General features: G+C 39.6%; 4 protein-coding genes across 16 annotated transcripts; 2 read left to right on the forward strand and 2 right to left on the reverse strand.

Moving 5' to 3' along the window:
- The first annotated feature begins 882 nt into the window (after nucleotides 1–882).
- TIAM2 (TIAM Rac1 associated GEF 2) lies at nucleotides 883–91835 on the forward strand. Of its 7 annotated transcripts, none has more exons than XM_056343272.1 (26): nucleotides 883–995; nucleotides 2010–3242; nucleotides 9143–9578; nucleotides 14639–14811; nucleotides 15860–16084; nucleotides 26345–26530; nucleotides 27757–27903; nucleotides 31494–31556; nucleotides 36335–36502; nucleotides 39170–39271; nucleotides 39738–39819; nucleotides 40748–40840; nucleotides 41922–42182; nucleotides 59440–59543; nucleotides 78295–78474; nucleotides 79967–80035; nucleotides 80415–80540; nucleotides 81778–81886; nucleotides 82467–82646; nucleotides 84036–84154; nucleotides 85317–85425; nucleotides 87152–87210; nucleotides 88050–88155; nucleotides 88903–88990; nucleotides 89547–89701; nucleotides 90565–91835. In XM_056343272.1, exons 2-26 carry the CDS (start codon nucleotides 2049–2051, stop codon nucleotides 91206–91208), a joined length of 5178 nt encoding a protein of 1725 aa, XP_056199247.1. In that variant the 5' UTR covers nucleotides 883–995; nucleotides 2010–2048; the 3' UTR covers nucleotides 91209–91835. The 7 variants fall into 7 exon arrangements, with proteins under 7 accessions (XP_056199247.1, XP_056199246.1, XP_056199249.1 ...); XM_056343271.1 differs by having other exon boundaries at nucleotides 2043–3242; XM_056343274.1 differs by having other exon boundaries at nucleotides 2043–3242; nucleotides 36335–36472.
- TFB1M (transcription factor B1, mitochondrial) lies at nucleotides 91748–121892 on the reverse strand. Of its 7 annotated transcripts, none has more exons than XM_056343293.1 (8): nucleotides 121387–121892; nucleotides 120153–120310; nucleotides 118482–118633; nucleotides 114748–114856; nucleotides 112816–112967; nucleotides 106074–106193; nucleotides 95399–95526; nucleotides 91748–92695 (listed from the first exon to the last, which is right to left on the reverse strand). In XM_056343293.1, exons 2-8 carry the CDS (start codon nucleotides 120283–120285, stop codon nucleotides 92437–92439), a joined length of 1053 nt encoding a protein of 350 aa, XP_056199268.1. In that variant the 5' UTR covers nucleotides 120286–120310; nucleotides 121387–121892; the 3' UTR covers nucleotides 91748–92436. The 7 variants fall into 7 exon arrangements, with proteins under 7 accessions (XP_056199268.1, XP_056199266.1, XP_056199265.1 ...); XM_056343291.1 differs by having other exon boundaries at nucleotides 121195–121892; XM_056343290.1 differs by having other exon boundaries at nucleotides 121413–121891.
- CLDN20 (claudin 20) lies at nucleotides 101538–105314 on the forward strand. The gene has a single exon (XM_056343298.1). The coding sequence runs from the start codon at nucleotides 101636–101638 to the stop codon at nucleotides 102293–102295; it is 660 nt and encodes a 219-aa protein (XP_056199273.1). The 5' UTR covers nucleotides 101538–101635; the 3' UTR covers nucleotides 102296–105314.
- A 23581-nt stretch (nucleotides 121893–145473) lies between the features above and the next one.
- Nucleotides 145474–184394, reverse strand: NOX3 (NADPH oxidase 3). The gene is made up of 13 exons (XM_056344059.1): nucleotides 184350–184394; nucleotides 183593–183688; nucleotides 183280–183390; nucleotides 181364–181448; nucleotides 172862–173007; nucleotides 169627–169808; nucleotides 166757–166886; nucleotides 163546–163638; nucleotides 162154–162407; nucleotides 158394–158556; nucleotides 151094–151240; nucleotides 147814–147938; nucleotides 145474–145600 (listed from the first exon to the last, which is right to left on the reverse strand). The coding sequence occupies exons 1-13, from the start codon at nucleotides 184392–184394 to the stop codon at nucleotides 145474–145476; spliced, it is 1704 nt and encodes a 567-aa protein (XP_056200034.1).
- Nucleotides 184395–288358: the final 103964 nt, after the last annotated feature.

Genomic DNA, 288358 nt, shown 5'->3' on the forward strand with positions numbered 1-288358 from the left:
AAAATGAGCAAAACTCTGCGTGTTCAAATGAAGCAGTTATTCAATTGAAAATCATCAAGAGTAGCCACTGAATTTATGCAGAAAAGAGTGGGTTTTCGGAGTAGTGTGTTAAGAATGGTTTCTAGCTAAAATGTATGTTCCAAAACGGAACCTAAGGTCTTGCACAGCTTCTTTTCTGCAGTGTGTTTCAATCCCTAAACTGCTGTTGCATTCTGTGAGATTCAGCTTCTGTCCTTTCGTTTTGAGTTGTGCCCTTTGTGTGCCAGGTGAAGAGCCGATATGTTCAGAGGGTCAGGAAGAACTTGGGTCTTGTTGCCTCTGGATGTGTACGCAGTGCTTGGAGCTGACTTTTCCTTGTTTTGCTGGTATCTTAATTTAAAATCAAAACAAACCTGAAGAGGGAGGTTGCTAGGTGATTGGTGGAGTGAATTGCATGGTGGCCTTTCACTGCAAGGGTCATAGTTGGAATCCAGGCGTGGGGAAGATGCTGTGGGACATTGCTCTGATCAGTTTGGTCCACACTGTAATCACTGCACAATCCCGCCACCTGGAATTGGTCTTCCGAAAAGAAAACTGGAGTGAGCTCAAAGTTTACCCTAACTCGTCAGTGAGAGGGGAGAAGGCCAGATTTAGAAAATAAAACACTTATCCCAACAGTGACTTAATTGTATTAATTCAATGCCAGTTGTTAAAATGTGTTTATAAAAACATACGTCTCAAGTTCAGGAAGACCCTTAACCAGATGTCTCCATTTTTAACCATTTGTAGCTTCTGTCTGATTTTTTTTTTTTTTTTTGGGGGTATTCATTTTGCTTACAGCTGGAGTAAAGTGTAAGTTCTATTTGACTGAAAGCGCTTTTTTTTCTTTCTGATGTTTTCTAGGAAGGCTGCATGCAACTTCATCCTGGTTTTTGGCAAGTCTAGCAGCTGGTCACGAAGACAATGCAGAGCAGGCTAACTGCTAACTGTGCCTGTGTTTAAGAGGGATCCTACAGGTTTGCTCTTCATTTTGTACTACGCTTTTCATCTAAAAGTGCTATGCGTTGGAAGTGAGGATGTTTTTATATATATATATGTAAACTCTAGAAGATAAGATTGTGCTTTCACAATGGCTTATTTTGACAAAGTTTTAATGAAGCTGCAGTGTATTCTCCTAAGAGTGGTAGTTCAAGATCCAACATGCAAAGCAGCATAACGCCAATGGAAAAAGTACAAACAGTGGAGATTCACTTCAAGTAACAAAATGAACAGGTTGACCTTTTTTACTTTGGGGTACACTTCAGGTAAGGCCAAAATCTTCAGTCATCTCACTGGGGCAATTTGCTCTAGTGTGTGCTGTTCACTGGGAATTCAGTAAAAATCTGAAGAGTGTTTTACTAAGTGAACTATTGAAGCAGGCCATGCTGAATAACATAATGCAGTTTGGTGCTGTAATGGAAGATGAGGCTATTGGCTAACCAGGTTCATTTTTGTTTGTTTTTTTGACATGGGGTTTTGGTTTTTCTTTTATTTCTCCTGGATTGACTCAAACAAAAAGTTGCGGTTTGTGGAACAGTTTATTGAGGTAACACTTGGTTGCACAGAAACCAGTCAAGCTGAAACTGCAGTGGACTTGTCTCCTGGCAGAAGGGATTTCTCTGAAAGTACAGTTCAATTTACATCTAAGTTATGATTATCGTGCTGTCTTCCTTTCATTATGCCATTGTTCTTGGGAGCCAGAGGTTTTTTGAAGTTATAAGAAAAGGATGTTGCCAAGGGTGTGGGTGGAGAAAGGTGTTGACATGTTTTCAATGGAGTTAGATTCCAGCTTTATAGCAGAGAGGTAATGAAGCATACAGAGAATAGGCTTTCCTAGCCTGCCCCTGAAGTAAGTTTGGTTATGAATTTAATGTTGTGAATGGCTATTTAATGGCTTTTTTTTGAAACAATTGTTTCATACCATTTTTTAAAAAGGCAGTTTCCTGTGTGGAGGGTAAAAATGGTCTGTTGCTTTTTGCTCTGTCTTCTAGCCATTGTTCCTAATGAAACTCTTCTTAATTTAGTGGAAAATGGGGAATTCAGAAAGCCAATACAGTCTTCAGGGATCAAAAAACCATGCTGCTGCTACAGCTGGTACCAAGCAGAAGCCTTGCTCTCTGAAAATTCGCAGCATTCATGCTAAAGATGAAAAGTCTTGCTCAATGCATGGATGGGGACATACCAGTAGTGGCTCAAACTACAAATCAAGGTCCCTTGCCAGAAGCTGCCTTTCACACTTCAAGAGTAGTCAGCCTTATTCATCTAGACTAGGTGACACTGTGGTGAAGGTCTCCAAAAGCAGTGCCCATGCCAAACACAAGACAAATGCCTCAGGAGACTACTGCCAAGGAAACAACACAGTGTTTTTGCCCGAGAATGGTTTGCACTATATTGGCCTTCAACCTGGAGGTAATCACACTGCCTCTCGAGAACGAAATGGACACATTTTAAATTGCTACGGAAAGAATGAGAGTCTTGCATCAGCCTCCCAGTCAGAGGACAGGAGGAGTCCAAAGGTTCTCATTAAAACACTGGGGAAGCTGGACGGTTGCTTGAGGGTTGAGTTCCACAACAGCAGCAACAGCAAGGTCCCGACGGAGGAGTCCAGTGGACAGGTCCAGTTGCTGAGATATTCACCTGCTTTGGAATCTAAGCCGAATAACCTGCTTGATGTCAGGAGGAACTCCAGTGCAGACTGCTCTTCAAGCCATCGTCTGTCACCTACTGGTTCAAGGCTTCAGTCCAGTAAAGGAAGCTCCCTCAGCTCTGAGTCTTCATGGTATGACTCCCTCTGGGGAAATGCTGGTGATATCAGTGAGTCGGATGGTCCGTATTTGACCAGGAGCACTCCAGATACAAGCATTCATGCCAGTTTTCCAGCAAGCAACAAGAAGTCCTTCAACCAAAGTTCATCTCTTTCCTCACTCCGAGATCTCTATAAGGATACAAATCTGGAAAGCACTCCTCCATCTGGGATCAGGCTGTCTGATGAGTACATTGACACTCATGGCAGCCTAAGCAACCGTGTCTCATTTGCCTCAGACATCGATGTGCCCTCCAGGGTAGAGCAGGGAAGTCCTGCCCATTACTCCTCCTACACACTCCCATGCAGAAAGTCCAAGCCCCTCAGTGAGGAAGCATCCAAGAAGGACACATTAAAAAACCGAATGCGACGCATCAGTGACTGGACGGGAAGTCTCTCGAGGAAGAAAAGGAAGCTGCAGGTATGACAATCCCCAGCCTAAGTGCCTGAAAGTTAGTTTGTAGATTCCTCTTTATAAATGCAGTGATTGCATCATGTTTGTCTTTCTCACAGGGTAATTGCTAATCCCATTTAGTAATTTGTGGAATTCTGAGAAGTATTGCATCCCTGGAGCTGTCTGAAATGTCAACAGCAAAAAAAGATACGCATTTGTGTGTGCAAATTTTGCCCTCCTGTTTTGTCACCCTCTTAGTTAACTCCAGTCTCTGCAGCCTAATCTCTCAGTGAATTAGCTTTTGAAATCATTGCATTACTTAAAAGGTGACTTAGAGTTTTTAAGCCTTCTCTTTATTTCAACTGTGAAAATATAACCTAGATATATATACACTATGAATTAGCATATATTATCTAAAGAGTGTGGAAAGAGCAGTAGAAGAAGGATGTTATAAATATCCTTGCGGGTATTCCCTATTTGTATTATTGGCTTCACCATGCTGGTTTCACTAGAGGTCTGTCTCTAGCAAGGCAAGCAACTATAGAGTATCGACCAGAGCTGCTGGTTCTGCCTCCACCTCCTTTGAAGGCATTAATTACATGGAGCACCCTCCTCATTCCTGTGTGTCAGCTTAGTTCAGCTTAGATGGAAAAGCTTGAGTTGCCATCTGGCTCGCCAGGAGATGGTGGTGTGAAGAAGGAGATGGAGGAGGGCAAAAGGGAGGGAAAGGATGTTTCTGTACAAGAATTTAAGGCTAATCGCATTAATAGGAATTTAGGATGACTGTCATCAGGAATGAAATTCTCATTTCTAGCTGTAGGCCCCAGAACTGGCTCTTTAAATGCTAGACTGTGCCTGGGCTTCTGCACGTGAGTTTGCAAGCTGAGGTGGAGGGCAGGGACTGTTTTTGGTTTTGGTTTGGATTCTGTTTTATTTTTTTAAACTCCCTTAGTGTTTCTCATATAAGAGCAGTCACTGTGCATCCCTAAATGAAGGATCCGCTCCCTTTCAGCAACGTGGGGTTGCTGGCCACTTCAGAAGTGAGCAGAGTGAAAGGAACGCCTCCTTCTGCAACTTGGGCAGCAGCTAAAACACACACTTTATGTGGCATGCAGAGTAAACACTGTCTCCTGTGTTGGAAATTCAGACCAATACCGTGCTTGACAGGCATCTGTCATCGCAGTGTAAAACTCTTGACACAGACCCTTAGGTTCAGAAATGAGGTCAGCATAAGGTCTGTTAGCATAAATCCTAGGTAAGGGCTACAATACTGGGAAAGTGAAAATGAAAGCTGTTTATTTGGAGCACTTCTTTTGTAAGTTGGTGCTCATGTATTTTATCAGATGCTGTCTTTTCACCTTCTTAGTCAGCTGTGAAAGAGAAGGCAGAAAAACTGGAATCAGTGAAAAGCCTCGGTGCCTTGTGCCAGGATTCTTCACTGGTTTCAATATCTGTAGCTGCTCTGGATTTTACATCCAGGCTTTACATACAATCTCTGCATCCCAGACCTTTGCCATGTATTACTTAGTCATGACATTTTCAGAATGGTATTTGTGGTGCACGATTCATAGCTGTTTTGAATTCACTGTGCAGTGAACTGACTTCAGACACAGCAAGAAAATTTGGCTGGTGAGATTGCATCAAGCTTGAATCTGATTCTGGTGGAAGGAAATCAGCCCTAGCTCCCGAAACGCTGATTTCTTAGAAAAAGGCATAGGAAATAGTTAGTCATTGACTTTTATCAGTGAAGTGTCCAGCAACAGGAAGGGTAAGAGGGGTAGAAAATGCTTTATGATTCTGTCTTACTTGTGAGGCTTGGTCGACTCCTTTCCACCTTGCACACTTTGAGTAGCCTGCGTCTCTTCTGGGGGTTGCCGTGTTGTAGTTTGGTAACACTTATGCCCTCACCAGGTCCTTTGGCTTAAAAATGCAGAAGTACTGTGTGCAGTTACGATCTGTCAGGTGGTTAGTCCCTGTTTGTAGGACTGTTCATCACAGCAGTTGTAGCCTCCGTGCTTTGCTCTGAACAGCGTGTCCCTTCCTCAGTACATTACTAATAACTGATTGTGAGTCACTTGGGCTGAACAAAGATGAAAGCTGGAATATTTCCCTATATGTAGACCTAAGCACTGGTGCTGGCTGAGCGGATAGGTCCCGCTGGCTGCCCCAGTGGAAACAAGTCAGCTAAGCCTCCTGCTTCATGGGGGCACAGGACCGGGAGGCACGGCCTTGGGATATGAGGCCGGTCCCTTGCCTCTAGAAAGGCAGTGAAGTTTAATCCCCTTTGTGAGCAAATTGCAGCTTAAAATCAGGTGGGCTTTACCCCGTCTTGGAGGCTGTTTCCAAACCCTCTTACTCTGATGATTGCTAATTTGCAGAGTAAATGTAGTCATGGCCAGTTTGTTCTGATGCCAGTATTGTCTGCTACTTTAGTTATTCTTCCCTATTATTTCATCTGTTACTATTCATTTAAAGGGAGAAATGGTATCTTTTCTTGGCCAGCATTTGTGGGGCTATGCAGACTGTCTTTGGTCTCCTGTCTTAAGATAGGAAGTCTGTTTCCTTTTCATTCTGGCACTCTTCCTCTGCACCTGTTTTAAATCATCCATAAACAGATTTGGATATGGGATATTCCAGAGCAGCCCTCAGCTGTACCCTGTCCAGTGACTTGGATGTTTCCTTATGTCTGACTTGTTCTGATACTTGATCTGATATATTCTGGAACTGAGTTTGCCTTTCTAATAATGGTCTCATGTCAAGACTTGCAGTCTTTCTATGCCATGACCCAGTTTTCATTTCATGAGGGTGTCCTAATGTAGTCCCTTGATGCATCACTGGTACTCTACCGCATGGCACATCCTCATTTAAGTTTAATCCTTGCTGAAATGGCACTGGGGAGATGGCTATATCACAATAGGCTACATGTGAGCAGCAAGGTATATGTGATGCATGTGAGACCTGTGGACAGAATTTAGTCAGACTTGTTGCACAGTCAGCCACTGCTAAAGGTGGTGGTGTAAACTCAGTGTGCAACTGTTCAAATAGCTGTATGCTCCCTAACCTCCACCTTTGTGTAACATGGAGGATATGCAATATGAAAATCCAGCCACCAGAAACAGCTGCTGCAGATAGGTTCTTCAATGAGGTAAACAGCTTCCTTATGGGAATAATTTCTGAAATTTCCTGACTTTATAAGCCAGAGCCCTGCAGTGTGGTATAAAGAGAATTTAAAAGAAAAGTACATTGAGACAACCTTTTTATTTGTCTTGAAAACTGGTATTAGGTTCTACTTTCAGCTTGGTTCCTAATTAATTTATCAGGATGCATTGTTTCCTATGCTGTTCTTTACAGTTAATTATTACATGCGTTGCTTTGTCTAATTGGTACCTTAGTTAGGCACTTTATCTTTTGCATTATCTGTAAGTATTCCAGGGTATATCTCAGACACTGAGAGATCTGCTTGAACGCAGCTGAGCAGAAACAGTGGTAGTTTTCTGTCATCGCTAGATGCAACAGAGAGAAAATGAGCAGAAAGTCACCCTGGCAGGGAAACCACCACCACCAGCAATTTGGGTCAGACCTTCTCAGTGGTGACCAGATACTGCTACAGTGACAGCCTCCCTGAGGACCAGCAGAGACTGTGTGACTCAGCCAGTTCTGTTCTTTGAACAAAATGAAATATGAGTGATCTCATGGTGAAGTATATATAGTCATTTTGGATCCTGTTTTCCTTCACTCTGCTCTGATACTTCCTCATTTCTATCCTTTCTGTGTGCGTGGAGAACACATAGGATGTGGTTAGTGGCTGCCCATGGACAGGTTGTGTCCCACCCTTTTCATCAATCCTTCTTGTGCCAGTAGTGGCCCTTCACAGCATACACCTTTTTATATATGTGTCCCATGTTTTTCTTACTAGTGCTTTGGGATTGAAAGAAATATATATTCTTTATAAACTGTTTGTTAATGTTTTCTAGAGGACACTGGCAGTTCCTGGAGAATAGTCAATTAAAATATGGGATTTTGGCACACATGTACAATGGCAGTAATTAAAAAGAGGGTGGAGAAAGCTTCCAGTTTCCCACCAAACTGCAGATGGCTGGCAGATTTGTACGATCTGTGTTGTAGGGTCACTTTGTGGGCATAAATACATTACACACATGATTATTTGCCTCCCTTGATTCCCTGCCTTTATCGTATGTAAAACAAAACTGTTGATGTTTAGGGAGTTACTCTTGGAGAACGCTGATTAACACTCTGCAATAAGATTTGAGGAAGATGCTCCACTGCGAGGAGAAATGGACCCTTGTTGTCAGAAACAGTGATCTGAAAAGCCAGATGCAAACTTCCATGTACCTTAAGAGAATGTGGGTTTCAATTCAAGTTGGCTTTTGTGAGGCCACAAGCAACAGTGTCCTGCTGCTTGAGAAGTGGCTCGTCTGGTGACGCTTGGGAGGGCGTGTGATCCCACTGTTGCTCTTGGCTGCACACTGGAGGTCCTGATGCTATCAAAACATGGCACAGCTTTTCCGCTGCAGTTTTGAAGAGCATCAAGTAGGAAGCAAAGGAACAAAAAAGTAGTTGTTTTCAAAGCTGCTGGTGAGAGCAGCTCACAGGAGACCAAGGTTTATTTACTTTATTCATGTACAGAAGTCTATGAGCAAATAAATGCTTTTAGAGAAGCAGTCTAAACTTGAAAGTATAATAGCTGTATTATTATGGAGGGTAATAGCTTCACTTCTTGAATTGTTTATAGCCAACTCTTCTCTTCCTTCACACTTTTACTGCAAAAGGCAGCAGGTTTTTTGTGTTGTATGTTCTTAAATCTTGGCTGCTTTTAAATAGCATCAGCAATACTTAGGTTGGGAAGACAATAAATGGCTTCTTACAATGGATGTGGTGGTTCTTGACAGTGAAGTTAATCCAAAGAGCTCTGTCTCGGGAAGTATGAAAATCCATGTCCACCACTGGACCCTGGGAGAGTTGAGAGCAGTCAGCACACTACTGGGAAAGGCTTAAGAAAGAAAAGGCCCAGTCTGCCAAGGTCCCACGTCAACAAGCAGTGGCAAGAAATGGGCCTACATTGCCATACGTATCACAAGGCAAAGTGGAAGTCATACCATCAGACTTGAGTATTTCAAATAAAACTGGCCAGCCCTCTCAATACAAGGGATAAAGCTGCACAATGCAATTAGGAGAAAGGCTCATCAGTGCTAGATGAGATAGTCAAGCTCCCAGAGGGTTTCCAGCAAGTCAGAAAATACACACCTCTGCAGTCCAGAGACTGGATTCGTGCCAGTCAGCAACTGCATCTTTCTTTTTTCAAATCACATCTTCTGTTAGATCCGATTTTAGTTAATTGGTCAATACTAACAAGCTTAAAATAAGCTCAACTTTTGACCTGTTTTGTGTTGGTTAAGCACAATCCATATGACAAATATAAAGTGGAGGTAAAATCAGCCTAGCGGTGCTGAAGCTGAATGTAGCTGCCTCACACAAATGGGATGTCACCAAAGTATTGAACACCCTATAATAATAAAGAAAGTTGTGACACTGTTCCTGCTTATACTCAAACAGACATGTAAGCAGTGGTGCCTGAGTTTCAGCCGGAGGATGTGGTTGTCTTCTGTAGTCCTTCAGGTTTCAGCCAGTAGAAGCCCCAGTAGTTACTAGAGAATGTGGAGATTAATTTCAGGTGTCTGAGTTACCAAAGTTTGCAGACGTAGTGGTTAGGGTTTAATGGGGTTCTGCTGAGAAAACCATGAGTGGTGGCACTGACGGTGTCAGTGGCTGCTGAGTTAAAGCCTATGATGTAATGGTGAAAAGAGGTGGCCCTTGATTAAGGAACTGGCCGTGGCTAAACATGAAACAAATTTAAATGCCAAATGAGGTGTGTCTGGTGACTGCTAACAAATTCCTTTTTTGCACAGGAGCCAAAGTGTAAAGATGGGAGTGAATATTTCGACAGCAGAACGGACAACTTCACCATGGACACGCTGGCACCATCGCAGCTCTCTGCTTTGCTGTGGTCACCCGGTTCCAGCCATGTCCTCTCTCAGAGAAGTGAGTCCACCAATGCGGTCAGCAGTGATGCTCTTAGGCAGAACATTTATGAAAACTTCATGCGGGAGCTGGAGATGAGCAGGACAAACCTGGAGAACACCGAGACCTCATCTGAAACGGAAGACTCCAGTGGCGAGTCCCTCAGCTCCTTGGAGCAGCTGGATTTGTTGTATGAGAAAGAGCAAGGAGTGGTGCGCAAGGCAGGGTGGCTGTTCTTCAAACCCCTGGTGACCCTGCAGAAGGAGAAGAAGCTGGAGCTGGTCACACGGCGCAAGTGGAAGCAGTACTGGGTCACACTCAAAGGTAAACCCCTGTGTTGCTCCTTTGGCTCGGCAGCAGTACTTATTTCCATTGTGTCTCAGCAACTTTTCATGCATGCTGGTTTGGAAATTGGAAATGGAAATTCATGCCTAACATTACATAGACGGTCTACCCAGACACTTAAAGTGGAGCATGTGCTTAAGCAGCCCACTGAGTTGAGGTGGTGCTCATGTCCTTGGTATTGCACATGCAGCCTTGCATGTCATGCCATGGTGGGAATTGTTTTGTCTGTCTTCCCTGGTTCTGCACTCACGCAGAATTGAGGATTTGAAGATGCTTTGGAATGTTTGGAGGTCAAAGACCAAACTGAACCAAAACTGAGAAAAATAGGGAAGTTACACCTCTGTCTTGGGAGGAGTCAAAATTTAAGGATCAGGAGAAGTCCCTGGTGCTCAGTTCTCAGTGACAGGCACACAGTTCCTTGGGCTTTGCTACAGGCTTTACTTAAAGTTAGGGTAAGTTAATGTAAAAACGTTCAGTTCATTGCCAGTGCTTCAGGTGGCAACATAAGGAAGAGGTAAACTCCCTGTGGTAGAGCATTTACACATAAAAGTGTGTGATTCAGGGCAGAGGAGGCCCCAGCAGCAGTAGGAGGGGAAGCCCTGTGATGCCTGAGGCTTGGCTGCCATGGACCATTCCCAGTGCTCACTAGTCTCCCTCCTTTCCCTGGATGGTCTTTCACCTTGCCTGCGCCCTGTAATACCAGTCCCTGCTGGCTTTTGGCATGCCCACCCTTGTGTCTCTCCTGGCCATTCCTGCTGTGAAACAGCCCTGTGGGAAGGCAATCCTCTTAAAAGGTGCTGCTGCTGTTGGGCTGCGGTGTCACTGCTGTGCTTAGCGCTGCACTCGCGTGCGTGTTGGTGGTTCAGAGTAATCGAGCAGGTAGGTGTTGCTTCAAGAAGCATATGGGTGTCAGGAAGTGTGAGAAGGAAAACCATCTATTGTGGGGAAGGGGAATTTAATGAGTTCATAGGCTTTTTGTTGGTTTTGTTTTTTTTTTTTTGAATTGCATCCAAAGGATTTGCCTTTCAGTAAATATAATGCTAAGTTAATGAGTAAGGAAATGATCAAACTTAATAATTTCCTAGCATATCTGCGTCTGGAGGAGAGAGAATAATAACTTTCCCACAGGTTGCCCTTTTGAAAATTCTGCATGGGTGTAGACTTGAAGAAAAATGAACAGCAAACAGCAAGTGCTGGGAGTGTTGTCCTTGATAATGCTGATTTAAAAGAAGCAAACTCATAAGAACGTAGCAATTCTGCCTAATAATTCAGAGGCCTGTTATCAAGGGATCAAAATGTAGGCAGTCCTAACAGTTTAAATCACTTACCCTGATCATCAGATAGCATGATTCATGCTTACAAGCAGTGTATGCAAAGGAAAAACTGTATCTGAATTCCACCTTCTTACTGTGTTTACATTATGGAGTATGAATATGAGTTTGATCTGCCTCTTATAAAATTCAAGTAGTTTCTAAACAATCCTGTCAAAACTCTAGACTGAAGTACATTATATACTAGTTGTTCATGCATTTCTGGGGTAATGAAACTCTGGGAGGGAATTTAGGTTCTTCATGTTTGGTTCTTCGCTATAAAATTGGCTTATTGGTGACTTGGAACAAATCACGTCCCTTCTTGCTACCCGAATTTCCCCAGCTATAAAAAAGGAATAATAAAATTCTGTGAAAAGCTTTATTAACTTCTAACATTATAAGAAGTATTAGGTACAGGGCTTTTTACTTCAGATGGCTGGCATGGCTGCATTCATGGTGCCGAATCTCTTCCGCTTTGTTAGCTGTTTTAAATATACATTCCTCATTTCCTTGATCTCATACCTTTATTGTCCTGTGGAGACTTCTGATGCCAAAATAAACTTGCCTGTCTGGATATCAAGGCGTAGTTCTGTTTTCATAATATGCTGTATCAAGATCAAGGCACTTGCTTTGGTTCTCCTTATAGAGGGTTTTGAATAAATCTGTATTTAATTTGTTCTTGAAGTTTAAATAGCCAAGATATTTTAAAATATGACTTAAAATAGCCACATATGCAAATGGAGAACAGCATGTTTCTTTGCACTCTGTTGAGATGTGTTTAATTATAAATATGCAGAAGGCTTATAACCATCTGGTTACCTGCCAGACTTCAAATATACATGTCCTGAGGCCTCTGCTCTACTTTCAGGGCCACCAAGACCTGAGCTTGAATAGTAACCCTTTAACAAGAACTCTCTTTTCTATCTGTCCTGTCTAATTAGTTTATTTTAACGAGGGAAGTTGCTTTCCCTTTGCCCTCCCGCTTCAGTTCAAGTTTTGATTAAAATACTTGGATGATAATCAGTCCCAGTGGGTCTGTCGGAGTTTATGAAACTGGCTGTTTCCAGGGATCACTGGGCTTGACCTGAAGATACACCTGCGGTGCCATACAGCTGAACACACACACAAACCCTTCCAAATTTTTAATTTATGTAAATATAAACCGTCAGGATAAAAAAAAAAAAGACATATCTTTAGTTGTCTTTCAGATAGTATGTAGGGGAAATATGGGGTTTAAAATAGAACTTACTTTGCATTTTCCTAAAATGCAGAAGTGGAAGTGGTTGTATTGCCCTGCTGCTGAATACAAGAGGGAACTTGGTTTTGTTGGTTTAGTTTGCCTTGTTATGTTGAAATAATGACAGAAATGCCATGCCCGATTTGCAGAGTGTAACAAACTTACCCTTCTCTTACAACTGCGGAGATCTCCAAGTGTTTGTGTGTCATAAAGAACATCAAGTGAGGGCTGCTAAGGGGAAAGGATAGGACCGGTTCCATAGGATTTGCTCGTACCCTAAATATTCTGCCAGACACTGGACAGTAATAGGGAAAAGTGAACTTAAGTAGTATAGAGGCATTTCTATTTATCAGATTCCTTCCTTTGAAAACTTTTGAGTCATCAGATGATTTGGTCAGTAACCTCTGATACATGTTTCCCTTTTACTTGTAACTGTTGTACATTCATTGGCACGGGTGAACGCGATGAAATCCATCTGATGGATCTCACTTTTCATACACTTTAGATTTGGGCTGTATGAGGACCAGTGCATTCCACCTCATAACTTTTCACAGCAATTGTGTCCCATAAATTCTAGTAGGCCCAGCTTTCCCCTTTGTCAGATAGAAGAATCAAAACCCCCTTGATTTTGGTTCTGATTCCAGATTTGACCTTTGAGGGAGCTCACCTTGGATTCACATGACTTTGGATGATGTGTGTGGGATTTTTAATACAGCGTTAAGTGTAAATATATTAGAGAATTACTAAAATAAAGGTTGAATTGTTTTTACCTAACTGTTTTAAAAGCATCCACAGAGGAAACATTCCTGTTTTGCAGGTTTAGCTATGTCCCCTTGATATGCACTTCCTAGGCATATTTGCATGTGCATATGTATGCTCAGTATGTCACACTGAGAAATGCCAACAGCTTGAAAATCAGCAAGTCAATCCAAAATCTCAACTTTGGTGCTGCCCTGTGTTGTCATGACTCTGATTGAAGGAAAAACAACAAAGAGCAGGCTAGAGAGATGGCAATGCTGTAGCCCTAGCAAACTCAGTCCTCTACTGTGTAATGTGTAGGGCTTACAGCAGTAATGTATTCATGGATTACTAGGTCCTAAGGGACCACTGTGATCGTTTAGTCAGACCTGCTATGTAATGCAGCCATAGGTCTTCTCTAAATTAATTTCTGAATGAATTTGAGCGTACTGTTTGGAGAAGGCTTGCCTTGCTGGAGAATCCAGCTTCAACCTCAGATTTTTCTAACTGCTTAGGTTATCCTCAGTTTTCAAAATGCATTTATAGTATCTGATCTTAATTCTTCCAGGTTAAACGTTCAGCCATAATATAGTATTAATTTATCTGCCAAGTTAAAAAATAGCACCAAACCCTCTGTTATTAAACTCCCATTTCCCAGGGGTGAAAGTGATGTTTATTTACTTATTTTCTCTGAATGCACAACTAGCCTAAGAACTTATTCAGAAATCTAGCTTATAACTAGATTATTTTAATAATGCTGTGACCCCTTGAACAGGCAAATCGGTGCAGCTCAGAGGACAGTGGATTGTAACGTGGGGCAGAAATGAAAGGCTAGAGGGGATGGAGGGGAGAGGCCCTTCTGGAGCCAGCTTCACTGCCAAAGGCAAAAAGGCAATGTAGTCATATTGCTAGGGACTGGGATCAAGCCTCCTCTGCTGTCCTCCAGAAGTAATTTGTCTTCTTACACTCAGGATTGTCATCGTCAAAGATAAAGTTTGTTTTCTTGATGCAGGTTTCATACCTTAGATGTTACACTATCTACAAGACTGAACATGCTCAAACTCGGCCCCTTTAAACTATTTTAAGTTATTCAGAAGTGTCTTAGTTTCCGATTTGCAGGTAGATTCAAGAAAATCCAGTTTAAATTTGAGAAGTTTATTCACTAAGCATGTTGTTTGAAGACAAAAGTTTCTGCAAATCTCTAACAAATACAAAGATTTCTTAGCTGGTTGTTATGAGACAGGTGGTTCAATTTAATAAAGAAACACAAAAGCCGATTTAACTAAGATGGAATTAATTTTTCTACATGCTTTAACATTTTAATAGTCTGAGTTTATTCATAGAATCACCGAATGGTTTGGGTTGGAATGGACCTTTGAAGAAGCTTACTCCAACCCCCTGCCATGGGCAGGGACACCTTTCACTAGATCAGGTTACTCAAACCCCATCCAATCTGACCTTGAACACTTCCATATTGAGGTGTCCTGTGTTATTTTTTAAGTCCGTGGACGTTTGGTGTGTCCCTATTAGGTGTCTGATTAGAAACTTTTCATTGGCAAATTCCTCATTAACTTTGCCTGTCTTCCAGTTTAGGAGACCTTCCTTTTTTCTCTGTTTTAAAAGAGGGACAGAACTGATGTTCTTTGTCACTGAAGGGTGTCTTAATTCACAAAAGCATTAATACAAGAGAACTCAAATGGGAGATCCAGAACTTACTTTCTCCTTATGGTTTTCTGTCCCTCTGAACTGCAAAGGTTGTACTCTGCTGTTTTATGAGACCTATGGAAAGAACTCAATGGAGCAGAGCGGTTTGCCTCGATATGCCCTGTTTGCAGAAGACAGTATAGTTCAGTCTGTTCCAGAGCATCCCAAGAAAGAAAACGTGTTCTGTCTCAGCAATTCATTTGGAGATGTCTACCTATTTCAGGTAACAGTATGCTTACATAACTTTGTTGTTGTTTCCATTTTAGGATGCGTTTGCGCACATGCATGTATATGATTGTATGTACATACACATGCACATACACACATTATGCTTGTGCCTTTGACTTACAAATAATAGCATAATTACACTATTAAACTATACTATTACATTATTGATTTAAGTATATGATATACCTTCAGGTATATGGTATTACACCAGTTGGCCCAGTCAGTTATGGTTCAGAAATAAAAAGAACAAAGATCACAAATCTACAAGACACTTTTGCTACCTGGTTGTTACAAGCTTCTAGAAAACCAGCTTTATTATCAGTTTTTTTCACATCTATTATCATTCTACCCTTACAGAATGGTGCGCTCAACCCTGAACCTGCTGGTTTCAAAGACAGTTAGCTTGAGCAAGATGCTGAAAAAAGAAGGCTAAAAATAATATAAAGGTCTTGGCTGCTTAACTGCACTGGTGGAAATGTTAATAAAGAACAGTAATACGTGGCAGTAACCTGCATAGAAACTTCTTGATTCATAGGCACACTTGTAAATATCTCCAGAGTGACTTTGTGCAGATGTATTCACTTTACCTGTCTGTCCTCTGTCCACTAACTTCTCATTTTTTAAGTAAGCAAACACCTCAGACCTTACTTGTAAAATCTCTATTGCCATGTTACCTGCAGACGAGGTGGTTTATCTTTGAAATCTGGTGGGTTTTACCTTAATTGAAGGGTTGAAGGACACAAGTCACACCTTTCCCACAGCTCATGGGACTCTGTTCTGCTCCTGGAGCCCTCACATCTTGCAGGTCTAAGAAGCAGAAGCTGAAGGTTGGAGGCAAGTCATGACAGAGTGCAGGAAAAGCTCACACTTCCTTTGTTTACAGAGTTTTAAAGATAAACCCGTATTTCAGTTGTTTTAAGATAAAGTGCCTAAGATCACAGTGAACCTGTCAAGCACTTCATGTCCTAGAGCTGCTAATCTTTAGATCTTTTTTTTACTGCTCTTCTCTGCTCATAATGTTGCGCCATTGATTTGTTTCACAGGCAACAAGCCAGACGGATCTGGAAAACTGGGTTACTGCCATACATTCAGCCTGCGCTTCCCTCTTTGCGAAGAAGCTTGGGAAAGAGGACACTGTCAGGCTGCTGAAAAACCAAACCAAGAGTCTCTTCCAGAAGATCGACATGGATGGCAAGATGAAAAAGATGGCAGAGTTGCAGCTCTCGATAGTTAGTGATCCAAAAAACAGGAAAGCCATAGAGAATCAGGTACTGGAAACTATTTTTACAGGAACATATTTTTCATTGTTTCTTGCTTTGAGCTCTGCCTGTCTGTGCTTTCTAGGCCTGAGAGTAATTGCGATGGGGATAGCTGGCACGGTAGTTATAATTATTGCCAGGTTTCTACAGCAATCCAGAGCAGTGCAGGAGGTAGGTGCCTCAAAGCTGAGGATCAGACCGATCTGGTTTATGAGCACAAAGCTATTTCTTTTCTTTTCTGGAAAAAATGTAATTAATTTTCACTGGTTTATGATATACTTAGCTGTTAATAATACTTACCCGTTTCGTGGCATACCAGAGAATATACAGCATGTTCTGTGAATTCATTTAATTTATTGGTGAATTGCAATAGAGATTTAAGAATAGGTACTTAGCAATACTGTTCTGCACCATAAGACAGGATATGAAGAATACTTTATCCAAAGAAAACCGGAGGAAGGACTGAGGCAGACAAAACCATGTGCTTCATGGTTTGTTGAAATTTAGCCCTGACTAGAAGGCCAGGATCCACTGGGCTTCTTAAAAAGCCCTGTAGGAGTCTAAATGAGAACAAGGAAGTCAAGGCTGGAGTTCTCCCTCCTAGGTGAAAAAGCACTGCTGTGAGTACCGCTGGCAGCCACTGGAGCATTATACCAGTATCAATTCAAAGGAAAGGGGGACACGCAGTCACTAACAGCACTTCTTGTAACACTGTCTGGTTACATGCTGGGAATTTTTTATCTCAGTATCTCAGTATAAGCCCAGGCCCATCACTGCTTATCTTGGGAGAGCTAACATACTAAAGGCAAGATCTTTGCCCATGGCTGGAGCAGACCATCTGTTTGCATCCAGACTTGTGTCTAGATTAATTTTGTTGCAGCAAGAAATGGGCTGAGTCATCAGTTGCCTCCCCCTGCAAATCCAAGTATGTCTTCTGAATACCTGATGCGTTATGCTGATCGCAGTTTCATGTTATGGTGGTAGGAATGCCTGAATCTTGGCTAAAGCAGCAGCTTAGTGCTGAGGAAGATTCACCACTAAGATTTGTTTTAAAACAGGAACTGGAACAGCTCCCCCAGAATTTAGTGTTTGTGAGATTTTAGCCAAGCCGTGCCCGAGACAAGAGGTAGGGCAGATTGATAAGCAGCTAGAACTGTTCCTCAGTGAAAATGGTCACCCTGTTGTCTGTATATTGGTGCATAGACATCAGGCCTTACTCTGCTCTCACATCTAGCACATGAACCAGGAATCATTCCAGTGATACCTTATGGAAGTACATCGTGAGGTGTTGACATCTTGCCAGTGTCCCCAGTTTTGCGGGCAGCAACTGGCAAAAGATGCTTTAATTAGACATGCTCAGTGTTCAGGCAAAGACCTCACTACCCAGGGCTTCTCGTGTACTAAACTTGCCTAGTAGTTCAGCCTAATAGGTCTGTGGACTGAGGTTGCTGTATCTTTTATTTTATTAGGCCATTAACAGAAGACATCTGGTAATGTTGACTGGTATTTGAGAGCGCATCCTTACCTGCCTTTCCAGTCAGGGTAGCTGTGGCTCTGTCATTACTTTAGACTGCACATTATGGCCTCTGGAATAGCAACTGAAGTGTATTTCCTTTGATCCAATACAGCAATAATTATGTTTCTTTGGTTAGTGGAACAATTTTAGTTTCAGGAATTTGATGCTTATAATATTTTAAATTCTTACTATATTGGCTTGAACTTGATGAAGGGCAGACTGACTGGTACTGACTACACTTCAGTCAGAAGCTGTATGAGCAGAGTTCAAAAAGTATGCAGGTTTGTGTAGGGGTTTGTGGTGCAGATGTTCATAAGCCCTTTGAGTGCTCAGATGTTTATAATTTATTTCCAGGTCACTTTATTTCATTGTCCACAGCCTAGTGAGGTGAACGGCAGAAAAACATTAAGCATCTTTTTATTGCAGTAGGTTTTGAGACCTAGAAGAATATACAGCTTTCTAGAGATGTCGAGTGCTTGACACACGATGCACTGAGGAAACATCCTGATGTATATTAACTCAATTTACCCCTTCCCTCATTAGATATTGACGCTAGTAGTTTATTTAGGGTCAGCTGAAGACTATTAATGATGCTGTCTTATACCTGCTAATTAGATGTTCTGTCCTTGAATGACTGCCATTGCTTTCCAGCTGAGTCCCTGGAAGAAGTTGGCTGCATTCTGCTGGAACTGAAATCCACTAGGGCTGTAGAAGATTTATTCCTGTTAATCTTCTGTCTATGAATGTCTCAAAACACTGAATGAGGGCAAACCAGTGAGACAAAGAGTGAGATGGATCATGTGCAAACATCCACTAGTTAGGAAACAAAAGATTTCTAATGAGGCTTTTCTCCAGTCTTGATCCCTTTGATCTCTATGAAATCTCTCCTTACAGTTGCTGAAGGTTTGTTAGCAAAGTCGCTTCAGAGAAAAGTCAATAGATAACTGGGGTTCCTAATCTTTTGATTTGATGTCTCAGAGATGGGCTTTTGCAAAGAAAAAAAAAAATCTTGTTCTAATTAGTAACAGAGAATTCTTAATATACTTAGTAAGCTAACAATTTAAAAAAAACAGTATTCCTGAGGGAGAAGTCTGTGTGCATGTAGCTCAGTTGTTTAGTAACTGTGGTTGGTTAGTTGTCTTTTTCCCACTTTGAGTAACAAGAGGAATACAAATTCTGGGTTTGGTTTTGTGTAAATTTGGTGGCGTTTTCAATCATGTGGCAGTTATGTTTGATTCCTTGGTGCTGAAGTATATTGTATTGGCAATACTGTAGTTTATAAGTATGCCCTACATCCCATCCTGGAAAACTTCACTGGTGATATATTTTGGGAAGTCAGTGGAAATAGTGTGATTGACTTTGGAAGGACCACGGTGCTTTTTTATGTAGAAAGATGAGGCACAGTCTTAATTTATTCTCACTGGGGAATTATCTTGGAAACTGATTTCTATATCCTTTCTCCTTTTCTTTCCTCTTCCTCAGAAAAGCAACCACCCAACCTCAACTTTCTATTTTGTTTCACATCTGTGTTGATTTAAAACCAATAATTCTCTGCTGAAGACATATTTCACAGGGTTTTGCAAGCAAGCAAAAGCTTTTCTTGTTTCACAGTTACCGTCACCTGAAAGGCAGTTGCTGTAAGGAAACCTGGACTTCTAAAATTCCTATAGGTATTTTAATTTACATACATGTTTCTTTTTTGTGTCCAGCAAAGGGACTGGAGAAGTTCATCTCATACTATCTTTTATATTTGGGGGATTTGCAGGCTAGCGATTGATAAAGCTAGTACTGAACAGAAGTGCAGATAAAAAAATAACAAGGGAAATGTTGGTTTTCTTGTGAAATGATTGTTGTAGAGACTTGATGCCTTTGAACTGGTTGAGAAATATCTTCAGCCTTGCAGCCTAGGTCAGGGATTCGCTGTACCTGGATTTACTTGTCCAATAATAGTAATAGGCTTAGTAACTGTTTAAGAGAAAATGGCAGCCCTTCACGTTGGTATCGTTGGGCAGTTTAGAAGAGATCAATTGAAGCATCTGCAAGAGCGATGTACATACAGCAGCCAGTCCCAGTAGGCCACTGGCAGTGTGGCTGGAAATCCCGAGTCTGCACATACTACCTATAGCCATATGCGTTTATATTACTATATGCAACAAATATGTTGTGGGTGGTGGCTTCCCCCCAGGGTGTAACTTCTCCCCTAAACTGAAGAGAATTAGGATGAAAGGTAGCGAGTTTGAAAATCCCCTAGTGCCGAGATTAATTTCAAAGCCCGTATTTAAAAAACTAGTTTTCCTAGCTGTTTAATCTGCTACAGAAATCACAGTGTTCCCTGTGACTATGGAGCCCTGTCTAACTGCTACTGAACTTAGTGAAAGGCATTATTAGCATTTATTCAGAGCTCTGTTAACAAAATGTTGCACCTTAAGTAAAAACTGGGGCTGTCTGTGCCTGTGGGACTGGTTTTAATGGGATGGAAAATCTACCTCAGTGAGGGCACTGCAGCTCTGGGTGTATTTTATGTACTTGTTACATAAATCTATTCTGTTGTCTCAATTTAGAACAATAATATGAATAATAGTTGCTTAAAAGCATTCTGGGTTTTTCTCTTCAAATTTTAGTATGTTGGTATAATGTTTTCCAAGCTATTCAGACATTTCTGACGTGATTCATGTTTTCTGTGCACATGATACTTAACTTACTTATCAGATGGGTTATGAACATAGGTATTTACTTGCAGGCACTGAAATGATGAGGCATTAATGAGAAGAACAGGCACATGCTGGGAGCTATTTTTTATGGAAGTTTTTGTATGTGTCCTACAACTAAAAGTAGTTTATCTGTTACCATGAAAAAAGCAGGGGGATCAGTAAGGTGGTGGTCTGTTTACTCTGGGTAGTCATTAAATCCATTAGTGCCTTTCATTCCCTTCCCTGTAGTGGTCTCTGGCTTTTTATACAGAGTTCATTACATTGTTTTGTTTAAAATGTACCTGATTCTTTCTCTTTTCTCTCACATGTATAGGAAGATGATTGGAATAGTTTGGGCAATTTTATTCTTTGGGCTCCCCAAAGCCCAAATTTCATGTCTTAATTTTCTATAAAGCATCTGATGAAATATTGGCTGACATTCAGATAAAAACTCACAATAATAACACTGACAGAGAATCTATTCAGGGAACTTTGCTAGCACTTACCAGTTTTCCTGCATACAGATTCAATTTGAATTGCAATACAAAGTTAGTTTTCTTTCTTCCATACCTTCCTAAATTAAAAAAAAACATTACCTAAACTTGTTAGAACAGGTCTTCATTTTGGGTGGTCTTTGAACTGGCTAGAGCAGAGCTCTGTTTTCTGAGAGCTTCAGTATGATTTCTTTACAGGTGTCACTCGTCAGTGTAGGATGGTCCCTCCCTACACCACTAGCAAAATCCTTCTCTTTAGTAGTAGTAGACTGTCACTAAGGAATGAGGTGAGTAGGCAGTCAGAAAGTTAGGGAAGGTCACGTCCATTTCCCTCAATGCTGTAATTACTGTTTTGCAGGTGAGTGAATTTCTGTCTTTGTTTCACAAAGTTTTAGTATAAAATAATGAAAAATGAATAAACTGTTACAGAATGTGGAATTGCATAGCATTATTTCATACAATAAAGCTGGTGGGGGAGTGTGTACAGAAAGGGCTGGTTTTCTGATTTTTGGGGAGGGCCAGCTGGGGACTAAGATTCAGTGGCTTTCTTAATTACATCCCTAGCTGTAGATGTACATGTGGTACCGCAAGTTTTAATCAGTTTATTGACAAGAATGTAAATTGGGTACACGTGTGTGCACTTTTGTGCTATCACTGGTATTGGGAATAAGATTTCCTCTGTCTGTTTTGGTTAGAAATTATGAAAATTCTGTCCTTCCAAACCAAGCAGAAAGATTGCATTTATTGTAAAAAAGCTGTTGTCTTCTTATTTCAGGAAGTTTTCTTAACCATTTTTAAAGTCACTAGGCAGAATGAAGAACAAAGGGTATTGTTAATTGCACATCATTGTTGATGTACTCTATCACATTCCTTTTATTTCTTTCAACCAAATGTTATGACAGCATCTCTGTAGTGTCCTTTAAAGTAATGGAATTTCTGGGAGAGTGATGGTTTTGCTTTTTAAAGTTCTTTTTAGGAAGTAATGACAATAAAAATCTTTCCCGTGTCCCCAGAAACCAAGTGACTCATTTATCCAGATGGGTACAATATGAATTGTGTCTGAGAACCAGGGACTGGAATGCAGAGTTTGGTGGTGTTTGTAATGTGGTTGAAAAGCTGTTCGTATAGAAAAGTGGCAGAAGTTTCTTTTAAATCCATAGAGTTCCCTGCATCAGCTTGCAGAGACATTTTCCATCTGGGAAGAAGATGTTGCGTAGGGGAAGATTTTGAATTTTTACTGCTATAGATAGTTAATTGTATCAACGAGGAGCTCGTGTTTCTGCATGGTATATTACTAAATCCAATCAGTTTCAGAGGCTTAAGCACTCAGTTTTCTCAGAGTTTGGCCCTCCTCTCTGTGCATCTTTTCTTTTGTGCTGCCTTAAAGAACTGCCAAGTGGAAAACTGGTATTTTGTTGTCAGGTGAGCTATCCAGGAAGTTTCTTCCATCCTTCCTCTAGGTCCTTTAGAAGTATTGCTACCTTGAGTTCATATGGTGTCATTTCTGGCACTGCTTTCACCATTCACATACTGATTTGGATTTTATTATGTGGAACTCTTCTTACTTGGTACAGAACAGATTTTTGAAAATGAGACAGTCCTTCCGCAGCCCTGCAAAAGACACTGTTTGGACTGTAGTATAAGAAGGATAAGGAGCCGGTGACTTTCCCTGAGCCACACTGTTGGCACTGCCTTCACTGGGACGGTCAGGGCCCTCTCTTTTACAGTCTGAAAACCTCAAGCATGTTCGAATGGAGGTAGAGGTGCCACTAGAAATGTCACCTGCAGAGAGAACTGTATAGCATATAGGAACTGTGGATCCCCATGTCACCTGCTGGAAACCACTGCCTTTCCAAAGCTTTTTCTGTAGAGTTTACCTATAGAGAACCTAGCAGGGTTATTGAATTAACAGAGACCGGCTTTCAACCATCTTCCTTTAGCTCATCTGTTTGTGTGATTTCAAATTTAATTAATTTATGATTGTTTCTTAGTGGCTGAATAGATTTTTCACCACATTGCGAGGAGAATTGACTATTTATGTTCTGAAAATGATCATTACTGCTAAAGTACTGCCAGAAGTACCACACTGATGTTCCTTTGTATGTTAACTCTTAAAAACTCATTCCTGAACTCACTCATGCAAAAGCTCATCCTCTCATGTAGCACTCCCCACATAGTTACTTTCTTGTCCCTGTGCCTTGTTCCTTGCATGAGTTCCCCTGGTGGCCTGGGCTAAATAATTCATGCCCCTAACTCTTAAGGCTTCCCACATTTTACTCCTTTCTGTCCCTTTGCCACAGCCTCCTTTTTCTCTCTGACTTACAGGGATCCTATTAGGCCAAATAAATTTACTGGGGTGGCCCCTCCTGGCCGTTCTCGCAGTCATGCTGCCACTAAACCTAGAAATCCTTGCCGAACATTTGCCTGTACTGAGAATGACATCCTCCCTTTCCTCTAGGAACAGCTTGAGATGCTTTTCCTAGAAATTGACATGGAGGTTTTGAAGCAGTGTCCGAAAGAGGATGGTTTGGGATGCCCTGGGTGCTGCAGCTGACGGTGCAGGCAAGCACAGCAGTGGAGCAGGTCACACGAGAAGTGTTTCACAAGTGCTCGCAGGTTTTGGCACAGCTCGAACAATGGGCCTTATCTCCTGCAGACTGGCTTTGTGCTGCTGGTAGCCTTTGTCACCCATTCCATTCTCACGGCTGTCTGGTGCATCCGCTTTTTCCTGCTCGCTTTCGAGCAGATTTCAAAAGGGCTGTTTTGTCTGTGCATGATGAAGTTAAGTCCTTGAGCCGTCTTTTGGGCGGTCCTCCCACGTGGGGCAGAGATTTGCCTTACACAATAGCAGAATAAGGAGTGCAGCAGTTAGTCTGTAGGCTGTAAATTAACTTCATGGACCAGGTCATACTGTGCTTTGAAGTTGTTGCTTCTTTATTTGTGTGCTTCCCCTGTTTAGTCTTCAACAATATAAATCTTTAGAAAGAATTATCATAGTTTAAAAGGCTTAGACAAATAGCAGCTGGTATTGGTTCGTGGTCTTCGATTGGTTCCAGACATCCCTGGTTTTGATAAGACTACAAGACAATCCCAGAAATTCCCTGCCTACAGCTTTTGCTAATGCCATTAAATGTAACATCACGATTACCAATGCTTTTGGAGCTGATTAGCTAGCATCCTGCATGACTGATAAACACCTTAATTTAATTATTTCTTCTGAATGTCCTCATGTTGTACCCCACTCCCCCTTCTTAGGTAATCTTTATTTTAAAATAAAACTTAGTACAAATGTATAATGGGGATTTTGGAGAAGGCCTCAGAAACACAAGGGTGCCAGTGTTCAGCTCATGCTCAATGGAGGCAGAATGCTCCACTTCAGCAGCGCCCAAAACAAGCCTTGCTCTGTTCCTGAGCTATTCAAAGTTGGATTGGCTTTGTACCCACGGAGGTGTCATCCCACAGGAAAAGACTTCACCTGAGCTTGTAGCTTTTGGCTTTGTGAAAAGCTGACAACCATGTTTTCGTTCTAGTTCGATGTTGACACAGTGAAAGAGCTTGTCACAAAACCTCCTATTGGAGTCGTCCCATGCGTAAAGTACTGGCAAGCAGAAAAACGATCTGTGAGCAGTGTCTGAGAGCACAGAAGGAAGCAAAATAAAGGGCAATGATTGAATAAACCCAAGAAAAAATGACAGTTCTTTATGGGGGCGCAAAAGATGCATTTATGAATGTCTGTGGTGAGGGATTAGATCAAGCATCTTTGTTATGTGTATGTCTCTGTCCTTTTCCTCTGGACTTTTAGGAATTGCTTTCATTACAAGCTTTTGGAATTCTGTCTTTTGCTTTTAATAGTCATTCCCTGAAAGTTTTTGGGGGTTTTTTTCAGTGTAGTGTAAATTACAATTTTGCATTCACAGTATATTGTCTTCCCTTTCTTCGCCCTACCTGCCAGATAAGTATTTGGCTTCAAAAGTATTGCCATAAGTGACACCGCAGTCTGTGAGCACATGCGTAGGGAAGCCAGACTAGGTAAGGTCTCTATCAGCTGTGGTACGAGTCTTAGCGCCGTTTTGTTAACAGGGCCTTCTTCACCCTTTGCTCACTTCTTCATTGTTGAAAGTAAGAGGCAAGATGTGCCTTGTGGTATTTGGCAGCATTATAAGGGAACTGAACTGATTTTGCTTCTAGACGAGCCTGTGGGTCATAGTCTGCCTGAGATTTTTATTATACTTATCAATTTGTTTTCTAAGTCACAAAGGTGCTTGCCCCAACCTTGGCTAATCTCAGTGTAACGAGCTAACGTCCTGTGTGCACAGGGGCGTGTGGGGTGTGCCGGCGAAAGGTATGAAGTCAACATGTGTTGGAGAAAACGTGATGAGCTTTCTCCACAGCCCTAAACCACTTGTTGGACAACCAACATGCGGTGATTGGAGCTGACACTGGAAGATCAGTGTTGTCAGGGGATTTTAACAACCTTCAGTAGTACGTGAACTTGGTATACATTAACTTAATGAACATGCCTTTTCTGCCTTCCCATGTGTGAATGTGCCTACTCTGTTAAACACAGCCGCCTTTTTATTTGTACTGTTGATCAGTATCAAGGTATATTGTACACTGTGAAGCAGATTTTAGCTGCAGCTACCAATCTGTAAGTTGGGGAAGTAAGAAGCAAAATTTGACTTTTGTGCAGTGCATAAGAATCGTAAGTGTCTGCGTAGATGAGTGTGTATCTACTTGTACCAATACTTGACGTCTGTCATCTAAGCCTTGATTCAGAACTTTGCCTAGGAAATATTTGAGACTTCACTTCCCTAATTGTACATTGAAACTGGATTAAGTGGTCTGTTAGATCGCATATGCCTCTGTTAGAAGTGTTTAAAATTGCATGAAGGGTAGGTATACATTCTTGCTTTTGATCCAGTGGTTGGTATTGCACATATATAGCTCATTTTTGACGTTTGCCTGAGTGTAAGCATGCCTTAGCCTGTTAGTCAGGTAAAGAACTGCACATCCTTGTGTTGCCAATATTGTCTGCTCTTTACAGATGGAGAGGCCATAGGACAATAGTAAAGAATGAGCAGGACCTATCAGAGTAACTACCAAGCTTTGCACAGTGCCTTCGCTTTTACAGTGCATTAGCGTAGCTATGCTGCTTTGCTTTCAGCCAGCCAGCTATCCAATCTAAGCTCGTAAAAATGAAGGAAACAAAACTAATCTCCAAAAAGGAGAGAAAGAAGGGAGGCGGGGTGCAGGGGGGAAGCGCCTTTGTGAACCACAGGGTTGTGTTTTTATGTAACTGCTTTTGTGGCTATCAAACTACCCAAAGTTCACAGTATGTTCATCTTGTCAGTATGCATTTAAGACCACCAGCTTTGTTTTATTTCAAGCCATCTTTTGGGTTGATGTAACACAATATGACTGAATGTGTTTTGGCATGGAATAACTAATCTAATCCATATACTACCAGATGAAAGCAATTTACTGTGGGTTTGGGGAAGAGCTCAAATTTTCAGCGCAGCCTACAAAGACATTTTTCCCCTTTTAATTGTCCCTTTTTATATCTAAACAGATCCAGCAATGGGAACAGAACCTGGAAAAATTTAACATGGACCTTTTCCGAATGCGATGTTACCTAGCCAGTTTGCAAGGTGGGGAGCTCCCAAACCCAAAGAGTCTTTTGGCTGCTGCCAGTCGTCCTTCAAAATTGGCACTGGGGCGGCTCGGCATTTTCTCTGTCTCATCCTTCCATGCACTGGTAAGTCCAAATGCACTTTTCATGGGTGTGTTACACAAAGCCATTGTTAATATTGTACTTAAATGTGGAATTGTGCTGGGGTAGTACATGGCTGCACCCACATGTGTTGCCTGGACAGCCCTGTTCCCTTCTCACACTTTCTGCCTGTTCTGTGACTGCAGATAATTTTTCTTTTACAGAGACAGACTTTTAAACCATGAGGAATATGTCCATAACTTTTTTTTGTCCCCAGAACTGGGTACTTCTGACCCATACTTAAAAAAAGAAACAAACCAAAATATTCCTCCAGAATATATGTAATAGAGTCATTGTGCTGAAATTTTGTCACTGCAATTTCACCTCCACTGAGTTAAGAGTTTAAAGTGTAGAGGAGCTAAGTTGCTTAGAGTGAAAAGAGCCTGACGCTGACATTTCTGAAAGTGGTTCAGGTGACTCTGGGTTGAGTTGATCTTTTTTGGAGGTCCAGATGGCTCCATTTTTCAGAAACAGTTTGATACCCTTCTGAAAAGGAAGTATTTTTAGAATAGGCTAAAACTACAAACAATCCAAAATTATAAGTGACTTTTAAAGAACAGTTAGCTGTGTTCACAAAGAAGAATGAGGGAGATCCTGATCCTCAGCTGCTATCACCCTGTTGGCTTAAAGGGAAGTAGGGCAGTAGCAGGTGCACCTCTGCTCTTTAAGCGTGGCAGGGCTGTGAGGCTGATTGTGGCAGGGAGGGGTGGGCGACATTTGCTGCGTGAGAAGTCAGTCTGAATAGTAGTCCTGAAAAGTCTTGTCAGGGAATGTTTCTCTCTGCCACTGCTTTTACCAGTGTGGTTTGTGTTGTTGCTTGTTAATAACTCAATGCCATAGCACGTTTATCTCCTACATTTGGCAATGTTGAGAGTCTTTCTTACAGTAGCAATTTCATATCTGAGTGATAGCTTATCATTCTTCTTCCAAGCCTTCTCATTAACTTATTTTTTTGTACAAAGCAATGTCTTCTCAGTTCCTCCCTTCCAATGAGCTTCTAATTTTGCCCCATGACGAAAAAATTACAGTCACACCACTGGAATACCAAAACAGGCATCACCACTGAAAGTTTAAAACATTGTCCTTGCACCTTGGCATATTAGATTGGGGTGAACTGAAGTAACTCTCCTTGATGCTTCAAGCTGAAATAACTGTCAATATTTTGCTGTTAGGAAAGTGATATAGGAAAGCCTGTCTCTGTGTTTACATAGATCTGCTCCAGGGATGAAGCTGCTCTCAGGAAACGTACCCTATCTCTGTCACAGAGGGTCCGAAATAAGAAGGGTTTATTTTCTTCGCTAAAAGGACTGGACACATTGGCAAGAAAAGGAAAAGAAAAGCGACCTTCCATAACTCAGGTAGATCTTATTACTGGGGACAGCATAGAGTGGCTTGCTTCTGCTGGGGCTCATCCTGTGAGGTGCTCTTGATGCACGGGGTGGGAGACATCTGTCCATCAAACCTGTGTTTGCAGTTTCAGTAGACATGGCAGACTTGCAATGGGAGAGTCACTTGTGAAGAGTATATATTGAATTTGGGGTTTCTTTGTGATAAGTAAGATTGGTGAATGAGGTTTTGACCCAGCGGGTTAGTTTATTATCACCAGCTCAAAACTATCAGTTACCACTTGTAATAAAACTTGTCCTCTGGCACGTTGCAAACTGCTTGGAAGTAGAGTTTCTTTGGAGATAGCCTGTATGCACGGTCCTTAACACAGTGTGTGCTGGCTTCTGACTGGAGCTCTGAAGTGCTATTGCAATTGAAATAGTAACACAGGTGAGTCTTCAAGGGAGAAAGAGGAGAGACTGCTGCAAAGACAGCTATCTTTGGCATAGCCCGTCAAAGCAACATGTGCTGCTTGGAAGTACATTTTAGCCAAGCCAACAGAAGACTGTTCTCATGCAGGAGGCCAGCTTAGGTGTAGACAGCTGACGAATAAAGCCATGCCAGTTTACACCAGCTGAAGGCTTGGCACAGGTTTGATGTGCTGGGGCAGGCTGGCCCTGGGGAGAGTGCCTGTGCTGATGTGTGCCCCCGCTGAAGGGCTGCATTGCTGAAAAACTACAGCATCTCACTGGGTCTTTTTCTCTTTGTGAAACTAATGGCCCGTGCACACAACTAGTGTAAACCCCACGCTTCAGGAGTCTGTATTTTCCTCAGTAAAAGCACAGCTAAATGTGAAACAAAAGTTTGCTGCCTTCTCCCTGAAAAAAAAAAGGTCAGTAACAGCAGAAACAGAGATACTTCTTTGATGGTGAGGCAGAAGGTGTAAAGATGCACCCACACTCATGACATTACTATTTTTACTAGAGTCTGCCATGTCTGCTGTTTCTTCTGCAAAGCAGTATTTTGTGCATTGTTTATCAAGTGACTTTGTTCCTATCGTCCCCTGGTATTTTGATTTTATTAGTCAAAAATATATGATCAGCACTTGAAAATCGGCTGTTCTTGATTTATGGTAATCTGCTTGTGGAATATTTAAACAAGCCTATCTGTACACATACTGCAGTAGTCCCAGAGCTGGTGCAGCAGATTTAATGTTACTAAATAACATGTCAGCATTTTCTGGTGTAGTGGTTTGTATTTTTAGTAGGTAAATATTTATCTATGTGTAAGACTGAGATTAAGCTTCTTTGGGTGACTTGCACATTTTAGCATATCGATCGAAATGTGTTTACATGGTGAAATTGCGTAAGAATAAAACTCTAGTCTCTCTTATGAAGGAGGGAACTGAAGGAGAAATTTTCTCCAGGTCATTCTTTTCACATAATTTCCCCTGTTTCACCCAGCAGGTGAGGCTGGTCTGTGGGTCCTGCACCTCTATTTCTTTATTAATAAAAGAGCCTTGAGGGAAGGGATGTTGTGCCCCTTAGCTCTGTTCCCAGCGGAGCTGATATCTCACAGTCTTAACTGGGTAATACGTCCTTCCCCTGCAGAGCTCAGGTATGGGGAGGCTTATATCCATGGCAAGGAGAGGAGGCTCCTGCTGCTGTTCCACTGCTTTTCCAAGCACAGAGGAGGGAGCCCTGGTGCAGGCAGAGGTGTGGCCCCAGTGCATCCTCACCCTCCTTCCAAACCTTGCAACTAGCTGGCCCAAAAATGTGTCCATTTTCATCCATGAGTTGAGGCTCTTGATTTTTTTTTTTTTATTTATTTAATATCCTACAATAAAATTAAGGAAATGTAAATGCTGAGTGTTGCATATGAGTAACACCAGGCTATGACTCATACTTATAAAAGTGTGGAATTTTTAAAGGCATGGCTTGAAAACTGACCCATGAACCTAGAAGGTGGCTGAAAAGGGAGCCATATCTTTGCTCAGGCTTGTGTGTATGCACATAATTGTATATCAAAATCAGAACAGGCTTGAGGCTGTCTTTCTTATTGTCTCTTTCAGCCCTCTGCGACACTGGGTTAAGCAGAGAAGTGGAGCTCACTTCTCTGCTCATTGTGCTGCAGTCTGTCACACAATAGGTTAAAAATGTCTTGCTTTCTTGGATTTAATTAAAGTTCATTTGTCTAAAGCTGGTATTTTTTCATCTGCTGTACCCTAGCTTCAAAATTAGATAGTATATTCTTGAGCATCATTGTGTCAGAGAAGTTTTTAATTTTAACTTAAGTTTAATGTTATGGTACTAATAAAAAAGAAGGTTCAGAGTTTCTGTGCTGGGAGGCTTTCGTAAACATTAATGAAGTGGCTCAGTCTTTTATAAATCAGTTAATAAAACTGCACTATAGCAGATGGGGGATGTCTAGGCTCACATTATCCTTGGTTTCTTAAATGCTTATCTGCTTTCTTGTGTCTAAATGATAAACTGTTTTGAGAAATCATAAACAATAAAATACTTTCATTACATCTGTGGGTGAGACCAGGAAGAGGAAGTTCAGAAGTGGTGCCCTTTATTTGCATTAGCAGAAACTGGATTTTGTATAAGATTTAGAAAGAGTTTGTTAGTGTCTTGGATTATCCAAAAGGCTTTTGCTAGTACCCCCCCAAATTTTTTTTCCCCAAAAAGAAAAGAAAAACCTAAACAGAAAAAGCTCATATATAAGTTTGATACTGTCCTGATTTGTTGACTGCGGGAGGAGTTAACAAAACGCTGTTTATATTTGCACTTCAGGAGGATAAAGTTACTACCTGCAAATCTTAACATCATGTATAAACTGTATAGATCTATCCTTATGTTTATACAACCCTTTTCACCAAGTATCTGATTGTATCCATAGCTATGTATTGGATTTAAAACAATTCATTAATAAGCCTAATAGCTTTGTGAGATACTAGTAGTTAGGCTTTCAAAACAGTTGGGGAATGTAAGTCTCAGTTTCTGCTTTCATCACTTCCCAAGCAGACACAGTACTCAGCTATTTTCATTACTTAATAACGCAAGTTTTGAGTCAATTATGCCTTTAAAGCTAAGCTAAAAATTTCCATCGATAGTGTCGACCTAACTGCTCGGTTAGAAGAGATGAAAAACTGTAGGGTAAGGAGTCTTAGAAAACAGAAAAAAATATTTGAAATAGTTCCTTTAAGTCATTGTGAGATTTGTAGCTGTACCTAACCATACCCAAAAAGGTGAAACTGTAACTTCCAGTGTAGTACATGATTTGAAAGTAAATGATTTTAATCTTATTGCTAAACAGAAGGTGGGAAAAAGCAAGGACATGAATGCTTTTACACATATTTGAATATGAGTGTGCATGTAGCCTGAAAGAGTAAACTTGCTTAGATTTTCTTTATAGAGGGAGATTTGTACTTCTTTGATACTTCTTCTAGTCAGAATAAAGCGATAAAAAGTACAAAAAGATCCCTGGGGTTTGGCAGGTTGATATATATTTATTAATTTAGTTTTCATTTTAATTTTTTAAAATAATTTACCTAACATAGGTAAGAAATAAAGGGGTTTATTTGTTTAATCTATTTATTTATCTTTAATATTTTAAATAGATTTTTGATTCAGCTGGAGGACATGGATTTGCTGGTGTTCAGAATTCAGCCAACTCTGCTGAGGTAAGATATACCTGTCCTTATTCTGCACCATCTTTTTTAAATTCCTGAATGTATTTCACCAAGCGTATGATGAGGCTGGTTCAGAAACCCTACAGAGGTTCATAAAATGCAGTTAATGTTAGGTGGCAGGATTATAATTCTGCTAATGAAACCACTTCAACATAAGTTTCTGGATATGCATGGTAGCCTTTTTTTTTTTTTTAAAAAAAAATAATCCCTAGAATCTTCACAGCACTAATCCTTACAGTGCATACACTGTCTGAGAGAGATTTGGTACCAAGCTTGTTTGAAAGCATCCTCCACAATACGGTAAAACCCAATGTGTATTTTTCCCCTTTGCCTACTTTAACAGAACCTGTGTATTTTGAGTATAAAGGCAAATAAAGTCTAATTAAAGTCTGTGAAGCATACCAGCAGAGAAACGAGAAACTATATATAGTTGAAGATTGCCCAAGTAAAGGAAGAGAAAGCGTCATCCCCAAAACATCACCCAGTAAATAGCTGCTGCTGATGTTCTCCAGTGCCCAGGAGGAGGAGAGCTGCTGCTCGTCCCTGCCTGGTATGAGTCAGGGTCCCTCTCAGCTCCCGCAGCCCCCCCAGGGATAATGTCACTGTACCCCTGTCTGGAAGCAAAGCAAGGTGCTGCAAAATCCATAACTGCATACATGTAGGACCACCGAGTGTTGCCTGTGTACTGCAGGGTTTCCATAGACAGAATCTGTCTCCCTTGGTGGGCTTGTGCAGACTCGAAATAAAAAATGCAAATTAAGTCTTAGGTGCAGGGTTTCTGGGCTTTGGTTTCTGGATGATATAGCTGGATTTCTTCAATGACATGTGCAAGACTCAAAGGGATATTTTTCTTCCCATCTACCCCCTGTCCCTTTTCTTCCTTTGTTCCCTGAACCAGATATTCTCCTGATGCAGTTTAAAACTTGAAAGAAGACTTTATAAAAAATCATACTACAGTACTATTCCCTTTCAGCTGAGTTTGTGTACCAGGTATTACACAAAAAGTCAAAATCTGCATCTAAAATGAAATATTGCTCTTGAAAATGATTAACTATAATGAAGAACTGTAATGAATCTCATGAGGAAGGCTTGGATGATGTTCATCATTTCTCATAGGTTTTTATGTTGGTGTTTTTGTATCATTATGTGCTACATGGTTTATTTTCTCATCAAGGACATTCATTTAATGGCTAGGTAAGAAAGAAATATATAATTATGCAGAAGTTATACCACTGAGAGAGGCATCTCCCGCTGACAGCAGCTAATCCTATAATGCTGTTTTGCCTCTGAAGGTATCTTCACTTTTTGTCTGTTCTTTGAAGAAGTACATTGAAACACCTGAATTCCCTTGGTTACCTGACCTTTTGCTTTTTATTTCCTGGGGTGGGAAAGTATTTAAACCAAATCACTCCTCTCTTTTTAAAATAAATTATAATGATGAGGGATCTCTGGGTGAAATGGTCTTCTGTAGAGAACACAACTCCTCCAGAATGTGCCGTTGGGTGTGGTGTGAGATGGCATCCATTTCCCACCTCAGACACAGTAAACGCAATTCATTCCTGTCTGATCCTGTTGAAACATGGAAAGGTTTGGTTCCTCCTAAAGCCAAGGAGAGGCAAAATCTCTTGGTTGCATCCCCTGGAGGTTTCTCCTGATGGGCTGTCACATCAGTCCCTCGGTTTAGCATCAGACCCCATGAGGCTGGGGGCTCAACAGTGCTGCCTTGTGCATCAGGGTCTGCTGTAGGTCTCCTGTCCTCTGGCTGAACAAGGGTGTTTGCTCTTCCTGAACCCTCCTGAGAAGACAGAGAAAGGTTTTGAAGGCACCAGGGAACAGGCAGAATGAAGTCCTCTCCCTTTGGTGCCATGTTGGGGAAGTGATGAGGTCTGGCTTCTTGGCCCAGCTCTGGGTAAAAGCAGCCTTCTCCAGATTCCGGCAGGGGCTCGCAGCCATGCTCCCCAGGGACAGGGGACCAGGGGTGTGATGTCACTGCTGGTTTTGGGCTAGGCTTTTACAAAGTTCGGCAGGGTTGTGTTTCAAGACTAAACCCTTCCCCATTTTAGGTGCTGAAGCAGAGCTCTGGAGCTCAACCTTATTTTTAGAAAAGCATTGTTATTATTATTATCATTATTATTATTATTATTCCAACCTTATTTCTTAAACCTTTTTTAAATGGGAATTAAATACAGTGTGTGCATTTTTAATATCCTGACATTTTGATGAATCATGCGACAGCTCAGAAATGATTCATCATAACTGAAAACCGTTACTTTGGCATCAGACCAGTTTTACTGGCTGATTTAAAATGAAAAACAAAAACAGCATCAAAACTTTTATAAAATGCTACCTGAGGAGTGTAGCGAATGACGAATAGTGAAGTCTGCCAGGGAGGCTGTATTTTCCCTGAAAAGAATGATAAAACCAGAGGCAAATAGTGGGAGGAAATTATGAAGTAACCTATTGGTCCTGCAGCAGCCCTGTGGCACAACGTGTGACAGTCTGGAAATCCTGGCGCCTATTTCTGGAAAATTGGATGGGTTGTTATAACTTTATGTGGCAATGAATGAATGAACTATTGTAGAATTAGTCACTACAGGCATAACAGGAAAAAAAATCTCTTTTCATGTCAGATTTTCTGAGATGGAAAATGTGGATGAAGCAACAGTACCTTGACTGCAGTTAAGGAACATAGTCGTGTTTAATAGCAGGGGCGAGTTTATCTCAAGGCATATGCTGGAGCACCAGTGTACGTGGCAAGGAGAGGGAAGTACCTCATGTTGGCTACAGAACTTTCTACCCTGTCTTAAAAGCTTCCAGAAAAAAGGTGGCCTTAAACCTGCTCCTTATCACCTTAAACCTCTGTGTTTTGGGGTTTGGTTTTTTTCGTCTCTGGCAAGAGTGAGGTTTATTTCAGTTGCACAGATTCAAAGAACTGCTGTTGCAGGGCAGTAAACCACTGTGGCAGTTACAAACCTCTGAGCTGCTGGGAGCATCTCCCTAGCTGAGGGAACATAGCCTCGGTTTTCCCTGGAGGAAGCCGCAGGAGAATTAAGTCTGACTCATTCCTGCTAAACTCTCAAAGCCTACCTGTCTTGCCCTTTCTCCTTTCTGTTATTTACACTGCGGAAGGAGGTCAGCCTTTATTCCGAGGCACTTGATTTAGTGCTGAGAGGACCATGCTTCTACAGGGATTATCTTCAACACCACCAGTGTTACGAGCAGTCTGGAACCACGGCCACCAAGGTGAAACTTCACCTGATGTACATTTCATCACTCCATTAATTGCAGTAGCATAACAGGATTCCTGTTACGTATAGTGGTTTCTGGATTTTAGGATTTCCATGGACCTGTGTAATTGACATTTCCTTTTCAACTAGTTAAGAGGGACAGTCGAGCAAGAGATACAAGATTCGCGAATGCCGTTAGTTTGTTAATATTATTCCACCAAACCCAATGTTACTCTGGCATCAAGTTATTACCCAATATGTGCTGTCCTATGGGTCGGCTGCAACCTGAATTTCTGCATTGTTTGGTAATTACCTGAATAGGATTGCTTACTATATAATTTTCACAGCCTCGGTTGTTATTTGGGAAAACAAAATAGTATTGGTCTCTTTGTTGCTATTGGTAGATTGTTGTCAATATCTTTGCTGCCTGCAGGAAGGGAAGCAGTCCCTGTGCAGTGATTTTACTGCAGTTTTTAATTGCAGTGCACCCCTGGGCTTGTGTCCCTGCAGAGCCAGGAGGAAGAACTGCGTAATCAAGGGGCTTTATGTAGGCAACAAAACCCTCCAACCCAAACAAACAAAACAAAAATACAAAGAAAAAGCATTAGGGAGGTAGACACTCCTGAGAACAGCTCAGGTATCTTAAGATATGTCTTGGGTGGCAGTTCTGCCACTTTACAGGGGGAGCTTTTACTTGTTGTCTCTTTCCATTGACTGTAAGGGAAATCAAGAGACCTTACCTGCATAAGCTTAAATGCCTTGATATGGGTATTTAAGTGACCTGCTGAATAGGCAGACCCAAATACACAGGTGAAAATCCAAAGTCTGAACAGCTCTCAGTGTTTTTCTTCTCCTTGTGTGACTTCCTTTGAAACGCATAGTCTAAAGTGCAGTACGGGAGAAGGCATGAAAATGAGAGGTGGGAAAGCAACAGGGAATTTATTCAGGGTCGATGTTGTTATTTGATCAAGTGGAGTGGCTTTGGAACAAGGGTGAATGTGAAGCAAAATGGTAAACAGGCAAACACCCTGCACTACCTATGAAACAATATGTTCTTAAACTGCAAATAGAATAGGAACACTTTATTCCTGCTTCAGTCCTTTATTATTTTAAGGCAAGCCTTGCTCCACAGTGCTCTCTGCTGGAATGTTACTATATTATAATTTTCTGGCAAAATTACAGTAATTCTGGGTTTTTTTTTGCATTTGTCAATTAAATAAAATTGTAATAGTCAGTTCTTCTTAAGAACTTATTCCCACTGTGACATAATATCATGTAGCTACATATTTTCACTTCGAGTTAGATCAACAGTTAATATGAGATAAAGGCACAAAAGCCCATAATAGGTATGCAGAGGATGTGCAATCTGTTCTCAAAGTCTTCAGCAGTGAATGAGGGCAGGTAACAGAACTTGGTCTTGCCATGCAGGAATACACAATGCCATGTCTCAATATGTATCCACTGCAAACTGCCAATGTAATTGTACTTTTGGGGTTTTCTTGCAACATCCACATACATTGTACATTCCTCCCTTGTTTCCAGCAGCAAGTTGATGACTTTTTGAATGTCTACTGCTCAGTGCCGGAGAGCATCCAGAAGGAGAGTGCTTGGGAAACACAGACGTATGTTCACTTCTGTGATGGCCCGGGAGTGGCGCTGACTCTCAAGCCAGAGCACAAGGTGGAAGATGTTTTGTCTTTGGCATGCAAGGTACTAATTTTTTGTGTGTGACTGCACCTTGTTAATAGCTGTGGGCTTCAGGAGGAATCTAATACATCAGAGGATGCCTAAATAGTGAGAGCATGATACCAGTATCCCCCTGTCACTGTATTAAGGCACATTGCTCTGTTTCCCTTAGTTACGTTATTTATGGGTTGTAGCCAAGGTAGCAGGGTTGTAGGAAGGTTTTCAAGAAACATTGCTCAAGACAGCACATGGTGAATACTTAAAGAGCGGTGACAGTTTGCCAGGTAGTCAGCCCCGGAGAAATCTCAGCACGTGTCCTCTCTACATTGTCATTGCAGTGAACACAGTTGTTCTGTGCAAATTAATGACAGAGGAGTAACAGGGACTGGTTGAATTAATGCTGGGAGATTAAGACATTTAAGATTGCTGTGACAAAGGCTATGCTATGTTAGCTTCTTAAAGGACCTTTTTAAGCATTTAATTAAATACCAGCTCTACTTGTGAGTTTCAAAGAGTGCATTCCCTTCTGAAAGTCAGTGCCAGCAAGAGGGATTGCTGTAGTTCTTGGGACAGAAATCTGAGTCACAGGTTGAAGGTAAAGTAAAAGCACCAATTTTAACTACAGACAAAAAACCAGCACCCCTAGAACATGGCAACATACCTAGCATCTTTGTCTCCGCATGTATCAGTGCTTGAATTTAGCTCTAACTTCATGATTCAAGTCACTTAAAATATGCAGACAAGCTTTTTGAAAAAAACCCACCTTTTTGCTCCCAAGTTCTGTTTTCTGAAAAATGGTAAATGTAGTTTATTTACTTCACAAGTAAAGGGGAAAAACAGGAGAAAAAAAAGAATCCTGCTCTGTTCAAAATCCATCTGTAGCTTTTGGCCAAGGTTAGTGTGAACTTTCAGGTGAGCTCATTCAGCTGGCTCGAAGTTAATGAATTTTGAGGCTTCTAGTGGAGGAAAGGACTCAATTTAATGGCTCTTTGCACCTGGTAGTATTGTAAACAAAAAAAAATAATAAAGTTTTTAAAAATCCAGGGTGAACTACATCTTTTACATCAAAATGAGCACACTGATTTAGCCAAATTACAACGTGTCTCTATGGCATCACCGAGAAGAAATTATTTTCTCGTTCCTTTTGCTGATGGGTACTGAATCCTGGAGAAACAGTTTGATGCCTGGCTGTACTTTTTAAAAATTCTCTGTACCTAGTCAGGCCAAAAGGATTGTCTGAGACATGGTTTGACCACGAGATGGCACAGTAGAGCTGAAATATTGGGAAGTAGTTACAGTGACATGCAAGACTCCCGAAAGAGGAAATAAAATTTATAAACGTAAAATTCCGTTGAAACCAAAATTCCTTACCTCTACTACTCCATCATCCCAAAATATTTGTAATTGTAAATCTGACTTTTAATTTTCATTGTCTGTATCGCATGAAAATTTATTTTAAATTTTGTGATTTTTTTCTTAAACATTTTCCTGTTTTATTTTTTCTTTCTATTCTGTGTGTAAAGCTTTTCATAAGCATTCTGTAATGCTGAATACTTTCTACTCATCTATCCTGGTTCTTTTCCTTCTTACATTTTCATTCTGCTCTGGTGAGTGTAAGGAATCTTTTTTCTTAAGAGAACATATTTGAATGTTATGTGTATAAGGATGAAGTTCAAAGGGGTTGGGTTTTTTTCCCTTCATTCATGCTTTATGGGGTTTATACTTTTCTCATTTCTGTTTTCTGTCTGAGGCTTTTGGATAGCGCATATTGGAAAAAAATGTGGTTTTGAATGCAGTTGTTTAGGTTACAGAACACGTGCAACTCGTAAACTGTTACACATAATAAGATGTTAAGGCAATTACTAGTTACTCAGTAGATTTAGGTTCTGTAAGCTGCGGAGATGCATTAAAGAGGTTAAGTAACCCTCAGTGATGCAGTCATTCCTCCTGTCTTAGAAATGTTGCTTCCTCCTGATTTTGAAATGTTGTTCTATTAATATGCTAAAATGAAATGTTTTGTGCAGTGGTCTCACTAGCATCCTGATTTTCAGAGAGACTCCCAACAGGGGCTCAACACTTTCAGGCTAATATCCTCTGGGTATTCCTGTTTTCCTTTGACTCCCTGTTGAGACAGGATTTTTGCTTTGACTGCATGTGGTAAAAAAACAAATAGGTGAAGCTCTCAGATCTGGCTAGGTGAAACCCAGCAATAAAAATAAAATCTAATAAAGGCAAACCCTTAGGGGACCTGCTTCCTTTCCCATCCCTTCTCCTAACAGCCCATATCTGCATTACATCAGAAGAAAAAGTTGCTGATCAGAACTGAGTGGTTAAAAGTAGTCACTGCTAAAGATGGTTGAGAGTGTAAGTTCAAAAGGACAGAAAACAGTTGCGATAGCTTTGGAAACATGTAGCAGTGCTCAGTTAATCAAATAGCCAAGACATAGTGTTTATGAAAGGATTTGGGAGGATCATAAGGGAAAATGGAAATTGCACTTGAACCTTATCTTCTAAGCAGTGTAGCTAGTTTTGTTTATGCCACAAAAATAGATAGAAAATGACTTGAAGATTGCTCTTGCATGATTTCTACAGGGTTTTTTGTGTGTTTGTGTGTGTGTGTGTCACTTCTTTGTCTTCTGGGACTCTGGAAATAAATAACAAATTCCAAACCCCGTTCTTCTTATTCCTTAGATGAAACAGCTGGAGCCAAGACACTATGGCCTACAACTCAGAAGACTTGTTGATGAAAATACTGAGTATTGTGCTCCTGAACCATACGAATACATAGTAGACCAGGAAAGTGTGACTCCTATTAGATAAAGCTCCGGGATGTCTGTAGCTACAGTTGAATTAGCACCTACAAATACGTGTGAATCACATCTAAAATAAGGTTTTAAAGCTGTTCCTGGATTGCGTTCTGCCATCCTTGTTCACACAGTCCATGCCTGTGCAGACGTTTGGGTGGCTAGGCACTGCAAACAGTTCAAGAAGTGTTTGAAGATTTAAGTGGGGCTTCTGGTACAAAAGCAAAGTGTCAGTCTCTACTCCAGGCTGGGTTTTCTCTCTTTAGCTTACTCTGTATTTAGTCCCACTGATACCAATGACACTTGCACAATAACACAGTTCTCTGTGTAAAGACAGCAAGTTTTGGCTCTTCATTGATGCAAAGAATATTGCACTTATTTCTTATGCTGTAACTTTGGGGGTTGATGCTTGCAATTTCGTAATTTGATGTCTTCTGTTACTGTTTTTTTTCCAACAGGTGTATGATGAAATAGAAATTTGTCCATTAAATGTTTATCATGTTCATCTTACAAAGACGGAAAACATAAGTGATTTTGGTAAGCTCTCAGGGATTTTTCTTTTTATTCTCATTGCTTGCTTTATCTCATCAGGACTTTTCTGCCTCTGAGAGCAGGTAGTGCCGTCCTTGACAGCTCGAAGAGTCTGCAAAGGACTCGAGGCATTATAACAAAGACTGAAACTGGTTGTTTTACACTTAAATCTTCAATGGCAGGTGCATTTCTTATGTTTGGGAAGGGTCCACTTTCTAATTCTGCCGTGCTGGCCAAATAATTCAAGCGTGGAATTGTCAGAAGACACATGTTCTTTGCCAGGATTAATAAAATCAGTCTCAGTCAGGCCATGGTCAAGGTCTGCCTGTTTCTTTTTTGGTAGTGGGATCCTCTGTTGGCACAGTGTCAACAGAGTGTCCTTCGGTACAAATTCTGACAGGCTTTTTATTCATGGGAGGTGGTTATGCCTTGAAATAATTATATACCTTGCAGAGATGCCTTTGTAAGGCAGCTCTGTGTTGTTCTTTAGCTGCAAGTTTGTTGGAATAAATTATTTCTTTCTGGACTGTCTCACTCACTGGTCTGTATAAGTTTACTGCTTTATAGTCTGGGTTTCCAGTTTTTAGATCTGTTTAAGATGCCTCTATGTCTGATGGACACACTCTAACCGAAACGATGAGCTGTGTTACCAAAATGTCCTATGGGGCTGAGGTCAAAAATGTTCTTGATTTCTACAAAAGCTGATAATTTTGGTTTTTTTACAGCACACCATGACATTTCCTGCAAGTTGTAAAGTCCTATTAACTTTAACATGCCTTACAATGACTGAGAAACAATGTGATAATTTCTCTATGCTCTGTGGGTGTATTCTCATGAGAAGTACCCTCCCTGTGGTTGTGTACAGTCTACTAAGTACGCAAGATAAAAGGGAAATGTTCCCAAGGAGTTTTGATTTAAACCTCTTTTACTCCAGGCTTTGCTGTCACAGCACAAGTTGATGAAGATCAGCATGTCACCCGTATATTTGTAAGTGATGTTCTCCCTGATGGACTGGCATACAAGGAAGGTATTGTATCATATTTATGTTTAAAACTGTACTTCATTATCTTTTAATAAAGTCCCGAAACATGAAGAGCTTTAGTACTGTCTGAGATGGTTCTTGGCTTTTACTATTCATCGTTTTCTTTCCCAAAGACCGTTGAAAGTATGTGATCTTAGGAAAGATAACGTACACAGAGTAACTGAATTATCATTCCAGTATAGCGGGGAGAGTTCTTGTCCACCCTTGGAGACAAAGTCTACATTCAGCCATGCAACCAAGTGCTTGTGCACAGAGAAACAGGCTGGAGAAAGAGTTCACCTCACGCTGGGGTACCTCATGGGCTTGGTCAGTCTCCAGGACCCATCACTTCCACTTTTTCTGGCAATGAAAAGTAGCCTCCCTCGCCAAAAGTTTTCTGAGTAAGTTTCTGTGGGTGCCTTCTCAACTGCACTGCTCAGAAACTGTGCCTCTCTCCATCAGCACAGCGGGATCACGGGAGTTCTGCTCTCTGAAAAACAGAGACACAAACCCAGAAAAATGGAGACAGAGAGTTTCGTTTGCTACCTGAGGACAATGACCGCTTGGATGCTGCTGACCTTGAAAGGCAGCAGTTGCCACTGTTTAGATTTCTACAAAAGCTGATAAAGACTCCATCCACTGTTGTTCCAATTTTGCATGAATTACTTGATCTGCGTGACTAGTGCCTTGATCCTCCCACATAATGAAATATGTGTTATGGCGCTGTACACTGTGCTATCCCAGTCGTGAGAGGTGCCTCTATTCTAATCCTCTTGAAAGTTGTGCTGCCCTCCCACCTGCCAAGTTCCATAGCATCTTTAGAAAGAAACAACTCGATTGCTGTACTATGTGTAACACCTATCAAAGTACGCATGAAGTCCATCTGTATCATTATAGCTCAAAGCTCCCATCAATTCTAAAGGACTGGTGGCAGGATTAGGCTATTTGAATTAAATCCACAAATTTAATCAGTGAATCAGCATAAGGTTTGGTTTGTGACCCTTCATGTTTTATATTCCCTCTTCTCTCTCCGCCCCCCCCCCCCGCCCCCCCCCCCCCCTTTTTCTTTCCTTTCACATGCACCCAGGGCTCCGAGTAGGCAATGAAATCCTGAGCATAAATGGAGAGGCTGTGTCTGATCTTGACCTCAGGCAGATGGAATTACTGTTTTCGGACAGAAGCGTAATGCTTACTGTGAGAATGAATCATTACGGGACCCAGCAACCCTTGTGTGCTTCCTGGTCAGATGGCGACATTTCCAAGGACCCAAAGAGTTTGTTGCCCCCTCCAAACCAGTCGCAGCTCCTGGAAGAGTTTCTAGATAACTTCAAAAAGAACACAGCAAATGGTAAGAGGTTGACATTCCATTATTTTTCACCTCACTTCCAATATCGCTGGTTGGTTGTGTTGGGTACAGGTGCTCTCTGTGTAGAAGAAAGCCTATGAAAACAGCTTTCATAGGGGTTGTTCTGCTACTACCTGCTCACATTTCTTAAGCATCCAATGGAGGATGTATCCTAACAGTGCTGTGTCAGGGTGAGATCCTGATGGTTTTCCACATAAGGAGCAGCAGGCAGGGAACATGCCAAAAGCCTACATGTTAAAGGCTGCTCCTGGATGACACCACGGCCCCCCAGGAAGGTGCCAGTGCTCGCTGCTGGGTTGTCTTTCAGCTGGAAATAGGAGGTGGCACATAGAGGGGCATTGCCACGCTGGGTGGCAGAGAGTTGTGGTCCCCCTTCCCTTTTCAGCTGATCATCTTTCACGTGAGAAACGTATCTGGTGATACCAAAACACTTGTAAACGCCTGTCTAAAATAAAAAGTAGGTGGGGATTTTCTCCCCCTTTTTTCCCATGTCTTGACTATTTTTCAAGCCAGATAGAAGCAAATAGAACTCTGGTTTCTTCAGTGCAAAAGGAGCAGTTTCCTCGCTGCAGCTCTGGGGGATGCTAGTAAAACTCTGCAGGAAAGCTAGCCAGGGTGCACTGCTGCGCAAGGAAAGCAGCAAGAGGTATAAAAAGGGATCACTGATTTTTGTATATAATTATGGTGGCAAGTGTTTTCTGATTGGAATTTTTTTCGTAATTAAAAATGGGAGAAGAAAAAGATTCACATAGGAGAAGTTGTTAGAATGGATTTAATTATAAAGCAATTTTATTAGGTCATCTTCTGAAATGAAAAGAAATCTGAATACAAGATTTGCGATACAGTAAGTAGCATCTCTCTCAGGGGCCTTATTTCAATTTAAAATGCCATTAAATTGAGTAGTGGCACATAAAAGTTAGTGTCATAAAACAAAAAATTATGATAGAGCTAATTAATTACATAATTATACCAAGGCTATCATTCAGCTTGTTGGCTTGATATCATAGGCCAGCATTACCTGGAGTATTCAGTATAATAAATGTATGTGTCCATTCACTAGATTCCTCATTCCTCTGGGATAGATTTGCAACCTGTGCAAATATTCCATTATAATAGGAAATTACTGGAGTATATGTAGACTCTAAGCACTAGTGGATAAAGGGACATAGTATATTTGCTTTTCTACTTAAAAGCAGCTAAGGAAGATTTATTTTATTCTGAAAGGGAGCAAACAGTTTTAAATTAAGCTTCATAAGAAGGACTTTCATGTTTATTGAATTTGGTGCTTAGTGTCTGATCACCTGATCGGATTCAAATGGAAACAGAAGAAAATGGCATTACTTTGAATTAATAGATAATCATAAAAGGTTTAACTGTGCATTGTCCCGTTACTCACTCAGGAGTTGAGTAAGATTTTAGAAAAGAAGAGGAGGTATTTAAAGATTCAAGCAGGGGTTTGCAGGCCAGAGACTCTTAAATTCACAGCCAGTGTTTAATACTGTTCTGTCTCCTTTGACAGAGTTGAGTGAGTCACCCTTAAGACCACAGTTTTCAAAAATAATTTCTGACATTCGCTTGTCCATGTTGAGCCTGTTCTTCCAAGGCAGTGCCTTTGGAAGTCAGTCAGTGCCAGCGGGGGGGGGGGGGTGGGGGGGGGGGGAGGGGCCACGTCTTTCAAAAACCCAGCACTGTTTGGCTCTAGGTACATACCTGGAGTTAAAAACTTCAATGTTTCTGCTGTCGCCTGCCTGTAAAAAAAATTACTGACTCTATTTATCTTTTTGGAGTACTGTGAGGATTAATGAGCTAAAATTAACAAAGTGCTTGGAAAATGGAAATTTTCAGCACTGAGTCATGTGGTAAATAACCTGCCTGGGGCTTGGTGAGAACCACCAGGCAAAAGCAAAACAGAATTTACTTTAAATCACTGGCTTAGTATAAGTTGGGTGGTAGTAGTTTGTCCACATTTGTTTCCAGTTTTGTAACTGCTTAGCTGATGAATGCCTTTTCCTATGTATTCTGCTATGTTGAGGATACCCAATTATACCTCATGGTAAAACTCTGGCAGCCTTTACTGTACACAAGGGAAGTGATTGACTTTCTCCAGAGCCACTAACTCTGCCACTCCTTAAAATTATTCCCAGGGAATTTTCTGTGAGTGATTCATTTTCTCCAGGAGCCTGCTATACCCGTGTAGCTGTATTTTGGACCTGCTGTGGTCGTATCATTTGATCTCCCACGTGGCAATGCTATGTGCTTGCTGCTTAGCCGCCTGGCTAGTAATAACCTTATTCTGGAAAGGAAATGGGTTGAAATACTTTTTAAAAAATGCACTCATAAATGTGGAAAACCAAATAACAGAGCAACTTAAATTTGCTCCAAGCTCCAGTGCTTAGGAAATTAAACAAATATTTGTGTAGAATTAAAAAATGAGGGAATTGGACTGGAATTCTTACAACTGTGGAAGAAAAAAAATCCTCATTTTAAGATGGCATGGCTATTTGAGGAATAAACAACAGAGGAGGCATGAGAATTGAAAACTGTGTATTTAGGGTAGCGCTGTGTGGGTTAATGGTATATCTATAGATTGCTAAGGCAGGAGGTAGAAGCATTAGTAGGTGTGAAAACCCATTGCAGTATGTGAGTTGCTGTCAGTTGGGCAGGTTTTTTTTTCTCAGCAAGTGGGTTTTTGCCAAAAAAGCTGTCATTTCTGGTTAGCTGACACTGTTGAAATCAACCCTAATTTGTAAATAGATCTCTCTGATTAAAAAAAAAGAGAGAGAGAGAGAAGAAAGAAGTGGGGGATGGCAGTTTGGATATGCTTTAAAAAGTTTCCCTGAAGAAATACTTTGATCTGGGAGGGTTAGAGAGCTAAATGGGAATGAAACCATTTTAAAACATTTATAAAAGATGGACATTCTGTTCCTTTCCTCCCTGTTGTGCTCCTCATTTTAGGGTAGGGCACTTACTTTCTGTGCACGGTCTGGGTTCCTCTCTGCCCCATCTTTCTTGAGGTGTGGTCCCAGGAGTGGTGAAAAAGGCTTGGGTGCTGCTGACAGGGGGGAGGCTGGCTGCTGCTGCTCCTCCTCCCCCTCCCCTGTACCGCCTTAACCCTCCCTTCCAGCCCTATAGCACCCATCCTGCCCCTGTGCTGCAGCAGCACTTGCTGGAGCCCTTAATGAAGCTAATTAAGGAGAAAACTTTCTCCTCCCCTTCACCCCCTGCAAAGGCAGTGAGTTGAACTGGCGGATGCAGAGGTCTGACAGGGGCCAGAGCCAGGTAAGCAGCAGGAGGAGGAGCAGGGAGCAGGCAGGTGCTGGGGAGAGCTGGTTGCAAGGAGAGTTGCTGTCGGAGGTGGCAAGCTTTCTTTCAGCCAGCCTTCCTGCAGAGCACCTCCCTAGCCATTGTGGAGTACAGGTTTTGCCCTCAGCGTTCCCACTTCTCGTGCTGATCCCCAGGGAGCAGCGCAGCCTGGGACGTGCTGGGTTGAGTCACTCCTGATGAAGCTGTTTCACATTGTATAAAGCATGGCTGAAGCCGGAGAGAGGGACTCACGCTTTGTGCGGTTTGGCAAGTAGCTGGGATGAGTGCTGGAGAGGAACAATGACATTTCAGTTCCTGATCTGCTAAACACAGAGGCAGTTCTGCAAAATGTAACCGCTTCAAGCGGAGCATTACTGGTTTGAACCCACATGGGCAGTGGCTATTCTGTTTCCCAAAACATGAGCCACTTCTGATTTTAATCTTAGTAGGCACACACAGAAGCAAAGCACATCGGTCAGCCACCAATTTTATTTTGATATGACCAAATTCTTTTATAAAATGTGGTCTTAGTAATAATTGGTTTGGTTTCAATTCCAAGGTACTTTCTGTATGAAATACACTTCACTAGATGGTTTAGATGACTTTGTCTAGGCTCAGACCACTGTACTTGTTGCTGTTTGCCCATAGTTTTTAAAGCATTTTGTAAGCGCCTCTTAATGTAACCTGTAAAGCATTTTGTATACAAAATTAAAACTAAAACTTAACTGAAAAACATTTCTAGAATAACTTCTAGTTCTTCACAAATCAGGTCCTGTTTGTTTGCCTAGCTGCTGTTTCAGTATTTAAATTCTCTTCATCGTGCTGTAGGGCATGGCCTTCGTTGCAGTACATGTGTGAGGAATCAAAGAAACTTAGGTTTATTCTCTCACAGGAAACTTTTTTGTTCAGAAGAGGTGAATATTGCTTCTTAGCATCCTGAGTCCCAAGGACACCCACATCCTGTTAGATGTGGGCCCTGATCTGGTTTGTTCGTGCAGGTCTGCACACATCGCTCCTTCTTGCCTGGTGGATCTAATACAAGATGTCTGGTGGTTTTGTGTGGTGTGAGGCAAAACAGTAGAAAAGCACTGCCTCTTTTTGACATAGACATGTAGTTGTCTATGCAGCCTGACTGCTTATCAGCCCAAAGATTCATGGCTGTGCTGGGTTTTCTTTTTTTTTTTTTTACTCGTTACCCAAGTTACTTCAGCAGGAAGTCACATGGATGTGATGAGATGTGCAGCAGCTGTTCATCAAAGCAGGCTCAGAGGTGAGGTGTGTTTACAGCAGTCCTGGACAACCATGGTATGTTGGCTTCTGCTCCAGCCATTTGTGTGCTGTTAACGCAGGTGTCTTTCCCTGTGGTCTTGTGAATCACTGGGAAAAGATGAGATCTGGCCTGTGATGATACCTGGGACTGTACTGTAGCAGTGTAGAGGTTAATTCAAAGAAAGCGACTGCCTCTTCAGAAGCAGTCATTGCCTACTGCATGTTTTGCAATACCGAGTGTTTCCCAAAAGTGGTGGTTTAATGAGCTCTTGCTGGCACTTGACAAACTGCCCTGTTGGCTTCCTAGATGTGTATGCTGCAAATTAAAAGATTTTTTCTGTTATGAAACAGGACAGCCTTAAATGCTCTTCATTGTGTTTTTCTACTAAAAGACCATTCTGTTCTGCTTTGCTAAATGCTGCTATGATTTAATCCCTGTGAAGTCAGTGGGACAAACTGTTTTTTCCTGGTGCAAACTCCGCTAAACCCTGTGGAGCTGCACCTTCTGGCTCAGTGACAATATATAGGCATAAATCATGACATTGCCCATCCCGCTGAATTCTGTAAAGTGACAATATGGACAGCAAGGAGATTTATTAATGATTGTAAAGTCAGAGACATCCACATATAGACCAGCAACCTAGGCATGATTTAGAACACCTCAAACAGTGGATGTTCTGTGTTTCACAGAGCTGAAGTAGGTTGAGTAATTATGCAAACTGTCTAAGATAGCCACAAGTTCTTGTTAAACTATTAAGTAACTTCTTGTCTCCTTTTTTTTCTTTCTGTTTTCATCACTTTTGTGCCTATAAATCTGAGGTGGAAAAGAAAATGTACCACTAAGGTAGTACACTTGGTACCTGGGCAGGGCCAGCTCCATTTGCTTTCCAGTTCTTCTTGGTGCCAGCGCCAATGACCTCTGAGAATGGCCAAAGCCATCCCATGTTAGCAATCCTGCAGCAGTAGCAGAAACCAGGAGAGGAGCCACTGACAGTACCCTTGCATGTCCAGCAGCCCCAGTGTGGAAGACCTAATGGTAGCAGTGGGCTGCAGCCTTTGCTGACACTTGTAGAGCATGGTGGCCACCCAGCATGGGCTCAGCTGTGTCTTCCTCCTCCTTAGCATAGCCACACATCTCCAGTTGTTGAACTGGGGTAGAAGGGTGATGCACTAGTTATGGCTAACACTGGCCCCAGTGAGACGGTATCCAAGAAGTATGTGTTATGCACTTAAGAAACAAATGTGTTTAGGTAATGATTTGAGAAGCCAGTGTGAAGTGTTAAGCTTAAAACTGTAAAGCCTGAACAGTTGTCTGACTGGCAGATACTTGTACAGAGAAAGTTTAGAAAGTTAAATAACCCTGTAAAACATACCATTGATATGCAGGGGCTAATCTGGCATTGCTACAGAAGTGCAGGCAGCTATTTCCTATTATGTTGCTAATTTCTATCTCCTGTTGATTACTGAATTAACAAATAAGTCAAATTACTTTGCTTCACAATGAACAGTTAACCAACAAAGGAACTCCCAAGGGACCTAAAGGACTCTGCTCCAGCTTCAAAATGGATGTTTCTGCAGATATTTAGAAAAAAAAAAGGGAAAGAGAGCATAAAGCAGCCTACGGAAAGTCACACTTGCAGAAGTAGGTGGCTGACTGGAGCTAAGCCACTGTTCAGCATGTGGCCCAACATGTCTTAAGCAAGCTGTACAATACAAGAATATTTGCTTGAACATACTAGCTTTTTCTAAACATGAAAAAGTGGAGTTTTTAAAGAAGTGTCAGTTTCCTCACTGAAGGATGAAAACAGGACATTTGTCCTGCATGAGCATTTCAGACACTGGCCAGAAGTAGGAGTTTCTCTTTGTGTAGGCAGTATCAGATCTGCAAAAAGCAGCAGCCTGGTTGCATTGTCCTTCAGGAAGCATGTAGAGCACCTTCTAATGTTTCATAGTTTGCTCCCTGAAGCCAAAACTTACGGATGTGAGGTGCCATGAAGGGAACCTTCTTGTCTGGCCTGTAGTTGAATGTCTTGTTTGGTAACAATTAGTCTTGTCAGTGACAGGTTTAAGAACCCTATCTAGGAAGACTGATGTTATGACAGCTGTATGCTAATTTTCTTTCCAGATTTAACATCTTGCATGAATTCCTGAATGATGTTTCTAGCTATGCCAAAGAGTCGGTTGTTACAGCCTTGAAGCTAAGCTGAGAATGTACATTCCAGCCGGTCCTAAAAAAAGTTACAAAATACCTAGGACAACAACAAATTATAAAAGCCAAAATATCTCACAGAGATTAAAAAAAATCTGAATTATTAAAATCCAGTGCATTTTACTTGTGTTTAACATATTTTAGTTTTCTAGAAACTGAAGTAATTTGTGTTAGTAGACTCAAGTCATATTAATTTAGCAGTGAGAGTTCAAGTTAGTTGTTATCTGAAGTTAGGCCAGAGGCTTTCAGAAGAACAAGAACATTTCCTAGGCAAAAAGAGGAAGGGGCTTTTGCATTGGTAATAAATTTAGTGTTTCCTTGTCTTTTTCACTGTTGGTTAAAGCAGCATGAAAGCTGTAAGCCACTGTACGGTTAATAACCACAGTTACTGCCCGCAAATTGATTTGAATTTACTCCAGCATTGAAGTGTGAATGCGTAAGTAATAATATTTGCCTGGGAGTACCAGCTGTGGGGAAACAACTGGAATGGCACTGGGCAATAGTTAAAAACTTACCTAAATTCCAGTTAAAATTACTGAATTGAGCTAATGCGAACACTCCCATAATTCTGAAAAACTTAACTGGAGTTTAAAGAGAATCTGCACTTAGGGTCCATGGTACCTCAGTCATTTGCCCAGATTCATAGAGAACCCCAGTGAAGATGAAAAGTGAAGCAAATGGTTTTGCCTTTCAGCTTGAAGTGGTGGAGGATGTGTTTCAATGGATTTTTCTCATCTGTGGCTGAAACCTGCCTGCCTTCTCTTAGATATGTTTCCTTCGTGGAAGCTACATGGAGATAGCTTTTGGTCTAGAAGCCAAATGTGGCTGTGAAAACTCTTCATGAATTAGCTCAGTGTGTAGTAGCCATTTTGCATATGTTGAGGCTTGTACTGGTAGAACATCAGAGTGCAAAAAAATTACTTGTTTGTTTGTTTATTTACTGCTGTGGCATGTAGAAAAATAGAGCAACAGCTCAAGGTAAAGCAGGACCTTTCAGTGCACTTTTCCTGGGTGGGAATTGGCTCTCCACATGTCACTTGAGCTGGACCATTCTTGTGTTATGGGCTCTGAATCCTTTTTAGCTGACTTTTCTGGCCAAAGAGGTTTTAGAGGAAAAAACCTGCTTTTGTATGAAGGCCTTAAAGAACTGTATGCTTCCAAATACCTCCTGATGTCTCCAGACCTGGGCCTTCATGATGGAAACCCTGGTGCAACTCCAGTGTCCTCTTGTACCACAGCTTTACTAAACTTACCTAGCTTTAGCTCCGCAGCTCATCTTCTAGACCTCCCTCACTTTTCCTAACAATTGCTCCAGTGCAAATGGCCGTTGTGGGATAGTTAATGAATCTTCCATGGGAGTTTGTCTTCTCCTCCCAGAACTCTCTTGCTTTTCTCCTTCCTGACCACAGTTAATGTGCTCTTTGCAACCTAGGCAGAAATTTAAAGGGCTGCAGAGACTGCATGGGCTCTGTCCTGGATACCAGCTGCTGGGTGCCCCTTCCGTGCTGAACCCAGGGGATAAGATGACCCAAAGAATTGAAAGGTCTGATCCTCACATAAGCAAGACATATGAGTTACTTGTAACTGAACTGGTGAACCCAGAACCCTTCATATCTCTGGTGAAACTTGGAAGCCGTTTTCAACAGAGATTTTGAGAATATCTCTTGAAAGCCATTCAATAAATTCCTTTGGATCAACTGTTACTTTTTGAAAGATATTTCTTGAAGTCTTTCAGAAAGGAAAAGGATACAGAAGGAAATGCTTGCATACCTATTTTCTAACTTCATTACAAAAGAGTAAATATACTGTTGAAAACCTAAGATATATTTGGTTGTATTGAACCAAAAGAAATAAGCACATGCGTGCTACCTGCCAGACTGAACCGTTTAACTGAAGTTATGAGTACTAGTCTCCAAGGGAGCATTTTTAGAGTTCACCACACTGATAGTTGTCTTCTCCAGGCAACACTGGAATGCTTCACTTGCCACTCCCTGATTTTCAGTAAGTCTGAAGGCATTGAGACCACCAAGGTTTTGTACCTTTCTGTCTTTAGTATTATTTGCACCAGGAATTTTAAAATATTTGTTATCTTCTCTTGGAAGCTTACTTTTCTCTTGATAGTAACATTGGCTAGAAGAATATGGGAACTGCAAGCTTATAATTAACTGATCAGTCTGGAGAGTTCACACAACAATGAAAAATGCAGCTTTCCGTACACCTGGCTTAACTTTATTACCCAAATGTAATATCTCATTTCCATCTAAACCATACAGTCGTGTTATGGAAACTCTCTGTAATGGGAAGAGGGAGAATATCCTACATCTGAAGATTGGCTCTGTTGTGTTTTATTGGTGGTTTGTAGAGCATTTGGGAATTAGTGTAAATTTTGAGAACATTCTTTCCCGGTGGATAGGCTGGACCTCCTGTAATTCCTTATAATTACAGATCCTAGGGTTTTTTCAAGCTAAAATTCATATTAGTATTCTCTAAAATAAGTTGATGCTCATTTCATTGCTGTTTTGCAACATCTGTCTAAAATCACTGGACAATAACAGTGTTTCAAACTGTCAGTTGCTCTGGTATGAGATCAGGGTGCCTGTCTTTTACAGACTAGACCAAGTCCATCATAATCGCTTGAAACTCTGTATGGTTTTTTTGCCATATCCAAAGCGTCTAACTACTGCAGATTAGAAACTGCAGCAGGGAGGATGGGAAATGAGAGCCCCATTTCTCTCTCAAGTGCCAGAAAACTACAAACAAGAGAAAGATCAGTTTCTGTCAGGGTAACCACTGGAGTTGATAATGAACATCTGAGCTGGAATCAGCCAGCAGCTGGGGTGTAGGACAACTGTTGGGGCTTCTTCACCAGTGTACACTCGTGATATAAGCATTCTCTTAGCCATAAAAACTTTGCCAGGATTTTTAAACACCAGCAGTAGTGCAACTTAAAGTATTTCTTGTGCTCTACTGAACAGAAAGAGGCTTCTGGCCATCTGTTTGCCTGTGTAGCTGTATTTAGGCATCTGTGTAATATTTGTGCTACATTGGTGACAGGGGAACCTAGGATGGGAAGGAACTTCCAGACTCAGTGAGTCCAGTCTTCTGTTAGTTGAGGTTTTCAACAACCCTATTGATACATTTATCATATTCCATTTTAAAATAGGAGAGACTGTTTGCATTCTTTGCTCCCAGGTAAGCCTCTCCAGAAATTCAATCCTGTGATGGTTGAAAGGCAGTCTTCTAATTGCCAGCATAGACATATTCCTGGCCAATGTTGTAAGAGATCAGTATCTGCTGGCCTTGACCATTGCTTAAGTAGCTGTAGCTCACAACTACATGTTAACCACATCTCCACACTTCCACACTTTTCTTCTTCCGTGTTTCCAACTAATGAGCCGCAGTTCAGAGAAGAAATTGTTCTTACTGGTCCCTGAAATTTTGTTCTGTGTGATTTCATTCTGGGACTATGACTTCATCTTCAAAGTCATCCTGCATCTCCTTTATGCATCTCCAGTCACACTCTTAATTAATGCTGTTTATTAACTTTGAATTATTGGAGTATTTAATCAGAATACTTCCTATTGCACTTCCTTTGCTGAGATAAATAATGAAAATATTGAGTAAAATTGGTCCCCAAACCCACCTTGGACAAAATCTACCATTAGCCTCTCCAAGGTCTAGAAGTTATTTCAGACCAATCTATTGTTCTCTTACTGCTAGTCAGTTCTGCCTTGTTTTAAGTCCTATCCTTTTCATTTTAGCTAATACTTTCCCTTGGGGTATTATAAAGATTTCTATTTTCTTTTTCTTTTTTTAAACTTTCTAGAAGGTTGGATTTATCCCATGTTCCGTGCCTTTAAAAACAACTTTTATCAAAGGCAGATGTCAGGTTAGTTTGACACCATCTGTTTACCCATACTGTATGTATATAATTTTCTATTTATCTCCACACTTAATTTTTCTTTACTTGAATTGATTGTGAAAGCCATAGGTTACTATGTAGGTCACAGATCTGTAGTTTCTGACATTAGATTTCCCCAACGTTCTCATTCCTTCTTTAAGTAGAGCTATTGCTTGTTATTCACCAGCTGCATAACATCATCCTCTTTTCCCCATCATCAGCAGAACCATTTATTAAATTCCTTGCTCTTGAGTATCAGTTTCATATGCCAGGTTTTAAATGTTGAGAGCTAAAGAAAGTTTAATCCTTTTCTCAGTTGCATGAGTGTAACTCAGTTTGCACCCAGCTCAGACATGGTTGTTTCCTAGTCACGTATTCCTGTCCTGCCTCACTCTTCCCTGTTGAGGACAGGCAGATTTCAGCCTGGGTCAGTCGCATCCTACGGGACTAGCTTTATGATGAACTTTAGAGTCGGAATCTATTTGCTTAGCTGAATGTTTGGTGATATGGTGAGTGGATCAGGAGGAGCTGGGGATAGCAGGAAAGACTCACAGCTACTAGTTGTTAATCGCCCTTCCTTTTTCTGACTGATGTTGTATTATTTTTTGTCAATTATTTTTTCTTTATTTATATAAAGCATCTTAGCTTAGCTGAGACAGACCCAGGTTCAGTTTCATTTCCTGAATCTGACAGAGCAGGTGACTTCATCTTTCTCCTACATCATAGATGAATATCCCGATGTCAGGCTACTTTTATTTGTTCTCTGGTGTCTCTTTCTCAGCGTTTTGGCAAAAATAAAACAGCATAATGTAAAAGAACATGGTTTCATCCTGATACAAAGAAAACCATCTTGTTGCAGAATGGAAATGCAATTTTCCATATTGGTGTAGTTGCTGTATTTTTACTGAGGTCAGGACTGCCTGTGCCTGTCAGAAGGCATCTTTACTTGCAGAGGATAGTTATCAACTGATGCACAGAACTGCTGCTCCTGCTAGATCTGAAAATAATGCCCGGCAGTGGTCTTAGTCTGTCTCAGAGTGAGATACCGAGTACCTTTAATTTTGCTGTGTTGTCTTCTCATATAGAGCTAGAAAGATTTTTTTGGTTTAATTTATTGTTGTCAGTAGAGTGGCAGGTGGAAACACACCCTTTTGCTGTAGTTTGAAAAAGGGGGTGGTTACACCACCTACGTAGTGCTTGACATTTGATAACACTTGACATGCTTGTGATGATTATTTGGCTTTTTTTTTTTTTTTAAATTGGTGGGAAAAAGCTAAAACAGAACAAGTGCTAAAGTGTTATGAAAAAAAAAAATTAGAAATGAAACAGGATCCTCAGTTCCTGCTTTTTCTTCATGGCAATTTTGCCTTTGCAGTGAGCGGCTAAAGTGGTAAGAGCAGCACTGACTAGAAAATAATCCAGGCTTTTTAATGAAAAAGTTAAAGAAAATAATTCAGGCTTTCTAATGAAACAGAAAAAAAAAAAGTAATGTGACATTTGCATTTGTTGATGGCTTCTTTATGGTAAATGAATTGCCGGATGGTCGATGTTGACATTTCCCAGTTGATTTCCTTTGGTTTCTTGGCTGGGATTCTAGCACGGATTATTATTGTCTCACACATCTGTTAGAGGATGTGTTTCCATTGTACCTCACCGCTCACAGACATGTGAATAACTTCCATATTGACCACTTGTATCTGTATCAGCACAGCAACGTGGGAAGAGGCATTCCTGTAGGTGTACAGAGCTCTTGGATGTGCTGTATGTGTTTGTTTTTCTCACTGACTGACCCATCTGCATGCTTTGTGCCTACTTTTAATTGAATGATGAGTAGTGAGGAGCCTGACTTAGGAAGCATGTTTTCTTCCAGTTTTTGGTGGTTACATTACAGTTTCCTTTGAATGATTGTGAGTCACGTATCTGTCTGCCAGCAAGACACAACACTGCAGGAGTAATGGCATTCTTCTTTGGTGATGCTGTTGGTAGCTGAAGGTGCTGAGCACGTTCTTAATACTTGGTTGTTCATTGCTAGAAACCAAGCAGAACGTTTGGTATGCATTTCACATGCTGTAGTTAAGCTTTTCACATAATGGCATTTTTCCCTTGTGCTTTTCTGAGAATTGCAGCATTCATCTGAGTTGCTACTCTTCTTGTTTGCAACTAGCTGACTATTGGATTTACCTGGCAAGGTTTTGGTAGCAGCAGGGCTATGAGGGTGGCTCCTGTGAGAACCTGCTAGAAGCTTCCCCTGGCTAGAATTCAATGCCAGCCAGCTCCATAACAGACCCACTGCTGGCCAAAGCCAAGCCCATCAGAGATGGTGGTAGCGCTTCTGGGATAACACATTTAAGAAGGGGGGAAAAACCGTGCACAATTTCAGTGGGAAAGGAGTGAGAATATGTGAGAGCAACCACTCTGCAGACACCCAGGCCAGTGCAGAAGGAGGATGAGGAGGTGCTCCAGGCACCAGAGCAGAGATTCCCAGGCAGCCCATGGTGAAGACCATGGTGAGGCAGGCTGTGCCCCCGCAGCTCCACAGTCAGCGGTGGAGCAGATACCCAGCTGCAGTCTGTGGGGACCCCATGCCAGAGCAGGTGGATGCCCAAAGGAGGCTGTGACCCTGTGGGATGCCCGTGCTGGAGCAGGTTTGCTGGTAGGACTTGTGACCCTGTGGGGGATCCCTGGTGAACCAGTCTGTTCCTGAAGGACGGCACCCCATGGGAGGGGCCCAGGCTGGAGCAGTTAATGAAGAACTGCAGCCTGTGGGAAGGACTCATGTTGGAGAAGTTCATGGAAGACTCCCCTGTGGGAGGGACCCCACGCTGGAAAAAGGGAAGAGTATGAGGAGCCCTCCTGCTGAGGAGGAAGGAGCAACAATAACAACATGTGATGAACTGAGCAGAGCCCCCATTCGCTGTACCACTGTGCCACCAGGGGGAGGAGGCAGAGAAAATTGGGAGTGAAGTTGAGCCCAAAAATAAAAGAGGAGTGGGGAGATGGTGTTTTTAAGTTTTGGTTTTCTTTCTCATTATCCTACTCTGATTTGGTTGGTAATAAAACTAATTTCTCCAATTCAAGTCTGTTTTGGCCATGAGAGTAATTGTTGAATGATCTCTCAGTGTCTTTACAAATGATTTAAACCAAGTTTTGTTTAACCCAATATTATCAGTCCCTTTTTAATTCCAGACAGGTTTAGCACTAGTGCATCAATAGACTAAATCAAATGTACTACTGTAACGGAGCTGCACAGGCAGACTTAGTCAGGGTATACTCACCGTTACCTTGCTGGAAAGCCTCTCGAGCAATGTTTCCGGCAAAGCAGTCCATGCTTTCCTTAACTAATCAGTAATGTAATTGTAGTAAGGTAAGCAACATTAGAGGGAGTTTTTAAAAAATAATAATATTAAAAAAAATAATTGCCAGGAAGTGCTGGCTTGACCTCGCATTGGATGATTTTTAGGAATGTACATCTCCTTGCATACTTTTCTGTGCTTGTTCCCAGCAAAGATCCAGAATGTTATATACTGGAACGATTCCGTACTCACACAGCTGTAACATTTCTCTTAATTTTGTGCATACTCTCTACAGTTTCGTTGCTAGTTTTGCCTGAAAGGATAGTGTTTACCCAACCTGTAAGATAGCAGTTTTACAGTACTACTTTAGAATGTCTTTGTTAATATGAATCCCACTGTAGAGCTAAATCCAAATTTGAATCTTTAAAGACAATACATTTTGCATGGTTTGGCTTGTTACTGCCCTTCCATTTAGTACTAGAAGCAGAGAGAATTTCAGTATTAAACTTGATGCTGTGTTTATGTCTTTAGGCTTTGTATTTGAAATTACCCATTATCTAAGGCAAAACTCTTTTCTTTGTCCTGTGATTTTTTTTTTTTTTTAATTATTATTTGGGAATAGTGTGATGGTTTGTAGGAGTAAATCAAAGGAAGTCTGCTTCCACAGTAAAAGAAGGAAAGGGAGACAGGATATGGATGCTAAACTGATCAACAAGCCATACATCCTCACTTCCTTCCCTCTCCCTGTTAGTTTGGCGTACAACATGCAGTAGGATGTCCTTTTTCAATCTGAATCCTTTCCGTGTAACTTTTTTTAGTTTTTACTATTTAAAATAGGATTTACTGTTGCTTACCCTAACTGCCATCAGCAACACATTCTGCCAATAGCAAATGCTATAAAAACGGGCAAGACTATAGACCTGCCTCTGACAGTCCTGTAGACTACAAAGGAAGAACAAAGGTGAGGGTGAAGGGAGGAAGAGATAGATCATCTGGACAAGGTGATATAATATTCTTTTTGCCTGCTTTGGGTGTTGTTATCCTGATTTTTCCTGTTCATGTTGTCTACTGATTGGTTTACCTTATTTTCCTCTTCCTACGTTTATGCTTTCTCTTCATTGCTTGCGTACGTTAGTTTTACTTCCTGTTTGTAAAGGAAAAATATGTTTAATGGTCACTTTGTAAAGTCAAGGAAAGGACATAGGTTTTTTTCTTATTAGAGAGCTACCTGAGATCAAAGTCTAGATCCTTTATGCCACTGCAACATCTGTCTCGGGTGCATGTTGTTTGGAGGTATGGGGGAGAAGTGCATTAAACCCCTGAAGGCAAGTGAAAAAAGCACAGCTGGGAAACAATGGGAAATAATATCCTTGGCATTGTCTCACCCCCAATAAAATGTTATTTAAAATTAAATTCAAGTTTTAGGGGTTAGCCTACCTTATGTATACTCAGAAGTTGACAGTGGTGGAAGTCATTCGTGAGTACCCATATAAAGAAGATAGACTCAAAATTACATTAAAAGTCCAGAGGGCAGGAGAAAACTATTCAGGCTTGGTGGAGGAAGAGGGGTAAAAGCATAATAGAATAAATAGACAAGGCAGACTCCTTGTTAAGTTCTTAAAGATGGGTGGCTGTTTGGTGGAGTTGTGTAAAATACATTTTTTCTGCAAAGGTGGTAACTCTTGGAATATTGCATGTTACATAGGCTCTGAGATATCAGAAGCCACACCTGAATCCATGAGGAAAAGGTAAAAAAGCCTGAGGGGAGAAAAGCGATAGGACCTTGGTTGTGCAAGGATAGGGAAATGACGGAGTAGTCAAGTCTTTGGCATCTGGGTGGAAATTGTCAGCCTTAATGCTAAGCTTGGCATAGGCACCTTAATGACATAGAGAAGAATAAAGTATCAAGATGACATGGAGCACAGTTATTGGCATCTTTCTCTCTGGCTTTCCTGTGGAGTCTGTTTGCCGTGTTTTGTCTTCCCAGGAAGGCTTCTTATGGGCTATAAGGTGTTCTTTTGGGCCTAAAATTCCCATTTCCCCCCCCTACTTCAGTCCGTGTTTGTCAGTTCTTGCTGACAGCCGCTGGTCCTGCTCTGCAGGGACAGAACAACAGCAACACCTGGGCGCAGAGATACTGTTGTCCTTCACAATTTCATTATTGTTAGCTCTCATGATTTTACTGCAAGATGAGTGATATTTCTTTTAATTGCCACCTCAGTTTCTGGAGTCAGTGATTAAATGAGAATCTCACCTCTCACTTAAAAATAAATCTCCAGCACTTGTAGGTGTTGAGAAAGAGTTTGAAAATGTGGTAATGTGGTGTAAATTATGTCCTAGAGGCTTAAAGGCTGGGAAGCAAAGCGGCAAATTAAAAAACCCCTTCATTTTACTACTATTTTATCATCTGAGGTTGCTAAAAATCCTCATTATTTTTTGGTGACTGCTTTATGATCTTCAGCGACTCGGATTAACAATACTGTAGATCAATAATCACTTCTTCACTGTCAAGAGTTGTAATCAGAATTTCCATGTAAACGGCGGATTTTAAGCAGCCAATTGAGGAAATGTAAAGAGAAGAAACATAATTTTTATACGAATGTTCAGCATTGCTGGGTAGATCTTGAGTTTACACATAAATGTTATTGAAAGCTGTAGTCTGTCAGTAAGTAGAGCAGGGCAGTGTCTCTTCTGGTTTTGGATTGTACCAGCTACTATATACGCAGGCTCCAAACTTAGTAAAATTGTTAAACTATTAGTAACAAGAAGGGATTTTGTCCATGTTATGAACTGTGGTGTTTGTTCCAAGGCAAAATACACTTTTCTTCTTGAGTCTTTAAGGGATTCAGGACTAAGTTGTGTTGAACAATAGCGTGCTCATCCATGGAGAACTACTTGAGTGCATTTAATTATCCTCACTGGTTGTCTCAGCACAAAGTGTGCTGATTATAGATAATGCTACCTTTGAAAGCAGGCTGTTAGCAAAAGCGTTGGGTTTATTTTGGTAGATCAAATATGCACATTGCTTCAGATGGTCTTAGATGTCCAGCTGCTGTTTTGAAACAGAGCTTCCAGGCACGGTTGCTCCTTGCTTTGACCCCTTGTGTTATTTTCTAGCAGGTGGGAAGGATCACAGATTTTGTATTCCTTCCCTTCCCCTATAGTAATTCTACTAGACACTGAAATTATTTGCAGATAAAAGCAAATACTTTTCCTGTTCCTGTCCTATAACCCTCTAATTTATTTGCTTTCTTTTGAATGCAGATTTTAGTAATGTGCCTGATGTCACATCCAGCCTGAAAAGGAGCAGTACTGATGGCACGCTGGACCAAGTGCCACACAGGGAGAAGACTGATCCACCTTTCAGGGTAAGAACATGCATGACATTACAACACTGTTTGTTCATAAGGATTGTTGTGTTAACGCTTTGTGGGAAAGAGTTTAATGTATGGCACTAATTTGGAAAAATTGTTATGCATATTAGCTGTACTTAGTGTTTTATTATCTTGAGGTCACCCTGACAGGCCAGCATCTATGGCACAGCTGCTGCATCTCCAAAAGCAGCACGATGGAGGCAAATGGCAAATGGGCAGAGACTTGTCACATTCATCTTTCTGTGATGCTTGAGCCCGGTTCTGCAGAGAACAGTAAAGCTGCTTCAGCTTTCTAACTGGTTCAGTTTGGTTCATGTTTTCTTTTTGCTGATACTTCTAGCACTTGTTAAGATTACAGTGACCATAGCAACATTGACTTAACGTCAATTGTTTTAGACTGGACTACAGACTTCAAGAGGTGCTGTTACTGTTTGACTTCAGATGGAGTAATGGATGCTCAGATCTTTTCTCAGTTAGGACTTTGGAGGCTGAGGCAGGGAGCCTCAGGATTAGTGTCCACCTTTGAATGCATTGGTCTTTGAAGAACAATTTTTCATCCTTTTTGTTCCAAGTCGGTCAAACTGCAACCTTTGTCCAACTGAAGTGCATATTGGTTTGAAGCCCCTAGCTGCTAGCATGGGTATGTTTTCATGTTGGTGGCTGCGATTTTACTAGGCATTGCCATTCTGACAACAGAAATTATTTTTGTTATTTCTGTTGATGTCGGTTGTACCTCCAAGCAAATTTGTGATAACACTTGCATTACACTCTTGCATGACAGAAACAAAGTTAGAATTTTTATGGTTCTGGCACATATTAGAGCCTTGTACTAGATTGTATGAAGAATGGGTAGAGATAAGGCAGAACATAAAAACTCAGAAGACCAGGACGGGAAGATATATTGTGCCTCTAGCCATACCCACAAAGAGGAGATGATCCTCTCTTACTTTCGGAATTACTTTGTAATCTACTTCCATCTGATGTAGGTGACTTCATGTAGTTTCCCTAGAGAGTGAGGAGAAGCCCAGTGATTGTGGGTCTTCAGTCCTATCTCCTTCTGCACAGGGGATTCCCACAGAGATGATCTATACCCTGTGTAACATGGTGCTTACACTCCTGAAAAGTCTTTGCAACCAGACAAGAATAAACTGGATTTTTCTCCCCTCTAGGTCACATTGTTCCTTTGGAAGGGGTGATGTGGATTTCCCTACTGTCCTGTTTTAGGGCTTCTGCAGTGTTTTCAGGGGCAGGGATCTTTGTGAGAGCACAGCGGAGGTGACTCCAAGGCTTAGGATGCCTCAGTGGCTGGCTGCACCAGCAGGTTGGTGCTTGGCCAGGTTCCCCCAGGCACCTCGGGGTGCCCTGCACACCTGGGGTACGTGCTGTCCCCAGTGCACTGTGAGGACAGGCACAAATGAGCTCCCATCCTGCTGGAGGGGACCAGATTCTGGGGCGCCGGCTTTGCTTTAGCAGAAAAGCAAAGCCAATCCTGATTGTGTCAAATACACCAGATGACAGAAAATTAGGGAGAGTTCAGGAGGATTTAAATACACAGAAAACATGCTAGTTGTTACTCTGAACACACTAAATTTGCTCCAATGCTCTAAATTATGTGCTGCAATTAAAGCTTAGAAAAGAGGGGAAAACAGACAGGTCTGCTCCCTGCCCCTCTCCAGCTTCAAATCTGCCATGTCTAGCAGTATTAATGGCTTGTGCACAGGCTGCTGAAGTAATTGCCCATGCCATATTGCAGTTCACTTCTTGGGTTGCCATGTGGGTCTGCTAGTGTCATTTTAAAAATTATCTGAAACTGTCCTAGTTTTTTAGGTACAAGAGGGGAAAATGGCTTGGCAATCAGAGGCAGTCTGACTTGAACTGCAGCTGTAAATGAGTCTGTGACAGCTCTACAATTTCTGCAAATGGTTTGTAATTGATTGCCGTCTTTCTCTTGGAGGGTGCCTATTACTGTCAGAATTTTTTGTCTGACCCATTTGATTTCTCCAACAGATGTAGAATTAAAATAAAAAAAACACCTCAGAGTGAATTTAGGTACTGTATATTGTATGTGCTTTCATAATTGGGTATAAAAGGAATTACAATTACTTCTGTTTTTATAGCTGTGATTTGGGACTGCTTGCCAGATGAACAATAGCTATTACTAATAACAATTAGTCTGAGGAAATTGTGCAGCTTCAAAAAGCATAGCATCTGGATTTGGGGCTGTTTTTTCTTCCCCTTTGCCTTGTGTTTCCTGCATGTGCTAACTTGACCCACGCCCGTGGGAGAACAGTAGCACAGACACCTCAGCATTAGGCAACGTCACAGAAGTATGGGGGAGAGATCTGTAAGCACAGCTCTGTGGAGGAGATGTTGGCGGCGCTAAGATGTTCTGAGCACAGCCTGGAACAACAGGCAGTTTGGGATTATTTCAGGGGAGAGACAGCTAGAGATGCTCACTTCCCAGTTGACAGCAACTGTAGATGTAATTACTTGGCTCTGAGGGAGCAGACTCCTTTGAAGTTTGGTTGATTTTTGTCCCGTAACATGTAAGTAATTAAAAAACAGTCTTAAAGCTTTGGATTTAATGGTTGCATGTCTGATTTCTAGATTTTGTGTTTCTCATTTGGAGCAATTTTGATTATTTTTTTTTTCACTATTATTTTCTTCAGCTTGTACCGAGCTAAGGTTAAGCATCACCTTCACTGAAAGTACAGTGAGGCATTTCAGAAGTGCCTTGTAATCTCAAAGGAATAAGTCTTTTGTTGCATGTGTACTGCATTCAAACATGCGTTCATTCATTCATTCATTCATTTTTTGTAGTCTGAGAAGTGAATGAATTTAGAATAGTTGTATATTAGTCTTCCACCTGAGAGCTAACAAATGAAGTAGAAAGGCAATGGAGGATTGTTTCATTCCAGGAATGGAAGCTGTTCCTTAAGATAAAAATATTATTAAAAACACATGGACATCAAGAACCATCCATTCCAGATGCTCATAAGTTTTGTCAGCTCTGTATTCTTTGGGGTGCCCCATTTATACCTTTATTATCTTGAACTTTTATTTTCTATTTTATTTAACAAGGATAGATGTTATACTTCTAACACATTCTGCTGCAGTACGTTTTCAAACTGTGTTAAAATACTGTTTATGTGGCAGTGGCATATCGTCCTTGCAATTGTTGGTTCTGGAGTTTGTAGGCGTACTGTTGACAGAAGAATAGAAGACCTCAGAAAATCTGGGAATTGAGTATGCCTGTCAGTGCAATTAGGTTTAGTTGTGTTTAATCATTTTGAGAATTAATTGTCTGTGCTTCTGGTGCTCAATTAAATGCTGGTATGTTCATAGTTGCCAAGAATCAAGTTCTTCCTATATCAAAGTAGCACTTGGCTGAATAAATAAAAAATACAACTTTTCCTTTAGCGACTCATGATTTCTAAGTGCAAACTGTATTGGTTAGAAATGTTTTCTCTAGCCCATGTTTTCTTTTAAGGTGAAGTTTAGTAGTCTGTTACTAACTTGCTTATCTTTACTTTGTATTTTCAATATAATAAAAATACACTTCTATGAAAGACGAACATAGCTAAAGGGTGAAATTTTACCATATAAGTAGCTACTATTCTAAGGTCTCTTTTAAGACTACTGTGATATACTTTTGGTTGCTCTGTATCTTTTAAGGATCATCGGAGATAAGTTTTTCTGAAATCATGCTAAATTTTAACAGACAGTAAGAAGGAACTTCTTATACATGCATGTGTCAGAGGGGGAAGATGTATTTTCACTTTAAATATTTTACAGATCATAAAAAAACACCTTAAACTGTGCAAATATTTCATATAACTTCTTTATATTCTCAGCTGTATCTTAGTGTTCTTTAAGAAACTTAAACCCAGTAAAAATAGCTAGAATGATGCTTTGCAATAATGGTAAAAATAGCCAATGAGTGCAGAATAGTTTTATGCTGGCATCTTCAAAAATTAACATTGCAGATGCAGAAACGGAAACTACTGTGATGAGAAGCTTTGAATGTTAACAAGAATTTGCTTTCTAAAGAATGGCCAGCTGGTTTGATTTTGTAGTGATTTTGAAATGGTGCTATATTTCTTTCAAACAATGAATAAAATTGATTATGGGAATAAGTTTGGTATAGAGACAGAAATTGCCTTTGCTTTGCCGTTGACTCTTAAAATAGTCTATCTACTCTCAAAACGGGTTATTGATCATACGTCAGTATGTGCATATGAGGACAAGTCTATCCCCATCACCTCTTAATAAAAAATAAAAAAGAAATACTACACATTGCAGAGGGAGAAAACTAACTTTTTTTTTTCCTTGGGAATACCATTCTTAATGCAATAAACAGAAATTATGGTTAAAAATCCCTGAACACCTTTCCCTAACATTGGCTGCTTTAGATTAGCCCAACTCATTCCTCCTACGCTCCTGTTTGACAGCCATGTTCACTTTCCTCCACCTGGTGAGGAAATGAAGAACTCATGACAAGTCTGGTCAGCAGAGTGCATGGCACCTTTGGCAAACACAAATCTGCATCTCCTGCAGGATGGAGCATATCCATCAGATGCTTTCAGCTTTTTATATAGATGAGGTACAGGTCGATATAATGGCCCTACTTGAAATTTTCATATTTTTATATATAGGGGAAAAAAGAAAGCAGGAAAAATATGTACTTGTGCATTTCAGAAGACTGCTTTTGGATGCTCAAATTTCCTATGTAAAATCAAATCATCCTTCCAGTGCTTTTGAAGCTTGTGTATTTTTTTTATCATGATGTCTGTTGTGGAAAGTCCTCCATTTGAGAGAGGAGCTTTTGCAAGTGCAGTGAGAAGTAGATGTTTCCATGAACTCTGCATGTCTGGGACCATGGTGAGAAATATGGGTTTTGGTTGCCTGCATACAGTCCCGCTTCTCATGCTCAAGGAGTCAATGTGCAAATGTGCCTAACTTGGATAACTGTTGAGGTTTTTAGTCTGACCCTTCCAATCTAAAGTGTGTGTGTGCTATTGAGCAGCTGGTTCATACGTCAGATGGTGCCCAAGAGGTGTGAATGCAGAGACTGAGACTGGGTCAGAAAGCAAACCCATCTTCCCACTTCTGCATCATCCAACTACCACAACCAGCTTCCCAAAACAATGCTTTCAACAGATGCAAAATACATGTGTCATGATTTTAAAAGGGAAATCTTTGTGTTACGTATTAGCTGATTCCACACGGCTGTTTCTGTAATGAAAATCAGCAAGTGTTGTTAAAGGGTTTGCTGCATTTGTGGTTTTGGCCCCTTGTATATACAGCATAGCCTTGTACTGGAGGGATGGTTTTCCTAAGTTGAAGAAATTAGTATTTTGTTTTCAAACTGTCTAAACCTGATTTTGGAGCACCTTCATTAGCAGTAGCACTAAAGCCATCAACTTTCAATGCAGATAGAGTAATTTAAGGGTAAAAATTCTGAGGTATAATATATATTCAAGTCTAGGTTCAAACCTGAGTGAAAGAATGCGTATTCCGTCGCTAGTCTGTCTGGAAGATCAATTGTTAAAGAAAAAAAGTGTGGTTTGACTTTAGGGAGAGGGAGGGTGCAACTGCGACAGTTGCCAAGGAATAGTGGAGGTGAAAGCAGTTAGTAATCATTACTCATATAGTCTGATCCCAGCAGAAAATTAATACAATTGTTCAATGTTTATGGATGATTTGGATGAAATATTTGATCTTCCGGAAGAACGCAAGTGGGTGGTAGAAATAGTGTTTTCCTGTGATTTGTTGCCTAGAAAACATTGTACAGGCATGTGATCTGTGGCATATGTACTGTGGGATAGTTCAGAGCACCGTTATTCAAAACACAGCCAACAGCCTTCTATTCCTATATAATGTAGTCCTGTATATTCAGTTGTGGCGATTCATTTATTTATGTAGATCTGATGATGACACTCATTCACTCTCGGAGATGAGGTAGGGATTATCAGTCTGAATGTGTGTATATAAGCAGTGGATGGATTATATTTTAGCAGGTGAACGTCAAGAAATGTTTATTCTTCCCCACCAAAGTTAAATAGTTTCCTAGTACAACTTTTCAGTGAGAAAGTTAAATATTTACCAAAATATACTGAATGAGAAGGAAGATTTGCAATGTTACGGTCCTTAAAACATAAAGACTGACAAGTACAAATCGTGTTTTGGTTACATTTGGGATGGTGTGGCAGTGTATGTATGTATGTTAACATATGTCTGGTAGGTTTCAGAGCTGTATTTCTCTCTGCTAGTCAGTTTGTGACCCCCATGCCCAAAACATCTCCAAAGAAAGATGAACATTGAAATAAAAATGTGGGAAATCTTAAAAAAAAAAGAAAAAAAAAGTGTGTAGCCTTGTTAAGGAAAGACTGTAAAAATAAAAAAAAAATCAAAAATCTTAGAAGGCAAATGTTATTACTAATCAAGTAAACACCAATTGTTGAGCTACCTTGAAAGAAAGGCAAGCAGAAATGACCAGAAACTCAACAGAGGTCCCTCTGGGTAAGTAAAATAAGAGAAAGAAAAACTACTGGTATGCCCATATGGCCCCAAACCTACTTTTTGCACAGAGGCAATTCTAGTTGAATGATGTTCATGGTGATAGCTTCTCATTAGCTCTTTTTTGCATTGCCCAGGCAGTTCCCACTTGCACAGCATGTCATTAATTGCAGGAGAGCTGCCTGCCTGAAGGTTTGCTCAGCATACATAGGACATTAAGGATCTTTATTTTAATCATGAGAACTTCTCTTTAGCAGTTGATGAGATCCAAAAGCTCGGGGAGTAGTCTGCAATTAACATCTTTTTTTTTTCCTGTTCTTTGTGGGAAGGGGATTAACAATGTAGTACTCTCAAAATCATGTATACTCCTCCACAATCCAAGCGTCCTTTCCTGCCAGATGCGAGATGCATTTAGGGAGTCTAAGAGCTAACATGGGAAAATAGCATGTTCCTCAGCAGTGGTTTTCCTTGATTCAGTTGTGCCTGGAGGAGACAGTTCTTCATTGAAAGCATAACAGAAGCCTGTGGGGAGCTCTGCTAATTACTGTGCTTCCCTTGCAGACAGCCCAGCCTGTGGTGAGCCCAGCCAGAGTCACTGGCTCCAGCAGCGTGGAGCCGCAGCCAGATCCCTGCTGTCACTGTGTGCCTTCTGAGAAGGGTAGCAGTGATACCAGTGAAATTGTAGTCTGTTAGAAGTCTGTAACAGCTTTGCTGTTTACTTATCTTATTTGCTCCCTTGGAGAAGTCACGAAACCCGATGGACTATAGGTTACAGAAGGTTTTTGCTGCTGACCCCAGTCCTGGATTTCACTTTGTGGCATTGATCCTGCAGTTCTTTAAATGCAGCAGAGCCACCCTATGGATGGCCCAAAATTCAATATAATAGTTGCCTGTCTTGGCTCACATAGTGAGGAGCCTTGAAACCATAAAGCTTGAAGCGTGAAAGGTGCTGTATCTACAGTGGACCTGGTCAAGCTGTAGGTGGAGATCTGTGTGCATAGTTACTAGTTGGGAAGCACAAGCATGGCGAGGAAGACAACCAAAGAGAGACTGTGCAGTTCTTGCATGCAGAGGTGTGAACTTGTGTTGCTCTGTTTTGTGCTATTACATTGAGTTGCTGGGGTTCTGGGGGTATTTGTTGTCTTTCCTCTGACTGAAGGAAATTTTCTTTCAGAAGTACTGTGATGGTTGTCAGTGTGCAATGTTTGGATGTCCTGGTTTTGACTGGGAGAAGAAATTGTGTTGTATTGATGCTTGCAAATGAAAGCAGCCAGTGGGAGATGTGGCTTTTCTTTGTAGTCTTCTGGGAAAAATCCATGAGGCTTAACCTGCAGGTGAAAAGAGAAGCATATGACAGCAGTCCTGGGTCACCGCAACAGGAGTGTCTCTGGAGACGCTGATGACGTGACCGATGAAGGGCAGGAAGCTGCCTGGGAGTCACCACCCTGAGCCTCCAAAGGCAACCCCAGCCACTCGCAGTGCAGGAGGATATGATGGCAGCATTTCACTTTGCAATGAAAGGTAGCGATATCTAATCACACTTCTGACAGACCCAGGGAACTGGGTAACTCTCTCTGCCAGCTGTAGATTATTTGGTGAGTGTTTTTTAAGACTGAGATACTGTTCAGTTACAGTGTTAATAATAACACGCATATTTTTTTCTTGCAATGCAGAAGCATTTGAACACAATGCTAGCATGTGCTAACCTATGTGATGTGCCCAGCAGTTACCTATAGGACACAAAGTCACTTTATAGTGGCACAAAGTTGCAATACAGGATTTCAGACAAATACTGCACCCTGGGTACCATCATATACTTCAATGAGGCTTTGGTTCCTATTTTGTGCTGTCAGGAACATGTAAGGCCAAAGGTATACCTGAAATGCCAAAACTGAAAGAAATCTGCGACTTGCAGCAGATTCTGGAAAGTCAAAGATAACAAAAAGATACCTGAAAGGGCAGAAGAGGGAGGAGAATTAAAAAAAGGGGTCAGTTGAGTCAAACGCACAGGGAAGTTCCACCAGATTTTCATGTTTTGTTACCTGTGGTCTATAGCACTGTGTGCCTCTGTCTTTACTTGTTAACATGCTGTGGGCAGACAAAGACCTTCACCCACATGGTGATTACTTCCTTCTGAGACACCAGAATCCTTCTGTAGTGCCTAAACAAAACCCCACCAAAACCAGGGGAGAGGCTGATATGGAGTTCAGGGGGTCTGTGTTTGTCTTTACATGGGGATTATTGCATTTTAACATTTAGAATGTTTTGCCTGCTACTAACAAGAAGAGATCAGGGTTGCCCTCTCTGCCTCCAAACTAGCACACTGCAAAAATAGTGAAAGGTGAAAAAACAGTGAAAGGTGAACGCAACTGCAAAGGTAATGTCTCAGTGGTTGCCATAGTTTCTAATTCAGCACTTGAAAAAACTTTTTGCATTCAGCACAGAACACTTTGTGTGAGAATGTTACAAACAATATTTAAGATGCTTGAAATTAAAAAAGAATGAATTTTAAACATTTGGAATTTTAACTTTTTTTTAGCATTGGAATTAAGGCTAATGTCTTCACTGTGGTCAGTTATGCTTTGAAAATGCATTTTGAAGGCATTTGAAAAGCATGTTATTGTTATAAGCATGATAGAAAAATATTCAGAAAAATCATCCACCCACATTTATATAAAGCAAAAAATGGAGTCTCTTTAGATCACTGGAGAGATCTGGAGACTAGCTGAATTAAGCCTGAATTATAATGCTTGGAGACGACTTTTGCCAGAGCTCCTGTTAGTCCAGGGTATGTATGTATATATTGTATATTTGTGTATGTGTGTGTGTGTGTGTATACATACATACATATACACACACGCACTTAGATCTGGAAAATACGTGTTGTATATAACAATCATGTTTGTGCTTCACTGGTGGTCCAGACTGATGTTACAAAGCAGGAGCCCACAAGTGCTCAGAATTGTCCCAGGGGCAAGCCGCTGTTTCCTTTCATTCAAAATATATACAGACAGAGCAAAATTAGCCTTTTACCTTCATGCATTAAGGGCAAAAGCAGGATGGGAAACGAACTCGGTGCAGATAAGCGCACCTAGATATATTGGGACAATAGAGGGAAGCCTGTATTACGAAGGATGTTACTGTTATGGTAACTATCAAGCTTAGTGCCACTAAAATGGAAAGATGAAAACCAGATGTTTGCAAAGGGAATGTGTGTTACTTAAAGCACACAGGAACAAACAAAAAGGCTGTGCCATTTTTTTCAGTCATCTTAAAAATATTTCAAGGTGATTGATTATTTTGCGTGTAAATTTTACATAGGAGACATTCTTGAAAAGAATTTGAGTATTTGTTGTGTGCTTCTAGAGAAGAAGAAAAGCCGAAGAGAATGCTTTCATTCATGTGATTTATTTTAGCTTGTGCTTTTCACTTTTTTGATTTATCCAAGTCCCTCAATAGAAGTTGGAAGGATTATTAAAATATGGTTTGGTTTTTTTCTATGTATACACGTTTTTAAAAAAAGTTGTTAATTGGTAACATCTTTTAGCTGGCATATGGCTAGCTAATAACACAGGCTTAATTAGCAAATCTGGGAAAGAATAACTTCCTAAGATGGAATTTAAAAGGCCTGTCATTGTTTTTTATCAAGATTGACGATATTGCTTGGACATGAAATTTAGCAACCTTTTTTTCCCAGGTCCCAGTGGATGCGCTGTGTCTTAACACATATCTATTACAAAAGCAGAGCTTGAAATTGCCACGACTCGTGCTGACACAAAACAAAGAAACAGCACCTTTCCAGAAAGTATAGTTATACTCTTAATAAATGTGGATCTAGTGACCTGACTTGTGTTATTTTTAAAATGGCATCTGTAGTACTGTAAATCATTAGTTTCCACAGGCTAGTGATTTATTCCTTTTTCTTCTCATCAGACTTGTTCTGTGGATCCCTAGGGTCTGTGGACTGCTGAAGAGGCAACCACTGATGGTGGATAAGAAAAGTAGCCTTGTACATGCTGCGCAGTAGTCCATATAACTGGATTTTTAAACCAGGCTGCCAGGCTGTGCGTCCATTGAAAGATGAAACACTAGGGAGCAGGCAAAACTTCTCTCACTCCTTCAAGACCATTTCCTCAGTTTTCTGTTATATAGCCTTCTCACCCAGTGAATCCAGCATCTGCGTCCAAAAGAAAGAAAGGGCATAGTCCATCAGCTAAACAAGGGGTTCCTGCTGCTGTGATGCTTTCTGCCAGCCTTATCAGCAGCATGTTGTTTCAGGGCTCCAGCATCATTGTTCCTCTGATAGGCAGCCGCTCGGCAACTGAGCTGTATGGTTTGCAAATGCTGAGCTGTCAAGTTGCACTAATGATTTGGAAAGAGATGGATGTAAGTTTAATTGCAGTAATTAAAGGAGAAGGCTGCATTATTCCCTTGCTTGTATGAAGGTGAATACCCTTGAAACATCTGAAGCAGCACACTCATAACCAAGGACGTAGATACTCAGGCTTGGTGTGTCGTTTGGGTTCAAGAAAAGAGTTTGCTAGAGAGCAAGAGATGATGGCAAGGACAGCGCTGAGCAAAACCTCGTGGCTCAACTTCTTTGCACTCTAATAGTGATGTGGTAGAGGCAACATGGGAGTTACTCTGTTTTATTATGCTGCTGGCATAGTTCTCCTTTTATTAATTAATTGCTTGTCAGTCTTGTAACTCTTCAGCTCAGTGGTGTCATGTCCCACAACGTTTAAAGTTGCATTGTTCTTAGAATAATCTATCTGTAGACCCGATTGGTTTTGTGTAAATATATCAACATGGGGGCTTTTACTTTCAAGCCTGAATTTATTACTGAGCACAGTTTAAATTCTTTTTATTGATGTAATTACAACTAAAAAGTTCAAACAAAGGACAAGCACAATTACGTAAAGAAATAATCCACAGAGCTGCCTATTTGTTTTTCATTTTATCATTGTAAAAGCATTTGTATGCCACACCATTTAGCAGCATATACCCTTGACAGAGAACATCAGTACCATTGATAATTCATGCTGACCTTCAGGGCAGTCAGCACCCTCTGGATATTTTTAGGTATTTGGCTAATTTTTTCAAAGCACCTGATGTTTTGTTTATGCAGTAAATTTCACAGGCACAGAGGCAGGTACATTTCCAGGGAGATAAAATCCGCCTTCCCTTGCTGTAACTGCATTTTGTCCTGCATTCACTACATCAAGCTATTTATAAAAAAAGCCTAATCTGGCATGTTTTCCCTGTATTTGTAGTAATAAAGGGAGGCATAGCAGGTCTGTTTGTGCTCTCATACGCTGCTTAGCCCTGTTACACTGGGACATTGACAGCGTCTCTGATTTTCGTTAATTGGCACTGAAGAGAAACGTGTGGCTGAGCTGAGAGAGAAGGTGTGTTCGTGGGGGATCGCAGCGTCCGTGGCTTCCTTCCGAGGGGCCTTTTCCTTTGGCAAAGTTTGTATTCACAAGCCACAATGCCCGCCTTCAGGAGGAGTAAAACCAGAGCGAAGAGTTTAGCGTTGGCTCGCAAGACCCAGCAGCAGGCAGCAGCGGCGTGCGGCTCCCTGCACAGGATGTTCTCTGTGGTGAGTTCTGCAGCAGCGTGGGTTAAGCTTGGGGGGTGCTGCTTAATTCGGCTAAGGTGGGTAACGGGGCTGCCAGAGCCTGCCAGGCTGCCTGTGCTTGATAAATAGCGAGTGTCCCAGCGTTAATAATCAAGTAATGGATTCTGGTAACATGTAGTCAGTGAGTGAGTTTGTACCAGTACTCTGCTTGGGGAAAGGTTTGGGCTTTTTGAAGCCTGGGGGAGGGAAGGGTGGGTTGGTTGTCCGCACTGTTTGCTGCCAGGCTCAAGCAAATAGTTTCTTGCGTCTGTCAGAGAAAGGACTAAGTCATGATCCAGATTTTGACAAGAAGTGGGATGATTTTAACAAGATTCTTCGGAGAAATTTGGATGTAACTGCCGCATGAAAATTTTAACTATTTCTCTGGTTTTTCACAAATAATTGAGGATTGTGGAAACAGTGCGGGGGTGGGGGCAATGAGAGCTACAGACAAGGTACTGCTGGGGCAATACAAGAAGACTATATGTATGTTACACAGGTGGTAGAAAAATACGTGAACCTTCTGCATTAAAAATTGACAATATCAGGATAAGGACGTGGTAAAGGAAATGCCACTTTTTCCCAAGATGAGGGTTCGGGAGAATTTGCATTGTGGCCTTTAATATTACCTGACCAGAGTCTCATTGTGGTGACCTGGGCTGTCAGGGTTCTTCTCTCTTTGTTTTCCTGACGCTCTCATCTTTACGTTTTGTGTGGCCAGGATTTAATATTCTGCAATGGAGATGACTTCTGTTTTGCCTTTGACTTTGGCATGTGTTGGGTCAGATGACTTTGAAGACTGATTTTAGAGAAGCTGAGCACAGCATCTATGAGCTCAGTGGGAGCTGCTGGTCCTTGGGATCTGGTCGATGCAGGCTCTTGGGCCCAGGTCCTGCTGTGTGACTTGGTTTATAACTATCATTGCAGTCAAGTACCCCAAGTACCTATGGTTCATCCTCTATACCCAAGGAGAAAGAAGGGCATCTCTCTCTGCGTGGCAAGCGAGAGGGAAGATTTACCACTGTGCAATTCACATTAGCAGCTTGGGCACCACATCAGGCAGGTTGTGTCTGAGCTGTTTCACACAGCTGTATGTTCAGCCTTCTTTCAGGCCTTGATCTGTGCTGTCAGCAAAGAGTTACTAGGTCATCTGCCCCTCTTCTTGCTGTATGTGTGATTTCTGAATGAGGTTGGTGACGCTTGCTTGTGTTAGTGGAACAGGCTGACTTTGCTAATGGAAATCTCCCTGAAATTGGGAAATTCTAACTCAAAGGCATCATTCACTCTAACTCAAAGTTCATCATGAATTCCTCTCCCATGGTCTGGCAGGTAGTGTTTGGTAGGGCAGCTTTTCATAATACGATGTAGAGGGGTTGCTTCTCTCTCCTTAAAGCATCCCTATAACTATGCCTGTCTTACTGCTACAAAGGATTTGAGTGAGGATTTTAAAAGAATACCTTTCCTTTAGCAATGTTTTAAACACTTTAACTAAAATACTCGCAAGAGAGACAGTGAAACAAAACAGACACCTGAAACTTCAGCAGTGTCAGTCAGGAACATGTTCTGAGTGGCTTTGAAGTTGGGTCAAAAAGGAGAAGGACCAGAAGATAAGTGATGACTGAAGCTACTACTTTGTTTTTGCTTCTGTTGCCCGGAGCTGAGTGGCAGTCTTGCCCAGAAACCTATGGTGAAAATCCCATAAAGCATTTTTCAGTAAAACTGTTGACATTTTTCAGTCTTAATAAACAATTCAGAGGAGTTCAGGTACTATGTTGGTGTGTAACATAAGGTGAATTTTTTCAGTCATCTTTAGGGAAGCTAAGGCCTGTAACTTTCTAGCCTTGTACACTGCTTGGTTACTAAGTACTTCCCAGTCTGAGGATGACAGAGTTGTCTGTAGAGTGATGGACTCGCAATAAAATGATGGCTGTTAGGGCTGCCTGCCTTTGTCCTGGAGAGATTCATCTCCTAATACAAAGTCACGGGCATCTCCAGAAGCTTTCTTTTTTTTTCCCAGAGTAAGGGATATAAAGAGGTCTCTGACCATTTGTTAATTTCATAAAATCACATGTAATTGTATTTCATCTGCTGACTGACATTCAGTCTTCCTGGGAATACATACATCATGCAGAGCTGAGCTGTTAGTTGTTCATTTTTAGAGGGTACAAGATCAGTTTGTTTGTGCAGGATGTTTTCTGAGCGCGCTTCCTCTTTGAATAAGGAATTCAAGGGATTTGTGATCACCCCATAGTGTAGTCAGTGTCCTGCACAAGGATACAGAAATCTCAAAACTCATCAGAGGACATGCATGGTTTTAAGCCCCCCAAGCAGTCTTTCTTAGGCTGTAGATTTTTCTAAGCCTACTCAAAATATTCTGTGCTATCAGTATTTCAAACAAACCCCAACTGACTGATGAAGTACATGAGGTGTATAAATGAGGGTAAAATAAATAGCAATGAGCAGAGATACCATAACACTAATTGACCTTGTGCAGCATTTATGCTCAGTCAGTATCATTCAGTAGAAATTCACAAGGTAGCCATGAAATTATTGTACTAGTGCTTAACCACTGCTGATTAATGTCTTCTGCTGTCTCACCAATGAATTTTATGGACATTTTTAACTCTGGTGGGGATAGCACAGCCTCAAATGATGATGTGCTTGTCTGCAGGGAGCAAAGAAAATCTGTCAGAGGCTCTATGTAAGAGCATCCTTTTGTTCATTTTAGAGGAATAATCTCTAATACTTCATTTCAGGACTGTTCTTGAAAATGGGTTGTGCTTCACTTCCATCTGATAAGCTGAGCACCACTATGGTGGTTGACTGCTATGGGTCAAACTGACAATTATGTGGAGTAGAACTTTCCCTTCTAAGGATACTGTGAGCAATCCACATGCACAGGGAATACTCCCGGTAAAAGGATGTGGGACCTAAGTATGAGTCACAAACCTGCAGGGATGAAAAAAGGTTTCTTGAGGCTGCTTCTACACATCCTTCTGTCTTCTTAGAGACCAAAACAGTATGGGGCAGGAGGCTGCTTCCCTAACTGCTAGGTCTGTGGAATGGTTTGTACAGCTTTGTTGGAAGATCTGTGAAAATGGCCAGTGAAACAGTACAGTGCTGCTGAACTTCATTCTCCCTGGAATGCAAGTATTTGTTTTTTTCTAGAAACCCTACATAAACTGCAGTTGTCTTTCCCAGCTCTGGCACTGTTAGTCTAAACTTTGGGAATTTTAGCTTTTTCTGTCCACTGTTCAGTGCCAAAGGTAAGATGAAGCTGTGTTTGATCTGTACATGTTGCTGAAAGTGGAAAGTGGCATACAGAAGTTCAAGTGATGACTTTTGGAGAAAGTTTGTTGCTTCCAGTGTGTGCTCTCCGCAGCTTTTCTCTGCACCCAGCTGCCCTGCAGCCTTGTCCACAGTCAGTCCTCGGGGCTTTTCTCTTCACCAATTTAAATATTTTCATTCTGATGGCCTGCACCATATAAAGGTTGGCATAAATAACTTTTTTACCATTTACTCATTACAGACAGTCTTGGCCGTGTGCAAATAAAAGCAGCTGTGTATTTGAGGAGTTGACCAGATGTGTCTGAGAGTCAAATCTGCCTGTGTTAGCCATTGGCAGTGTCATTGTAATAGCAAATTCAGGGTTAATTCCCACCTTAATTCAAAATTATGGTGGGTGTACGTAGTATCAACTTGGGGCTTCTCTTGAAGCTTCTTGGCTTAAGGGCGGTGGACTGCCAAACTGCTTTGACATCCAGAATGCCCGTGTGGCTTTGAAATCCCAGCTGCAGTCAGTAACGGCAGAGGCTGGGGCTCTCCTGCCCCCACATAAGAGATATAAAAGAGATGTTCTTAGGGGTTGTCACTAGAGCCTTTCTAGAAAAGATCTGTTTTAAACAGCAAAAATAACAAAGAGCAGGACATTGTTCAGCGTGGGAGGCAGAAAGTGGCATCCAGAGCAGTGTGGAAAACAGGTGGAGATCCTGACCTGGGTGGTAAGGGAGTTTGGGGAAGAAATGTGAAGCAAGAATATTTTTTACTCCTCTCTACTTATTTGTTACTATGACGTTTCTCATAGATACTGGGCTCTTGGCCGAGACATTGTGATTTCAGTGGCAAAATGGGTGCCTGCATCCACTATGGTTTGTGCAGTGTGTTGGAGTGAATGTGAAATACTTCTGTCCAATAAGGAGCGTTTCATTCTTGCTTTGACCCGAACGTAAATACCACAGTGGGTACAGAGAATGGGACTGAGGTCTGGATTTTGCAGTCTGGAAGCCTCCTGTAAAAGGAAGGACAGAGAGCAGCACTGCAGGACAAGGGCGGTATTTTTAATGCCAGTACTTTCAAAGACAAAGTGCTTATGTGTTCAGGAACATACTAAAGTTTGTAAAAATCACTACTTGTTGGCATTGTGGCTGAGAGGTAATCCCATGCCTTGGGCTTAGGCCAGTTATGCAGAACAATTTCTGACACCAAAATTACGTTGCTTAGGTGGTCAGATAGTATTTATGTTGAGGAGTGTAATATATTTCTATATGCTTTCTTATTCAGTGGTTCTTGATGGCAGATGCAATTCTCTCCCCAAAGCTGAAGGGGATGGAGAACATAGCATGTTCTCCAGTGTCTGTCTGCCCCATATGTGAAGGTCATGAAGGACGAATAGAGGACTTCTAACTCCTCCTTGCAAAACTGCACCTCATGATGATGTTTATGACTCGCTTTCAATAGGCTGTCTCATATCCTTGATCCAGTGTCCTTTGTCAGGTATCAGGTTGATGTAAATCAAGCTGCCCACACACACCTTGAGCTGTAGAGAGCATAAAATCTGAGTCATTCTGATACAAATACAAAACCTTCTGACATCAGAAACAAAGTAAGCAAGAGTACTTTGGCATTCAGCTACTTAGAAGTTGCTTTAACTTTTAATACACACATTTCCTAAATTAAGTTGTCATTATTTTCAAATTGCTGATTAATTTTAAAGGCACAGAGTGACTGTGATTTTTAAATGTATTCCATCCTTGTGCAGCTGTGTCCTAATAAATGTTGTAAATACAAAATACATCTACATTTCATAGTCCTGCAAGCTGTCATTATACAGGATTGTGAAGATCGTTGCACGTATTAGTGAGGAAAGTATTTTTTTTTAGAGTGGTGGCATTGCTCAAAACAGGGGACAGGGAAGCTTCAGAGTAATACAGACTACAGGGCAAATATTTGACATTTTAACATTTATTTCCAGGTGTAAAGGATGTACCTGTGTTTTGTCACACGAGTGGCTGAGATTTTATATTGCTAGTGGCATTTAGCCTCCACCTCACAGAAGGCTTTGTATAGCTCAGGTCAGCTTCAGAATAACTTCTGCACTTGCTCATTTGATGGCCTGGTATGTTGGTGAACTTAGCTACAGATAATCAGTGGTGGATCAGGACAGCCAAAAAGGACTACTTGAAACAGTGTGTGGAATAAATTGGTACAGATTAAGACAGTTCTGAAATGCACTCATGTCCTGATTTCTTCACTGAAGCAAGACTTTCACTTGAAATAAGGCAGCAGTCATAGTCCTCATTTGAACGCATTTGCTAAACAGCAGATAATACATGGCACAGCATATGCAACTGTCCAGTATCTTGAAGAGTGTCTGAAAGAGAGAAGCACTGAAGAAAAATTGTTTCATGCAGTATAAAGAGGTGGTGCTAAGGTAGAATTGGGGAATGGTAGTGATATTCTGGCTTTCAGTAAAAGGTCAGTAAGGAAGAGAACAGTGGAATAATTTTCAAATTAGGCATTAAAGATTATTGCCTGCAAATTTTGCTCTCAGATATTAGTGGTGGTCACGCAAGAGCAAACTACGCAACCATTTCATAGTGTCAGAAAAATCTTTCTCTTGCATCTTTGCCTTATAACGTTAACTGTTGATGTTCCATCTCTAATTGCTACCTTGCTTGAAAATTTTCTGGTATTTTTTTCATCTTTATCATTCTTCTAAAGAATCTCAAAGATTTAAGTTCCCATTCACCGGTTTTGAAATAAAAAAATCTTGGTATGTTGTTTTCTTAGAGGAAAGTAATCTAAACATATTTCGACAGCCCAGGACATTGGAGTCTGAACCTTCAGCTCCACGTCCCATTGCTTGAAAAAAAAAACCCCACAACACAGTATAGGTAGCAGATGACAAATAAAACAATTATTCTGGATGCTTAAAAGATCTTTATCTACTATTTCATTCTGTTTTGATGCAGTTGCAAAATAAGAGAGATGGAAAACAGTGTGATGTTAGCGCCATAAGAATCAAAGTACATGAGATGTCTGAGTGCGATCTCAACTTTTGCGTCCTACAAGCTTGTATCCGAAGACTAACGATAATTTGCACTGGAAAATCACTATAAAATTTTAATTTCATTTTACTGCTGTGATCTCGATGTGCTATAAATTCAAGCTGTTCAAAGCTATCAGGATACATATTTGACAAAAATCAATGGCATGCTCTGGCCCCCGAATCTGGAACAAGAGCAAAACTTGAGGAATTTAAAAATAATTGTAGTACAGCTTGTATTCTAAAACGTTGGCACTTGTCTCTTTCTTCTCATTTAACAGAGTGCGGAACAGATCAGTGCATTGTGCCGTAACTTCCAAGAAGTCCAAGCAAGCAATATGGAAGGACAGAAGGACAACCAGGATCCACCGCCACGGCCACTGGCTCGCCACCTTTCTGATGCCGATAGATTGAGGAAGGTCATCCAAGAACTTATGGACACTGAGAAATCTTATGTCAAGGTAAAAATAAAATCTGGCTAGCGACAGCCTTGCTTTTGAAGCTGACCATCATTTGTGGATGGTCTTAACATATTTCATGCTTACCTTTATATAATGAGCCTTCTACAAAGGCCATAACCTACAAAGTTTGCTTGTATAATTGTTCCCGTTGTTTTCAACAGGCTTGCCCCTGTCATAGAGGCTGTAGGATTTGACCTAGTAGCTTTAGTTCTAGTCGATTTGTATTTATATTGGGGAGTGGTAATTTGTGGGAAGTAGATACCTGCAATATGTTATCATAGGGGTTTCCCTGGGGGTATTTCCCTGTTTTTCAAGATGAAAATAAATCTGGTAGAAGAACAGAATAGAATCTACTACAAATTAGAAAAAAAGTTTAATTGTGGAAAGTAGTGCATAATCATTTTTGAATCAGCAAAGCCAAAAGGCACAACTCCAGTTGGTTATTTCTCCTCTGACTGATAAAGCCATAGTTTGTTAGATGTATGTCTTTTCTTTTCTAAACCCCAAATTCATGTGACTGGATGCCAAAAGAAACATAAAAACATGGATTTCATTGACCTTCAGCAAGGAGGAATTTACTGGATCTCAAAACACATACTTACAGATACTGGTACTTGCCGCAATAATGTATATGGAAAAGAAGAGAAAATGCTTTCAGTCTGTTCTTGTTCATACATCCACAATACACTAATACAGCCATATGCTGTAAAGCTTGAGGGAGCTTTACAGAACACAGACCCCCATGTATGTCCAGATGATGTTTCTTACAGAGGAATCGCTTGAACAAAGGCGTGACCATGGAGGTCACCGACACGTGTGAGATTTTACACCAGGTAAAATCCTGGCAGGTTGCACATACTTGTTACAGCGTTCTCGGGGAGATGCTTGTTATTCCTTCTCCATAAGGATTTCTGACATTTCTCTGCTTGGGGTCGGAGGGCTCTGCAGCGGGCCCCAGCCCTGCCACCATGCTTTAGTGTGGGACAGTGACTCTTCAAAAGTGGCACCAATTCTTTGAAGAAGGGACTGAACAAGCCCTTGATCACATCTCCCCTGACAGCATAACTGAACACTTTAACAACAGAATTTTAAAATGTTATGTGTCCTTCTGAATATCACTACTGATGTTTAAATGAGTGGCTATTTATATGGTTGTTCTGACATATATGATTGAAACACTTGACGCTGTTTGTATGCATGGACTCTTTAGAAAGCCATCATCTGTAACATTTGCTCCTCATGCTATGCTAAAATACAATTTGTTATAATCAAGCTCTAAAGACTTAAGGATGAAACTAAAACATTACACTGAAAGCAGCTTTCATCTAATTTAGCAATCACTTCAGTGCTAACAACACGCAGGTGATTTTGTTACAGAAAAGGAATTGTGTCTCTAGTTCATTCCCAAAAATTACCCCTGTCCCACAGCTGCTGCATAAAAGAACAATTTCAAACAGTTACATAAAAAGTGAACAATTTCTCTTTCTTGCAGGACTTGAGCTGCCTCTTTGAGCTGTACTTGGAGCCCCTTCAAAATGAAACCTTCCTTACCCAGGATGAGGTGAGGGAATAACTGAAAGATGCGATTTTCATTCTTTTACGGGTTAAGACCTTGGCACTTGGGGTTTGGTTTTCGTTGCTGAGAGCATGGAAAAAAAAGCAAACAACAACGATAATAATAGGAATTACACCAGTGCCTTTCTGTCTAGTGCGTGCATCACTTCTTTTTTTTAAAAGGTAATTGTTCTTCTGACTTAACTGCCAAGAGATCTTTGCTTTTTTGTAAGGATTTTTTTATAAAATGTGTTTGAAAAGTATTAACAAAGACATTATTGGCCTTTACAGCCTCTTTGTGTGTCACATCTCCTTAGTGGCCTGTTTTCACAAGACCGCTGTTAGGTGCATGGAGAGCTGTGTTTCATAACCTGATGTTTTCACAGATGGAGTCCTTGTTCGGCAGTCTGCCAGAAATGCTGGATTTCCAGAAGGTGTTTTTGGAGACACTTGAAGATGGAATATCATCTTCCTCAGATTTTAACACACTGGAAACGCCATCCCAGTTCCGGGTGAATATTTAGTCATTTAATACTTTGTTCTGTGCCTGCAAATGTTTGTGAAAATCTGCCTTTAAGAACTCCAGGTTTCATATGGTTGCTTTTATGTTTGAAGCTTTGCTTTGGATTACTTGACATCTACTCCACAGTGAAAGATAAGTGCTATTTTTCATGGGTTTATCTTCTGCTTTCCCACGGCAGAAGATGCAACATGGAAGGTGCAGAGTAGACTTTTTGAGTGTACTATCAACTAGCTACGCTTATGGTGCAGAACTCCCTTGTAGCGTAGAAAGTTCTTGTTGCTGTGCTGAATTCTGCCCTGCCCTGTGCTCCCCGCTGTGCCCAGTTCACCCTCCACAGACTGGGAGCTTTTCCTGTTAAACGCGGCATGAGTTTCTCATGTTGTGAGGTCCGAGAAGAGGGCCTGCGAAATGTAGATGGCTGTAGGCTGTGTCACGGTGGCACCACCCAGTACCTGCTCTAACTGGGGGCAGTTGGGTCCCTGGCGATGGAGTCACTGGCTCAGGACCGGGTAAGACTGCTGGCAGGTCTCCCGGACACTTCTTTCCTTTTGTGGAGTAAGCATTGATTAAAAAGAGGGGAGAGGGCTGCTTTCCTCCTCTCCCTCCTCCTTCTCCCCCTCCCCCTCCCTCTCCTCCTCCCTCGCTACTCCTCCTTATCTTTGCTTTGGGAAGCATTTTTCTAAAAACACGTTCCTTATGATTCAGTCCCTCCCACATTTTCCCAACTTCCCCTTCAACCAAGAACATCAGAGGTGTCCTTTATTTACCATGTGCCTGAAAGAAGGAAAACAGCTGGAAAGCCATCCTTTGTGTTTGTTTTACACTGTCCCTTCTGGCTTTGGCGCTTTTATGCCTTGCTCCCTATTGCTCGTGTATTTTCCCAGCACGACATACCCTGTTACATGTCTGTTGATTTTTGTTCCTGTTCCTGTGCTGCCTGAAAGACACAGTAAGGCAGAATATCTGCTGTGGTGTTACCTGCTCAGGGAGAGAGGAGAAAGTTGCAGGCTTTGCCTAAATAGGCTGAACTTTGCACTCAGAGAAATACAAAAACATCATGGAGTTACTACCAGCAGTATATTCATGTAATATATTGTTTTGCATATATATATATGAAATGTATAGAAAGATATTAGATAATCACACCGTTAAGTCTGTGTGTTGTGTGCCTGAAAATTTAATTAGGATTCTATTATGAATTAATATTTTGATTGTGTTGATTTCAGAAATTGCTGTTTTCCCTTGGAGGGTCCTTTCTGTATTATGCTGACCACTTTAAACTGTACAGTGGCTTCTGCGCGAACCACATCAAAGTTCAGAAAGTTCTTGAGAGAGGTAATTTAATGTCTTCATTATTGTAATTAATTTGCATGAATTTCAACTGCAGTGAACTGCTGTAGCAAATCCTGTTGACTTGCAGAGAACGTTGGTACAAAGCAAAGACTAATTGGGTATCTTTCAATAGGAAAAGCTGAGATCTGGGGTTCTGCTGAAGTCTAGTATAGAAAGGAAGGGATAAGATTACTTTTGTAACATCCAGGCAGTAGCCTGAATAGTTACAGAAACATCTGTCACAAATTCATGCTGTCTGCAGATCCAGCTCATGCTCCAAAAACCAGCAACAAATGGTAGAATGAGTTAGGAATTACTTCTGCCATCCACTGCAGTGCAGTGGAAGAATTACATTGAGGAATAATCTCACCTTGGTGTAAGTGACCTCGTAGCCCTTATGTATGTTATTTAATGCAGGAAATGATTATGACATGAATAGTGCAAACTACTTGGTAAACCATCTATTGAAAAGGGTGAGACTTTTGGTGCTGGTTACGAGTTGCAATTCTGTGCTTTCAGATTATTGTAGCTTCACGATCATGACTTCCATGTTCATCTAACCAACTCTTTTATTTACCTCTAGCCAAAACAGATAGTGCCTTTAAAGCCTTTCTGAATGCTCGAAATCCCACAAAGCAACACTCTTCTACACTGGAGTCATATCTCATAAAGCCTGTTCAAAGAGTGCTGAAATATCCTTTGCTTTTAAAAGAGCTGGTGTCTCTGACAGACAACGAGAGTGAGGAGCACTACCATTTGACAGGTAACTTCTTTTTTTCTTCTATAGGAATGAATATGAGTTAAGTTTTATTTCCGGCTCTTTCTGAAGATGCAGGTGGCCATGCTGGCAGATAGCACAGAACTTGTCAAAACCTAGAAAGAATTCCCTTCCTCTCCTTAAAAACATTAAGTAGCTTTTTCGTGCTTGTTAGCAACAAGTCCTACTTGGTATGTCCAAGTGCCTTTGAGAAGTAGGTATGCCCAGGATTTGCCATGACAAATAGGACTAGGGTCTTTCTCCTCAATTCTTGCACAGGAGCATGTCAGGTCATAGTGTTGCTTTTTTTCCCCCCACTTGGGAAACACTGACCAAAGCTCCATCTTGTGGTTATTACTCAGTTCCTGAAATGTGTTGGAAATTTAAGAGCACCACAAAAGGAAATTGTTTGAGCTTTGGCTGTGACTTCTGCTTGCGTAGAATAGATGTGTCAAAGCTTTGCAGTCTGCCCATGCAGAAAGACTTAGAATTGATTGCTTTTCTGGGCTCAGGTGCTTGGGGCTTCACCCTGGCGAATTCCAGTTCAGGTCTGTCAGCACTTGGTAGATGAAAGTCTAGAGATGTATTTTATGCATTGATTGTCATTTTAACAAAATAGACTCCAGCAAAATACGTTGTCAGCAAAAAATCCTGAGGCTGTAGCTGACTTCAAAGGGAGCTTCTAATACTGTTCCCTCGCCCTTACAGCCAAGCCGGGGGTGACTTACTTGCAGGTCAGGATGGGTGCCAGACTGCTAAAAGGCTGCACCATTAAGAGCTGGCAGGACTAGAGAAATGAAGGACCCTTGTCCAACTCCTTTCTGAATTAACACAGAAGTCTGATGAAAACTAATGTCATTCTTGCTTGGAAAACAAAATTTAAACAAAACCTGGCCACCAACACTTAATTTCGTGGATACAATCCATGAGGAACTTGTACAACCTAGCACTGTATTTCTTTGTCCATTCTGTGGGAGCCAAGCGCAATTTGTTTCTCTTAAAGCTCATCAGATGACTTATGCTAAGATGGGTGTAGATTACTCTAGAGATTGTAGTGGCCCTATACATGCAAGATTCAAAACTTAACCATGATTACTATCACGTTGCTGTAAATATTATTTACATCTGGAGGCTTATCACTGGAATGTTTATTGCAGCCTTTTCAGGCACTTAAGACACCACACAAGCATTTTTCACTTACTCAGATCAGGAAGCATTCCCTTTACTGTTGCTGTGAAAAAGCGCTGATAAAAGGCTAGAATTCTCCACCAAAGCTTGGGAACACTGCAGCATTTTGCCTGCCTCAAGTGGAATTCAATAAAAAAATGTCATGTTTAGAAAATACAATTTGCAATTGAATTACATAGCTGTCTATGAAATTTTTAAACCTTATAGAAGCGCTGAAGGCAATGGAAAAAGTAGCAAGTCACATCAATGAGATGCAGAAGATATATGAAGATTACGGCACCGTGTTTGACCAACTGGTTGCAGATCAAAGTGGAACAGAGAAGGAGGTAAGAGAAAGAACATGTTTTATTCACTCCTGATGCATTATTCTGCTTGCCATTGGGTCTTTCTCTCTTCCTGAGGTAAATTTTGGAACTTACTTGGGCTGGGATTCCTCCATTCTCCCTTAATATTTTGATTTCCATTTCATATCTGCCCATTGAGTTTCTTTTCGTCAGTAGGTTATGGCAAAATTTTCAGACAGCTGCCAGAGCCGCCTTCTGGACTGACAAGAATTGCAAGCAGGAGTAGACAGTTCTCAGTAGGAAAAATCCTCCTCTTGTCAAATGTTGCAGAGATTATCTGTGCTCCAAGGCGCTCAGATTTTATGCTATAGAGTTCTTAAGATATTATTTCACCCGTAGAAATGAAAATGGCAATTCAAGGGGTTTCACATTAAGGTCTGTTACTCCCATTCTCTACACTTCCAGTGCTGAGGCATCCACGGGTATTTGTCAGAGCAAAACCCATTAGTTAAAAAGACTGTGTGCCTGCATCTCCCACAGCTGGGGCAGCAAGGTCTCAACTTAGCCATTTACATCAAACGGTTACTAAGTAGATCAAATCTGTAAAGGTGGAGATGAGATATGAGAGATGCTGGCTCCGTTGTTTTATTTCCTCCTAGTAAAAGCCGAATCACCCCCATTAGCTACCTGGTTTATCACAATTTATGGGGAAACAAAACTTGACAGCCTGGGAGATTCTTCACAGCCTTACATTGTGTCCCATGAAGAAAGGAGCCTCAGAGAGCAAGACCTCCATTAATTCTGCCATTGGCAGTGTCATGAATACTAATTACTCTATAGAAATTAAAGATACTTACAGCTAATAAATCAGCCAGTTCACAACTGGCTATTCGTAAGTGACAGATCATCAGATCAACTTAATATTCTTCTAAGTTATTAATAGTAAGAACTTCTATCCAGCTTCCGTAACTTAGGGGCTGTTACTTTTTATAGCTGTTACCTATTTTAAAAGGGGGATTACTCACACTCTTCCTGCCATAGTGCAGGTTTCTCTGCCTTTCTCTCTGTACATAATAAAACAGATCCTTAAAGTTAGTGATGTGTACTCATTAATGTTTTACTCACCTACTTTACTGTGGATTGCAGCACTGATGTATGTATTTACACTATTTATTTATATTATCTATGTTATTATTTAATACAGGTGACAGAGCTTTCAATGGGAGAACTTCTGATGCACTCTACAGTTTCCTGGCTGAATCCTTTCCCATCGTTGGGCAAAGCAAGAAAAGACCTTGAACTTACAGTGTTCGGTAAGTGTCCTCCTTAATGACTCTCTGCTCTTTCAAATCTAAAGATTACCACATTAAACCTTCTCCAAGACGAAAGCCACCATCTCCTCATGTGATGTGTAGGGCAGACTGACACCTGAATACACAGTTGTATTTCCCAATATGAGAAAAGTTTCCATTCGTTTGTTTGCTGTTGCTGTTTGCTCTGTAAGCCAACCTCAGCTGTTCTGCTGCCGATATGTAAACTAGGGAAATCAACGATTTTCAAGAGGCAGTATTCTCTTTCGAACAATCTAGTAAACCAAGTTTTCGAAGGAGGCTGGTAGGAAAATCATGATTATTCTACTCTTGTGAATTCAGGCTAACTTCTGCTTTACAGCTACTGCATCAAAATCCCCGTCCAGATTGTTTTAACCTGAAAAATGGATGTGGAAATGAGAGCATACACACAAGAGTTTTATTTAATAGTATATATATGATTAATCACTTAATAATTACCTGAATAATTAAATCTTCCAGTGAAACAACTTAGACACTTTTCCATTTTCTTAGGAAAATATTTCTTTAAAATGTCATTGGATAAACACCTACAGAACAACTCCAAGTTGACAAGAGGCAAGTTTCTCTTTCTTAGGGTTGTCATGTGCTCCTTCCATGGGAAGCATGGCAAGTTAGGGGAGAGGATGCTTCTAACAGAAGAACAAATAGGAACTACCTGCCAGGTTCCTTGGATGAGCTTCTCAGCGATCCACGTGTGCCACCCACTTCCCAGCAGGATATGTATGAATGAAAAGGCTCTGGCCTGATGCTTTAGCTTGGACTGCTCATCTGCCACTTGGGAAACTACATTTTATTCTCACCTCAAACCCTATGTGGGCAGCTTAGAAAATGCACCTAATAGGTGGAACTGAAGGAAACTGCCAAGCTCTGGGCTCAGTGCTGTGCTCACTGTGTTGCATCTTGGCTTCACATAGGGATTGAGACTCAACTGCGCACTATTGCTTCCTCTCCTCTTCCACTAGAAGGGAACATGGACACGTGAGCAGAGATAGAGCTACACTACCCTACAGTCTCATCTGGGATGCAGGAATGCTCTGCAGAGCCATCCCTGATTTCACCTGCGCAGCTTCAATGCCCCTGTGTTTCTGTTCCTCCTTACAGATGAAAGAGAACATGTCCCTGCCTCCCTGGAGACTGAAAGATTAGATAACATTAGTGAGCCGCTCCATTCGCATGTTGTGGAAGCCAGATATTTCCTGCAGATGGAAAACTGGGAATTGAGATGTTTGAGTTTCCAAATAAACAAATGCTGAACTGCAGACAGAACAGACTTAGCATCCCTTTTCACAGCACTCTCTTGCTACAGGCCCTTCATTCCACTTGAAAACATCCACTGATTACGAAAAGAAAACCTGAACCTTTATATTTAACCTACGCCTGCTGTATTTGTTTATGTGAAGACTTACAGGAGACAGGTTGCTAGTCATTTCAAAATAAATGCGCAGAGTGGCTTAATCCTTAAATATTCAGAACAAAATCTTGAAGTAAAAATACTGCCATTGCATGAACAAGTGTAGGATGACAAACCCAGCTGGCATCTTAATACAGGGCAGGTGCTTTTCTATCAGTTTGCTTACCTCATTCTTCACGCTCCTGTGACAACAGTAATCAGCTTCTCCAAGGTAATATTTTCTTTGAATAATACACCTGTAATTAAAAGTTTTCCTTTTTTTTCTTTCTTTCTCAGTTTTTAAGAGGGCTGTAATACTGGTATATAAGGAGAACTTCAAACTGAAAAAGAAAATGGTAAGTCTGGTGCCAGTGGACGTGGTGGGTATGTATGCACAGGATCCTACTGCAGTGTGACAGGGACCACACCAGTGCTGAGGGGCAGTGACTGCAGTGAAATGCCACTTTCCCTCGCTAGGCTGGAATTCTAGCTGTCACAGCTAGAACAAGTGCTCAGTATGTGTGTAGCAATAAATATTTTTTGTTACTTAGTAAACAGCAGCATTTTCTCTGTATGAGCCCCGTATTAGTTCTATCAAGCGGAATATGAAACATTGTCCTGTGTAGGAATCGTGAATTCTTCCAGGTGGCATTTACAATAGCCTACCTTAACAGTGTGTGTAGGTGAAAGACCTCTATTCATAGACCTTTGATCACCCTGGGGGGAAAGGAAAAGGGGCGTTATAAACACAACCTCCTCTGTCCCCTTTTACAAAACTGGAATGCCAAGTCAAGTCCTGAGTACCAGTAGTGAAGTCCTGCACCACGCTTATCATAGCAGATGGAGGGGCTCTAAAAATAGCAGCAACAGTAACACGATTAATGTATTCTGCTAATCAACAGTCTGCAGGTACCTTCATGGCCAACTTGTTCCCTTACTTGTATGTACTTACATGGAAAGTATTACTTTATATCCATTAAAAACAAGTGCTTTTAAAAGCTGAAGCAATTACAAATGCCAGTAGTTGTGTCTATCCCCATTTCAACTACATTTACAGGCACGTATTTTGGTACTGAAGGAAACAGTCTAATAAATTTAGTTTCTCTTCAGAGGCAGGTCTTTTAAGAGTAACTCAAAAAACCCCCACTTTTTTTACTTCTGCTTCTTAGAACTATCTGCTGTTTTTCTTTTGCAGCCCACTAATGTTCGTGCTGCACATAACTATGGTGACTTGGATCCGTTTAAATTTCGTTGGCTGATTCCTTTATCTGCTCTTCAAGTTCGACTGGGGAACACAGCAGGTAATTCCCTCACACTGAATATTTCAGGACTGAACTTTTCTGAGATTCTGTAATACTGCTTCTTTCATGTGTCTTTCTGGAGCTTATGGAAACAGGCAGGTGTAGAGAAAAATAGTATCTATTGTTGCACTCAAGAAGGTACAGGCTTGATATATTAACAGACTTTCTTCATTTGGTTTGTTGGCTTCTTTTGTGAGTTCAGGAAGATGCAACATGATGTGAAAGAATGACAGAATGGAAATCCCCAATGAAAAGATACCATGAACGGGAAGGTGATTTACCATGGTTGATGTCCTGGTGACACCCTTATGCTGTGTGTGTGCTGACCCTTGTGTTTTTCCAAATGTAGAAAAGTTGACTGTCATCTCTGGTAGTAGAAGGTTGTGGTTTTATTTTTCCTTTAAGTTGATCTTTATGATCCTCTCCAGTTCTGTATCTTCTGTAAAGTGTCACTAGGTGTTTAGAGCAAATAAATGCTTTGCGCACCTGGGAGAAGGCAGCAAGAGGGAATAAGAATAGGGGGAAGCAACTCTCCAAGAGAGAAGTTATCAAAGACAGCACTAGGCTGCTGGAACAGGAGAGTTCAGGGGACCTCCCTTTGGGTTCCACCTTGGGTGAGACCTTCTGTGGATCTACCCATGGCTATGTTAACACTGCCTTCAGGAGTGGAAGAGCTCTACACTGGTCTTTCTGATGCCGAAGGTTTTGTAAAGTATATACAAAAATAATGTTTCCTTCCATGAACAGGAACAGAGAACAGCTGTATCTGGGAACTGATTCACACAAAGTCAGAACTAGAAGGCAGGCCAGAAACAATTTTTCAGTTGTGCAGCAGGTAAGCTTTACCTAGAGGTTGTTTTTGACAAATCACATTAATGGAATTAAAAAATTAAAAAGATTTTCCCCTGCGTGACCTCTGCATCAGCACTTCTAATGCGGCTGTCACTCTATGAATCCAGGCACTATGCCAGTGTTCAACTGCAGAAAGTATAACAATTTGAAAAGGGATTGAATTTGGTGCAGTGATCTGCACAGACGTATAATCATAACTTCCAGTACAATATGGGCAGAGTAACTGATTTATCAGACTCTCAGTTGGTTAGCAGAAATTACCTTCTGATAAAGACCACTTCAGGGCCAGTGCCTTGGTACAGAAGTTACCTTTCAGTCTGTTTTTCTGAAAGGAAGTAATGAAGATCTCAAAACACAAAGTGTGTGAAATGCCTAACAGTGCATAAAGATGTTAGCTGCAAAACCACTACTACAGCAAGCTACTGAAAAAACCCCACTGCACTAAAGCACATCAGCAGAAAGAGGGGAGGCAGATTTTATCCCAACAGTGTCTTACTTCAGAGAGGAAACTTAGGTTATCTGTTTTCTTAAACTTGCAGTGACTGTGAGAACAAGACTAACATCGTGAAGGTGATCCGTTCCATTTTGCGGGAGAATTTCAGGCGTCACATAAAATGTGAGCTACCGCTGGAGAAAACATGTAAAGATCGCCTTGTCCCACTCAAGAACCGTGTACCTGCAACAGCCAAACTGGGTAAGAAACGCATCCTCAAAGAGAAAAATGGAGTCTGGACTCCAGTGCTGGCAGAAGGTTTGCAATTATTACCGTAACTGTAGTGCGTCATGTGCCAGACCCACAAATTCCATTTTTTGGGGGGGCTGGGGAGGCGGTAGGGTTTCTTCACAACTCAGTGCATGACAAGGGCTACAGGAGATAAGCAAACTTGCCATCCCCCCCATGCGCTGATGTGTCATTAGATCTCTTAAGGGAAGACTTAAGGCCCAAATTAATTTTGGTGGGAAGAAACAGACTCCCTTTGGCATGCAGTATTAGTGCTCTTTCCTCTGGGTTCCCTTTAGTAACTCAGCCCTAATAACACTTACAACTAAAACAACGGGCAGAAGGCAGGAGTCTCGCTTCTTTCAACGCACTAAATCTGCATCCCAGCAGATACCCTAATTAAGTACAGGCTTCAGACATTTTAGCTAAATGAGTAGCTACTGGTATTTCAAGTTCTCAGTCTGATCAGTTGTCTGTAAAATCCTCTTAACATCACAGGAACTGGGACAGTTCATGTCCTGCCTGCAACCTGGCCCTCCAGTGCTTGAGGTGCCTGAATCACTCGTGCTTTCCTGCAGAAGCATGTAAATCATTACTACAATTTTTGGAGGATTCTGTATATATTACACGTGAAGGCAAGCATATAGGCCCTGGGGTAGGTGGAATGAAAACTCTTGAGATGGGATTGCACTGTTGGTATCAGAATGCTGACAGATCTGACCTGGGATGGTTATCAAATGAAACAATGTACACTGCAATTACAAGGGGGCTATTGCGACAGTGTAACCAGCTAATGTTTTGCTGAGAAAACCACCCTGCCTTTTTCCTCTGCACAGCTTCCACGAGGTCCTTGAAGGTACTGAAGAATTCATCCAGCAGTGAGTGGAATGGTGATGCAGGGAAAGGCACCTTCCAGGACTCTGACGAGTGCAGCCTGAGCAGCAGTACTCAGAGCAGCAGCTGCCACACCACTGAGAGCATACAGGAGCCCAAGAACTCTTCTCCTGATAAACACGTACAGAGCTGTGCATCTGACTTCTCTAATGTTCTTGTCAAAGAATCTGATATTCTCAGTGATGATGATGATGATGATGACTATCAGAGCCTAAAGAAGGGCAGCCCTACAAAAGACATTGAAATACAGTTCCAACGGCTGAAGATTTCAGAGGAACCAAGTACTGACTCTGAACGAGATCAGGCTGCTGAAAATGAGGAGGGAGATGGCTTCGAGACAGGACAGCATCCAAAGCTGGTGCGTGGACATTTCTGCCCAGTGAAGAGAAAACTGAACAGCACAAAGCGTAACAGAGGAACTTTAACGGCAATGCAAGAACGCCACCAGTCCCTTGACAGTCACTCTGATGCTGCAAACCTGGATCTGAACTCTATTTTAGAGAGGGAATTTAGCGTCCAGAGTTTAACATCTGTAGTTAATGAGGACTGCTTTTATGAAGCTGTGGAGAGGCATAGGAAATCCTAGCTTTCTAAGCACTATATTTAAAATACTCATTTGCAATCCACATGAAATTCAACAAACTTGTTTTGCTTTAGAAGTAGTAAATTCATGGAAGCTGCAGGAAAACTACTATCTGATTTTGTGCACTAATACATTTTCTCCACAAAAACAGCTGTAAAGGATTCTTAAGTTATTTTAATTTATTGTGGATCAAAAATAGATTAAGTTGGCCATGGTCTGTATATTAGTTCATCCCTTTCAAGGAGTTATTAAGGTGATGTAGTGTTCCTGGGGAGGGGAAGGGAAGGACGGCCTCATTAGTATTTTAAGTAACATGGAAAAGGTGCTAGTCAGTGGCAGAAGGGTTTACAAAGGAAAGTAGCATTGCAAAATGGATTTTTTCAATATCTTGGGCATTTTCTTTCTTTGGTTTTCATTTTTGCTTTATTTAAAGCAGAATTAAGTTATTTTAATGCGTTTTAGTGCACAATAGTGCAGAAATTTCATTTTTGTAAGTTTCAAGATGCTGTTTATACTTTATACATATGTGTAAATACAAAAACAAAGCTTGGCCTGTAATCTTTTATTTGACTGTATTTTTTATTTTCTCTACCGCCTGTACAGTAAAAAGACAAACAAGTATTATATTTAGCCCTGTTTTCTAGTTTTTATCACGCTGCTTTTTTCTAGTTGGAACTTTAAATCCCAAATTCTTTGCCTTTGCATAAATGAGAAGAGTATTAGCAGACCGTGAGACAATCTGTGCACTTTATCCTCCTTTAAGCCAGTCACTCAAGTACATTTATACAAGAGTTTTGGCTTGTGTTTTTTAAAGTTACTCTGCACAGGAGGATGTTCCAGGATAAAAAGAATGCAAAAACCCAAACACCATCTCATGTGCTGAAATATGAAAAATATTTTTTCTTATGTTTCAATAATGCACTTTCAATTCATACAAATCTAAATTATTTTAGAAGTATCCCAACTCAAATCACATATCTCACAACATACCTTGTTCTTGGTATGTGTTCCAGCCATTCTCCTTAAGTAAAAAGAACCTGCAGGTACCATGTAACTGGATTGTTTTTTCACTTTTGTCTGCAGCTGAATGAAATGAATAAATAAAATGGGAAAGCCCTCTCTCCCAACCACTTTCTCAATACCTGCAGAAATGTAAGAATATATAAGCCTCCTTTTACTGAATCAGCACCTGTAGATCAAGGAGTTTAATTGAAAAATCAGTCTGCTGCTGTTACAGCTGCTCTTCCTCTTCCCTTTGTTCAGGCTGACTGGTACTTTTAAGTGAGCTTGTCTTCTTCTTTTGCTTCAGATCTTCTCTGTAGTTGTACACAAAAAGGCTTGGGTCTTCATTGCACATTTTCCTGTATGTATTGCACAGATTTCTAAAGTGTGACATGGACAGCTGAAAAGGACGCAGAGTTGGATCAACATTTGCTGTCAGCAGCAGCTGTTCTGTTCTTTTCAAACGTCCACTTTCAGGAAACAAGGTCCTAAAAGGTGTGGGGAGAAGACAAATTCAAACCAGTTTCCCTTCACGGTAACAGGATCCTCTTGGGAATTTACTTAATACAGGTTTGCTATTAAGTATGTCACTAATTTAGCTGTGACACTCAATATAGCTCAATTACGTAAGCAAACAGAGACATGTAAGGGCCCTTTTTCTGCAAATTATGACAACATAGGAATGCATATAAATATATTGCACATTAAACACATTCATGTATGTTCATATTCGCACACATTGAAAAGAGTTTGGGGCATGGATAGAGTCACAGGGCCTTCTTACAATTAGCCTTATATTTAAGAGAGCAACAAAAGATTAAACTGTGCAAAACAGATCAGATCCAAATCATATGAATTTTTCTTACAGGCTGTTTCATTCCAATGGGAAAGATATTGTTATCACTTGTCATTAATACTGTAATTGTAATGCCTGAAAAAAAGCCAAGAAGGAGGAAAGGAGTATTTCATTATCATTCACTTTTTAATATTTAGAACTTAGAGAATGTGCCAGGAGTCCTCGATTCTTTTTTCAGCCCTGTCACTGTTCATAGATAATCTTATCAGTTCATTTACTCTGTGGCCAGATACTTCAGTACCTCTCACAAGTTCCTCAAATTCTAATGAACAGTATTATTTCAAGTGTTAACGTCTCACAAAAATACATAGAACAAAGTGCAAACTACTGAAAGGACGAGCTAGCTCTTATTATCAGTAGTTCTCAGTCTACAATGAGCCAGGAAGGCAGAAAATTTGCACATGCTTGATGTGCATGTCTCAGTTTTCAAATAATCCCACTCCGTCACACACATAGAATACCTAAAAATGCTGTAGAACTAATACAGTAACACCCCCAGCTGTGTTTCACAGGTTGGCTGGATAAGCTAATCAAAAGGCTTTGTGTAAGGAAGAGACAGCTGGCTCCTGGTAGGCAGACAGAATACAAAGTTAAGAAAGGGTTTAAAATAACAGGACAAGGCTGGCACTTGAGGGAACAATCCTGTTTAAAGGATGTGGTCAACAATGACTCCATGACTCCAGGCCTTAGTCAAAAATGTCCCCATTAATTCAGCATCTAGGTCAGCAAGGTTATAATGGATCAATCCTTATTTTGATATCCCTCCTCATGTTATACTCTCCTTTGATTTGGTAGGTAAAGGATGTACTTGGAGCCAAAAATTTATATACGGACTATGGACCATCTTATAAATGATCATGAATGGCAACTCAAACTACAACATTTTTCTTCATGGACTCAACAGCTTACTCTTACATGCCATCTCTGTCTCATATCCCAGAATTTACACACAAATGTAAACTGATTCTATTACCTTGGTTTTATACAGTATATGTGAGAGGCAGATAGACAGGTAGCTTATAATGAACTTAATAGCCTTATTATACACCAAAATTTGCCAATTTTTTTCAGGTCAGCTAAAGCATAAGAGGATTGTGTTTCTTAGCTGCACACTAGGGCTAAAGTACGATAAGCTGCTAGGGGATATGTGATGCCCAAAAGTTCAGGTTCCCCCTCCTTGCCTCAAAAGAATGTAGAGCAGCTTTAGCGATTTGAGATTACACAATAGTTGTGGGGGAATTTTTAAACTTTAGCAAAAATATTCTACATAACATAGATATGCTGACTGCATACGCCTCCTGCTTACATTGTCAATTCTTTCACAAAAAAACCCACACAACCCCACCACCTTGTAAATCAAATACAAATTGATCCAGAGTTCAGATACCTCATTATCTAACGGCCTCCAAAACATACTTCAAACCCTAACCCGGGCAAACTGGTACTCATTTTAGATCCAATGTCTGCATCCCAGACATCCGTGGACTTCATTGTCTCAAGCACAAAAAGCCCAAAACCAGAGGCAAAATTCTATGTTCACCTTTAAAATAGCAACATATAAGGCTTGTAGTTCAGTAATGTAGCGTCTACCCTAATTCTGGACAGCATCAGGGCCAAAACTGCCCAGCACAATTCAGCTAGCCCAAGCTGCGGCAGCACGCCTCTAGTCCTAACAGCAGCTCTGTCGCACATTCTGAAGTGCTGAACACTGGGTTTTTCCCATACCAGGTCAGACATGTGGCTATGTAGAGTTTTAACAGGATCTGTGGTGAACAGACTGCAGGTTTCTTGCATCAGTTAAGAGAACCTGGTAAATTCCCTCAGTAAGACAGGCATTTTTAAAGAGCCAGTAAGAACTCCATAAAAGGGCAAGCACAGAAACAAGAATTTGACCTTTTGACATTATCCCCAAATAAGTAACATTTCCTACAGATGACGTTCTCCCTCCTCACACTGCCATCTTCATTCTGAATTTTGATACTTTCGATTTTTTAACTCAACCAACAAATGCTGTATTTTTTGTGGTTGGTTTCTTTTTTGGCTTCTGAGACAGACAACTATTGGAAAGAACACTCATTTATCCTAGTAATTTTAACAACTTCAACTGCACTAACAAAAACCGCACAGTAATTATTACATAATTACAGCAGAAGGAGATACATCTCATACTTCTGTCTCCAGAAACCATCCTGAAATGGAAAGGTCTGATGAACTATGATGACAAATTTAAAATGGGAGGAATAAAATCAAATGCTGCAAGTGTTTCTCAACTGACATAGTAGCTGACACATTTACAAAAACATTATCTGAGAATTTTTCGTTAAAAGATCCTTACTCGATTCCGCGGAAGCAGTATTTTCTTCTAAACTGAAAAACGCTTCGAACCACTTTTTCTACTAGCTCGAACGGCTGCTCTATCTTTGGTTGCACCAATGGAGTGAAATGCACCACAGCCACATCCACCTATACGAAAAGGATAGATAGATTTGAGTAGATACATTCCTCTGAGACACGTTATTTCTAAGTTAACTGGCTAGACATCAGGAAACAGACAGAACATAGCAAGACACTATCGTGACAGGTAACATAGCTGTGCAGTGACTAATGTCACACTATTTGAATACAAAGATTTGCGCCTTAAATTTCAAGGCCCTACAGAATTTTAGTCTTAGTTATCTACATATTTCCAATTAGTTCATATGCCATTACTACTTAGTACTTTTTTCCCTATGGCACCTCCTTCATCTAGAACAACTTCCATGTAATCTGTAAAGTAATTAGCACTTCTTTCTTCAGATCCTTCCACAAGACAATTCTGACATGATACACAAATTAGGCAATATTCAATATACAAGCTGAAGGGCAGCTGGAGAAAATTGGTATTATAATTAGAAATCAAACCCATTCCCTATATGTTTTCTGTTGCTCTAGGGCTTTTCTAAAATGTAAGCCAAGGAATTACTTTTCAGCATATTAAGATTTTAGAATTCCAGTCTATTTAAAGGAATGGTAGGTAGAAATAAGTTCATAGTCAGTTTAAGTGACCACACACCTCTATTTACACTGTGTATCACAGTTCATTCAAATTATATTCAAATGATTCTACAAAGATTTTTTTCAAGCTTGTTTTATTCTTTTATAGTTCTAAAATCAGCTTGGCTCACAGAATGGTCACTTTCCCTGTGTCTGAAAACAAAATGAAATAACATCCTCCCTTCAATGTACACATATATACATATAAAAGCATAAAATATGTCATGCAATTATAGAGATACTATATTACACAGAAATGCCAAGAATTCAGACTTCTGTATTAGAAAAATAGAGGCTGGGCTAAAAATCCAGTTCTGCACAACATCAAATAAAACAGTTCACCTTCCAAACTAGATATTAACAATAACAATGAAAAATTTTTCTGGAGAAGCACACTGAAAATTTGTACAATTTGTACAAGTACTGGTACTGAACAACTACAAAATTTTAAGCACCAGACTTTTTAAAACATTCAGTCTTTTATTTAAGAAGTCTGCTAATATGATGGGCAGTCTTTTAAAAAGGTCTGAAAATCAATATTGACATTCATTGAACAGATTCTACGTGACATTAAACTGAAGATGTGCTAGTTCTGATTGAAATAAAAGATACACTCAGGGCAAAGAACAGCTTCTGTTCTAAGCACAGTGCACCAATTGTGTGAGAAAATCCCTAGCAAGAAAGAACTTGAAAAAAAGAGAGTTTTTTCTACTGCTTTAACCAAAACTGCTCTAAGTTTGGTTTTTTGGTATTTTTTGTTGGTTTTTTTTGGTTTTTTGGTTTTTTGGTTTGTTTTTGTTTTTTTTTTTTTTTTAATCCATTAAATCATAACCTCTGATGTGGTTATATTCTTAGGGCACAAAGGTGCCATCCATCCATATTGTACTTTCAGTGGGAACAGCTCAGCTCTCAAGCACATTTATCCAGTACAACTGCCTCAACAGCAGAGGTACTGTATTTGCTTTCAACAGAAACGATGAAATTCAAACAATGTAAGTTTTTCAACTTATGAAGCTGAACAAAAATACTGCCTAGAGAAAGGAAAGAAAATACCCAGTAATGGTGCTGATAAAAAAAAACAACCACAGAAGCTTCCAGTATTAGCACTGCTGATCTCAACTGTATGTTAAGAGATCATTTTTCCTGTTTCCACCTTTTCTCAAAGCTAGAGTTAAGAATAAGACAGAAAAAATACTTAAGCTACTAAAACATTATGATACAACTTATTTAAAAATGAGGTGACAAAGAATACTTGACATATGGAATCTGCAGCGAAATGCACATAAATGTATTTTCCAAAGCAGTTTCTGAATTTCTCAAGTGCTGGTAACTCCTGCCTTTGCCACAGGTTGCTGCTACCTGTTGTCAGGAAGATCACAGGAATGCAGCAAAAACCTGTATTCACACTCAGTCTCAGAAAAGCTTGTATTTTTGATCAAGGCAAATACATACTTCACTGACCAACCAGCTCCTTATATAGAAATACTAAGGGCTTATTTACACATGTATATGTTTAACCACATTTTTGTCAGGAAATAAAACAAGGTATTTCCCCCACAAAATTACGGATAAGAAAACAATCAGAGCCCATTTGGGATCTCCTAGTCACCTCAATTTTGCGGAACTGCTCGTAAGTGAGATATGAGGGCTCTCTGGGAGTTGGAGCTGCATCTTTACCAAAAATTTCTGAAGGAAAAGAAAGAAAGAACACAATCTACATGCAGTGTATACTTTAAGAGAAAAACAGCTCAATTTACAATCTCAAGGCCAGTGGGCCGTAATTTCTGCCTCTGAAACAAAACACAGCACTTCTCAGCGTTAGTTCCATTATAGATGCTGTTTTCTTTGGACCCCAGAAAAGCTGCCTGGTTACTATAGCAACAGATACAGGGGAAAGCTTTGCACTTGTAATTGGCCACTCCCTTAAAATTATACATGCTATTTTTCCCTAACCTTTTTAATATGCATAAAATAGAGAGTAGAATTATGAAAGCCAATACAGTACACAAGCATACTTAAAATATACACGTTAATTTGCTGATAATTTTATTAGTAACACTTTTTTTTTAGCCCGTCAAGTATCTTAGCAATACTTAGAAAACAATACTCAATTCTTACAAAATAATGAATATTAAAGTTATTCCACTGATATATCCTGAGCTGTCAATAGTACAGCAATTATTAATCCCTTGCTGTTTTAGTGTATCTGTACAATGACGGTTTATAGCAGGAATGTGTGACAGTACAATTCAGAGAAGTTGCCTCGCTGATGAAATCAATACTCAAAATCAGAGTAACCTTAAATGAGACAATTTTTACTAACTGTTGACAATAAAGGTCTCATGATGGGCAATACATGTATCTTGCAACAGGGCTGTATTAAAAGCAAATTCACATACCCTTTTCCAAGTGGCAATCTACTCATAGGGAACTGAAACCTAAGTATAACATCCTACAACTGCATTAAAACAGACTGCTGAAGAACCTGCTAAGATAGCTTTAATCCAGCACTGTCATCAACGAAGTGTTCAGTACCAGCATTTTATCTGTCCGCTACAGACAAATGTTAGGTCTAACACCAGATAGGTGTATCTTATAGCAAACTTGTTCCAATGCGAGGGTTTCATTTTGGTTCACTTCCAGCAGTAAATAACTGTGCCACTGCACTAATAGCAATAATCTAATTCCTGTATAAGAACGGCTTTGTAATAACTCCCTTCACATTAGGGTCACAAGCAGGATCACAGGAAACCAAGTGTCGGGTACAGAACCTATGGGTACATCGCTACAATCAGCAAGACTTTTCTCCTATTTTCTTGATTTCACACACCAACTTGTCAAGGCCACTTCTCCAATGTGCTCCAGTCACCATATAAGCATTATTAGTAACTTTATTCCTTCAGTCTTTCACACAGACTCGCACAAAGGTAGTTATAGGATGACCTACAGAAGGCTAAGGCTACCCAGAAGAGATAAGCAAAACCTGTAGTTTAATAAAAATGGCCTGCTCTTCCGATTACAAAATAAAATGAATTGCACAGCTCTTCCCTAGGAAATTTAAACTCTTGGTAAGATTATCTGTGATGAACACCCACCCCTCCCCCTCCCCCCCCCCCCCCCCCCCCCCCCCCCCCCCCGACAACCAACAAACAACGAAACCCTCTGGCTCTGCCTCTCAGTTCAACTTAAATGATTCCTACTCTGCCCCCCTCCCCTTAAGTTTACAGTTCCTGGATTCTCAAGATTTTATTCCTTTTGATCACTGTTCACAGTTTTCATCATAGAACCTGGATATCATTATGTATTTAGGACTAAAAGCCTCCATGTGTTTTTCTACATAATCTCTTTGCTTTCCCTTACTGAGTGTTTGTCAAACAAAACTCATTAAACAAAGTACTCCTTTATTCTCGGGTAGATGAAACTAAGACAGCGAACAAACAGCAGCAATGCACTTGCTGTAGAGAAGAGGAAAAAAACAACATTCCAAGAAATTTTGTTACTACATGCAAATGCAGTTTTATATGAGAAGGGATAGCTCCATTCAAGACAAACTGCATTTTTCCAGGACATCTACAGTGAAGAAAACATCTCAGACCTCACGTCCAGCAGTAAGTGCTACACAAACAGGAATGAAACATAACTGTATTTTTTATTACACTTGCGGTGCTTATACTTGAATGTATCATGACTTTCATTTGGTTCTTCCCATTAAATGTAATGAATGACTGCTATTTGCAGTGGTTTGTGTGTATGTTTGCATATGCTGAAATTTTAAAAAGGAAGCAATGAAAAGGGCTAACTCAAGATGCTAATCAGCTGTTCCAGAATATGCTTTTGAATGAGTTTTGAGCTATCCAGACATGTCAGCTCCTTCTGTAAAAGGAAGTTAAGCCATCTTTCCATGGGCCTGATACAGCAAATGATATGTATTTGCCAAAGCAGCTCTTCACAGTCTGAACAAACTGAAGGGATTTGGAAATAGGCAGGTCTTTGAAGTAAGATTTTAAAAATGAGTAGCTATTAATATTCTCACCTTAACTATAACCATTTTTTATATATCTATATATGCTAGCCAGAATTACTGCATCCCTTGAACAATTATCTGAACTAAGGACATTATATAAAATCAGAGGATTGTATGTAATGCCACTAAAGACTGATAGAATACATATTGATCAAAACCTTGTTGTCCTATGTATAATGAATTGAAATAAGAATACAATGATATAGATATTTCATGTTCTATGTATTTCAACCTTATACCGTTATATGGCTTTTCAAAAAAGTTCTAATGCTAAAGACCAATTTTAATATTATTGTTCATATTGAGACAGAATGTCTTAGAAAGCATAATCCAGAGGACCACCCTTTATCACTCTGATAAAAGACAAAAACTTGCCAATTAGACAGCCCCGGTCAAAAGGCAGGACACCACTTCTAACGCTAGTCACAGAGGTTTCAAACCATTGTTCTTCATCTGCTATCCCAACAGTCCAGCTGATGCAACAACAACAGTTCAGTCTTCCCAGGTGCACAGTTACATTGTCGAAAATGTTCTCATCTGTCAAATTTTGACTATTTATGCAAGAATAGCAGGGAGTTTTTAATGAATATTTAGAACCGCCACTTCATGGCAAATTTGCAAAGTACTTCAGACAGGTAAGTGACTGATTAAAAACAAAATGCACTTACACAACTGAGTCGTTTTGTATCAGTGTTAAAACCAGTACCTTACTTCATAGACAAAAGCAGATCATATTGACTTATGACTTGCTTAATACTGCTGCTCTAAGTCAAGGACTGAGAATCACTGAAAATAAAATATTTAGTCACATGACTTAATTGTGAAAATACTGCAAAAAAAAAATCTCATTCTCCTTCAAAGCCATGAAATTTTGTAAGTTATTAAACAAAAGAACAGATAATATTTAAATAACTAAAATAAAGGGTCACCTTTAACCATACTTTAAACAAAAGATATTACCGTCAACGTTCGTTGTTATAAAATAGTCAACAGGAGCTGACTACAGCTATCAACACACTTAAAGACCTTTACTTGAGGAGTACAATATATTTTCTACTACCATGTTTTGCCACAATGACTTCTAATCTACAAGTTTCTCATGTTCCGTTTACAATGCATACTTGTCTAGTAAGCCTGAAATCTGTATACTATTACCAAAACCAACTCCAGCAAAACAACTTTTGCTTGGTGGCTTGCAATCACCTATGAAAGGACCGCAGCTCCTTCTTACAAGCAATTCTGAAATGCTGTCCACTTGCTATCATTTATGTTTGAGTACCTTACGTACAGCTGCTCTCATCTGCTGCAGGGTCATGTTCAGATATTCACTCAGATAGCTCTGACTTTAAATGAAGCTTTTTTGTTTGCTGATTTCTTTTTCTTTCCCCCTCCCACTTCCCCCCCCCCTCCCCCCTATTACACAGAGGGCTACAGCCTTGGCTACAAAGCTACCAACCAGTTACATTCATTTACAAGAGAGAAAGGGCAGACAAAACGTGACAGCAGATAATCATCATGGCATCAGCAAGCCTGCAGTTCTTTGCTTTTGTTCTGGCTTTGTTTGCTGTTTTTGGAGATATCACAGCCACATTGCTACCAAACTGGAAAGTAAATGCAGATGTTGGTTCAAATATCATAACAGCAATAACACAGATGCAAGGACTTTGGATGGACTGCACATGGTACAGCACCGGGATGTTTAGCTGTAGCCTGAAATACTCCGTTCTCTCTCTCCCTGTCTACATCCAGGCTGCTCGGAGCACCATGGTACTGTCTTGTATCCTATCAGCCTTTGGGATCTGCATCACTACAGTTGGAATGAAATGCACGAAGTTGGGAGGGGACACTGACAGCAAAAGTCACGCCTGTTTTGCTGGAGGAGTCTGCTTCATTCTTGCAGGAATCTTTGGATTAGTACCAACATCCTGGTACCTGAGAGAAATTATTTCAAATTTTCTGGACCAAACCATTCCAGAGAGCAGTAAACATGAACCAGGAGGAGCAGTTTATACAGGATTCATTTCAGCAGGGTTTCTGCTGATCGCAGGTGTGATCTTCTGCACTTCCTGTTTTAAAAAGCAGCAAGGAGCATGGATTTACCCTCCAAAGCAGCACCATTTCCCAACCACAGAGCAGGAGAGCAACGCAGGTTACAACCTGAAGGACTATGTGTAAATGCAGATATTTCTATCCATTGAGGCTTTTTTTTTTTTTTGTGCTAGATGTAGTTTGATTATTTCAAAGAATGTGTAACATCGCACTTTTCTTTCACCTGGGTTGCAGTTTATGTTTAAGCAAGGTATTTCATTTGTAGTGGCATCCTCAAAAAGAATGAAGTAGAAAACAAAGCTTAAGCCTGCTAAAAGAATATATTTTTGCTGATTTTTCAAACCATTCCTTTTGACTTTCCAAGTAATATTGAATAATAAAAAAAAATTATCTACAATATATATATAAAAGCCGTAACTGATAGGACAATTACTATACTGATGGCTTGTTACAGCAAAGATGCTTAAAACCTAACTGCCTTCTATTTAGTATAGCAGGCTATCAATAACATATAGTATTTTACAGCATATTTTACAATTTTATCTTTATTTTAATTATGATGCAAGGGAAAAAAAAACCAACCACTCTGTCCAAGACGACCAATACAATGGTTTTTAAATAGCAGACACATCTGCCTTTCGTTTTCAGTTCTAAATTGCATCGGTAACCAGATTTCTTTAAAAAAGGTAATATATACAAAGACACACAAAACCCAAGCCAAAACAAAAAACCACAACAAAACCCCACAGCCCAAACCTTAGCTGCATTGTATGTTCTGCGTATCAGGCTGAACAATCAGCAGTACCATTCAGATCTTGCCAAAAATGGCTCTCCCACCCCAAACTGCCAGCTGCTGTGGGTTTCATTTATTATTGTTAAAGAAATGTCTACTCAGCATTAATGAATTGCTCCCAATCTATCACTACACAATGAATGTTAGGTTTGAGAAGCAACACGACAACAGAAATGTAACAATGACTATGAAAACACCTGCAAACTGTAACATGCAGGATACAAACTACATGATCTATGCTTAAGAAAAATCTGGAAGCATTCTGGCTTACACTTGCTCAAAGTAGCTTTTAACAGCTCAAATACTACAGCTACAATTGAGGGCCGTCTAAGTTTCTGGCCTTCTAAAGTAACTTTGTAAGGCCTCTGAATCAGCATTTTAGGGTCTCTTTCAGGCCCACTCCCATGTATTCTATTACTGTAAAATGTAACATACAGTGGTGGCACAGTAAGCTTCTTTATTTATTTTCTTAACTCCTTTATTTTAATTAATACCCTTGGTCCCTTTAACCTTTTCTGTCAACACACAGATTTTCTTTTGTATTGGTCACCGGCAGAGTATGTTCTATCTCAATGCTTCCCTAAACAAGAATCAAACCGATGTTAATTTGCTAGCATAGATAAGAGAATGAAAAGAGGTATGATACAGACCTTTAAATTTAGGTATGTGCTGGACAAGTCTTTCAACAAAACCAACTGCTACTTATATTCAACTTTCATTTCATCAGACCAAAATTCACTAAAACAGTATGAAGGGGCCTTAACATTATATGTATACTTCATTGGAAAAAGTAGAATCTTCTGTTACAGCATTTAAGAAATGGAATGTTTTATGCATCTAATATGTAAAGAGTCTCTATTCCAATATACATAGAATAGAATTATGTCTTGCTTGTATTAGTACTGTTACATAGACATTTTGAGTTTTCTATGTATTCATCAAGGAGCTTGTCTTGTACTATTCCTAATACTAGTATCAGCAGTTACTCAGTATTGCAGAGACTTAGCTATGACCAAGAAGCCAGATTCTCTTTGCTTAAGACACAATGCTGTGCAGCACCATTCCATTCCATCAACCAAGAGTCTTTTACGTCTCAACGTTCATAGCATTGTTGAAATAATATTCGTTCATTGAAAAAATGAGGTTAACTCCTCATTCCCAAGAACATGCATCTCCACCTTTAGTCAGAGGTTTGACATGACACTAACCTGTGATCACTGCTATGTATGAGTTAAAACTAACATTTGTAAAATAAGAAACAAAGGCATTTTCACAGGCAGACATAAGAAAGAGGTAATAATTGCGTACTATAAGCAAAATGAAGTATTCATCGGTTACAAAAGCAGCTAATTTTTCTTCCTAAAACTTTATACAGAAGTACCTGAACTTGTTACATCTGTAAAACAAAAATCAACCACTGAGCCAGTTCATTCACAATAGGCTGCAACAGCCTTCCAAGAAAACAAAGATTCTGTCAGAAATGGTAACATTTAAAACCACGTCAGTCCACGGCTAAAAGAACAGGGACAAGACAATATCAATCTACAATAGGCATTTGAAGGAAACAAAATATAGTGAAAACAGGTGTCACATCTGTCTGAAAAATTTGTACTTTCTGCTTTTGCAATATAAGCAATACTTCTTTTAACTCAATGTATTAAATAAAAATACACTCGCCTTTAGTGGTACTGCCTTTTTTATTCAACAGACTACCAACTGACTGTAGGATTTCCTAATACCAAGACATCAGTCACAATTGTATGTGTTACCTCTCTCAGTCAACTGTGGCCTTTTCAGTACAGGAAAATGGGAATATCAGTCATAGCTTCCCAATTCTGAGGCACAGTCAGCACAAGACACTTGACTATACTAGCTCTACTATGCCCTCAAATTGTATCCACCACTGAGAAACCACCATCACAGAATTGGAATTCTGCCTTTACTCAACCCTATTTCACATAATTAACAGTGAGATGACATCCTGACATTATTTTTCCTTCAGCAGAAGACTGGAGAAAAAACCCCCACCCTAACCCAAAAATGCAAAGCAAAAAATAAGATGTCTTAAGCATGATCATTTTTCTTCACAACAGACTGCTGTCACAACTAATAATTTAACATACCTTAACAGCTACTTGCTCAAAAAATACTAACAAAATTTTAAATCATCATCAGAATATGCCCAGATAGAGGCCTTAAAATTCACTGTGATAAAAGAGAGAACAACCTTCTAAAGGTTCTCAAGAGGCAAGCCTTAAGATGAAAAAGACCAAGAGACAGACTATGATAAGGGGGAAACAAGATACATTGATGAGATCAACCAACCAGTTTATGAGGAATTTTCGTAAGCTGCAAGTTACATTCCATGTGCATTTGGGGGAAACAGACCCCATTTAATTGTCAGACACACACTTCTATGAAGAAAAATAAGAAAAAAAAATACATTCTTGTCCAAAATGCAATTCAATTTATTAATTCTTGGTTCCTGTAATCATAATGGCTATTAATAGAACCAGTGGCAGTAGGTAAGAGGACAGGAAAGAGACTCTTCTCCTCTACTCACTCAAGAGCAGAGAAGTGGAAGAAAAGATTGTTACTCTTCTAAGTGGGACATAGGTGACAAGGCGCTATTGTGAACAGGAGGGACTTAAATATGCTAAAGATTAATAAGAGTGAAACATAAAGATTATAGACATGGTAAAATTAGAGATCTTTGACAAAGATGACAAATGAAAAGCTTTTCTTTATCAGGGTCTTTCAAAAGACCCATCAAATTTTCTAGGCACAATTCCCAAACTGTTTATAAATGCAAACTCTAAACCAGCAGCCTTTCCAACGACACTACAATACTAGCAGACTATTCTGTTGTTATATCCTAATCTCCCTCTCCAGAAACACCTAAAGTAGCACACTGATTCTGCAGATAGGCCAGGTTCTGAGGAACCAAAAAGAAAAGCACCTTCCTGATGTATGCTTTTTTTACAGGAATATCACACCACTCCACTTTGTAATGTGGACATGTTGAACTAGAGCACCCAACTGTACTCCTTACTCAAAATGAGATATATTGCTTGACTGACAAAAAACCCAAAGAAATACATCAAAACTCACCTCTGGCTTTGGAACAAAGGCTTGACCTGGAATTACGAAACAGTTCTCAACGGTGCAGAGATGCTGAGACATGATGGACAGTCTGCTACGCTGCTTACTTCCTGGATTAGCTGTCAGCCTCTGTTGAAGAATCGAAACATGCAAATTGGTGAAACTGAATTGATAAGTGGTCAGTTACATTAAAGCTTGATTTTCAATAAAATCGAAGGCAAAGACAAATTTTAAAAAAATAATTGTTAAGAACTCATATCTAAGTTTATCCCAGTTCATCCAGAATCTCCAGTGAAGCAGCATTTAACTAAGATACCATGCTAATTTACAACCTCAGTCCTGCAATCAAGTGCACACCAAAAGGAGTTCCATGAACTTCTACAGAACTTAATGAATGACAAAAGAATTTTGTATGGGCACAAGAGAAAACTAAAACTATTCTGAATAGTTAAATATTTTGAATCTGCATGATTCAAAACAAACATAACTCCAGCTGACAAGTATTCTCACATTCTTTCCTTCCACTGTTTTCTACATCAAATATTACTTTTTCTCCTTCAAGACGAACCAAAGCTCCATATACTCAAAAGCAGACAGAAAGCAAAACTTCTTCATTATTAACTGGTCTACACTTACAATATATTTAAGGAAGCTGGACCTACTTTACATAGATTTAGACTACCTAAGAGCACTGAATACTTAAAGTTCCATTTAGTACGTCTCTGGTTTCCCTAAGAAATTTCTTAAAAAGATCATCAAAAAAGTAGCCTGGACAGAGGTTTTTTACACTTCCATTACCTGAAAGAAACGTTCTGTGTGTTTTGCTAACCTAAACAGGATTTAAACATAAAAAGCACCCACAAAAACAAGTTTCAAATAGTAAAAGACACTAACTATGCAGAAATAGAATTTTGAACATTCCTGTTCTTATTTATCCCTACATTAATAAAAAATAAAAGGTGAAAACCAATTTACATATCTGGTAACACCTGTACATTGTGTAGCTTCAGATGAAAAGCCTACTGCTGAAGTTCTGATTTTTTTTTAAACTTCTCTCCTGAAAGGCAGTTTAAGTATCAGCATAGAGCAAATACAATACTTTACAACAACTTTTCAGAAAGCTCAGTGATTCTTTCTGCCTACATCAGCATTTAAAACTACCTTCATTATTGTTTCAGAGGAAACGTATTAAAAAATTAAAAATTATCTGCCATCATTATATTCTCTGAAAATAAAACAGGCTGTGAAGTCTAACAACGCAATCAGATATGCACTCAGCCTCTGCAGTGGAAATGAAACAGACCTAGTGACAATGTTTGTGGTCCCTCCAATGTCAATTCAAACAAGCCAGTCCTCCCACAAATACCATCAAACAAGTCTCAGGCAGTCAGTTCCTGCTTCTCAGCTACAGAAAGGAAAACTTAACAACATCCACCTCTGGGCAGCAGCATATTAAACCACTTCAGTTACATCAGCAGGAACACACCTGTATATGGCACTGCTCAAGGAACACAAAAATGGTGAGGATATACTCATAGAACAGAGTCACAGAATGCTTTGTGTTGGAAGGGACCTTTAAAAGTCATCTAGACCACCCCCCTGCATTGAGCAGGGACATCTTGAACTAGATCAGGTTGCTCAGAGCCCCATCCAACCTGTCCTTCAACCTTTCCAGGGACTGGAAACATCTCTGGGTAGCCTGTTCCAGTCTTTCACCAACTTCATTGTAAAAAAGTTCTTCCTTCTATCTAGTCTAAACCTCTTTTATTTAAAAACATTCCCCCTTGTCTTATTGCAACAGGCCATGATATCAAGTTTGTTCCCTTATTTATGTAACTAACCTGATCTATTTTTGTAGGTTTTTTCCCCTCAATTCTCAAAATTGTCTTTGTTTGCACTTTTAAAATACGGATAGCATCTGAAAGTGCACTAAGCAGATCATGCTGGAGTTCAGCTAACAAGGTAACAATTTTGCAGCCTCTATCAAAATTTTAGCAAGGCATGAAGCAAAACAAAGATTCTGAAGCCTAACGTGGAATACAATCAAAGTGGTACTTGACATCTCTTCTAATGTTGCTCACTATCAACCACTCTCAATGACAAGCTCAGGAACAAAACTATTTGCCTTGTTCCTCAGTAAGCTATACCATATAATTGTGCTTTTCACAAACGTGCGTTAAAATCCCATTATCAATGAATCTGCAAAACCTGTCACAGGAATTAACCTACATGAAGAATTAGGTTGGCAAAGCTTACCATATAAAGGAATATTAAACACCGAATCACAGCATGGTCAGGGTTGGAAGGCACCTCTGGAGATCACGTATGCCAACCTGCTAAAGCAGGTTCACCTACAGCAGGCAGGTTTTGAGCATCTCCAGAGAAGGAGACCCCACAGCCTCTCTGGGCAGCCTGTTCCTGTGCTCTGTCACCCTCAAAGTAAGGAAGCTTTTCCTCACATTCAGATGGAAATTCCTGTGTTGCAGTTTGTGCCTGTTGCACCTCGTCCTGTCACTCGGCACCACTGAACAGAGCCTGGCCCCGTCCTCTTGACACTCACCCTGAAGGTATTTGTAGGCATTGATAAGGTCCCTGCTCAGTCTTCTGCAGGCTAAACAGGCCCAGCTCTCCCAGACTTTCTTCATAAGGGAGCTGCTCCAGTCCCCTCATCATCTTCATAGCCCTCTGCTGGACCCTCTCTAGTGATTCCCTGTCTCTCTTCCACTGGGGAACCCAGACCTGGACACAGCGCTCCAGATGGGGCCTCACCAGGGGAAGGTGAGTAGAGGGGAAGGACAACCTCCCTCGACCTGCTGGCCATGCTCCTCCTAATGTGCCCCAGGATACCAGCAGCCTTCTTGGCCACCAGGGCATGCTGCTGGCTCATGGTCAGCTTGCTGTGTCCACCAGGACTCCCAGGTCCTTCTCCACAGAGCTGCCTTCCAGCAGGTCAGCCCCAGCCTGTGCTGGTGCAGGGGGCTGATCCTCCCCAGGTGCCAGACTTCACACTTGCTGCTGTTGGAGTTCATTAGGTCCCTCTCCACCCAGCTCTCCAGCCTGCCCAGGTCTCGCTGGATGGCAGCGCAGCCTCTGCTGTATCAGCCACTCCTCCCAGTTCTGTATCACCAGCAAACTTGCTGAGGGTACACTCTGTCCCTCATCCAGGGCACTGGTGGATAAGTCGGACAGGACTGGACGTGTTACTGACCCCTGGGGCACACCGCTGGCCACAGGCCTCCAGCCTGACTGTGCTGCTGGTCACAGCCCTCTGAGCTCTGCCGTTCAGCCAGTTCTCAACCCACCTCACTGTCCACTCATCCAGCCCACACTGCCTGGGCTTGTGTGTGAAGATGTTATGGGAGACTGTCAGGGGCGTTGCTGAGGTCAAGGTAGACAACACCCACTGCCCTCCCCTCATCTACCCAGCCAGTCATTCCATCATAGAAGGCTGTTAGGTTGGTCAGGCATGATTTCCCCTTGGTGGAACCATGTTGGCTACTCCTGATAACCTGCAATCTCCTTTTCCTCCACATGCTTAGAGATGACCTCCAGGATGAGCTGTACACATTTTAGTATACAAGCCACCTTCTGCAAAACAACTTTTTTTTTACATCATAAGTATTTATATTTCACCTATATCAGTTATACAAACATAATGGTAATTTTTCTTCTGTTTGCTGCTCAAAAATCCGAATTGTTTCCCACTTTATTATCACCTTTTGCCAAGTGTCCTAAATAGCAGTGTTTGATACAAAATGGTTAAGTATTCTGCTCTTCTAATATGCCTGTCTTCTAGATATGTAGCAGTTCAGCAACCCACGTCCCAGCCTGCAGATCAAGTTGGCAGAGTGGTTCTGGCGAACCGCTCCTCTGCGCAGTTTTACTCAAAATTAAGAGGCCGACAAAGATCTTCTATTTAAACTCAAATATGACTCATTTTCATGGAATTGGGCCAGAAGTACCTGGCCCAGGTGGCAGATTTAACGTGAAGCACTGAAGAATTTGGGGCAAGGTAAAAAAAAATATCTACAAAGTAAGCAACAATTTTACAAATTTAAACTACAGAAAGACAAATTTATCTGATCAACACTTAAAAGTGCCATTTTTACTGCTATGAGTATCTGGCCTTATCCTCCTTAATAGACCTCAGAATTCAGTATGTAACAAAACTGCTGGTTCTCATCAACAGTTTTAATCAATTTAATCAAATCATATCAGAACTGAGTGGTCTGTAGTGATAGGTCTATACTGACATAACTCATGCCAACACATCTGTGCTACAAGGAAACAGAAAACCAGGAAACTACCACCAAGAAAGGCAAAGGTATTTTCTACCTGTTATACTAGCAAAACTGAACTTTACCGAAAATAACACAGCATGTTGCTTTATTTTCTTACTGTTAACATCAAGTTATCCTAATTCACTATAAAGCATATGGCTTCATTCCATGACAGCATCTTACTTTTCTGCTGAGCTTACAGCATATACACTGAGACTTTCTTTGCTATTTAGGTTCTTATCTTAGAAACATCCATTGAGGACATCAAACTTTTGCATATTAACACATTTTCCTTTCAAGAAGCAACTTCTTTACTATCAGCATTACACTGTTCTCTATTTCCTCTACATCCTGTTTACGGTGTTTAACTTAAGCAACTCCAGAAGGCCAGAAAAAACAAAAGAAAAGACACAGATTTTTACTATCATTGTTTCTTCTAATCCTAAACAAAATACGTCTTTCTCAAACAAGTTTTTCATTATGTCAAATTAATTATGGAAATGCAAACCAGAAACTATGAACAATTCTGTCTTCAGTGTAAGATCTGTGTTTAAATAGAAGTAAGAACACGAATCAAGAGATCCCAGAATACGAACTCAACAACAATTAATACTGATTTACTGCATGACCTGACCAACATATTCAATTTCCTGGTGTTTCTAACTTCTCAGCATTGTAAGTACAAGGAACTTAGGAGTGCATGGTATTTTGCATCTCATTGAGCTACACTGGGTGCAGAAGCACTATAATCTGCATGTCGCCAATGGCATAAGCAGCTGGTTACAGCTATATAAAGTACTGAGTGCACTTACGCTCTCACTCAGGGCTAGGCCAATTTTTTCACTGCTGTCACAAAACTTTGCCTCCTACCGATCACCACTTTGCATCTTACATCACCAACCATATTTTGAAACAAGGTCTAATCTCAATGACATGAAGTCCCTTCTGGAAAACAGATCTGGATTTTTTAATGCCTGAAACCACATAAGCTCAGAACTGAAGAAATCTAGCTGATTTCATACCAGATGTTTGTCCCTGATGTTCTTCTCTAGAGCCACCTACTGGAAATACTTCAGTACTTGTCTTGAATCTTGATTGCAGGGCTAGTAATGACAGCACAATATGGTTTTCTATGACCCCCAAAAATGACAGCTGGCATGCCACTTACATATAAAATTACTACTAATTTACATATTAAAAAAATCACAGAAAAAATTCTTATTAGAATTTTTACTTTGAAAGATTAAAATTAAAACAATACACACATTTACACTGCACACAGAAAACAAGGTATTTATAAACACTGGAGTAATTAGATGGAAATTCAGTTTTCAGAATGATGTGAAATTCCTTTTTTTTTTTTTTTTTTTCTAAAAGCAAGGGAGGTGCTGGTAAGAAGACATATCACTTTCATAAATACAAAGCCAAGAGCTTTCCAGCCTCTGTGGTATGATACACCTCTTGCAATGGCAACAGAAAAAAAACGGTAAGTCCGAAAGCATTGTGGAATAAGTCATAGAGTATCTCAAGTTGAAAGGGACCCATGAGGATCACTGAGTCCAACTCCCTGCTTCTCACAAGACTACCTACATGACTAAGAGCATTGTCCGGATACTCCTTGAACTCTGACAGGCTTGGTGCCATGACCACTTCCCTAGGGAGCCTGTTCCAGTGACTGACAACCCTCTCAGTGAAGTACCATTTCCTAACATCGTTGCTGGGATGGACAAGTCAACCTAGTATCAAGTGATCTAGAATTAATGTAGTAGATGAGTTTGGCCTTTGAGAATCAAACTATTGAGACAAAGTAAAATCTCAGTTTGCTCTTGGACTTGCTGTGACAGAACTCAAACGATGCCCTTTTACACACACAAGACTGACAGCAATCAATTAACAATTTTAATATCAAATCTTATTCAAAAAAGTCAGTCAGTTTCCACGGTTCTAACAAACACTCCCTGTGTTTTGAGTGTTCCATCACAACTGGAACCAATGCTAACCTTCCATTTTTCCTTATTTAAAGGAAGGTGTCTCTTTTTAAAAAGATTTGTAATTAAGGGGGAAAAGGCAATAACTGAGTTTTTCTTGAGAAGGTAAGGAAAAATAGACTGATGAAATGGTGCATGAATGACTGTGAGAAAAGAAGGGTATATAAAAATGGAAGAGTGCTGTGGAATCTATTCATGTTGAAGAAATCAGACCAGAAAAGATGAAGTACCTCAAGAAAATATATCCCTCCCTAAGAAATAAAAAAAATACATATATATTTATGTGTTATAAAAGGATCAGAGCAGATGATTAACTCAGTATTAGAATTTGTAATTCACAGCCACACAAACTAAAAATCGAACTAACTCCTCTCTTTTTAAACCTAAGATAAGGTTTGTACTTTTAAACAAAAGGTTGCATATAAACAAATTTTCGTTCAATTCAGATTCTGTAGAATTTTGGGAATGCACGTAATGTCTTACCTCTGCAACTTCCTTCTGAAAAGTCAACGTCATCTGTGTCCTGCCATAAATAAAAGGTCCATCCTTTTTAGAAACATTTTCAAGCCATTTGATGATTAGAGGAGTTGAAACACTGAAGGGCAGATTCCCAATGATATGTATATCTGGTGGCTCTGTTAGCATTTGGTGGAAGAAAAACAACCGTCAAAGTTTTGGGTAAGATTTTGCCATGAAAGAACATGTAAGAAAGAAAGATGCGTGCATATCAATCTAGACTAAAAATATGAAAACAATTTTTATCATGCCATGCCAAAATTATGCCTTTCCATTTATACTTGTCTTACACTGACAAGACTGCTACTACTCTCAGTAATTACTTGGAAAAAAGTGGTTAGGTTTGGTTCTCATTTACATTTGAATAAATCAGCAGCTTTCAGCTGATTTTCAGCTGATCAGTAGTACTCCAGAATAGCAGAACTGTAACAACAGCAAAACCACAACAGCGTTTCCATGATTTTAAAACTATAACTATTAGATGGAAGGTAAATAGCCACACTCATCCTTCTGCCCCACACATTCCTCCCACGGCCACTCCCTGAGTCTTCATAATCCCCAAAACAATCACCTAGCTCAAACTGAATGGAGCTCTCCTTCTGTACAGAGTCCTCTGAAATCAAAAGGTCTTCTCCAAATACTAGACTTAGCCATAAGCAGTGATATGTATTCTTCAATTATCGATCCCGTCAGTACATGTGTCGTACAACACAAAGCAGGCATTTAATTAGCAGGGATCCTCGTGTCTAAGCGGAGTGTAAGAGAAGTGAACAAAACAAAAGCAAGTGTGTTGTTCCTTAGATACTACAGCATTTAGTAACATGAATAAGAGATGATAATATCAAACTCAAGCTGGTTTTCTGGCACACTTTACTTATTATGTGCTTTTAAAGCTGTGATATTTCTAGCGTATTTGTGATATTACATATGTATCAGAGATAGCCAAGTATCTTTCTAAAACCCAGCAGCCTTTCAGATTTTCATATTACAGTAACACAGAAAAAGTACATCTTACCTCTAATTAGTTAGCTCTAAAGACAATAATTGCTTTCATATATGTTCAAGAAAGGTAAATTTTTAAAAACTGCACTACACCTTCATTGCTTATAGTTTTGTTTTGTGAAGCATTTACCTTTTGCAATGAGGCAAATATGGCATGGAATTTTTCAAGGTGAACATAACGTGGCATAGTCCTTAACGTCCTAAGTCAGAAAGTAGTTTACTATGTTCTTCAGGCACTGGACAGTGACTCCACCTTAAAGTAAGAAATTTGGAAAAGGGGACTGGGAAGTCATCTCTGATTTATCTAATAACGTATTTCAAAAGGGAGGTGAAATTGAGTCCTATGAGAACCTCAGACTGGGGGGGAGGGGGAGCGGCAGAACCACGCCAACACCCCAAAATGTATCTCTGATTACATTCTACTTTTGCCAAACATAATCCAGCTGAAACCAAAGCAATTGACAAAACTGAGATTTTGAAGACAAATTTCCTACGTTTCAAAGCAAATTACAGGAATTTCTTCAATGGGCCAACAGCAGTGGTGGCTTCTGGCTTCTTCACGAGAAGGAAGCAGTTGGGAAGAAAGTATACCATTTGATTTGCTTCTACAGCTTCCAAGAATCATTATTGTACAGTCAAGATACTCTACAGTTAAAAACTGCAAAGCTCCTCACTGTTGACTAAGGTGACTGTCACACAAATTCCACCACTTTGTCTTAGAAGAGGAATATGATTATTTTCTTCTAACAAGGAAGGAAGTTTGCTTGTCTCTCTCCTGACCTTCAGAATGTACTGGAAGAAAGTAACACCTGCACTGAGTAAACTCCAACTATATCATCACACTTAAAACTAACTCAGAAGACTTAAAAATGAAATAAACCAAATCAAAATACTAACCGTCTTCCCAGTTCTTTGTTAAATGCTTTGGAAAAGCCTTCTCCATCTTATATGTCAGGATATCTCCATGAACAATGTGCACTTTTCCTGGAGCTGCTTCAGATAACATCTGTGAGCAAGCAAGCAGAATTCACAGTATTAACCAAACTGATTTCCAGTTTCAGCCACAGCAGGAACAAAACCATTGCTATGTATTTATCTTCAATACACAAAAAAGCACAATAGCAGTTAAAAATGACCACACTATTGGTAAGTACTTACTTTCAAAAAGCAAACACTAACAAAGAAAGTTTATTGTGTGATTCTGTAAATGCTTACTATTGACAGCTGTAGAATTCTTAGTAGGAAATGTAAACTTGAAAAGACTGGCAAGAGTCTCTTCAACAAGGACAATTAACAAACCCCAGGGCCCCTAGCAGGACCCCACCTGATTTAAGTAACAATGCAGGCAGCAAGTTTTGCAGTCTTTAGATCCATTACCTATGGAAACAAGGCTCATGTTGTTTATTCTGTCTCTCCTGCATCTGTAGGGTCTATCATCCAATTTTAGCCATATGTGATACAAGGCTGCAGAAAATTTTTTTCTTTTACATAAAAAAAGGGGAAAAAAGATTCTCTTAATACTCCCTTAAGTAGTCTGAACCCACGCCATTAAAAACCAAGAAGTTCCCAAAACGAGGGAGTAAGTACCTAGGCATACAGGCTGTGTATCTTTTTAGGTATTACAAAATCCACTCTGTTGTTAACTTCTCTATCCCACTTCTGCAGCTTATCTAGTATTTAATAAAGGCTGAAATGCAAACTCAGAACTAGCTGTGGTTTGGTGACCCATTTTTTTGATTTCTAGTGTCAGTTTACACCATTAAGATTAGTTTAGTTTTCTTAATGTTGTATCTCTTACAGTATGAAACTATGCAAAACCAGCACAACTCAAAAGCAAAGCTGACGTTTACAAAGATGACATTTGGAGATTTTTATTGTTCCCAAGTTGAAATAATGAAAAATGGCTTAAAGAACAATTTTGCCTTTGCACAGAAATCCAAATCCATAACCCATTAAGTGCTAGTGGCTTAACTGATGAAATAAACTGCTCACCATTGTTAGTTCCATCTTCAACCTGAGGACGTAAACACAATTCAGGTTGAAGAGGGAACTAACAATTTTGCTTGTACAAACAAAACAGGGTACAGCCAGCTTCCACAGATCTCTAAGCCAAAGGAAAGTGCTGTTTTCTCATACTGTTCACAAAATGTTTGCATGAAATTTTTTTGAGTAAAAGTTTTTCTACCATCATAACAGCTAAATATTGTGCAGTGTATTTAAAAAAAGGCAACAAAAAAAGATTAACTAAATACTAAGTGTTCCTACATCTTTTAAGTGCATAATTTCTAAATAATAAAAATAAATCTAACCTCAACTCCAAACCACTTAATGGATTTTTCAGCATTACACTAGCAATTACACAGCATACACATTCATTAATCTACCATGATTTGGCAAATTTTTCTTTGAAGCCGTAATAAGTGCTTTAACAGGATGAAAGATAATGCAAGATCAATAAAGTCATAAAATAGCGCAAGAGGAAGCGGACAGCTGCCTACACAATAAGGGATTAACATTCGTTACGTTGGGTTTTAATAATGGTTATCATGTCAAGAGGAGTTTGGGGTTTTCTTGAGTACCACAGTTAACATAAATGAGAACTGCATCTATAATTTGTGAGAAGAAAATCACAGTTGCGTATTTCGAATTTGAAATAAAGACTCAGAAACCCATTGGAACTTTTTCCACTTTCAGGCCAATGTGTGCAGCTAACAGTTCCAAGGAGCTCTTGTGCACCTAGCACATGAGCCACATGATTCTCCATCATACAGATCCTCTCATTCTTCACACACAATCCAAAAGGGCACAATGAAAACATAAAGTGCATAGTTTAAAAAATGAATTTGTATTCCCAGAAGAATTCTATTTCTTTCACTCTCTGGATGAGAGTGCCCCTTCTCTCCTCATCAATCTTTCCAGCCTAACAACTATTAGGGTATATGGCATAGGGAGATTGTGATTCTTTTAAAGAGAGACAGAACTGACAGACTCCTAGCTTGTGTAAACTTTTACTCCATACATGTATGTTCTTTGCTATATTTCAGTTTTGCAATAAAGAAAATCCCAACTTCACTTTTGTCATAGAGACAGCCTGAAAAGTTAATGAAAAATGCTGCTTGCTTTACATTAGTGATTTTGTAAGTACCTAAAGAAACAATTTTAAGTAACAGTGCTCAATTGTTAATCTCTGACATTCTTTGTTATTCACATCTCAACCTTTTTATGAGCATTTGGTTTTGATAGAGCTTTCAATTGGAAATCAGAAAAAATAGGTATTACAACCCACATTATTACAAAAGAAAGATTCATTCTGTTATGTGTCATCGTATTTGGAGGGGAAAAAACAACACCAAATTTAACACTAATGGATGCAACATACTTCTTTTTCATTCACATCCAGTTACTGAGTCATAGCAACTTTATATTCAATAACTTTGTTCAGACATATTTATTTCTACTGTGAGGAGGTTGCTAATTAAAAATAATGACTAACATTAATTCATTTGAATAGTAAAAGATAATTAAACACCAAAAGCTCATTATAGACCCTGAGAAGTATGCTTTTATTCAGAGAAATCTGTTGTAGTGGCTGCATTTTGGAAAATCAGAAAAATTGTGTAAGTACTTAAAAATTTGTTAACTAGAGCAAGTATCATTTAATCTTAAGTTATCTCCAGTCCCAAATCAGTTCTTAAAATCTAAATGAAAAATGTAGATTTGGCTCCACTCAAGAAAAGTGAAAACATGAAGTTTTCATACTTCATAAGGTAAAGATGGCATGCTATAAATTATCAATGGCAAACCTTACAAAGATGTTACTACATGTTTATTCAGGTTTCAGGATATGTGCAGTTTCATTGATATTTTACATTAGTTTTGTCATACAAAGAGATGGCAGCAGTTCTCAAGTGAATTACCCATTTATTTTCACTGCTGATTTGCTACAGAAGACATAGTGCAATGTAAAGAAAGCCCTTTGAATTGCTATAATCTGAGATTGTAGAGACAGAAGAAAACAGGCAAGTCTGAAGAGATTTTTGCACTCTGTTTTTCTTGCTAGATTTATGCAACCAAATTCCATAAACATGTAAACTTAATAGCACAAGTAGATGGCATTTGAAAAATGCTACAATGACTTGTGAACTTAAAAGTCTAAGAGTGTTTTTTTCCAAGTGTAAAATAAACGCTTGCTTTACTCTTGGGATTCTGAATTCTAATCCACATTGAACTGTATTAACTGGAGATATGCTTTCACAATTTCATAAAGTATAATTATTAGAATGTAAATGAAAAATATGGCCAAGGGACATTAAGTTCAGCCTTCAAACAGCTATTTCACCTGCACAGTGAAATGCACCCAAAATGTCTCAACCTGAAAAGACCAGACAGGCCTCAGCATTAATTCAGTTGCGGGATCAGGTTCTGAAGGGCCTATGAGAAAGCAGAAGCAATGAATTGCTATGCTGTGTATTTTCATCTTCAAGCAAATGCCAGCTCTGATTTAAGCCAAAGAAGCAAACCTATTTTAAATGCTGAGATCTCAACAAGACGCTTGGAACCTTTCTATGTTCTTAAAATGTCCGTATGCAATTGTGTGAATATATTTATGCAAACTATTCTCCAGTTGGTACCTGCAATCCTGGAATAAATCGAGGATCTTTTTCAATTAAGAGGAGTTGTTCAACACCAGCACTGAGAATGGATCTGGTAATTCCTCCTGGCCCAGGGCCCACTTCACAGACATGGGCATTTTTCAGCTCTCCAGCTTGTCTCACTATCTTGTCTGCAAGACACAAAGAACATGCTAAGCCTTTATTTTCTAGAAGATCCAGTTCACTAAGACAAACTCATTGTTTATTGTTAAAGCGCAAGTGTGCTTATCTCAGAACAGACACAGTGACACATCCCAGTTAAATGATCACATGCCTGCTAGACTGCACAGAATTCAGATTTGTTTCATACTAGAAGATACACTCAAAAATTTTAAAAATACTATTTTCAGTTTAATGTCTGCAATGCACATTGTTGCTCTGAGAGTATTACTTCTCATCACTAAACTAGCAGTACTATTCTCCTGCAAGTAACCAACCACTTGTATTCAGCATCCTGAAGTCTCACTACTTATGCTTATAAAGGTATTTCACTACAGTACCTCTGTTCTAAAGGAAATTTAAAAAGTAAAAGAAGATACAGAGAAGCTTTACCGAGTTAACAGTATGTACAGAGTAATTTTATGAGGGAAGAGCTGCAGTAAAGTAAAAGTTGGAATACAGGCAACTGGTAGTTATAGAAAGTGGGGCAGTTGAAACATGAGGAAAGAGGATCTGTACGTAAGTGGAAGGATACAACACTGGAAGGTATTATAGCCACGAAAGAAAACAGATTAAGGATTAAAACAAGGATTAAAAATGTAGCTAATGAAAAAAAGGGATCCTTAGGAAGCATGGAGAGAAGATGCTGAGAAAATTATGCTGCTCATTCCGTAACTTCTTAAGTATGCAACAGAAATAGGAAATGTCTGTAGACTTGCCTACTTGTAAGGTTTTACTAAATGCATGTATCTTTATTCCAGGGTAAGAGTCCAGTTCTTCAGGAAGTAGAACTGTGTTTCATGTCCATATCCTAAATCTTTATCAGTCTGAGTCTTCAAATGTAATCAAATTGTCAGCTACATGAAGCTGCACTGCATTTATTACTGCAAAACACAGCCACCACTAGACAGTAAAGAAACTCACCACTGACTGAACAGTGCCAGCTTTGTCACTCATGGCTGACATGACGATGGAGAAAACTTCATTGTTCAGAACAATGTAACTGATTCAAAAAAAGCCACAACATTTCAATAAACTCAAACATATGACCTTCCTAACCACAGTATATAGTAAACGGCACAAAGCATTACAGTACTTTCTATAATACATAATAATCTGAAAAAATTACTCATTTTTTAATCAAACTCATATATTATAATACTCCCCGAATGGCAGAAGTACAACTAAGGCTTGGATTCTTGCATTTCAACCAATAACACATATTTTATATAGGAATACAGTTTCTACCTAAAAATTACTCTATAATTAATAAACACACACATTTTCTAGGAATTTACAAGTCTATTTGTCTAAGCTAAAGTTACTTTTAAAAGAAGGCTTTAAAGGTTTACTGTTGAGCTCCCATTAGTCTGACATGTCATCATGCAAACATCATCATATAATCATCATCTCCTTAGCTAGAATCTGGATTTTGAAGAAAACTACGATCTGTTTGCAAGTAGCTAAAAATATTAGAATAAAATATTTAACCTGTCAATCGCAAATCCAGTAGAAAGTTCTGGGAAAGTTGTTTCTGTGCTTTAAGGCGGTAAAGTTTAATGATATCTCCAATAGTTGGCAGGGGAGGCAGACGGAAAGCTGCCACCTTTCCTGGAACAGCCATAAGACAAACGTCTTGTTCCTTCTTCCTAGGGAGACATTGAAAAGATGAGTCTGGCACGTGCAATAAATTCTAATATACTTAATGTTAAAAACGTTACTAAGTAGACAAGCCAAGGCATGATTTACAAATCATTATGCAAGTGCTGAACTTGAGTATTTTGACTATTGTATGCAGTGTTTATGCTCAGCATGTATTACTGGATTGGGGCAAGCCGCATTTTGTAGCTTTACCAAAACATCTAGTAAAACAAAACCCTCCCACGATTGTTCAATATCAATCTTTCATTACTTCATAAAAGAATCATTAAGGATAACCTGCTTGGACTCATGGCATCATGTAAAGGCAGACTATACCTGAAGCATCCCTGAAGTAGAATTAAAAGTGGTTTTTTGGTTTTTTTTGTTTTTTTTAATTACTGAATGACCTGCTTTTCTATACAGGGGTAAAGAAAGGAATCCCAAGTTTAAACAATGGCATCAGATAATTAAAAAAAGTTAAACAAATAGTATTTTCACTTTCAGCACGACAGGACAGAACGCTTCGCCAGGCTTGCTCGCTCCCGCCAGCCCCAGCATCACACCTCGGGGCCAGCAAGCCCCGGGGCCAGCTCCCGCCGCCCGCCAGCGGGGCCCGGCACCCAGCGCTGCGGCCTCCCGCGGCGCGGACGGCACCGGGCTGCCCGGGCAAAGGCCGCCCGCTGCGCTGCAGGCCCCAGCGGCCCCGTGGCAGGGACCGACGGGGCCAAGGCCGTGGAGCGGCGGGACCCGCGGGCGCCGCCGCTCCTCTCCCCCCAGCAGCAATGACCCCGGCCGCCCCGCCCCCTCCCGGCCAACCCGGCGGCCCCTCCCGCCACGGCCCCGCCCCCGCCCGCGGCACAGCGGCTGAGGGGGGAAGCCCCGCCCCACGCACCGCCCACGTGCCCCGCCAGGCGAGGCCCGGCGCCGCAGAGGCCGCCAGCGTGGCTGGGAAGCGGGTCCGCGTGAAGGACCAGGGGAGTTGCGGAGCGGTGCGGGACGCGCGCGGAGCCGCCGCACAGGCCGGGCCGGAGGCGCCGTACGGCCGCACACGCTTTTTCTCCCTCTGCTTTAGCGAAGAGGAAACCTCAGAGCAGCGGCGCGGCAGCTTACGGGCAGAGCGGGCGCTAACCCGGAACCGGAAGTGTCTCTGTCCTGCCCCGGGGGCGGCTGCGCTAAGGCGCGTGCGCCTCTCCCAGTGCCGCCATTGGCTCCGTGTCCCGGCCGCGCCTGCGCCGTGCGGTGGCTGCGCGCTCAGGCCGTGCCCCTGCGCATGCGCGGGGGCCGGGGCGGGGCGGGGGCCGCTCTGCCCGCCCGTGGCGCCCATTGTTCCTCCCGTCGGTTCCGTGCGGCAGTGCCGCCAGCTCGGGCGGCCGTTACGGGCTTTTCCGTGCGCACAGTACAAACCTTTTGGAAAGCTTTCACTTCCCTGCTGCTCATGCGGCAGCCGCGCAGGAGGTCCCGGAGCGAGGCCCCATGGGAGCTGCAGGCTCTGCTGGCAGGGGCGGGCCGCAGGGGTGGGCCTGGAGTGGCTGTGACGCCGGGTGTGCAGTGCGGCAGCAAAGGCGAATCTAGGCAATAAAAAACCTGCTGGCAGTCATCATCATGTGTTAAAGTGTAGTTCGTTCACTTCTGTGGTAACTCGATTTGTCTGATGCCCTTTCAGATTGGTAGAACTGGGTCAGGCATGTGGGTGTTGGCAGTATGTTTTTAAAAGACACGGAAGTAAAATGGGAATGTAGGTGCACAGGTAATCTGGAATTGTATTGGACTTGCATATTTACGATGAGGTTTGGACTTTTAATTTGAGCTGACAGCTAGGCCATTTTTCAGCATGACCGGATACAGCACAAGCATCTGGCTCTGCTCATTTGTGTGTATTACAATTAGTTTTATAACGTGATCGGAACATGTAGGTTTTTTTCCTTTGAAAATAGGAAGACTTCTAAGCTCCTGTATATCAGAAGCTTTTTCCAGTTGGAGCCACACAACACACATCTTGATCTGACTTGGAAAATAGCATTGAAGAAATATTAAATAATACTGCTCTTATGAATAACTGCATTATATAAACTGAGCAACTGCATATTGCAACAGAATTTTAGCTACAATATACTGTGCCAACATAGGTGCATGTGTTCATACATATGTGCATCTATGTATATATTCTTAAAACATTCACTAGTTTCGCTCATCCTAAAATTCACCGGTAGCATCAGAAGCCATTTTGGCAGAGTATTTCTGTAATATCTTTTGTCACAGTGGATTAAGAAAGTTCCTTTCTCCACAGCGCTTTTGAATAATTGTTGGACTTTAAAATTCTTCTTCCATTTTGCCTTTATAATTCTGTGCTTGATGTTTCAGTGCAACTGAATGCTAAGAAGTTTTCAGAAAGCTAAACAGTTATTAAAAAGTCACAGATAATCAGGGATATTGTTAGATAGATGTTAAGAAAATGAAGACATTAAAATATTTGCAAAAAGGAATTCCTTACAGGATAAAAAAAGGGTGTAATTCTAAATAGCTTTGTGCATTAGATATAGCTTCTGCCATCAATAGCTGTTTTAGTTAATCTCAGCAGATGCTGTAATGTATTTTAGTGTTGTCCTGTGAATTTAGCGGAAGAATATCTGCACCAATACCTTTTTTCATATGTGGGCTTAGTCATGTTCTGAGATCAATCAAGTTTATCACAGTTGAAACCTACAGTTATGAGATAAATAATTTGTGTGTAAATATCAGTGGAGTCAACAGGAAAAAGAATATAATGCAAAGGCGCTACATTTTAAAAAAATGAAAATTATCTAATTATGCAGTTATTAAAACATGGGGAACTTTGCAGGTGGTGATAGAAAAGGAGCTGGCCTAAGATTTATTGTTTACATACAGTAGAATATTGAATTAAAATGTCCTGGTGCTAACCTTACCTGAAACACTGGAGTTTTGAGTTTGGTGGGTATAAAGTATTTGTTGTAATATGTATTATTTGAGCTTAAAGTAATATAAATGAAATATAAAATGTAAGCTCCACCTGTCGGTGAGAATGTGGGATTTCAAATGATACTCATTACTTTGCCTAATTCCAAAAGGGGTTAATGAGAAAATAATATAATGGTAATTGTACTACTTAAAATCTGAAGAAATCTGAAGGAATATGGGCTGGGTCTTAGGAGTAGCAAGTGGCACGGGATGAATCAGCTTTATGACCAGCTGAGGCATCCAGGCTATTTTAACTCTAAAGCAAAAAAGATTCTAGTTTAAAAGTTTTCCTCATTACGTAAAAAATGTCGTGTCAGAGCATTGTTTTAATAATGCATTTCATACTTGGTTGTCACCAAGGCTGAACATTTCCATCTGACAGCCTCAAGTCTCCTCAGTCTTTGTATACAAACATTGTTCTGTCATAGTTAAAGCACAAGCTAGCTCTTAATGAAATGCACATACAGAAGTTCCCAGATATTTCATGTGACCATAACTCCTACTGTAATAATAACAAGATATAATGGATTTATGCTGAAGTACTTAAAAGATATATAGCAATCTGTGCTAATAAGTCTGCTTGTAGAAAATTTTTGGTAGAAAACTCACTTGCTAAAATGATAATTTCAGTTTATAGTTGAAATATTTTTCAGACTTCTGAAGTTGCTATAGGGGTAGTAGTGTATGGGTTGGAGAGTCAAGGTGGTCCCTAAAACTCATGAAGAGAAAGAGGATGAGTTAAGCCTTACGTCATCATATCATCTGGTCATTTCCAGAAGATGTCTCAAACTAAGATTTTCTGCCAGAGGAAGAGTGAGCCTTCCCAGCTTTCATCTATTCATTGTACTTATTCTAACACTCTCATTCTTTTGCAAGTTATATAGGGCCTTCAGGAGGAGCACTTCCTTCTTGTCCTAACAAAGCTCACAGAAGAAAAGCAAGAACAAGAAACTGGAAAGAATTTTTCCATTCCTGTGAATGCCCGACACCCAGCCTGGGGCTCTCCAACCTTTTAATGTGTTGGAGTTGTCACTGGAAGACTTTTCTGATTACATACTTTGAAGTCTGCAAGAAGAATAATAAGTTGCTGGAAGATCTTGTGCATTACTCTAGCTATCATGTCACATCTCAAGGTCTGCCACTGTTAAGAAGGTGGCCTTCTAATGGCCTGCACACTGTATGTGAAAGCTTTGTTTTCCAGAGTTCAGTGTCCAGAGGAGAGCCTTGGGGTGTCATTGTGGTGACATGGACAAGTCAGTGAGCCATCAGGGAGGACGATAAAGATTTTGTTCCCAGCTGTCTCAGTGATTTGCTGTGTGATCATTGGGAGATACCCTACATGTCTCTGTGTTCGCTGCCTTATAGCTGACTTTCATCAACTTTCATCAAAGTGACAAAGATCCATGGCTTTGCGACCTGCTTTGAAGGTAAGGTCTTTTGTGACAGGGCTGACTTTCTGGTATTTGTGTAACATACAAAGGGTCACGTGCCCCACAGTCAGGACAGTTCTTAAATATGTGGAAAGTGCCTGGATTATGGAGAGCACTATCATAAATAGCAATAATAAAGCTTTAATGACCCCTCTCACTACACTTTGGGCAGCTACATTTGGATGCTGGAGCTTGGCCAAAGAATCTGTTAAAGAAGTTTTAAATTTGTTCTCTTTTCCTTCCTCCAGGGTGAGAGCAGTTGACAAAAAAACCCATAAAAACAAAACAAACAACCAAAACCCAACAACAAAACAACAAAAAAATCCCCCCAAAACCCACACAAACAGAATTTCAGAATGCTGGTGAAATACTTTGAGAATGGTAGGAATCCACCATCTGGCTTATTTCATAATTCAGTTTTGTCTTGACCTTAAAGACAGAGCCTGCTAATTTTGAAACCAATGAAACATTCAGCGCATTTTCCACAGATTAGCTAGATACCAGGGAAAGATAAACGGCATCTGGAGCAGCGCACATTCAGGTCCTGAGATCAGTTGTGCAGAGACATCCCTCCCTTATGGGATTACTTGAAGCTCTTTTCTTGACTGCAGCTTCAGTTCAGGTTCACCTGCTGGCATTGCAAGGGTTGAAACCAAAGTTGCAGCCGTAATTACAAAAAAGCACATGCACCAGTGGAAACTTTCCACAGTAATTATGGAATTTCAGTGGCAATTTCAGTTTTTAGTTTTACAGACTTGCTGAGCTCATTCATAGATATTAATTGTTTACTGGTTCTATGTTCAGGTTGTTACAACTTAAAGATAACTCACTCTAAAAGAAAGTACATCACTGACCTAAAATTATTGTGTTGCTTGGGATTATTGTTACTAGTTGTATGTTATGGCATTGTGTTGTAGAAAACAGGGTTCACACCACGCTCTTGAAATGCCACACTGCATTTGCATGCTGAGACAGAAAAATCTATTTGAAAATTATTTTACATCAACTTAAGGTAAATAAGATGACAAGTTGTAAATGGCCAGATTGCTTTGAAAAGTGGTAAGGAAATTTAACACCCAAAAGAGGTTACATACAGAAAATCTTTTATTTTCCGCCCTGCTGGAAGTATTTTCATACCACAAGGCCTCTGTTCTTCAGCTTGTTCTCAAAGACACTGTTTTCTATTGTTTGTTAAAATAAAATGTTTATTATTTCTGTTGCACTACCTCATAAGGATCCAAAATAGGTTTTAGGAACCCACTGTACCAGGCGCTGTATAAACAACACAGTGGCTGCCTTCCCTCAGGAAAACTTCTGTGACCAGATAAAATGCTGAAGAAAATAAATCAGCAAATGGGAAAAAGTTTAGGTGAGATAACAGCAGAGAGATGTACATTTGCATAGTCACAGTAATTTTAGAAGCCACAGGCTGCAAAAAAGTGCAAAACTGTCATGAAACATCTAACTGTAGAGGATCTGTAGGATGGTTTCTTGCTCTTTGATGGTGAAGACAAGCACATTTTAGAATACCGGTTTTGAACTAGATGTTCTGCTCAGTGCAGTGGTTACATTCAATGTGAAATAAAACAGTATTACTACATCCATTTCTTCCCCTAGAGCAAAACAATCCAGTTATGGGGAAATCGTCCTACTTTTGTTAGTCTACCACTGAGGATTCATCAGGCCACATTATGATCAAGAACAGTATTTTGCTTGTTACCACTTCAGTGATGCTGTGTAGCAAAAACTAAACACTCAAGGAACAAAGGCTTCCTGTTAACAGAAAATCTGGCAGAAATTTCTGTCCAGACTGCTGAGTTCTTTCCTAATGTAACTCAGGAAGTACAAAGATCCATGGCTTTCAGTATTGCCACAGCAGATGTCTAAAAATCATTATATTTATTTTAAAACATTAGAATTTCTTTTAATGCTTGATTCTTCTGATGTGCCTTTTGATTTGTGAGCTATTTCATCAACTTGGGTCACATTGTCAAGCTCTGGCTGTTGTAGCCATCCACACTAGAAAAAATAGTCGACAGTTTTGATTTCCACTTCATAATACCATTGTAGGTGCTAGGGCATTTAGGAGGATTATCGGTTAACGTAAAATTTGGGGTAAAATTTTAGGAATGGTGGGAATTAGGAGAATCAAGACTACTCTCACATTTTCTGTTGGCCTCTGTAGAAATGGGGATTTTCAGACTGCCAGTAAGACCCCAAAACACAAATCCAGGCTCAGCACTGCGAGCTGCTGCACCATTATCGCTCATTTATTATATTGGGAATTTTACAGCATTGTGAAACATTGGTGTTACAGTGAGCTTGGTCTTCTTCACCCAACACCCAGGTCTCCATCTTGGAGAATGTTCCCATGAGTGTAATAGTTGTTTGTGTTTTAATTTAATTATACTGTATGGCAGAGTGTTTTCGGAATTGATGTTCTAGTTGTAAGCATTAAGTATTCCTAAGTTAAAGACAAAAATTGAGATTAAAACCTTTCTTACTACTTGCAATGGCTCCCACAAAGAATTTCATTAAAAGTACAGCATACCATATTGACTGAAAACCAGACTTTTATACTCTGATTGTGGGTCATGAAAAATGAATACAAAATCACATGAACCTCTGAGGAGCACATGGAATGTGCGCTATCACGTGGGTAACAGTTCATCGCCAGACTGTGTCACCATCTATGCCTACTTTGGAGCAACCTGATTTATGGTCTTGTAAAACCCAGCCACGGACTGGGAGCAGCACAGAGCCTGTACATTTCCCACAGCAGAAGATCACAAAGCAGGCTCCGTCTCCGGGTTTTTCTTTCCTGTGCTGCATTTTCTGCAGGGCAGTTTAAAAACATATGTTTACCTCATCTGGACTTACTGGACAGTGTGTCAGATGAGATCCTTGAACTCCTTCTTCTTCTGTGCTTCCGTCAGGCACGTCAGTTGCCTGATGCCTCAGAAATAAGCAGTACCCTTTATACGTACCTGATACCAGTGGGTGGGTTATTTATACTCTCAGAAAAAGTGATATTCAAAAAGAGTAAAAAAAGGAAACCTTTTAGATTCAGTTCTGTAGCTTTCGTTCACGTACAGAGGTGGGAGAGGGGTCTGTGAGCTTGAGCAGGGAAAGATTTCTGTCCTCAAAATGCTGGAAGGGTATTTATAAAATACAGAAGGTGGAAACTTCAGGGCATGAGTATTGGACCAACCTCTGTGGCCACTGGGTGCCACTCTTGTTCCACGGCGAGTGAACTGCTCAGTGTTTAGCAAGGAGCACAAAGTTTACTGACTGCGCCGTATGTCCTTACGGGGAGTCAGACTGCCAGAATACGAATGCCGTGTAGTCCGCCTAGCAGAAGTAAAAAGCAGAAGGTCAATGATAGACACTTACAGTAAACAAGAAAGGAAGATTTAGCAAGCAAAATCCAGGCCACAAAACCCGGAGGTTCAGGTTTACTGAATATACCACATTAAAGGTTATGTTGTTAGTCATAGTTGCTCTGCTTTTTTTGGAACTCTGGAGTAGGCTAGGTGTATTTTGCAAAGAAAACGGTAAGAAGACTGACTGAAAAAACAATCCTAAAAAGAAAACATATTGTCAACTGTTAGAATTTAAGTCAGGTTTTTTTGCATCTAATACAGCTGGTACAATAAAATATAGCGTCTGTTTGAACCTTGACCTTTTTATATCATTCGGGTGCTGCAGCTACCACAGCATTCTGACCATGCATTTATGAGGTGGCAGACAACCACCACTGCTGTAGTGATGAGTATGGGAGAGTAAAGATAATGGGAATGATTTCTTTGTTCAGAGTAAGGGAAGCGCTAAACTGAAATTAAAAATCATCACCAAGAAATTGCTGTCCTAATCAGCAGTGTGATTTTTTTTTCTAAATATGTTGTGTTGAGGCTTTACTTGGTGTAAATTGCTCCAGTTCTTTTAAAGTTGTGGTGACTGCTGATTTCTAGCAGGTGGGAATACTTTCTAATTTTTTTATGTCTTGTTTGATTTGGTTTTAAACCAAAATTTTCTAACATTTGAAAATACAACAGTGATCTGCTTACTTCCAGATATATTCTGTCATACTGTGATCCACAAATAGAGGTGGATGGGGGATAGATTGGTTTCTTTCTAGCTCTTCACTTGCAAAACTTCTGGTTTGAAGCTAATTTGAAGCCGCAGCTCTTCTCAGACTGCTGATGAATGTGTCTCTTCAGCCCTGTGTATTAAATAGACACTATTAAGTGGTGTATTGAAAACTTAGAATGAACAGAACTCTCAACATGTCAGAAATTGTACTAACAGCAGAAGATACGACCTCTGTCAGGAAAACCTTGCCCTATGAGTCCAAAATAATAGGGGAAAGTAGATACTGACAGAGTTAAGAGAATGAGGAGGCACTGAGTTAGTACTAGTCGGCATGACAAGCTGCGGTGTCAGCAAGGCAGCATTTTTTCTATAGCATCAAAAAAGAAGGATCTGAAGGGTACAATAAGGGAACTTTGCAGATGTTTACAGGGAAGGCAGAGGGGAAAAAAAATCAAGGTGCATCTTTGAAACGTGGGCTGCTCTCAAGAGCCAGCTGGCCTCTCAACAGTGAGTAAATTTCCAGGAAGCAGACTCAGAAATCTTTTTACAGGGGCATGTGAATGTGAGGGTTTGTGGCTTATGTTGCAATATAAAAGGTGAAGCGGTGGAAGATGTAAAGAGAGAAGGGATTTGGCCAAAGGAAGAGGTAGATAGATGCGTGGTGAAGGATGGTGATGACAAGTAGGACAAGGAAGCATTAACGAAGGGCAGAGAGAAGGTGGGTTCAATATGCAAGGTATGAATAGTTGAGAATTGAGTGAAAATTTTAACTACATGAGTGAAAAAGTATCTTACAGATGTTGTGCAGAAAGGTTTCCAAGACAAAGGTTGGGAAAGAGGCCCAGTTAGGGGTCCAAGGTAACAATGGTAATCTGACTATGAGTAGGTGGGAGCACAGTGGTAGTATTGTAGACAGTAATCAGAAAAAATGTTGCTAGGAATGTGCGGGAAGAATATCTTAAGGCAGTTTTTGTCCAGGTCATGTCATCTCAAGCCTCATTCTGGACAGACAGGTACACACTGAGAGCTTCAGCTCTTGCCCCCTGCTGAAGTGAGTGAGATCATCAAGACCAGACAGCACTTGTGAAAGACTCTAGATACTTGATAGCAGGAAGAACTTAGGAAAGTATTTGAAAGAGAGGAGTCATCTACTATGACTGAAGCTGTAAATGAGAAGGATACGAAAGCTTGGGACTAGCTATGATCTAGGACAGCTGAGCATTAGAGAAGGAGATCTAAACAAGACAAGGTTTGTTGCTCTAAGTACCTTGGAGACTTTGTTTTTGTGTTAAATAAAAGGCCTTCGATCAAGAATTAAAATCAGCAGGAATCTAAGTTATGGCTTCACCTGGGTAAGTAGCTCACTGACTTCTAGAGTCGCACTAGTGAGCAAGACATCATAAGAAGAATGGAAATAGGGCATTGGGGGACTTCGGGGTGAAGATAAGTAGCTTATGTTTGATGTGAGAGAAATGGAGACTTCCTTTGATTAAATCCACAGTAACTAGACTGCACAGGGTCTAAATACATTATTAGATATTACTAAAACCTGCAGTCAGTTATGTGACACTGTTAGAGAAAAAGTCCTTAGAGACTTGAGGAGATCTCTATGCAAGGACTCAGTTTGCAAAGTGGTGTATCAGGATACATGTCTGAATATCCGTAGTATCAAAGTACCTCATCCACAAGTTATCAAACCATTCCATCTAGCCCTAGCAGCAGGATGTGGAACAGGTACAGCTGATATAGGGACTAGAAAGGCAGTTAACGTAGCTCTTGGTTTTCAGGAATAACAGAGTTTGCTAATATCCATTCATTAACTCGATTGTTTTTTCAATGGCTATTCCCCAAGTCTCTTGTATTTCATCAGTTCAAACCGTCAGACTGGGCCAAATTCACCTGCTTTGTTTTTTAGTACCTTTTTAGAAATCAATACAAAACACAGATACTACAAGCTAAAACAACTGGGACTTTTCAAAGATGCTTAAATGAACTGTTTTCTGCAACTGTTTCTTTATTGTCTTTGATAACCACCTCACAAAGTGTTTTCTTACACTTAGGCAGTGATTCCATATAGTTAGAAAGGTGTTTGGCTGACCTGCTTATAAACACATCTTACAACTTCTTAACCAGTCACGTAGTTTTTTGGTTTTTTTTATCATAGATCTTTGAGATCTATGATAGGCTTTCTCTGAGAAGTCATTTAGGTCCTCTGCCAAGACACATATTTGAATAAAGGTTAGTGTGGACAGCACAACCTTGAATTTAACACATCTTCCCTGTTTTCCAGAATTGCAATGGACTATCATGGCCACATTTCCCTACTAAACAGATGCATTTTCAGCTTCCCCACTCACCTTGGTATCTCAGATGAGACATGACAATTACTGACAGTTTGGTGTTGTTTTTAATCAGAAACTAAAATATGATCAGCTTTTTGTTAAGTAACACTCAACACTGAATTATGTTACTGTTGAGAATACTGTGTGGCATGTAGGTTTTTGGCAAAGGATCCAAGTCTGTACAACTTCTTCAGATTGAGGCTGTATCAGATCACATTTTTATTACTGGTCCCTTGTTTTTTTCCTGCAGATTTGATATTCTGTGGTGCTACCTTATGTATAATAGTGGAAAGGGAGAAAATTCCACAGATGACCCTGAGAGTTTTCAAATTGCAAACAAGAAATATAGCAGTGTATTTAAAGAATCATAGAATTGTTCAGGTTGGAACTGAACCCTTGAGATAAACTAGTCCTGTGTCTCAGTTTCAGTGCCTATTTCCTCTTGTCCCATCACTAGGAACCACTGAGAAGTGTCTGGATCTCTCTTCTTCATTTTCTCCCGTCAGGTACTTACATGCACTGATATAACCCTGCTGAGCCTTCGCTTGTCCAAGCTCTCTCAGTCTGTCCTCTCATGAAAGATGCTCCAGTCCCCTAATTGTTTTTGTCGCCCTTTGCTGGACTTACTCCAGTAAGTCCATATCTTTCTTATACTGGGTAGCCCAGCACTGAGCCCAGCACTCCAGACGTGTCTTGCCAGCACTGAGTAGAGGTGAAAATTCACCTCCCTTGACCTGCTTATCCTAATGCAGCCTGGGATGATGTTGCTATGTAGTGGTCTTGTCTTACAGGGAATCAAGATCTGGTGTTGGGGAGACCTGATCCCATCATTCTGTGATGTCCTCATCAGGACGTCTGCCTGCGGTACTAGGAATCCCCTATATGGGATAAACTAGCATCTCACTTGCCAGTCATACATAGAGTGGACTGAGAAACCTGATCACCTCTCTTGAAATTTTGCCTACCCCAGAAGTACAGGTGGTTTTCAAGTCAACCTGCAGAGAGTGTTTATCTGGGGTACACAATTATGCTCCAGTGATCCACCATTCTGAACACGATTTTCACTGTTTTGAACTGGTGAGAGGAAAAGGTGGTTTCTTCTAGGCAGTTACATGAGTGTACGGAACCTAATTAATGATCCATGACAGAAATCAGTCTCTTAGGTCCTAGTTTCAAGCCTAAACCTATAAGCAGCAGGGTCACAGCCATTTGTCATCATCACCTTACCTGACTTCAGGATCACTGTTTCTTTGGCCACATGGTAGGGTCCACAGCTGCATCCCATAAACATGCCTTGGGCCTCTTACTCAGCTTTGAGCATTCTGAGTTGTATGCTACCTCTGTACTTCCCATTGTAGTTCTAGAAGCTCTCCAGCAACCTTTGAGATACAGCTACAGGTACGCAATGTGAGGGAACCATAGACATTAGGTTTGTGACTTGTTAACAGTGAAGTAAATCAAGGACCTCTCCTTTCTGCTAAGGTGCTCACCTCTCCTAAATCACTTCTGTTACCTACCATGATTCCCGATGTTTGTGAACAGAGAAAAACAGACCCAGCTCAGAAGGGGAGACAGCCACCTTCAGGAGGAGTTCACAAACTGAAGAGCTCAAGACCTTAGGCTTTTGGCTCTCTTGGTTGCCCAAGTCAAAATTCCTATCAGTTTTCTGCATATTATATAATTTCCTCAGGGATAGAGTCATTGCTGGAAGGAAAGCTTGTCTTTTTATGGTGTCAGATGGAAAGCTATTGCAAAATCAATGATTCAACAGGGGAACATGCTTCTGGGTGAGCTGCACAAACTCCTGAACTGCAGTGATATTGTCCTGGATACGAGTCTGGAAAGAAAATTTCCTGCTTAAGTCATCATCAGTAGACAGCTTCACTCACGTTGCTACAGTCAAGGATGGCAGCTGTACACCCTGTGCTGAACACCGTGCCGAGCCAGAAAGACAGCCCATACACGCCCAGAGCATCTGTGGGTCTCACAGATCACTCTGAAACATCTGTAAGGGAGCTGCTGCTATATTAGCGTTCCCTCTCCTTGTGCGCCACTACGTTGCGTGCCATATCTGAGCCCAGTCCAATAGCTAGAAGAACAACTGTTGCTGATCCTCCACATGCTTTATAGCCTCCGGCAGCTCCTGCAGCTCTACCACCCATTCTGCCAGTGACCGTGGCCTCATTGTCTACACTTAATCCTATATGGGACTGATCTTCGTAGCATCTGACTATGCCCAAGGGTTGTCAAAGCCATGTTGGTTTGAATCTCACAAGCTGGTTTACTTTGCATAAATCACAACAAATCCAAACACCAGACAGAAGGCGGCACCAATCCTCCTTCAGGGCAACATGAGGAAGCCTTCCAGCTATTGCCCATTGAGGGCAAAACCATGCTTCACTGAACAACGGGCTCTGCAAATGCTGTGCCCCATTATGCTTCCCTTTGGCTTCTTCCCAATGTTCTGTTTCCCAACTCAGTGAAAGGCCTTATACCTTTGACACGAGTTAGTATTGAAAATACTGATCTATATATGTCACATATTTATGTCACATTGGTGTCTGCATTGTATTGAAAGTCAATGTGATTTAGTCTCCTAACTCAATTCCTTTTGAAATGTTACCTTTGATAATCCCATGTACTTGATGACAAATCCAGTTGTAAATATAATTTTGATTTAGTTCATAACCTAAGCAAGTAAATGTTATGGTTTTCAGCAGCTGTAGCATCATTTAGAGACATTAGCAGGTGTGGGTTTTATAGCCATATACATCTGATCATCCTCTCCCAGCCTAAACACACATTGAAATCTCATTCTTGTCTATTTCAGAAAGCAAAGCATCCAAACACCAGCAGCTAGGAATGCAAATAACCTGAAAGGGCTTGAAAGCACTGTCACGGACAATGTCCCAAGTTAGTAATTTTGCAAAATGCGAAGGTAACTTGTAAATATTTTTACCCTCCGTAAGAATGAACTGTGCAGCTTCCCACTCCTAAAGTAAAGGAATCTGCTCAATCTACCCTTGGTTTTTATTTTCACATTCTTCTAGGCATCTGCATGGACAAATTATTCTGGTTTAAAAACTTGCACGGTTCACGCTGTTAGCGTTCTTGCTGTGCTTTGATACTAGGATATTCCACTCCTTTACTGAAGCAGCTATGTAAGACTGAGCTGGCAAAGGTACCTTTTCTAGAGCTTTCGAACAGAGCTGTGCAAGGAGTAACTCTGTGCAGATAATTAAAGGATGCTTTTTGCAGATAGCTTTTTTGCAGTATAGTGTCATTCTGTATTTAAATATCTTAGGTCATCTTTGTTTTTTTAAGATATTTTCACTGTAATTGTTCATCTTTTCCCTTCCAGTAGCACAATTTAATTGTGTGTTCCATCCTTTTAAAGTGACTGGGTGGAATTTTAAGTGGCAGCGTACTAAAAAAGTAATTCAGCTGTGGAGCTGCTATCATTCTGATGGTTTGGGTTCAACCCTACATGAGAGCATTAATTAGCTTCAGTTCATGAAGCAAGCTCTCAATGACTGAATTTCTAGATTGATACTGTCCTTTAGAGTAGTTTTCATTTCTCTGCTTAACAGTATGTCCCAGTGCTTTGTGGTGTTGTCAGCTAGTGGAGTTGAACTTACACAATAAGATATGAATTACTTTTTTCCTCCTCAACTTTATGTTATTGAGGGAATTTTGAAAATTCATGGATCCATTTTCTCCAATGAGCTTTGGATTTTTGTACACTATTTAACAACAAGTCAAAAGAAATAGGATAAAATCAGCATAATAAAATGCCTTCTGTTCTATTCCTCCCATCACAACTGCAAACATTCACAAACGTTTTCTGATTACTTCTGCAGGAGGTGAAATGTATTAAAACTTTCCTCCCCTAGCATTAATTTAATAGAAAATATTAGTAAATGGAATGAGAAGGAATGAATTTACTCTTGTAAATAGCATTATTGCAGACACAGCTTTAATGTACCTTTAAGCAGGGCAATAACCAAATACCATTAGTCTGGATTACTATGGAGCCAATAACAGAGGTGATAAGGAGTCAGGATGAAGACTTCATATCTAGTTCTCTTAGAATTTATTTTAAGCTGTTAATGGAGGATAGACATAAGAAATTACTGGGTCCACCTTGCAATCTTACAAAATTCTCTAAGTACAAGTAAGGTAGCAGAAATCAGAAAGGAAACAAATGCAGTGTAGCCTCAAATGCTCATGAAGGGGATAAGTGCATCCCAGGAAACTGAAGCAGCATGTTATTTATTTATCTAGCTTTATTATTTGTTGTTGTATACTATTTACATGAAATAGTTAAAGAGAATAATACACTTTAAAATTTTCTGATCTGTCCTACATGAAAATGAAATCTTGGCTTTCATGACAGTGCATTGCTGCGCTATGTGGTGTTTAGCTGGATCCTGTTACTCTGTGAGGACACAAGCATTTCCCTGTGCTCTTTGCTCGGAGTAAGATCAGGCTTGAGTCCAGCATCGAAATCTGTGCTCAGTTATTTGGATAATATTGCTTAGTAGAAAACTCCAAGTCTTACTTATTTCCTGATACTTTTTTGTTGTGTTTTACACCTGCTATTTTATCACAGCAATCACTTATTGTATGCCAGAGGACCTACTTTTCATGTAAATACTTTATGTCATGCATATAATTTGAAGAGTGAGCAAGCATGTATCATGCTGGTCCTGGGAATCAAAACACTTGCCTTTCAAACCATGCTGCCTAATAACAACATTAACCACTACCACTAAAAAGAAAATAATTCAATTCAGTTTTATGTTCATTCAGAAAGCTCACGGATATTTTTAAGGGCCATGTCAAATATATGTAATACAATTTATGGGAGAGGAAGATTGCTCTAGCAGTTCAAGCAATAGTCTTGGTCCTGAAAGGCTGTAGTTTAAATCCTTGTTCTGCCATTCCTTTGAGAGCTTGAGGCAAACCACTTAGCATTTCTATGACTCAGTTCCCCATCTAAACCTGGAAGTAATACATTTTCCACCTGACTAGGGTATTATGAGAAAACATACATTCAGAGCATTTTGAACCCCAAAGGGACCACTACACCTTTTACCCTTGATGCTTAAGTAGCAGCAGCCAATAATTAGAACCCAGTTAGAACTGCACCAATAACTTTCACTTAACTGACCCTAACTTGTGTCTGGCTAGCATGGATCTTCCGAAATAGCACCCAGGCTTGACTGGATGAATGCAAGAGATACAGGTTTTACATTTCCAGTGGGGCCTTCCAGTAGCTAATCACCTCCTCCATTAAGAGGAAGTACCTTATTTCCTATTTGAAATGGTTCTTGTTATGCTTTAATATGCTAGATTAAAGAGCCTGCTAGTGTCTAGATTTTCTCCCCATGAAGGTACTTGTATGCTATTATAGAATCATCTCTTAATCTAATTTCTGATATGCTAAGCTGATTGAGCCCTTTAATTGCAAGGTATTTTCTGAAGTCCTTGAATACGTCTGTGGCTCTTTTCTCTACCCTAATTTCTTAACATCATAAGACGTACAGCAGAACAATTTGCAATATACCAGTATTAGTCTCATTGCTCCCATGTACAAAGGAACAATTACCTCTTTTGCTGCATTATTTTACTGAGCGTATGTGATTAGGTGTCGCAGCACTCTCAAAACCATCAAGCTGCAACAAAGGCTTTTACCACCTCATACCAGCATACTCTTCGTACAGTCCCTCTGCTGCCTTCTCCTCACCTCATCCCAGGCATATGTTTTCTCTGCTTCTTGCTCCACTTCTTCCTTGGCTGTTCTCTCCGTTGGCTCTCAACCACTTAACAGAGCAGCCACACCTGCACCTCATCTACATCGGCCAACCCAGCACCCCTGAATCCAGTCCACAGTTGTATATTATCAATGCTAATTAACCCAGCTTCATTCCACTACAATTAGGTGTTTGTCTAGTAAAGCCTCAGTTTCTTCTTCAGTGTCACTGATTTCCAAGGTCCAGCAGTATGCTCTGGGTTTGGCATGCCTCCTGTGCCCTGAGATGTGCAGCTTCTCAGTTGCCTGTGTTCAGACAGTTTTTGCTTGAGTGACTGCTCTGGGATATTGCCCACTTGTTAAAGCTTTTGAAGTATTCAGACCTTTTTTTGGTGATGCAGGCTATATAAGAGTTTAGAATAAGATTATCTCTTACATCTTGGTTGAAACTGGTTTTCAAATTAAGCAGTATTTTCTGAGGGGTAGAGGGGTAGAAAAGGGGACCAGTAGGCAGACAGACAGACACACATCATAATTGCATAAGCCTCCTTTCCTTAGTGAACCACATTACAAACAGTTGCTATCGCAAATGCAAATCTAAGAATAGAGATTTGGTCTTACGTGGCTCTCCAGAAAAGGGGACAACAAATTTCTTACCCCATATAAAACAAAATTTATTTGGAGAGCAAAGCTAAGAGATTCCTTTTTTTTTTTTTTTTTTTTCTCCTCCCACTAACACTGTGAGAAAAGTCTCATTTAATTTAGGAAAAACTTCCCTGTAGAGGCATTTGATGTCTCGCTTGAACACAGCTCTCAAGGTACGGACTGAGCCTTGAGCATGTATCTTAGAGCCTTGAAACACAAACCCATCTTACATGCTTTCAACTAAACATAAGCACAAATGCTCTGCTGAACTGGAGGCTGGTATAATAACATTAATATATAATACATATTATATATATGGTATAATTGCATCCATTCTCAAAAAGGTGTGTCCCCACTTACAGACTTCATTATTGAGGGCTATCTACATATATAGCAATAAAATAATTGGCATGTAGTAAAGCACTGGCTATTTAATCAGACTATTTGAAGTGAATTAATTTGTTTTCCTTTAAAGTTCAGCGTTCAGTATTTGCAGTATATCATTCTGCACTGACATTGACTAACAGCCAAATTCTACTGTCCTCATTATGGTAAAAGTCCAGTTATTTTCATTGTCTGGACTCCAAAGGTCTGATTCTGCAGTATGTTGAGCAGATACACTTTCTTTTGGTTTCACTTAAAAGGTCTTTCAGCTCAGCACCTCCCAGCATTAGACCATTTTTAAAGCGTTTTCAGGCTCCTTTATGAATGCACAATGTTATAGAAGGATGATGTACTTGGTGTAATAGACATAGGGTAGCCAGCATTTGTGATTATGCTTTATGTCTCTGACTATAGTTACATCTTTGTAATGACAACCACAGCTTCCATTAAATAATAAAATAGTTGATGTACATTCCTGTCAGAAAAATTGTACTTGGGCATGTTTGTATTACACAAGATCCAGTTCAGTCAAATCTAACTGTTCTCTAAGCGACTTATATTTGAAGTAACTTCTGTGTTGACCAGTGTCACAGCATACATTTGTTTGTTTCATCCTCAAACCTTTGATATTACATTCAAAGTTGTCCAACTGTGCTCTTAACTGTCTTCCTCTTGGCAGCATGGTAAGGAATCTAAAAACCAGTGATCTTAAATGGCTGACTTTACATTGGTATGCATTCTGCATAGCCCTCTGAATTTTCTTAGCAGCACACAAACCCAGAAAATTGCATGGGTATTTTACTGATATTAATGAGCAAATGGTGGGCATTCTTCAGTCTAAACATTTTTATCTAAATGTAATGTAATTGTATAGTAATGTATAATTAATGAGTGTGATGTGTTGCAGGTTGATTAGGCGCCCGTGACCTTTTGAATTCGAAGTTTGTCTTTCATTTTTTTAACCTTGATCAATTCTGAGAAGCATGAGAATAAATACATTGTGCTTGTTACAGCAAGACGGAATTGCGGACATCAGCTTCTGTGAGATCTGGAGCAGATAGGTTTCTGCAAATTTCCTGTGTGCATCCACGCCGGAGCTGCTGTATGTTGCTTTGGGTTTGTGTATGCTTCCTTATCTCTGCTCACAAAGTCCCATTTAGTTCAGTTTTTTGACAGCAATGATTTCTGTGAGGGTTTTTGCAGCCTTGGACAGCAGCAGGAGGAAAGTTGTTGCTTTTGTGCAGAGAAGCCCTGCCTGAACCAAGGGCACAGGCCTTTGCTGGGGCAGGAGATTCAGTGTGCAAGGCAGCGATGCTGGGGAATGGTCAGCAGTGGGCTGGAGACCAGGACTTCTGCCTCAGAGGGCAGGCTCCTATCTGCCCTCTCTCCTGCTTATTTGTGTATGTCCACGGCATGAAATCCACGTATTCATCATTTGGCCAAAATATAAAAAAGATAAAAGCCCTCCCCAAACCGCTTTTTTTTGCTTAATAGAAGCTGTGAGACCACTGAAAACCAGGCCTTTTATTAAAGTACGTAAGTGCAGTCTTATCTGTGTACCTTAAGGCAAGCATGACTGTAAATTGTCTTTCATATTCAGAATTACTGTACCAAAGAAATGGTCTGCAGACAAGGATCAAGACAGTCCAGTAGTTTAATAGCTGAATAATACAGATCAGCCTTCAGGACCCAACCTTGAGCCTGACATCAGCCTTCTGTGCATGAGCTTCAAAGGAAACAATATTTAGTCCTCTAGGACAGTAAAAAGATTGTTTGAAGTTATTAAAGCACACGTGTAAGTATTGGCAGGCTCAGGGCTTTTTATCCTCAATGAATACAAATGTATTACCATGTTAGAAGTCATTATTGTTTAGAAATAATAGTTGCAAATATTTGAAGCAGATAGCCTTTGAAAGATGCTTGAGTGGTTCATTATACTATACAACTTGTTTGTTTCTATGCATTCTGAAAGGGTATTAATATATCTTTTTTAAAGAGTTTAAGCCTTTTTGTCCTTTCTTGCTTTTGAAAGGAGAAAAAGTGTGTTACCATGTCAACTAACACATTTGTTCACGTAAATTAAGAGCATTGTGTAATTTGAGATGTTTTGCACTAAGGTGATTTTGCTGAAGGTCAAGACAACGCCTGTTAAATAGACTAAACTGGTTAGAGTTTTAAAATGCAAATCATCAGTCCACTCACATTCAAACATGTTCAGTAACAGAAGACATTCCTGGAAAATTATTCCTTTGGTGGCTGCAGTTTTAATGAAATGGACACCTGATTTTATTTCACAAACATGCAGAATTTCTCAGACAATTAAGGGATCACACGCGAGGAGCTGGAGCTGCTGCTACAGGACAGATAACCTGACAGGTGAGAAAGCCACAGCTCAGCCAGTTTCCAGCACTAGGAAGTTTTAGGCCAGCCAGTCCTTAAGTAGAGTGCCCTCCACCTTGTAAGTGGTCACCAAGGTGACTTCACGCCTGGTATTTGATTGCCTGGGAACTGTCAGGATAAGAGATGAAGGCCTAGGAACAATTCACCCCTGGTGCACACAGGACTGCACCTTCCAGTCCATCGCCTGCTATGCTGCTTTGACCGTCACGGGTTTGCATTCCTCATTACGTGACTGATCATGCGTGTTTCATTTAAGCTTTTGGTATTCATAGGGAAAGCTGGGTGAAAACGCTGTCACATTTTTCTTTTCCTTTGTTAGAAATTCTGAAGAAATTCAGCTGATTTTCCCTCAAAAAAAAAAAAATCACTGAAATTGCTAACCAGTTGAGATTATAAACCTACCATGTCATTTAGTTTATTACTTCTCTGGAGCAGCAGAGCTGCCTTTAAGGCAGCTCTTAGAAAATCTCCTGCTAATCAGGAGTACTCAGACTTATAAAAAGTTTGTCACATTTTTGCAGTTAACAGTATTCTTTCTTAATCATTTAATTATATCTAAAAGCAGGAAAGAAGCAGGAGAGTCCTTATAATGGTGATGATATGGTATAGGCACTGTATGATGGACTTTCTCTTAAGAGTGGCAGTTTCTGTTTAATCTTTCAGTGTAAACTAAGGAGCAAACTTAAATAATTTCTCCTACATGCATAACTTGGAAGAGGGGAGACACCCAGAATAAATAAACCCATGTATTTCAATTTACACTTGCTAGTGAATAAACTTAAATTATTGTAACACAACTTCAATCATTATAATACCACTCTTTTTATTGTAAAGAGCCAAAGTAATTAATGTATATTTATGACCCTTGTCTATGATTACTCTTCTGTCACAGGATGTGGTGAGTCTGTGCTGTTATGACTATATTTTATTTAATAATATTTTCCTACACAGTGCTGAACACTTCCTGCTGAAGAAGCTGAATGGACAAATCCATGAAGATATCTTTCATTTTCCCTGACAGTGAATGATGTTTCCATATATAAACATAATAATAGAGTCATTACATATGCAATCATATTATCATAGCTGCTGTGTGCTCAATGTTATTCAAAACAAGGCAGGAAGCCAAATCTTCCTACTTCCCATTTTGATTTAAATTGTATTTGTAATAAAGGGATTTTCATTCAACCTAAATGCAGTTTCATCCCAGTCCAACAAACCTCCCCACTTCTTTTTTTTTTATTATTATTATTTTTCCTTTATTCTAGGTCACTCAGTCCTGATACAAGTGAAATTCTCCTCTGGTGGTGATAACAGCAGTGCTACTCAATGAACTATAACAAGGGCTCTAAATGCATCTCCTGTAGCATACCACAGTGATTTGCAAAAGTGGGAATAAATCAAAGCAGTGAAGAGATGCCACGTTGAGCCAGAAACTAAATGTTACATCTTGTTGCATGAGGCTAGGGGGAGAACAGATCCTGTTTTTCTGGCAGCACAATATCTTTGTGCTTGTTACCTCTGCTCCAACCCCATTAAAACAATCATTCAGAATCTGCAGGAAATTTTCACCTCTTTCTTTCATGCAATGGCAGCTGGTATTGGTGCCTACACACATTTCTCATTTCCTTCAAGATTTTCAACACACATAAAAAAAGAAGCTTAATTTATATTAAAAAATGTGTCAGCTTACCCTGAGGCTCAGCACGGGCACCAGGGAAAAAAATAAAAGATAAATGCCTCTAGGTGAACTGGCAGAGGCTCTAATTCTCCACTCGCTCTACTGCTACACAGCATGCACTGCATTAATCATTTCACATAGGCAGGCATTTAAAAAAACTTCAACAATTTTAAAACAAAGATGCATTGCCTTAAACTTAATAATAATACAACTGTATCTTGTAGAACAATCTCAGTTCAAATATACTGTATCCCCTAACAGAAGAGGTATAAAATAATGCTGGAATCTTCTGTGATATTAATTTTTATTATTCTTTTTCTTTTGTCTATAGAGTTATGTCCCCTCTAGTGGGCATTTTTGTGTGTGTGTGTAAGTATACATATATAACATTGTCATTTGTTTTATTCCAGTGCTGACATACACAGTATGCTTTCTACCACCCATTTTTATTGTGTGGCTGGGTAATCATGTTATGTGATCCTAGTGAACTGTTAGCTTCAGTCCAACTGGAATAGTTTTTCTTTAACTTTCTGTGCTGGGGAGTAGGAAAATATTTTCTCACTTTTCTAGCTTATGTGAATGTTACAACATTCCCATATTTTTTGTTTTGTTTCTCCCTCATTCTGGAATTCTCCTGTGCTCCACATGCTAAAGAGTGCTGAAGCCGCAAAGATAAGTAAAAATAATACCTGGAGGTGGAGGACAGCATCAGGTCTAGGAAGGGGGCAGTGGTACGCTCAGATGTCACAGATGAGCCATACAAAACTAGGAGGGAAGGACTGCTTTAGGGATAGGACCTATAGACATGGCAGCTCTATCTCTCTCTTGTAGTGAAAGCTATGAGAAGATGAGTAAAGGTTCGGGTTGCATGAAGGCTGTTGTTTCTTTGCTTTGACATACAAGGTACTGCAAGGGTGGCTGACCTAACAGCCTGAGACAGTCCTCTCTTGGAGAAAGCATCAGTGGTTGTATAGGTAGCATGCATAGATTTACATAAGCGCCAGCCTGTTAGAAGAAGTGGCTCCAGGGAACACTCCATGGGACCTGGATGACTTGTTTGAAACACAGTTGTCAGACAACAACATTTCCAGCAGCTCTGCAGCTGGCCTCAGCTGTATTTCAAGACTCCCAGCAACTGCCTGAGAAGGTTTGCAGAGGTGAAAAGATGACTTACTGCTTTGTACCTACCTCTCTGTGCTATGTGAGTATAGCAGAGAACAGGTAACTAGCCCAAGTAACATAGTCTGTGACCTATGAGGAAAGGCTGGATCAGTCAGAAGGGAGATTTAAAAACAAGAAATACAGATATGCATTAGACTTTGTTAAAAATGCTAAGCAGTGATGTATGTATGGACACATTTAACACCCATACACCGTTCTTGAGTCTGTCAGCTTGGCATATGACAAAATTGCAGGCAAATGCAATTCCTCCCGCATCAGCAGAGATTATTGAACAACGAAGCAAAAGGCTCTTTAGTATGATGGGGAACTTGGTGGGCACGGATCCTGCAAATCAACAGCTGGTTGTGCAGCTGCTGTTAACAGCAGGGATCTGGCTTTTGCAACCATGAGACCCACTCTGAGGATTGAGGACTGTTAGGATGAGATGGGGTCCACTGCAGTGGGGCAAAGGCTGGCCAGCCTGTGATGAGCGCTTTAAATTGGGAATGATGGGGAGGGAGTGGATGGCCAATAATCAAGTCAGGAAGTGGTGAACTGGTGAACAGGGGTGACAAGCAAAGTGTGTGGAATGATGTGAAAAGGAGAGGGCAGAAGGAAGCCCACTCCAAGGGTATGCACACAAACAAGCAAGTGCTTACAGGACAGCTCTAACACCTCCTCTGGAAAACCCACATGACTGGATGCCGTTCTGAAGTGCCTGTCCACTAACACACATGGCATGGGGAGGACACAGGAGGAATTCCATGCTTGAAAGGATGCCATGCAATCAGGTCCTAGAGAGAAGAGAGGTCTAGAAGATCTGGATGATTTTCAGGAATTGCCTTGTCCAAGTTCAAAAATTGCCCCCTTGCTGTGGAGTAAGTCAAGCAAACATGGTAGGAGGCCTTCATGGACAAACAAATCCCTCCTGACAAAGCTCAAGCATGAAAGGAGATATTCAAGAGGTGGAAGAAGGGGCAGGTGATGCAGGAGGAATATAGAGACACTGAGTGTGCAGGGATGGGGCTAGGGAAGCCAAAGCCCATTGGGAGATGAATCTGGTGAGAGAAGTGGAGGGCAAGAAGAAGGGCTGCTATGTATGCATGAATAGCAAAAGGAAGACTAGGAAAATGTTGGTCTGCTGCTGAATGGGGCGGGGGACCTGGTTCCCGAGGCCATGGAGAAAGCAGAGGTACTCTATGCCTTTTTAACCTCAGACCTTCAGAGATCCTGGGCTTCTGAGGCAAGTAGGAAAATCAGGAGCAATTCAGACTTACCCTCAGTGAACAAGGATCAGGTTAGGGAGCTTTTAAACAAGTCCATGGGAACTGATGGGATGCGCCCACAAGTGCTGAGGGAGCTTGCCATTCTTCATTATCTTTAAATGGTCATGGCAATGGGAGGAGGTTCCTGAGGACTGGAAGAATGCAAATGTTGCTTCTGTCTTCACAGAATTGGCTCTGAGCAAGGGGTTTGGAGTAGATGATCTCCGGGGTACCTTCCCACCTCAGTCACTCTGTCATATAGCTGTGATTCTGTGTCTTTTAAAGCCCATTCTTCAGTGCCTGTGAAGCCATGTGACATTTAAAAGACACCTCAATTTTTTTTCCAGTTTCAGTTGCCTGTCTCAGGAGATCCATTTGCTGAGCGCAAACATTTCTGGAGTCTCCTTAATGTATTAACTCTCAGAACTTAATAGCTTATGGCATGCACAGCCACCGTCGCAGTGGAAATGTCATGTTTAAATGGTGCATAGTTTGGTAGAGCAAAAGGAATTTGTTGGACAGGGTGTATATAAACAGTATTGGTGCAGCACAAAAGCTGATGTGGATGTGGATGTGTGTGCAGTGTGAGACTATAAGAAGTGCAAAATCAGAACACCAGGAAGGAAAATGCTTTGAATGTCTGGGCACGATTTAAACAGCAGGAATGTGAGTATCGCCTGCAGTAGTAGTTTGATCATACACAACTGTGAGGTACAGTTCTAAGCATCCATTTTATTCACACCTTTTTCTTCAAAGGTTAGTGGCTTGTGCTTGTTTTCACACAGCTCTAGACGGATTTACAGCATCATTAAGCAAGCAGTGGAGAACTGGCCCTTCAGTTCTTTGAAGGAAAGACTAAGGATGGGCTCCACGTCTTTATTTGGCATAGGAAGGCATTTTTCTACTGAAGTCAACACACCTACTTCAGTTTACAGCTCCTAACATCTGGCCTGAATGCTGCAGAATAAGTAGAGGACAGGAGAAGATGAGGAAAAAATACACAATCTGGTAATACCTATTACATAGTTAGAAAGTACAACCTAGAAACTTTCTTTGTTATAGTGAAACTGAACTCCTCTTGGATCAACTGATGAATATAAGTTGCATGTCTGTTGAAGGATCTTAGAGAGAGTCTTGGGTCCACAGAAGAATACTCCAATACTGTTGCTGTAATTGCAATAACAACAAAAACATGAGGGTAGCAGAGTAAATGGATAAACTGTACCTTTTGGCTGCCTCTGGCTTTGCATCTTTTGAAATGTTTTTTTTTTTGTGAAATACGTTTGAAAAAAATTGTGTTACTCTCACAAAGTATTACAGTAAAATTATTCTAATGTTTTAGTGTTTATTATGTCTCACTGTATTATTTATTTGGATTGCTATATTAGAGGTCACAAACTTTTAAATGGTGCTTCTTTGGTTTTGATCTTTGTAGCTTTCTTAATCAGAAACAAACACAGTGCTTGGGCTGAAAATATTCAATGCTTTTTCTCCAACTGAGTTAATGTAGTTAATTTTTTTATTTTCTGCTAAAAGATACATAAAATTCTCAGTTACTCCTGAGTTTTTACTTCTATCCCCCCTTTCATCTGTCCTGTCCCACCCCCCACCCCCACCCGTTTTCTACCGATGGACAACTTTTAAATGGCTGACTTAATAATAAAATTTGTTAATAGGTAGTTCTTATAAAATAAGAGCATGACCAATGGTAACGATTGTGTTCAGAAGTGCACGTCTGTTACAGGGAGCTGGAAACCTGGTTACTTCTTACAAAGTGCCTTAAAGGTTTTGCTTCTAGGTACACAGCACATATTGCTTTAAAAAATATACATGTACACACAAACACACACATGTACCGTGCTACTGGGGGAAGCTCAATCTACATAAACACAGTGCAAGTGACAAGTGACAGCATGAATTTCAAAATGTTTGCTCCTGTAAAGAAGGGGCTGTAGATATGATTCTGGTGCCCAAGCCATAGTCCCCAGAATTAGCGCCCATATTGCTCTGGCGCTCGAGTGTACTAGGTTTAACCTGGAGTGGTATATTCCTGCTAATTCACTAAAAGACACTGTTGCAGCCAAGGGAAACACCATGGACCTAGGTGCCGGGACCCAAAACGTAGTTAGTTTGTAAAAGCTAATTGCTCCATCACACAGTAGAAACTGAGTTTCTTTGCCTCTTGAACCTTCTGTAACTCAGAGCAAGGAAAGGTAGGGTATTTTTTTCTCATAAGGAATCCTTATTTTTTGCAAGATTTTCTTTAAAAGGTCCAACATTGACTAAAAACATGGGCACCTGGTTCAGAAGCAAAAGCAGATTTTTCTGTCACTTTGGCACTGGCTTTCTAAAGGAACCACCACAAGATCCAGTATAGAAAGTGAATGCCCATCTCTCTCCCTTGGCATCAGAAAACTAGATTTTTCTCAGTTGTACTTAACAAAAGTAAAAGAAAGTAATGTTTCAACTATAACTTTAAAAGCTCTGTTTATGTAATAGAATCCCTATAAAAGGTCTTTCAAAAATCATATTTTCTACTCTCGGCCTTCTATTTTTAATCTTCCACATTTCCTGATTGTATTTATTTTGACCTCCATCAAGTCATTTCTCTATTACTGTTATTTTTGCAATTTTATGGTATTCTTGTAGCTTACTGTATTCTCTTTGATCTCCTCCCTTTCAGCTTTTTCTTGGGTCTTTTTCATCTTTAAAAAAAAAAGTTTTCCTCTTTTTCTTTTTGTATCTCTGTCTCCCAAGTGCAAGCCTTTATTTTGCATTACCAGGTAAATGTTAGGAAATCATAGAGAGTCACAAAGATTCTGGAATTTTCTACTGCTGAACACAAAATATTTCAAATTCTTGCTTCAAAGGCTTTCAGAACAAAGAAGCTTTTCTCAGACCACTAGCGAATCCACCAAGTTCAAATGAACTGCCTTTGCCAGCAGAGATGAACTAATAACAGAACAGCACAGTCTTGCAAGAGTAGCCAAATATGTTAGGGGAACAAACATATCCTTGACATCATAAGAAAAAAAATCACAGTTTATCTCTTTAATAACCATCTTCAAGGGAAATTAATGCTACTTTGTCCTTTGTGCAGAACAGTAATTGGATTGTGTGTTTCAATTATATCTGGACAAAGGCCAGGATATTGAAATACTTCTAAATATTAGATTTTCTTGTCCAAAAATTAGATTTTATTGGCATTCTCTTTCCGAGATTTCTTCATTAAAAGCTTCATTAAGCATAAATCTTCTTTCCACACAGCAAAAAAACTAAATTATTTTAAAAGGGTCATTTAGAAAGGTTTGCCTTCCCCTTCTCCCACTGTTTATGTTGAGAGAAGTTACCTAACAAGGTTAGAAGCCAACCTGCCTTACCTAGGATGGTTTTCAGCTAGTTGCTTGAACTCATAGTCCCAGTTTGGCCTTCCATAGCAGGTCTTCTGTCTCAAACCAGTAATTACATCTATCTTGTCATCATCATGTAGGGCTATGTGAGTAGCCTAAAGACAAATTTACAAGATAATAATTTTTAGAGTTAACAACATACACTCCAAGAGGAGGAAGCAATAATGCTGCTTTGCTGTGAAAGACTGAAGTATTAATGAGAGAAAGGAAAGGTAATTATTGAATGGCAGGAGAGGAAAGGAGAGGAGTGCTCAAGAGTTCACAACATTACTAGAATGGTAAAAGTGTCCAAGATCTCAGAGGAGTGCAGTTTCTTGAGATGGGATGTTTGAAATGAGTTGGGATTAACTATCTGTCTTTACTGGCCTGGACCTAAGTGCCTCAGTGACTTTTACAGCCAGGTCTTAGATTCCCAAACCTTTCCTCAGCCTTTGAATATCTCACCCTACACTTTCTTCACTGCAGATCCTTAAGCAACAGTCACCATTTTAAGGCCAAGTTGGAGTTTAGGAAAGAGAGCAAAGCGTACTATATCAGAGTTGGACAATAAGTATTAGCAATTACATGCACCTTAAGTAAGTGCAGAACATTCTGCTGCTGATGGAAGAGACAGTGGATGTACCAGCTCAGCAGGGGTAAAAACCCTGAGTGCTTTGACCCTTCTTCTCTGGTGGAGGCAGGTGCAGAAAGTAGATCAGCTCAGGTGAAGCACTGAACTAAGTGAGCTGCTCAGCTGCCAGTGCCAAGAAAAAGAAATCCTGCTTTTCATAGGTATTTACTGTCTCTTAGCTCCTGTCCTGTGCCTATTACCGTGCTATCTTAGTATTTCCCAGATGCCTTTAAAAACAAAACCACCCGTCTCCTAATTCTGCTGCTATTGTGTAGGAGTGAAAATGCATTTATTTTCACTACAGACTACAGTTACCAGCACTGTCAAGAAATTGCCAGAGGAAAGCTACATTAAAAAATGGGCTTTGCATTTAGTTCAGGCTCTAGCATGAGCCAAGCATCATTATTATCTCTTGCAGAAGTGATTGCTGAAATTTAGATCCATTTCCTGGGAATATTATTGTATATTTCTGGTGCTAATGAGTCTTCCATGTTGCTCAACAACTCAGTTATTCTGGTCAAGCACAGTTGTCACAAGAGGTCATGTTTCTAAAAGATTCTTGTTAGTTTGGGCCAATGTCATGAAGGACTTGCAGTGGTCTAAGAAAGAGCTTAAAGTGTTTGGTGGGAGTTGGAGGTACGGAACTGCAGGATTTTTAAATTGTTTCCAGAAAAATTGTGCCACTGAGAAGATGGGCTATTTCTGTTCACACTAAGTGGAAGTTTTCCCGGATTTTTGGTGTTAGCCCTTGCTATAGCTCACAGCATTAAAGTTGCCTAGGAATCTCAGGGGCATTGCAAGGAGCAATAGGCTGAAATATGATTTCTTGTCCAGGCAGAGGCAGACATGTGCTATATCATTTTGACTATCTGTTGCCAACGTGGAATCTACAAAGAGCTTGAAGCATTGAAAAAACATTGCCTGAGAAATAAACACCTGGCAGTGGTGGAGGGTGCACTAGAAGTTGTAAAGTGCACATCCTTGGGTTCAGCTTCACCCAACTACTGGTCATCTATGTGGTGAGACAGGAAGAGAATGGGGAGAATGTTGGTTTTGTTGTTTGCTAAGGAAGAAGTAAAGCATCATCCAAATATTATTGCTGCTGAAGCTCAAATTCTGAGAAGTGATGAACTGGAATTTACTAAAGATAAGTAAGACCTGTAAGATGAGGGAGCTTTGTGGATGTCTGAAGAAGGTGGAGCTGTTATCCAGCAGAGGTTTAGGAGCTTGGTCAGAGTAGGAGAAGCAGCCACTGAAAAGTATTCCTCTTTCCCCACAGCCCTTTAGAGGTGGGATGCTGGGGGGATCCAGGAGCAAGAGCAGTACCAGTCTAGGTGCAGAGGCAACACAGCTTCAGGGATTCTCCTTTGTCACCAACCCAGCAGCAAAGGATAACAAGGCAGTGCTGACAGGAGACTGGATGATGTGATTTGAAGAGAAGGAGGCACTTCAAGGAAAGTGCAGGGCATAGAAGTGGAGAGTCAGACATACCAGCAAGAATAGCTGTCTCCTTTCCTGATTTCTGGCCTGATGTTTGCCCAAGAGGGAAGTGGGATGATGACAGTTGAGAGATGAGGGCGACTTTGTGTTTTGTTAGGTTCCTCAATAGCTTCTTTCAAAGCACATTTTAGGTAATACCCTGTGATATTGCTAATGCAGAGTGGTAGTTTTTATAACTGCCATATACTTCACGATGGGAGCAGATTTTTCTGAATACAGCTTTATGCACATACCTCATTACTTGACAGAAACCCTAAGGAAAGCAGAAAGAAACAATTTTATTTTTTATTTTTATTTTTGTGGCAGCAAAGGCAGGAAGGGAAAAGCTCTCTGAAATCTGTTTTTTAAATCTCTACTAGACAGTCCTTCATTCAACAAAGACAGCAGGAAATAAAAGAGTAGAGCAAAGACTTTCCTGTGAGAGTTTTTCTGGCAAGTGCCTAACTGATTGCAGCGTGATCTGAGTGATTCATTTAAAATAAAGAGAGAGAGAAAAAATGAACTCATTTGAGTCGAGGTAAAGGCTAAAGCAGTTGAATAAAACCAACCCTGTCTAAGGATTAAGTGCCTTGAGCTGGGATGATCCTTGAGCTGGGATGATCCAATGAAATTATGAGATGGAAAATTTAAGTCAATCAGAGAAAATGTCTTTTCAGACATGAGTTAGACCATAGAGTTTGTTGCCAAAATGTTCAGAGCACAGCAGGTTTCAAAAGTGTACTGGACATAAATGTGAACAACAGAAATTATGTTAAGTAATAAAAGTAAACAAAACTGGCACTTTTTATACAATCCTCCATGTTTCAGTACAAAAATGCCAGAATCTATTTAAAGACCAATCCAAAGACATGGACTAAATGTCCCTTCACAAACTCCTGAAAGGCTTTCTGCACTTTTCTCTGAGACACCTGGTAATCAGTGCTGCCCAAGACAAGATACAGGACTGGAAGGATCACTGGCTTGATTTCTCTGTTCCTGTTTTCATAAATGTGAGATGCAAACAGACGGCTTGGTGTCTATATTTACAGTTCTTTGTCTCTCTGCTTCATCCATCATTTATTCAGCTGTTCCTGTTCCATATGTTACCATACTGGAAAAGCAAGGTACATTAACTCAGACTTGTAAGAGTTTCATTATTACCTGACTTTCATCCCAGCCAGTAAGAAATATGTGATAACTTAGAAAATCATTTTTCCCTTTTTCCGCCATTTTTGTTTCCAAATGGAACAGAAGATCAGCAAACCACTCAAATGTTGATGGGTCTCGACAAATCCAATAAAAATAAACCTGTCAGATAAAAGCAGAAAGATTTAACAGGAAGCAAACTTTCAATAAAACTTCCTAATGATTGGCTCAACTCATTAACCACATAGTGTGTGACTCTTGTCCATAATTACACATAATTTTGATGATGTAGTTTCTATCTTTTGAAAATTTCACTTTCATTGTAAACACTGAGTGAATATATTAATGTGCTAGTGAAGATAGGAAATGTAACACATTTCTCATCTCCCCCTGCCAGTGCATCTCAACTTTGACTTATAATACCTAACCCTGCATTTCTTGCAAATAATTTGATTATTCTTTGAAATCTTGGATTTATTTTCAGTCATGTTTAAAATGGAATGTCAGTTTCATTCAGCACCAAAGCAAGGAAATCCTGTTTCTCAGAACCTTATACCATAGGTTAAGAGTTGATGTGGTCAAAAGACACATTTATATTCTTCAAGTCAGACACCCTGTATAAAACAGGCTACAGGATGCCCCTACTTCTCTTTTAATGCATTTCTTGTTTAAATTGGAGCATAGAATTTCTAAAGAAACATGAAACTAATTTTGAAGTTGCCAAAGGGGTAAAATGAACCACTACCCCATGACTGGTTTTCTATTCATTGAAAACCTCCTCTGTGTGAAATATTTACACAGTTTTTCTCAATCCAGATTTCTCTAGCTTCATCTTCCATATGCTGGATTTTGGTTTAGTTTCCTGTTGGACTGGGGAGCCTGTTAGTAAAGTTTTCTTCCCCAGGCAGAAATCCGGCTGGGATCAAGTGACCCTATAATCCTCTCCCTGGTAAACCAAACATTCCTGGGATCTGTCACTGAGAGGCTAATTTTCCATCCTTTATTCATTCTTATGGCTTATTTCTGTCTATTTTTCCTCTTCTTCAGTCAGTTGCAAACAGCAGAGAGTTTGTTGTTTTGTTTTGTTTTGTTTTGTTTAAAAAATCTGATTTATTAATGATCTTGGCATAGGGTAATGCTTTCATAGGGAATAAATCTTTCAAGCAAGACAGTTAGTCACTGCCATATGATGAGGAGAGTTTCTATTTCAAGAGTCCTTGCTGTGGCATCTTCAGCTGGATCAGGTGAGAATCCCCCAAACCCTTTTTCTGCATGGTTCTTCCAGCCAGCTGGCCCAGGGGCCATTGTGACCACTCCAGCATGTGCATGATCTGTTGTCTCAGCTACATACAAAGCATCTTCTAACTAATTAACTATGTATAAAAGACTGTCCTGTATGACCACTTCTGCAGGAACAGTTTCTGCTGACCATTTGCAAATGTCTTATCTGTGCACAAGTTAATCAATTTTGCAGCAGGAACTGCTTGCAGAGTCTCTGGACGGTGAGATTCACCTCTTGGGATCTTAAGCAACACACCGAGACATACATTGTCCTAGGCTGAGCAGGAGCTACCTTAGGGAGTCTTCAAGATGGTCAGAATTTCCCACTTGGAAATCTCCTCCACCAGTGCTGTGCTGCAAAGGGGACTGGGAGTACAGTCCCTTGCCCTGAGCTGGTCCAGCTCTGTAGATTACTAGACTGGGAGTTCCTGCACCAGCCAGGGGATGAACGTCTGAAGTTCCCTGGGTGTCTGCCCAGGCACTACCCTGATGCCTGGCTGAACCACAATCATAAGACAAATCTGACTGCAATTCTTGTAACTCTAATTCTGTAACTCTTGCCACACAATCCATTGTTACTTTTGAGAGAGGGTGCCAGACCTCAAGTGGGTTTTTTTTGGTAGTGCCTCCAAAGAAATCATTCAGAAACATGGAGGAAGCCTAAAACTACACAATTTCAGTTGAAGAAGGAACAGCACAGAGGATAATGTATAAGCTTATAACAAAGGGATGGTTGGAATTGTTTTATTGTGACTGTGATTTTTATTTTGTGGCAAAATCCCTTAATTTCCTCCAACTCATCTTTCTTTGCGCTCACCAGCCCCTCTGTCTTTTATTATACTTCAATATCAATGGTAATCTAGAAGGTCTGTCCCAAGGCAATCAGTGTGGGAATTCTGATGTTTTGGAACTTGTAGCCTTTTTCCATAGGATCAATGAGATAAAGATCCATATTAGTCACTTCTGAAGTGAAAAATCAGAGAAGAAACCAGTAAGCTATAAAGAGATTTCCCGAAGGTTTAATATACTAGGCTGTCAGACTTCTGGTAAGGTGGTGGGAGAAAAATGTGGTAACACCATGCTTCATTGGAGATTTGGTGAAAGAGACTAAACAGTAATTTGGGATGTATCCTAGATCTGAGTGTACTGTAAGGGACCATCTGTGGTTTCTGTAGGAAATATAAATGAAGTATGATCCCAGAAAACAGAGATAAAGCATTCAGGGTTAAGTGGGGTATTTTTACACCCCAGGAATAGGACTGTCTTCAGAACTTTAGTAGCAACCATCTTAGCTGTTTGCTTTTTCCCCTTCTGTTTCAGTGTTTTGCCTTACATATAACCTCATCACTTTATAGGGGGTTACTGCTGATTTACACTGGCATAGGATATGAGGAAAAAGCAAGCCTACTGATTATAGCATTTCATTTTTGTGACCAACAGCAGCAGTATTTTAAATTACCAAAACTAGATAAGATTTATAGCCTTAACCTTTACGTGTTTTTTTGTGTCTGAATCCTGAAGTCCTCACTTGTTCCACATCCTCAGCACCTCAAAAATCAGCCCACTGAATGCTATCAGTCTCTATCACACCATGGCTGTTGATTTGTAGTGAGAAACTTCTTCCCCCAGCCTCTACTTGATTATCTTATTTCAGCAGTTCATTTTATGGAAATGTGTATTTAGTGCATCTGTGTGGAAAGGAGGCATGAGCTTCTAAACAAATAATGAATTGTGCATAGGGTAGCAACCGGGAGCATGTGGAAGGAGGAAGAAAAGCTAGCTGATGAGTTGAGATGGTGTGGTCTTTGAAATGGGGGATTGGTTTCCAGACTATCAAGCTATGGAGCTTGAAGGAGTGCTTTTAGCTGGTTGCAGACTTAGCTGTCACGGTAACAGCCAGTCGAACCGAGCTGGGTCCTCTTGAGAAAGATTGTAGCTTTATGAAGTGGCAGAAATTCCTTAAATTCATCCCTGGTGTGGTTCTGCTGAAGCAGTACCTATTGCACTGCCTCTAATACTCATGTTAGAGGTGGAGAGCATTTGGTAATGAAGACAGACTGTCATTATAAGAAGTATTTTTGGCCGTGACTGTAATCTGAGAAAGAAAAGAGGTAGTGAAGAAAGATGGCCTATGGGTAAAAGGTCTCCATTTCCCTTAGATCAAACAGGACTTCTAGTGTAATATGTTAAAATAAATGGTGTTTACAAAGAAGTCTTCCTTTCTTTACACTGACTGCCCATAGAATCACATTACATATTATATGTATAATTAAAACACAATCAATGCACAATAAAATTAATCCTTATTAAAACTGTAGCATAAAGCCAGCATCAGTGCATTTCTATAATTAAACAATTATTCTGAATCCTGTATTTTTTTTCTTGTAAGCCTAATACTATTAACTGACTGCAATTATTTAGGACCCTTAAAAATCTGTTTTAGATTTATGTTTCATTAGTCTCCACCCACCCTACCCCCATTGACTACATTCATCAGCTTGATGGCTTGCCCAAGTAAACTGTCTTAAATTTTCCAAGTGCTCTTTCTGCAAATTGAGTTAGATGCAGTGTTGCTATTAATCAGATCTGTAATGCAGGGTTTTGAGTTGTCGCTTATTTCTGTAATACTCTGCTCCCTTGCAATGCATGCATATTTATCATTCGGTTTCCCACATCCTGAATCTTGTACAACAGACAAGAGCAAGAGCTCCAATACCTCTTTCCTGTAAGGTGAAAGAACACATTTTGTAAATCAGCTTCTGCCACGTGGAAAGTCATTAATAATTATCTGTTGATGACCATCCATCTGTTTCTCCCTGCGCCTTGAAGACAGAGGTGGAGCTGCAGCTCTGGGCAAAGCCAGCTTTTTACCAAAGGGGTGTAAAAAGTGATGACACAGGGGATGCCCAGGGAGACATCTGCATCCCTGACTCTTGCTGCTCCCTCTTAGACATGACTGATCCCTGCAAAGCACTCTTAGACCTGCAGCTGGGCACCTCCCTGCAAAACCCTGGTCCTTCCAGCTCTTACAGCACCCACGGGCTGTAGTGTACCAAAGAAGATCAGAGATCTTCCTCAGCCTGAGTAATTAATCCAGTGGGCTACTACAGGTAAGGCACAGCAGTGCCCGCAGCTCGGGGCGTGCAGGGGACAGGGGCTTGGCAGCCCGCATGATGCACTGACTTAGAGCTAGGGTGGCAACAAGCAGCCTTTTGTATAAATGCAGAACAAGGCTTGATTTCATAAATCTGAAGAAAGAGGACTAAACTGTCCTCAAACGCACCTCAGAAAGATGGTTACGTTTGACAGCAAAAAGAGCCCAGGTTTTTAGGTCTTCAGGAGAAGATGTTTTGTGGAAAAAGCTGTAGGCTGTGGTAGAGGTTGGAGCAGAAGGATACCCTGGGCAAGGATGGTGGGTCTCAAAGCAAATGGAAGAGGCTGGTTTTGTTTTCCTCACAATGTGTAGCTGAACTTACTGCCACAACAGGCTGTGGTTGTCTAAGGTCTATATGGGTTAAAAAGGAGATTAGACAAATTCATGTGGAAAAAACACAGAGATGCAGCTCTGTGTTTAAGTATCAAGACATTATTGAACTGACAGTTGCTCAAAGGTGAGAGTGTCCGCTAAAGACTTACCACCGTATGATTTTCTGGTCTGTATACTTTTCCCTAGGCATTCATGAAAAACCACTGTTGGAGACAGGATATTGTGCTAGATGGATCTTTGGTGATACTCGGTAGGACCTTTCTTATGTCTTATATAGAGTAAAAGAGAAAGTGGATGTTTGCTAATATTAGCATCTGATAGATCAGTATAATTTTATCAATTTCAGCAATTCAATTGATCTGAAAAATGAGGCCACTGATGTGAAAAAAAGATCATCTTATGCATAAATAAAGACAGCAGAAACTTTCCAGCCATGACTAGCAGTAGTGCCCTTCCTCACTGCAAAAAAAAAAAAAAAATGATAGGGAAATGAAGGCTCTAAGGCTATTTAATTTTGAAAAATCAATTAGATAAATGTGTACTCCTTTTGATTTGCTGGGGTTTTTAAATTATACAGCTGCAGACATTATGGAAGCTATGAGTATTTATATCTCAACCGTATGTGGGCAACACTAAGAAATATTAGTTCAATAAGCGTAATGATAGCTGTACTCAAATCAAAACGAAGTTGTTAAAAAAAGAAAAACCTCTTATTTATTTCCTTAATAGACATTTCTATGGTACTCATCATGGCAGAAAGAGAGTGCTGAATACTTTGAGGAAGATTAAATTATTTGTAATTATACCACAAGTGGAGGCTTTTAACCAATGGAAAAAAATTGTGGAGCTACCCTGAGATTAATCGTTCTTACTAAGATGACTGCTAAATTTTTTAAGTAATGCTGTGAACTGCCCAGGACCTTTCATCCAGGCTTTCAAATATTTTACGAGCACCGATGAAATTTAGCCTCTTAACACCTGTGAAAAATAAGCATCACTATTCCCACTGCACCAATAAGGAAGCCAAGATATAGAGAAAGGACATATAGAAATCATTATACTTTTGTATTTCACAGGAACTGAGAAAAACTGAACTCTATAACAGCAAACCATGGCAGAGTTCACCATGCATTTATCTTTGCAGGCACACATACCCTAGATTCTCCGTAAGCTATGGATGAACACCCTAAGGTATACTATACTCTCAATGTATAGCTAAAATCTGTTCTTTTCCTCTTAAGGTAACAGCAGCAATGAAAATAAAAACAATTTTATTTGTATACGTATAGGATATACATAATATACATATATAACATGTATGTACATATATATAGCTCTCCTTCCAGTGGAAAAGGTCATTCTGGTACAATTGTAGTGTTTGCAAATGCACTTATTTTCACATTGAGCACATATTTTTATTTCCCTCTCTTCTCAGTGCTTTTTCTGCCTCAAAGATCCCCCCTGGCAATTTGAACCTTTCCTCAACTCCTCAGTTACTAAAATCCCAGATGCTTTTTCAGTGGCAGCTTGTCATTAAGATGCCAGTTTTAACACCCTTTCATTTAAAAAGATCAGCCCCTTGGTCCTGCAATCAGCTCCGTATGTACTGACCCTCTCAGAGACCTGTCCACTCCAATGCAATTTCAACATGTGTCCTTAAATGTGAAATGTTCAACAGTTCCTGATTCAGCTTTTACATTGGAAAATGAGCTAAAAGAGGCTGTAGGGTCCGCAAGCTACCACTTGCCATGATGGATAGGGAAGTGAATGTTTAATGCTGATCTTTTGCTTTGTTACCTTCTTACCCCTCACCCTGCTTCACCCATTATCTCTTCCTCACCTGTCCTCACCGGTGCTGCCTCACATATCCATAGCAGAAGATGTATAACAGGTTAGCAGATCAAGAGTATGTTAAGTTAATTGGTGCCGTACCTTACAGACCCCAATATATTTTTTCAACAAAATAATTAAAGTGGTTTGAGGCAGTTATGTGCATCTTGATTTATGCATCTCACCCAGAGCTTAAATGCCTTTTTTTATTCCTCCTATGCTGGCTAATACGCTGACTTCACAAGGTGAGAAAAGCAGCTAATGGTCATGGAATGCAGCATTAAAGGCCAAGACACGCAGCCAAAGGGCCCTCATGAAACCTGCAGCTGGATAAGGAGCAAGCGCTGCCCTTCACTTTTGACTGAGATGACCTTGCAGGATTTATTTTTCATAGGAAAGAGAACAGATTTCTCTTCTAGCTCTCTGTCTAGCTATGAAAGACATGCCACATTTATCTCCAGTTGCGACTGAAAATCTGATTCTTCAGATTTTACTAAAAGCACTGCAGCTAGGGCTACCTTCTTCCTCCATGAATGACAGTGAATTCGGGAGACACTACCCCACAGCAGCTCCAGAGGCAGCTGGAAAGAGAGTGACTGCTTCTGTGATTGAGTTGAAGCACTCAAGTGGGTCTTTAGCTCTGAATTGCCTCTCTCACCTGGCAAAACAGGCTCATCTGTGGAACTTTTTGATGGAATAATAAACTTTCACACCTACCTTCTGGAGCACCAGTGCTCTATTGGGGTTGCAGCATTTGTACCAAATGGATTTTAAAATAGAGGCAAATGGTGTGACTCCAATTCCTGCTGCAATGCATACACTCACTCGGTAGTGGAAGAAATCTGTGGTTGCAGATCCGTATGGTCCATCCACGGCCAGTCTACAGGAACAAGTCAAGGGTCAGCAACATATAAAATGAAAGGCTAAAATTTGTTGGGCTACATATTTTCAAAGCTGAATTTCTGTTAAAATCAAAGGCATGTCTGAGCTGGCACACAAATTACCCATACAAAAAACCATTTAATTTTCACTTGGTGCCATTTAATAGCAAAGCAACTCTCTTTTCTGAAGTGAGAGAACAAGAGTACCCATGTGGTTTTGGGGCCTGGCCATCTATTTAAGCATGCAATTGCAATTTTCTGGCTTTCTGAAATGTGATTAGTCATATAATTGCATGTCCAAATTTAGCTGTTGAATTTGCATATTTAATTATGAATTACTGAAAAGCATCCTGTTTCAGAGCTTTATTTTCTGTGTTGTATATATCAAAGTAGAGAGGAACAGATAATATTAATCATTTTGAAAAGTTCTCTATATGTGTTAAAGTAATAAAAGAGAAAGCAAGAAAGAGGTCAACATATGCAAGGAAACTACTATTTTCTCATCTCTTTCTGAAAAACCAATATTTCAGAAATACATTTTTGGCAATAATGCTGTACTTAGTATCTGACATAAAGACAAAATGTGTAAGGAGAAATGCATGTTTATGTTATTGCCTCCTATAATCAATGTTGCTGGTGCTGAGGCATTCATTTTGGTCAGAATTAGAGATGAAAAAGATTACTAAATAATCAGATTCATTCCTCTAGCAACATGGAATGTAAATACACACAGTACTTTGGAGTGCTGTGTCCAGCCTGTCTTAAAATAACATAAGTGCTCTAGAAGATGGTTTCACTAACACCCACTACTTAGGAAAAATGAGTTTTCCCTTCTTACAGATTTTCTATTTCGTGCTCTATATTGCATGAATTATCTTTAAAATTCAGCTTAAATACTACAAACAAATATGCAGACATAGAAAGAGTGAATTATTTTAACAGGAAAAGAAAAGGGATCACCAAGCAATGGTACACACAAATACAGGGACACAACATATCTGAAACCCTCTTGTTGCTTTCTTAACATGTACCTGAAGTCCTAGCAAACATTTTGCCTTTCATTTGTATTTGTCCCTTTTATTTCAATATTCCAAATGCTCTGCAAGTGCAGTAGCAACTGAAGCAGCTACTTGGGGATAACTTTTGGAAATCTGTCCTCAGGTATAAACAAAATAATCTTTTTTTTTTTTTTTTTCTATGTAGGGTGTTGTTCAGGGTATTGCCCAGCCCTGTACTTTTTGTACTTCACTGAAAACTTCCTGTAAAGTATGGCTAAATTAGAGTACGTATGTAAAGTGCCCTAGAACTGCTTTCAGGTAAGCTTTCTATGTAGTTCAATATGGGCTTGGGAGAAATTCTTATTATCGTTAGTAGGTTGAGAAAAAATTGATCGGGAAGGAATTTCAAGAGATTCTTTAATCTGTCTCTGTGCTACAATACAGGATCAATTATTTCTGAATCATTCCTTACAGAGATTTGTCTCATCAGTCTGCTCCTAAATCCTCAGATGACAGAGGTCCCATCATTGGTTTGAACACCTTGCTGAGCCATAGCTAGAGAGCTTAGCCAAATATGAAGACTCAGAGTTGTAGGGAGGAGAAAGCAGAGAAAGAGAAACTGAGCTATACAACCAATTTATTTGATCTAGAGAGGCTGGAAGAAGGTAAGAAGATAGTAAAAAAAGTGACAAAAATATTAAATTTGCATTTGCCAAGGGAGGATTAGAAAATAGAGCTGTAGACTGTTTTTAGCTATGATTGGATTGTCCATATTCTTTGCATCCATTTACACAATTTCATTAGAAAGAAGCATTATACTTTTTGGGAAGGTAGGGAAGTGTTTAGTTTTGGAAAAGTAACATTAATGGATTCTTGTATTATTTTTAAAGTTTAAACATTTGGTATCAGCATGATTGTGTAATACTCCTGACTGTAAGAGAGTTAGATTTTGGGACAATGTGCTAAAGCAGCAATTAAGTGAGCCAAAATCCCAAAGAAGCACAATATGAAACTTGATTATTTTCACAGGAATAGTCTATTCTATGGTCTTATCTCTCATATTGGCCAGAAATCACAACTAACTGGCTTTGCTACCTGTATAAATGCACATACATTTTATTTTAGTCTTCTTTTATTAATTACAATATACATATTTTATTTTTAGGACCTTACCTTATCATACAGTTGCTACATGTCTTCTGTCTTCTGCTCAGTTTCTGCTATATGTTATTTTTTAATATAACCACCAATTTGGTGTTTATCTTTAGATATTGAAACCTTTGAAAAAGACTTGTTTTTTGCTTTATTGCTAGCTTAACTATTGAAATATTCTTTTTAATATATTGCAGGAAAGCAACTGAATGATGGCATTAGGCACCCTAACAAGATTAAAAAGAAGAGTCTTTATATATGACAGCACTGTTAATTTCAACCCTGCATTGTGGCCAGGAACACTTGATAACATTTTTCTCTTTCTCATTCTTTACACTGGCTGTCAATCAGCTTGGGCCATTTTGCTCCAGTTCTGCTGAAACGGCATACTTCTCATTCCAGTTGCCTTTAACAAAGGCACATCTTTCATTTCTAATTCTTATTACCTGATATAATGCAAGGACTGGACCAGACTTTCTTCTCTGCCCCCACCTTCTCGTATACCTCTGTAACTCAATGGTGTCTGTACGCTTTTTAGGAGAATGTCATTTAGCATCCCAGTCCCATTACATTATATAAATGTAGTTAAACAAGTGACTTTTGCTGTTCAGTTTTACTAGAACTCCCTCATCAAAAGTAATTTTCCAGAGGGAAAATAGTCCCTTCAGTCCCAGACCCTACGCACTCCACTGGAATTGAAATGATCCTGTGCTGGGCACTTCTTTGCTGAAAATCTCCACTATGCCTGCAAGGAGCTCCACGGTTTGAATCCGTTACCTATAGAGCCAGATACTTAGCTGGTGTAAGTCAGGATGGCTCCATTAACTTCAGAGGAGCCCTGCTGACTTGCAAGAATGAAGCATCAACCTTTTTCTTGGATTAAGGTGCCTCAGATGATACAGAATTTGAATGCCGATAACCTTTATAAAGTGGAGCAGGGTTTGGAAACCAGGCAGAGTTGAGGGAGACTGTTGGAAAGAAGTAAGGTTCAGGCAGAAGTTTCCGGGGCCACAAATATCCAAGTAAATGAAAGGGAAAAGCTGGAATTTTGGATGGCACATGATGGGTGCCATCAGAGCATAAGCATACAGGCACGAAGCTAGCAGACAGCTTCCAGTGTTGTTTTAATTCAGTTCTTAAGCACCTGTCTGTCAAAATGGTTGTCTTTAAGTGTAGATATAAATGTTACAGATTTAGATGATAGCGACACAGATACAGATATTGGTATGGACTTTAAATCTTTGGTTAGTCATTCCGTCTTCTTGGTAGCTGTTGGCCTAAGTTCATGACTGTGTTTATTTGTGGGGTTTTTTTAGTGTAACGGTGTATTTATGGATTCAGAACTATGATCTAATACTATATCGTAAAGAACACAACACTAATTAGTTAACATTTATTTTAAAATGTAGAATTAACATTTTAAAATGTACTTTTTGTTGTTCAAACCTTGGTAACATCCACAGTTCCTTGAAAGCTTTTTCCTCTGCTCCGAAGGCCCTAAAGAGGGCTGCAGTCCAGTCCCCGACAACCCGTATGTGAACACTGAAGAAGTCCTCCTCAGGAGCTGAGGTGAGGGTGAACGGGTGCCACTCCAGATGTGAGACAGAGGGGCACTGTAGAAAGATGTATTGACCAGGTCCCATTTTAAAGCCACGTTTCTTCATGTGAAGCTCAAGGACTCCCGAGGAATGTGTCACCACCTAAACAATAATAAAAGGACCCGTTTTATTTTCCTTCAGAAGAGTAACTCTTTGTTTCTGTTAGGTGATGGGTGACTTTGCAATCATTTCTACTTGAGCTCAGCCACAAGTTAATGCAAATCGGGATGCACAGAAGTTTTTAGATGTCTGGTAGGTTATGTCCTAAACTGCGTGTTGTAGTGCTGTTGCTGCCCGATAGCTTGAGAGCGTGTAGAGTGTATACCATGGGGCAGCTTGTTTTGTGCATGTAAGAGGCAGAGGAAAGGCTGTAACAATTTAAGTTTCTCAGCTTTCTGTCTTAGCAGAGCCTTTGCAAAAGTATTCCTCGACAGACTGGAATAACTTCGCAGTTTTACTCTCATGTAACACGATTAACAGGTATGGGATTATTATTGATTTGGCAAGAAGAAAAAAGCCCAGTGAGCTCAATTCTAATATACTTTTATTAAGAGGTAATCTCAGTTAAGCAGCCAGTTTTATATGTCACACATCGTATACTGAGATTCTCGGATTGCAGCCACTCTGCGAAATCAGCAGCAAGACGTAGCCGGTACGCTTTGCCCCTCACACAAGATAAGCCTGTTTCTGATCGCTGGCTTGATACATATGGACGTGGCTGCTTCAATAGCAGCGTTCCCCATCCATTCTGCTGTGACTTAAATAGGCCCTTAGCACACAGAGATATTTACAACTGGAAGAAATTATTGCTGTGGCATTAATGAAACTTCGACTATTTATGCTAACTGATAATATAACCCTTAATCTCTTTGGAAGCCTCCAGAAAAAAAAAAGGTGTCCTACTGAAGTTGAGGGCATCTCTGGCATTTACTGCAGTGGAACATAGTTTCAGTTCATTAAAAAGAGAGACCCTCTGCGCAGATGTTTGTGTTATGGTGGTATAAAGTCTGGTACTTCATCAATCAAGTTTGGTCCCGTATGGAATAGTCTTATGGACTTGGTATTGGAATAAATGCAAAACCTAAAATCAATATTTGGCTGAAACCATGGTAATGATGGAAGAGCTGCTGAAGCTAGGAGTAAAAACTGAGGTTGCGATGTAGAGAAGTTACCTGTAAAAGATAAAAAGGTAATTGACATAACGTGGGGTTTTCTTTCGCAGACGTGCTATGTTACATACCTTAGTAATGACCACCTCCTGTCGAAATCTCCAAAATCTAACAATTCTTTCACAGATGTGCAATACCATAGGACTTAAAACCCACTTCCAAGCCTGCAGAAAGTGGCATATTAAAAAACAAAATTTATTTGAATGTTTACAAAAATACTTTGTATTTCTGGTTTAAATCAGCAGGCAGCCTAAAATGAAATTATTAGATTTATCTTCTGTGATTTTTGGTTCGCCCTTCTCAAGAGAGTATTTCTGTTGCTACTGTAGCGGTTCTGGCTTTCTTGTGGAACAGACATATGGGGCTCCTTCACAGATGCACTCCAAAAGCAGTGCTACTATCTATCTGTATTCTGGCCAAGAGGAGTCCTTTAAAATCTCTCCCTACTAAAAGGCAAAAGGATTAATCTATTTAGGTGTTACATATAGATACCATTGGACCTGAAGATGTAGAGATGCATACATTTATGCAATATTATCCATAGCTTTACTGTCTTTCTGCTCTTCAAAGTCTGAAATATTTCAGAAGGGTCAGATAGGAGTAGCTCTTACTGTCAGCCGTGAGTTTTCTGATGCTGCATGAGAAAACATTAAGTCCCAAATATTCAATTAGAGGAATGGGATGCATTTCCATTTAATCCATTAGTCGACTCTGTATCAATAAATGTGTTTTTTTGATCTAGGATACTAAGCTGGTCATACTTTAAGTACTGCGGATGATTGCTGTGCTTGTACTTGCTAATCACATGTAGTGATCACTGTAACAAAGATGCTTGGCTATTCAAGTATACTAGCTGATGATTTCACTGAGTTGCACTGATAGCTAAGATAATTAGATGTAATTGAATCTTCATGATTTAATTTTTTTTTTCTAGAAGGGATACTCTTTTGTTTCCAGTTTTGTTAATTACACAGCTCATTCTAGCAAACTGAAGACTTAACAATCATGTGCCTTTTAAAATCTCCAAAGAGTAACTTGCTGAAACATTGACTTTGCTCCACAAGCTGGGTAACAGGGGTTATAAAGTATCTTTTATGAGAAGCAAGCCATAAAATTATGTGGCTTCCTTAGAAAGTGCTAAGGGGATGGAGAGGCAATTTCCCAAGGTTAAGTCTTGAAAATTAAATTAAAAAATGCATGTTTTAAGAATGGGAAGAAACCAACATAAGCCAGAAGATTCTCAGTTAAAGAAGAAACTCAACACATCCATTGCCCCTAAATACTACAGGTGTCTCTGCACAGTGGGTAACCTTACACCTTGAATATATTTGCATATATCAAGCCACAATAATGATGAGACCTGTTTTTCCTCCCTTCCATTTGTGCTACCTGTAAATAAAAGCACGTGACAGGAATGTTAAGGTTGCAGGCTACCCTCTGTGAGAGCTCAGCTGAGATTTCAAATGTGCCATCCCTCCAGCGCAATGGAGCATTCAATCCAAAATATCTTTTGCCTAGGTTGGGACAACGGGGATCAACCAGGAGGGATGGGCTGCTAAGCAACATGGTTCCTGGTCAGCTAATCAGAGCATCAGTATTCTTGCGCAGGTGGTGTTTCCTCCTGTAATGAGAATGAACTGAAATGGGGCATCAATGGCTCAGGAGAGGCTGTGAGGACAGAAGTCCAGATGCCCCGGGTGCAACATCAGTGCTTCTTCATCCTCAGTGGGAGCCAGATCGGGCTCCTACCTGCTGAAATATAGAGCAGGGGAGCAGATGTGGCATGACTGGGAGAGGGGCTCTGCTGGAGTAGCCTCCCCTGGGAGTCGTGGCCAGTGGAGCATGCACCCTGGTGCCACCACATGCAATCCCAGCTGTGCACAAGGCTGTCCCCTCCCTGCTCAGTCCCACCTGCATCTGCCCCTGCCAGTGCCACACAAGCCTCGCCATGGCTTTTTAGCCTCTGAATGAATTTGTACTATCTGCAGTGTCTTGCAGGTATCACGCCATAGCACATTACCCATCCAGCAAAGTACTGTTCTTTTAGATGATCTATATGCCATATGGTATTATCACAATTCATTTAAAGTAATGCGACTTTGCAAGCATGGCCTTGGATATGCAGGAAAGTGTGGCAAAATAGGTTTAACACGGAGAAGTGGAAGTTCTCTCCAGTTAGCTTTATGATAATTAATGTCAAGACATGCTGTTGGAAGCAAGCTTGTGTCTGTATTCATGGTGCGTAGCCATGTATTGATTTTTATGGCGACATTGTAGCTGAAATTTTTAGAGAGGCATTCATTTTCTCATTAATATGCGGGTTGGGTAGTGGCTAACAATAGTTTGGTTTAAGAAAAATCTATGTCAGCCATTAAAAGAGCTACAAGACACTGAATGCTAATTTTTCTCCTTTACTTCAGGATTTTCTTCACTATATTTTCTCTTTTTGGAAGAAACAACAAAAACTTGCATATGAGCAAGCTAAATCTTGAGCTGTAAATGTTAAATGATTTTGTTTGGATGCTAGACATCTGACATACTGTACAAGTCTGCTACTTAATTACCCCCTGTGGATTTGCAATCTTGTTGCAGCAAAACCACCCTTCCGTGGGACATTTTTCCTGCCTTTCGCCTTTCCCTTTCATAATTCAGTGTTTCAGATTCTCTCCTTTTTACCTAACTTAAGACATCAAGGCTGGACGATATGAAGCACGTGTCCCAAAGCAAGGACAAAATTTTAACTCCAACTTATTCTCCCTTGGCATTTAGACTATCCATATTAAAGTACTATTAGTTAAAATAACAATACTAATTTGCATCCCTAGCTATCCTGTTCTCTTGTATTTTCTGTATCTCTGTCCTCATAAGATTTTGACTTGGAGGCTATGTTTCTGCAATGAACACATCAAGGATATTGATGATGCTGAATAATTAAAAATAAATGTTCAAAACAGATTTAAATAGGGTACAGTTCTGGAATCTATACCCTTCAAAGAGAGTGTTGCTTAACTAAAGGACCTTCCAGAAATAAAAATTAATATTAATGACTCCAAAATTTTATACATCACTCCCTGTCTGGACCTGTCTGTACTGATTAGAGAGGTCAGGATCACTGTCTTAATGGACAGGGAATGGTCATAGAACAGCGATGTGAAACTACTCTCTGAACACAACACTTAAGTGCCCGTCACTAGCATGCACTCCAGCCCCCTACTCCCCAAGACCTTCGGCCTCCCAGGGAAGGACATTAAGTTAAAAGCAGAAGACAAACATCACTCTTACCACAGGTTTGTTGCCAGAAAACTGCGGCAAAGGGCACTGAGTGGCATTGTCCCATTCCATGTAGTGATCTTTACAGTAAGTGACATTGTGAAGCAGCAGACTCTGAGGCGTCTGACCTCGGACAAGCTGACTTAAAACAAAAGTGTTCATCAGTGATATGCTGCTTTGCAAGGTTTCTGCGCATCTGTAGGTTTTGCACTAGTAGTTCAATGCAGATTCAGAGATAACTGAAAGTTCAAGAATTGGCCATTTCAACCCTGTTCTGCTCTCTTGTTCAAATTACTTTTCCTTTAGCTTTGCCATGACTTTTTGACCAAATGCAAGTAGCTCATTATAGTATCGGTATACATCAATGCAGCTGAAGTGTGGAGCTTCCTTGCATAGAAAATGTACATTTTGCTGTTTGCAGAAAAATTAGAATGATTTTCAAGTTCTTTGGAGCAGACACTTTGACCTCCTTTGTATATGAGCATCTGTTATTGTTTAGAAAAATAATAAAATTTAATAGTGACAGACCTTCTCTTTGCTGCTTTCTAAATGCATTTTTAAAAGCTGCAAATAAAGTTGGAGGACCGTAATTTGATGTACACTCTCTAAACAGATTAAATTCCAGCTTCTTACTTCTGAGGATGTTAATGATGCGAATTTTCCCAAATACATCAATCCTGACTGTTCAGTCTAAATGGGTTTCAGCTGGTGTTGATTATGGGTAGAGAAGGAAGACTTTTAGGGGGAAACCCTGTTTGTTTCATATTGGTTCTCTGAATTTTCCCTTCTGTACTTACTTCGGCTCTACAATGTTAGCCTGAGTCTAACAAGAGACATGGAGATACGCAGTGCTGCCTTCTTTTACCTGGCAGTGTCATCGGCTGCCACCAGTTCAGACAGAGACACAGGAAAGGAGGGAGGCTTGAGTGCATTTTATTCGGTCACCTGGGAAGGAGGAAGAGATGTGAAGTGGATGAAACCTTGGGGTTTGACTCCTTGTCATGAATGGTAGGAATGCGCTGGGGCAGCAGGGAGCTTCTCTGCTGCCGTGCGCTCCCAGGCTGGAGCAAGCAGCGCTTGCTGAGAGCTATTGGTAGGGCTGTTAGATAAATCACTGTCCCCTTTTCAGGGAATTCTCTTGCTGAGCAGTGTCGATCAGCTGGCTAGACAGAGGGAGCTTACAAAGCTGAAGGTTTAAAGGTCTCATTTGAGATTGAATTCTGAAAGATTTGCAGGCGAGGGAGAGGGGAGGGAGCCCAGGTCAGGATACCGTTTACAGCATTGGTTTGCAGCTGTGCCTCTGAAACTTGGGGCTAATTAATTGGGCCAATTTTGGGAAGACTCAAAGCCAAACTGAACATGGCAGCTCTCAAATCGCAGAGGAAGAAGAAAAGTGACACACCACAAAGCATTGTACCAGCTGGTTCCCTTCCCAGTGGTGATGCCATGTGCCTCGGGGAGCAGGGACACGCATGCACTGCTGTGGGCTAGGAGGTTCCTCTCTGTCCAAGAGTGGTGGTCTGTATGTGCTTTAGTGATGGGCAATACCATCTGAATGTTTTACAAACAGACATAAAAGCTGCATTATGATAACACCAAGTGACTGTCCTTGGATCTGAAAAGCTTCGCTACAGCTTGGGGCCGTGTGTACATGAGACAGTCGGCAGGGAAAGCTCTGTGGAGCAAGGCAGTCTGCTGAGGGCCTTGCACTGGACACATCTGAGAGCTGCCTAGGGCTTAGGACTGGGTCTGGTTTGGTCCTGTGAACGGATCACTTAGTGCTTGGCACACAGAGATGCGTTCCTGTCAGTGCCGTTTCATCCCAAAGCACTCGGTATTACGCAGCCCTGGGACTGCACCATGGTATGAGCCAAATCTACAAGGTGACAAGGACCATGAGATTTGCGTCAAAACTGCACTCCCTGTCTGAATTTAAATGTGAATGTAGATGCGCCACTGTAAAGTCACATTAGTGCTATTTCAAAGAAATGAGAAAAGGGAATGGGGGAAAGCCTACAATGGAGAAGGAGGAGAAGATCTCAGTGGAGCTGGAAATGGAAGGTGGGAACGTTTTCAGCACTAGGCACATTCCTGCTCTCATTCTACATTGACAGGGGATTAACCAGCCCCTGAGCTTTCAGGAAGGCTCCCCTGACTCTGCTGTCCCTCAGTGTAAGAACCAGAGCTCAGTACCAAGAGGATGGACCTTCCCCTTGTGCTGAGGAACAAGGACACTATCAGCAACCTGGCAGTCATCCTTCTCTGTAAAAGCCACCTGACGGGCCTAGTCAAAAGTTTGAGTTGTTATTGTAGTCATTTAAACCTGGTTTGTAACACAGTGCCTTGTGCTACTTGAACATTATTTCTCCATGGTGAGGAAATTTGGGTTATTTTTCCCCATAGAGAAATAAGAAGGTCAAAACTACTTACATTTGTGGATGCAGAGGATAATGGTCACAGGGACATTCGCCATAGGGTTGCTGACATGCTGAAAGCTTGTCAAGCTTTTACAAGCTCTCTCACAAAATGCTACACAAGAGTTATGAACATAAGATCTATCCCTTATTAATTTGAACTCACAAAGGTCTGATTCCTATTCCTGATCTGTAATGCCCCCAGTTCCCAGGGATGAAAGTTCGTTCAGACCGATGCATTAATAAGGTGCAGGTTGTAAGATGGTAGAAGAGTCATTGAAAGAACTGAACCACACTTTTAGTCCTCAGAAAAGTGGTGTGGTTTAATTTCAAATTCTTTCATTTTGCAATCTATTTCCAAGCAAAGATCCCAGCAGTTCATTAATAGAAAAGCACAGGATTATAGATCTGAATTGTTTCATCTCAAATTGTGTACATACACCCCACGTAGTTTATGCAGACACTTACCCCATACCATGGATTATTAAACCAATGAAGAAAACCACAAAGAGGTGATGAGTATACCAGAACACCTCATAGCATGACCTTCTGATGAGCTCAGTGGATGAAGTCATGATCAGAATTAAAGCCACAGTTATCACGACTCCAGTTATTCCAGCTATGGTGGTTAGTACCTCTCCTGTTGTGTTCTAGAGTAAGAATACATTATTAGCATTAGCATTAGTAGCTATAGTTGTTCTAATTTGTTGTTATAATTGTGTTGCTGTTACTGTTGTTACTGTTCCTGCTATTACATATGAAGCCCAAATCTAAGATATGTTTTCAGCATAGGAACAAAACTAGAACAAGACATGGATGCAAGGCAAACCTCCATTTTACCACAGAAGAGCATGGAAACACATCCCTCTACTCTTATTTCCACTCAGGTTTATCCCAGACAGATGTGTAAATGTTTTCTGCCACTTATGTGTTTCAGGAATTGAAAGGAGGAAATTAGACAGTCTCATTAGTACTTTTATCTCTTTCACTTATATAAAAGTGTTTCAGAAAAAAAGTAAAATGATTAGAGAAATGAGAAAAATAAACCTAAAGATGTAATAAGTAAAACAGTAGAAACAAGCTTATTCACATGAGTGTGATAAAGTGAAGTGCTAAGACACCTGTAACTACAAAAGGTATGGGGCTCTTCTGTGCTTATTTTACTTCAAAGTTTGTGGGTTTTTAGCAGCCCTGAAATGGTGTATAAAAATGGCATGCTGTCATTTACCTAAACAGCATATCTCATTTACCTGTTCCTTACATTTACCTGGAGATACGCTGGATAATACTTTGGTTTATTTTTTAAAAGTTGTATTTATATTTACATTTTTATGCTTGTCAGTGGTGAAACATTAATGTGCTGGGCTAGGGCATTTTCATTTTTGTTCATGACTCACAGACATCAGTGCAGGCCTGTTACATCTGTCTAAACCCACAAAAATAAACTGAAGTGAGAATGAAGACGTATTTTGAACACAACAGTCAGATGCTGATCTCAGTTATAGAGTGCAAATCACGAAGAATAGCAGTAAAAGTCTCACACACAAGATGAGACTCAAGCTAAATATGCCAACAGAGTGTAAATGCAGTTCCTGTTTGACCTGAAAAGCATATACATCTGTTTTCCTGGTACTGATGCACAGGAATGAAGGACCTCAGTATGCCTTCTGTGTCCTAGGAGGAAAAAAACCTGTATTGTACTTGTAAAGTGCACTCATTTGATATGGAAATCTTAGAGGTGATAAAATTCCACAATGCCATCTTTACAGTCACTTTTTACAGTAAAATCATTCTTTCAAATGTTCACACTTGACAGCACACAGTACATTTTCAAATTGGTGCCTGTGAAGAGTGTGTTCAGATCCTATTGCATATTAACAGGATTCATCTAGGTGATATTTTGAACGTTTCCACTACAGTGGCTAGTTTGAAAGTTGAGATGAAACAAGGAAAAATGTCAAAGACACTTAGTACATTGCTACTACAGGGGTAGGATGAAACTGAAAAGAAAGCCTGAATTGTTGTTCTCAGAACTTTCTTCTCTGAAGTTAGAAGCAATCTTTTATTTGCTTTCCTTCATGATTTATTAATTCTGAGTAGCTACTGAGACAGAAGTGGGCAATAAAAGAAATATAAATATTAGAGGTTAGAGTAAAATCTGGGCTGTAAATTGGAAGGTAATTATGGGGCATATTACTGTGAGAAATCTGGGAAAGGATCTTAAAACCCAGTAGCCTTCCTCCTCAAGGGTGTTTAGGATTTTAATGCTAATTAGAGGCCTGCCTCACAATTATCACCATGGGAAGGCTTCATGGAGAAAAAAATGCATACTGAAAGATGGTAGGTTCCTGTTCAGAGCTGTGAGCTTTGTTCTGTTCCTGGGGAACATCTCACGTGCATGCGGTGAGAGTGGGCAGTGGGTGTAAGGAAAGTCCATGCAGCTGAGTCCTTGGGTGGCTGTCCCATTTTGATAGACCTGACTGTTTTGTCAACACTAACATGAAGACTTTTGTATTCATGGTATTGATTAATTAACCATATCATTAATTTGGTTGATTTTTTTTCAAACTTGAGAGTTGTTTACCTGTTTGTTTTGAAAGATACAAAAATCACACTATGTAAACTGGAAAGGTTAACTGAGAAAAAGTGGAACAAAGTGCCTTGTGACTGAAAGTACTATCGAATCCTACTGATGGTTGTCCAGCCATCGTCTCACTTTGTTTCTTGTTTCTGTGGAGCACACCACTGATCGAAAGAGCCCCACTCCATGGTGTTCAAGCAGCTTTTATTGCATGCTGGCTATGTGGGGATTTTCTAGAGCAGAAAGTATGTGTGGGGGTCTCACCAGTGCCATTTCAACCTGCCGTATACAATAGTATACGCAAGTAAACTTATAACATGAATGTGATGTATAGTATAATGGAAGAAGGAAAAAAGTTGGCTAGCTTTTGCATGTTTTACATGCACAACTTGCAGAAAGAGTACTTTTTGAGTATTATAAGGAAGAGTTTATAATGCTGTTGTGAGATAGCCAAGGGAGCCAACAGGGGCCACAGTCACTTTTGCCCCCAAAGCAAGCAGAGCCATTTACTTGCGGGACTGAGGTGCCTGTAGTCCCGCTTGGCTCTGAAGAGCACACAGCAGCACTATCTTCCCCATGCACTCCTTCCAAACCTCCAGCCAGTTTTGCACATGCTCTTCCCTAGGCAGCCACACTCGACATGTAACAAGGCAGAATCAACCCCCAGATTGGAAAGATACTGCACAACCACGGGTTGAGACAAGTAACAACCAACTGTGAAAGAAATATTGTTAAGTGCTATTGCTGCTTTGGTTTTGTTTTGGTTTGGTTTTTTTTTTTTCTTTCTGGTAAGAAGTAGTGTTTGTTCCATGTATTCATAGTTTAGTTTAGTTTTTTAAAAATTCTTTGCAGGCATATTTCATTGTCTACTATTTGCAACACTCCTTATCCTCCCCCCACCAGCTGTCTCCTGAAAAACTAATTAAAATACTGTAGACGTTTCTTTGAGCTTAGTAACCTGAAAATTGCAGCTCTGAGTAAGTGTTTTCAGCTGAAATTGAGGTTAACCTTTGGCAGCACCTTCTCGCTCTGGTTAAAAGGCTTTGAAATACAGTTTTACCGACAATAGAATCCACAGAGGAAAACTTTTTAGATGAGGAAAACCAAAAAGTGGCAGCTTACTGTTTCATAGGTCCTGATTGGGTTCAAGTAGCTTTCATTTGGGCTCTTGCCAAGGCCAGAAAGTTTATTCCGTAACTCTCCGGCTTCCTTTGACTGGCTGGTATGATACCGCTCGATGTTGATCAAGTGGGCAACAATATGGATGGCTGCACGAGAGAAAGAGTGGTGTGAAATTACAGACACACTTGTACGTGTCCACAGTGCCAGAAGGAACTTCATTAAGCACACTACAAACCATTTGAAAAGCTTGGGCATAAACTGAGAGCTTTGCATGGGTTAAGCTGACAATAAAAGGTAAATTTTATCAAATACGTGTCTAATATGAAGCAACTGCCTCACACTGGAGAGGAGAGGAACAGCTCCAGTGTCATCACTTCCCATGCTTACAGTCAAGTGCCCTGCAGTCTTCAGCGTCATCAAAGGAGGACCTTTTGATAACATAAATGAGATGATATAAAGGTGTTTGCCTCTGATCTTAAATTGTTCAAAATGAGGTAAACTGATTAGAATCCCTATTTTTTTATTTATATACCAGGATGTGCCATGGCCTAATATTGCTACGCAGGACACTAACATGTCCATTTTAGGCATAGATCAGTTTGCAACTTGCACCAAGGATATTTAAGACATGCATCCGAAATCTGTCCCCTATTAACAAGTAGCTATAGCATTACTTTATGTAGGTGGAGCCTGCGGAAGCCACAGGAGCTATGATTTTAAGGGAAGAGTCTGAATCGTGGTGTTAGATCTGCTTTGCCCTGAGCATCATACAGTCTTTCTTCTTCTGGCCTGCTCCCAAGAAGCATATGAAATGGTCAGTTCAGAAAAATGCCTTAGAGTGAAGTAAGAACCCTCCTGTAATTCTTTTCCTGAGTGGAAAGGTGATAATTTCAAAAGTGGGAAAAAGGAAGGACTTTATTATTCGCTAACATAGATGAAGTTGTAATCATGCTAGGTGCAGAGTTTCTGTTTTCAGTACGAGAGATTCTCAAATCCATTACAGGAACATTGTAATTAATGCAAAATATTAAATACCAAAGGATGAAAAAATGTCAATGGAAAACAATTATACGTTTACAGTAGAGCTATTAGGATATGGTATTTCTAGTTTTTATAATCAGCTTCCCATTACCATGTCTCCTTCAGTGTTTATCTGTTCCTGTGTCTGACCATTTAAAAAACCTTTCTAAAAGGCAGTATTTGTAGTAAACTGAATATAATCTGCTTCTCTGAAAAATACTCTCTCAAAAGAAAATTATTTTTATTTTTTTATTTTTTAGTTTGCTTTTTTTGTTTTCCTTTTTTCTCTTCCCTCTTGTCTCTTCTTCTTTCTTATTCCTTCTTTCTTCTTTCTCTTTCTTTTATTCCTTTTTTTAATTGTAACTATTTGCACAACAGTAATGTCTTACTGTGCTAGTCACTGTGTCATCATAGATGAAACCACAGGATTAAATGCATAAGGACTTTGGTATTGCTGTCTTAGAAATATGTGCCTACTTGGTGAGCTCTCTCACACTGCTGCCAGTGTCCAGCTCCTCTGCAGTGCCTGGGGAGAGCTGTGGGCATGGCAATATGAATTAAGGTAGGATGCTGGCCATGGGAGTGCTTACAGCAGGCAGTGCAAACAGGTAGAAGATTGCACTCTTCCCCCCAGCAGTAGGTTAGCCCAGGTGTCCATGCTGGAGAGAGGTTATTTTCATTCTGTTCTGAGGTGATTCTTCTAGAGCAGTAGATGTGCTGTGGCTGGTTGACTGTCAGGTTGCAATTCATGCAAAACATAGTGTTAGCTTAGGGACACCTCCCGCCACTCCCTAACACCTGCTTCACCTTATTGTCTTATGCTTAGATACTCACTGGGGGATGAAAAAACTATTTTAAAAACCTTGTTACATTAAAATTAAAGTAAAGCTTTAATCTGAATCACGTCTCCTAGTCACTGGGCTGACTGGTTATTCTAGTGCGTATGAACTATCTCCTGTTGAAACCCTTAATAAAAATAATAAAATATTTATTGACACAGGCATCCCAAGTGAATATCCTGAGCACCCAAACTGCAAAATCAAGCTCCCATTTCTTCTGAATCTTTGGCCCAGTGAATAATAAATTATTTATACAAGCTAGAATAGCTTCAGCAGAATGGAGACTAAATCCAAATGGATATGAACTGCACAGAGATAAAATGAGTCTGGAAATTAGAAGACAGATTCAAGCCATCAAAGGAATGAGACTCTAAAATAACCTTTCAATAAATGGGATAATGGGATCAAGCAATCCAAGCAGCTTTCAGCTGAAGGTTGGTCATTTTATGAAATAGCATATATGACGTGACTGTGAGCATTAGAGGGTATTGGACCCCATGACCCAGCACGTCCTGCATATGTTGTTATGGATTAGGTGCTGCATATGATACAACCTGGCCAGCATCAGGCAGGAGACTCTCTCCGGAGCCTGCACTTGAGAGGGTGCTCCCAGCACCTTGGCAGCACTAGGATGCTGGAAGGAAGGTTACACTAGACCACAAACAGTGAGTGAGATGTGTGTATTCATACGGCCAAAATCCAAAAGCCAGAGAGGCTCTGAGCTGCAGGGTTTAGGTGGCAGCTGTGTGGGGGCTGTGGCAATCTGTTCCCCAGTGTACAACAGATGTATAAGCAGTATATAAACACTGTTTATGTATTTAAGTGTAACAGCACTTTTAAGTGCTGAGTGGGAAGGGGGAAACTGTTCCTACAAGGGGTTCCTTTCAGAACAGATGTTTTGGCCTGTTAAGGATGTTATCAGATCCAGCTGGAAGGGAACCAAATCATTGCCTGATGAGGACCTGATTTCTCTGACATCTGAAAGAACTCAGAGGATGGGTGTGGGGTAATGGACCACTGTCTGCGGTAGGTTGTGGAGTTACAAGCGGCATGTAGCCCAGCACTGGACTAAGGGAAAGAAGAGAGAAAATTTTGACAGGATGGAAAGCTCTGACAATGAATCTCTGAGTGGACTTCTACTGAGGGGTTATATCTTGGCATATGCTAGTGATTACTGGTGCAACCAGTAACGGTACTTGGGCCTCCTGTCCTCTATACCTGCAGGATGCTCTTGATAACTCTGATATGATGTGACAGTCACCATAGCCTTGGGACCACGTGAGTTTCACAGAGTTGTGATCCACAGTGGTGTTTTACCAAGGGTTCCCTGCAGCATATAAATGGCAAGTTTTGGACATCCTTGCTCACTTAAAAGAACAACATTGACTAGAGGTGGAGGTTTGAATCTGTGTTCATAGCATAACACACTTTCTCTCTTTTGCCTTCAAAACACAGTTTTTTTAAGAACTGATACTGCAGATTGTGAAATCTTTATGTGAAATGATGACATTTCTGTTGTTTAGAAGACTATGGAATCTTGTACTTTGTTCAAAGTGCAGGTTTGTACATGATTTGTACAAATTCTAGTCATTTCAGGAGCAACAGGAAACCTAGTGGTATCTGATACATGGCGAGTGCTGAGAGTGAAATGAGGTGGTAGTTTCTTCCAGACAGACAAAAGTCCATCTTTCCTAACAGAGTATTTCCAGCCTTGAACAGAAAAAAAATGAGTTAAATAGACACAGCTTCGCAAGAAGGTCTTGAGCCTAAGGTTTAATAAAGAGCAATCATGTTGCAACTTTTCCCTGGAAGAAGAGATCTGCTTTCTGGAACTTAACCTGGTAAGATTTTTCTGCAGGCTAGTAAAGGACACTGATTTTTCCATCTGCATATTATTCTGCTTTACTGTAAGTGTTCCTGTCATCATATCTTCTTTGGGATTTACCACATCTTCCCTTCTAGGCGGCATTCCCTCCAGCTTTCATCTGACAGGTAGAGTATAATACAACTGTAGACTTCCAGAATGAACAGGAGAGAGGGTTTTTTGCAAGCTATTCTGCAGTAGCTGTTAATGTACAGAGCATAATGATACAAATTAATGATGTACTGAGTATGTTGGTTTACCTGAGTCTCCCATGATCTTAAGTATTGCCTAGAGTGTTATCAGATTAATACTTCTGATGTTTTTTTGTGTGCTGCTAGGAAAAAATGATGCAATCTAAAAATGAATTATAGCTTGATGGTAAGAGTAATGCAAAGATCTAATTCCATTTTCAGTGTGGTTCTTTTAATGTACCATAGTTGTAGCAGACTAAAAAGTCTGGCACTGGCTACGCTGCCATTAGCTAAAATATCTTAGATCCCTGAAGTGCATTTTCTGAAGGCCTTTGCGTCTGCAGCGTATAGAATTTACTAAGCAATTCCAAAATTAATATGCAGATTTCTGAAATCTGAGATTACAACAGTTGTGGGTTTTTTCCCCCTGTACCACCTATCTAACTTAACCATGAGGGCAAAGTTTAAGGTACTACATCTCAGAATTTTCAGTTCAGTTCATTTTCCTCATTCTGCATGACCAAATATAAAGTATGGAATAAATCATGCAATCTTTTAAACAAGGTTCTTTTTTATAACTGTACACGAAGACTGAAGAATTTGAGTGGTTTTTTTTAACAACATCTGGAACCTCTGAAGCACTTAACATATATTAATTTTTATTTGATCCTGAGATGTTCTATCTAGTCCACTTCTGAGATCAAATAAAAGGTTTTATTGCAAGGAGGGAGGGAGGAAAAGGGTTGCTATTAGAGCATGGTGTTTACTGTACATATTCTTAAATACATAGAGACGTAATTAAATTATCTTGAAAGTCTGGTCAATTTAGCTAGTCTTATCCAGCCAATTGTGCCTTCAGTGAAGCATGCACAACTCTCATTGAACTAAACAGAAATTGCATGTGTTTATCTGAGGACAAGGTTTCATTCTCTCTTTTTCTGCATGCCTGTGCAGGATAATAATCAAATTGGAGCTTGCTGCTAGCAGTTAAATGTTTTGATTAACCAACCTATCATGATAAAATCAAAGGGTCAAATACTGGCCTTTCTGCCCACAGTGAAGAGAACGGCTTTGCAAGAAGCTAAGCCAGGCATGGGGAATTCTGCCCTCGACCAAGCCTCAGTTCTGCCACACACTGCCTTGTGCCATTTCTAGTTATACAGAACCCTTAATTCAGCTTCATGCTGTCTTTGTGGACCTAAAAAGTGTAGGTTATATAAAAATCACAATAGTGACCACACACATACTTGCATTGGATTTATTATTTTTTTTTAGAATGGTTATAAACATCAAAGAACAACATGACTTGGACCATTTTTTATCCTAGCTGGAAGCTTATAGTCTTTAATTTAATGTAGTTTCCTTCCTAGTACTTGCACTAAGTCTGGATTTAAACAATCTGACTGAAAAAAAATGCAGTTTAATGGAAATTTGATTTCCTGTAATTTCTGGAAGTACAACACTGAGATAGCAGCTAAACCTCTTTTGAAGATAAGCATCTGCTTCCCTGAGAACTTCATCACTTACACAAAAATGTGACTCAGATCACCAATGCCCTTCACATAGCTACCACTACCAAAACGTGGCTGAAAATGGAAAGTTTTTCTAGCATTTTTAGCAATAGATTTTTCAGTGCTTGTCAGAAGCCAAATACACCTGGCATCACTATATTTCTGTCTGCATTTTGCATGTTTTTAAAAAAAATCACAGTGCTGGAAATTTAAGGAGCAGGAACCACCATTTTAAACAGCCTAACTACAAAGAACCTCACTGTCCTTCCCCTACTTTAATTGCTCAAGCTTTGTTCATATCATAATTCAAAGACTGTTGGAGAAATATAACCTTCCTGCAAACATCAATACAACACAAGAAACAGTTTGTTCTTTAAAATATGCATTGTATATATATATAAAAATATGTATACACACACCCACCCCCCAACACTCCCCACTTCAGAAAATACATGAATGTACTTTCTTAAGAGGTTAATAGCTATACAGTAAGAGGGAGGAGTTGTATAAAAGGTTATTTACTATCTCTTGTCGGTATCTTTAGGTTTCAGACAACTGCCTCTCAACTGAAAAGTCTTTCTTGCATTAGAAAACATAGAATGATTTGCACTGATCAAACTGAGAGTGCATGAAACTATGATTTTATTCTAGCAGAGTTACAGGTCCATAAGGAAGATTTATTAGGGGGTGAATAACTCCCAGACAGCTCTTATCACAGACAGGCATGCAGAACGCAGGAAGCCAAACTAAGCAGAATTCCCTTTACTGAATTTTCAATGATGCCCTTGATTATAGATAGCATTGTTTACTCTCTCTCCTTCCTCCAACTTCCCTCTCCCACTAGTCTCTAATTATATCCCTTTATGACCTGACCAATTAAAGCCTGCTCTTGAATTTGTATTAGAGCTGATGAAAAATTAAAGGTACAGATGTACTTTTTCCAAGGCCACACGCACCTTAGCTGAGCTGGCTGCCTGTTAGAAGCCAGACAATACTAATGTTGCACTATTTTTAGCATGCTATTAAATAAATATGCTGGAAATAACACCACCTGGCAAGCTAAGATGAATACATGTTACTCTAATAATAAAGGAGTCTACGGTTTTATACTGTGAGGCTAAGCTTACTGATCTGAACTTCAAATTGGTTTAACTTCTTGCTGCCACATTCATGCTCTTGATCATTGGCCTCTATTTACCCATCATTTTAACAGAGTTAGGTTTTATAAAAAGGGACTCAACATACTTGTGGCTACCTCTTTACTCTGCAACATTGCTTTTCTGTCACATTATGTGCTGTAGCTTTTAATTTTTTTATTAATTTAAAATTTAGTTTCAGGCAACTGAGTTTCTCACCGTTCTTCACCCAAGTCTGACTATACAGTGATGTAGTGTTTTCCCAACTATGATAGCTGTTTCTCACTTGTCTGTTAGGGAAGCATGAGTTCATAACTTGTCATGCTTTGTTCATTAGACTTCCCTGTATTTTCTTTTCTTTCTTGAATATCTTATCAAGTATTTGTCCCATTTTATATTTTGGAAAAAAACCCAACCCAAATAACAACCCAACAACACTTTCTCTTTACAGAGTGACAGAATTAAATAAAGGTGATTTGTGTCATTTCACATCAGCTCCTGTGTCTTTTTCCTTGGAATTACTGAAGCCATAAAGTAATCACTTTTCTGATAGACTTGCACTTCCCAAATTGTCCATCTTAATGCACTAGCAAACATTTTTATATGAATATAAAGCCAAAAACATAAAAGGTTTAACTGTGCAGTTTTGCTTTCTTTTTGGAGCATGACAAATTATACACCAAGTAGAAGTTGGTTAATTTACATTCCGGGGTTGATTTATTAATTAAAGAAGCGATGTTGCGTTCCGTAAGAATCTGCTTTATGCTGAAACTGAACTCTGATAAATGAATGGACATGACAGATAAGTAAATCATCATAACACACTGTAAGATGCACACTCTCATCCATCAGCCTTCCCCTCTGAATTCCTTAGCACTACATACAATGGACAAATTTTAGCTATTGATTACTGATAGCAATCCTGACTTCATGTTCTTCTCTCACTGCATGGGACATTAACAGCCTGTACATGCAAAAGCATTTCCCTCAAGTAGACTGAAAAAAAACAATGGGGCCATAGTCCACCCTGACAGCCTGGTGGTAGAACTGTTATGCTACAATGTCTTATGCTTGCAAATAACTCTAACTCCTGTGTCTCCTTCACATTTTCTATAAGAACTATCTGCTCCAGATACCTCTCCATCTCTATGTGCTTATGTCCTTCCTCATATTCCGTTTTGCTCTTCCCTCTCTGCACAGCTCTCTTCCCGATGTTATCTCCAGTTCCACTCATGTCCTCTGAATTCCTACAAGCTTCACTATTCTCCAGGTCTTTTAACCGCTTGGGGAACAGGAAGGCGCCATGTCTTCTTCCCACCAGGCCAATGAACACATATAGCTCAGTAAGTCACTAGGACCAGCAGAACACATGATTTTTGATCTCAGGATGCAGTTTTTCCCTCAAGGGGGGCCATTAGTTCCCTGTACCCATCACATATTAAAAAAAAATAATTTTGTAATCTAATGTTTCTGAGACAGCTTCTTGCCTCAAGTTCAAATTAAATTTACTACCTGGTTGAAAAAGTATTGAAGATGTAATGGTGGACAGATGAGCAGTGTGACTCATAAGCACCATTTCCTTAGGAAATCAGACTGTAATACTATGCCATCTCCCCAAACACCTACTCTCAGGTATTTAATGAGAGTTATTTACACTAAATGTTAAGAGCACATAGGTTGGTCACATTAACTGAATGGCAACTAGTAGTTGCTCTTCGGGTTGAAAGTTTATTGACTTAACAGTCAAACTTTTCCCAAGCAAAAAAGGTTGCAAATGGTTAATCAGACAGGACTCCTACACCTATTTAAAGCTGCAGTCACCAAATGATTGCACTAAAATAGCATGTCTCAGAGCTGATGGGGATTACAGCATTAGGCAGAATCACTGTGAAATTCAAAACAGTTCAAAGGCAAGGAAGAAAGAAAAAACAACCAACTTACTTGCATTTACAGCTATTCCATAGGCAACCATCTTGTGAAATGCGATGTTTTTGTCAAGCTGTCTCCTCAGTGCTCCTCCACAGCACTTGGTGAAAAAGCAGGACTTGTTTTATATCATTCCTATTACTATTTGCAACTCACATTTTGGAGAGGAGAAGAAAGGAGTTCAGTACATTTAAAAATGGAATGTTGAAGGAATTCAGTGGAAGTTTTGGATTAGCCTTAATTTTGGGGCTCAGGTAACTGTTTTTGGCACAGTAACACTCCAGGGTGTCTTAAGCTATTCAGCCTAGGCAGGGTTTCAAAAAGAGGCTTGATAAAACTCCGCTACATTTACCTGTGTTTTATGAGTGGTTTGTCTGGGCTGGTGATCAACTCCTTTGCTGGTACACAGGCACCAGACTGGGCCACCACTGCTTTGCAAGCTCAGGCTCAGCTCCACGAGCACAGCTGAATGGCTGGCAAAGCCAGCTTGCAATGAAAACATTTTTGCTGCTTTCACGAAATGCACACCCCAGGAGGGTGAGGCTGTCTAGACCTCAGGTGGCTGAAGCTTATGTGGTACTGAGCCGTCTTCCCATTATTGGAAGTGCTGGATGGTGGTGTGCTGATGCCCGGCTGGGTGCCTCTGCACAGAGCCAGCCTGGGGCCGGGGTGGGCTGTGGCGAGCCAAAAGTAACACACTCTGCTGGAACCTAGACAGCCCTCACGGACCTCGTTCAGTCTCTGGATGGTGTTGCGGGTGTCTGGATTGCTTGCTTGATCTGGCACAGTGCCATGCCAAAATTTATCCATGTTGTTTCACAGCTAATAAATCTTCCAAAAATCTGGAGCACTGCGGGGTGCAATGCTAAAACACAGCACCTCCTTGGAGAGTCACTGGATCCAGCTCTGTGATGACCATGCTGGATCCAGTCAAGTTGCTCTGTACCATGCTCCTCAAGAGCACAGTACTGTCCAGACCAGCAAAATATTATCTGTGAGAAGAGTTCCAGTTCTCTGAGTTCTTACTCAGCATCTAAGTGGGCATGCATGCATTTTATGTTAATTCACAAACTGATTCGGAAGTTCAACAAGATGTTTTTCCTTAAATTCTTAGCTCCTGTACTCAAACTTATAAAACTGTTGATTCCCAGCCTAAATACTGCTTAAAATGTAACTCTAACTCTGGAAAAAAAAAAAAAAAGGCGGAATTGAAATAAAAACCAGCTAACAGTAAAAAAAAGAAAAAAAAAATTGTTGCCAATTCTAAATTCCTGTTGTTCTTGGAGTCATGAAGTGATCAGTGATTTTTTACCCAAACATGTGGTATTGGAGTTGCTCTGACTATAATAATTCACTGCAAGTTGAAGCTATAGCTAGTAGAGCTAAAGCCTTAAGTACTTCCTATGCATGATGCCGAGGTTAATGTAAATTCCTCTGAGTAGATGACCACTCCATTAAAAAAAACATGTTGAGAAGAAAGGAAGACCTGAGTAGTGGCCACGCAGGCAGAAGGGTTTAAACATGTTCCTATTATACTTATGGAACTTTTATATATCTATCTGTACATTTTGTCACTCTGGTTTTCACTTTGCAGCTACACAGGATACACATGATGGATATGTATTTTCTCCATTTGGCCAAGTTGCATTATTGTGTCCCTTTTTTTAGCTCCTCACTTTTCTCTTCATGACACCATGCTATGCAGTGACTGCCAAAATCAGTGTTGCATTTAGAGCACCGTGTTAAACAAGCCATTTGTTTCTCTTCAGTCATGAACGCTGACAGTTTAAATAGTAATAACAAGGCAATAGTGTACAGACTACTCTGTCAAAAATTAAAATTCCTTGGAAAATGTTTGATATGGATAATACTGTTGAACTATGGAAATTAAAAAGGGAGGATAATATGGCTATTTGAGAAATGGTACTTACAATGCTTGCTCCTCTTAAGAATGAAATAAGGTTTCTACTGACTGGTAACAGGATTAGCATGCAGTTAAAATTAAGGCACGTTGCAGAAGCTCTTGCCCAAGCCAGGGTTGACTGTACATATAACAATATAAAGAAAGTAAATTATAGGCTTGGTATAGAAAGAGCAAAAGAAGGAAAATACTACAATAAATAATACTCTTATATGGGAAAATTACTGTTGAAGCATCAAAAATATTATGAAGGATGTCAATAAAATCAGACTATGCATACATTCTTCTTGTGGAATTTTTTTATCTATCAAACTCATACTTACTCCCAACATAATCCGTGTATAAATGTAAGCATCTTCATCTTCATACCAGTGGTAGGTATCAATAAACAAATAGAAATTCAGTCCAAGCCACACCAGCTGCAAAGCAGACAGGCTACAGTTTAGTCACAGTTACAGTATTTTTAAATGCATATAAAATGGTTATAGTTTTAAAAGTATCTGAGAGATACTCAAAAATCAGTGTGCAATGCAGTTCTTGATCACAGATGACAGAACTCACAAATGCCTGCTGGAATGAGGCTATCTTTTAGCAAATGCCGGATTACAGTCCTATCCCCACATCCCCAGTAGAGGATATAGATGACATTTACTGTGTGATGGCAAACTTGATCTTAAACACAGGGCTTAGCCTGGTCTCTAAGAAGGCAATAAAAGCTAAAATTAAAGAAATCTAGAAATGGAGGGAGTTAGGAGCTGAGGAAATTCCTTTCTTTGCCCCCATACTCAATTCACCCAATCCTCTGAAAATAATTCAGAATATAATTTCAATTACAAATGCAAATGCCTGTTCCCTTTATCTGAAAACTAAAGTACATGGACTTAAAAATAATTAAAAATAAACCAGTAAGACTTTAAATTGTTTTTAAGAGTAGTTATAAAAAGACTGCTGAATATTTTATAGCAAGTTTTACATTAAGCTTGGGAGTATTACTGTAAGCAAACCATAAAATGTCTTTTAAACAAGCTTAAAATATTTATATATATCCAATTAGATTTTTTTAATGCTAAAAATACTCACTAATAACAGCACTGAGAGTTTTTCATTCAAAATCCAGCATCCCATCCTGAGTCTCTCTCCCTATGCTAGCAGCAGCTGACTCTTGCCTTCCAGTGTAACCTGAGTTCTCTGTCTATTCCTCAGGCTTTTCTACTAACTCCTTTTGTCTTTAGATTTTAATACGCACCTAGTGGGAGCAGGAGCTCTCTCTAGGAATTTTCTAATTAAGAACTGCCTGACAAGAACAGATCACCCAAGTGACATGTCTCATGACCTGTGTAAATAAAATGCTGGTCATTGTCCAGTCCTTTCTCTCTCCAGAGTTATTTCTTAGCAAATGAGAGATGCTGTCATTAAATTGTCCTCTTGTGCTAGCATGTATTTTGGTGGGGGTTTTTTGCTTTGTCTTTGCAGTTTGAACAGACTGCAACATTTCTTCATGATTAGTCTTTTAATTTAGTAGTAAATGGGAGCTTCCCTTATGTGTGTACAAGATGGGAATATAGCTAAAAGATCTGGGGAGTGGCAAAATCACTCAGAAGTTGGGAATTGTCAGAATGAAGGGTGCTCTAACATTTGTCTGGATTTCTTGTGAATATAGATTATGACAACATTAAAACACATGATGTTTTTTCATTCATTTGGCTGCAGTCATAAAACAAGCAGTTACTTTCTCTTTCTCTATTTACATTGTTTGGTGTAAGGACACAAATCCTACTTCCTTCCCTCCCTGCTCGGAGGAGAGAAGTAACCATTAATTTCCTCCTGGGCTGCTTTCTCAAGCCTCACAAACATCAGCTGCCTTCACCCACGACCTGTGAGGTGAGGAGAGGATGCCGATTTCAGAGGTCTGAGCATAGAGGGGTTAGGAAAAACCATGTCCCTTACTTGTGCATGTGGCTGGAGCAGCCGAGCAGGTGCTGTGGCTCTCCATGTGCTCCAGACCCTGCTCCCACATTTTGTCTGCAAAGTGACGTTGCTTTGGCAGAACTTAAGATGCTCAGGAAATACAAACGTCTTCCAAATACAATCCACAAACACTGTCCAGTGCTACAGCTTACCTATTTTTTTCCAGGATTTGTTTTTATTTATAAACCCAGATGTTTCTGTTTCTCTGGGTTTGTCCTGAGGACTGTTCAGCCTGCTTCCTTCCCCTTGGAGGTTTACTCCTGTGAGGATCTCACGAGCCATCTGCAAAAACGAGGCAGCAGGATTCACTACCTCTCAGCAAGATTTAAACTTTTTGACAGGCCAGTGCAATGGAGAATGCTGTTAGTCTGGCTAAGACTTCTTTAGTAGGTGGTTATTTGAGCACCCAGCACCATGATTATATCCAAAGTGAAGAGCACATTTTCTGATTTGCCTTTAGAAAGAGACAAGAATAATTTATTGACTTCTCTGCACTCTCCAGAGGGAAGTCCCTTACCCTTGGCTTCCCTTATGTCATGGAACTGGCAGCAGTTGGGGTAAGGAAGAAATTGCTTTGAACCATGGTCAGCTCCTCTGCAGGAAGGTCCTCCTGGCTGACCAGGTCTTAGCTGCTCTTTTGTCCTGTCCTGGTGAGTGCACTGCTCCCCTTGCCAGAAGCTGTGCAGACTCTGCCTGTAGTAATCTTGTTCCTTCCCCAGTAAAACCATTTTCTTAAGGCTTTCCTGTTGTGGCTGTGAAGGAGACCTTTCTGTGACAAAATAGCTTAAAATTTTTAAAGTTGAAATGCTATTAAGCTCAACTGCTTTCTAAACCAGTGCTAATGGCCATTATTATGAGTTAGCAGAACCATGGAAATGTGGTTATGAATACTCTGAATACAAACATTTACAAGGGATTTATTTTGAGCTTTATTTGAGCTTTCTTGCATGATAAAATTAAGCATGATTTATTAACAAACTTTATGACAAGCCATGTGCAGCAATTGGCCAGTGTCCATTATGTGACTTGATATAGGCTATTCCCACAACCACCCTCTTTATAGTAGCTTTGGTAATGCAGGAGCTAACAAGATAGTGAGTATTGCTGTATTTTTTTGGAGAGGTCAAAAGGAGATGAAATAAGGGAGAAAGGAAGAAGAATGAGTAGAGGGTGAGGAGAAATACTGGTAAGGTCAGATGCCAATTTTAACTACTTAAAAAAAAAAAAAGGGTGGGGGGGAGGGGAGAGGGAGGAGGGGAGAAAACCCACTATCTGGATTAGCTGCACTTCAAAGAGAAATGCTGCACTGCGATGTTCTGCTTTGAAGTTCAGCCGATCCAGACAGCAATTTTCTAAAATGAGTCAAAACTGGCATCTGAAATAGATTTTTTTTCAGAGTACAGCAGATTCATATGCTGGTTTAGGCTCCAAAATTTGTCTGGATCAGCAGCTGTACTTCAAAGCAGCACATCTCACTACAGCATTTGACTTTGAAGTGCATGTGGTCCAGATGCCAGTTTTCTTAAAGGAGACGATGAATCAAATCACTTTATTTTTTGTCCTTTGAAACGGCTGTGTTTTTTCTCCTATATAACAATAATGTGTGTGGTCTCCAGTATGGTATCTATCAATAAAAACATAAAGCTAACACAGAAGCTCTTTATTGCTTCATTTTCTACAAAGGAGCTGGTCATCATCATTTTATTATGCTGATTTGCAGTGATCTCAGCCAGTTTCTAGCACAAAGTATTCAGACAAGACTTAGGAAAGGACATTTTATTGACTAAAGAACTAAATTTATTCCATTTTGTTATTGTTTTATCATTATCGTGAGCTGCAACTGTCCTAAAAAGGATATAGAATAAGGATGAAAAGGGATTTGTTCTGGCAGCTGGGCGGAAAAGCAGTGATGGGCATGCTGAGTTCCCATGCAAGAGACAGGCAACTCTGTCATTAGCTTAAAAGGTCAGTTTTTGCATGGAAAGAGGTTTATGAGATGCTGAATTCTTCCATGTAAGTATCTCAGCATTAATGTCAATGTTTATATCAATTACTGCTACGGATCTCTATCGCAGTTAGTTCTATTCTATTTGACAGCAACCTGTATCTGAGGTTGTTAGTAATTTTTTTTAAGTACTTTCAACAGTGCTTACCCTTTACAAGACAAATTAATTATTAGCATGAGATTGTACACATATACCTATATATATTTCATTTTGCTAGGCTATTGTAATTTTGCTATTAGATATGCATGCCTTGTTTCTCAAAGGCAAAATCACTTCAGTTAACTCTGCCCTAACCCTCTGGTAGTTCTCCTGTGTGCTTGACTTTGTGTCTGTTAACAACCCAGATGAACTTGATAAGCTTCACTATGCTACATATAGAGGTGGATATGGGTAAACAAGTGGTCCAGAGGATAAGAGTGCTTTAAATTTTGCAGACCATTGGACAGCCATTTAATTGCTGACTATATCAGAGTGTACACTTTGTATTAGACCATACAAAATGGTGGCACTGCTGTATTCTCTAATTTTTACATTATTTCTACATAATGTTTCCCAATAAAGTTTAAGAAGTGAGAGGCAGATTTGTCTCTGTTGAATGGATGAAGAAGCTGGACATATATGTGATAAACCATTCAACTTCTATGGAGAGAGAAACTGCTGAAGCTGATTAGAGTGCAAACCTTCCTTTTTTTTCTTTTTCTTTTTTTTTTTTTTTTTCTTTTTCTTTTTCTTTTAAAGACAGTTCTGAAGGAATAGAGGCCAAGGTTCAGCTTTGGTTGTTCTTCAATGCTCCGGTTCTAGCCTTGTGAAAAAACTTGTCAAATTTCTATAAACAGTGGCTGAGTGACTAGTAGCACAAAAACAGCTATGTAATTTTTAGAGATTTTCTTAGAGTGTTGTTTTTTGGGTTTTTTTACTTAACATCATTGATGCTAATGGATTATTTTTTTATGAACTATACTCGCATTATGGGTGGGGAAACAGTTTTGCAGTTTGAGAACATTCAAAAAATCCCTAAAGCTCTAAAAGACTAATGTAATATCAGCCTTGTCAGTGCCAAAGATTCAAAACCCATCAGATTGTTCTAAAATTTATGAAATTAAAAAAGAAAGAGTGTGCAGTTTGGAGGAGAGTGCTGACTGAGTACTGAGACTTCAAGGGCATCTGGCTTCTCATTGACAGCTTTTTTTCTATAACAATGTGTTTATTTTTTAATAAAACATTAAATATCTTGGCCCCAGAGGTGGGCTTGAACAACAACAAAAAAATCATGCACTTATCAAAACACTTGTGATGCAGATGGCAGAATTAGCAATGGTATAGCAAATATTGACTAGGTCCACAAACCCTGTGGTCACAAGGCAGAAAATGAAGATAAAGACTTCTGTCTTTATCCAGAAAAGCAGAATAAAGTTTCACAACCCCTGTTAAAAAGAAAAGTCTTTTGGTTGTAGGTCCAGCTCCTCTTGCACTCCACAAGGCAGGGCAATAAAACAGACACCATGCAGTAAAACAGTTCTTTTCCCTGCCTTAGCAGACCTGGTACTGGTATCAGGGGTATCTCACTGATGGGCAGTGTCAGGGTCTGGACGTACACCAGCGATGCCTACAGGAGTCAAGAAAAGGAATCAAAAAAACAGCAAAATGCACAGGGTCTGGGATAAGTCACACGGAGGCTAAAAGGGAAAATGTCACTGACCAGGGTAGGAACAACTGTTGTTTCTGCCTGAAGCAGGGCTTGGCACCCTGCTTGCAGAGGGCAACCCCAGCTCTGACTCTTTTCACAAGCCAGCAGAAAGGTTTGTCAATAACCTAACAGCTCTATCTTGGGAGATAATCAGTTCCCAGCCAAACGATATTAATATTTGAATCCAAATCTTTTCTTTCTCAGGGGACTCCTTTATTACCATGCTCACACTGTAATCAAAATATATTCAGGAGCAATTTCAGATGTTCAAAAGCTATTTGTTTCAGTAAGTGCCAAAATCTCCCAGCGCTTGACTGTGCATCTCCAGAAATAGACTATCCTACCTTCCTAATTATATGTGCAAAACGCTGGTTTTCTCACATGAGCTGTTTTCCAGTTTAATAAAACAAAACAACCCCTCAAAGCAGCTGAAATCTTGTACAAATAGATGTGTCCACAGGTTACCCAGCTGAATTTTCCTTTTAGGTGTTTTGTAGGTAGCAAGCTATTGAAAACAGGTTAAAGACGAACAATGGGAAGAACAAGGAGCAGGAGGAAAAAGGGATGATAGTAGCATCCATTATGTTAAATCCCTGAAAAATCCCATAATAGGTGAGATATTTTGCCTCTGGCTCTGTCTCATATGTTCCTAATACAGTACAAGCAAGTTGTGCATCAGCTGGCCTCCCTCCAGCTCTTCCAGTACCTGGTGCCACTACTAAGTCCCCCGATCTGCAATCTGTGATTCTTTTTTGCAGGACGGTGCTCACAGGATGCCCTTTATGGGGGCAGGCTCTGCCAGGCTGGGTATAACCCACGACAGGGGGAATGCGAGAGCTGTGCTCTGGCAGGTGAGGTGACAAAATGGGAAGACAGCTACCAGCTGGCTTTTCACCTAATCCAGAGGCAAGGCATTGCCAACAGATTGGAGAAAGTATTGAGTAACACTCAAAATGTATAAAAGGGTTGTTCAGGTCCCACATCAGCACACAACCAATTTCCCTACACTACTGCACATACATAATCTTCTCCAGGCTCTCCAGGGCTGAGCAGACCAGAGATGAGAGCCAGTGACAAAGCACATAGTAAGCTGAGGAACTCGATCCCTTTTTCACCTCAGTCTTTACTGGTAAGACTGACCTTCAGTTATTCTAGGCTTCTGAGTCAAGCAAGAAACTCTGGAGCAAAGAAGACGTACCATCAGTGGAGGAGGATCAGGTTAGGGAACATTTAAACAAACTGGACATACAGAATTACATGGGACCTAATGGGGGACACACCCACAAGTGCTGACCTGGCAGGTGTCACCTTGAGACCACTCTCAATCATCTTTGAAAGGTCATGGCAGTTGGGGGAGCCTCCTAAGGACTGGAAGAAAGCAAGCATCACTCCTGTCTTCAAGAGGGGCAAGAAGGAAGATCTGTGGAACCTGAAGTGGTCAGCCTCAGCTCAGTCCCTAGGAAGATGGTGGATCAAATCTTCCTGGAAACCATTTCCAGACAGCTGAAGGACAAGAAGGTAATCAGGAGCAGTCAGCATGGCTTTTACAAGGAGGAAATTTTCGTTAACCAACATGATAGCCTTCTATGATGAGATGACAGGTTTGATGTGCAGGTGGAAAAAAATGAGCTGACAGGAATCCAGTAAGTTCAACAAGGTGAAATGCCAGGTCCTGCATCTGGGGAGGAATAAGCCCAGACACCAGTACGAGCTGGGGGCTGACTGCTGGAAAAGTTGACTTGCACTACAGAGAAGACGCTGGGAGTCATGGTGAACAACATACTAACCATGAGCCAGCAATGCATCCTTATAGCAAAGAAGGCAAACATCCTCCTGGGTTGCATTAAGAAAGCACGTTGCCACCAGGTCAAAGGAGATGATGCTTCCCCTCTGCCTAGTAGTGCTGGTGAGACACATCTGTAGTCCCAGGTCCACTTCTGGGCTATACGTTGTTTCTGTCACTCTTTCCTCCTCAGAGGGAGGACTCCTTGCACTCTTCTGCTCCAGCATGGGGTTCCTCCTGCAGGAAACTTCCTTCACTAACTTTACCAATGTGAGTACTTCCGACAGGCTACAGTTCTTCATTAACTGCTCCAGCGTGGGTCTCTCCCATGGGGTGCAGTCCTTCAGGAACAGACTGCTCCAGCGTGGGTCCCCCATGGGGTCACAAGTCTGCCAGCAAAACTGCTCGAGCTCCTCTCTCCACAGGACCACAGATCCTGCCAGGAGCCTGCTCCAGTATGGGCTTCCCAATGGGGTCACAGCCTCCTTTGGGCATCCACCTGCTGTGGTGTGGGGTCCTCTCTCCATGGGTCCACAGGATCACAGCCTCCTTTGGGCATCCACCTGCTTTGGTGTGGGATTCTCCATGGGTTTCAGGTGGGTGTCTGCTCCACCATGGACTTCCATGGGCTGTAGGGGCACAGCCTGCCTCACCATGGTCTTCACCACAGGCTGCAGAGGAATCTGCTGTGGTGCCTGGAGCACCTCCTCACCCTTCTTCACTGACCTGGGTGTCTGCAGAATGGTTGCTCTCACATATTCTCTCCTCTCTTCTGCTGCAATATTTTGTGCAGGTTTTTTCCCCCCATTCTTAAATACATTATCCCAGAGGTGCTATGGGCTCGGCCTTGGCCAGCAGTGGGTCTGTTTTGGAGCAGGTTGGCGTTGGCTCCATCTGACACAGGGGAAACTTCTCACTGGAGCCGTCCCTGTAGCCCTGCCACTCCTAAAACATTGCCACACAAATCCAATACATGAAAGTTATGTACTTACTGGAATGAATCTGTCAGGCCCAAAAAGATGATTAAGGGACTGGAGCATCTTTCATGAGGGGACAAGCTGAGGACTGTTCAGCCCAGAGAAGAGTGGACTCAGAGGGATCTTATCAATACGTAAAATGTATAAAAGCCTGATGGGGTGGTCCAAGGAAGATGGAGCCAGACTCTTCCCAGTGATACCCAGTGACAGGACCAGGGGCAATGGGCACAAACTGAAACACAGAAGGTTCCCTCTGAACATCAGGAAACACTTTCTTACTGTGAGGGTGACTGGCACAAATTGTCCAGAGATGGTATGGAGTCTCCCTCCTTGAAGATATTTAAAACCCATCTGGACACAGCTCCAAGCAGCCTTGTGTAGGTGACCCAGCTGTCAGTGGGGAGGTTAGACGGGCAATCTCGGGTGGTCCTTTCCAACTTCAGACATTTTGTGATGTCTGTGATTTCCACTTAGTTTACTAGAACAAAGTGAAAGGAGCATTATGAAGTTTCTTACTCTAGACTATAAGCATACTTAATTTAACTAAATTAATTAGTCTTTTGTTAAAATTTTCATGAAGAAGTTATTAGATTAGTCTGATTTTATTTCTGGCTCTTATTCAGAACTTTGTGATCCCATTAGCAGTCCATTTTTATGAGGATGAAATGTTTTGGAGTGCCAGATTGAATATTTTTAGTGGAATATTTTATACTAATTTTGGTTGATGCAGTCTTAAATTCTTTTACTGTATACACCAAAAACAATGATAAGAAGGAAACATAGGTATTTAAGTGGCTTCATATACCCTTAAAATGAGTAGCAATGACATGCATAAAGATTTTCATTAAATGAATATAAGGACTTGTATATAGGTATGTTTTTAAGACTGTGTTCTACAAATCATTTTTCCAAAAAACATCACCATGCAAATTCTTCATTTGCATAGTAGTAAAATTACCAGAGTTGATAAAACTGTATGTTATCTGAACGGTTTTCAGTGAATGATTTCTCCTCATTTAGACTTTATATTCCTTCCCAAATTCATTCGTAGATTATTATTAAATCCTATTCCATATTAAATTAAAAATGAAATACAGTTTGCCCAGCATAGGAGCATTAAAAGGTTACTCCTATGTACTCCTTGGTGCCAGCAATCATATGCGCGTGCAGGAAGACTAGCAATACGTACAACCTTTCCAGATGGCTATTCACAACTGCACACATGAGCAAAGGTCAAGAGCCAAGAGTTCACCTAGTAGAAAGCATTTTCTGGTATGTTCAAAGAGGAAATTGTATGTTAAAGTAATTACAGGCCATCATTTTTAACACTGCAGTATAGCAATATATAAAAGCATAAGCTGTAAGTGTTCTGGACTCATTTCTCTGCCACTAAAATGTTATTTGCTTCCATTACCTTAAATTCAAATAAGCCGATGGCACTGTCTATAAAGTGTATTTGCTGTGAGAAGAAGCCATGAAGAGGCATAGGTGGGGAGGGGGGGAGGTGAATAAAGATCCAATGCACCAAGAAGAGGCGAAGAAACAATGAATAAAGACAAAGTGGGAGGATGACAGACATTTAAACAGTATTTTCATAATCTAAGCAATAGTACCCTTGTGAACAAAGGTTTCCAAGTGATGCCTTATTGCTCCTTTCAACGTTTTCTCCCCACATCTTTATGCCTTCCCTTAAACTTTTTCTAAAAGTCCTGTAAGTTTAGCAACTAAGAATAATTAGTCCCATGTCAGACTTCTTCAACAGTTCATGGCAAGTGTTCATAGGTTAAAAGTCTTGTACATACAATTTGTGACACATTTGATTTAACATGCTGTGGACAAAGCAATGAAGTTTTAGGACATCAAATCCATCCCGAAGGGCCACATGGCTGCACATGTTTAATACACCTCATGATTTGGTCCTTGCAGTTGAAATTAAATTTTGAGTGATTCACTTCTAATAAGCATCCGATTTCATTAATTTTCACCTGTAGTGGAGTAATTCCCAATCAATAGGGGTCTGAGACAGCATGGAGAAGAAAGCAGCAGACCAGGTTATGCTCTTTTCTCACCTCTCCTCTCCTTTGGGCAAGGTGTGGGGACTTCCTCCTCTCCCCACCATATGCAAGCTGGTCTCCTGCCATGATGCTTTCTCAAGAAAGCAGCACAAGCTGCACCATCAGCTCCCACCTCCTCTGGCCAGGCAGTGACCAGCAATGTCCCTGCTGACCCATCACCACCACAAGCACCAGCACATTGCCCTGGCCCTGTGCCTTCCCCCAGCCATGCCTGCTTTCCACAGGCATCACCCTTCCACCAGGGCTCTGGGAAGTCCAGCTCTTACATCATTTTGCTCTAAATTTAGATTAACACTGCAAGTGTTTCAAGGTTTCAGCTGCCTGCAATTTCTGTGGAGCTGTAAATTTACCTTATTGTAAGTATAAGCATAAAGGTAACCACAAGGACATGGTGATTATAGTATTTAATGTATGCTTGTTTATATTGTAGTTACAACTTAAGCTAATGAATTCAATTTTCTTAGTTTTCCCAATATAGTACTTTAAAATAGAAGAGATTAAAGTTTTTTTATGTTCAAATATTGCTCATTTCAGATCTCGTAAAAGTTCCAACAACTGCCTATGGTTCGAGAATACAGAAATTAAAAGACACTTAAAGGGCTATCAGTAAAATGCTATTAATTTAAACGTTGAGCAACATTTTTAAAATTTATATTTTAGAAATAAAACCTTAAGGGAAACTTATTTACAAATCATGCTAATTTTTAAATTGTTTTAACAGAAATTCAGTTAAAATGTTCTGTTTCATTTGCTTCAATACTCCATTGATAGTATTTGTATAACATGTATTTTATTATATAATTCCATAATTTTATAATCCAATATTTTTTTATAATAATGCATTTTTCATTCAAAAATACACTCATTTTTTTGGTAGCTCTTGCCATACTTAAACTACTGTCAAACATTTCTATTTAGTCTGTATATCAAACTCTAGGATGAAGATAAGTTATTATAAAAGGAAAAATCAGAAGGGGAGATTAAGTGACTTGCCAAAGAGTCACAGCAACTGTTGAACAGGTTGTGTCTCATAAGCAGTTCACAAGAATTTTATTATTTTTTCTGTTGCTTTGAAAAAAGATGAAACATTCTTCATATATGAGAACGTTAAAACTGCACTCTTAATTGTTATTATAGTGCAGAAAATTATAATGTGTGATCACTAGACCCAAATGTTTTTACTGAGATCTGGTAGATTACTTGAGAGAATGGCAGCAAGAAACAAGAAGGAAGATTACAAGAGATTTATTGCTTATTCCATTATTTGTCTTCTAAAGTCCTTTCCCTCCATGTATTATTAATACTTGTTAAATGGGAAACTGCTGCTATACCTTGCGAGACCTGCTCCAGCATCCCTGTCCTGACGTTATGGCTGATGCTTTGGCAACTGGGACCTACCACTGGGGCAGGGTCTGCTGTGTAGGGAGCAGCTCTGTTCCCTGCTCAGCCTGGGGACAACGCACCAGTCACACTTGTGCACTGGTGCATCCTGCAGCCTTGGCCATTTCAAACAAAATGGACTCTGAATGCTGTTCTATATATTTAAGAATAAAATTGTATGCACAAGACGAAGCGTTGTTTCCTGGCAAGCTCTGCCTTCAAAAAGGTTCATGGTTTTGAGAAGAAAACTGACTTATTCTGAATTCCTGTTGCAGTGAGTTGGCTGAGTGAGGCAGTGGCTGTGTGGTTGTGGGAGTCCTGAGTAGGAGCAGGAGTATGTTTATACCGTTGGTAAAATCAATACAAGAAAATGCATCCACAGCTGGTAGTCAAAAATCGTGTAGAAAAATCAGCAATGATAGAGAAGATGGCCACAAAGATCAGGGCTGAAGGTAATGCTGTCCTTTGAAAAACTTTTGCACACAGTCCCAAATATTTTTCACTCCTTGCCCAGGAACAGTGTTCAAGAATCTCAGCTTTCAGTTGACAAATAAATAAGCAACATCCCAGACCTTGTTGTTGTGGTGAAAATATAAATCAAGTGTAAACTGATCTAGTGATGCTTTCCAGACCTTAAAGACATCACAGGATGATTGCTGAGGAACATGAAGTGCTCTACACATATGAATGAACTATTAACTCAAACCTACAAATGACAGCCTATGGTACACGGAAAGCTGAAACGGCATGGACAGTATGAAATGTGTCATGTCAGACACACCGTATAAATCATGCTGTGTACAACAGTATGCACTGTTGTATTTAATCACATAAAATAATTCTTAAAAGTAAATATTTGCTGCTATGAAATTTTCAGTGTGGTTCCACAAAACATAAGGAGCATGCCTCAGATCATGCTTCCAAGACAAATAAATCAGGGCTGTGGTAAGAGAGGGAATCTTCCATCAAAGGATGGCCTAACTTTAGAAACATCATGTAAAGAGTGACAAGCTGTAGACTGAGCCTGTCAGAGAATGGGTGTATTTATTAAAACATGTAATTTATCCCTGAATTTAGTTGTGGCACTAGACTGGTATAGACTGAATGAGATGGGGCAGAAGTGCCTACAAGAGAAAAGCAATGATGAGGGTAGCTAATTAAAGTTCTAAGGGAACATATTTTGACTTACACTATCCCATAATTTGCTTTTCCTTTAATGACTTCCCTCTGTCTCCTGTACATGTAAATTACACTGTCTGAACATCTACTGACTGCCAGTTTGTGCATTTTTTTCTACTTCCATTCTCTTTCATCCAAATTCTGATCCTCGAAGCCATCAGAAAATTTGTTGGTATTCAGTTTTCCATCAGATAATACTATTTGGTCCAATATGTATTGATCAAAATTCTGATATTAAATGTGACTGTATCTGTTTACACTGGTATTTTATACTCGAGACACGTTAAACTAACATTTTATAATTTTGGAATTTTCAATTTCTATTTTTCTCTTTGAAAACAAAAATTATCAGGAATTACATTAAAATAGTCAAACCCAGCTGCTTATATTTCATATAATTAGTTTAACTGTCCTAAGCAGCTTTGGACGTAAGTATCATCAAAATTGTTTCTTCATCCAATTTGGAATAAAAAACAATTCACAATCTGAATTTTTCATTGAATAGAAAATTCTTTTTACGAATTACAATGGTTTTTATGTCCAAATAATAATTGATCATTTGATATATTTGATAAATGTAACACACCTCACTAAAACTGTGTGGCATCTACAGTTCTATGCCTGATAAAGATTCCATAATCATGACTGAGTGTTTACTTATTAATTTTGACTTTCCCTCAAGAATTTTGTGAACGCTTTGATTTTTTTTTTTTTTTTTTAATTTGAAGAGTGCATGCAAGATGTCAAGGTAGGAGGTTCTTTGTGCCAAGTGTTGATAAATTTCCGATTAATATTGAACTGGTCTTAGAATTTCTGCCTAAAATTTTCTTTCATTTGAAAGAATTCATGATTTTCCAAGTATTTATTAGATTCAGTGTGAGTGTATTTTTAGCTGAATACATACTGAATTACTACAAAACTAATGTGTTTTATTATCACAGGAGATGGACTGAGGGTGAACTGCTTTGTACCTTACCTGCTCTTCGCCCAAAGGACAATGAAGGATGTGAAACTGACCTCACCCTGACCTGATGAGCTTGAGACAATGATTTAAGGAACCTGTCTATACAGTGCCCTCATTTTGGCTAGGATGGAGTTAATTTGCTTCCTAGTAGCTGGTATAGAGCTGTGTTTTGGATTTAGGATGAGAATAATGTTGATAACACACTGTTTTAGTTGTTGCTGTGCAGTGCTTATGCTAAGTCAGGGACTTTCCAGCTTCTCATACTGCCTTGCCTGTGAGGAGGCTGGGGGTAGAAAAGAAGCTGGGAGGGGACACAGCCAGGACAGCTGACCTAAACTGGCCAAAGGGATATTCCATTTCATATGATGTCATGCTGAACAGTAAAACTGGGAACGGGGGTGAGCTGCTGGGGGTGGCAGCCTGCTGTTGGGGAACTGGCTGGGCATCCATCAGTGGGCGGTGTGCAGCTGCATTGTGCATCACTTGCTTTGCATATTCTTATATCATAATTATTAATTAATCCCTTCTTTCTCTGTCCTATTAAACTGTCTTTATCTCAACCCACGAGTTTTACCTTTTTTCCAATTCTCTTCCCTATCCCACTGGGGCAGAGTGAGCAAACAGCTGTGTGGTGTTTAGCTGGCTGCCGGGTTAAACCACAACAGTTTAGGGGTTAAGGCTGATATTAAGGATTTTTCAACATTTTAACTTGGACATAAAGCCAGATTTTGGTTCTGGGGAATTGGATTGGAAAGATATGGCTCACGCTGTATTTGTAGATGTCAACCTAAGGGTTATTTGTCTGCATAGGTCCCCTATGAGCCAGAATGTCATTGTGAGAGGAGGAACTCAAATTATATGCATTTTCTTTAGCTTCCTGCTTAGCCACGACCTACCTGCTGGAGAAGGATAGGGGATGGGGTCAGACTGCAGAAGAAGCGGGCTGTGCAGTGGCACAGGGAAGGTGCGTATGTGAAGGAGGGCCACATGCAGTTCTGTTTTATAACGTAATTTTTTTCCTCTTGCTTGTTGGACAGAGAGGACTGCCTTAGATTCAAGGTGGCCTTATATTTGGGCAAAATAGTATGTAGCTGATAGGCTTCAAGTTGTGCAAATGAATACTCCATACCACCATGAGCTGGAAGTGCTCCATCAAGCATTGGGCAAGGCTGGATACGTCTCACTGGCTTCCTGCAATGGAAGAAGGTGCATTAGCATCTCATCTGAAGAAAGGTGGCTCAAAGAGACTGGACTGAAAAACAGGACCAAATGCAATAATTTGAAAAAGAGTCCCAAGGTGATGGAGGTGTGTGTGGAGGGGGGAAGTAAGCTGGAGAACAGGCCATGCAGGAAAAGTCTGACTTTTCTTTAATGTGTGTTTGTTAAACTGCAGGTCTCTTCAAAGACAGGGCAGAGAAGCCACAAATTTCTTGCATGTATTCCTAAACACGAATGACTAAACTGAAAAGGCTAAAATAGCCTAAGTTGTGCTGTTTTCTGGAAGTTTGTTTTTGAATGACTTGGCAGCTTTATCTTTCTGAGTAAAAGGTAACGATGCAAGCAAATGTAATCCATTATGGCAATCTATGGTGCACCTGCATCTACCTCTGGCTTTGTTCCCCTATGTGATGCATGTTTATGGTGTGCCTTCTGGAGAGCTGAAGTGGAAACCAGGCAGCTTGCAGGTTTGACAGGACTAATGGCAAAGGACAAATTTGTGTTACAGTGGAATAGTGATAAAACCAACTAGGTGATAGGAACAAGACAGGAAGGCAAAGCGTCTCTTGAGAGGAAACTCGAGGGAGGATCCTAAAGAGCACAGCAGCATCCCCTGGGTAAGCAGGGGCATTAAAACACAGACAGTGTTTGGGCTCAGTTAAAGCTCTTGAGACTTAAAATGCTCAGGTGATGGAGTAGCTGCTCTCCCTGACAGTAACCTGGTGACTAGATGACAGGGAGTGCTAAACCAGATGCTGTCATGGAGGCATATTTTCAATGCAGTAGCTAGAATTGTGCACATATTTCATTAATGGGAACTGTTTCCAAGGTTGACAGTGCACGCACCCTTTAATCTTTACTTCTATGTTTTTCATGAATATATGGTGCAAAATTTGCCATGTTTTTTTTTTCTTTCCTTTTAGATTAAGGATGGCATTTGCAACTTACTTTTTAAAACTATTGTCTTCTCATGGGAAATTGTGAAAACATTTTATATAGAAATAATTCTGTTTCTAGAGCATATATGTTTTTTTATCACTTTTCCCTATTGATTACTAGAGATATTTGCATAAAAATATGCACATAGGAATTTATCAGCTGCTGCTGCTTTTTCCTGACTTGAAATCAAAGTCCCTGCGGAACAAATGTACTCCTAAGCAACAGAAATTTTTTTAGGAGTATTTCTTTTTAAATAAAAACAAGCAGAGAAAAAAAACCACAACCAAACCTCCCTGAAAATATTACTTACTACTTTTGGAAAATAGTTTTTACTAATGGCTTCCACAATGCTCTTAATACAATAAACATGCTTTTAAAGCTCTCTCCTAATTTAGTTGCAACCAGTATAGTTTAATGCAGAAAAATTGATAGCCTGGCCCCCATTAGTAGTGGTGTGGTCTGTTCTGCAAATCTTGCTCCACTTGCCAAGATGCTCTTGAAATTAAATTTTTGTCCTACATCTAAAGCTGGTCAAAAGAGTCATTTTGCAAAACTGCCCACGATGGGTGGAAAAATGGAGCTACACTTTGTAAATATTTTCCCATGATATATACTTAGTATTCTCATGTAATCCATAAAGGAAAGTCATTAAGTTCTCATGTACAATTGTTTTCTTGTCTAGGTGGCCCCAGGTCTTTCTAGTTATTTTACTTTTGGTTCTTTAACGACGACCACCACAATAGGAGACTCCTAACTAGCCAAGGTATTTTAAAACCCTTTTTCCTTGTCCCCTGTTACAAGTGTTGGGGTTTAGGTGTTGGAGTTTTTTCCTTATCCTAAACAGCATCATTCTCATAGTCCTAGACACACAAAGGAAAAAAAAATACAGAAAACGTTCCATCTTGAATATACCTAAGACTTTAAAAAGAGGGCTAGACAATATGTTACTTCTTGCTTCATGTAACCTGCCTGACTTCGCACTGGCAAGGATTCTGCTTGCTGGCACAGTCAGTGATGACAGTTTAAAGAGCTGTTCCTTCTCCTCTCCACCCAAACTCCTGTGTGGTTTCTGTGCCAGCCCACCCGCAGGGCTGCTGCAGGGGCAGCCCGCAGGCACAATTAGGGGACAAAGTGTAAACGTAGCCTTCTGACAGTGTGCTTGATGGGGGAATTAACACTGGTTTGGCACAACTTCTCCAGTGAACTTCCATTGATTATAAATGAAAGCTGAATCAATATAACACTCCCTCAGTACCACAGGCGTGGTGAAGTTTTGATCTTAGCAGAAATTTCATATGGCTTTGGGAAATCGTAAAGACTAGAGTGCACCACAAAATAAATAGCATATACTAAGAAAGGTCTTTTTACAACAAAAAAAAACCCCAAAAGGAATGGTAATGACACACAAGCTCTCTTTGAGTGTATTTCTAGGCTCCAGAAATCTGAAGTAAGAGCAACTGGAAATTGTTTAGCTGCATAATGTCAGGTGGCATCTTGCATGGCTTATCAGAGTGATACAGATAGGGAAGGCCAGCATTTTTCTCTGTTTAAAATTTTTACTTTAAAAAAACCCTTTTGTTACTCACTGGTTTGGGTCTATTATGTTAAGTTTAAGGATTTTTTTCTTTTAGAGTGTGAAATTTATTTGATTTGCATACTAACAGACTAATGAAGTTTCTTGTAAGGATTGAAGATGTGTGACACCATAAATTCAACAAGCTTAAGGCAGAGGTGGATAGCTGAGGGCTTATCTTCTGATTATCTTTGAAAGTAGTCTCCAGCAAAGGGGGGAAACCACCTGTGTTGTCCTAGTAAAGGACAGTTGCTCCAGAGTGCGTCTCTGCCAGCAGAGCCTGCACCAGAACCATTCCTTGTGTTTGCTCTAGAGCGGTGACATTCATTTTCAGCTTATCCCTGCTTTGGAAGGACTGACCACAACATTACCCTACTTCCAATTGTTTGATGTGCAGGGTAAAAAGTAAAGAAAGTAAAGAAGAATGAAAATCTGTCCAGGCTTCTGTCCAGAAGCACAGACCAAGGGGGATGGTGATTCATCCCTGCCCAGCTATACCGTGGCTGATGAAACTAAACTACATCAACTCCCTGAACTGCTAAAGATGCCTCTTGCACGACTCATTTCCTCCCCTAAATGTCTCTGTCTCTGAGGCAGATGATAGCCCACCATGGATAGTTCTCGGTGTGCATCCCAGCTGATAGTGGCAACTGGGGCTGAAATTATTTCCTTGCAAGGAAGTACCTGTAGGCTGGAGATGGAATTCTGCTGATGTAAATGCTTCTGTGAATTCTGCTTCTGTGGAATGCTGACATAACTTTAAAAACACTGTTTTAAGACTATTAAATTAATTTGATTTTATAGGAAAATATTATAGAACTCATATCACTTGAGAACAATACAGGCACTTCTACTTTCAATGAATTCTAATAGGAACATTGATTCTTTTAGTTCCACTTACTATCAAATTATCCAGAAGGTTTTTATATAATTATTAATTATATCTAAAACAAAGTGTAATTACATTTTGTAATTAGATATAGTGATAAGAAAATCTTAATTTGGTGAATTTCTCTAAAAGGACAATATGTAATCCTTTTCAAGTGAGTAATAATGGGCATCTCTGTATCTCATTCTTTAATTTAAGGCCAGTTGACAGTGCCTATAGGTAATATATGAGCTCATATGTTATTTTTATCAGAGCAGAACCTCAACATGGTATGTTTGGTGAATTAGTAAATGAAACAATTTCATCCAGTTTTCCAAGATTCTACAAAGTAAAGTAGAATATGTACTCCTCAATATGATACAAATATCCGGTACTCCTGAGGTGTTTTTTGTAGTCTGTGGCAGCTAAAAACAAATCAAAACTGGAATATTGAAATTCTGCAAGATGTCTTATGGAATTTCTTGGTACTCTACACAAAAATCCACTACATCTGTGGCAGGAAGATGTCCACAAGAGGTCTCTTCCCCCAGAAGTTTTTTTTCACAGCTCTAGAGTCAGTCATACACTAGGCACAGGACTCACTTTGCCTGAGTTTAATCATCTAAAGTGATCTTTAATCTCTGTAAGTGCCTAATATAAATTCAAAAGTTCAGAAATACAGTGGTATTTCTCCTTTGTGAAACTGCTATGTGATTCTTTGATGGCTAAGTCAAAAAAACCACACCTTATTATTTATTATTTATTATTAATTATTAAATAGCATTAAATTTTTTAATTAGTCTTTATTATTCAATATATTATTTATATTATACATAATATATTGATATATTATTATATAGTTATTGCTACTATACATGTAAGTGAGAGTTTTTTACCCGGGGATATCATCTGATTTTGTAATCACTGAAGAATCTTAGTCTTTTTACATTGTGATAAAAAGCACATAGTAAATTCTCTAATTAGTTAACAGTATGCAAGGTGCAAAGTCAAACTAGAAATACACGCTACTGACTTTGGTGATTTCTGGTACCATTTGTACAGTTTAGCACCCCACTTTTCATTCACAATACTGTATCTAGTTTGAGTACTGAATTACTGAAAATATATTTAATTATAATAGCTCCAAACCTGGGGACTTTTGAAATAAAGGAACAGAATGATAACCTTTTAATTCACAATTTAACTTAATTATGAATCAGTTAGGGAAAGATTTGTAGTTAATGATGGACTAAATACATGCTTAAATTATTAGCTTAAACCGACAAGTCTAGTTAATGAGTTTTCACATAGAGAAAGAGAAAAGTACTTACTCAAAGCTAGAGTTAGGAAGTTATTTCTATAAAATGTAAAAATATAAAAATGCTATTTCTAGAAAAGATCATAAACTTGTCTGACAACCCTTCAACAGTTTAGTTGTGTAGGTGGGCCTTCAAGACACACTCACTATCACCATGATTTATAAACCTAGCTAGTAGTTCTGCTAGCTGCTCGGTATAAACGTTCAATTTAAAAGCATGCTCCTACACATAGTGATTGAAATTCTGTTAACTTTATCATTGACTTAAGCAGAGCAGAATTATCACCCAGTGGGTTTCAACTTGCCATGAAGGTATCTGGGCTTCAAAAGAAAATAGAATTATATGAAACCGGTGAGGAGATTTTATACAAAACAGCAACTATTTCACTATCCATTATAAAAAAAATGACAATAAAGAAAAGTCAAAATGTAGGAAGCAACATTTTTAAGCCTCTTAATTGCTGAATTGTAAATTCTTTCAAGAAAATAGGTAACATTAGTAAGATTAAAAAGTACTTGAGAGCGTGTCTAGCAATCTGATAGTAAAGTAATTCAATTGCATTCTGTTTCACACAATAAATCTGGTGGATGAGGCTATGCCTGCGTTCTTTCTGCTTCATACTGTGTGTCACATGTTATGATTTGGCTCTGGCATTTCTGCTATTATAAAAGGTAATATATATTTAGATTAAATGAGGTCCTCCTGAGATAAAAATAAAAATATTATTTAAGAAACCCAAAACAATAAAACATACACATCTAGCTATAATACTGTCTTTAATGCAGCATGGAGGGTGGTTCTACCACTATCGGGCTCATTCCTGAATACTTTTGTGTTTACTATGCTTTTTCTCTTTAATATTAATATTAACATTAATTTTAGGATTAAGATTAATATTAATATTATGGTAATATTAATCTGTATGCACATGTAACTAAATGTAAATCAGTTAGGATAATAGCCAAATATTTAGTTTTAAATTAATTCTATGTGTGTTATTTGCCTAAACGTGCATACTTGCTATCTTGATGTCAGCTTACCTGAACTGAGCAGTGGGAACTTGATAGGATTTGTCCAAGCAGGCTGTTTGTCCCCCAGTATGTAGAAATGTCGTAACAGCAAATGCTTTCTAGTAGCGGTACTTTGAGAATTTCAAGGGGGATAGTGCTCTGTATGGGAAATAGCTAGGTTGTGTGGTGTCTGAAAAATGCTCCAGGAGCTGACTATGTTGTCTGGAAAGGTTGGGGGATGCTAACATGAGGTTCAGAGAGGCTTCCCATCTTGTGGAAGGTGAAGAGGTGGAAGCAGGGGAAGTTAGGATCATTGCTGGCAGAACAGTGTTCACCAGTTTGAGAAGGAAGAATATTCAGACTGGAACTTTGCTGTAAAGTAAGTGGGGGGTTGGACTAGGTGATCTTTAAACATCCTTTCCAACCCAAACTATTCTGTGATTCAATGAAACTGGGCTCCTCAGCCTTAGTTTGTGAGTCAGATGCCATGATATATTTGAGATCTAGAGATAAATATTTTATGTGGGAGCCTCCGAGATATTTTCCCTCTTGAGGGTGAACCCTTTATAAAGGAAAAGCACATACTGATGGAAGAAAATACAAAGCACTGAGAGGTATTTCCTTTGCTTTTCATCAGCCTCGCTGCCTTTAGCTGTTCACTCTGAGTGACACCAGTGCTTTTGAGAAGTTACTGACATGCCAGACTCTGTTCATTGTCATCAATACAACACGAGGAAAGGAGTGCAAATATACAACACTTTGCAGACAGCCTCCTTGACTGGTACAACTACTCAAAGTTTCTCAGAAATTACTAAGAACCACTACAGGTTCCTTAAAAGCTGCAAACCGAGAGAATGAAGATCTACCCAGCACCACTCTGCCAAGCTTGTGCTTCCTCTCGTTGTAGTGTATAGCTTGGGATGGAGGCAGCAGCCTGTTAAAGTGTGCCCAAAGGAGAAGGAATCTGGGGGGTGTATCACCATTGTTGGAAGATGCACACTTCCACTAGCTGGAAAAGTTAACATTTGCTATGATAAACTGCCCCTAGGACTAAGTCTGTGTGAAGTGGAATTCAATGGTTAATTTTACTGATAATGTGTCTGCCATAAACTTTAAGTGTATTTGTTTAAAGGGCAACTGATTACAGAAGCACATCTCTGGCTTGCACCACATGCTTCAAATTAAGAGTAAGATCAGTGCCAAATATAATGAGGAGTGATTTTGAATTTCTGTATCACTGATACCTAGAAAAAAAGAGACTGTGGTGTACACAGTTCAACTTTGGTGGCAAAGAGCACTTCAGTGAACGAGCTTGAGACTTCTTGCAGCCCCAGAAAAATCTGTCTTTAGGGCTCCAACTTTATACATGCAGTCATTTAGAAATAAACATTTTACCTCTCAAGTGTTTTGAGAACAAAAGATCAAGAACAGAAGCTCTACACAGAGGGTTTCAGAAGAAATTATTTCATCTCTTCTCCCATTTCAAAAGTAGGTCCTCTCAGACATCAGGTTATGACTGAGAATCTTGCAGAGATTTATGGAGAGCTTTGTTCTGGCTTCTTTCTTACCTTTTTTTAAGCACTTCTGGACAGGAATTGCAATGGATGAGGGGGCATTAAAAATAATCCATAATACTTGTAAATTGAGTCACAGCCTCTACCTCCTCCCCCTCTGACTTCATCCCTGTTACAGAACATGCATATGAACCTCCCCCGTGTAGGAATAGATTTTTTATTTCTACTAATAGCTCAGAAAGCATTGCCACTGCTTCCTCCTTCTCAGCCGTCCTCCTCTCTACTTAAAAAAAACAAACAACAACCAAACAAGTGGGACTGAATACATATATCTCTCACTGATGACCAACATACATTTCACTATTGAAATAACTCATCTTGGCTTCCACATGGTGACTTCTGCTTCAGTAATGACCGTTCTGTATCCCATAGATTCATTGATACCAGCAACTACATTCACAGCCTCTTCTTAACAACAACTCATTTGCTTAAACTGAGGTTACAGTGTACCTTTAATTCACACTTTGGCTGATTTGTGAAAATGTCACAATGTCTTCATAGTCTAAGTGGTGCTGTTTTCTTTGCTAGGATTTAAAGTCAATATGAACAAATCACATATAATGCCTTATCAACTAATCCAATCTGTAAAATAATTATAAATTCTATTGGCAAAATTTTCACATTCACAGAACAGATTTCAGACCATATGTCTGTTGGTGATGGAACTGAGAATTCATCCTTAGTTCTCAGACAAGGTATGTTTAAAATTACTGTGTCATATGGCTTTGTATGTTAGGCATTTCCATAAGAACATTGTCATGCCATCATTTCAGATGCTTTCAGTCATAGGTCAAATTCATCTACTGACCAGACATTCACAGCAAGATATTTAGGTGCAAGAATTGCAAGCTGGAATCTTACATTTCTGTAAATATTCTGTGTGGAAAGATGTGCAAAAAAAGAGAAATCAGTTCTATCAAAAATCTTGGTGCTTCTAAATAAGGATTGCACAGAAAAGAGGGTGGAAGGATATTGGGATCAGCCCCAGGAAACAGACCACTGAAGTAGATGAGCAGTGGTAATTTAACTCCATTTTGCTGCTCCAACTGTGAAAACAATTCAAGTATTTAAATGATGTGGCTATATAAGCATACAAAGAAGGGTGAAAACTTTTGTTTTAGTGAACCAATCTACTGGGGGATTAGTAAGGATAAGACAGTCTTTCCATTGGCAGAAAACCTAGTGGGGTCTCTGTTAGAGTCTTTAAGGAGAGCAGCATTCTTGAGAAGTCTTTGAAATAATAAAGTGTATTTTCTTACGATGAAGAGCTGTTTAGATTTCACTGAAACCTACTGCTAAATGCCTTGCATGTTATTTTGTTGGGGAAGAGGAAATGCATCTTTCCGATTGTTTTCACTTTCTTTGTGTTTCATGGAAGATGACATATGGTGGTGAGCTCTTCTGCTCCAAAACAGCCTAATTGGTTTAAATTTTCAGAGCTCACACATTTGACCGGTCCTACTTCTACTGCAACAAAAAGAAGTCGTCTTTGAGACCTGGGAGAGAATTCTATACTTGCAACCAAGTTTTGTGCACTTGTCTATAGAGACATTGTATGGTTAGAAACTGTGCTATGCAAATTTCAGCCAACTTGGATGCAGGTTTCTAAGACCTTAATTTTCCTGGCAGCTGGAAGAAATCTGATTTGGATAGGTAGCAGTCTGATCTTCCTGCTTCTAAAGCTGCTAGTGGTGCTGTCAATTTTGCAGATCATATCCTAGAAGTTAAATCATTAACCATCATCTTTCAACATTTAATTCTATACATTCTTATGTGCAATACACTGTAAAATGTTTAATGTGAAAACAAATTCCTGTGTTGGTCTAATGAAAAAGTAAAGGATTAAACTGATGCATATTTCTGATTTTTTACATTTTTCTGTAATTCTATTTATCTAACATTTGCTTCACATTTTTTTTCTAAATACATGTATTTGGAATGCCATAAAAACTAATTAACATCAGCTCACTAACAAAGGCAAGATACTACTTTTATATTTTTCCTGTTAAATATTAGCATTTCATAGCCATTTTACTAGCATGTATGTTAACTGAAATAGTACAGCTATTACTGGGTAAGTGTACTCAAAATAACCACATTTGAAAACTGGTAATTTCTTTGTACTTAATAAGTGCTTTGCTTGATCGCTGAAAAGGAGCTGAAAGTAAAATGTTCTAAGCTCTATTTATAGTTGCAGCTTCAAAACTTTTTTGTTTATTCACTAAATATTTTTCCTAGTAGTTAGTTTCTGAAGTATGGCATTTTGTCTGAGCGTTTAGTTAGGGACATCACGTATGTTCTGGTGCTAATCAGCCCCAAGAACTCCCTGGTACCTCAGAGCAAGGTAGGTTCATGCATGTAGCTGGACAAATAGGAAAGGAATCTTTCACTTTTGCTAGTGAGCTGTTGATAACTAGTATTTTTAGTCTAGCTATCAAAAATGTAGGCATACGTCTATTGATTACTTTTGCTATTTATTTTATTTTAAAGATTTTTTGTGACATCTCCTCACAGAACATGCTAGATATGCTAGAAAATTATTTATACCCTTTGTATAAAAATAGTTCGATTGCCCTCATTTTCTCTGCTGCACAGAGAATTTCTATTGGAACAGAACACTGGTTAAAAGTGTTTTTATTTGGTTACATATGGCTGTCTATCAAGCCACCATATCCATTCCCTATTCTGGAAATTTTTACTTTAATAAGGAAACACTGAGACTTCAATATTTCAAATCTGCTGCATACACTGAAAGCCTCCTTGTGTCACTTGTAAAGGAAAGGCAATATGCCACTAGAGTCGCTTGTGCAGAAAAGTTCTAGTGTTGGCTTCCCTGCAGCCGCTCTCCACTGCAGACTGAGAGGGCTCAGTGACAAATTTGGGCTTGGGATACCCATCCTGCAGGGTTCCTCCTCCATTTCTTCCCTAGGAGATGAAATTTTATCCTTTTTTTGCATTGAACAGTCATACCCATTGGTGGACAGGTACATGTAAATAGCCACTTTCTTGTGAGAACTGGTGTGAAGGAGGAAAACAAAGTCTCTCTAACCATATTTTCAAAGCCATTTATGTCACTAAAGCCCTTGGGAGTCAATGGAAGTTCATGAGCTTGATATCTGAAGATGTTTGAAGGTCTAGGGAGTAGTTTATACCTGAATGGCTCGGACTACAATTTTCTGTATGTATTCCAGCATTTACTGAGGCTGTGGATATAAGCAAAAAGTTTTGTGACTTTAAAGGAAAAGTGGTATGAAAGTTTTGTGATTCTGCCTTATTTAGTGAAGGGCATTTCAGTTGAACAGATGCATGAACTGAAGAAGAATGTTTTGAGCTTTTTGAGTTTTTCTGTAATCTAAATTAAACAAGTTTAGTAAAAAAAAATCATGATCCCCAACACATACAGGTCAAATATTAAGAGAGTTTTTGGACATAAGCTGGGCAGCAATTCAATGTATAGACATATTTAGCAATCTAGAGCAACCAGCAATCTACTAAAAAGGGAAGAGTTAAACAAACGTTGTCTAAGAATAGTTTCAGCACTCAGATAGAAACATTCTGTCATGCAGGTGCTCCTCCAAAGGTTGACAGACATTCAGTTCAGTAGGATAGGAAGCCTGAGAAAGTAAAAATATCAAGATCCTACCCAGCTACCTAATACTGTATAGATTTTGTTGTATAACTTGTGCCAAGCAAGGTTATCAGTTCTTTGAGGCAGAGAAGGCTCCACAGAGGTTGGGGCAGGAAGGGTGCCCCCCCTCCCCAGTTGTTTAAGAATCAATTGGGTCTCTCTAAGTAAAAAATATGTGCTGCTAACAACCCCTTATTGAAAACATTTTTAATGCTAACAGAGTTCCCAAATCTCATTTTGTTACATTTAAATATGCAATATTTATCTGTGCTATTTTTGCACCTTGCATTATGCCCAGGATGCATGCAGGCACAGCGTAGATTTGTATTCTCCTACTTGGTTCAGCTGCATTCAGTGCACAGTGGAGGGCAGAGGATGCAAATAGCCCTTTCCTGCTGTGCCCACAACCCTGAAAGAAGCCATCACTGGATTGCTTCATCCAGCTGTGGAGCTTTCTGCTGGAAACATCCACTGCAGGGGGCTGGGGAAGGAGCCCTCGCTGTCACCAGCTACAGCTGGCTGCTTGCTGCTTTCTGTAGGGAGAGGGCAGGCAGCTAGAACAAGTGCCAGGAATGATTCCATCAAGCCCAATTTCTGATCCATAAATTAAAAACACTTAATATAAACTAGTCCCCTCAGGTATAAAGTACAAATTGCTTGCAGAATCTTGTTTGTTTTCAGCCGTCCTCAGAAATGAAAAGCTTTTGTCCTCTGATAGGCAGCCTTCAACTCTGAAAGTGTCCTGAATAGCGATTTCACAGGAAATATAAAATCAAGGAGCTTGATTCATCTTAGGATGGTATAACTGATGAAGCCTAATTTGAACTTGCTATAAACCATGAAAAAGAAGGGTTGAATCAGTGCATTGTTAGTGTGACAACAGAGAATCTGGGCTGTTCTACCTTACATTTTATAGCAAGGAAACAATTTGTTCTGTGGAAATAATAACATAATTAACCCTTTTTTAACCCTAGGATCTTCCATAAAGTGCTACTGAATCTCTCCCTGACTTGTACTAAAGTCAGTATTCCAAGGTGTACTAAATCTTCTTTGCATTTTGCAGCAACACCAAAAATTCGACCTTCAAGTTGCAATTGCCAACCCTGTTAAGTCCAGTAAAAATAACTAAGATGAGTGACTGACAGTGTGCAGTTAATTTATTTGCTGAGTACTACCTTTGTATTCTTTTCCACATTTCAAAACATAGTCATTGCTTTCTGTTGACTGAAATTATTGATTTTTATAGAATTACAATCATAAGAAAATCAGAGTTATTTAGGGATAGAATTCTGAAATAAATTAATATACAGCATTGTTCTAAAATGAGTTTTAAAACCTGATATTGAACTCAATAAATCCAGGATATTTTAAGTGGAATGAAAAGTACTGGTAGATCAATTTATTTGGGCATTAATAATTGCAGATTACAGGCTGTATGTCATTTTACTCCAAAATTTTGACAAGTCAGAAATTACTTCATATGTGTTTTTCTAATTTTCTTCTGTGATGAATTTTTGCTTTTTGCAGTATTATTAAAAAATTTCTTCAGCATGTAAAAGTCTAAGTATTACAGTTTTGAAAACACCTGTTTTTCAGATTCATAAAAACTGTTTGTGTGTACTTATGTACATTTCAGCTGGCAGAAAAAATAGAGGTGACTTCAAGAACTAGCATTAAGTTTCAGGAAGCAACAAGAGGCTTTTTGAGAAACAATTCTTATCAAAGCACATTTTTCTGGTTTATAATTTCTCAATTTGTAGCCTTGTATTGTTTTAAAATATTTACTATATTAACTCTTGAGCTGTGCTAGCAGTTGATGAAAGTTTTTACTATCACTAAGCTTTTGTTTCAAGTTCCAGTTACAATTCAGCTAACAATTTGAAAAATGTATAATGTGTTTCTGTGTAAAATGAGATAGTAGTGAGTCAGAGAATATAAATTTGTAAGTTTCTATACATTTTAACATATGACTGTGAATTATTCAGTATAGTAATTACTCTTTAACATCTTTATCTTGCCTCTTATGTATAAGAAGTATCTTTTACAACTGAAATAGTGCCTTCTCCTGCTTGGCTTTGAGAAACAGGTTCTGCAATGCTTTGAAAACAACATGAAAGGAAGTGTTTTAATGAAAATTTGGTCAGAGAATATCTACAATGGCTTAGCTGTGGAAAGCACTGTTTACTTTGTAGTGGAGTATTTTTAAGTCGAGATTTAGAAATTGTTTGTTTAGAGTGGGACTGTCTGCCAACAAAATGCTTTGTACAAAAAAGCATTAATAGGACAGATCAAATGTTTAAGTGCATTTGTATTTTGAATACTGTAAGTGTCCGTTATTTCATGACTCAATGTATAAATCTATATCAGATGAGCTAAAAGGGCAAGAATGTTTTAATTTCCTTGCCAGTTTGCACTCCCTTATTAGAATTTAATTTGCATTGTGGTGAAAATGACTCTTCCTAAGAACTGTTAGGGATTTTAATGGCAATAAACTAAAAAAGCATCACCAGTAGAAGACTGCGTGAGCGTCTCATAACACTGTTGTAGTTTGCTTGCATGTAAGTCATATTTCATACAGAGAATGGTGCTAGGAGAAAGATACCTCTGAAAATATATTCAGAAATTAGCAAGTACAAGTTTGGCCATGCAGTCATATTCAAAATCCTTTTTTATCTGCCTTCTGATAGCCATCACATATGCAGTCTGTCACAGAACCCTGGGTACATCCAGCTTTCCTGGGCTTTCATCCTGTGCTGTAACAGAAGGTGCTTTTTACCCTACTGTAAAACATTCTTCCTTTAATCACAGTACATTCTTCATACTTAATGAGGTAGGGGTATGTTATCACGTTATTAAAGACTGTATCATGATATGTAATAAATGGGAAATGATTTAAGAGTGTGCCACCTTTGATGTGCTCAAATTTGCAACTGTAATTTTCTTCTTTTTATATGTTATTTACAGTGATTATAAAAACAAATTATGTTACAGGCAACTATATTGAAACCACATAGACCACTACCTGACTTACTCAGGCCATCGACTTACTTCAGAGCCTTTGGAATTACATAGGTTTGTAAATTGATTACATAATTTCTTACTGGTATCACCCCAAAAATCTGTCCTGTCACTTGAGTAGTATCCCCTTACTGAATTTCAACTGTGTTCTCAAAAGCTTAGAAATTTTATAGCTCATCAAGTAAATAATAGTTATAAATAAGGCAAAGTTATGCTTTCCTCTTTACTGTTAAGTAATGATTTTAATCATTAATCTGTATTCATCTTGCTGCCTCTCTCCAAGTGCCAGGGAGGCAGCATCCAATAAACGTGTCAAAGTACTCAAACTATTGAAACACCCAAATTTATTTGGAGGTCAATGCAATAATACAGAGAATGAAGTGAGAAAAAACAGGTCTTGAAATTTCCACTGTCCAGGCATACATACTTAGGGTGGCCATCTGTCTAGATTTACCTGCTTTTATAGCTCAGTGTCAGCTTTTTAAAATTTTTATTATTATTGTGATATATTTTTATAATTATTTCTGAGGTAGCAAGGCAAGATAAACAATGGCACTGAATTTCCCATCATGATTGTGTCAACAGTATCAATTCCTTGGTTGCCCTAAGGGGAAAAGAAGATAAATTAGAACAACGGACAGATTTTGGCACTGGTAGAAGCATACTTTCCTATGGGAGGTGCTTCTCCAAAGATTGCCTTGAAGATGGTGTGTAGAGAGTCAGAGAAGTGCTCTGTTGCTGAAAGGGCATGCACACAGGCATCGGGGGCAGGTACATCCTACTGTAACCCTCAGAGAAAACCAGGGTAGTTAGGTCTGCTGATCTGGTGTTGAACCTTGACCACAATGCATAAAGATTGCTTTCTGAAATTATTTACTTTATAGCCACTACTTTAAAAAAATTAACTCACAAAAAAAAAAAAAAAAAAAAAAAGAAAAAAAAGAATGGGTGGAGGGGAATGAAGAGGTGGAAGGGAGAATTTTTTTGATTGGTAGAAGTGATTCTACATTGTTCTCATATAAATCATTATTTCTCTCTTTTATTGCCAAAATAAATAGGTGCAGAACAAGAAACAGGCAATGATGTCTCTTCCTTTTCACTCCAGTCATGTGTTCAAGAAGCAACTTTCCCAGCCAACTAGAAACCAGTTTCAGCATTAAGAGGGGAGAAAATCCTGAGTCCAGGGATCAGAAAGATTTCTAGCAACAATTTAGAATTTAGAATAGTGAATTATTCAGATACCTACAGTTGAATAGAATACTGGACATGGAGGTACACAGAATTAATAAAACAGAAAAGATACAAAACAACCTCTCAGACCCTTGTGTTCCTTGTATCTAATCAGTATGTTTCTTATAAACGGCAACCAGTTACTCAAACCCATTGTCATACTTTCACCATTTCCATTTAGCTCTTTTCTTGTGAAATAAGCTGCTTTTAAACTGTTTAGCTCTACATCATTTTCATCTCCTAAATAATATTGATAAACAATGTACCAAATGTACTTCACTCTCATTTTATTTTCATCTTCCACTTTCAAACTGTCACTTACACTATTTCCAGAAAGAACCCATCTCCCAGTTTGTCTGCAGTATAGTTTTGATGCCATACTTACAGTAATTGTTTTATTTTTGGATCTGTATTGTCCAAAAATGTCCACCTGTGCATTCTTGTATATTGATTCATATTTTAGAGGCACAGTGACAATCCTACTACTTTTTTGGCATTGTGTGCTTTATTAAAAATAGACAGTGTGCTAGTCCACATGTCATTTTGGGCAGGAGCTTAATACAAATTCTCCAGTCAAAGAACTTCATTCCCATATTAGTGGAAAACAGCTGTATCGTGCAAAACTGTCTAATGATGCATGCTCCGTATCTTCGTCGTACTTCCTTCCCATGCTTTGACAGGCACAGCTGTAGTCTGTCCACCTCCAGAAATAGCTCTGCCAGTGCAAGCATAGCTTGCTGGTGCTTGACATGCCCACCTGTAAGTGAATCTGCTGCCATTGTTGCCTGACACAGATCAGAGACAACAGACACCTTTCCTTCTCCTCCTCACAGGAGGAGGGTGTCCTGGGAGAGCCCCCTGCCTCCCCCTGTCCTCCCACACATGGGCACAGAGATCAGGTGGATGCTCAGGAAAAGTTGCCTAAGTTCTCCAGGCTGAATTACCTGGTGATTTTTAGGACACAATAAACCAAGCTGATGCTTTGAAGATGTCTTTTGAGAACTGTAACAGAAGCCACTTCTCTGGAATGGATTGAAACATCTTGGGAAAAAATATTTTTTAAAAGTGGAAGCGTTATTCCTAAGTTAAATCTATCACTGAGGATGTTGTCAGCGCTTTTATGTGTGGTGTAGAAATAATACTTGGATGACTTTGAAAATAGCTTTCAATGTTTTGCACCACAGCATTTCAAGAAATAGTTTTAAGTAAGGCTAATTAACTTCAAAGAAGGAAGAAGTAAAAAGGGTTTTCTTTTTTATTTATTTTTTAGCTAAGTGCTGTCTTAAATTAAATGAATCATGAAAAATTAAAATTGTTACAGTGCCACCCCTATAATTTGATCACTGTTTAATTTGATTTTTTTTTTTTTTTATTTAATCAGAGCCACAGGAACCAGCTCATTTGTATTGTAAATTACACAACTTCTGCCCTTTATTTCGTATATGGTTGATCACTTTTGGCAGATAAGATTGGATTATCTAATCATTGGCTATATGAAATTGCCATTTAATCAATAAGGAAGGTCAAAATTTCTAAATGTGATCCAGAAACAAAGTATCTAAGGAAGTTAGAGGCTGGTGAAATCCAACTAAACTTTTATGTGTTTGAGACATTATTATCGACTATAGGCTTATTATTGTTGTACAAATGGCTGCCTTTTTCTTCTCTTGCCACTTATGGTTTGGTGGCCAAATCTATGGCTCTGGTATATTGATTATAGCTACTGATGGCTTGATGGAATTAGCCGTTTTGCTCATCAGTGTCTTTGATTTTTGTCTGAGTCAAGAGAGAATGAGTTTTATACTGCCTCTTCTGCAGATATGTAGTTAGCAGACAGACATTTTCAGTCACTGAATATGTCACTGTGAATAAAAGGATAATTTCTTACTTCTTAAACAAAAGATCTGCACTTATTATTTGATAGTCTGCAGATTGCGACAAACTGGCAGAATAAGTTTCATCCTTATTGCTCTGTCAGCAGCCATGTAAGCCAAGCCATAAAACAGCGCCCTGGGCTCTGCCTTCCGCGTCGCGGATGCCCTAGGGTGGAGCTTTTGCTCCTTGTTACCCTGCAGATATGTTTGACTTTTTTCTGGATGACTGTTACTGTTCTCCGGTTACGCTCTGGTTCATAACCACACTAATGACTCCCTCAAACTTCTAGCACATGTCCACCGCTTTGCCAAATGTTTGAAGCGTATGCTGCCATGTCTAGTTTGAATGGCTTCTGCTGTGTGCTCCTCCTGCTCTGATGGCATTTATTTCACACCCTTTTCATCAACACAAATCCAAATATACTCCCAGCTAAGTAAGTCTTGCTATTCCATTCTCTGCATTGTATTTCAGCTGTTAATTTCAGCTGGTTTTTTTTTTTTTTTAATTTTATAGATTATAATCATTTGTAAAAAGGTCCATTCATACCTCATTGGCATAGAAGTGTGAATAGATGCCTGAAAGCTTAATTATCACAAAAAACACATCTGGCTACCCATTCTGAGGACTTTACTGGCCTATGGAGACAGAGCAGGAAGATTTACTGACTACCGGTAGGGAAATATGTTGTCTGGGGAAGAGTCTGTTCCTGGCACATATGATGTTCAGCAGGGTGAAGGATTAGGGACAAAGACTGCTGGTTGTTTTTTGACAGTAAATGTAAGAGACACAAGTTTAACAGTCCAGAGCTGGGGTGAGCAGAAGATATCTGTATCTGGTCCTGCTTGGAATTTTCTGGAGAAGGTTTTGCTGTTAAATGGCAACCCAAGATCCTCATGCATCCTACAACTCTTTGTGAAGGTATGGAGGGAGGGAGCTGAAAAGGATCATGGCGACAAGGCTGAGAAAGAGTCTTACAGGAGCAGCTCTTGCTGAGGCTTTATGTGCCTTCTTTGGAATTTCCTGTGTAAAGTGATATTCTGAAAGCAGCAGATTAAATAAGTCAGAGGAGCAGGACTGTCCTGCAGAAGGGAAAGGCAACAAACACAGATCAGTGCTGATAGGGATAGGCAATGATAGCCAGATCATAGCAAGCATGTGTCCTGCTCTGTGACTGTGCTCAGGAGACCTCCATGGCAGAAACTGTTTCCAAATTTGTGGCTGAAATGGCAGCTAACATGCAGCATCAGAAGGATTTTGGTTTGCCTTCAGACAACACCTGAGGCTTCTCCTGGCCCAGGAGCTGCTGCTCCCACCTCTGTGGGCCTCACAAAGTGATCAAGGCTTGGTAGGAGCGTGTGAAGCTGAGCCAAATGGCAATGGAGTACAATAACAGGAAGACAAGTCAAGGGACTCAGAGACGTATGTTTCTTGTTTTAACTCTCGTAACATACTGCCTCAGCTCCCCATTGAACAAAGCAGATCTCTTAGTAACTCCCTATGTTCCTCTCACTCCAGGAACATGTTTTCTCACTTGCGTGTGTTGTCACTGGTAGGAACCATGTTAGTAACCAAATGCCTCAATTTCTAAATCACAGGCATATACAGGGAAATATTCCATTTTTCCTTCCAAATTAACTGTACTTCAGAGTGGTTAAATATAAATAATTACCTGCTGACCTCACATGCAATCAGACACCTGCTGTTTGCATTTGGGATGAAATTCAATCACAACGTCATAATGCCTTTTTGACCTGAAAGAATCCAACATTTATTGCTTTTGTAGTCATTTTTTCTTCAGCTGCTTTTCCTAGTGTGAATTTTGTTCAGTTTTCTTGTTTCTGGCATACTGTCTTCAAAGTACATGACAGGACAATCAAAGAACAAAAACACCCTCTTTTTAAAAAATCTTTCTGATATATACAACATTACTAAAGTCACCTTGCTAAAATGTATGTCTCATTTATTTTAGTGGTACTTTTACCTGGTTCTTGTCAATAGAACTGTAAAACTACCAGGAAAAAATAAAAAAAAAAAAAAAAAAAGAAAAAGAATCCAGTGAACTTCTGCCAGTCTTCAATCATAAAAACAGAATTAAAACCCCATGTGTTTATTTTGTACAAAAGTTTAAAAGATGAAGCAACAGGTCAAAATCAAGTTGCAAACCTCTCAAGAATAATAAGACAGTAAACTTGACGTTGTATGATATTTGACATACAGCAAATCACTATTTACATTTTATCCCAAAACATTTACCTGAGAAAAGGTCATGGCGTTAAATTTGGAGACATTTACAGCAATTGCCAAATGTTTACTATCTACATGAATGTCATGCTTCTTAGTCAAAAGAAGGTTGATGCGCTAAATGTCAATTATTTCAAGTTGTTTGATGGCAGCACAGATTGCCAAGCAATATAAAAAGACGTTTAATAAATATTATATACACTGTTAACCATTAATCTTGTCTAGTAGAGGTTAGAGTTTCGCATAGAGAGGATTTATGACAAGTAACAGTGCAGGACATTAAAACTCAATTATTGCTGTCCTGAATGAGGGCATTATCATTAAGTTGTGGAAGCAGTACCTTGTTTCTTCTGATACTGCTGTCAAACTTGGGAAAGCATCAGGGGCAATTAAATTACTTCAGGAAATCATGTTATTATGCTTCTCCTTGCAATATTTTGTCCTTTTTAGGATAAGCAATGAAAAGACTAGTTAGTACCTTTTGCAAGAAATCTAGAAAGTCAAACTGTATCTTCTACTGAACTGTAAGCAAATTTTTGCTAGGACCTCAGGTTCTTGGAGCTAACCCAAAAGTTACACCTACAGGAATAGAGATTAATGACATCAAAATTTCGTGTCTATTAAGTACATGTAAGCTATGCATACCTAATAACCCACACATCCAGCTATTCAAGAACAAATATTACCAGAAAAAATGGCTCAGATGGGAGTACTTGGTCAAGTCAGAACTGAAAACTCCTTGAAAAGAGCTGTAGAAACAAAGGAATTGGGACTTTAACCTTGGAGTCTGATATCTGTACACAGAGTCAAGTTCAGAACACTTAATTGACCTGCTATACAAGCCTAAGTCCTGGATGATACCTGGTGGAGTTAGAAAACATCATTCCAGAAAGTCTAGACAGAGTATTTAAAATATATGTCTTTGGAAAAATTGAGTTCCTTTATTACAAATGTCACATGGTGAGTTGTAACATTCCCTGTGATAATCTAACTGTTGCAGTGGTAAGTTTGGTTTTCATCTCTTTGAGTCATGTTTTTTCACATTTTGGTCTGAGTGTCTCTAAGGAAGCCAGCTTGTTGTAGGTGATGATCACAACCACTGCAAAACTCTTTCAGACTGCCAGTTTCCAAGGCAGGCATTCAAACATTCTTGCAAGCCCCTATAAAAATAATAAGGTGTCTCTCTGGGCATATCTGGAGTTTTGGCTGCCAAAATCTTCATTTCTTAAGTAGGTATATTTTGCTAGTCTAATTAAAAAAATAAAATAAAATTTGATGTGAAGCGTTGACTGCTCAATTTCAGCTGGAAGGTCTTTGTCCCTTTATCTAAATATATGTAGTGTATGTACTCATATATACTCTATCTGTGCATAATTCTTGTAGGACATCAGTTTACCTGTGTAACCTAAAGACTGCAAGCCTTTATTTTTAAGCTGTCAATTGATCATGGCTTCAAATCCTCAATCAAAACGTTGTATCTTACCTTTCTTATATTTTTTTCCTGGAAATTTAATCCAGTTGCTAATAACTGAGGGGAACGCTCAGCGCCAGTGCTTTGCAACAAATTAGGAACTTTCTGTAAGATACAACAGGCAAAGCCAAAAGGAAAAGAAATTTTGGTGCACAATACATAAACCTCTCACCTCCTTTCTGAGTTCTTGAATACACCCCAGATCCACAAACATTGTGAGAGGCCCCGGTGTTAATGCCTCTGAAAACAATGCTTCTGTTAGAACATAAGCATCAGAAAATAGTCTTGACTTCTTCACTGTCACTGTGGGTAAAGCTGCCACTGTGATCTTAGCACCACAGCTAAACAAATTCAGGATAGCAATGTTTACCTAAAAATTTATATTCTCTCTTTTACCATTGAATAATTGAGCAGGTATCAAATAGCAATGTTTCAATTATTCATTAAGTTATTTCACTTACTAGAAAGATGGCTGTAGGCAAATAAGTACCACTTGTATTAAACTGTGAACATCTTCATGAGGTTTGCTAATCAGATCTTCACTGCCTAGACCACAGAAAATCTTTATTCATATATGGAAACACAGTAAAATTACTCAGTACTGGCCACAGAACAATGCTGACAAGGAGAATGGTTTCCTCATTTGTTCCCTCTTTGTCTTTGCTTGGATGAACTTCAAAATGTAGTTTATTTGGTGAGATTGCAATAATTTTAATGGGTATGAATCTTTCCATAAAAGATGGTAAACTTCCTATACTCTCCCCTTTCTGTACCAACAACCAAGCCCTTTAGCACAGGGCACCTATGACTAGTAGGGTAAAAAAATATTTTTCTACAGGATAGTAAAAAACCTATTCCGCTATGTACGCTCATGGCCATGTCTGTACTAACTAATGAACAACGGTGACCAGAGTCTGTTCCCTGGCCCTCAGGGCAAGTGCATGTCCTGGCTTACATCTGTCTGGCTAAAGTCTCTCCTCCCTGCTCCAGACCAGGTACTCCCATTCATACTGTTAACTGGATCACTTCCTAGACCAAGTTATCCAGAAATTCATGCCAGGGCACTGCCAAGGAAATTGGTAGCTGGTTTAGTCACAACCATGATATAGTCTGCTAAAAATTAAGGACTGAGCAATTGCATGGCAATGTGCAAGCTTTGGTCCTACACTTCAGTTTACTATAATACGTGCAGTCTGTATGTCCACTCTTCGTGAATGCCTTCTCTACTCCATTTTTAAACAGTATAAGCCCACTTTTCTTCTGGGTTTTGTCTTCTATTTTTACATTTTACAGCATTGTTTGCAGATTGATGGAGACTTGATTTATTTCTTCTTTGGCCTACATAAATAGCCACACAATGTGACAATCTATAGATAATCAGGCTCCTTTTCCAATAAGTTTCTTTCAATATCTGGAAGTGCATGCTTTCATAGCTCAAGCCAGGACAACGTTGGAAAAGTCAGGCTACAACTGGTGTCGTTGAAACGGAACATCTCTACCCTGCTTTAAATCATTCAGAGGACCTTTCTTGAGTTTCCACTATAGCATATGAAGTGGGAGGGCTGGCAGAAGGTTAAATAAGAATGACCCAGGACTGCAAAGATAAATCAGATCTAGACAAGCAAATAATTTCCATGTCTGAGTTAAATTTCTGTTGCACATTTCATTGAATAAGCTATCACAGTGATAGGCTCGCTGTAGGATCCCGAAAAGAAATCTCTGAGCTTTTGCGTTTGGTGAAACTGTTTATGGCTTTTCCCTAATTATATTAGCAAACACCTACATTAAAAGGTAGTAGATCAAAGCACTGAAGAGTGTGAAAATGTAAGTCGAGATGCTCCACACAGTCTTAACTCTACTGTCTTATTTATATGCATGAACACATGCTATTGTTTCTGAAGGATATCTTTCTTCTTGGGTGGGATTAATTTCTTTGTAAAGGTTTTGTTTTTAGTTGTTTCATGAAAGTTAGTAAGAGAAGACTGGACTTCAGGGAGACAAAGACCTAACTGTTTTTTACTTAACTAAAATCTCACAGGACTGTGGGATAAATAGAATACAGATGATTTACCCTTGACATGAAAACCACCTTCTTTTGTTATGTGGAGTAGTAAACCTTATGATGTGTTGATTTGTTAGGACTGAAATGTGTTTGGACTAAGTCAAAAGAAATATTGTTTTGACAGTGCTAAAATATGATGTAAAATCTTTTGGGTCTATTTGATATATGTGTACAATGCTCAATAAAGATAACACTATGATTTTAATGTTCCTGTGCTGAAAATGCAAAATGAAGCTGTACTTTACCAATGCAATACTGTAGCTCAGTTTCTTATGGAGTCATGCATATAGTATATACTTAAATAATGAATAGATCATTTAACCAATTCCAAGATAAAAGTAATAGTTCTTTGGAAATATTTTCAAAGTTGGCATCCTACACGACCTCCATCCTAGATTTGTTAGATGTATTAAAACAGCATGTAAAGTGAAGAAATTGCACAGCAAAAAGAAAAGTGTTAGTTAAAAAATCTTTATCACTAAAATCAAAGTACTAACAACAAATCAGGTTCTCCTCACAATCCTGGCTTGACAGAAACAAGATGGAAATCATGTATCAATAATCACAAAACCCTAAAAAATATAGTGAATATTTATACATGTAACAATGTAGATCTACTTTTAAGCAGATCATCTAGACCCTTTTATAGTCAATACATAAAAAGGCACTTCTAAAATATGACCTCTCTAAAGTGGACTTCCAAATTGGGTCAAATGAACTGTTCTTTATAACACTTCTTTCTCTCCATCCGCTGTAAAGAAGGTAACTGGTGACTAGCTCATGATGCTGTAGACTTGTAAATCGATTTAAAGATTCAGTAATAAGTGGGAAATAACTGTTCCATATTTATTATTTCTCTAGTACTATTGCAGTTTAACAAAGGATGCTGCTGTATAATGAACCATCTCCACTGAATAGGGCAGCTTCTTTTGTGTTTGCCCTAAAGAAGGGGAAAAATTACTGTGCTGGCGAATGTGTGTAGGTACCACCTTACGTTCCTTCAAAGTACTGCACTAGTGTCTCTATGAACTGCATGGTGCACTCATTCCACCAGGAATTCAGACATCCTTCACAAATGCACTGGCAGAGTGTTTACAGCAACTTTATTTAAAGTTGGCCTGAGGGTCTGGTTCCTTACCAAGGGAGAGCCCAGAGCATTTCTGCTCTATGGCTCTCCCCAGCTAACAGGAGGATCTTCTCCTCAAGTCAGTGAAGCCAAAGAGCTGTTTGGAAAAGTATTCTGTTATCTCTTTTCCACATACCTAATGTTCTGAAAAGTGTTGGTAGTATTTCCATCAAGGTTTGTATTTCCTTCCTCCTTCCTCTCCTCCCTCCTCCTCCATTTTGACTTCTTATTGTTCCATGTCCAGATGGACATGCATTAAAGAAGAAACGTCCTAACTGAAAAGTCATAAACCAAGTCTATGCAAGCTAAGCCAAAGCAAATTGTTCATTTTCCAAGAGCTCACCTTTTTCAGAGGCACAGGAAAAAAAAAGAAAAAAAGAAAAAGAAGAAAAAAAAAAGAAGGGTCATTCTTTGGAAGATGGGGGATTTTAATACCAAGATCTTATTGCTGTTTATCTTGCCTGGAATTGCACTGATTCCAGATTAAATATTTGAGTGCTTCTTAGTAAAAAATCCCACTGACTTAAAACAGTTTGGAAGAAGTGAAGACTTCGTGATTTAGCAGTTGCAATGTCTTGGTTTAAGCAGCTCAGTGAAATGAAGATTCACTCAGGATCAACAAACTAAACAAGCCATATATTAATGAGTTTTTTCAGATTTGCTCTCTGGTCTCATCTCAGCACAGTCATCTCTCTATATTTGCATGCATGCACACACATACAAGGGAAAGGAAAACAGAAGTATCTTGCTGTCATTTCCTGGGCACCCCTTAAACCTGACAGTGTTCCCTCTAAATCGAGATTGGACAGTGCTGATGCTAATGCTTTTCTTACCCCAGCATTAGAGTATCTCTTTGTCCTGCAACATTTCGGGTTTAAACTTTCCCCATAGAGGGGGTTACTGTGGCTTTTTACTTTCCTAGGTACAGCCCTGGTGGCATCAAGGGTTGTGCCTATACTGATTTTGAAAGAGCTCTTTTTCTTCACTTTTGGTGAATTGCTGTCAAAGGCTTTTGAGATCACAGTTATCCTACCATATGCTGGTTTGAACAAAAGTTTCTTTCATCTCTTCTATTATTACTAATAGAGTTTGTTAAGCTACAATTCTAATACGCTGTGGTGGCTGTAGACTATGGCTGGTTCAGTTACCATGACAAGACACCAAAGAACATCCAGCATTTTTGTTATTATGTTGGAGCGTCTTGTAAAGAACTTCAGTCTTTCTACATCTAGGGGTTAGTGGCATTTCTATGCTTTTCTATGTATTCAAGGGTTTTCTGTTTGTTTCTTTTGTTGTGGTTTGCACAGTTTAGAGCATTAGGCAACACTGTTTGATGAGGTTTGTTGATTTAGGTCTTCTGCATATATATCTGTGTAGGTGAAGCCTGTGGTTCTGTAAATGTCTTTATGCAGGCTAGGAAGCTCAGCTAAGCCTCTTAAATATTCTCATTTGCTTTTGCTTTCACTAGTCTAGACTGTTAGTCATACGCATGAAATCCCAATTCTTTATAACCCCGTTGAGTTCCTTGGTTACATATGGTGAGCTATTAGCTGAAACAAGCTCATCATGAAAAGCAAGTCTGATGCATGTTGCCATGGTATGGTTAATCCCAGTGCTGAATACATGGCTGCATTACTTCAAAAATGAATTTTCAGTAACTAACCGGCAGTAATAGTAGTTTTCCTTTGTTCAGATAGGTCAGTCTATGGTCAGTTGTTGCCAGGTTCTGCTAAATTCATTACAGACTAAGGTGCCTTTCAGCTTTGTCCCAATGTTTTGCACAAACGAAATAGTCCATGACTAGTTCTTCTGACTGTGCGTTCATGCTGCCAGTAAGATGTTTGTCTTGTCCATCTTTTACCTAGCAGTGTGCACAGGCATTCAAAGGCAGCTTCTTTAGGATCACTGTTTAATCTTGGATGAAAAATAGTCTCTTTTACAAAGTAAATCTATTTTTTCTAAATGTTTTAATTGCCAAAAGAACCTGTTTGAGGGCAGAGAAACATGGGTGTACAAGTTTTTTTTCTTCTAAGAGATTCAATATTTTATTTATTCCTGATTTTTTATTTCTTTCTGATTCCATCATTTAAGCTTCTGGTTTATGTACAGACACACAAACATTTTATAGTATCATGTGACCCTCTTCTTCCCAAAGTCTTCCTCCACTTCCCAAAAAATCTTGTCCTCCCATGAAACTTGCAGGAAAACATCTGTTAAACACCACTTTCTTTCTGTTTTGATATGCTTGGAATTTCTTATTGAGATGCTTTTTACATAGTTATCGTACTTTCAGCACACCTTTTCCAAACATTGAAAGTATTGAAAGGATAACCTGTTGCAATCATTCCTGCTGATCTACTGACGTAGGATTGAAGATCTACTACACTGAATACACTTGCTGTGAAAATCTTGTTAATGATGCCACAAGTGAGGAGGCTCAAGCTTTGGCTATGTTAGACCCAAATCCCTTCTTCTGTCTCTATACTCATCTTCTCTATGACTTTCCAAGAGACCTTTTCCAATGCTGTGGATTTTCCTGTTGATGGCAGTCATTCTGGCTCAGATGCCCTGGTACAAAACCCAAGTATGTTTCTGAATTGTATCAGACATACAGAGCTGGCAGTAGATCTACAAATTTAATTATTCTAATTGATTATGTTATTTTTGCTTAATACACTGGGACAGATTTTCATAGGGGATTTTTGTACTCATACTTAATATTTCTTTTCTCCACTCTGTGCAGTGGAGGTCTCCTAGTGTCTCTGATGAAATTGATATTAATGATGTGGTATGCACATATGGCATAATCCTTTATCTTTTCACTGAGATGCACAGACGTGGCGATGGGTTTTGTAGAATTTTATTCTGATTTTCTTCTAAACCTATGGAGTCAGGCTTTCTTGAATGTTTGTACTGCAATAGAAGCATGGTGCATTTAGTTTTAGTGTTGTCCCATTAATGACAAACCACTCTAGATGTGTTATTGTTGTCTTTGAAATCACACTTTTTAATTGTCAACTCTCATTCGGTACTACCTCCAACCATTCTCCTGGTAGATCCATTCTCCAGGTGGGTACTTGGTTTATCACACAAAAATTCAGTTTCACAGAGGAAGTCGCTCAGAAAACAATGGACTCCGTTATCTCAAATAGCCTGTCAGGATTTCTTTCTCATCTGTATCGATCTGCAAATATCAGGCCAGGAGAGAGACAGATTGGAAATGAAAGTCTTAGAACAGCTTCATATCACCTTTCTGTTGAGGATTTGGAAAAGAACAGTTTCATTAACATTTTCTTAGTTTTGTTCTCAGCAACGCAATTTGAAGTCCATGGGCAGTAAGTTATTTTCTTTGTAGTTCTGATATTGTGTTTAAACTGCCCACATACATGGAGATCCACACAGGATAAGGTAAATGAAACCTTTTGTTTAAGTCTTCTCAAATGTGATCTTCAGTCCCAGCCATTCACTGCCACACGTTTGCCGTCACGCCTTCGTGCAAAGTGGTAACATCCAAGAGTCATTTCCTGTGCACCTGTTAAGGTATAATAATACATCAATTACCTAACTCGCCTGTGCTTCACAGAACAGCTACAACATCTTGTTTAATAGAAGGGGAGTCTTCACAAAGCTGAAAACATATGTGCATGTTTGAGGATTTCAGTAAAAATCATGTTAAAAAAATCTGATTTTATAGCTCTTCAGATACTGGAATATACACAGCAATTTATTTTAAAGAATATTATTCTGAGGCTCCATCAGTCCTCATATAGCAAAACTGAACGCTCATCAAGTAAAATATGTCAAACTTCCTTTTAAAAACAAAGGATGATCTGTTGTTTTCATAAGCTACTGTTTAGGACTTCATGGCTTTAATGAAATCTTGTCTGACTGAACTCCACTTGAATCCACTGGTAAGCACTAATATAAAAACTTTTCTGCCTTGTGCTAATACAAAAGTCTGGGCCATCTTCCAAATCAAATGAAATATGTCCTGGGAATTGGGCTTGAAATTTAAACCTGAGCACCCAATATTAGGAGTAGATAAATGACACACCGAACCCAATTATTTTTGTTTGTTTGCCTAATAGTGGCACACTGTATGTTCTCACTGGGGAACTGTTTTAGAGAAAAAAGTGAGAGACCACAGCGTTGTGCCAGAATAGGCTGAATTATTTTTTTAGGCACCAAAATTTAAACTAACTAGTCTGTTTTTGTTTGACAATGTGTAACTCCCGTTGTTACTAATTAAGACACATACTTTATAGTACATTTTGTGGAAATCTTTTAAAAACTCTTCATTAGCCCCTTCTACCAGAACTGTACAACAACTTGTTGCTACCAATCAGTTGTTATTCCATGGTATTTATGTAAAGTTTGCACAAGTGGTTTTTTTTTAAGGTTGAGTTTCTGTTTACGTGATCGGTGAAATCCAAATTATAGAAATCAGGATCTCTTACAGTTCAGTTTATAGGAACAAGATAGTAAGTTTCACCCCTATAAGCTGAATTCCTGGCAAAGGTGATGCTAAGAATTCCTTTCCAAATAAAGCAATCAATCAATATTCCTCCTCTGTTTACTCTCCAATCTTTAGAACTGATGGTTACGCTGGCTAGATAGATTTACTTAGAACAGTGAAAGACATTCAGAAGGTCCATCCAATTTCTTGATTTATTTGCTATTGATGCATAAAATAAGCTTTTCTGTGAAATAGCCATGTTGAAATTGCTATTCTCATGCATTTTTCATTGTTATTATTCGGCTAGACTGACTCTTGAGGGTCAGATTAAAATTCATTCATCTGACGCTGCGCTGGTGACAGTAGATAGCCTCAAATTAGCTCTTCCAGTTAATATCTGTACCAGTATTTGTAAAGCCATTAGTGCTAAGAATATTCTGATTGGGCAGTGCATGTTTAGCAGAAATTCTTTTAACCTTCTGTACAATGAAAACTTGAAAAGCATTGCTTGATATTCTTGACATTTAATTCAGCCTATGCCATCACAACATTGTGGTCTTCACAAAGTCTTTTTTATTGCTAGTGATGAGAGGTCATTGCTTATTAGATAATCACATCCCTTCCCTGCAATACTGGGCATACACATTTAATACAATTATAATGCTTAACACTTATATAGTGCTTTTCTTCCAATTGCTTTACAGACATTATGTAATTAAATTCTCAGCATTCTTGGGAAATAAACTAACTCCTTATTACAAACAGGGATATTGGGCCAGAGGCAATAGCAGCATTTTCAAATATAGTCTTTAATTTTTAAGCTGGCAATTGGAGATGAGCATGTCTGAAGATCAGGCTGTGTGGCAGCAAAATTACCAGTCATTTTGAAAGTTGTGGTATAAAATCTGCTACCATAGGTCACTGAAGTAGCTGGAATGAGAAATAAGATTGAAAATCCAGTCTTGATTCTTCAGGCTTAGAGTGAGATACTGAAATCTTTCTTTCATGTAGATGAATTCAGCAATCTGTATTGAGGCAAAATGCCAGCTGCCTTTGACGGAGCACACACAGGCAGACACTGCAGAGCACATTCATCGCTTCCCATCTTTGGATAACACAAGAAATTTTTCTGATGAATAGTGTTAATGTACAATCATGCTTAAGCTATAAGTGAACTTATTCCGAACCTCACTGAATCTTTTGCCTCGCAGGAGCATACTAGAGAGCACGAAGGAGGGCAGCAGGAAAGCAGGCTGCTGTCCCACGTACGGAGTGAGGCTGCTCCGTAGGAAGCAAGAGGAGGCAACATCGGTCTGCAGGCCCAGCCTCCACCTGTGATCACTGTCCCTCAGCATCACCAGCTTTGGCAGCAGCAGGCACAGGAGAAAACATTGTCTTTTGTGGAAGCACCAGCACAGGGTGGCACCTTCCTCCTCCTCTTCCTCTGGGGAAAAGTGATGAGCTGGACTGAAATGTTTCATGGGCTAGACTGGCATTGCTGCCTGCCAGCTGAGCTGCGCAGCATCCCTTCACCTCTCTCCCCCCCTTCCCCAACAGCTCTATTTCCAATGCTCTCTGTCTTGTCACACTTAGTTTTGTCTTCTTGTTCCCATCACAGCCCATGGCTTCACAATGCACATGCTACATTCCCTGACACTGTTCCCAACTCCCTATTCAACACTCACCTCTCCCTGAGCTGTTACTGCCCTTTGTTCTCTTGCTTCTTCAAAGCCCTTCTTGAAACCTTTTCCATTATGCTAAAACTGGTTATACTTAAGTACCTAATGCCATCCTGGTAGTCGAATGCCACCTTCATCCACTTTGACTTCTCCTTGGATTTTCACACAATGGTAACTGCCTTGAGATATTACCTTCCTTTGTTTTCACAGCTCAGTCTTCTACTGTCTCGTTTCCTACCTCTCAATATTTATTTAGGTCTATTCAGAAAACTGATTAAATGCATTTCTGTTCAGGGCAGCAATGAATCATATGCTCATATGCTTAAATAATGTATTGAATAAAGAAGCCTTTCTGACCCAGAGCCCAAGCAGCGTTTGGATGTTCCTCTTTGCCATTTGTGCTTTTGGGATCAATAATCCATTGCTCTGCACAATACTTTTCAGTATTTCATCTTTAAGAAATCTCCCTCTCCACTCCCATCCTGCTTCCTTCTGCCTAATGCACATGTCAGAGAGAGACTCGCTCGTACATCTTTGTGAGTTTCCATTGTTGATTTAATCTTCTAATGGCCAAAATTGAACCAGGCCATCTTCTTTAAGACCTCATTTTGTCCCCTTTGCTTTCCTCTGTGAAGACTATTTTCATGCTCCTAAGTCACCCTGTGGGTTCATTCTTAGTCTGAAATCATTACTATACTTGAGATTATAATGAAACAGACAAGATGATGTTCATCAGTTTTGATTATTATGAGGCTCTTTATCTAGTTCTGGTGTTTCTGTATTGTATTACTCATTTCTGTCTAGTGCTGTACTGTAGGCATGTTTTAGGCAAAAAATAAGAACAAGTATTCCCTGGCCTAAAATCTTGTACTCCAAATTGAAGCATGTCACTAAGTAAACTAACTCCTAAGCTCCATGCTGAGGGATGTAATGCAACTACAATTCCAGGGTGAGAGTCTGCTTTGATGATCCTGTATTTGCTTTGCTTTCTCTTTTTTCCTGTTGTGGGTTTTAGTATGCATATGTATATATATATATGTGTGTGTGTGTATATATATATATGTGTGTGTGTGTGTGTGTGTGTGTGTGTATATATATATGTATGTATATAAAAATCATGGTGGAGTAGGGATGCCTGGCAGTAATGGCACAAGGAGGAAACTAAATGTCAGGAATTTTAAATTCCTGCTGAAACTGGATAGTGATTCTGCTCCCTTCAGTAGGCTTTTGATGGTTTCTCAAGAGAGTGAGGCAAGCGCCTTGAGACAGAAAGCCTAATAACCAACCAAGCCAGCCAGTTTGCCAGTAAATGTAAAGGACGTGGAGGATTAAATTCTCAGAGGTGATTCAGTATAGATATTAGAATGCTACTGAAGAACTTAAATCCATGTTAGTATTACTGAGTATCTCTGGGGAAAAAACATATGGATCTGAAGCAGCCTTCACAAGCCATAGGTGTGTGTGAGGCAGTTGGCGTTGCCTTGCCTGAGCTTGGGAGAAGGAGTGGAAGGGGTTATGGACCCAGCGAGGGGACCAGGGAGCAGCTCTGGGCACGTGCGAGCTTGTTATATGCAATCACAGGATTTCTGCCAGGGGTTTCTTGGCTTTGCTTTACAAGGCATTCAGTATATGTCTATCCAACATAAAGCAGTGAAGTATAGATACACTTGATGGGTGCACCTGGTACACAAAGTCCATCAGCATGGGCAAGCAGAGTGCCAAGCAGACCAGTAGATCTGTGGTAGCTCGGATGTAGTCCAAAGTGAATGAGTTGTGGCCCCTGGACTCAAGCTTCCTTGCAATGAGCCAGCTGATGCCTCTCTGTACCGGTGTCATCATGCCTGCCTTTGGCTTGGGAAAGGTGGCTGACAGAGGTACTGGGATGGCTTCCACAGTGTGACTCACTTCATGGTCCCTGCTGGTGTGAAGGCTGTGGCTAAAGTCTTAGATATATGGTCAGAGATTTAAAGATGCCAATCTGGAGTGAAATCTCAATTATTTTTTAACATAAACAGAAGCGTAGGTTATGTAACAGAATATAATCTGAGCGCGATTAAAAAATGTAAACACCATTGCCATCTTGTGGCTTGAAGTTGCTTCAACAGACTTTTACAAGTGGATTATACGACTCCCTCTGATGTTCTGTAAACATAACACATTTTCAATTAAATAGGCGAATCAAAGTGGCACAACACAGAAACAATGTCCAGACCTGCACATCAGAATCAATTACAGGAGTGGAGAAACAATCCTATTTGTCTAGAAGGACTAATCACATGGCCAGCTGTCGGGAGCTGAGAGCACACAGATCATTATTGAATGAAATAGCACTAGGCATATTTTGTTTCATTGAAAGAAAAGGACATTCAGCAAGAATAAAACTTTTGGATGACTCTCCATTTTTTTTGAGAAAAAAAATCACTCGCGTATGAAGTATGAGCCTGTGACATTTCACAAATGCTGCTATGATTCCAACAGGAGGAAATGTGCTGCTTTTTAAAAGAAGTTCTATATTGTAAATATTAGATACAGTGCTACAGGTATATGTGTATCTGCAGGAATTATGGTTTGATTCTTCATTTCTTTGTTTTCCAGTTTCATAGCTGCCTCTGCAACTGGTCTCTGAGCACTGTTAGAAATAGGGTACAGTATGAGATAGGGAAAGCATACAGTATGAAATGAAATCAGATGAGTGGTCTGTGTGTTTTACACATGAAGTTCATTGGAAATTTAATCTGGAATGATTGTTTTAGAAACAATTAAATTTATGCAAATTGTTCAGCTGAATAAATTTTGGGAAACTATGTCAGAGCATCAGATTTCATTTTCTTTTCCTATATTCAGTGACCAACAGCTAAAGAATAGAACTGGGCAGTAAACAATGTCTTTGTCCCATTGAACTGTGATTTTTCAAGACTTCTCCTGCTCTGTGCTTGTAGACTGCAGACCCACAGAAGTTCTTTTCAGACTTAGGGGGAGACATTGGCTGTGGCATGGCCAGTAGCCTTGTGTTTTTGGCACTTGATCAAGATGCTAACAGCCAAGATGAAGGTCTTCAATTTCTGTTCTCATACCCCTGTTTTCCACGTAACATTGTTCATTGCTACATTATTCACTCTTGATGGATTTTTATCCATCTGCTCTTGACCAGAAAGCCCAGCCTTCTAGACAGAAAAAGCTTCTGCCAGTAAGACATTCTCTTTTTTTTTCCCATGCAAACTTTGGCTTCATTTGGGATTTTCATTGACTGTTTTCTTAACTTTTTTTTTTTTTAGGAAAACTTCACAGCTTTAAAAGAAATATTGTAACAAACAACATGCAAACAACTTAAATGTGACACAAAAGACTGATGACCCAAAATAATAAAGTTAAAGTATGAGAGATTTTTATCTTCTTAATAATTTTTAAATATTTTTTATTTTTAATAATTTTAAAAAATAAATTTTTAAATTAAATTAAATATTAGAATAAAATTTAAAATAATTTAAAAAATACATTTCTGCATTCTTTTAGTTTGGGAAAACATTAAAACCCCCTTCAGAGTTAATTTAAACTTGTGCACATTCTGAACTCTCTCTATCTATTGATGTCTCATGTGTTTGTGTGTATGATTTCTTAGAACCTATCGAAGCCCAGATCCTATAGATCACATCCATTTGATTAATATCAAACCATGAATTTACCTTACTCTTTCAAGACAAACGCTGCAATTGTACAACATAGTAATAGCATTTGTGAATTTGAGCCTAATGAAGAAAGGAGTATAGCATCTAAAATGTACAATATTCCTAGACAATTTTCTTTTAGAAAATATTTACATTGGTGAGATTAGTTTACACATGAATGCTACAGGGATTCTTGCTACAGGCACGAGTTGTGTACTTTTCTGTGAAGGTGAGGTTTAGCTTACTTGTAGGGTATAGGTTACATTTTTGTCTTACAATGACATATTGAGGCTGCAGTCTCCATGGCAGAGAAACAGTATGCTGGCTGGATTGAACCAAATTGTTATCACCATCTAGATCCAACTATAAAGCAGTACCTAGTATTACAGGACCTGATGACACCCAAACATAAGATACAAAAGTGCCAGACCTGGCCACCTAAGCCAGCTGCTAGGAAATGCCAAGAAGGAGATTGCTGCCCTCCTGGCAAACAAGAGCTTCTTCCTCCATGTCAGGCTCATTGCAGTAAGTCTTCTTCCTTTGGCTAGGGAGAAGGACAGATAGCTTGGTTGCTAGATAGTGTGCTTTTTTGGGAGATCCATTATAGATCCCATCATAGTAAATATTTGTGTCTCCTACAGTTTTTATGAGAAAATCTGAGAGTGGTCACCTCAGTGCATCAGAAGCTAGCGTTCAGAATGTGGTCCTAGGAGTTAGATGTTGTAAATCAACACAAGGAAGGATATAAATAAATCTGGGTCACTCTCATCCCAGGCTTCCTCTCTTCTGCTTTGCTGTGTTTTGAGGGCTGATCTGTCAGATACTTTCAAGTAGATAAAGTAGGCAGCACTTGCTGATGAGCTCTGCCGAGGCCAGAGCTTCTGGACTTTGAGTGCACTGAGAAGGACTAACACCAGAAATTTACTTCCTTGGGACTGAGACCTTCTAGTGCTAAGCAGACACCGACTGGAGGTTTGGAGAATCTTTAATTTTTTCCCTTTTATCAGTTAATTCCTCAACCACCTCCACCTAAAGAAATACACAATTTAAAAAAAAAATGCATCTTGTTGAATTTTACCTATCTCCATTGTGGTATTTCAAATATTTTCATCAGTCTCACTAAGAATACAAATATTGCACACGCAGTTTGCTTATGTACGCGAGACAGATTACTGAAATTCATGCTGATGTTATAGACACAAAAATTTAGTGGATTTTGCCCAACATTCCAATATGCATTGCTAGCAGATACTACATGTACAAATCCAAAAACAGGTGACAAATTGCAGGTTATGGACTGGGCCGTTATATCGCAAATGCGTGATCTAGACTATAACCTACAATTTTTGGTCCAATATTTGAAAGTAGCACATAGATATAACACATCCCATGAGCAGATCAGAAAAGAGACTGTAATTCAGAGCCACACTTACACTATAGTTTCTTCCTTAACCTCCTTTCAGTCTCAGCTCTGTTGGCTGGTGTACAAAGAGGAAAGTAGAGCTATGCCACAGCTCTTCTCCAATGCAGGGATCTCTCGTATATTGTAATATGATGGTGCATTTATAGCAACCCTCAGTCACTTTGCTGGCTCTCTGCCTTCTGGCCTCTTTGCTTAAGCAGAACTGGGGAAGGTGGAGTCTGTAACATGACAGCGTAACAAGTCGCCTGACCACAGGAGATGGATGCCAATATATTTCTGGGGTATGACATCAGTACTGGTAAATTTTCAGACATTACGCATTGCTGTCTTGCGTTCGTTTAGAGATATATTGACTCTGGCACATGCTGCCATAGATCTAACCCTAGGAGTCTGTGGGTTTGCAACCACATGCTCATTTAACATGCATTTGCTACGTCTTCAGATAAAGCCATTAGGCAAAAAAGCCTCTTTGGGAACTGTACTTTTTTTTGCCTGAAGTGCTGCCCATTTTCCTGGGAAAAGCTCCTTGAAAGACATAGAATTATGTGAACGTTTCTATAATATGTACACAGCTATGCAGTAACTTAGTATTTCAGAATATATCATATATTCTCTACATTTCCCTTTAACATTTTCCTTTTTTTCAGCTGAACGAGTGTCATGCTCTGCATTTGTCAGTTTAGATGTAATTCTGTTGCTTATCCAGTGCCAGAAATTTTTGATAGTTTCCTTGCGAAAAACGGCTACTTAACTTGGTATATTCAAGGCAATAAAGATTTTGGTCCCATTTTTCAGCATCTGATAGTTCATTGCTGTAGAATATAAAATATCATCCATTATTTCCCACATTAATATTCAGGTGAGAGGAACAGAAACATGGTTGGTTGTTTTCAATATAATCTCATCTATATACTAGAAATATGGCAATGCCAGTCCACCTTTTAACACTGAGAAACTACTGATTCATCATGGATGTATGTGGAAGAAAAAGTGGCTTCAGTTTTGAGGGCGAACTGAATGGGCCATTCTAACTAACGGCAATCCAATATACATGAAAAATATTATACATGAAAAATATTAATTGAAATTTCATTATTATATTTAGAGTTCAAAGGACATAATCTTGCAAGGGTGGAATGAAACTCAAACTGAAGTTCTGATGACATTTTAATCCCTTTTCTAGTTATAATATTAATGGGGAGTAAAGGTTATTTTTTTGTTTCAGTTTAAAACAAATGGGATATTTTAAAAACAAAATTATCCAAATGTGTTAGGTACCTATTCCTTCAGCCATAATACTGGCCTAACAGTTCGCTACAGTCTGAAGACTTCAAGAACCATATATATAATGCTCATGAGAACTACAGTAAACACACGTGTGTAAGAAAATGGCTAAAAATAAAGTTATTAAAAATGTAAATGTGTCTGGTCTGTACAGGGGTACAGGGTTATAAGTAGCTGTGCATTACTTTAGAGGAAGGTAGTTATATGGAGTAGAATTGATAGGAATCAGTGAGTGATCTCTGAATCAGATTAGAAAGGAGTTATGTCTCCCCTGCAGATTATACATTCAGGTCTAGTAAATACAGGCTATCTTTTAAACTAGGACAAAAGAACCTCCTCAAAAATGTGGAGGAAAATTTTTTTTAAAACGCTGGCAGTATATAAGCCTTTTATTGTGCATTTTAGAAACCTACAAAACTTAATTTCTTTCTCAAAAGATAACAGATTTTTCATCAGGTTTCTGGAAAGGTGCCATTTTTGGAGTCCGCATGCTTTTTCTTTCCTCTTTATATCAGAAAAATAATGAAATATTTTACTTCCCTCCCCCATTCCATCCAGGATAGTTCAGAATGTTGTTGATTAAAATATGGTCACTCCTGTGCCAATTTGAAAAAAATCCAGTCTTGACATAACCAGGTTTTGTTGTTGGTTTTGGGTTTTCTGTTGTTTGGTTGGGGAGTTTTTTTGGTCTCATCTGGGCCTGCCATAAAATTTAGAAATGTGTGAACTTGTCTTTCCAATTAAATAACTTTTTTTTGTTCCTAACTGAGACACCGGTGTGGATATGGCTACCACTTAGATAGCAAGCAGACCCATCGGTGGCTTGTCTATAGGGTTCACAACCAGATGGAGGCAAATACCCCACTTCACTCAGACTTCAGCAGCTAATCTGTTTCATAAGCCTTGGGATGCATTCTTCAGCGAGCAAAAGACATTCATAGTATGATTGAAAAGAGATGAAAATGCCCTGGCTGAATCAAAAGGCTATTTTTTAACATTTCAAGACTCTCCCACCCAGAGCAATTTGTATGTGTACCTGGCCAGATATGATTCTTAGGACAACTTCTCTCACACACACTGTATCTCTTATTTCAGTAAATTAAAGCAGGCTTTCACTAGCAATTTGAAAAGGAGTTGCTACTGCCTCACAAGAAAACTTGCCACTACCTTTTCTAAAGTTACAAAAATAAAAGTAGACTGTCTCTAAAATGAGGCAGTTATTAAATGGAGAAATGCAGGGTGAATTCTTAATCCAGAAAGCAAGGAAGATTTCCAGCAATTTCCAGAAAATTGTGTGTTCTCAGGCTTGCGTGCTCTGAAAAATTTCCTTTTATACTGAGGACTGCATCTTAAAGAGAGAGTGGCATGCTGGTGCATGCTATACTAGCTCCCAGTTCTGTGGGTTAACTCGTTTGTTTTTCCTAGTGAGCACAAGACATTTCAGGATGCTGAATATTGCCAAGCTCAACTGAAAATCACAACCTGGCAGATTTAGAAATTGGCACAAAATTGTTCTTCTGTGAGTAGGATCTGAGGTGAAAAGTGATACAAATAGAAATCTACCACTTTGCTTAGAAAAAAGTCAATTTATCGTCAATGAAAAGTTTATTTTATTGAAAGAGTTTAGCTGCTGAGACAGAGCAGAACACCAGATTATCTCAATCATTTACTGCAGCAGACCTTCCTGAAAAGCTGCTACAAACAAAACAGAAGTCTCCCTCTGCTTCTTTGTTAATGTCTGCAAGAAACTAAGGCATAATTTGGAGAAGGGACTTCCAGAAACAGTTGGTATAAACTGATATAATTTTAACTTCAGCTTCAACTATCAACTCGTACCTTTTTCAAAAGCAATTTCAACCTTAAAATGTACATAGTTTTACTGCTCTGACAACTGGACCATTTACTTGCAATGCATGATAACAATTCAGATAGAAAATTTAGAATCTTCCCAGGCAGATTCTTAATGGAAAGTGAAATTTCTACTTGGTCAAGCTTTGGAGGAAGTGTATCAGTTTTGGAAGGCTGATGACACCAAAGAATTCTGAGTCAGTATACAAAGAAAGAGTCGGGGGAGATATAACTTATGAGCAACTTACAGTCACAACTGTGTCTCTTTGGTTCAATAATTTGTCAAATTTAAAAATTACTTTTCTTTTTATCAACATGTGATTCTAGGGGTATGTGTGATAGTGATCATGTCTTGCTCAGCCACAGCCTTTATGAAAATGTATTAATACAGTGGGGTCAGTTTCTCATCCGGCCAAAAAGTTTTAAACATTTATTCACTGACATATTTTAGACCATTTTGAGCCCATTCTGTTTGAAGTGTTATTCTCTAGTAATTTCTCTTATTTACAAACATAAATTGGATCATTGGGTGTTTTGTATGGCCCACTGAAAGGTACTTAATGCATTAAGTTTAATGAAGTTGACATCTTTTAGCTGTAAAACAAATAATTTTCTTTGATTTTGATAGGGGAAAACTTTCTTACAAAAAGATGCTGTTAAGTGCTTTAACTTTATTGCAGTCTCAGAGGCATCTCACTTGAAGAATGAGTACTGATTTTATCACCAGTGTTGGAGGTATAAACTTCAATGAACCCTTAGAGTAACAGCTGAGCCAAAACACTGGACGAACAGTTTAACAATGCTTATTAGCAGGATGCATTTTGTCTCTTTAAGTAATGCTAGTGAGGAAGAAATACATCGTGGCTTGAGAAATAATTTACCCTTAGTGTGCTGAAGCCATGAGAAAACAATGTAGCCTGTCCCAAGACATTGTCAATAAGCCATTATGTTATGTTATACCATCATTTCTTCTGTGATACTTCTTGTACCTACCTCTAAAAACATTTTAAAGGCAGAAGATGTGGCTCAGTGCTAAGTGTCTACCTGTACTTGAAGACACTGACTTGCTTCCTATTTTGCCTGAGGTTTGCTGTCTGATCTTGGGAAAGTCATTTAGGTTTTGTGGTTTGGTCTTCCTTTTTTACAGGTCCTAATTCCCAAGACGTGATAAAAGATGTTTGCACTTGGTGCTTAGAATTGCAACCAGTGGCAACTTTGTCATGCTGTGGTATGTGTAAACCTCATCTTGGCCCTTTAGCTAGCACTGGAGTTATATACTTACTATAGCCTATAGCAGGAGATAATGTGTATGCTCTTCTCTACCTGCTCCCCCTTTAGAAGCTCTTTATCTTTGCACTAGCAAAGCAGCAAAAAAAATATGATATTTATTTTTTTTTTTGTCCATTTGCTTATAAATTGAAGCTCTCTTGGGAAAGCTTTTCTGTCAAGAGGGAAGAGAAATTGTAACCAATATATTGAAAATACTTCTAAACCTGGTCTATGCATGAGTTCCTTAGATTAAACTCCAGTGTTATCAGCCTTTATTGAACAAGTAACAGTGCTGTGCATCTCATCAGCAGGCTGGCAGTCTCCTCTTTCTGATGGCAGAAATGTCTTGCTTCCAAATCAACAAAATGGGAATGCCACTAATGGAGGAACACTTTTCTTACAGGTTGGCTTTTGTAGACATGGGGCCAGTTATTTGCATGAAGCAGCTGAAAAAAAAATTGAAGAAGAGATGAATAACGAGGCAGAGTGTGCTGGATATAGCCTATGTGGAGTTTTCTGTGTATTTTATAATACTAATTGAATATTAATATCTGTTGTGCATGCATATCTCTGTGGCTGAGAAATGCTTGTAGTTGAAGACATGGCAGCATTACCTGTTACATAGATATCACTAGTACATGTATTTATTAGTGTATAGCAACTCTAAGGATTGTTTCTTGAGATATGTTTTTATTATCTTTTAGTCATGCTATCCAGTCAATAAGTAGCTGCCTCTTCCTACTTTTAAATTGATAGATCAAATGAAGGTTGTAGATTAAGCATTTTCACTCTGATCCTAATACAATTTTTGTACATGTACTGCAAATTTTAGTTCAGAGATTGTCAAAAGAAACTTTTCTAACATTTGTTCTGAATCTGCCTCTGAAATACATTAGTGTGAAAAAGATGGGGCAGCAGATTAATTAGTGAGTAAGTGAACCAGTTAATTAATATTACAATTAAATCTGCCTGAGGTATGCTTATAGCATCCTTGGCACTTTTCAAGTAATGAAAAAGTATTTGCTTTCTCCCTCCTTCTCAAAGCTCTACTGAAAATGTGGCTTGTCTGAAACAATGCTCGTGTGAAGTTGGTCAGAATGAAGTAGATGAGTGAGTTACTATGGGGTCAGAATTATTTTGTGTCCTATGATAGGGCTATTCTACTGTTCACAGGACTGAAATAGAATAGAAAATTTGTAATTATGTACAATATGCTGCCAAGACATAAACTTTGTTGCTTTTGGCAATCACTAATGATTTTTTATTTTGCAAAAGCAGCATAATGTTTTATTTCTGCCCCCATTTTTCATAAAAAGTTAATTTGCATACATTTCTGCAAGAGTGAACCATGTTACTATGGAAAAAAAAAAGCTCTAAGAATCATCTGAAACAGAAAGAATTTACCATAAATAAAAAAACAGGAAAGAAAAGGTGAAATAAAATCACATAACACATTTAAGGCCCAAGCCTTCATGATGAAAAAAGGGTCTTTTTTCCCCTGATAGCAAATCAAGGTCCTGTTTTGTGTGATGGGTTGTCACAGTGTCACGGGGGAACTAAATCCACATAGATGAGCTAGGATCAGTACTGAGTTCTAAACACATGCTCCCCATGGCTGGTGATGTCCCCAGTGTGGTCCCCAAGCTCCATGTCCAGCACAACCTGACCGTGGGATTTACTGAGGCTGGATATGCAATGCAGCAGTGAATATCGAAAAGAGTGCTTAGGTTCCTGTCTTCCAAAACCAGTCGCAGATCTGAGCTGGGAGCAGCCACCCTCCTGGCCCTGGAGTTCAGCACCTTAATCAGATCCAGTTGCTGCTACACAAGCCTTGGGATATAGCAGCGGCGGCAGCAGCAGCAGCAGCAATCCACCCTAACGCTGCACTGACAGGATTAAAAGTCATGAGCCTGATCACAATACTCAGCATTTCCTACCAGGGTCAAAGCCATATCTTTGTTTCTGGACATTCAGAAGGAAACAACCTGGGCTCAAAGGGATTACTATTTATTTATCAATTTAGTTATTTTTAATCTAAAGATGGATGCAATGAGTTGGAGTAAAAATCACTGGAGAGAGGGACGGAGGGAGAGCAATGGGGTTAGCAGCCTCAGGAAGGTTATGGTATTTCACATCTATCAGTGGAAGTGCCTTTTAACAAACAAATGAAGATACCCACTTCTGCTGTTCATTTGAGAAATGCGGTAATGAGGTAAAAGGAGGGTAAGTTTGTTTGGGTTTTGGTGGTTTTTTTTTTAAACAGAAGCAAACACAGTACATCTCTCTGTTGGTATTGGTCAGTGCCCTGGTAGATACCTGTGAAGCACATTGGTGAACCCACCAGACAGCACAGTCTGGTCCAGCCCACGCGCTCCCACCAGTGTGAGCTGGGAGATGTCACAGGACTGCAGCAGGAGCCCTGTCCCGCTACACTGTAACGCTGACATAGCGTAACTGCATCTACCCTCACCCAGGTTTGCCAGGATGGCCAGGCAGCAGCTTGGCCAGGATTTTATGGCTGAAGAGTCTGAGCCCCTCTGCTCTCCAAACAGTAAAGAGATCCTGCTCACAAAACGTGTTTCCTAATTTGCCCTCCTTTCCTTCGTAACATGATGAAAAAAAGATAAGTGAATGTATTATTGTGGGTCTTAAGCTATTGTAATACCATAATCATAATTATTGGCAATGCTTTTGTTACAGATGACAGTTATACTCTATATGAACCTCTAAAATATAGATATGAACAATTGGGTAGAGCAAGACTGAATTTAACTCGACTAACCTCCCTTTCCTCTCTGCATCTAAAAGGTTGCCACAATTGTTGCCAGAATGATGCACAAGTCACAAGAGAACTTAGAGGGAGCCACATAAGATTAAAAAGACCAAAATACAAATATTTAAAGGGAATTTGAAAAGCTATTAAAAAAAATCCTTGAAGTTTCTATACTTTTTGCTTTCATCATTTTTAAAAATTAAAGAAAAATTTTAATTGCCTACTTATGGTCTGAATGAGACACCAGGACTTTTCCCCACTGTTTAATCCTATGATCCAGCTCATTTTCCCCTTGCTGATCCCTTTCTCTTTCCACTGGGGACTAGGGCTGTAACTCACCCCGACCAGCAGGACAAAGCAGCTTGCCTTTCAGATGGTGAACCAAGTAGTGGTGAGACGTCTGTATTTTAGTAAGGCTTTCCCCACAATGCTCCCTTTTCATTGGGATCCCAAAACATGAAAAAGCCTGTAGAAAGGTAGGGCAGGGCCTGCAGAATTCATTGCTGTCCAAGAAAGCCCTTTCACATGCTTTTCCTGGGCTCACCAATGTGGAGGAGAGCGCAGAGCAGCCCCACAAGCTGCCCCTGGGCCCATTGGTTCCCAAGGGCCCCTGTACCCCTGACCAGTGCCCCAGACCACCACCAGCCCAGGGCAGGCACAGCAGCCCTGCTTCACATGTGGGGACTGAATGGCTGTCTTCGGTTTTACTGCGGGTTCTGCCATCTGCTCTGCCTGCTCTCATCCACCTCTTCTGCGTGCACTGCAAGGTCCTTGAGCCAGGGTGCAACCTGCAGATGTTTGGGCTGCACTCAGCACGTTGGGGATGCTTGGGGTGCTATCACAAGATTTTTCTTACCCTAGCTTTCTCTTTCCTCTAGTAAGGAACTTGGAGATTTGCCTTCCAGACAGGTATTCCACAACACTGGGTATAAACAGATATACTCATAACACTAATTTTTTGATATTTTTTCCTAGATTGATATAGACTGAATAGACTTACCCTTCTTCCTTAGTTAACTAACTGAGTAAGCAGGAACTGGTTGTTTGGAAACTGAATCCTTACGGCTTGTATTCAACCCATTATATTTCATGTATTCCCACTACTTGGCTATTGTTGTTCATATTTTAACACTATTTTAAGAGGAAATGTGCAATTTATGACAAGTAAAAGGTGTGAATGACTGAATCAATGCCATCATTGATTTCACTGAAAGCAGAATCAAATGCTCAGTCAAACTGAAGACCTTGGAACCTAATCCTGCAGACTTTATTCAGATTATATCCCCATTGAAAACACTGGGGAAATTGGCATAAGCCTTTCATTATCAGAAACCCAGATTTCCATTGCAAAAAACATTGCAAGACTGCTACTGGCAATTAAATCTGCTCTTTGCCTGGGATAAAGTCTTAATATAAATTGTTTAAACCAAACCTGTTTTAAATATATGTTTGGAGGGATGAGGACAGAGAAAACAGGTTTGATGGTGCATCTAAAGATCAGATAGGATCTTTAGATGTTTTTTTTGTGCTGTATCAACAACAAAATAGTACAACTAGAATTTGTGCAAAATATAATTCACAGCTACTCATTTTGTAGGTCAGTGTAACCATATTTGATTTTCAGATTCACCAGTCCATAAGACATTAACAATTAACTTAGTGTATCTGATAAACTACAAACTGGATCTTTTACTCAAACATGTTCTGTAGGAGGGGTTTTGTATATTCAACGTCTTTTTGTTAGTTATTCATTTATATTCTTGGAAGTATAATTAAGTTACAAAAATATAATATGGCTATAAATCTGATTTAGGTAAGGAAGAAATGGCTAATCAAAAATAGGTTTTACTTAGGGAACAGCTTTGAAAGAAATATTTTTTAATTAACACAAATGGTACAAAGCATCTGAATATCATTCCTCTATTGTAAATCATGAACTATTGCAACCACCTATACAGATTCTAGCACACCCTTAGTGTACGCACATTGATGAGAAACATTTCTGCAGTAGATACACTTTGCATATGACATTTAAAGCAGTTGATTAAGGGAAAGGGATAATTAGAAGTTGATAGAAGTGTTGGATTTCCATTTATGCACTTTCTATGTTTTATAATTGCATTAGTGTTACACAAATGTATTACACCATTCCTGCAGGTATGAGGACTGACTAGACTATTTGGAGTGAAAATATTTTAAACTATCTCTTGAAGCATGTTTCTTAATATGAAAGCCTAAATATTTTCAGAGGTAGTTTTATTAGTGTAGTGTACTTGCCAGCATAGAGTTAGAACATGACTAAAGGGTATCTATGAAAAAGACGTGGTCAGGTGTGTCCTGGTGCAGTGAATGCTAATATGCCTTCACTAGAAGCACATTATGCTTTTATTTCTGACTGTACACTGAATTATTTACACCTTCAAGGCAGCTGATTGAACTGCAGCATCAGTCAATTAGCAAATCAAAAATTTATATGATTCCAATTTAGCATGGAGTCCTTCTCTCTTTTTTTTTCTTTTTAGATTTTCACCCTGACAGTGACAAATTACTCCTCTGCTGGCTGAGATTGGAAATTAAAAGCATTTAGAGTTGCTCATGCATTTATGCTAATGAGAACTTCTGATATGATTTGCATGCAAAAGAGGACAATCTGAAAGCTCATCAGTTTTTCATGCTTCCGCATTTTGATGTAGTAGGATTTTTTTTCGGTTTTCTGCAGAGCAGAAAAATTTTTCTTGGGGAAACAATACTCTATGTGAACAAAAAGAGTTTTTCTTTTAAGTCAGAAAGTTCCTTTTTTTTTTTTTTTTTACCCTCCAGATTCTTGTCAAATCATTTGCTTTGCTGTTTCAGAACTGCAGCCCACATTGATTAGCATTTTAGATGTTTATCAAAGGAACGATCCAGTATCTGCCATACAAGATTATAGCTCAAGCTTCATTTTAAATTCAGCAAGAAAAAAAGACCCGAGGACAGATGAGAAGAGGGACGTGCACTCTGACAATCTTCTTCACAGATACACCCGAATTAATCCTATTTAGAGCAAAATTTGATTAATCACCAGAGGTGGCAGCTTTAAGTTTAGTGAAATAGTTAACTCTGACAAATTTTGGGGACCTCTTTGGCACAGCCTTTCTGGAATGCTAATAAAGAAGTCAGGCAAAACAAATGAGACAGCAGATAACTTTAAAATGAATTTTTTTAAAACTCCTGTTTAGTAAAGGGATTGCTGCCATTTTTAGGTATTTAATTTTGCTTTCCAATTTGCTATAACAAAAGACAACATGGCAAAGAAGGGTCTGGAGGTAACAGAAAACATCAGTGTAATTATTTTTCTTCTTCAGTACATGATTTTTTGTATTGCAGATAGTATAATTAAAATAATTTGCTAAGTAAAGGAAGAGAATTGTTTCCTGATTGTTTGCCTTGTTTGAGAAGGTTCATCAGGTTGTATTTGTGTATGTTTGAGTTTTTGTTTCAGAAATGATCTTGTTGACACCGGTAATTTGAAAGACCCCAACCATTGTCCTGCACTTACAAAAATTTTTGGTGTTACAGTACTTACTGAACATTAGCATAATCCTGTAATTCTTTCAGCCCCCAAAAGCTACTATTTAGAGTTTTACTTGTAATTATTCCTCCTATCATATTGATCAAGTTCCAACGTATTGTTTAGTAAAACAAAGGCAAAATATATGTGATATGTGAATTAAGAAATTAAATTCAGACCATAACATATGCAAACCATCTTCCAGCATACACTTCCAGAATTTACACTCTGGATCATTTTTTACACCCAGGTACCTGCAGCAGCACTGAAGACTTGCTGTGTGTCAGAGGTGTTACAGAAGAGAATTTCAGCCATTGACTTCACTGGTGTTGCAGTGAAGTGCTTTACCACCGGCGCTCTGTATGCCTAAAACAGCTAACAACAGGTGTATAATGTGTCTTGACAACATCTCCTGTCTTAGGGCAGTGTTCTAGCTTCATGTACTTGAAAGTAAAATATCCATTTCTTCTATAACTGCAGCAGTTCTTTTTCTTTTGCTGCATTGATCCCTGTTTCATGGAGTAGATATCACACTTCATCCTTTGATAAGAAAGAGAGGTGTGTGGTAGGGTAATCATGAAAGGGAAAGCAGAATGAAGAGTCAAGAAGGGAGACTAGGAGAGAAAGGGCCATGCAAGATCTTAACTCAGCCTTGCCTGTCCTCTTTGACACATTAGAAGTTACAGTATTGTGGATCGAAAGAGGCTACTTAAAATCTCCCCAGTTCCTGACGCTAGGTTTGCCTGGAACCACCACTATTGAATCAAATGAACGGCCTCTTGTCCTTGCTTCACACTGGCATCTTGGTACAACCATGCAACCCTGCCTCTTCCAACAGCTCGCTAGATGGCTCTCTCATTTCACACCACTGAAGGTACCAGGCCAAAATCCATCACTGGAAGTTCTTCCTCCAGGTCAGGCCCTTTGCAGCTGCAGCTTCTTATTTTAACACTCCGAGGTTTTGAACTTTTCAAACAGTTGATGTGCCTTACCATGGATAGAAGTCCAGCTTTCTTCTCCCTTACCTATTTTTGAACTATGCCAGTGACATGTCCTTGGCCATTAAGATTAGCAAGTCTCAGCAACAGTGACTTGTCTTTCCGCTTTCTTTCTACATCCATAGGAAGCCCTCAGGCTCTGTGGATGTTTCTCTGTTACAGTAGATGCACACAAATGGCTCAGAGGCAGTATCAGCAGGCAAGAAGAAAAATTTCTGCTTGCCAATATCTATTAAGACACGGAAGCTTGAAAACTCTATGAATATGATGTAAGGCTTACCTGAAGTTCCTCCTTCACAAAGCCTTCATGTAGCACAGGTTAAAAGACAGTGCCAGAAGAATTAATCATTTTTCCCCTTCTCTCACAACTAAACTTCATTTGTTACTTCTTACTTAATGACTCCTGGATTGCACAGGCCAAATGCTTTCATGTATGGATCTTGCTTTGCTGTCCTTCCTGAAAAGCCCTGCTGAGATAACCTACCAAAATATTAAGAACATGATTTTCCTAACTTGACACCTCATGCAATGTGAGCTGTCTCCAGAGCCTGTTTCCCAATCTCTGCTGAAATTCATTTTGTCTGCACATAGAATCAAAGATCTCCTAAACCAGAAATATACTTTTTATGTTAGCCAAAAGGATTTACAAGCCCTGTGTTTTCTTTTATCCTTGCTAAGATAGGCATGTTGCCTATTCTCAATGCACTTCTCTTCAGCAAGAGGATTTACAAAGGCTTCCTTTTGAAGACAGTCCTAGGTTATAATTACCTTGGTTTGTAGTGAGGTGGTTTTGATTCATCGTCCTCAATGATCATCACCTGTGGTAAGGAAGAGGTTTTGCCCTTCAGATTTTTTTTTCTAAATTGCTCCTTGATTCCAATTGAATAGCTGAGATCCTTGAAACCAAAGTTTACAACAAACAAAAATAATAATTTTGCAATAATTTAGATGCCAGCTTAGTCTCCCACATAATGCATTTAGTTTCTCATCAATGGTAAGAAAACATCAGTCTTCATCACTTATAGTTCATAACTATTGAGCTCTCTCTTTCACTGTATAGGCAAAACACCATTTTCACAGACTACTCACAACCTATTTTTGGGGACAAGCCAGTATCTCCTCATCCTTCAACAGACACCTTTGTAAACTGCCTTTTGTTCTTCAGGGAAACAGGCTATCAAAAAGTATTGGAAGAGAATTCAGAAGCCTCTGATCTGGAGGTGTCCTTCATCTTGCATTATTTTGGGAATAATCTTCTATCTTCCTTGTGGTCACACCTTTGACAGTACAGATTCTAGCTTGCCAGGCCGATGAGTTCAACTGCAACATCTTTTGAGCTCTGAAGTCGATTCTTTTCAGAATTTATATGTTCATATGCTGGTGAAGCACCTTCCTTGAACCTAGTTCAACAATCTAACATATGTGTTCCCAAATGCAGCAAATGAGCAATAATTACCTTTGTGAACAGAGAGTGCTTCAGTCATTAAAACTGCTGTCCGGTGCTCTAACTGTAGCCATCATCCTATGTTCAGCAGGGAGCTGGGGATATTTGACTACAAATTTACCTGTCTGCTTGCAGCGTACTACCAGAAAATGGCTTTACAATCACTTCTTCTTTTTGGAGCTTTCCCAGCACTTGCCATTTCCCATTTATAGGCCAGCTCAGGTCAGTTATGGCTGAATTTTACGTGTGCCAAAAAATCTGTATATAGATTTCTACCTGGTCTGCTTCTGTAGTGGCCTTAACTGACAAATTATTTGCTTACTTTGATTCTGGTAAGAACCATAATGTTGAAAATTCTTATTGTCTTCATAACACACAAGAGTAAGACAAACAGAATTACCGGGAATAATTTTCCATTCTTCAGTTTTCATCTTAACACCACTGTAGTCAAAGTCATGAATAGTTATAGGAAGTACTTAAGAAGTGTTGCATTATATTGCCATGTTCTCTATATGAAACTCCCCTTGAAGTCAATAAGAGTTGTGTATGCTATTCAGTGGCATAATCAGGCAATAAATTATGAAAGCTCTGCAAACACCAAACATAACAAGCCACAAACAAATGACATTAACAAGTGACAAAAATACCCAGCATTATGCTAGTAAAACAGTTAAAGCTAATAGTTTTGAATGTGATAAAATTCTTCTGGCTAGTAGGATTTGGCAACCTCCAGCAAATGGGTTAGAAGGAGAAGCTTACCCTGCACGCTTGATTATGGCAGCAGAGCTTCCAGCCTCTTCCACTCTGTGAATCCGAATTACAATTGTGATGGAAAATGGGTCTGAATGGAGACTTGCATGCTCCAGCATTGCACTTTTCTTCTGCTCCAGGACTCCTCATAGGTGGCTTTGTTGGGGCTCTAATACAATTTTCAGAAGAGTTTAAAGCAGATCTAATGTAAGATAACATTTTAAGTCCGTGGTAACACTACATCTTTGAAATCTCCTCCCAAAAACTTTGCTTGAGGAAAAGCTGGCTACAAAAAGTGCCTTTGAAATTATACTTTTTTCACAGTATATTTTAAATAAAATGTTGAAATAAGATTTTCCATAATGACCACTTTAAGCCTGTAATCCAAAATGGAATTTGCTAAAAAAATCAGCAGATCTTGACACTTACAAAAAGGACTGAGAAATGTGAGCCTTGCGTTGACTAAAAGTGACATTCTGAAATTGTTCTCTCAGATCTTAAAAGCCAATTAAGAATAAACAAAGGATCCCAGCGGTCTGAGATTGCTCTAGGCTTTAGAACGGAGTCTTAACTTACAAGAAACAAGGTCTTTGTAGAATACAGCCCTGCTTCTCCTCAGAGTATTTGTAACGGTAAGATGAATGTGTGCTGAGGTGCTGCAGCTGTTATCAGAAGCCAGCAGCTTATTACAAAGCAAAGGAAAACCCGGCTGTCATTGCAGTGATTCTTCCACCTTCCCATTTGGGGACTGCACCCATGGTACACCTTGGTCAGTAAAGGCTTCTGACTCTTGCTATGGAAGCATTCTTCACTGCTTGCAGAGTAATTCTGAAGCCCAGGTTACAAAATGGGATGTGGAACTCCAGCCAGTCCTGCTTTTAGAGCAGTGGCAGACTGGCCAAAAATTGACTTGGGCTGATTCAGCCTCTTGCGACACTTGCCACCTTTTTTTTTTTTTTTTTTTCTCTAGAATTAACTGGGGCTTCTTCCAGGTTATTTCATTTGAAAGAAGGCTCCTGCTGACTTCCTGCTTGCTATTCCTTATTGTAAAAGAGAAATAACACTGCAGAACAGGTTTCAATTTTTAAACATCCTCCACTCCTTCCCCCCAAACAACAACTGAATTACCAGGGAGGTGCTACCTTCCTTTTGCAGAGTTAAGGATGCCTGGCCAGTGGTTTCACCATTATCTCCTGGTGCAACTCAGTGAATCAGTTTGCTGTAGGTTTGGGTACCACTTGGAAAGGAAGAGCACTCAATGAAAAGGGCAAGTACATCCTAACTGGGCTTGTTTTAAACTGTATCTGGTACCATAGATATCATGTAAGATTTCAGAGCTGAAAGGCAGCTCTAGCCAGCATCCCATCCTGTGCCAGGTGGGCTGTCACTCCAGACCAATGAATTGTGCCAGCAAAGTACTCAGCCTCCCTCCTCTCAGGCCTTCTTGCTCCTCCTCCCTCAGAGGGAGCAAAATAATGGGACGTTTGGAGAAGTGGGGTGTGGGGGAAAAGCTAACAAGAGGCAGAGGAGAGCCCCCACTGTCTGTGGGTAAAGAGATGCTCTCTCATTGGGAAGGGCGTTCTATGCATCATCTGCAAATCTCCTCTCCCCTCTTTGGCCTCACTGTCACATGGTTGAGCTCCCTGTCTGCAGGAGCTGTCACTACCATGATATTTTGGTTTCACTTAAAAATGTGATTTTGTAGGCAGATGATAAGTATTTTTCATTTCTGGCAAAACCAAGGGCTGTTAGGGAAAGAATGCACTGTAGTAAATACTGCTTTCTGATAATTTATCTTTCGTGTGCAGAAAAAACATAAAGTGTGTGTGTGTGTTCTTCATTGATATTCATTTGGTCTCATGAGTTACTTAATTTTCTTCAAAACAAATAAAAGGAAGATGGAGGGAGAGAGGAGATATATTGTATAATTCCCACAAAATATTTCTTAGATAGGTATTTTTTTCCACAATTCAGTAGTGTAGACAGCAAGAAAATGTGTATTACTGTGTTAGTAATTACAGAAGCACTCTCCTTCAGTCTACAGTTTCAAAAAGACAGTGTACATTTTTCATGTCTGTAGAAAATTATTGTGGACATTTAGCCAGCAATAGACTTAGACTTATAAGCAGGTTCTATATCTACTTGAATTACTTTTATGTGTGCCAAGACAAATATGGCTTACCTTTATATTTCTGTTTACCATTTACTGGTTTATACTGTCACAGCAGTTGTTTTATGCGGAAGGGAACATAGAGTATTTTTTTCCTGTTCCACTGCATGGGTATAGTTGGCCACAGCTTTAATGCATGTACTTCGTAAGTGCTCCTGAACAGACTGGAAAGCCAGAAATGTAATACAGCAGTAGGACTGGACATGTGTGTGACTGCTTATATTTCTTAAAATGTACTCCATGTCTGCTCCAAGGTAACTTCATGCCTACTCCAAGATACCACTTTTTATCATCCTATTTCCAGGACATCTAGATTCATCTCAGCATTTGGTGTTAGTTGCCCTGTGTCCAAGCTGTCCAGAAAACAAAACGTTTGTTTTATGAAAAAAGCCAAGCTTTTGAAGTTGTTTTTGTTACATATTTGGATAAAAACGATATCTGCAGAAATCTCTTACAAAAATGAGATGGTAAGACCAGGTCATCATTCAGTTGCCAACAGTTTAACGGTTAGCCCACTCACCTACTTCACTTAGAGCACTGACCTTATTTTTGCTCTCTCCCACCCCACTGAAGTGGGGGCTTGTTTGCTCTCAAACTGGTGGATGCTTTCCTCCCAAGCAGGGCTTGAGAAACTTTACAGAGGTTTCAGCTTGTTAAAATGTCCCAGCCAACTCTACATCATTAGCCCCAGGCTCATTGCTCTGATTTTTGGGGAGTCTTCCATAGACATCCTCACAAAGGTATTTCACATGTGTATGTTCTTAGAAAGAGTCTTTTATGAAACTTCTGATCAAAGTTTCCTAGAGCTACTCAAGATCTTGTTTTTGCTTAATACATCTTAGATTTGATTCTTCCCCAACTATTTTCTAGGTCTCCCAAGAGAACAATCTCTTGAAAGTACGTTCAGAGTATAATTTGTCGTCTGGTTTCTAACTAACTCCAGCAAAGCTTCTCTGCTCTTCGTGAAGTTGACGAGTTATTTTGCACATGTTCTTTCTCTGAATGAGGTACAGTAATCTCAATCCAGCTCATTGGCCCCAGTAAGGGGACAAGGGTCATCACTTTTTTATATTGCCTTCTTGCATTTATGTAATTCTATAGTCAAATACAAGTTCTTGGTTAGTTTGTACTGGCTAATGAGTAAATAGAGTAACGGTGAGAGAGATATGCTTCGTCTGTATTTATTTTCTGACACAGCTGACAGCTAGAGTGATATCTTCTCCTTTTTTCCTCTTTTGTTACAGCAGTACTAATCATACAACACAGAGACACATTTGTCATTATATGTAATTATGTGCAATATGTTTACATTATAATATTTTATATTGGAGAGGCATAGGTTTCATAATGTTTTTACTCCCAATTCCTTTCTGCTACAGATTATTTCAGTTTATGCATATTTATAAATGATATTTAAAAGTACAATAGCACATTAATTATAATAAAATGGTGATTTAGAAATAAGAGCGACTAGACAGCTGATCTAGACTACATAACTTCTGACAGAGGGGCAGCAATTGGTTAGTGCGTGGGGAGCTTTCCTTTGGCTCCTTTAAAGTACAGAGACTGACCACACATTATTAGGAAAGGCTGCCATTTCTTACATGATTAAAACAGGTCTGAGCAAACCTTGATCTTTCAGAAACCTTTTGAAAGACCTCTTCCTCTGTGGGCCCGTTACTAATCCCAACAGCAGTGTGTTTTCACCCTCTCTCATCACTACTCCCCTTTTTTCCCACTTCCTCCCCCCTTTTCTCCAACCCAATTAGCAGATTAGGCAGCAGGCTGTGAAGCCTGAAGAAGTAGGAATTAAATTGACTTTTATCACATGCCAGACTAGCTGTGGAGTTATCCGAGAGCACCGCCATATCCTCAGAGAGCCCCGGCCTTAGGGACCCCCAAGGGTGGGTAAGAAAATGAAAGGTGTATCAAAGCCTCCTTCGGAGTTATGACACTACCCTCCACAAAGCCGTGTCCTGCTGGCGTACGGGTGAGGGAGGCCCCGATGGCGCGGGTGGGTGAGGTGTGGGGGGCAGCGGCAGTGGGGAAGCAAGGGGCTGCCCTAGGCTGGCCGGCCCCTCACCACAGTGCGTTACAGGGCTGAGCGCTGCAGGGAGGGGCAGAGGACAGCAATAGCTACGAGTTAAGTGCAGCTCCTACACGTGCCGCCATCAGCAGAAGGAAGAAGATATTCAGTCGTGAGGCGTTTTTGATTGTGTAGCTGCAAATGCGGGTAATATGACAGTGCTGACAAGGCAGGTGTAGTCGGTAGGTTTTAGCAGTTTGGGGTAAAACTTGTTATTTAGACAATAAAGGTATGTTCTAACTAGAGCCGTTTTACTATGTTACACACATTACATATCATTCATTTACTAGTACATCGTGATAAATATTTTATCTACATGTGAAAGCATCTTCAGAGGTCACTTTTGTACAGTTCAGGCAACCTGTAGGAGATACACAAAGGTGAAAGACCTGCACTACTTTAGCCTGGTCTCAGTACCTGTTTCAGATCTTATTTTATATAAAATAGAATACATGATTATTGTAAAGATGGTAGAACAGTGAACCAGGCTGGTACACACCACATGAGCTGCTCTTATAGGTGAAGAATAGTGCTTAAGGCTGCTGAACTGTTTGCATTTGGAAAGATTTTGAACATACTGTATAAAGTACAACTCCGTAAGGTAGCTTAAAACAAGCTATTTCTGCACTTCAAGAAATGAGCGTAACTGGGGAAAGCAAACATTTTACTTCCACAAAAAAGGAGTAAAGGAAGAGGGAAGCACCTCAGCTTTTGGACCGCCATGGAGCTGCTCACTCCACACCTTTTGGACTCTGGCGTAACACCAAGATCCACCACACACTTTGCATATTTTCACCTCAAAACCAGACCATCAAATGCCTGCCTGCATACAGAGGATCATACCAATGTGAGGTTTGTGTCTGCACACACAACTGAGAGACCTGCTCTGTCTGTCCCGTTGCTTTCTTTGGACCCTTAGCTCTGAATCTTAATGATGACAGCTTCTGTAAAAAAAAAAGAGAAAAAAATTAAAACATTTTAGTAAAAATACTTTGCTAATGAACTTTATTATTAATCCAGTTATGCTGATAAAGAGCATTCAGTGTGAATATCTTGCCAAGCTAATTAAGGTTTGAGGCTTTCTTTTTCTTATCTTCATGAAATCAGAGAAACAGAGAAGATTCAAGATTTGAAAAGATCTCTGAGGAGCAGAGCAGAAAAGCTGAATCACAAAAAGAGAAGAAAACCAAAAAAACATTTCAGAAGAGCAGGAAAGTAAAAGAAACATTTAACAACAGCAACAAAATTCATGGTAGGTAAGAAAGTGAGAATTTTAAAATGCAACTATTCATATTTATAGTTCACTGCACATTTTTCTGGTTTGGTTTTGCATTAATTTACTTTAAAATTATTGTACATATTTTGATTTCTGTTTTCCAAATAAGTTTGAAGAACATGCAGGAAAATTCAGTTAAGCATCAACATCCTGTAAAATTTCCAATGGTCCAAGTGATCAACACACAGAAGGTCAAGCTAAATATATATATAAGCATGAAATAATTTGCTATAAAAAGTAATAATGCTGTGTCATCCCATTCCAGCTATGGAGAATGTGCCACTGAAGTCTGGGAACTGACTCATTTTTAAGCTTCAGGGGAAAATCTGGTTTTTATATATCTACCCAACCACATACTGTGTCATGTTCTACCTCTTCTGCTTCAGACAGCCTGCTGTTGCAAAGTATTTAATGTATGCTATACAGAGAAAGCGTACTTTTGAAATATATTTATAGGTTATAAAAATTAACTTTTAATGGGACATTGATGTTAATCGTCTCTAAATGATAACAGAGTTCTGTGGTACAAAGAAGATATAAAAGGAGAAGATGGTAAGGGATGATTGAATTCATACCATTCTCCTGCTATATTCCGCTTGTGCTTTTCATTTCCTTAACACAATTATTTAGTAGCGGCCTCTGGTAAATTTTACACCTAAAGCGTTGTCATAAAATATTCAGAAGTTACTATAATTTAATACTGCTGAGTAAGTACTTTGTTTTAATTCTCTGGTGATTATAGTATGGAGCTGCATTCCTGTATGAAAGGCTAAATAACAGTACAAAAATACAGACTTTATACTTGAAGTTTGGCAACAACATGCACACACACATCTGAGGGCATGTAAGTCTTGAAAGGCCAGGTACTATCGGCTGGTGCTCTGGCAGGTTGAAGTCTCCAGGGAATGGCACACTGCAGAACACAGAAAGTGGAAAATTGTGTGGCTTTGCTGCTTTGTAGCAAGAAGTGCTGTATGTGCCTGCTCAGGGTTGAGTTGCTCTTGCTGATTACCTCCTCGACATCTCTACCCCAGCAGACCTCAGCTGTGGGTCCAGTCCCTTCCATGTACAAATGACACTGCCTGGGCAGCAGGATGACATGCTTAATGTTTGTTGTAGGCACTTTTAAACACTGACCTGCAGGAGCTCTCCCTGCGTCTCTGCCCCCCGCAGAGGGGCACAGGGTGGGAATTGCCTGCTAGTTTTCAACAGATGCACGCAACTCCCAGAGGTCCATTTAGCTCTTCTTTTATGCCTCTGAATGCTGCTGCCTTGAAGATATTTCCCCATTTTTTCTTTATTTATAATGGCTAATATTTTTCTGGCAGTAAACAAAGAATTCCTCATTATTAGCTACAGGTTTTATCTGTGGCAGGTGGCAGGTTGCACCAGTCATACGGAGCAGAATCCATCTTCAGTGCTCAGACTTTGGAAAGCACAAAGTGATTTTAGTTTTATGTGCTTTGTATGGCTAATGCCATGATTGAGCTTATAAGATCTGAAGATGAGATCTGATTTTTTAAAGAGTCATATATGAGAAATGAATGAAGGGGTTCTCACCCCAAGCTCTTGGTGATACACAAATGCCTAAGTAGAAATCGTTCCTCCTGTCAAGACAAGTCTGGAAAATCAGGTGCTTCTACCCCCTAGTCAATGAAGAAGACACAACACTTAGCTCTTCTGGGAACAGGGAAATTTCCCAGTTGGTTCAGACAGAGACACCACCTCCAGATTCCCATAGGGAAGCTGACACTTAGGGAGATGCTTCGAACTGCAGACACTAGAAGAGAGAAGGATAATAAAGCTCAATGGGAGAAAGCAAACAGATTTCGGATATTAATAGGAGTTTTGTGAAATGAATGACCATGCAAGCTTTTTCACCCATCCCCCCTGGTTCTCATGGCTGATATTGAACTTCTGAGGCTGGAGGGCTGCTCTGGTTTCCACAAAATCTCAAATGACAATGAAATATACTGGATGGAGGGTTTAATGGGACACTCCAGTTTCTTGTGGTTTTCAAGAATGAAGTCCAGATCAGCTTTAAATGGAATAATTTTGTCTAGAAGGCAGTAGTTCAAGAGCAAGTGACCTGCAGAATATGTCAAAGCCTGTAAAGTTCCACAGTCGCTCGGATCCTAGGAAATAAGCAAACAAAATCTGTGCTAAGAAGCAGTCAGGATTGGGGCAGAACACAGCACCAGCTACAGAGTTCTTCATCTTTCCATTACCCTGACATTAAGGGGACAGACTTCTGCAGTCTTTTCTTGTAACTTCTTGCCTCTCGCAATGCTGTCAACAGTACCTGTCAGCAATCCACAGGAGTTTCACTTTCAGCAGATGCCAGACACAAAGTTATTCCTTTTGTTCTTAACCCAGCACAATAGGTTAAACCCTTCACCTTGACATCAGCAATGTTAAAGCAGAATAACTTCCCATGGAAAGTATGATATTCAGATGTGCTGACACCTTTAAATAGTTATGAAAGAGCACATCAAATCATTATCTAGCTGCATCTTGACTGTCATTAAATACGGTCATTATTATTATTATTATATTTTTCAGCAAGAAAAGGATTTTACAGTGGTAAAGACAGCTCTCCCAAATCATACTTTGATTACATGTCATTATAAACTTTGGTAATTATGGTTATTTGAAATGAATGCAAGTGTATATTTTCCAATATATTTTGTTTTTACCTGAGCCCTCCAGCCTATGCTGTTGTGGGCTGCTAGAACAGAACTTCTGCAAAGATATTTTTTCATCGCCTTTTAAGGTTTGCTGCTTTATGTCATCAGCACTTTTCAGTCAAATGGATAATGAAGCTGGCACTAGTGACTATGGTATTTAGGCAGTCTAGAAATCAAAATGTTACAAAAAAATGAAATGAGTTCTCAAACAATATTATCTTCCTTTTTAGGTTATAAAGTATTTTGAAAAAGGGTATAACTTTTCACACAACAGATACTGGGAGTTCTAGTGTCCAAACTGAATTCCAAAATAAAAATATAATTTCAATGTTTGGACCAAGGTAAGACCTTTCACGTCATAGAATGTACCTGTCAATATTATAAATACCAAGTGATCTTTGTTTCAAATGTAAATTTTGCAAGAATTGTGCAAAAAATTAAATTTTCCATTCATGTTGATTATGAAAAGCATCCTGTTCAGAGACAGTACTATTTGTAGATTTTTTTTTCTTTTGCCCAGCCTCCTAACTGACTTGGGAATTGAAGCTCACTGTTTTCATCCTCTATCGACTGTAAAGGGGCTACTCCCGAGTTACAGAAGCATAAATAAAATGAATTATGTGCTTTGGGCTCTCACCTTGTGGCTCAAGGAAAGGAGAAGATAAAGAAAACCCTCGCAGCCCTGGGAAGGCAATGTTTACACGCTGTGTGTCTACTCAAACCTTGGAAAGCGTGATTTGTTTTGATACGTGCAAGGCACCAGCGTTGGCCAGAGCTGCTGGCAATGAGGCAGGGCGCCGAACCACCGTGCTGCGCAGGTGCTGCCCCTCCTTGCAGGGGGGCTCCATGCAGGGTGCCTGGAGGAGCCCAGCAGGAGCCCCTCTCCCACGGCGTTTCTGCAGGCTGTGGGTCTGCCCCTCTCCCAGCCTGACTTCAGGGCCCGTGACTTTGCTGTGCTCAGAGGCATGCTGCTGCGGGCCAAGTCTCTGCCACTCGGCTGTGGCAAGGCTGGAGAGGGAGCAGTGCCCCAGGAACCCTCTGCCTGTCACCAGAGGGAACATCCAGCCCCCTTTGCAAACCAGTCTCTGCCTCTCAGATAGGTAAGATTTTTTTACTGTCTTCGATAAGGCAGCTACTCCTGGCTCCTTGCTTCTGCTGAGTTCAGCAGGAGCCCAGCACCTGTGGCCAAAAGACCACCCAGCTGCCTCAACCCGACAGCAAGCACTAGGCTGCACAAAAGAGAGCTATTGTACCTATCTGAAAGCTGAAGTGAAATAACAATTGCATTTTCTTCAGATAAACAGAATAAAAAAAATAATTTTTCACTCACGTTTTTGGGAATGAGGTACTCAAATGCAAAATTATGTATTTCCATGATGGAAGATTACAGGAATGCCTGAGGAAGATCACATTGATGTGACTGGCAGAACTAGCTCTGCCAGATATCACTCTCTGCAGAAGGAGAAACCATCCTCCTTGCAGAAGGGTTTCAATATTTAATGACCATCAAGGCATCTTTGTTGAAGTTTAAAAGTGGAGTGCTAGGACTTAGAAGAAAATAAGTGAAGAAAATGAAAGTACACAGTGAGACATTCTGTTCAAGTATGCAACACCTTTATTTCTGGTAGCATCTTCTTTCACTCCTGAAATGCATTTTTACAGTGTGTGTGCATAACCATGTGTGTGGACATTTGTGTGTGACACTGATCAAGGCATATGCCGTCAATGGACTTGCTGAGTGCAATTGGAGAATTTATGATGAATGTGTTCAGATCTTGTTTTCCTTCTTCTTTAAGACCTGAGATCTATGAATGATGCAGCAGCAACGATTTAAGAAGCAGTTGTTGCAGTGCATAGGGTTGTTTCTCAGAAAATCCTGCTTTCCAGCACTGTGCCTGTCCTGGTGTCGCGTGGCTGAGTAAACATGGCTGAAGTGCTCATAATCCCAGAGCCCTTCTGGTGCCCTCTGATAATAGCACCTTCATGTGTTCCACTGTCTGTGTAGCAGTGTAAACTAGCAGTTATTACTCTAAAACTGCTTGGGATTATTTCCTAGAGATTTGTGGCGAGTAGTTTAGCTGTGGTGAGTACCTTTGAATAAAATCATTACTTAACATGATTTTACAAGTCAATCAAAACCTGGATGAGTATAAACTAATTTGTGTGTGTGTATAACTACAGTTTTTCCACTTAACCGGATCACCTTCAGCCATTTAAAAAAAAAAATCAGATAATCCTATTGGTGAAACTGTATTTTAAAGTGAAGTAAACAGTAGATAAAAAGAATCTCCAGGGACACAGAAAATTACAAAATATTTTCTGTAGAGCTACATATGAGACCGTGTTTGTTTTGTGGAAAGCTCTGATCTGGATTAGTGCCCTATTGTGTTCAGCCATAGAGAAATAAGAAAAAAAGAAGGTAAAAAATATATACCAATTTCAAAGAAGAATTTTTAATAGACAGAAGATGGCAAAGGACAATGGATTAGCACAACAACATAAGTGCCTTCTTCAAAGAGATCACAGAGAAATAGACCATAAATGTATTGGACAAACAGATTTAAGACAACATCTAGACAAAAGGTCCACGTGGGAATGATGCAGGACTTGTGCCTCAAGCAGTTCTTGGTGATGAAAGGGGACTTCCCTGCAGTACAAGCATAATATTCAGCTGAGGGCTCCAGGCGTAATGGTGTAAGTGAGCCCCTCTGTTAATTCCACATGAAGAGACAGATTAAGTTACACCTGTTGCAGACCTTCCACTATAAGTAGCACTGATGAGCCAGAGCCCTTTAAAACCCGCTTTTTGGTTATGTGCTCTTGAGAGAGGAGCATCAGGTACAAGGCCAGTGCAGCAGCTGGGTGATTACAGTGAAGTTTCCCAGGCAGGTGAAAGGTTGGAGCCTTCCATGCTGATTGAAATGTGTGATACTCCCTGCCACTACTTCTCCCTAAATATCTCATTTTAAAATGGCTTTATTTTTCTTAAACCACTCTACCTCTTCCAAGTGCAGTTTTGCAGATACATTGTCTAGAATTTTCTGCTCTGCTCGTAATTATCCATCAGCCAGCTTTCCCCTTATTAATTAACACTCAAGTTTTAGCAGCAGCTTGAACCGGGTCACTTTTCACACGTTGAAACAACAGATGCAAAGGGGTTTGTGAGTGACAGGATAAAAATCAGGCACTATCTTGGCATGAAGCTTCAGAAAGATGTTAAGAAACCTCTCTGCATTTCATATTGGAATCTATTCCACATCTCCAAGTACTGTATATACTGTACAAATGCTTCATTTTAAGTCTGCCAACATTGCCACTCCAATTTGTCAATCCTTGAATTCTTTTTAGTAAGTGCTACAAATGTACAACTCATCTTTGTTATTATGTTCCATTAGAACATTTGCCAGTTTTGAGTTCTGTCAGATATATGCGATAGTATTTGATGAATCACTGCTGAAATGATCCACTACAAACAACATCCAATTTCTTGGAGTGCTTTCTACCAGTATCGATAAGTATCTGGGGTTTAAATGCAATGCTACTTCTACACATTCAGTCACACTGCTCATTGCAAACATTTGGAATGAGTTTGCTATTGACTACTTAATTAATTGTCTTGGCTCATACTTGACTGACTCTGTCAGTCAAGGATTCACTAGTCTAATTCCACAATGGTATTTTGTTAAAGAAAAGTTGGCACATTCAGTTGCATGACTGATTCGGTAACCTGTTTCCAACATCAAGGTGCTCCAACTACAGCGAACCTTCACTTGTACTTGAGGCTTGCATTTCTTTCTTTTGTAGAGTATGTTCAGAATCGGAGTTGCTGCAGCAGACAGGACAAGTCTTCATAAATATGCACACAAACTCTTCTGAGCAAGTCAGTGATCCAGAAAACATCCTGTAGTGCAAAATCCACAAAGCAGAATGCCTCACCCTGTAAATGCAACTCCTCTCCCCAGATACAGGCTTGTATGAGTCTTGGGGGAGGGAAAGACAAAAAATTAAAAACAAAAAAGAGGGGAAGGTACAGCTTTGCAAAAACTGGGATATCTCTGTACTCTACTTTTTGGTGGAGGTGAAAATGTTTCAGCTTAAAAGTAACAGGATTTTTGGAAGGAAGTCTGCAAATCACATAAACTTCTTTATCATAAAAATTTAGTTGAGTAGCAAGCAGTTAAAGCCTTCTAAGGCATATATAAAGATGAAGTCAATAAAGAGTTATATTCTACAATATATTCCAAAGGCAGGATTTTCATGTGGTTCTACTCATAATTACACAGTCAATATGGTTTTTGTTGCTTCCTTGTTACTAGGGAGGGTTGTCTTCTTTTAACTGATACTTACTCATTTGTATTAATTTCCCTTCCCTGTGGACTGGAAAAGACTTATGACTTTTGTTAATTCATTGCACTACCAAAGCACCTAGGAAACCCAGTGAAGGACCAGTCTCCCAGCTGGTGAGGCCCTGCCCATCAACAGGTGAAGAGATGGATGCTGGTCAAAAAACTTACTGTCTGAATTTAAGGCAGCAGCAGCGCAAGGACACAGGAAGATGACAGACAAGGGAATCAGCTTTGTTTTCTGTAACAGAGAGGGAAGAACCAGTCAAGGGATGAATAAGAATTCCTTTTGGCAGCTTTTTGGGAGACAAATCTTAGAGAGGTAGGAAAGCAACCATGAAAGGATCAAGAGGTCAAGAAAGATGGCATTTTAAGAGTATGATCAGCTGTGCTGAGAGCGCCTCAGCTCATAGCGAATAAAGATAGACTGAAAAAATAAAACACAGAGGCTAAAACTTCACCATTTTTTAGTGAGTCTGTTAATTCAGTGCTCCATGAAGCATGTTAGGGCTAATGAGTGTAAAAGAATAACAAGATATCAGCCACATCCAGCAAACTCAGATTTTTCCTTAATATTGATTATGAAAACATTTGATAAGTTTCTGTTTGTTTTAAATTGCAGCACTTTATTTGGACAGCTGAAAATCCAGCAAAATGAGATATATTTGACTTAGGTGTTGAGGAAATTACAGATTATTTTAAAGTACTAAATGGCCTTCTGTCCTTTCTTTACTTAAAAAAAAAAAAAAAAAAGTTCTGTCTTAAATCTCTAAGCTGTCCTATTACTCTTTCTGTCATTAATTCCTCCTACCACCCATCATCGTGTTATTCTAGGTAACAAGCCTCCCATGAGCAATCTCATTTATTTCACCATTCTATTACCTCCTTTCTGGGAACAAAACTATTTCGTTCTCTGCATTATGGAAGGAATTACTTCTGTTTTAAAGGTCTTGAACTGACCTATAAATAAATTTGCCATATATCTGTGGCACAATTCAGATCAGAATTGGGAACACCTTCCTCTAAAAATCATTTTTTCCCCAGGTTCAAGCTTTAACCTCATAAGCTTTTTATTTCCTTCCCCGCTCGCCCCACCCCCCCACCCCCCCCCACCCCCCCCACCCCCCGCCCCAAGGGTGGCTCTACTATGAAGAAGTACTCACCATTCTTTTAAAGTCCTGTCTAGCAAAGAGTATGAAATACAAATGTAGAGTGCAAAGGAAATGTCACAAAAGAAGCAATAAAACATCTCTTGTACAGCTACTTTAGATTACTAAAATACACCACTGGCTCCTCCAAACAGCTCTAACAGATTTCAAGCTACTACCTCCTGCAATTCAGCTTTGAGAAATTTCCCTTCAACAATCAAGTTATACCACCTTTCTTGCACAAGGAGGTATGATTTTCACTCCCATGCCCTGATATAACTTAGTCATGCAGTGCCCTCATCCAAATGACATCTGAAGTGCTGTAGCTTGTTGAAATAAGATAGAAAACTAAGATTTCTTAGTCATGGTAAAGTGTCTCAAGGCAACCTGAAGTTCCCCAGCCACGTTGTGTCCTTTCTCCAAGCCCCTTGCTGGCTATGGTACTCTCACTCACCACTGGTATGTGTAAAACAGGCACAGCCTGTTCAGTCACCTGGCAGTCTAACTAACCACATTCCTGTTCAACTGATGTCCCATCTTTCAGTTAAATACTCCTGGCTTTTACTTGCAGCTTTTGCTTCTGCTTTTGGTTTACTCCCTATTCCTTGAAACATCTTTTACCCACTTACCCCTTTTTCCCCAATTTTTTTCCTTGTATTTTCCAGCTGCTGCCCAGCAGCCTCCTGCTCATTACTTTGAATGAGGCAGTTATGACACAAGAGTAAGTCAGCAAGTATGCATGATGTAATCAGTAAGGTTAGCAATAGACTAAGCCTTGGAAATCAGAGTAACAGGGCCCTGACTCTGTCTCCAGGTCTGATCTAATCCAAGATGATAGGTCATTCCCTGGGACCTTTCAATCAGCCAGAGATACCCGACTGTCCGTTTTGATTTCGTGCGCTTTCACTCAGCATGTACTAGTCTTTCTTGCTTGCTTGAGCTTTTTCCCTGTGTTAAGCAAGACAGACAATGTTTTTTCAAATCCACAGAGGCAAATGCACTTTCTGTCTGCTTATAATTATGGCAGAGGGAATAGGAACTAAATGAGATGCAACAAGTGCAGTGGGAAATATAGCAGAGGTGTAGTTAAGAGTGTATAATTTTCAGATAAATGAAGTAATATTGTCAAATCTGCATACAGCCCAAAGGTTGTGGGAGACCATGGGCTGTATCTCCAAAAAACCAATAATTATGCCTAAAGCATCATCTTCCCCTGCCTTACACAGGCTGTCAGCATTGTAAAGGCTTGCCATAGCAGCCCAAAGTTTTTGAAAGAGGTCTTAATATCCTTTGGCAGCTCACTGAGTTTTTGGACCTGTCTGCCTATTTAGCTGTTGCAAGAAAACCTCAGTGTGGAACCACACCTTACGCTGGCATAAGACCACTTATACCATTCTGGCGGCAGTATAACACACAACTGTTCCCCCCCCAAAAATGTGAAAAGATCATATACTTTACCAATACGATGGCTTCAAAACCTTGGAGCACAGATAAAAACATGACAAAAAAATTACTCTTTGAGCTAGGTGACGGAATGATCAAAGTTCCTTGAACACAGAAATGGTCCTGTCATAACCTCAATCTCAGCCTGAAAAGATCTGAAGGTAACAATCACCTATATCTGCATACAGGTTTACATGGTATGTTCCAAACAAACACCCTATCTTCAAAAAACATTGAGTAACAAGACAGAGCATTTAAGAATCAGAAAATGTCAATATAGTAAAATTATTGTCGTCAACCAACAGAAGATATAGCTTCTATTAAATAATTCATGCAATAATGAAATTAGTTGAAGAAGTAAAATTGTCTCCGGTACCTTATTAAATAGACTGCAATCAAGTAAACTTATCTTGCCAAAATGTGATCACAATTTAAAATTCAGCCAAAGGTAATGTGTGGAATTTGCCTGTGGAAAAAGGAAAAAAAAAAGAAAAAGTTATTACCACAAGGTCAGTAACTACTATTTTTTTCATATGGTGCTGAAGATAGCCACAGAAGAATAGGAGTGTAATCATCCAGGAAAGATTTCAATTGGAAGGAGCTTTGGATCCCACCCCCCAGGAGGAACCAACACCCTGTGAAAGATAAAAATAGAGATAAGAAGTTGCCTTCTGAAATCCAAATCTGTTGCTAAAATGTGAATAAACAAAATGCTCTGCCAATTTTATGACCAAAAAGAAAGCAAAAGCAAAAAAATAAAAAAAGAAATCTGAACAGTAAGGTGAAATGTGCCTAATAAATAATTAGCAGATTGATGGTGTCTGAATATGCCATACACTAAAGCTACTGTCTTGCTAACAACATGCTTTATAAACAGACCAGTTTGCAATAAAAATATATCCTCACTTCTCTGTTCCCTCACATTCACCTTTAAAAATGTTAATTTGTCATTATAATGAAGTATTTCACTGAAAAAAACGTCTCAGGTGGAAAAAAAAGAAGCTTCCATGCATGGTGCTTGACTTGGATTAATATTCATCAAGTTTTATTACTTATGCAACCTTGGTTGTTCATGCAGCATTAAGCTGGACTACTGACATTTCAGAGGATTTGCCAAGTTTTTATAAACTGACTAGAAGTTTAAAGAAGCAGTTTTCCTCTCTTTAACTGCATTTAATATCCTATAAGATTCCTTGCAGAATCAGATTTTGTTTGCTAATTGCAGCAGTTTCAGCTGCAGAGCGTGATGCAGAAGAGTGATATATGGATGACTGAGGTCCACAGACATTTTTTCTATTCAAAGGAAACTGTTCACTATCTGTTTCTTTCGGAGATGAACACAGAACCCAGGCAGGACAAATAACTTCCTTATTTTCTAATACCAAAAACCAAAACAAACCCAAAAAATCCTCATAAAACTTGATTGGATTGAAAAATGCCTAATGCATTGAACATTTTCAGATTGAAACCTGATCACAATATATCTCGTTTTACACCACTTGTGTTTCAGCACTGCAGTAATCCTACTTGAAAGAATGCAAGGCTTGTAGCATCAACAGCCCATCTTTAGCAGTCAGGAAACAGGGAGCAGACCGTCTCTATTTCAAGAAAGACAGGCACAGGAAGAGTGAACTGTATTTAACTGAATTCTATTATTAGCCAGTTTATCACATTTAGAGAAGATATTGGCAAATCCCAACCTGCAAGATACAAATAGAACAGGGTAATTTATTTATATTTTGGAAAAAAGGAGTTTATCATTTCCCTGGGTCTGAGCCATGCTCAAATGAGAGTCATGTTTAATTAAGAGTTTCTACCAAAAGCAAACAAAAACATGCATTCCTATGTCAGAACAGTTCATCTCTACATTTCTTAAATTTTTAAAACCTTTGGATTCAAGGGCTAAGAATTGTATGTATATTTTTTTGCCAAGCAGGGAACAGAAAGGATGTTTTCACCCTTTAAATAAAAGAATACATTGCTTCAGGGACAGGAACATGGCTGCCTCACCTCACTCAGAGTGTTCTTGCTCACAAGTTTTAAAGCCAGCCTGTTTCTGTTTTTTTAAGCCATTGACTGTTCTGCAAGATATTCAAAGCAGAAAACTTTCAGACCCAGTAGAGGACCTCAGCATAGGTCTCCTCCATCTCAACTGAGTGTCCTGAGGACATGGTTTATAAGGTGCCTGGGCTCACAGCAATGCCCTCTTACATCTTGCAGACAATATTTGGGTAAACATTGTGCAACAAAACTTTCCATCCTCGCAAAAACCCACACCAATCATAACGAAATATTTTATTTTCAGACTAGATATTAGGAAACATTTCTTTACCGAGAGGGTGGTCAAACACTGGGACAGGCTTCCTAGAGAGGTGGTCGATGCCCTAAGCCTGCCAGTGTTTAAGAGGCATTTGGACAATGCCCGTAACAACATGCTTTAACATTTGGTTAGGCCTGAAGCAGCCAGGCAGTAGGACTAGATGATTATTGTAGGGCCCTTCCAAGTGAAAATATTCTAGTCTTGTCTATTCTCATCTGACGTCAGGTTGTTTGGTTTTTCAGTTTGCTTCAGTGGTTCAAAAAGTACAAGTTCTTTCAAGACTGACAAAGAATTGCTACACTTCTAGGTGCAAGTGACCTGCACTGAAACTTTGTACCTCCCTCAGCACTCAGTGATGCATTAGGGTGTTTTTTTGGTTTGTTTTTCTACTAAAAGCAAAAAGAGCCTACAAGTGTGGAACTGCATGGTAACATGATATTCGCTTTCCCTGTTGTGTGCTGGTGAAACAATGCAGCGTCAGGCTGATACATCAACTTCCAGCATCAAAAAGAAGTTTCTTCCAACATCTTTCGATTCTCACTGTTTGTGAATATGTAAAATACGATAACACTTGCACTCAAGTGTTAAATTCTGGCTTACGAAAGTTAAGTATAATGTGTAACCTTTGGCAGCATTATTAAATTTCAGTACCACCAGTGAACTGAAAAAGCCTGAAAATGAGTAGAAGTCCAGAAAAGTTTGATGTAGTGTCATTATAAGCAAGATTAATTTGTTTATTATTTATTAAATCTTCTTTTTTTACTATGTCATACCTCTGTTATTGAAGAACTGCTCTCATATTCATACAGTTGTTTAAATCCTTTCTTAAAGTCAGGCTTTTATTTTTAAATCATACAAACAGTGTGATCCTTAATTTATATTTAAAGAGAAATTACTTTCTGGGGACTTGTCCTACCTGAAACATAGATGCTTAACTTTAAATTCATAAAATTTTAATGTAAAGGTAATCTATTTTTATTGATATAACATGTTTCTTCAGTAACAGTTGTTACTTGTAAAGTCAGTGTTTCTCAAATGAATTTAAAAATTTTGTTAATCAAGAATACTGTTCACCACTGAGTTCCCTTATGCCTTTATGCAGAATGAATGATGACAATTCAGTGACAAAATAAATGTTCATTATCTTCAAGTACAGGGAAGAAAATTGATCTAACCTGTCAGGCCTTATATAAGCAAAACAACTCAAAACTTGTATTTGTTTGCACCAGATCTGAATATGGCTTTGCAATACATTTTACCATGGCAACTAATGGCATTAAAATATCCTGCAAGCTCTGCAGAACAGGAAAGCTAACTGCCAACTTTAAAAAAAAAGATACTGCCTGAAATTAGTTGTGGTGTATTTTAGACAGCATCTCGTGTATTTGAAAATATCAAAAATCGTTTATTCCCAGTTACTGTAAACTGAATGGTTGAAAATTCATCCATAGTTAGAGTTCATTAATTGGATTACTTACCCGGTATGCTTGCTGCCAGTCTGTTTAAGACTGCCATTTTTGCTTTTAGCTAATGCCAAGACCCATGTGCTTTTCTATGCTCTCCCTTTCATTCTCCATGCTTGTTTTGGCAAGCTACTATCTGCTTTTTCATACCTGATGCATATCTTAGACCTCGCCCCAACTCTGCAAAAACCAGAGCCCAAGAAGCCATTGCTCACAGAGGCTGTACCTGCAATAAATATCCTCAGGAAAAGCCTGGAACAGCTCTACCTTCCCATTTGCATTCCAGGTAAAAAGAAAGCCATTTGGAGGATTCCTGCACCTTCCCTAAGCAAAGCTGATGTCATTCTTCTCAGCTTCATTCTTGGGATCCAGCGGTTGAGAAGAAGCCCCTGCTCCTCTCCATCCTCAGGCAGGGCTTGTCTTTGCAAGGGCCTCTAAGCCACGAAGCACAGGGGTCTGTGTGCTTCAGGGCTTCCTTGGAAACACACCTTGTCTGTGCTGGAGCTTTCATGTGCCTACTTCACTGAAACCAGTCCTTCTGCAAACAGAGGAGGGGGGGGTTGTTTGACAAAAGCCCTTTCAGGTCTGTCACAGTGTTTGGGTACTTTCACTACAACTCCAAGCTTAACATCAAACACTCCTGCACATTGGAAGTAAAAGCCAAACACAAAGATTTTCACAATGCTCTCAGGAGTTCCATGGGAGGTTGAGTTGATTGTAAATTTTTCCTGCCTAATCATGGTTTTTTTATGCCTGAAGTGCTTGCAGCACCAAAGATTATGTTTAAGCTAGAGTACGTGGAAGAATACTTGGAAAGCCCCACAGAAACATAAAAGAAGATTGTTCAATGAGCAAGAGGGGAACACATGAAAAACCTTGGTAGAGACATGAATTCCTGACTGAATGAGGATATGTGTCTGGTATGTCTGGAATGCTTAATATCCAACACACTTGGCAATGGCTGCTTAGGGAAACATCTTAAACCATGAACATCTTTATTACAATAAGTGACCATTCTCCAGATTCTAGTAGGGCTATGCACAGCAAAAATAAGGTTCAATGTTTATTTCTGTATTTAAATTCCTAACATTATTATAGTGCATATATTTAGAAGTAAAAGTGTATCCTGAAAATTCTTTTTATTTTACAGTGCAGACATTTCATGTTCTCTCTATCCAATGTATGTTCAAGGCATTGCCTGTACATTTACTAGGAACCTCAGCGGTGTTGTTTTATCATATCTGGTGTGTATGCAGTGGAAATACATTTGGCTACCCAGTATTATATAAGATGCATAGTTGGCTCATATGCTCTCCCTCTATTTAAACATTAATAATAAACATACACACTATGGGTCCAATAACAAATATGGATATTTTAATGGGATGTCTGAACCTCAGACATGAATGCTTAAATCAGCACTTTGGTCCACAGAGTGGGCATTTACACATCTAAGTGTCCGTGTAAGTACCCAAATGTGCAATTTGGATATCCTATTAAGATGCTTGAATTTGAAAATTAGGCTGACTTCCCGACATTTTTGGCAACATGTTGCACAGTGATTCTGGCAAAAATGCAGGTTTTTAATTTAACTGCACTAAGGGGTTTTTCATTGTGGAAAACAAAAACAAAAACAAAAACAAAAACAAAAAAAACAAAGAAGAAGAAGAAGAAGAGAAGATGCGCAGTTCTGGACATAGATTTTGCTCTACTTCCAGTGATTTTTATGGTCTTACTGAGATACCAACTGAACACTGCTGCCTGAAGTCCAGTACCCTCATGAAAAAGAAGTTCTAATATCTCAGGGCACATATTAAAGTTTGTCATATTTTAGTCTGAAGAATCATAAAACGCGCTATCACTGGGTGCTGCAAGTTCAGTACCCACTGAAGCAAAGGAGTTAAATAAGCTTTCTGTTTTATGGACCCTTAAATTGTAAGTGATGTTCTGTGTTGCACATTGTGAATACAGCTATGAAAAAATATATAACATTTTTCTAATCCTCTACAGAATCTGAGTAGAAATCTGAAAGCCCAGTAACCTCAGTGGAGCAAGAGCACCATAAAAGCATCTGCCAGACAACTGTAGTCAAAGTAAATGCATTAAGATTATTCACTACTTTGGAATATTTACAGGAACGACCACAAAAGTAACGTAAGCCATTTTAAAAAGGTCTCCCAACTTTATTATTTTATAAGGAAATAAAATCTTTTTTGGCCATGAGGTCTAAAGCTTTTTCCCTTCCTTCAAATAAGGAAAATTACTCAAAATAAAATAATCCAAAGCCAAAACAGAAAGCATAAAGAAAAGAAGATGTGATAGTTTATAATGAAATGTATTTTGCTGTTTCTATTTTATTTATAAAAACAGCAGTACCTGCGCTGTGAAAGCTGTGCCAAGATTTAGCTAGATTTCAACTACTTATAAAGGAAACCCGAGCCAATGTGCCTTTTTGGAGCTTGACATTTTTAACACAAGCCACTGATTTATTACTGCAAGCTATTGTTTTAAGCTTCTATTTCAGTCCTGATGATGTACTTATGTGCTTGAGAGAGGTTATTTCTTTTTTCCGCATATGATAAGGGGATAAAATATATTATTCCTCCCCACAAACCTTGCATGTACTAGAACTGTGTATTTCACAGCTTCTGTCTTGTCAGTCTAATAGGCATTTGTAAGATAAAGCCTCTATCACAGTTCTGCATATTTTTCTATGTTCTATACAGTCTTTATCGGGTTCCAGGTATTTTCATCTCTCATTTACAAGATCATCATGCCTTTTGTAAGAGAACAGTGGCTTTAACATTTATTTTGCTTTAGATAGAATTTCCCTTTTCAATTGAAAAGTTATTCTCTCCCAGGGCTTGAAACAGCCCCACTGTCAGCACTTGCTAGATGTGTTGCTTTTCATTCTTTATCGTATAGTACAAATGTACAATCTTTATATTTCTATATATCAGGGTTGCACTTTTCATATCCCCATGAAAACTGTGAGCTGTACACAGTGTTGATTTTTCCTTCTCCCATGTTTGTAAAGTTTCATCTAGAACTACAGTGGAATGCAAACTAAAACAAAAATCATAACAAAGAGAATGTTGGCATAGTGTGAAAGCTTTGAGTCAAACTCTGATAGTCAGATTTCAGTCTGCTAAGGCAGGATTGTAATAGTATGTTTGAATGAGACACCCTTTATGCAAACAAAAACTGTAGGGAAGGTGAGCCAGTAGCACTGTGCCTAGTGTTAAACTGGCAAAAGAATTAAGTTGACAGGAAAATTTATTTCGTGTTCTGAACCAAGGTTCCTCTGATCATAAATTTGAACACACCATCTGATATCATATGCAAACACAGCTTCTTCTTAAGGTTTTTATATATTAGTAATTTAACAGCTCTGAAAAACTCTAGATTTTGTTCTGAATTTGGCATGTGCCTAAGGCATCTGCCTGCAAAGCCTCATTTTCACTTATCCCTTTTCCTTTAATTTATAGGATGATACAAATCTTCAATACTTGTTTTGTGGTTGTTGGTTTGTTTTTTTTAACTCCTGAATTAGTGCAAAAAGGACTTAACTGCTCCAGCAAGAAGTAATGACATCTCCATGAAGGGTGAGGATGAACACATTTGAAAGGCTGTTGCACCCCTCTGAAATTTAGAGCCAGAGCGTATCAGTTTGAGCTGTGGTCTTGCCAGGCATGGCAGGCTACATGGAGTCACGTCTGGTCAGCACCTGAACAGGAGCACTCCTGCGGCACACATGCATGACTCCTGTTAGTGCCATGGTGAGTAAAGAGCCAAGTTCTCCAGCTGCCTTCGACCAGGACAGTGGTGCCTTTTGTGCTGGATAAGCTGCAAAACTTATGGCCGTTAATGGTCCCACAGCACTTCACAGGAGGCACCTGCAGTTTCCATCCCAGCTTATGGGCTCTATCCATTCCAGTGCTCCGCAGTTCACTTTAAGGTATGTGTATGCTTTCAAATACAACAAAAATACCATTTAAAATACTACATTGTTGAATGACAGCTTGGCGTTAGGAGTTCTCTCCTTCTTTGTCTTCTGAGTGTAAAAGAAAGTAACAGTCCACAGGGAGAAACAATGAAACCGGCAAACATTTGACCTAAGAAAAGTCTTCATGTTGCAGCAAAATGTCCTCAAATCCCTCAGAAGTTCCCCTTTCCAGTCAAACAATTAGGCAAAAATAACCCTGAATTACTTCAGTTAATTACAATACAGTTATGATGAATGTGCCCCATTATGAAGACAGAATTAGTAAATGAAAACTATTTCTGCCTAAAACCCCAACTTTACTGTAGAAGAATTTTTAGTAGTTTTTCCACAAATACTATTGAGCAGAAGAAAGCCAGACCCCTTTCCAGGAACCTTCTGTCTCTGTTTCCTGGATTTCGCTTATGTTGTTGAATATATGCGCGCACACACACACACACATATATATATATACACAGGTTAAAATCAGAACTAACTTCTGCAGACTTCTGTGTTTAGTCCCTTGTGTCCATTTGGTCCATGAAAGCCTTCAGAACCAAACTGGCTGAGGAAATCTTACATTTAAGTCTGCCCCCTATCTACATTCAAAGGGGTTTCTATGCAGTTTTGAATAGTTCTTTTTAAAAGGCTGGGTGGAATTTTGTCAAAAAAAGCCCCTGCAGTATTTTAAGCTCTTTTCACTCAATTAAGCTGTTAAGAATGATACCCCAGATTCTAATTTCCTGGCATAAAATGAGATCTTCTGCTGCAAGAACACTATATCAGAGATGATCAAATAATTTGTCATCACAAGATAACTCCAGACTAAAATTCTACATCATAATTCATAATTTGATTGACTCAAATCCTTTTTGCATGTTGCCAGTCAAGACTTATGTTTGTTGATACCTATTTCACCTAGCTAAACATATTCCAAGTTTAATTCTCCACTGCATGTAGTGTCAATTATAGTGACACTGCTCTGTGTCTTTTTGTAACTTCCGTGCATGCTAAAGCTACTTGGAATAATATTATTTTCTACTATTTGTTAAGTTGTAGCCAATATCTTTTATTCTAATCATAATCAGAGGTGAGCAAATAATTTTTCCTCATTACCTCCAACTACATATCTGTTAAAATGTGTTGACAACCACAGTCAATTTTAAGTTTACTTTTCTATCTGTCTCATATACTAAGTGGTTTCTCAGGTACTTCTGAAAACTAGAAGATCTGCTTTAAAGCAATTGCTGCAAAATATTAATGGAGACCCTGATCTAGCAAAAATACATGCATAAGCTGCATGTAATTTCTCTGAACTCCATGCAGTGACCTAGAACAAATTAAGTAGATGCTTTGGGCTTTGCAAAACTGGGGTTCAAATACATATTTTAAATTAATTAATGTTCCCAATGGGTATATTTAAAACTTACACTGTTCAATTAAAATCCAGGGCCATACTGTATGACCTATACCTTATAAATATGAAGTTTTCATATCATCAGACTTAGGGAATGAAACCTCATAGCAAGTTTAGCTCAATGGGCTTAAATAACACAATGGAAAAAAATCATGTAGTTGTTCAGCCCACCCATCACTTGCATCTAGTCCTTGTTTCAGACTCATAGTGAACTGCAGAAGGAAATTCAGAAATACCTATATAAATAACAGTGAATTACTGTAAGAAACACATGGTAATGTGCTCATAGATTTCTGTGAGAAAATAAACACTCCCTAAGGCCCAGTATAGAATTAGACAAAATAATTTTGATAATTCTTAGCCCGTTGCACTGTAGTCCCATACCCATTTGCAACTCTAAATACCTCTAATTTTCTAGCTTGCTTTGTTATGTCCTCCCCTCTACATGCACTGCAGCATGTCATAGCAGAGAGGAAAAAGGTAAACACTGTTATGGCAAGCAACACTTTAAAAATACAGCCTGTTTCTAGTATTTTGGAACATCTTCCTTATGTGGAAAATAATTCAGTATTTATTACATTTCCTGTAGCATGATGTGAGATTTTCTGCATTTAAAAAAAAAAAATAGAATAAAGCACCAAATACATTTCTCCTTAAATGAAAACCGCAGCTTGTATCTCCTTCTGTGGTTCATACAGGCTCTCCCCTCTGCACAGACCATTGCTTTTTCCTCTCCTACCTCAATGTTTGTTTGCAGAAACTGAGAGTAGGAGAGAAAGGAGATTTTTGCAGAGCAGGAGATCGTGAGCTGAGATCCTGATGCTTACAGGATTACCAGAAGTGTGACAACTGTCTTTGTTTCCTTAAAACTTGCCTCCTGAAGCAATCTGTAAGGTTTTCCCTTTTACCAAATGCCTTTCTCTCCCGCTACTCTGAATACAGCTGTAGCTAGAATACTTTCTACAAATACGGTCACTACTTCTCTGAATTCTTTGCAGGCAAATATTAAGTTTCCCCTGGTAAAAGAGATTAACTGTTGTTTCTGCATTTCTTAAATGTGGCTGTGGTAAAAATGGGGAAATAGAGCAGAAAAGCAGGCTAGAAGAGAAGAAGCAGGGAATAGCGTAACTGGGTAAGGTGCCGTGGGAAAAAAAGAGAAGGGCAACATGTGGAAAAGGAACAAAAGGATAATGAAGGATGTAGTGAATGTGTAAGAAACAGAAAACTGGGAAACAAGGAAGAAGAGAGTTGAAAATTGGAGTGCAGGAGGATGAGCGGGGGGAAAAAAATGCCAGCTAGATTTACGGCAGAGAAGTTGATGGGTAGATTTTTTTTAATGTTGATTGAGGATTTCTTGACAGCTAGAGGGACTCCTGACTTTTAAGTCAGTTTAAGACTAAAGTTAGCATTAGTAGGAGAGAAAACTCAGAAAGTCCAAGTAGCATCAAAGAGGAGGACTTAACACTTCCTTTTATACCCAAAGCTAATATTAAAGAAAATTGGGAAGTACAAAAACTTTAGACGCAAAGATACAGTGAAATCAATATTAAGACTAAGAAAGTTCTGTACAAAACACATTATAGGCAGAAAAATCAATTTTGGAACTTTCAAACACACTGTAATGAAATATTGCAGACAAATGGAAGAATACTTCCAACCATGGAAGTGTGAAATACCTCCTTTATATATATAAAGAGATACAGTATTGCAATAACTGAGAAATACTTACTTTATCAACTAACATTAGGAAGACAATAAAATACCTCTATACCGTATCTAGAAATATTACAGAAACTGGTAAATATGTGCTTAGAGAGTACACTGTGAAATACCTACAGGAGAAAGAGAAACAAAATTGCTTGAACTGGAAAAAAAAACATATACTTTATTAACTAACGCTAGGAAAATTATGAAATACAGTAGCACACATACAGAAACACAATGAGCTGAAAGACATTACAGAACCTAATTCTGCTTTCCTTCATGCTGAAGTGCTACAGTCCGAGAGAATGGAGTTATTCTGGACCCACTCAGTGGTAAGCAAAAGAAGAATTTCTCCCATTGAGTATATATTATTTCGTCTTTGAGAAACAATAATAACAGTTTGGGAAGCTAAAAATACCTGCTAAGCATACAATAGAGTTCACTTTTGAAATATTAAATTTTAATGGCCTCTCCATGAATCTTCCTCTGACAGCTAGACTGTGAAAAGTCTGTGGAGCAACTGAACTTCTTCCAAATAGCAATTGTTTTTCTTAAGCAAAAGTCACTATTGTAGACCAAATACAGACATTGGGAGACTGTTTTGTGCGATCCTTACAATGAATTAGTGTCATATTTTGCTGCAGTGCAAATGGAAGTGACAATAAAGAGGTTTTTTGTCCTAGTTAGGAAAGAACTCATACATTCAAGAGGGACTATTCTGTATGCTGGATCTGAACTCTGGATGTTCTTCTACCAGGATAGAAACGTACAGTGAAAAAAAGTAATAATTTGGAGGCCGTATTATCAACTCTCGCGACTTTTATTGAAAGCTTTGTGCTATGTGGTGATTTTCCTAGATCTCATCTCCTGAATCAAAAGTGTTATGTGAAAAATCTGTTTCCTTTCTCCTTTTTAAGAAATGCCTTGCCTTTATTTTGATGCAAAATGCTTTAAGCACAAATCCTAATATACAAAAATCAGAGGCAAATATAGGAAAAATCCCAACACACACTTTTTAAGATGATGTTACAATTTTATGGGAACAGACTAATAATAATCCTGACTGCCTATTTTTGGCATCATGCTTTCCTTCCCTCAGCATATTATAAAAATTTTTACTTACAGAATGTCTGATGATCGATAACTGGTCTCAAATTATAGGAAGTGCTTGTGGGGAGGCAAAGTTGTACTAGTTTCTGTAGCACATTATTTCTTATTAAATACAGGTTTTCCTACTTGCACTCACTGGCAAAACTGTGCATGTTGCTGCTTGTGTATAAATAATACGATCTATCCTCTAATTATAGATTTTGCCTGTTGTTATGTGGTCCAGTCATGGGGAAAGATTATAAAACAAGTGGCAAAAAGGTCTTGCTCACAATATAATGTCTAGTTAGACACGGATATAGTCAAATCTATTTGACCTTCAAGAAAGATGAAGTTCAGTACCAGATGCACTTTCCATCTCCTTACCCCCAAATTGTTGTGAATGAGAAATTTTGTGTTAGAGTTCAGTTCTTCAACCAGACTGAAGGATAGCTGAGGCTGCAAAAGCAGCAGTGTCATTTGAATACATATTAGGCTTAACGTAATCCACAGAATTCAACTGTGTTTGAAAATACTTTTAAAAATCTTTTTTTGCCATATTCATGAGACCCTTATAAAACAGAAAGAGGCAGCAGCAATCTGGACAAAGGGGAAAAGGTTTTCCAAAGAGAGAAGTGATATCAGGACATTAAGAGAGAAAATAGCTTTTTCAGGAGCTAACAGAAGAAATGAACAAAGAAAGGTTGGTGATGAAAAGAGAGCTGCAAGAAACAGTGCAGGCAATGCTTAAATTAGAATGCGTCTAGTCTAGAATTGCTTTGCCCAAGCTTCCCAATGTTGACGCTTGCGACAGAACTGAGCTGTCCGAGGAGCACTCACATGCATATTTCTTCCTCTCAGGGCATCCTTACCCAAGGGAATAAAGCCACTTTCAGAAAGAAATATTTCCTTTCTGGCACAGGCAGCAACAGGTTTTTTGTAACCTGAAGCATTTCCTTGCAGGCATAGTAACACAATACACCCAGGTTTCCTACAGAATGTATCTCATGGTAGAGCTCAGGAGCAAAGAGCTGCATGTTTACCAGATACTGCAAAACAGAAGCATGTGATGGAGAACAACAAGGGCAGGAAATTCCCACCTCAACCTCTTCTAGCAGGAGAGGGAAAGAAGATGGGAAGGAAGCCGATGGATTCACCTGGGTGTGGGAGCTCCTCACCCTGCTGTTCCTCCTTAGTGTGGACAAATGTGCAATTCCTCATTGCTCAGCCTCCTGGCTGGAGCTGCTCCCTCTCAAGCAGCTCAGCAGCCAGCGTGCCATCATGGGGTGGAACTGCCGTATATTGCAGTGTAGGAGAAGTCACCAAGAGCATGGAAGACCATCCCAGCTTCACAGTATTTTAAGTGGTGCAAAACAAAACAACTCCCCTGAAGGAGAAAGAGACTCCTCCAAAGTCAGGCTATGCAAGTGACATTTGAAAGGTCAAGAGCCGAGTCTCCAGCCTGAATGAGTCCAGGTGTTTTTGATGAGCTCCTTTGTCTAGCAGTGTTGGCTGGGTTTCTGACTTCTGTCATTATTTCTACCCTGAGCCTGCAAAATCATTCTTCAAAAGGTAGAATAAAAGAGAAAGTTTCCACTGAAAGTTTTAGGTTTGATGAATCATTTTTCTATGATGAAATCCATTTTGTCACAAAATTCCTGCCTAGCTTTAGTTTTAATACTATTGTCTAGCATAGCTGTCAGACAGCCCTCCTAGTTAAGCTATTTTTGTACAAGATTCTGGGTGTAGTTTGTGAATCACAAAGCTTATGACTCTAGTTCCATATCACTACAGGGAAATTATCCCAGAGGGAAATCGTAATGCTGTGCTCCACAACCTGAAACTGTTATATAAAGCATCTACTCTTCCATATTGGAACAGACTGCCCTACTATCATAGCAGCCTTTCAATTCCCTCAAAACATGGAACAAAAAGGAGAGGTCCTTGTATGAACAGAGAGGCATTTGATCAAATCTCTTCATGTGTTGCTGGACCTAAAAGTATTTCATAACAGTGGTTAGACATATTCATGTCAAACTTCAGAAAAGGAAAAGATAAAATGAAAAGTAAGGAAGTCTGATGTTTATTTGAAGTACACACAGAAGATGTAAGACCATGCCAAACCATCATGTCAGTACTGCCTGGGGGGCTGAATTGTTCCCTGACTTCTATGCCATTTTTTGCTCCATTAACAAAACTTAATTGGGTGATGAGGTTAAAATTTTTTACTCAAAACTGAAGTACAGTTTTGCAAGAAGAGGCTGCTTCTTCCTTCTAAAACTCATGCAGTAATTAATAAAAAAAATAAATGACAGCAGTCACAGTCATACCTGCTAAGAGTCAGCCGGTTCTCATCCCACTATAGAGTGACAATTTTCACAAGGAAAGTGGAAGAAGGATGTTGGGTGAAACGAATGCTACACTCCAACTCTGGCACACATCATCAGGAACAAGTGTTGGTTTGCCATAATACCACCTTCTCTAGATTTGATTCTTGCCTCAGGTTTGTTCCTGCTTCCAAAGTGGGTGGCAGCAATAATTTTATATTATCATTAGCATTTTTTGCCATTACCATTATTGTCTTTCCCTTCCCAACTCATTTCCAGGGTCTCCTTCAGCCACCATATAGGCGACCCACCTATTTGCTCATGTTTTAGAGTAGGAGGTTTATGGGACCACCGCTGTTTTATTTTTTTCTCTCTTGTTTCTTTCTTTTTAAAGGATAGCATGCACCTCAGAGAAAAAAAATAATTAAAGTTCACAAGAGGAGAAAACCACTTAAGCAGATCTCTGGACAGATATGTCTGTACTGGTTTTATCACTACATCTTGCTGAGTTCCGTTTAGCTGTCCAGCCACACCGGTACCAGGAACACAATCAACAGCACCGTGGAAGCAGGTGCATTACAGCAACAAGCCCTTTTACATGTTGTGCCTGAAGACTGCTCAAAAACTGATCAAAATTAAGACAAATCCCTTGACTAGTACTTATTCCTTTCTCTTTTTACTATCTCTTCTAAATCCTGCTCTACTGGACAGAATAGCACAACTTAAAGCAAAAAATCTGAGAGGCCAAACTTGTCATGCAGAAAATTTTTCCTTGAAGATACTTACTTATAGCTTCCACCAAACCTCTTATTTCCTCTTCCTCACAGGGATACTGGGTCAGAGGGAAGTGATGAAAGTAACTTGTTAAAAAGGGAACACCACAACATTTGGCATCTAATAGTGTGTGCTTGGCTTGACATTCACTCAGGAAGAGAAAAATACTGTAGACATGCAATCTCAACATATATTTCCAAGTGGCTATACATGATGTTTTATTGAAACTGTTCATAAGAAGACTATTATGTGTGATGCCTAGCTTCCAATTAAATAAAAGTGCTTGAAATCTATAGCCTCAAAACTTGAATTTTTAAACAAAAAAAAATCAAGTGTTGGAAACTGAAGTTACAAACCCAGCAGACCCTCAGGTGTTCAGCATCTCAGAGAGCCTCTTTAATGGCAAAGCAACTGAGGATACTAATGAGGACAGAGGACACTAATCAAGCTCTCTTGTTGACAGTTTCTGTCACTGTGTGTTCTTCCTGTAACAATGTTTACGTTTCAAATATGTACATGCCATTTCAGTTCTATAGCTGAAAAAAAAAAAGTGCATATATTTGCTGAAAACTGTCTGTGAGTAAAAGCTGTCCTGGGCTATGTGTTTGGATATACACAATATATTAAATTATGTCAATATAGGGTTTTTTTTGCCACAGTAGCAGATATTTGTGATGAGAACAGCAGGTATCATTCCATGGTGCATCAAAAGTTATATTGCATTTTTAAGGATCTCTCTTACTATTTGCTCTCATTATAAGGAAAAACATTTTCTACGACACTTGCTATTGGTATGCAGTTGCTGCAACTGTTATAAGTATACAATAAATATTAGAAAATTTTAGGAATGGAAGAAGCACTGAAGTTTGGAGCTGGAGTATAAAACCCCTTAAAGCTGGAGGAAAATCTTCCTGGAAGTTCAGAATCATCTATAAAGTTGGCAATAAAGCTCAGTTCAAGGTCATTGTCTGTTAAGCTCTCTCACATAAGGGCTTCTCTGGATCTGGGTCTGTGTATAGCTAGTAACATTAATAACATTAACAACATCTGCCATCATTTCGCCTTTTAGATTCCACACAGAGTTCGCTTCTGTATACTTTTTTAAAGGAACTTAAAGCTTCACCTCACATTAAATACATTGAAGTATCAGGCTGCAATTTCTGCTTTCAGATTTTTTCTCTACAATTAATCTTATTTTGAAAGAAAATAAGATGAGATTAATACAAACAGGTGTTATTTGAAGGCTCTAAAGTTCTCTTGAAAATGCAGTATTATCACAATTTCAAGCACTCTTCCATAAGTGTTACCTAATTATCTCCTGCCAGCCGATTTTAACTCTTTTTTGTGGTTGTTTTTTTTTGTTTGTTTGGTTTCTTTTTTTTGCATTGCTTGTCTCAGAAGAGCAAAGCGAAACCTGAAATCAGCAAACTTGGCTGCTTTCAGATGCCACTGTAATAATGAAATTCATAGTCTATGTGCTTTTAAAGAATCATCAGAGGCCATAAAACTTAAGAGGCAGCCTGGGCTTTTTTTTAACTTTGTGCCTCATCAGTGCCATTGCAGTGGTGGTACCCAGAGAATTTTGGCTGCTTCAACAACTGAGGGCTTTTTTTTTTTGTTTTAGATTTGGTGCTCACTCCTCAGTGAATCTCAGGGGGGAAGAGCTGGATGCAGACTCACATAGACTACATATATATAGATTTGTACATGTACTTGCAAATGTAAAATCTCAAAGTTTTGCAATACCACAAGTAAAGCTTACTTCACAGATTTCCCTAATGTATGGTCTGATGTAAATCCCAGCCGCTGCAGAGTATAAACCAATCAAGTTCCTTCTTTAACACAGCCAACACTATTTAATGCTCTACAGGAGACACTACTTCTACACCATCTTCCTCTCTGCAACACCATCCTTCTATAGACTTAGTAGTGTTAGAACATGTTAGCTGTAAGTCTCTAACTTGTTTATGTGGATTCCTCATTCTGTGCTCCATAACTTCTGCAGTACAGCTCTCCAAGCTAGACTTTGTAAGCCTGCCTCCCATAGCTGATGCCACTTAGCGTGCTGCAAATTGATGTGGATGGCTCTCTTGCTTTGGAGACCGAACATTTTCACCTTCACAGTACACTCAGCTTTCACTGGCCTGGGGCTTTGGAACCTGAGATACATTCTTAACTAGGAAATTCCACTTTGCATTGCAACAAGTTATAATCATACTAGTGGACTGAAATTTCAAGTATCCTAGAAAATTCCACCTTGTCACTCTTCAAAAGGGCAATGGTTCCAAGAATTAGCACATTTCCCTCATCCCCACTTCATATTAACACTTGAAACTAAGCACAGATTCTAGCTCAACTGATGAAAGTCAAATAAGTCAAGTACAGCAATAGCTTGTGCATGTTTTCTGTTATTATATTAATTATATGCACAGTAATACTGTATTTATGCAATCATTTTCACACACCCCTTTGGCACTGCTGAATGCTTCTCAATGTTAACATCATGACAAAAATGACAAAAGCCAGGAAGTTCAACGGTGAGAGTGGAACTTTGCCGCCTTCTTGTGCTACTGCAAAGAAAAACACAGGCTGTGACCTATGTCGCATTTTCAGCCTCTTGGATTTTGTCAGTTGATATTACAAGCTTCTAAGCTATGTTTTTATCTGTGGATCCTTTCGATTTTTCTCTTAATAACAATTTACAAAACAGGCTTTTGGGAAACATTATTTCTGGTGAAAAGATGACACCATTCAGTGCTTTGAGAGATGCTAAGGATGATCAGACACCTTATATGTCTAGTAGCTACCCTGGTGTGCTTTATGACTTCCTAGCAAAAATATATATTTATCATTAACCTAGGGTCAGTTATTGACCCCCTTAATCTACAAGTGTTGCTTTGTACACAGTTGACATCAATGCAGTATAAACTACTGAAGCCTCCTCCCCAAAGGATTTGTAAATGGCATCATTCCCTTCAATATCTAGATGCCAGCTATAAGGGAGAAATTAATGTGAGAGTTAAAAAACATGAGGTTAATTGAAATTAGCCCTCAACTAGAAAAGGAATATTGAAGGAATTTTAAAGTTCCATTAAATATGAAAATAATATTTATTCACATGTGAAGGCAGAAATTAATCTCAGATAAAAAGCTGTGACTATACTTCTCTTTTTCACTTCTCTTCCCATCTTGGTTTGCCTTCAGCACCCTTGCCACATCCTAGGAACTGTTTCTGTGCTGTGTTCCAGTACATTTCCTTTTTTCACCTTCCTTTGGTGGTGGATTCCTTGCAGTGTTCCAAGAAAACTCATTCTGACAGACTCCTCCAAGAGCCTTTCTGAGGTGCATGCTTCTAGCTGCTCAGTGAGTAAAAAAATGCCTCAGTCTTCTGCTGGGTAAACAGCTTGCTTTATTGTCACCTATGTGTGTATAAATGTAGACTTGCCTTCCTAAAGCAAACACTGAAATTTATGGATTACATCTAAATAAACCTTTACGGAAAAAGTTTACACACTGGAAGATCAAGATCCATGGCAGCTGACAGACAGTGGTACAAAATGCCTGTGATTATAGATTTGTGTGGAAGACATTCACCTCTGGGAGAGCAGGAATTGGTATTCACTAGAGCTCTACCACCAGCTTTGATTCTCAAAGAAAGATCTAAATTCCTCATGGAGCTTCGTGTCCAAGAGCAGCCACAAATGCATTTCTCTTTATAGTGCCTGCTCCTAGAGGGTGGTTCCAAAATTGATTCCTGTGGTCCATGATGATACAGAATGCTTGTCATCAGGATGGTGGCAAATCACATGAGACTGCTCTTCCTCTTTCTCACTGTTAAATTACATTAGACGACAGAGAAAAACAAACAAGAAATGCTCTTTCTTAACATTATGTTTCCATATAATTAGCTGCTGTAAATACCACTGAGATGCTACTCAGTCAGCAAAGAAAAAGACAGTCTATGAAATCTTTCTTTTAGCATGCCATCCAAGCACTTGAAATATTTGAAAACACCTGTTTGAGAAAGAGCAGTAATAACAGCTCACTACAGGCAGCTTGGTTTTCGGAAGGGCTTGGGTACCGGGGTGACAGGCACCTCATGCCCATTCAGGGGAACAAGTAATCTTCTGTCATGCTACAAACCTCAGTTCTCCATAGTCACAAGAAACTCTCTTGCACTGCCATGTGATATTTTAACATAAACTAAAGATTGTGTTTTGTATTATTGTTCCCTTTGTATTTACTAACAGTGTAGTTCATGATTAACAGATCTGGAAAGACAAAAAAGATGGGACAAGATGTATTTACAGATGGGAGACATTTTTTTGGGTGGGAAAAAGCACTGAAAGGCACTATCATGAACAATGAGTTGGGCCACTGTAATGTTGAAAAGAAGGATGGTATAAACACCAACAATGTATTAATGCCTTCTTGACATAACCTTTGAATGGTGTGTGATCTGGGCAAACCTGTCTCTGGGATTTCTGGTAGGAATGACAAATAAAGGTCAAACAAAATTGTACTGAGATACCCTAAAACTATCTTTAAGCATGTTAGAGTTGTTAAAGTATTTTGGGGCTGTTTATTGGAGATTTTTACTGTTGTATAGAGCTATCTTCCTTTCTCATCATAACACTGCTTTTTTCCTCTTCCTCTGCTCCATACTGTATTGCCAGTTCTCCATTCATCCTTTTATGTATGTCATCCTCTCTGTCTCACTATATATACATCCTGATTAGTCTCCTGCTCAGTAACCTACCTCTTTGTTTCCACCGTTTGTTCCATTTATCTTTCTGATGGCTGACATGATAGAATTTGACAAGACTGACATAATCCACAGTGGTATTCATCTTAATATTATAAAAAAAAAAAATCCAAGTGAAAAAATACATTCCCAGAATATTTCAATCACAGTATTTTAAACAATGTTTTACTCTGAAGACATAAAATTTAAGGCTATAAATGTTCATATGTTTAGTCTTAAATTACCTTGACAATTAGTACCATAAACAGGTAAGAAAGTGGCACAGTATCACAAGCATGAGTAATTGGTTCATGTTACAAATAGTTGTTCCCTTCAGCACAAACATACAGGACAGTTTAACTTCCATTTCTCAAGCAGGTTTGCTTATCTGCTATGTTATTATTTTTCACCCTTAGGTCACAGTGTACTAGCTTTGGTCTTACAGCATTTGAAACCTTGTAGCCAACATGCCTTTGCCTGTATGCCAAGGTGGGAAGTGTCTTATCAAGCATTTGTGATCTCAAACCAAAATTTCCTGATAGCTTAAATCAAAAGTTTTGGAAATACTCAGAATTCAGCAGCACTTCTGAATGAATGGATGCACCAGTGTAGAGTGTGAAGAATGACATTTATGCCATGGCAAGGTGTGTGAGACTGATTTATTTTGCTTATAGCTCTTGAACTTGGGTTTATGAAGCCTTCAAAGGTGAGCTCTCGTGTGTATTTTCATATGATGGAAGAGTCAGGGAACATGAAATCTGTGAGGAAATTTTGGTAATGCCAATATGGACTTATCAAGCTGCCAAGGCAATGCTAGTAGTTTGAAAGAAAAAAAGCATTGAGTAGAAGGATCTCAGTCCAAGAACAATATTTCAATTAGATATAGAAAGTGTGTTTGTTTTAATTTTTGTGCACTAGTGTGAATTTGTGAACATCAGTATTCTTTGTTATCAACAAAATCATTAATAACAAAGAACTAAGTAATGTAACTCTTCTGTCAATAAGCTATCAAATAGCTAGATCTCTGCTTGTCTTCCTGATTGTCTAAGGACCAGATCAGCTATAAAGCAAAATTAGAAACTTGAGAAATCAGATGTTATGAGAGGGCTTTGCTGGGCTTTAAAGAGTGCAGAATCATGAATCGGCTGTTCTGAAAGCTGACCCAGTGCCTACCTGAGACAACAGTTTCAAAAATAGCATTCACCTGAAAAAGTAATAGAGCAATATGCTATCCCACAGTTCAGCAAAACACATAGTGTCTGAAATTCAAATGCATCGTTAATCTCTATCAAATCCCATTGAATCTATTGGTACTCAATTTCACCGCTACCCATTTTAAGAAGTAAAGCTTTGTGCCAAAGTTCTGTAATAGTTGTTACCACAAAACCATTACATCTTCTATTCATCTTACCTACGTAAGACAGATATGCCTAGATGTGATAGATATTTTATGGTAGATATTAAAATTTCTGCAAGGAACATTATGATTAAATCAAAACAAAACAATTGTCAAAACTCCTTAAACATATTTGTCTATGACAGAGAATAAGAAGAATGTAGACTTTGTTTCTTTTGTATTAAAAGCAGCCATTTCATAATCTTTTTTATTAATGCTTTCCAGATTTTATAGTACTTTATTAGCCAAGCGCCTGATTTCTCACAAATCAATGTGTTCTGATAACCAGAAGAATCCAGCTGGCAAATCTGAAGAAATTAAAACAAAAAAAGATGGTTTTAAACTTCAGTATTATCTCTAGTTTCTGAGCAACTTTTATACAGACACAACAGACATATCACTTGAAAAGAAAAATTACAGTCAAGAAGTTTAAAAGGATTTTAAAATATTTCCAGCTCCTGGGCATTATACAATACACAACTGTAAATATAACTATCAGATCAGAAGAATTTAATGGCAATGGCTCATTTTATCATTATTATTCTGACAAACTTCTCACTTATTACTCAGTTCTCATAATCTTTTCTTTAATCTGCTGGATTTAAGAGTTAAAAGAGGTTGCAGACAATGGATAGCTGCTGTAATCCTTCAACAGAGCAGAGGGGGTTAAGTAGCAGCACTTTAGTCATGCCTGAGTTCTGTGATTTGTGAATTTAAGTAAAACCTTTTAACATTATTTGAATATACCAGGTTGATATGTTGGGGTTTTTTTTCAGTTAAATTGCTAACCAACTTGCTGAATCTGAAATTGCTCCCATTTTTACAGGAACCATGCCAGGGTATTACAGACAAAATGGCTAAATTGGTTCTGGAGGGGACCATAAGCTGTTTAAAATAAGATTACATTTATTTTTTTAAACATCTTGTTTGTATGTATGTATGCATGATTTAGAGTGTTGATATTCTGTAATTTAACTGTATGATTTTATGCCTGCTGAACTTTAGGACGCTCATGAAAATTAGGTGCCTGTTTCTCTTGTTCCTCTGATGAATGAAATTTCAATAAGTATTGTCTTAGCCCCTTTTTGCCTGCCTTGTGCTTTCATGCTAACCATTTTCAATCATGGTCTGCTATCTTATTTTTTCCCATTTAATTCCCATATTTGCATGCATCTTTACATCCTTTCTTGCAACACTCTGTCTCTTAATCTCCACATTATAGTGCCTATTTCTCTCCCCCTACCTATTTTCTGTGTGAAACCTGTTAGAACACCCTTAACCTTTATCCTTTTTGTATCAGCATCTCCACAAACTGCTGTAATGCACATTCGAAAATTGCAAAGGAAAGCATAATTCCCAGGGGACAGAGAGCAGGTATATTTGTGAAAGCCCAGGAAGGACTGGAAAACAAATTCTTCACTGTGGGCTTTGTTCACCTCCAAAAAGTAGCTGCTGGTAGAGATTTTCTTGTTACATCACTGTGCATGTTTGAGAAAAAGCAGAATCAGCCCCGTTGTCTTCTTAGCTTTAAAGTCAAGCAAGATCAGGTAACACCCCTTACAGCACAAACACAATAACACCTGCCAGAATTATACTGCACCACATCTGTGTTTAACTTGGAAACTGCATTTATCTACAGAAATTTTAGGCCAGATAAGACATGGAACAGGAAATGGTGAAATCAGAGACGATAACTTGTAATCTTGTGCTTCCTGCCTAGCATTACAATGTTGAAAATATTGTGGTTACAGACAGCAAAACATGATTTTAACAGCAAGGTAGCAAACAGTCCCTCTCTCTAAAAGTTTTCTTAACTTAGCTTTCTGATCCTGACAAACAAATGGAGAATATCCTCTATTTGATCTTTAAAATGAAAAGGTGGAAAAAGTCTTTCCCAAACAATTGCAGAATTTCTTTAATTGTGGTGATAGAGTACCCAGTTATGTGACATACAAGCAGACTTTTTCCTTGCTATAATTATGTATTTAAGATATGTAATTAACCAGTTTGTAAACTGATGTCTCAGCTGAAGATCACACTCACTGAATTCATATCCTTGTTTTGATATACAGCTTAAACGAGCACCCTGGTATGTATTCTACTAATCCAAAATACACACTTTTCCTTCTCAAGCATTTTATTTCAGAATCAAAGACTGAAAATTCAATACATTGAGTAACTAAATTAGACTGATTTTAAAAAAAACAAAACCCTACACTGGGATATACAAGCATATATGGAGCAGGTTACCTTCCACAAGGAATCAATTCTGCCAGACTAGAACAGAAAAAGCCATAATTATTGATAAGTGAGAAAAACAAACAAACAAAAAAACCCCAACCCAAAACAAATACAAAAAAAAAAAAAAACAACCAGAATTAAACTGTGTATAGGATCTGTTCACTAATTCATTCCATATTGCCACTTACTTCCTAATGAAAAGTATGAATTCAGCTACTGGGGTTGAATCATGCCTTTTCTAGGTGGAATATTTTTCATTATGAAGATCCATCATGACTGCAACTACAGGAGCAACTCATGACATTGTAAAAGCAAGCTTCTGTCCCTTGATAAAATCTGGCTTTTTCATTCCTCAAGGTAAGACAGTTTTGCAGCTAAGGCACTGGGCATCTGATGTATCAGCCCAACAATAAAGCATCTATGGTAACTTCAGTAGTTCTTTTGGATCAGAACCTGCAGGGATAATTAGTGGTCACTGGTCCAGTAACTCAATGCTATCAGTCAAATCCATGGCAAAGATCAATAGGAAAAATACAAGTGTCACTGCTCAACCACTGATCATTAGAAGACCCCACTGGGTTTGCAAGCAGTATTAAACTACGTCTCAGACCACCCAGTAAGTTATGGATTATCCCCACGGAAAAAAATAATAACATAAAGCAGAAACCCTGTCAGGTATGCACCAAGACTATACCTGTGGCAGAGCCAAAACCAGAGAACACATTTTCTGAATCCTCATCATGCAACTTGTCCTTCCAATTACTATTCCAACTTGTGGAAAAAATATCAAGTGTCTGAATGAAACTGTCAACAAGACAGTCATTCTTCTCTACTGAAACACGAGATTTGTTAAAATCAAGTTCATCAGCTAACATTGCGAGGTATTTTCCACATGAGAATTCTGTACCTACCTGTTAGCCTTAGTGCCTGAATAAGGGACTCACCTCAGACAGTGAAAGGAGGCAGAAGGGGCTGAGAAGGCTCTGGGTGATGGGTACTGGGTAGGAGCAGCAGTTACCGGAGGAACAAACAACCCATAAAGGGCACATCAGCTTACAAATATGACACTCTGCCCCCCTCCACACACATCCCTCCTGGACGCCACCTGCATTAGATTATAATTGCTTTTATGTTTCAGCAAAAAAAAATTATCTCTAGATAGTGGTGATCTCATCCTAAGAAACAGGTTTTTTCACCTTTCTCAGGGTTTTTGATATTATGCCATTATTTAGAACTAATTTAAAATGCTTTTGAACTAAAGCATACAATAAAAAGCCTAGACCCTTATTTACCAAAACATCAGCAGTTTAACATTCTACATCCCAGTTTTCTTCAGAAAGATGTTTCAGTACAAAATCACAGTTTTCAACAGCTATTCTGTGTAAACACGTCATTCATGTTTTTACATTGCCCAGTCACCCTGTTTTGCATTACTATATTGGTATATATTGTAACATATGCATATTTCAATGTATCTAGGCATCTCTCAGATGTATCAGAAAACTCCAGCCCCCTTCACCTAGCCCTCATCTATACAGATAAACATCACCAAATGCCAGCAGTGAGATCAGTTAATAGAACAATATATGAAGAGTATATTAAAACAAAATTGCACACAACATTTACCAACAAAACATTCCTCCAAGCAGGTTTGTTATTAGTTATATTTAAGACTAATAATGTTATAAAAGCATTAAGGCTTGTTTGTAAGTCCTCTATCTCATCACGGGCAGGGTATGAAGATGCTCAGTCCTACCCTCACTAAATTCACCCTCTCACTGCTGTTATCACACAGGTGTTTCAGCCCCTTTCAGATCACCTCTCCATCTAGCTTCCACGTAACCTGTGAACCAAGCCAGCATTATGCAGGCTGGCTGAAAATCAAGACCTTCATACCCCACCTGTGTGCACAATGGACACCTCATGGCATTAAATTTCAGGAGTCACATGAGAAGCATCATACACCACAGTGTCAGTAGGCTCCTGGGTCTCTTGTGGCTAAGAAGCCAATAACTCTTTTTTTACTTCCCCACCACCCCAGGAGGCATGCTCAGAGGGGGCAGCAGATGCATACCTAGACAGTGACTGAGTAAATCAGAAGAATGAGCTTCTCAACCCATGGCCAGCAAATTGTGCTTGCACCATATCTATCTCCTTGGCCATCTCTCAGGC

This window comes from Falco biarmicus, chromosome 6, assembly GCF_023638135.1.
Source record: "Falco biarmicus isolate bFalBia1 chromosome 6, bFalBia1.pri, whole genome shotgun sequence".
NCBI lineage: Eukaryota > Metazoa > Chordata > Aves > Falconiformes > Falconidae > Falco > Falco biarmicus.

Excerpts from the sequence above, each read along its gene's own strand:
- TIAM2 (XM_056343272.1), top strand. The coding sequence starts at position 2,049 with ATGGGGAATTCAGAAAGCCAATACAGTCTTCAGGGATCAAAAAACCAT. Across the intron at positions 16,085-26,344 it reads GGAAAGCCATAGAGAATCAG|ATCCAGCAATGGGAACAGAA; the intron begins GTACTGGAAACT and ends ATATCTAAACAG. Across the intron at positions 40,841-41,921 it reads TGGACTGGCATACAAGGAAG|GGCTCCGAGTAGGCAATGAA; the intron begins GTATTGTATCAT and ends ACATGCACCCAG.
- CLDN20 (XM_056343298.1), top strand. The coding sequence starts at position 101,636 with ATGGCATCAGCAAGCCTGCAGTTCTTTGCTTTTGTTCTGGCTTTGTTT.
- TFB1M (XM_056343293.1), bottom strand. The coding sequence starts at position 120,285 with ATGGCTGTTCCAGGAAAGGTGGCAGCTTTCCGTCTGCCTCCCCTGCCA. Across the intron at positions 112,968-114,747 it reads AACAAAGAACTGGGAAGACG|AGCCACCAGATATACATATC; the intron begins GTTAGTATTTTG and ends AAATGCTAACAG. Across the intron at positions 95,527-106,073 it reads CCTTTGTTCCAAAGCCAGAG|GTGGATGTGGCTGTGGTGCA; the intron begins GTGAGTTTTGAT and ends CTTTTCGTATAG.
- NOX3 (XM_056344059.1), bottom strand. The coding sequence starts at position 184,394 with ATGGGATGCTGGATTTTGAATGAAAAACTCTCAGTGCTGTTATTA. Across the intron at positions 151,241-158,393 it reads GAGCACTGGTGCTCCAGAAG|GTTTATTTTTATTGGATTTG; the intron begins GTAGGTGTGAAA and ends TTTATCTGACAG. Across the intron at positions 145,601-147,813 it reads CTAGCTGAAAACCATCCTAG|CAACAGTATTGGAGTATTCT; the intron begins GTAAGGCAGGTT and ends TTGCAATTACAG.